The sequence below is a fragment of the Rhipicephalus microplus genome, chromosome 7 (genome assembly GCF_043290135.1).
Source record: "Rhipicephalus microplus isolate Deutch F79 chromosome 7, USDA_Rmic, whole genome shotgun sequence".
NCBI lineage: Eukaryota > Metazoa > Arthropoda > Arachnida > Ixodida > Ixodidae > Rhipicephalus > Rhipicephalus microplus.
Genome location: NC_134706.1, coordinates 140,666,435 through 140,917,772, shown reverse-complemented (window position 1 = coordinate 140,917,772; position 251,338 = coordinate 140,666,435). Strand labels below are relative to the sequence as shown.

Below are 251,338 nucleotides of genomic sequence, written 5' to 3'. Positions count from 1 at the left end.
TTTTTGTTGCCACGTTATAGCTGCAAACTTTTTACTAAGTTTCCGTCTTCGTGCGTTTTCCTTCTCTGGGAATCCAGTCAGTTACCCTTAATGACGCGTGCTTATCCCGCCTACGTGCTACGTGCCCAGCTCATTTTCATTTCTATTTCTTGTGTCTGGCGGGACAACAACCGTGATGGGAATGTCTCATTTTGTGTGTCCCCTGAAAGGTAGTCAAAATCCTCATACTATCTCATCCACCCATACTAATTTTGGTTTACTCTCAGGTAACTGGGTAATCACGCGAGCACCCCGACGTACTCAGCCGAATCTCCCCTTTTCAGGCATCTCATTTTTCTAGAGCAATCATTCGACAAAATAAGAGTCACCCTCATCCAGTCAGGCTTCTGCGATACTCGTGAACGGGAACAAAGAGTCGTACTTCAAACACAAGTTTAAAACACTAGCACACGGCATCAATAAAAGTATCGAGAACCTATATATCGTTCCACAGGGTGTGCAAAAGTTAGACGGGACATGAGGGTGATTGCTGGATGTGTTAGAGAACAGAACTTTGTGTTTACGTCGTATGCCCATAGGATTTCACACAGATTGAAGACGTCGCGGTCACAATCAGTGTCCAACCAGTCTGTTTTGAACCCAGCCAACTCGCGGGTCTTTGCAAGAGGGTTACGCCGCTTGGCACGTTAAGCAGTATGTGTGATATAAAACATGTGAAGAAACATGCGCGTGCAACAATGTGTGGTGAATGGCATCCCATTAGGGTGTGACAGATTGTACGTTGGGCAATCTGGTCGGTGCGTTAATGTCTGGCTGAGAAAGCATGAAATTTTTTTACCCTCTCGCACTGGTGGTAACTTGCTGTTGCACTGCAAGTCGTGTGGTAGTACGCCCCCCTTTCAAAAGGTGACAACTTTAGGTAAGGCCAAGACGCAGCGTGAACGGTAGATTACGGAAGCATTCCATATCTGCAAACTCGGTCCTGGCAATCATGTTAGGGCAGCTTCAGTTTATCTCACCAGTAAAAAATGTTTGTTGCGAGCACAAAGGGGATTTGCTTAGATTAGCTTGCTTAGTGTTTATGTTTCTCATCCGCTCATGCATTGTATGGACTTGGGAGCAAGCTTTACTGAAATAAAGGCAATTTTGAAATGAAATGAAATGAAATGAATTTTGCCTTAGAGCGTAAGCTGTTGAAATCTAGCATCAAGTGGAATTATTCGAGCTTCCAAATAAAGCACGCTATTCGCGACACACCTAGGTAACCCGAGACACAGCCACAGATATTGCCTTTCTAGCAATATAAGAAGTCTTAATTTGTACTTGGCACTTCCGTAAAACAGAACGCAACCAAACTACCGAATTGTTCGAGCGTAAAGATTGTATATCATAAGTAACGTATCCCTGCGCATCCCTGAATTCTTATTGCAAAACCGGCCTAGCAATCCTAGGGCACTTTCTGCTTTACGTGTGTTTGATTCTATTTGTTACTGCCAATTTAAATTGACCACGTAAACAATGCCAAGATATTTTAGTGCTGTTACTTGTGGATTCGGATCATTTCGATAATGCAGTGAAAGAAATATGGGAACGGATAGAAAAAATGCAAGCAGAGCATATTTTCTGATATTAAGTGAAAAAGACAGCATGCCAAGCCATACCTCAAGCTCACTCAAATAAGACTATAAGATTTGATAAAAACTATTGATACTTCGGGATGACAACGGGGTGACAAGAAAAAAACAATATCATGAGCGTCGACGTACAGAGGAGTATTTGTGTGAACAGAAGTGGATCATAATAAGATATTAAATAAAAGAGGTGACAAAACTGACCTTTGCGGAACACCTCTTGTTTGCTTATATGAGGCAAAAGTAATTCCCTCGTGGCGAAAAAAGAATTGTCTCTCAAAGAGAAACTCCTGAACCCAAGATATAATGTACTTGGGCACCTCGCAGTCCACTAATCTTGAAAATAATGTACTGTGTTCCACACTATCGTAGGCTTTTGCAATATCTAACATGACTAATGCAGAAAGCTGACCAGATACATTTGCAAGGCGAATTCCGCTTTCTAAATAAACATGAGCCGACCATATAGAGCACCCCTGTCTAAATCCTACTTGCCTTAGTGAAAGAATGTCCTGACGATCGATGAATTCACTGAGCCTTCTATGAAGAATTTTTTCAACTATTTTAGCTAAGCTTGAAATAAGCGAAATAGGCCGAATGTTATCCAGCACATATCGGAGGCTTTGATTTTTTCGCAGCAACGCAACTTTAGCGATTCTCCATGCGCTTGGAATCCATGTATGCTGTAAGGAGCAGTTAACAATATTCAAAAGCTCATTGGGGATTAAATATCAATTTAATCATAGAGTTTGTAATCTGATCTGGACCGGGAGCCGCTTGATTTACAGTTAGTATGACATCTGGCAGTTCCGTCACAGTAACTTCCCGAAAGTCCGAGGTTGAGCTTTTGAATGTCTTAGGTCTCAAACATGACGAAGCGAAACGCGCTTCAAGTCCTTTCGCGATGCCCTCTAACAAATCGGTTGTCTCTATAGGAGACAGCACTACTGAATGCGAATATGCTGGTACCTGCGTCGATTTTTTGTTCTGTAGAAACCTGTACAGAGCAGATCGTTTATCAGGTTTTAATAAACGCGAATGTAAGTCAGATTTGTGTTTACCTTTAGCTATAGCAACTGTACGCTTAATCAGTACTGCGTGGAATTTATAGTACACCCAATTTTTCGGAGTATGGCTGTGGCCAGACCAGCTCGTGCCCGCGCCTCTTCTTCCTTCTTCATTTCTAGCAGGGTTTTAGTGTCCCGAAACCACCGCCCTGCCGCGGTGGTCCAGTGGCTAAGGTACTCGGCTGCTGACCCACAGGTCGTGGGGTCGAATATTGGCTGCGGTGGCTGAATTTTCGATTGAGATGAAAACAATGTCGGCCCGTGTGCTTAGATTTAGGTGCACGTTAAAGAACCCCAGGTGGTCGAAATTTCCGGAACCCTCCTCTACGGCGCCTTTTATAATGACCTTATGGCGGTTTCGGGACGTTAAACGCCAGATATCAATCAATAATATCATTGTGCCGAAACCACCATACGATTTCAAGAGACGCAGAAGTGCGGCGCTCCGCATATTTACATAAAGGGTGTTATTAGGTTCCACTGACATCACACAGCACACGAGACTCTGCCATTTTGCCTTCATGTGACCGCCGTGGCCGGGATAGAACTCGCGACTTTCCGGTGAGAAGCCGAGCCTCCTAGACACTGTTCCACCGTGGCTGAAACTCGGCACAAAAGAGGCCACCTGTTCATCACTATAAAGGCAAAGAAGAGCAGGTAAGGCGCCGAGCCCACAAACATAGAACATGACATCCTCCACTAAAGAGAACCAGAAGTAGCATGTGAAGTGGCGCATTGGTCGAGGTACAGATCCATTTATTATGGGCACCATGCCCGATGTTAACGCGGCTTTGCAAGTGGACCACATAATGACTTCATTGTTGTTTTTGTTGCTTTTGCTCGTGCCTAACTCTTGTTGGAGCAACCCACGCACTTTGATCGCCACTCCACGCGGGCACGCGTTGGTTCAACGTGCGTCTGCAGAATCTCGTTCCCCAACGCCATCACACGATTGCTGAGGGGGTAAGGAGGACAGGCCACAGCGTTTTACCCAGCCCCTTACACACGCCAGAAAAAGCTAGCACGTGAGCGCAGTCTGGCAGTGTTTGGGCCCGCTATAGCGCACAAGCAGTTGGGCTGGCCCCGCCGCACACCAATTTAAACTCCACCATAGGCTGCTTCGCATCTAAAAATTGCGTAAAAGAAGGAGCGGGTGGTTCCATGGTACAATTTCATAATTTCGAACTTCAGTTTTGGTCTTCAGCAACTCTGCAGCTACAACAGCTAAAAATCACCGCAGCGGGGTTAGCAGGTTTTGTACCACGAAGCCATGTCAGTGCAGGAACTCCCTTTAAGCATCGTATGAAGGTCACGCAGGGCAAGTACTGTCATCTATTCACATGGAGTTTCTAATGAAATTACCTAGAGCGAAATCTGGTGCCACCGTCTAAGTTAATTGCTTAAGGGGCTGCGTTGGTGCGCTTGGAGTGGCGGTATATGTGTCTGCGAGGCTTGTGTTGGCTAATGTTGAGCAAGGCGTCGACTCAAAAGCGGATACGACTGCGCTAATAGAACTCCTTTAAAGCAAAGGTTTTATGAAGGGATCTCGTTCACGCGTATTATATACTGAAATAGACGTTCACTCTCTTCGCGGCATAACCCAATGGCGAAAGTTGTACCACAAAGCCATATGCTAGTTCTGGAAGCCACTTTAAGCATCAAACGAAGGTCACATGGTGCGAGGACTGTCATCAGTACACTACAGTGCACCAGCCTCATCGGCTGACATCACGCATTCAGCTACGCAAATTACCGAACGAGTGACTTATTTCAGGATCCACCAAATGCAAAGCTGGAAGATGTAATTATCAATATCAGAAACAGAATAGGTAAGCTTCGCAGCTGCTGCGCTGCACATGGTGTTTCACAGGCGCACAGTAGGTAACATGTCAACTCGAAAAACCAATTATGTCATGGTGGACACTACACAACTCTACTTGCAGTAGGCATTCGAGGCAGCTTGTTGAGGCCCCTCAGTATGGGCATAGATGTTCCTCCTCTTGCACTTGGTGTAGTGCTCGATCAAGAAGTGATGTCGGGGTAGTAGTCAACGAGTGGGCAATGCGAACACATCTCACTGCGCTATCCCTCTCTACACTTCAAGGTGAAGCTCAAGAGTGCTGGTATAGCCATTTCTATCGTTTAAATGCGTTGTCCTTCTTCCTAAGTGGGTTTTTTCTTCGCAGTATTATTATGTCTTCTATTTGTTTGCACAAAAAAAAGCGTCAAAAAGCATATTATTTCACGTCCAACTCTGGAAAACATTACCACAGTATGAAGAACTAGTCATGCGCTAGTGCGCTGATGTGTTTTCGTTTAGAAAGGAAGGAAGGAAGGAAGGAAGGAAGGAAGGTATGAAGGAAGGAAGGAAGGAAGGAAGGAAGGAAGGAAGGAGGGAAGGAAGCAAACATAATAACTTTGTTGTAGTCTTCCGAAACGCGAATGGGTCACGCACCCGGCTAAGGCCCACGTGGTCGGAAATTCTGCAATACTTAAAATACTCCGAACTACTTTCGCTAATGGTTCTCTGAGAAACGCCAAGGGCACCTTTGCAAAATATTCCAACATCACCAGAAAATCATTTTCGTTCCGATTCCTTGCATCTCTTGTAAAACACATTTATACCGTTTAAAAGTTTTAGCGCTTGTCGTGTATGTGAAGGCCAGTCATTTGAGACAGGCAAGTTGTGAGTGTGAAGTCGAAGCTTCTTAACACATGCCAACCAATGACATTTCGACGCGAAAGCGCTAAAGAACTTGGTTCGCAATAATACCGGTGTCGGCGCCGGCGTCAGCGTCGTCGGCTGTGAGCAAAAATTATCTTGTGCATGACCTAAACATCAAGATGCAAAACAATAAAAAACAAAAAAAGTAGGTTTCAGTGAGGACCGAACCCGGGTCATTTGCGTGGCAAGCGTGAGTTCTACCACAGCCACGCACCTGCTTGGAAATACATTGCAAATGAATTCATCTGTTCGGAAATAAACAAGGGTCCTGCGTACATGCTTCACAATTCAACATGTATTATCGCAGTAGTAATGCGTGGTACAATCGTTCATTGCCATGGAGACGCAGCCCATGCGATTATTATTATGACACTGAGACAAGCCACTTTGAACTCTGTATGCGCTAGGAATAGGTTAACACTATCGCGTTCAGCTATTAAAGGTGAAACTTAAAAATCATCCAATTGATTTTTTTTGTTCTAAACATATAATAATGTGTGTTCATTTAAAAAACAGAGAGGTATCTATATTCATTTACAGAACAGAAAGATGTGTATGTTGAAACAGGCCACAGCGGCACAAGCCGATTTGAACTCACTACGCACTAGAGACAGGTTGCTAGCGACAGGTTGCTATCCTACCTGTCGAGTCGCAGAGCAATCGACTGCAAACCGCATGTGTCGACACTGCCCACAGCTCTACGGGGCTCCTGTCCATGTCACAGATTCCTTAAAACTAGTATTTGTTCGAAAAGTAAGTACTTTTATCAATCATAAGAATATCTAGGCACAATGTGCTCGTAGTGTTTTTCGTTCCAGAATAAAATATAACGCTTTGATCTTCAGTGACATTTGTGTCTCTAAGATTTGGTAAACAGGTGTTCATGCTCTCCACATCGAAGCAGCGAAGGCATCCTATTTTGCTGACAATATAATGCGGTGTTAAACTGCTTTGCACTGTAAAATGCATTATCGTATCATTTCATTATTTTGCTCATTTACCCCGTAGGCCTAAAAATGTAGTTACCTTTCTTTCTGATTACTCTTTGTAAATCGCAATGGTGCCTTGTAATCCCCAGTATAATAGTATTCTCAGGAAGAGAAAATTACTGTAGCTCATTTTTTTTTCAAGATAATTTGGGTCATTAATTGAAGCGCAGCATTGACAGGCTCAGTGCATTTTTTTATCAGTTTTTGCTATCGCTGCATACATTACATTCGCGTATTTTGAGTGGTGGCAGTTATTCAGTTGTAGTTCTAATTGCCCATATTTGTTAGTGCTACAATGCATGTCAATATATTATAATAAAAAATTTATGTGACAGCTGTCGCTGCAGAGTAACAAATATTTTAGGCAAATTATAAGAATATATCACTCATCAACATTTCATGCTGCCACTAGATTAGATGCGTCGGTTATGCATCATCGTATAATAATTGTATGCACTTATTCGCAACATAATTTTACATGTCCTTCAACCTGGCAGTCCACAAATTTCTAATTTTTAGTTTATTGTCATTATTGCTCAGCGATTGACTATATGTTTGAGTGGGGATGCAATTAACATTACTAAGTTGTGCTTACTGGACTATTATTCGGTTTAAATGGTATCAATTTTATCAATACATATTAACCTTAGTTTGTGTAAACTGCATATACTTATTCATTTGCAAAACTATTATGCGCGATGCAGCTATGTCGCTTGATGGTATCAGGAAAATCAGTAAAGTGGGCATAATATTTTCACAATGCTGCACTATATTTCACACTTACCTGAATTTAGATTGCATGCGCCCGTGGCTATCTATATAGTGGTTAATCATTGTGCACTCCTTACTTAAACGCTAATCTGAGAGTGCAAATGAGCATAGATGTGAAGTATTGAGAAAGTGTATTCATTACTGATTAGCCACAGTTATACATAAAGATTATCATTAGAAAATAAAATATACATGTTGGATCAAAGTCTCACTCTCTGGACAATATCTATGTACACCAGACATAATCTCTTATACTGAGAACTACTTCTTTTCTTGCAGTCTGAAGGTGGGCGAATTTATCGTTCTGAAGTAATATTATAACATGGTAGTGCAAAAGTGCGCAAATGTTGCTGAAACAATTATAAACAGAAATAATAGACAATCATCATCCGGAGAATTGTAAGAGAAGTAAAGAAAGAAAAGGAGAACAAAAGCTGGCTGGTCCTTCCCAGACCTGGACCTGTCACCTTCAGTTAGTGCATGCGTTGTGGAGCCAAGTGAGCTACAGCGGTGTCCATGGCCTCATCCAGCTAATGGCTTATACATGGTGTTTCATGAAATGTATCCACTAATATTAAACATTACTGAAAGGAGGTTTCTGCGTGCTTCGAGCGTCGTTCTCTTACTGTGAAAGAAGTCATCTTCAGATGCGCACAAGCGTTATTTACGGCAGTATAAGTACAAACATTTGCCAGATTACCGTTTTAACTATAATGAAAATAAGCTGTTGAGTCAAATGGGCAAATTCATGTTCGTCCTGCATATGCTCACTTTCAAAGTTTTAAAATGGGGCCACTGGGGATTATTACCACGGGGTGAGAAAATCTGGATATTTCACCAGGTGAAACCGAAACCAACGCACCAACAGCGCATCAAACTTTGACTTCAAAAACACCCTTAATGATGACACTGTCTCCCTCGCATTGAGGGAGGAGGAAAAACGAGCACCGATAAGCAGTCATACGGCCGGAAAGCGCTGCCACGAAACGAAGTATGTAGATTGATGGTTGGTAACGGCGAGGGAAACAGTGTAATCAGTCAGCACGTTTTCGAAGCGAATGGTTCCTGCGCTTCTTAGTGCGTCGGTTTCGGTATCGCCGGCTAAAAGAGTCTCATTTCTTCACCCCGCGGTGATTTCCGGTGGCCACCTTGCCAAAATTACAAAAAGAATATGGATTATTCACAGGCAGGACTTTTAGGAGTTTATTTGAACAGTTCATCAGAGCACAAGCGATTGTTTGACTCACTCCAGGACACGGTCAGACACACCCATTTGGTCACGTTGTCAATGCGTGTGTCGCAATAGTTTAATGCTTGGCATTTTACCTTGCCTGGGCTCCCAAGACCGGTAGGAAGTCATCAATTGCTTGCAGTTTATATAGAAACGTTTCATAATAAATGCTTTCACAATCCACATTCTCAGGAAAAAATGACAGGCGCAGCATTTTAGCACTAAAGCAATAGAGGTAATACTAACTGCTTGCGCTGCAATGAAAATGCGTAGGTTAAAGTCTTTACCACTGGTTTATAGTTATCACAAGCGCAAAGTTAAAATATGCGATATGTAAACACGGACACATAAAATGTGCGTAGGCAAGTTCGAATGTCTGCTTTCTTTTCTGCTGCTGTTGATCTTTTCAGTTGTTAATGGGCATTTGCGCACCTTTATTTCGCTCTGATGTTTATGTTTGCATGCCCTGTCTCTTAACAAAAAAAACGAACTAGCTCAGATCTTCTATTTAAGTGCTCATGCCAAACTTGTCTTTCTTAAAGTATTGTCCAATTGATAACAGGTAACATAAATGCATGAAGTCTGGAAGAATTCTTAATGCGTACTGATTTTTCATCCTGCCATGGCAATTATAAAACACCTTATTATTCGTATAAGATACAATTGCCTTTTAAAAGCATGGCATGAGCACTGAATATTTCAACCCCCCCCTCTTCATATACACATGTCTCGTACGACACTGGTTAGTGCGAAGTAATGTCAAATGTATCGTAATTTATTAAACGAAGAGCTTACCTGACCTGTTAATTATCTTGGTTCAGTTTGTTCAAGAATTATCCACATTTTTGAAAAAAAAATTACTATAGCATCTGTGTAACTTATTACCTATTTCGCAAACAGGTGCTTATATTGTCATGACAGATGGTAAAAGCACACTGATGCAACTTCAATGAGCTTTTGGCCTGCATCAAGAAGCTGTTATACGTTAAGCAGCACATCTTTAATGAAGTGTTGAGCCTTTAGTGAACAATATTGTACTAGCAATCTACTTAGTGGTATAATAAGCTAGCATCATGAAAAACTGGAAGCAGTATGCAATTGAATAGGGCATCTAATACGGAGAAAAATAGCGGAATGTTTACTTGTCAAAGAGGCTATAGGTGATGTTGGTTTCGCGTTGAGAAATGTATGTCCTGTCACTGGTTTCTACTTAAAAAGTATGTCCTGTTGGGCAAGTCATAATTACATCTGAATAAACAATGTACTTTTCTGTTAGACAAGTTTAAATGATAAACATACGCTTTTCGGGGAGAGCATGAAATTTTGCATTGTTATAATATTGTCATTAGTGAACCTTGCACATTGCATTAAATTTGAAGAACCTGTGCTCAAATACCACGACATATGTCATCCTTTTGGCACTGCGAGTCACCGTGGTATGTGTACCATTCATCTGTGTGATTCCTGGAGGTTTGGGAGATTAGTTGTGAGAAAGGTGCATATTCAGATATTTCTTACAGCAAACATGTTCCCACCACCGTGTCTCACAATCGAAATTGCAGGACATTACAAAATATGGGTACATTCTCCATGCATATTTCGTGAATCCACGTCTACCAATCGTTCTCCAGACACTCATGTTTTCTTTCATTTTTTTTCCTGCCCGCGTTGCTAAGCTTGGTTAATGTCCTTCATTTCGCAATATGCCCTGTTTTGGTTTTGTAATGTGAATGTGAAGAAAAAGAATTGGGCTAAAAGATAACTCGCCGTGGGAAGAACCAAATTTGAAACTTTCGAATAACACATGCGATTACTACCAACTGAGCTACCATGGCGGCCATCTCCCCGTCCACTTAATGGAGTATATGTAAATTAAATGTGGGCGCATGGCCAGTAGCCATGATGGTGAGCGTGCAACCTTTTTTGTGTCTGTTTGGCGACACATAGTTTCTGAGCCTATCATGAGTTGGCAGCTGACCAATAATTCCTCGTATACTACCTGAATGCACCAAGTCTGTCAGAATGAGTCCCTCATTATGAATGAAGGAAGGAAGTACATTTAAGAGCTAGATTTCTTTGTTAGGCACAATAATAATGAGATCTAACAGACCATCATGACATTTAGCATGATTGTCCATTAGATTTCAATAATATTGTGACTAACAAAGAAAACAAGCCCTTAAACTAACTTTTTTGTTTGTCATAATTATCTGTTCGATCTCATCATTATTGTGTCTCCAACAAAGAAAACAAGCCCTTAAATGTGCTTTCCTTTTTATTGGTTTCGGTACTGTGGTCCTGATGGGCAATCTATTGATGGTACTACTTTGTTATGCATGCCTCATTCACTGTGACGGATGCATTGCACGCGGACATGTAAGGTGTTTTATAACATGCTCAAGTCATAGCACCGATTAACATTACATTAGTTCACATGAAAGGTTGAAAGATGAGTGCTTCCTGCCTTTTTCAAAACAACATACACTTACCAGAAGAAGCTTAGAAGTTTATAATGACGCTATCACTGAAACACATTTCTTTTTTCTTTCATTTCTACAGCATCAACCCTAATTGCAATGACATTGAGCCGAGTTGTGACAAATGAACAAATATTCACAAATAAGCTCAAGTCTTTTTTTACAGCGTAGTTGAATAAGCTTGCACTCATATGCGAGTGAAATCAAGTCCTAGGGTTCCTTGCGTCTGTCGAACACGATCTCATGACAATTATCACGCCAAAGGGAGCATGCACATGGTCCCGGATTTACGTTGTGCACCACTTCGCTCATCGCAACCCAATCCGTGTTTACATTGTCAATAGCCGCGAAAACATTTGGCAACAAGAAGCCCGAACATTTCGGCGTCCGTCATGCCTGCGGCGCACGGACGGCTCGATCTGTACAGAGCGGGGCTTCAGCGCGGCAGCGCAAACGAAAGTTTTTTGCGTCGTGTCAAACACATGATCGCACTCCAAAGGGACATGCACTACACACTCCCGGATGAATGTTAAAACACCACTGCGTCCATCGGTAAACGATCTGCACAGACGCGCGTAACACGTGTCAGTGATAACCCCAAATTTCTATGGCGTACGGCTTCAACCAGCTTCGCAATATTCACTCTAGGGGTGCCGCCATCTTGTATAAAAACAAAAATAACCACAACAAGCCGAAAGCTCGTTTAGATCACCTGACCTACTTCAGGCAATACCAACGTTCCCTTTTCTCCATACATCTCTTGCGATACGATGCGGACACACGCCGGCCGCGGGCCATATGACACTTTCTGTGAGGAGTTTTTGCGTAGCCCGGATTACCGGCTGGGACATCCTGTGTAGCACTGGGAATACCAGGCGACGGAAGTGCGGAGGCACAAAGGGTCGTGGCTTGCCTGTAGACGTGTCGCCGCAAAGGCCTTTTGTATCTGGCGAGGAGAACCACTCGCTGAAATAAAAAAATACTCTTAGGTGGATAGTTTCGCAGTTTCTGGGGCTCTGTGATCGGACCACGCCACTGCTGTTCTAGGCCATAGCGCGCGCCGCATGGCGCTTTCGCGAGAAGGGTCAGTGACTGCTCCCAACAAGTCAGCGATGACGGAGTTGATTGTGGAAGGGGTGCATTTTATTTGATTGATTGATATGTGGGGTTTGACGTTCCAAAACCACCATATGATTATGAGAGACGCGGTAGGGGAGGGCTCCGGAAATTTCGACCACCTTCTTTAACCTGCACCCAAATCTGAGCACACGGGCCTACAAAATTTCAGCCCCCATCGGGAATGCAGCCGCCGCAGCCGTGATTCGAACCCGGGACCTGCGGGTCAGCAGCCGAGTACGTTAGCCACTAGACCACTGCGGCGGGGCAGGGGTGCATTTTAATCCCCGAATAGTTTACTGAGGAATAATGCTGGAAAACAGCATCTTAGAAGCGGACATTGCAGGAGCGGGCATTGCATCAGGGGAGCTCCCAGCATGAAGATGGGTGGCCATATATTGACAAACCGAATAGTGAGGGAATCTCGAATGCCACAGATGCCGAAGAAACTCATAAAACTTGCGATCAGACCAAGAGGACGACTTAACAGAACCAAGACAGTGCCCACCTTCATTGGTAGGGCTATCGTCAAGGCGGTCGGGTTCTACCCGTTACAGATTAACGAAGACGTAATATGTCCTAACTAACAGGAAAACATCATGGTTTCTAGCACTTCTGAGATTCAAAACGCTCACAAATATTCTAAAATCAGGCTAATACAGATTGGAGGCAAGGACTTTGAATTCAGCGCTTACGAAATGGCTCCGCACAGCACGTGCAAGAATGTCCTACGCAACATTGATATCAGTGATGAATCAGCGGTCCTGGATAATAACATTGTCATTGTCAACGACAGGAATCTACTAGCCCTGGCAGTGAAACGAATCAGGAACACGGGTAACGTCTTATTCCCTTTTGATGTTTATAAGGTACTAAACTTCATAGGTACGGCTCGACACTAGTGAGATGTTTTCTATACCGCAAGCACATGGACGTTTACTACGCATGTGGAAAGCTGGGACACCAAGCCGTTGTGTGTCCGACCCCGGGCAAAACTTTGTGCAGAGGTTGTGGCACACCCTAGCCAGACAAGTCTCACGAATGCTGGCCGCGTTGTGGCCTAAGTGAAGGACCACATTTGAAGGCTGCTAAAGACTGCAAGACGTTTCCAGATACCATACATCGTCAGAAGGCAAAGAGGAGAAAGGACCAACGAGGAAGTAAGAATACTGCGACCAAGTGGTTGCAGTAGGCGTGCTTGTTCTAAGGGACGCTTCCGTGCAAAGAATTTCTCCCAAACCGGGATATGTTTGCGATCTAGGAGCCAATCCAGAAGACGGGGACGCACCTTCTTCAGCAGGACGCAAGTGGCATATCATTCACCTGGGGAACCTCACACACACACGAGGGAAGGAGATCGTCGACGGCAGTCAACCTGGGCCAATCGAGTTCGAGGAGGAGCACAGGGAACGCAGGTAACGCGTGAGCCAGTGCCAGAGCATCAGCACAACAGAATAGAGAGTTATAAGATAGCGCAACTAGAAAGAGGAAATAGTAAGCTAAGAGCTCTGGAAGAAAAATTTCGGGAGACCCGACGTACCTGGGCATCGACGTTAGGCGAAGCATGTGGATGAAAGGGCACCATGTTCCAATGTTTTATTGAGCAAGACGTCATAAAATGACGCCAAATATATGTACATATGTTGCACGCACACACATATGTTGAAGAGTTGGAGATGATGATATAACCAGTTGTTTGCATTTGCGCAACGAGGCTAACTGGAACTTGCGTATTAGCAACACCAGCGGCTGACATGAAGCGCTGATGCGAGGATGCTGGCCCTGGGCACTGCTACATAAATCAACTTTAGCACCTGGCAACTAACCACAATAGACGTTAACCCGACGGGACGGCTGTATCAAAGGAGTACATATGTGATGTTTATAAAATTGGGTAGGCAGCACTGCAACCACTATTTACGTTTCACGAAGATTAGCGTCTATTTGAAATGTACTTCAGAGGCCTGGCGTAGTTTTGTTTTAAAATGGTTCATTGCCATGCAGAATGCTTGTGTTCGATTCCAGCTGGGACCTTGACATTCATACTTTGCAATAATCGGGTCGACGCTACAGATGTCGGGTATTTTTTAATGCTGGCGCGTTGAAATTGCCCATGTGTGTTCTCAATGTTCCTGGGCAGATACAAAGTGTCAATCACTTGTGGCACATACCCGCATACCGGTGGCACATAACTGCTCGTGCGTAGGTACCACTGTCTGACGGGAAATGTTCGACGACGTACCCGACAGAATTCTGACCTTATTCATGTCGTTTCAAGTGCGTCATATTTGTCAAACCATCTTACCCTCCCATGATAACATTGCTTCACGCGAAGTTAAAAGGGTGACCATGAGAACACCCAATTGTAAGCTGGTGGTTAGATAGATACGCTCAAAGTCACTGATGTTCGCTAAACAATGTTTCGCATATAAAACTCATTTCGCAAACAGAAGAAATTAGAGGGAGCTCTCACACAGCCGCGAAAAATCACCGAACATCAGCTCGCAATCAATCAGAAGTTTCTCTACACATGGAAGGTGCCAATGAGGAAGGAGAGAAGCAGAAACCCGAGCCTAAAAAGCGAGCCATAATCACATGTGAACAGGTGCCTAGGAAAAAGAAAATCTGAAGTCAAAGAAATGCCCACACCACTTTGTGATGGCGTGAGACAAATAAATGAAAGGCTGACACAATTTTAGACAGGTATTGCAGCTATGAAATAGCGCACCAACCGGCGAATTCTCCAGATTGAAGCATACTTGAAATGGGCCGTGCAAAACTTTCGAGCATGGTCAGAAAACGCTGCCGATCGGTCGTAGAGGCTCCCGAGAACACGCGAGCCAAATGTTAGAGCGCTTCACGCAGCCTGGAATTCACAATATATTGTCAAAGTTAGATACAAATTGCTTTCTTTTCCCTCGTAAAATGACGACAGACGCTCAAAAATCGCAAGTAGATCACCCATCTATCAGCAATTGGCTGATTTGAACGCGGCGTGCTCAGTTGTTACAGAGATTACCGCGAGAGGTCATCTATTGTCCACGCGTTGGCGCGCGATCAATTGAAAAAGCCACGTAATTGAAAAAATTGCCCGCAGCTTCCCTCGGGGGAGCACTGAGGAGGATGCGGAGCATATAATTGGTTAACGGGGTGTTAAAGTGCGACTTACTTGGGTCGATGGCTAAATTGGTTAACGTGGTTGTGAAATGGGGTGTTAAATTGCGACTTACCTGGGTCGATGGCTAAATTGGTTAACGTGGTTGTAGGAGGGGGTGTTAAATGAGTGAACACGTACACACGTATGCGAAAGGGCGGCGCTGGTCGAAGGGACGTCGACCATTGTGTTTGTGGATTCGTTGGAATTCATTTCACCGCGACCTTGGACGTCGACGCGCCGTACAAACCAACCGACGAGCGGCAACTGAGCGAGCGAGCGCCGACCTTGAGTATATATACAGCGCGACGGCGCATGCACTGTCAGCTGTCGAATGTTCGAGAAGGGGGAGAAGCGCAACGGCGCATGCGCGCGCGTCAGCTGCCGATGTTCTCGAAGCGCGACGGCGCATGCGCGCGCGTCAGCTGCCGATGTTCTCGAAGCGTGACGGCGCATGCGCGCTACATTATACAGCTAGTGAATGTTCGTGAAGAGGAGAAGCGCACGCGGTGTGTAGAGGAGGAAGGGTGCACAGATGGCGAAGGAGTGAAGCGCGCGCGGTGTGTAGAGGAGGAGGGGATGCACAGATGGTGGAAGAAGGAGGAGGAAGCTTGCGGACGGCGCCGCACTACAAGCCTCGAGTATTAGATGCTCCGCATCTAAAAAAGAAAAACAAGGGCTCAAGGTCACGAGGCGCGCGTCACGTTTTTTGTTTGGCCCTCGCTTCCCTCATTGTTCAACGTCCAGCGCTTACGTCGGGACGAGAGAAGAGAGAATGTGATTGCAGCGTGTGACAAATCGTTGGAACTTCACTCGTACTGAACGTATTTTTAAAAATTTTGCGGCATTCAATATGTGAGGCAATACGCTTTTCTAGTGAATTAACTCCATGGCTATTCAAAAAAGTGTGTCAGGGCCCCTTGAACGATGCGGCGTTTTCAGCTCTGGCTCTAATGAGTCCCAGGAAAAGCAGGATGGCAGCACAAAGTAGTAAATTAAAAATGTGGCAATGAAACTGCAATGTCTACCCACATTAAAAGGCGCCCTTGCAGCAATTTACTCGACCTCACCCCGAGTAAGCGCACGTTACCTTACTCCAAGAAATACTCACCGCCAACGTTACTTTGCCCAGGTGTTGCTGTGAGGTCAAAAATGTCGATAGCGGGAGGCGTATCGCGATCCCGGCTTATAAAATATCCAGATAAATAAGCCACAATCTGGAGATCACAGGTAGCAAAATTGAATATATCATGCAGAACTCGATACGAACTCTTCGACTGGCAATCAGGAAAATGTACTTATTCTCAATGTCTACAGCAATCCGAAAAACTGAACTAATCATTAAGTCTCTACTTACCAATGCCATCAAACTAGCTCGAGACTCTTCGCTAATCATTGCTGGAGACTTCAACGCTCTGTAATACGCATGGGGTTACCGCTACAATACAAAAAAGTTGAGAGTCCATGGCGAGAAGCGACAGACCTAGAGTTAACACTAATCACAAACCCAGTAATCCCGGCTATATAAATGCGGCACATCAACATGTCTATACACAACTCCGGAGCTGACTTTTGTGCGCAAGGCTACGAAGCCCACATGGGCTAACTCTAACCAACACTTTGGTAGTGATGTATTATATTAACGATTGTCCTCGGCATTGGGCAAAAAGGACTAGGCATTTTTTGGGTCACAGAGAGGAATGAATCACGTAAAATCAGAAAGGAAAGGGGGATTGAAAAAGTGAACATGGAAGAATGGACTTCACAGCTCAGGGAGGACGTTGGCGTCACTTCTAAAGAGGCGCTCACAAATCACCCGATCGAAACAATGGCCAGCCGACTAGTGCTCCTCATAGAGGCTTAACAAAGTCTGCTTAAGCGAAGGAAGGGCCAGAGGCTAAATTGTAGGCTGCGAATGAAATCGCCGCACTCAATCAAGCGATAGACCACCAAACCACAAAACCCTTCCCGAGCAAGAGTGGGATAAGGTTTTCAGCTCCATAGATGGCCAGATGAGAAAAGTAGGAACCTGGAATATACTTAAACACTTATTGGGCGAAACCAACATGAAATAAAATCAGCGCGACACGTTAAGCAAAATCATGCATCTGGCACAGAATGATTCATCCAAGTCAGAAGTCATTGCCCAGCTAGTGAATAGATAACTATCCGTCAAGGACACACATCAGCCAGCCCCTTCTCGAATAGGCTACACAGGCCCAAGAAAGCAGTTTTAGATGCTGAATTCCTGTTGGCAGATGTGTGGGTGGCTTTATACAATCTCCTCAGAAGATCTACCCCAGGACCCGACAGAATAACAAACAAGATGCTGCGCGATTGGGAAGACGATTCGATAAAATAGTTAACTCATTTGAATAATGAGATGTAGAAGAAATGTGAAGTACTTTGCTTGCAAATGGAAGGCCGCTAACACAATCTAAATCCCAAAACCTGGCAAGGCTCCAGGCCTCGAGAATCTGCGACCGATTTCACTCACATCGTGCGTGGAAAAAGTTGCTGAAAATGTGATACCTAACATATTACCTAGGCACTTGGAAGAGCACAACGTTTACTCGCACACGATGATAGGCTTCAAACATGTTCTTTCCACGCAAGATGCCATGCTCCTACTCAAGAACAAAATGATCAGTCACAAGACAAGGAACTCGTGAGCAATACGGGCACTAGACATGGAGGAAGCCTTCCATAGTATTCGTGATACCTTCATATTTAGCACCATTTTGAACCTTAATATAGGTTGTAATTTTTATCAATACGTTTTTATCAGCATTTCTCAGCGGAAGGATGGCAACTTCATGGCTGGGGTTCTAAAATCGGATACAGTGAAGCTAGGTGACCGGGGCACAACTCAAGGAGCGGTCATCTCGCCTGGCCTTATCAATATCTCAATGATAGGAGGTAATTTCCTCCGCCTGAACTAGCTTCTTCACTAGCTAAGGAAGAAGATGTTTGACGTTCGGAATGGGTACCCTCGATGACTCGAGTGCACGGTGGCAGCGCGAAGGAAGAGCCGTAGTCCGGTGAAGAGACGCCTTATTGCAGCCTCTGGTATCTGCCCGATTCCAAGCCCAAACCACCATTCTCAATTTCAGATTCAAACATCCCCTTTTTAACCCTCGGTTGAACAACGGGCCTTCACACAAACCAATCACACGTTGGTACTCGCATCATCACAACCAATCGCGGAATCACTTTCACAACATGCACTACATTAATAAATATCACGTTATGAAGTACAACACGAGAGGGGATAGGTTCTCCATGTTTCACACTCTCTCCCATGCCAGGCCGTGTATCAGCCGATCTCAGTCGGTAGCCGTTCTCACGCTAGGGCTCCGTCAACTTTCTCCTTAGACGTCGCTTCCTAGAAGCCTGCTTAAGTACGGAGAGTACACCGTGAGGCCCTGTGCGCTGACCAGGTGTTCATGCGACAGCGAGGTGCCCCGCCATCCTGACAACAGTCGGCAGAGGCGTATAGTGGGGGGAAATAAGCTCGTCTGCGTGCCTATGCCGCCACTATGTCTCGTTCAGCCGAGTAGTCACGTCCCCGCGTCATTCTCAATGGCACGCGTGCATGCCAACAATGGCTTAATCTCAGACGGCGGCGCCTGGCCTGCTTCTAGCCAGACGCTCTTCCGAGTAAGCCGTCCCCTTCTAGTTCCAAACGGGGGAGACCTTGACGGATCCGCTCGTGAACCGTGTGAACGAAGGAGTCTCCTTTCTTTCCCGTGCTCGGGTCTTCCGCGTCCGCTTTCGCGGAACCGATCAGCTTCCTTAGTTGACGGGTCGGGAACTGGCTCTGCGCTCTGCATCAGCCGCATTAATTGCGCTACACACAACACGCCACTAATAGTTACCTCATACTAACTATAGGTCTCGCCAGCAAATCCGAAGACATCGAAGACGGAGAGTACACTATGTACGCAGATGACGTCACAACATGGTGTCATGGAGGCAGTGACGGAGAAATAGAACAAAAATTAGAAGAAGCTGCAAACGTGAAGGAAAAGTACCCTATACAGGGCTCCCATGCTCACCCAAAAAATCCGAACTCTTGCTATACAGTTCATAGAGAAGAGGCTGCTAAACCGGGGGATGAATTCCAAGAGATGAGAACGATATGACGCTCCATACCATAAGCGGAAGCGCCATTCTAAGGATTGATTTTATCCAGGTCCAAGATTTGGTAATAAAAGCCAATGGCTGCAATAACCAAGCTATTCAGCGTATCGCTAGAAAAGAGCACAACGAAAACAGGCTCAATAAAAGAGTTACTAACCGCCAACAATGGCTTGCAGAAGACAACGTTGTAAGACGTGCACCGACAACGCTGAAAAAATTGTTTCCCGTACGACACGTCTAGTGCCGTTATTTTTCCCGCGTTGTAGAGATAATCTATAGCAGCACTATAGCAGTGCGCTCGCGGTACGTCACACGGCTTCTTTTGAAGTTTCGTGGACTTTCTTTAAAACATAAAAAAATAACAGCGTGAGACTTATTGAACAGGAAACAACTTAATCAGTGGTTTCTGAAAGTACTTGACATCTCAGTGTTCATAATTTGAGTTTATAGCACATATTTAAAAATTAGGTAAATAAATATTATATTTATATAGTATGGAGAGAAACAAAAAATAGCCTGAGTACCTACAAGCTAGTGCGAGTAGAATGTGTTTGGTTCAAATCGCCTCCTGCTAAGTGCATTTGACTTTTATATATATATATATATATATATATATATATATATATATATATATATATATATATATATATATATATATATATATAGGTCCGTTAGGTGGCGTCCGGGAGTGCAGACGTGGCCGCGTCTGCTCCCGCTTCTTTAAATGTTTTCGGACATCTTTCTTGTGTTCTCCACCGATCCATTGGACTTTCCTAAACCAGTTTTGTGCAAGCTATCTCACGACATCGTTCTCGTTGGGGTGAGTGAACTTTTCGGCGAGTTTTTGAACTTCAAGTGTGCGAAGCGAGGGACGCGTCTCTAGGACTAACCACTCGGCTACGAGCACGGAGCTAGGGTTCACTTCGAGGCAGCGCCGGGCCTCGTCAGGCCCCTGCCGCACCTGACTAGGCAGCGAGGATGCCCGAGATGGTGACAGTTGAAGGCATGGATATCACTCCGGAAGATTTCGACGGAGCGGGGTGGACCACCGCCCTTGGCGCCCGGCGGAAACGAGATCCGGCAAGGAACGCAGCGTCTGCTACCGCTGCAAAGTCTACGGCAAACACAGCAAAGAAGCATGGTTTCAACGCTCGCTCCCTCTCAACAGTGCAGAAGGTTGTAGCCGCTTCGCGACTCCCTCGGCTGCCGAGAGACCAGATAAAGGTCATTGTACGGCCCCGCGGAGGGCTTGACGTTTCGAAGACGGACATGGTACTGCTGTCGAGAGCTCTGACTATGGCAGCTGGGCTCACTGACCAAGAAGCATCGGAAGATACAGTCTGCCCCAACAAGGTACAGAATATTCTTGTTATTTCGACTCCGGTCAGATCCAACGCAGTCGCATACGCTGGAATTCAGAAACTTCACACGAAAGTCGGCGCATTTGATGTTTCTGCCTACTTAGCCGCCCCGGAAAACACTTGTAAAGGCGTCATCAGGAATGTTGACCCCTCGATAGAAGAGCACACCCTCAGAGGCATGATTGTCAACCAACGAAACCCGACCGCCATTGAAGTCAAGAGAATCAAAAACACGCACGTTGTTGTGATACTCTTTGATGGGCTTCGAGTTCCCAAAAACGTCATGTGCGGAACGGCCTTAGTGCCGTGTTCCCTTTACAAACGCCAAGTCGATGTTTGTCACGCCTGCGGCCGAGTCGGGCACCGGGCCGACGTATGCCACCAGAGCAAGGCAGAGAAAAGTAAATGCCACAACTGCGGAGACGCACTCTCAAACGATGCTGCAGAAGCCCACCGTTGCACTCCGAAATGCAAGCTCTGTGAAGGTGATCACCCAACAGGTGACCGTTGCTGCAGCAAAAGATACCACATCCCATATGTCGTGCGACGACGCCGAAGACAAAGACGCCACCGCTCCGAGAAAGAAGCCAACGCTGACGAGGTTAACGACCTCGCGGACATGCAACCGGAGATGGCAGATGGTTCCACTCCCAAGCGGCGCTCCAGCTCCAGAGGGCGTTCCCGTTCCAGAGGACGCTCCCGTTCCAGAGGACGCTCCCGTTCCAGACGGCGCACCCGTTCCAGACGGCGCTCCCGTTCCACAGCGCACTCTCAATCCAGCGGGCGCTCTTGCTCCAGGGGCCGATCCTGGTCGAGATGTCCTGGCAAGAAAACGACCTGGGCCGACATGGTTCGCGACAGCGGCTCTGCACCGACAACACCGACAACTTCAAAGCAAGGTAAGGTACAGCCAGAGCATGTGGCAGATCCACGAATACACACATTAGAACGGGAAAACAAAGCACTCAAACAGGAAGTAGCTGAACTGAAGGCAACTCTCGCCAGGCTAGAAGGACGTATCCTAAAAGACACACCGCCACCCATCCCTCAATCATCAGGATCTGTGGTCGCATCATGTAGCCCAAATAAACGCAGAGCCGTAAACACCGAGACAGATGACGACACATCAGACGTAGACGACTTTATGTCCGACGTCAGCGAAGCTCCTTCTAACGCCTTAGCTAGTGACAACAAAGCCAAAAAGCACCGCAAGACGAAGAGTAAGTTCAGTAAATTCCAATCAGCAATTGCCGACATTAAAGAGGCACTCATACAAATTTGCGGTAGACTCGATCGTCTGGAAAGACCAATTGCTCAACCCAGAGCCACGAGAAGAATTCCCACGCCGGACCCGGGGTCCATGTCTTCCCAGGGACCCCAACCTGCGCTGCCGACATCCCCTCAGCCACCAGGTCCAATAGGTGAAGCGAACACACAGGGGGTCATGCCAAGTCAGCACCATGGATAGCACACCACAATTTTTCAAGATCTGGCAATGGAACTGTAATTCATTCAACAAAAAGAAAGCTAACCTAACGCAATTAGTACGATCATGTAAAGAAAAACCACATGTCATCATTTTACAGGAGTGCGGGGCGGAAAAGTACATTCAAAACATGTCCTTTTCGGGGTACAGGGTTTCCAGGCCAACCCTGGACCCCGACTTCAAACAAGCCAGGGGCATTGCCACCCTCATCCGTAAGGACATCAGCTTTATGGAAAGGGACACCCCGACATACAAGAAAGGCCTGGAATCCATGATAACAGAAATCATTCCGAGTCGAACTCTTAAAGCTCACCTTTACATACTGAACGTATACAGTTCTCCGACCGACCGACTCAGGAACTTTACCAAACTCCTGTCATCGGCGGTGTCGCAAGCCAAGGACCGGCCGTTGATCGTTGCCGGCGACTTCAATGCGCACAACAACGTTTGGGGCTACAGTACCAATGACAGGAAAGGTCTTAACCTTGCGGAGTGTGCAAACAACCTCAACTTGAAGTTAATCACGGACTCAAGGTTTCCGACACGCAGAGGCAATTCTGTTCAGCGAGACACCACCCCCGACCTGACGTTCCTCGGAAACGCGGAAGGGTCATGGGACAATCTGCAAGAGGACCTTGGCAGCGACCATTTCATCTTAGAAATCAACGTCCGTATCACACCCGCTCCACCTAAGACGTACAGATACGTCGACTGGGACCTTTTCCGAAGAATAAGGGGTAGCGAGGACAGCCAAGGGGAAACCTTTGAAGAGCTTCTGGAAAATCTGAAAAGTACGGTGGCAAAAGCCACTAAAGAAATAACCTTGGACCTGGAGGTTCCAGTCATGGACTCCAGACTCGCACACCTCCTGGAGGCGAAGAATGCGCTAAGACGACGATGGGAAAAGCAGAAGCTAAACAGGAGGCTGCGATCTAAACTAAGGGAAATAAACAAAAAAATCGAAGAACATTCCAGAGAGCTGAGTGCGCAACAATGGGATGAGGTTTGTAATGAGGCGGATGGTAAAATGAGACGGGGAAGCAAGTGGAGCCTCCTCAAAAACCTATTCGCCGACAGCAACAAACCGACCAAGAGCAATGCTCGAATAATGCTCGACAGACTCGTCCACCTGCACACGATTGAAGGCACTAGTCCTCAGGACTTTGCTAACACCCTGGCAGACATATACCTGCCGACAGAAAGCAAATCAGTCCCCTGGGACGACCCGGCATGCGAGTACAAGGGGACACCTCAACGCTCACTGGATCGTCCATTCGAGGTCTCAGAGATTGTGCACGCCCTTCATGGCCTTAACGGCCGCTCGGCCCCTGGTCCAGACGGATTAACTAACAAACTTCTCAGAAACTTAGATAACCAAGCCATACAAATCATTACAAAGAAAATAAACGAGGTATGGACGGCGGGCCGCGTACCGGATGAATGGCGAACTGCCAATATAATTCTCATCCCCAAACCCGGAAAACCGCTCCATGCCGAGAACTTGAGACCAATATCCCTTACTTCGTGCCTCGGAAAGGTCGCCGAACATGTCATTCACAATAGAATTGCAGAGCACATCGAAGCAAACAGCCTTTTTCGCCACAATCTCATAGGATTCCGAAAATCACTATCAACACAAGATGCCATGCTCCTTATCAGGAGTGCTGTGATAGACAATAAATCACGGGACGTAAAGGGCATCCTGGCGCTCGACATAACGAAGGCCTTCGATACGGTCAGGCACGAACATATCCTCAACGAAATCTCCAGTTTACATCTCGGAGAAAAATTTCACAACTATGTCAGATCGTTTTTGGCGGACCGTACGGCTACCATAAACATCGGACAAATCAGAAGCCGTAAGCACAAGCTGGGAAACGTCGGCACCCCCCAAGGGTCAGTGCTTTCGCCACTTCTTTTCAACATCGCAATGCACGATCTGGCGAACCGACTCTCGAAAGTTCATGGGGTAGGACACGTGATTTACGCAGATGACATTACCATCTGGTCCACAAGTGGCCCACTAGGCTCCCTGGAGCAGAACCTACAACATGCCCTAGACACCACACAAGCTTTCCTACAAAATACGGGGCTGAAGCTATCTACGAGCAAATCAGAGCTCCTTCTGTGTAAACACGGCCCCAGAAAGGGACAGCTCCTTAGCTCCCTCCCCGTTCACCTACACACCAAGGACGGAGGTAGTATCCCAATATGTAACACAATCAAGGTCCTGGGCATGGTAGTTGGTGCTTACAGCGGTGACAACGCGGAGGCCCTCAAACGTATAGAGAAAAGTGTCTTCAACTTCACCAGGGTATTATCAAGGGTCAACAGTAGAAGGGCTGGTCTGAAAGAGGACAACCTCATGAAAGCATTTCACGCCTTTCTCATCAGCCACGTGACTTACGCCGCCCCCTTCCTCAACTGGAAGAAGACAGAGCTCAACAAAATTGATACATTAATTCGAACAGGATTGAAAAGGGTCCTGAGCCTCCCTCGCAATACTAGTACGGAACGACTCTTACAATTGGGCCTGCATAATACAGCTACCGAACTCTTTGAGGCACAGCGGCATGCACAGATTAGTCGGCTCTCACTCTCAAAGGCGGGCAACGAGATATTGTTTGAAGCCGGTCTTCAGCCTTTCTTCATGCCGCCAGAAAAGTCCCAACTTTGCACACAAGCCATGAAAGCGATAACAGTTGACCCGATTCCCAGAAACATACACCCAACCCACAATGAAGGACGAAGAAAAGCGAGAGCCAAGGCAATACTCGCCAAGATCATGTGCAACGATACGCAGGTCCTCTTCGTTGATGCCGCAAAATATTGGAATCGAGGTGCCTATGCAGTCTCTGTGGTGGACGCCCACGGCTCGCTCGTCAACGCATCCACGGTAGTTACCAACTTCACCCATGAAGCAGAGGAAATGGCCATTGCGCTAGCCCTTCGAAGCTGCACTGAAGCCTCTGTCATTTACTCGGACTCTAGAACAGCTATAAGAACTTTTTCGGCGGCCCTAGTCTCTTCGAAGGCAGCTGCGGTCGTTAACAGGCTTTTCAACCACGAGACGAAGGAGGAAAACTTTCGGTCTACACACATCGCATGGTTCCCAGCCCACATGGGAAACATTTCCGGCTTTGCTGGCAACCCAAACGAGCGGGCACACACACTGGCGCGAGAGCTCACTTTCCGCGTCAGTGGTTCGCCCCCTCGCTTAAATGCAGCCTGCAGGAACCTCGATTACAAAGACCCACTTGTATCATATCACGAACTCACCTCACATCATAGACTAGAACGTCGAACTTTTCCTCCTCCTCACAGAGATCTGAACAGAGCACAAGCAATCACTTACAGACAATTGCAGACACGTACGTACATCACACCAACGACACTAAGCAGGATTAATCCGGACTTTTCCACTGCATGTCCACACTGTGGAAACGAGTATAACAATTTCGACCACATGCTCTGGTTGTGCCCTGCCAACGTGGGTACAGAATTTTCTGACCAGTCCTCCTGGGACTCCGCCCTTCGAAGCACAGAGCTCATCGCCCAGCTCAAGGCTGTCCAGAGGGCCCGGGCCGTCGCCGAGAGACTCTGTCTACCGGTCCCGACCTGGGTGGAGCCGCCGGATTGATGGCGGGGCTTTCGGCACCGCTTTCTTTCCTCTCAGGACCTTAATAAAGTTCATACTCACTCATATATATATATATATATATATATATATATATATATATATATATATATATATATATGGGATATGGCACAACGGGAGCGTTGTCAACAAGGATAAATATATTTATTTCCCAACAGTTTCAGGAAGGGTCCTCCCTTCATCATGGGATGAGTTATCATCAGGGGTTGAGTTATAAAGATCAATAAATCATCCCCTGATGAAGGGAGGACCTTTCCCGAAAGTGTTGGGAAATAAATATATTTATCCTTGTTCATAACGCTCCCGTTGTGCCATATCCCTTAGCTTCACGAAGACTAACTGGCCCATTGAATTATTACTCCCACTATACATATATATATATATATATATATATATATATATATATATATATATATATATATATATATGTGTGTGTGTGTGTGTGTTTGTGTGTGTGTGTGTGTGCGTGTGTGTGTGTGTGTGTGTGTGTGTGTGTGTGTGTGTGTGTGTGTATACAAGGTTCCCCAGATATTTTCAGCCAGAGTTCATAACTTTAGCGATACACGCAGGGACAACGCGACAAAATGCGTGTGTCTAACCGCGTTCTGGAGTGAGTCAGACTATTGCTTGTGCTCTGATGAACTGTTCAATTACATTTCTTTAATTCCTGTCTGCGAATAGTCCATATTCTTTTTGTAATTTTGGCAAGGCGACCACCGGAAATCACCGCGGGGTGAAGAAATCAGACTCTTTTAGCAGGCGATACCGAAATCGAAGCACTAAGTAGCGCAGCAACCATTCGCTTCGAAGACGTCCTCACTGACGACAGTGTTTCCCTCACCGTTACCAACCATCAATCTACATACTTCGTTTCGTGGCAGCGCTTTCCTGCCGTATGACTGCTTATCGGTGCTCGTTTTTTCTCCTCCCTCAATGCGAGGGAGACAGTGTCATCATTAAGGGTGTTTTTGAAGTGAAAGTTTGATGCGCTTTTGTTGCGTCGGTTTCGGTTTCACCTGTTCAGAGATCCAGAATTTCTCACCCCGTGATGATTCCGAGTGGCCACCTTTTAAAAATTTGAAAGTGAGCATATGCAGGACGAACATGAATTTGCCCATTTGACTCAATGGCTTATTTCCATGATAGTTAAAAAGATAATCTGGCAAACTTTTGTACTTCTACTGCCGTAAATTACGCTCGTATGCATCAGAAGATGACTTCTCTTACAGTAAGAGTATGACGCTTGTAGCACGCAGACACCTCTTTTAAGTAATTTTTAATAATAGTGGATACATTTCTTGAAACACCTTGAATACGCCATGAGCTGGATGAGGCCATGGGCACCAATGTAGCTCACTTAACTCAACATCACATGCACTAATTGTCGGTCAAAGGTCCAGTTCTGTGAAGGACCAGCCAGCTTTTCTTCTCCTTTTTGTTCTCTACATCTGCTACAAATTTCCGGATGATGATTGTCTATTATTTCTGTTTATAATTGTTTCAGCAACATTTGAGCACTTTTACACTACCATGTTATAATATTACTTGAGAATTCGCCCACCTATAGACTGCAAAAAAAGAAGTAGCTCTCAGTATAAGAGACTATGTCTGGTGTACATAAATATTGTCCAGAGAGTGAGACGCTGATCCAAAATGTATATTTTATGACCTAATGATAATCTTATGTATAACTGTGGCTAACCAGTAATAAATACACTTTCTCAATACCTTCACATCTATGCTCACTTGCACTCTCAGATTAGCGTTTAAGTAAGGAGTGCACAATGATTAACCATTAAACAGATGGCTATGGGCGCATGCACTCTAAATTCAGGTAAGTGTGACTATATAGTGCAGTATTGTGAATATAAAATGCCCACTTTACTGATTTTCCTGATACCATCAAGCGACATAGCTGCATCGCGCATGATAGTTTTGCAAATGAATAAGTATATGCTGTTTATACAAACCAGGGTTAATATTCATTGTTGAAATTGACACCATTTAAGCCGAATAATAGTCCAGTAAGCACAGCTTAGTATTGTTAATTGCATCCCCACTCTAACATATAGTCAATTGCTGAGCGATGACGACAATAAATTAAAATTGAGAAATTCGTGGGCTGCCAGGTTGAAGAACAAGTAAAAATATGTTGCGAATAAGTGCATACTATTATTATACGATTATGCATAATAGACGCATATAATCTTGTGGCAGCACGAAATGTTAATGAGTGATATATTGTTATAACTCGCCTAAAATATTTGCTTTAAGCCACGACAGCTGTCACATAAAATTTTTATCACGATTTATTAGCATGAATTTTAGCACTAATAAATATTGGCAATTAGAAACTAGAACTCAATAACTGCCATCAATCGAGATACGTGATCGTAATGTATACGGCGATAGCAAAAACTGATAAGAAAATGTACTGAGACTGTCAATGCTGCGCTTCAATTATTGACCCAAATTATCTTGAAAAAAAAATGAGCTACAGTGATTTTCTCTTCCTGAAAATACTATTATACTGGGGATTACAAGGCACTATTGAGATTTACAAAGAGTAATCAGAAAGAAAGAGAACTAAAATTTTAGTCCTACCGTGTAATATGCAAAGTAATGAAAATATACAATAGATATTACAGTGCAAAGCAGTTTGACACCCCAGTATATTGTCAGCAAAATAGGATGCCTTCGCGGCTTCGATGTCGAGAGCATAAACAACGGATCATCACATCTTAGAGACACAAATATCACTGGAGATTACAGCGTAATATTTCATTCTAGAATGAAAAACACTACGCGCACATTGTGCCTTCATATTCTTATTATCGATAAAAGTACTTACTGTTCGAGCAAAGACTAGTTTTAAGGAATCTGTAACACGGGCAGGAGCCCCGTAGTTCTGTGAGTAGTGTCCACACATGTGGTTTGTAGTCAATTGCTCTCCGACTCGGCAGGTCGGATAGCAACCTGTCTCTAGCAATCTGTCCCTAGTGCATATTGAGTTCAAATCGGCTTGTGCCACTGTGGCCTGTTTCAACATACATATCTCTCTGTTCTGTAAATAAATGGACATTATTATATGTTTAGAACAAAAAATCAATTGGAGGATCTTTAAGCTTCGCCTTTAAAAGCTGAACGCGATAGTGCTAACCTGTCCCTAGTGCGTACCGAGATCAAAGTGGCTTGTCTCAGTGTCATAATGAAAATCGCATGAGCTGCGTCCTCATGGCGATGTGCGATTGTACCACGCGTTACTACTGCGATAATACATATTGAATTGTGGAGCATGTACGCAGGACCCATGTTTATTTCCGAACAGAAGAATTTATTTGCAATGTATTTCCAAGCAGGTGCGTGGCTGTGGTAGAACTCACGCTTGTCACGCAAACGACCAGGGTTCGGTCCTCACTCAGACCCAGATTTTTGTTTTTTATTGTTTTGCATCTTGATGTTTAGGTCAAGCACGAGATAATTTTTGCTCACCGCCGACGACGCTGACGCCGGCGCCGACACTGATATTATTGCAAACCAAGCTCTTTAGTGTTTTCACGCCGAAATGTCATTGGTTGGCATGTGTTAAGAAGCTTCGGCTTCACACTCACAACTTGCGTGTCTCAAATGACTGGGCTTCACATACACGAAGAGCCCTAAAATTTATAAACGGTATAATAGTATTTTACAAGAGATGCAAGGAATCGGAAACGAAAATGGTTTTCTGGTGATTTTGTTGAAATATTTTGCAAAGGTGCCCTCAGCGTTTTTCAGAGAACCATTAGCGAAACTAGCTCAGAGGATGCTTTTGATTGGCCCAAATATTAGCTACGAGCTCTGCTTCAAAGGTAGGAATGAAATCTGAAAGCATCACTCAGAAAGACTAGCCCAAGTAATCAGAGGTAACTAGTGACTGCCTTTTCATTGTTCACAGAAGTATCTGTGGCTATTGCATTATTTGTTCTAGGCTGCTGCTTCACTCCCAAAATACGTGAACCGATTGATTTGTCCTGGGATGCAATAAAGTCTGATGGGCGGGAGAACGAGTACACAGAGAGAGCGACAAAGAGAAAGCGATAGCAAAAAATAGGAAAAAATAGAGGGAAATCGGGACATTGAGAGAAAACAGACAGATAAATAAATAAGCAGAGAAAATAAATGGAAGAAAACACGCTCAACTGGAGCAACATCAGGCGTAACTGAGTAAAAGGAAGCGAAGCTGAAGCGGAGGAAACAAAGAGAAACACCGCCAGCTTTACTACTTCCTTTGTTCTTACATCACTAGTGCGTATCTGCCTAAACATTTTTCGTTATTTGCGCCGTTATTGAAATAGCCGTTACTTCATCATAAGCAATTCAGGAGAGAAAATTCTCAATGTACAGCTTTGGAAATATTGGTTCATTCAAAACGCAGTTGCAGACCGTAAGCTATAAGATCTTGGCCATCTGCAAATTCATCATTACCACTTAGCAGTGAGGGCCCAGTTTGGTTGGTTTTTTAGACACCAGAGATTTACTCGCACATGTCGAATACAGAATGTCAAAGTGCATACTCGCATCGTTTCTACCGCCATATGACACAAGTTGAGTCACCAATCTGTCGACTTTTATGTACTACGTGCTCTGTGGCAGTGTGCGAACTTCAACGTGCCGCCTTGCACACACGTGTGCATAGCCTCACAGACGCAGGCACGTAAAATGTGCCTGTTTTGTCTTGCTCGCGGATCGTTCTTTCACGCCTCGAAAAGCTCCCGCAACTTCTGAAAATATCGAAACGAGGAACGGTGGACGTGACTTTCTTAGTCTCGCTGTGGCGATTGCGCTTCCTACTTTTTGAGTAAACACTCACAAATCAGCACTACTTTCCAGGTGTCACTAGCATATACCACCAGCGTCAATGTTTCTGGATCATAAAAACTTGCGTAATGTAGGAGCGTAGTGAACGTTATTGGCTTCAATGATCAAACAGTCACTAGGGGACCTCGTCGTATACAAGAAGGTTTGCCTAAACCGTACATGTGAAAGCACAGTTTTTGTGTGTTATTTTTCATCATTTAATTGAGATTTATGGAACGTTTACGGTATCATTCTTGACAAGTAAAATGTCAAAATATTAAAAAGTGAACAAATTTGTGTTTGAATTGTGAAATGGCCCCCTTTTAAAACTGTTGAAATCAGCATAGGTAATAATTATATTGTGTTTTACTTCAACAATAAATTCATTTGTCGCCTAATTACCAGGATGTGATTGCAATAAAAAAATAGCAGGTGTCAGCTTAAGATACAGAAATACTGCACTGGGAATCAGGTAACAAACAGGCATTAAGGATATTATAGTTGAAATCAAGAAGAAATTGACAGGGACCGGGCACGTAGTGCGTACGCAGGATAACGGCCAGTCGTTCAGGGTAGCTGATTGTAGTGTAGTAACAGCGTGACAACGGTAGGAAGCGACAAAATGGGCAGAAATCCAAGACGAGATGAACGCAGTGGGAGTGTGACTAAAAATTAGGGTGTCCAATAAGATTAAAACGTTTTCATGTACAGCGTGACAGAAGAATGGACACGACCATGTTGATTGGCTGAACATGGAAGAAACCGCTGCCCTCCACTGGGCGTAGGTAACGTGATGATGATGATGATGATGATGATGATGATGATGATCACTGTATGAATAGAATTCTTTTCGTAGGAGATGGTTGGGTAAAAACGATTCTCAATATTTTAGCTACTCTACAAATACTTGGCTTTGCATACTTGAGAGATCGAACTTTCAAACTAAAGAATGTTGTTCACTGAATGCACATCTGGTTCAATCACAAGCTAAAGCTAAAACAAGTGTGGCATGGTGCTCAATCAAGTAGCTCTCGACAGTTGTCTGTAGAATGGCATTTTCACTTTCAATGCTTACGTATACAATTACATAAAAGACAACAGACGCTACGCCTTAAAAAGAGGAAAGGGCCTGTAGTGGTCTCTACTTGTGTTTTCCAGCATCTATACCAGCCGCCGCAAGGCACATACGTAAGTAGTCACCTGAAAAAAAGTTTCGCCAGTGCACATAATTTTTGGCACTTTACATAACAGAGATGTTCTTTTCATTATATTAAAGTGCAAAAAAATTACACTTAGGTCATTCCACGCCGAATGACCTCGCCATGTATGTGACCATCTCAAATGTATTTGAAAAAAAAATGTGCGGAGTTACTGTATTGAAAACAGAGAAACGGTACAATATTAATGAGAGAAACAAATTTTGGGTCACGGAAATGTCGTTTGTTTGTTGTTGGCGAAAAAAATTATTTTAAAAGTACCCCTCTTACGTTCTATACTGAATTTGGTCTACATGTTAAGTAAAGATGCTTTTGTGAGGTGTTTGAACCTCAGTAATAGTAGTGCCATTTTACTGGCATATACGCCTCCAACAATTCAGTTAAAATTCATTATGTTTGCATTATATTGTATTGCAACACAGCCCTTTGTATGAATATCTGAGCAGTGAATACTTACTTCACAAAAAATTTATTTAAAAAAAATTTTGCCTATCAAGTTGCTAAAATTTACAAAAAATCACAAATATTGCCAAATAGTCATTTTTGTCTATATTGAGGCACAATTTGCACCTTGTGGTGGTCCAAGTGAAATTCATATTTATACATTATTCGAAAACAAATGAACAGTTTTGTTTCATATGACAAATTTTATCAATACAGTTTTTAAGGAAGAAAATAACTTTTGAACTTTCCCATTCACTGCAATGGAACATTTTAAGGCCACAGCGTTTGTATGACCAAATGGGAAGATAGGCGTCAATTAAAAGTTCAAAAGTTATTGTCTACATTAGAACAACAAAAATGAACGATTATATTTGCTATATGAAAACACCTATTCATTTTTTTCGAGCCACACTTTACATGACAAGCATACCATCATCATGTTTGGACGTGTCATTTACCTTCGTCCTCTATTCACGTCACGTTATACCAAATTTAATATATGTAGAGCTAGCGAAACGGCCGTCAGCGCATCATGAGCGTGGTCTGTTGTCATATTCTTACATGACACGCGTGTCATGATTATCGTGTTTGCACCTGTCATATACCTTCGTCATCCATTGAGGTTACGTAACACAAAATTTGGTATATGTGGAGCTAGTGAAACGGTCGCGGGCGCAGAATGAGCACGGCATGTAGTCATGTTGTCACATGACACGCATCTCATAACTTTCATGTTTGCACCACTCACATACCTTCGTCGTCCATTCACGTCCCGTAATACCAAATTTGCTAAATGTGAAGTTAGCGAAACAGCGGCAAGTGCATCATGTTCAAAAGACGTATATACTGCGATGTAACGTTGACGCGACCGCACGCTGGGCGCAGCGACGCTACACTAGCAGAACGTGAGCACTATTGGCGGCGAGATGCAGCAGAGTAGGCACCTGGTGGCAACTGGCCGAAACGGCAAAGTGTGGATTGCTCCCTGCCGTCGTATGCTAGGCACGTCATGTTTGCATGGGAGAGTAGTTCGTGCTGCACGTTTTCAACAGGTGATTTGTTCGGATTTGTTAGCGAACGGTTTGTACGTATAAGAGCATTTGGTCGGGCTCGGCTGGTAATGCACTGCAATAAGGTCAGCGATGTGCAATTTTTAATATTGCTGTGTATTGTCATCGTACCCTCCATTTACGAGAATCATTTCAGTGTGGGTGCTGCTTTCTGCCCCAAGCACATTGTAAAATGCGTTTGGCATCGTCTCAAACATGAACACTATTAAATGGTGAGGGATTGCAGCGTTTGAGTGACTTGGTGGCAAACAAAAACTAGGCTCTAGGCCAGGCACTCGCTGCATGTTGTTAGGCGTACTACTACGACACTGTATATAGCTCATCGATTATGCGATGAGTTTTAGTTATATTTATCTGGCCAAAATACTACTTAAGGGTAATTCTATTGTGTAAAGTATGACACTTTGGTACTTAAACTCTTCTTAAAACGGAGTTTCCGAGTGCCAGTTATTAACTTGAGGCAAAATTTACAAGGCGAAATTCACGCCGAAACACACGTGTCCTTAGGTTTAAAATTGCTTAAAAAACCCCAGACGTTCGAAATTATTTCAGACGACATGCCTTACATTAATGTTCTATAATTTCACGTGAAATGTCAACTTTTTGCACTGCCTCGAGCGTTTGTGTGGCTCTGTTATTAAATGACGGAAGGCAACGGTCACTTTTCGATTGAAAAAATCGAGAAGAAAAAAAAGCATGTCCTTCCCATGAAATAAGCTGAACTACCTTTTATCATGTTCTTATGCACGTGATCCTTCGGTGAAAGCTTTCTGCAAAACTTTTATGACCTTTAAATAGCTCAACTGGTGCACGAATATGTGTGTACGTGGTAAATGTCCATGGAACTTAAAGCGCTGTCAGCTAGAAAGCTTTCCTGGCTATAATTATCGACTGTCCCACATGGGAAACAGAATGAAGCAAAAAAAAAAACACATGCGAATGCGGTGCGAACAGTGGTACTGAATGCGTCTCACCAATATCACGGCTTTCTACGATTTTACCTTCTCTTTCTTTTATATCATTCAGATGAGCAAGATATTATAAAGTAGTTCAGTCGTGCAATAGGAGTGCGAAGTGGGCGGTACATAAGTTAGATGCTTACAAACAACACAGCACAAGCAAAATTTAGTGCGAAAACACGCAGTCGGCCAGTCAGGGTGAGCTTGACTCGCTAGTGATAGTAACGTTGCATGAGGTCCGTGCGTCGATTAGGCAGAGAGGAGCGTAAATATTACCAGTAAACTGCACTCAACGCATTTCATTCGCCGACAATCGGCTCAAACCACACGCTCCAAGCATTGCTGCTTGTAAATGTATACGCACCGCCAACCGCCTAACCCCACTTTTGCGAAGACAGTGCTGCCACCTATAGGCCGATCTCGTCTCCAATAGTCTGATGCCAGTTGCGACCGGCGCGACCAGCGTCTCTCGAAGCGGCCCGGTGGCAACCGGCGCACATGCGACATGCTGCATTTCGCGCGGACGACGTCACTCAGAGAGCCCTGCGTCTGCCTCTTTGTGACGGAGGGACGCCGGGTGCTCTCAAAAGCATATGCGTCAAAGCAACGTAGCTTGGCGTGCGCCTGCGAGTATATATATGTCAGTCAAATCGGCGCCTGGCGTAGCATCACCGGCATGACGTGCGAAATGAACGCAGGTGAGCTCGCGCTCCTGGTCACGTCGGAGTGTATTGGCTCCCTGTGTGTGGCATGTATTCATGTTCCTGCATGACGCGCATCTCGATATTATCATGTTTGCATCAATGACATACCTTCGCCATCCATTCACATCCCGTAACACAAAATTTGGTACATGTGAAGCTAGCGAAACAGCTGCCAGCACATCATGAGTGTGGCATGTAGTCATGTTGTTACTTGACACGCGTGCCATGATTTACATGTTAGGGTGTGTCGCTTGTGTTCGCCATGCAGTCATTTCGTACTATATGAGTTTTGCAACATGCCACGTGAACGAAACCACCGCAAGAGCAGCAAGACCATGAAATATAAATCATCACAATCATGACATAGGTGTCGTGATTTTCATGTTATGACTAGTTACTTATGCTCGTCATACAGTTATGTTATGCTATACCAATTTTGGTATGGATATCATTATTGAAAGGGCTAGTAGAGTTAAAAGTCGTAGGCGGCTAGGCAGATAGCACTCTGAAATTAGCCTAAATTCGCTAAGGAATGCTTCGCATTTTATAATCCAGGAAAAGACTCCGGCGCACGGAATCGATTATCGGACCTCCTGGTTGTGAATGTGAGGCATTAGCCATTGAGCCACAAAGGAAGAGCTCCTTCAACGTTTGAACGACAAGGTATTTATATCTACTGCTTACTGCTGGCCATGGGCATCTCGAGGGCACCATCACGTTTTCAGCATTACCAGCGAGATGGTGTCATCAGCGCGTGTCGTCAGATCGTCACGACGCGATGGCGTGTGCCCTTATCTCTGACGCGTACTTTGCCCGTGGAGAGGGAGGAGTGGACGATCACACGCGTGCTCGCTTATGTCGTGGTGGGGACAATCTCATGTTTTGGGCTTTTGCTGGAACAATTCTGTTGTAGTTACCGGACACACTAAGGTCACTGCACTCGTTGCATAACCTCTGTTTGCGAAAAGTGCGCGCTTTTTAGACACAGTGAAGTAACAACTGAGACGCTTATTCACGTTCATTTGCCGCCTTGAGTATGTTTCTTGCGTCATTTGTGCGTGAGAAATGCGGAGCACGTTTCGATCTGCTTGCCATTATTCGCATCACCTTCCAATTTGTTTTAATCGCGTTTACTCCTTTTGCCTTTGAGGCAAACCTGTGACATTTTTTTACTTGTACAAAAAGTGCTAATTTATTTTGTATATATATATATATATATATATATATATATATATATATGAAAAAAAATGCCGCCACATCCACGAAGTGAATGACGATGAGTGGGTGAAGCTCCGGAGGTAAACCTGGTAAACCATGAATCCTCCGTACATTTTGCCCACTCGATTTTATTGCAACGCTCCCCCTAGCGTACGTCGCCGCACTATATCGAACGATGACACGCGCCATATGTGGCATCATTCCTATTTTATAACACCTCGCATCTTTCATAATCAACTACACGTACCGCCGTCTAGTTTATAACATCTTGCATCTTTTGGATGGACGGACGGATGGACGGACGGACGGACGCACGGACGGACGGATGAATGGATGGATGGATGGACGGACGGACGGACGGACGGATGGATGGATGGACGGACGGATGCACGGATGGATGGATGGATGGATGGATGGATGGATGGATGGATGGATGGATGGACGGACGGACGGATGGACGGATGGATGGATGGATATGGCTGTACCCTTTAGATCGGGCGGTGGCTAGCGTAATACTTAATGCCGTCAGCTACAAGTACCGCCATCTAGTGAACACTGCAAGAACTGAACGAGAGGTGGCTACATACAGGGGACGCACAGCCCACGCCTTAAGGAGCTTCGCTCCTAAAAGTTTTTTAATAGGCCAAACGTACTTGGGAAGAAAAGATACACAACTTAGCGGTTATCTGGGCTTTATTTTCAGCTGTTTCAACCGGGGGACCACTATTCGTCAGGGTTTGCGAACAAGAAGTGCGACGATATGCGAACATGCATGGTGGTGCAAGAAGGATACGGGGAGAGCGACAAATCAGTAATGTTTTACAGAGGTGACATATGCTGTGCCAAACAGTTCTCGTCTCATTGGCTGGAGCTAAAAAAAGAGAAAAGGATGAGAGAATACCCGTTTGGAGTGAAGCACGTGTCCTACATTTGGGCAAAACATAAATACTAGAGACAGCAGAAGCCAAATAAACCACCTAAATAGATCAAAAGTGTACAAAAAAAGAAAAAAGATAGAAACAAAAGAAAAGAAGGAAAGAAGGAGAGACAAAGAAACAAAAGGGGGATAGGGTGGCTGACGCAACGCATCGTTGAAGGTCATGGAGGGACATTGTTGTTGAGCTTGGGCGGCAGGCAATTACTTGTAGCGGAACTAGGGCAGAGAGAGCCCCCGAAGCAGGCCCTTCTGTGATCATTTAGGGAAAAGGGGGAACAGGTGTTTTGTTTTCTCTGAGACCACACTGACACGTTACATATATGCGTGTGGGGGGGGGCGGTAGATTTCGTGGTAAAGATGGTGAAAACACACAAGGCCATTTGAAAAGTACGGGCTAAATTTTGGGCCACAAGTGTGGCAGCTTGGGCTAGATGGTATGACATGACGATCAATGGTGTCCTCCTTGTCTCTGTGTCATCGTTCTGTTCTCACGCTATAACTATCTTCATTTAGGCCAGAAGGCGCATGTTAATATGGCGGCGTGCATGTATCAAGCACTTTTGTACCACTCCCCCAAGGGCTTTTGATTGAAACCGGCTGGTAAGGGTTGCGTTCTCCCGCTTACAAATATTAGGACAAACATAAGTAAACGGAATGGCCAAAATTATAAAGAATGTGAACTGTTAAAATGGAACGAATAAAATGGAACGAATAATTAAAATGGAACGAATAATGAAAAGACATAATGAAAGCGGTGGTACTGTGCGAGAGATGTGCGCAACTCTGGAAACTCAGGGGAATGCAAACCAACAAAACAGTAATACAAAAAATAAAATGACATTAATAATAAAGAATAATGAAAATGGTGATATAGTAAAGGAAAAATAAAATACATTATAACTGTCATAAAACAAAAATGCATATGGAAGCAGAACATGGACAATTGTTCTGTTGGTTCATTCCCCCGAATAGCTATTGGTCACTTTTCTTGAGCATGTCGAGAAATAATATATTGACTGCCACACTCAATTCGTGTCTCAACTCACCTCTGTACGTCTTAAGGAACGATTGGTTGCCGATGCTTTCATTGATGCCATGTGTTGGCGTTTGAAATTTGTGTTTGAAGTATGACTGCCTTTGTTCCCGTTCGCGAGTCTCGCGGAAGCCTGACTGGAGGAGGGTGACTTTATTTTATCGAATGAGTGCTCTGGCAAGTTCAGGCGCTTGGAAAAAGGGAGATTTGGCAAAATGCGTGCGTGGGCTCTGTGGTAATTGAACCGCAGTCTGAACGCCGCCCCAGTCTGACCAATATACTGCTGGCCACAGCCATCGCAATGCAGCATTTATATCATGTTCTGGCTGTCACAATTCAGCGTGTCCTTTATTTTGAATGTGAAGTCTGAGGACGAACCCTTGGCAACAGAGGTTGTGCTCATGTGTTTTCAGACTTGGCAGTGTGGTTTCCCGCATGACTTACAACCCGATTCACTGCTTGCAGATTCGGTCATCTTAGCTCTAACTAGAATGTCTTTTATGTTCTTTCCGCGGTGGTAGACCACTCGCGGTAGCTCTGTGAAAATTGAGGATAGAGGTGCACTATTCGGTATATTGTTAAAATGTTTTGAAAGTATATTGTCGAGGTGCGGTAGTGTGGACGAGCATGTGACGACAAAGGTTAGTTTCGTTTTTTAAATGGCGTGGTTTCGAGCCCGACAAAATTTCGTTCCTATCTAATCGGCTGACAGCATCATTGATAATTTTCTCTGGGTACTCTTTTGCCACAAGGGCCATTTCATAATACTTGGCACTGCCTTCGCAATCTGACGCGTCCGAACAAATTCAGCGGTATCAGTGTGCTTGCGAGTACGGGATTGCTGTCTTGCAGTGATGCGGATGGCTACTCTTAAAATGGAGATACTGATGGCGATCCGTTAGTTTTTTTTTGTATAGGTTCGTGCAAACTTCTTCCTCGTTAATTTGAACATTAACATCGAGAAAGTTTATAGTTGACATGGAGCAGGTGTCTGTGAACGGGAAACTCTCGAGACGTCTGGACGTAAATTTAACGTGTTCCATCGTTACCTCCAGACGTAACGTTAGCCACTCGGACTATTTAAACGAAGCGCCTAACCGGGCAAGTGCATAACGTCACTTCCGTGCGGCGCAGCAGTTGTTTCTGTGTGAAGGTGACTCATGCGCTGCACGGCGCAGCACGCTCTGTGATCTTTTACTATGACCTCCGAGATCGCGAGCGCGAGGCGGGGTTCGCTCCGGCCGTTCCAATCACCGCGCTCCCAAGCAAAACCAGCGAGTATTGCCTCATGTGCTCGGGTACCACCAGGGCCGCGTTTAATGTGGGTTTCTCGAGCGGTGGAGACCACGGAAAAAAGCAAAGCGTGCGGGATTTCAGCGTGTGCGTTATTTTTTTTTCTCGCGTGTGAGCAAAATCACCGACAAATCTTCTCACTACATTGAAGGCAAGCATTTTTATATGTTACTCCTTTTATTTTGGCCCAATTGGCGAATAAAAGCATGGCAACTGCTGAATTTTTCTTTTATAGATCATTGTAAGGAGGTATTATTTTGTCTGTGACACAGGCATTCTAGCATTCCCCCTTACTGGAGACGCGTATGTGGGTTATGACTGGGCTAGTTATTATCGTTGAATCATATTGCTCTCCAATCGATAAAGATCGTTTTATTCTTTTATCGCGTACCGATATTATGTGGTCAACCAAATTCCTCTTACGCTTCAGAAAATTAAGTGCACTGAACGTGCCACTTATGAATGTGAAAAGGAACCTTGTCGGAATATTGTGAAAGATTACGATTATCTGACATGCATTTAATCCCTACGTCCTTCACATGAAAGTGCTTGAGTTATCATCGTCTCCTTTTTTTCGTCATATGTATTCCGATTATGATTTGGAAGCACATTGGCAATATGAGTATTGTGTTCATTTACAGTTGTCTCTATTGTATCCTAATCAAACGGTCGCACATGCGGCCGAACGGCGTCTGTCAGAATACCATATGTCGAGTTCACTACTGGAGAATAAAAAGGATTGGGCTGCCATTTTCTTTTCTTTTTCGCCAGTGCCTCCCCCCCTACTATACAGTCTACGAACTTCAAAGTAGACTTTCGAACACACGCGTATCTCGTGCAGAGGCATCACAAACTGTTGTAATATGGGCAGCGCACATTTACAGCAAAATAAAAAAAAACCCATTTGGAAATAAAACGCCCCAGCGTTCACTTTGTCTCTTGTGCACCTTAACGCACATTGGTTAACATAAAGCTCTATAAAAGCGCAAAATTAGTTTTTTTCTCGCCACTTAGAAGCTTCGCGAACTGCGCGGCAGCCTTTTCAACCGAAAGAAAAAGCGCCGCGGTGCGGAGAAAAGAACGGGCCACGCCCACCTCCAGCAACTCGCGCTCTCCATGGATTGAGACGGCCGGAGAGAAACCCGCCGCACGCCCGCAATCTCGGAGGCCATGCTTTTACGAACGACGGCATCGCCCAAGAGGGCACCGTACCTGGAAGAGGGCGCAAACACATTCCGCTTCCATGTAAACTGGGAAAGGACGGCTTCTGCGGCAATTATTCTCCTCTCGGTTTGGCGTTCTTTCCTTCTGTTTGCTGACCTCATCAGTTAGGTCATGAAAGAAATCTTCTATTCGTGATTTATTTCTGGTTGAATGCCTGGTAGCCGCCAGTGGTAAAAGCAGTGCTGCCGCGGCGTATCAGCATGCGAGAGCGCGTGCATGAGAGGTATAAGCAGTTTCCGCCCCCGGGTCACGTCACAATACCGTGTTTCTTCACTTGTTGCAGGCATTTTTGAATTCTCTGAGCTCGCCTGCTAACTGTTGGCGTTCTCTCGTCCTCCCCTTCAATCTCTTCTTCATTTCGCGACCAAACGCTTATGAAATAGCCTCTATGCTGAAAGCCGCATCTGCTCCTGAATAAACCTGGCTTGGCATGTGACCTTACGCTTCTCAAAGCAGGCGGCGATCTTAAACCCAGTGTCTTTTGCAGGATCGGCGACAGTCGCTGATGACACGGTCCGAGAAAGCGCCGGCGCTCAACAACCATGTAAGCTTGCCGCAGCTGTTGAATGAGCCCCACGCGTCTTCAAAGTACCATTGCCGTTTCCTTCATTCGCGAACGCAGATATCGCTCTTGTGCCCGGTGTGATGATTAAACGGACGTTCGTCACTATGTTTGTTGATAGCGGACGAGAAAGGATTAACATGAACTTTTTATTTCACGGCATGGGTGGAACGGCTGACGACGCACGGATACGCTACCGTGTGCAGCGCCGTTGAGTCGGACGTCGCGGCCAACCCAGCAGTCAGGGCCGCAAAGGATCAGGCCACGCCTCACGAGGACCACACCCGGTAGGCCTCGCTCACGAACCTGCTCCCGGCCACTGCACCCAGGCAGGAGCCGTTCGGCAGGTCTCGTCCTTGCACCTTGTAGAAGCCGGCGGACTCGACCCCGAACGGACACGCCGGAGCTCGACCTGGCCGACACGTACGGGTCTCACGTCCGGCTCAGGAACGCTCCCAGGAACTCGTACTCTCGAGCGGCGCACCGCTTCCTCTGCCTTCGTGGCCTCAACCCTCGAGCTCTCTTTTCCGCACGTTCCTTCTTGGCCAGGGCACCGCCAGGTACCCTCGGGTGCACGCTGCAGCTCATGAGCTCGCGGCCCACGTCCGAGTCTGGTGCGTCGCTCGGTACGGCTCGGCACCGCACGGCGATCCTCGATTCAGCCAGAACTCCCCTGGCACCTGGATCCTCGGCCACCCTGAACCTCGCCCGGCTCCGTGCTCCTCTGTGCGCACTCCCGCGTCTCGCCCGGCAGAACATCTCGCTCGTCCCTTGCCGAAGTGCGACGCTCTCGTGACACCGGTGCTTGATGGCATGGGTGCGGCCACGGAGCAGTCAACCCGCATCGGAGACGCGATGCTCCATGCGGGGCATGGCCAGCCCGTCCAGCGAAGAGCGTGCGCCGAGACGCGATGCTCGACGCAACCGTGACCATTAGCCAGGCCACGTTCATCGCTGTGTCGAACGGCTGACCGTGGAGACGCCTCGCCGAGATCCGCGATGCCCTCGGCAAGGAAGAGAACAGCAGGCCAGGCCGCGCCCCGAGATGCAGTACTCGTGCCGGCAACGCCGCCCCAGCTGGTAGTTGGATGGCAGTAGCGTGGACGGCCGCGTTCCCTGGCCGGAACCTGGATCGCCTGCGTCCGACGCTTCGGCCCGCTGTCTCCCGTCTGCCGCTGCTTCGGCTCGTCCCCAGCCACCAAGCCTGCTGCCACGTAATGGTCGCACGTGGCCCAATCGTGGCACGCCACCTCTATGGGCCACCACAGGTCATCAGCTGATTCGCTGACACTCACGCGCACATTACACGCGCCTTGCCCCGCACTTCCGTCGTTGTCGTTTTCTTCACTCATCACAATAACCCCCCGCACAAGAAAGTTGTTTCAGTCAAACAACTTTTCTCACAATACACAGTGATGAGGAAGAACAGTCCAGTAGACTCACGACTCTCGGCATTTCGCGCTCTGGTCCTTCATTTCTTTTTCCTCAGCGCTCACCCATGCCAGCAAAGCCTCTCCACTCAGCCCCATCTCCTTCCCTAGCTCAACGAGCTTTCTCTTGTCGTCCATTCTCGTCCGCCACACACAAACAACGTGAGGCTCTCAGATGTAACGCGAGAGCTTAATCCTGGCAGGCTCGCCATTTATTGTGATGATTAAACGGACGTTCGTCACTATGTTTGTTGATAGCGGACGAGAAAGGATTAACATGAACTTTTTATTTCACGGCATGGGTGGAACGGCTGACGACGCACGGATACGCTACCGTGTGCAGCGCCGTTGAGTCGGACGTCGCGGCCAACCCAGCAGTCAGGGCCGCAAAGGATCAGGCCACGCCTCACGAGGACCACACCCGGTAGGCCTCGCTCACGAACCTGCTCCCGGCCACTGCACCCAGGCAGGAGCCGTTCGGCAGGTCTCGTCCTTGCACCTTGTAGAAGCCGGCGGACTCGACCCCGAACGGACACGCCGGAGCTCGACCTGGCCGACACGTACGGGTCTCACGTCCGGCTCAGGAACGCTCCCAGGAACTCGTACTCTCGAGCGGCGCACCGCTTCCTCTGCCTTCGTGGCCTCAACCCTCGAGCTCTCTTTTCCGCACGTTCCTTCTTGGCCAGGGCACCGCCAGGTACCCTCGGGTGCACGCTGCAGCTCATGAGCTCGCGGCCCACGTCCGAGTCTGGTGCGTCGCTCGGTACGGCTCGGCACCGCACGGCGATCCTCGATTCAGCCAGAACTCCCCTGGCACCTGGATCCTCGGCCACCCTGAACCTCGCCCGGCTCCGTGCTCCTCTGTGCGCACTCCCGCGTCTCGCCCGGCAGAACATCTCGCTCGTCCCTTGCCGAAGTGCGACGCTCTCGTGACACCGGCGCTTGATGGCATGGGTGCGGCCACGGAGCAGTCAACCCGCATCGGAGACGCGATGCTCCATGCGGGGCATGGCCAGCCCGTCCAGCGAAGAGCGTGCGCCGAGACGCGATGCTCGACGCAACCGTGACCATTAGCCAGGCCACGTTCATCGCTGTGTCGAACGGCTGACCGTGGAGACGCCTCGCCGAGATCCGCGATGCCCTCGGCAAGGAAGAGAACAGCAGGCCAGGCCGCGCCCCGAGATGCAGTACTCGTGCCGGCAACGCCGCCCCAGCTGGTAGTTGGATGGCAGTAGCGTGGACGGCCGCGTTCCCTGGCCGGAACCTGGATCGCCTGCGTCCGACGCTTCGGCCCGCTGTCTCCCGTCTGCCGCTGCTTCGGCTCGTCCCCAGCCACCAAGCCTGCTGCCACGTAATGGTCGCACGTGGCCCAATCGTGGCACGCCACCTCTATGGGCCACCACAGGTCATCAGCTGATTCGCTGACACTCACGCGCACATTACACGCGCCTTGCCCCGCACTTCCGTCGTTGTCGTTTTCTTCACTCATCACACCCGGGATAGCCACTCCATTTCCTTTGTCAAGCAGCTGTGATTACGCTAATCACCCCTGTTGGGGCCTCATACGGCTAAATTAACAAGATTTGGAATGCCAATAAACATTTGCCGGGACACAACACATGTCCGACTTATACGGCTTTACCAATTAATGGAGATTAAAGTTATTATTACAACATTAAGTAGGTTACAGTCAAAGGCGTGTCCTAGTATTACGTTCTTATTGAAAAAAACGACTATATATATATATATATATATATATATATATATATATATATATATATATATATATATATATATATATATATATATATATATATATATATATATATATATGCACGAGGGGCAATTTGTCAGTTTGCAGAAAAGGTTACTATTAAATATATAATTAGATCATAAAAAGTGGTGTCTTTTCATAAACTTATCGATTACGCTGCGGCATATTTATTGAGAAATCCTACTCTTTGAAGCTTTCCTTTCTCCCAATTTTCTGTTCTGAGTGCAGTGGAGAAGCAAAAAGAAGATATGGCACTGCTTTTCGTCTTCTTGATTTTTACGTGCAAGTTAACCATTATCATTTATGGTAAGTGGCTTTCGATCATATGAACTTAGAATAAACAATGTTCAAAAGTATCTATGTATACTTTTGTATTTTTAGTAGTTACGCGTGTTTCAAAAAGCTGCCTCATCACAATTGTTAAAACGTATGCAATATTGTCATAGCGTTTCCAACAGTGCACTCAACTCGTGGGTATTGAATACACCAACCCATTTTATGACTAACAGTATCTGCGTACATTCTAATGAAAGTGGCTCTGTGTATATAAATCGCTCTTTTAGGAGCTTTCTCTTCTCTTCAAGCTCATGCTTTGTCCGACTGCCGCCGGCGTGTACACCAGTGTTGGCAGTGCTGGTCGCTGCTCTGGTAGCCTCTCCGGTGATTCCAACAATGCTCACTGGATGGCTAGCCGCAACTAAGACGTCTAGAGTAACTGTATAAGGTGACCATATGCAGTTACTCTAAAGGCGTCTAGGAAGCCTAGATAACCACTTTTTTTAGGGTGGGGCCACCTCAAAAAGTGCCTAGAACTCAGCCAAAATCAGCGGGCAATCGGGCACGCTGTTACCAGCTTTCTTTCGCCAAATTAAGCATAATTTTTGCGCGTTGCCATTTTAAAGCCAACCGTATTACCCCCCCCCCCCCCCTTTTCCCACTACTCGTGATATGCAAGATTATTAGTGACTTGCAGTGTATTTTAAAAGGTCCCCTTTCAGGGTGAAACCTTATTTAGGCAAATGCTTTCGATACACCAATAGGAAACTTGAAGTAGGCAAAAGGAAAATGTACGCACCTAGGGGACGAGGAAGGCAAAATAGCAACCAGTATAAATAAGATAGTTGAAACAGTCGAGGAGTTTTAGAACGATCTGCACAGCAGCCGGGACAACCACAGCATAATATAAGAACTAGCAGTTAACCAGCTGACATCCACCAGTACTGACGGAAGAGGTCAGAAAAGCCCTAGAAGGAATGCAGAGAGGCAAAGCTGCCGGTGAAGATTGGGTAACATCAGATCTGCTGAAAGACGGAGGACCTATAGGTTTATAAAAACTAGACACCCTCTGCATGAAGTGTCGGCTGACTGGGAGGGTACCAGAATTTTGGAAGAATGCTAACATCATCTTAATACATAAAAAACGAGATGACAAGAACTTGAAGAATTACAGGCCCATCAGCTTGCTCTCTGTCGTGTACAAGCTTTTTATGGAAGTAATTGCCAACATAATTAGGGCAACATTCAAAATCAATCAGCCAAAGGAACAAGCAGCATTTTTTATTCGAAAGATTGCCCTTTTACATAACAAGCATAAACAAACACAGGTTCATCGCACATAGATCAACAAGTTGCGTTCATGCATAAAGTTTAACAGAGATCGATAGAACGGTCCTCCTATCCACTCTTGTAAGTTCGGAGGGTGACCGGGACGATTACCGGTTATTCAAAGATGACGAAGGTGCGCTTGCTCTGGGCCCGGGCACAACCAGAGCAAGTGTGTCACGTCCACGGAAGTTATGAGAGCGTCACAAAAGGGGCAGGTAGTTCCATATGCTGCGCGGTATTGTTGTGGCCAGTGGACGGTAACTGCCGGCGCAAGAGCAACCCCCCCTCAAAGACTCCGAAGCACTGCCTTCTTTAAGCGGGTAAGCCCACCAGGGAAGTCAGAAACACATGGTGGTATGAGTGCTCGTCTGGTACGTAGGCGACATTCCTTTTAGCGCAGCAGTTTTCCGCAGTTGTCTTCGGGTAATAGTGGCAGTGGGTAAATTATGGCTGGGGAGTGAGTAGCAGAATCCGCCTCTAGCTGACCAGACATTGCCGCTAATGGAACGCGTTCGATGCCTATGGTTGTGCCTATGTTTCTTGCCAGCTGATGAATGGCATCTGAAAATGCTGTCGGTCGGGCCACATGGCCGATGTCATGAATTGCTTCCGTATAATCAGTGCGAAGCACAAGCTTAGAGCAGTGTTTCGTTTCGACGAAACGCTGCTATGCGCTGAGGCCGTCCCGTATAGCAGCGAGTTAATCGAGAATGCTGGTGGTTCAGGGTCAGCTGCATACGTGCATGTTTGTCCTTCTTGTGGTAGTTGGGAGCACAACAGGGCAGTTTGAACCATGTCATTGGTGATACTGGCATCGACATATCTTGCAAAAATACCTGGTGTGTTGTCGGTGCCATGAAGACAGGAGACCGACGCAGTCGCCTGGCGAGGAATCGGGTGATGAAGACGGCCAAGTGGCGTGTTGTCCGTGAGCTGTGTACGCTGCTATATAGCAGTAGTGGCCGTAATGGTCGGAATGGGTACTGCGCCGTCCATGTATTGAGCTAACCTTGCAACGTTTGGAAATGCTGTCAGTTTCGGTGCACGGGCCGAACGGTGATAATGCATCAATTCATCAATCGTGTTCAGTTGTGATTCTCCTTGTAGAGTCGGAATCATTATCATGTGCGGAAGCCGGGTGATCGCACGCATGGCTTCTTGATTATTACTTTTGAGACGTGCCTATTCTGCTTTTGTTAGATGGTGGAACTGAGCTTGGTACACAAGGCGTGGTTGAATAACAACCTTGACAAGTTGCGTGCCGTTGTGGTGCGTTCACCGCCATGTTTTTTGACAAGTCGACGGATAAGATGAATTGTTTCCGCCCCACGTTGCTTTGCGATCTTGACCCACGTAGATTCAGAACCATTCTGAGTGATTTCAGCCCCAACACGCAAAGACTTGAGACCTCCTGTACAAGTTCGAGATCGAAGGAAAGGCGGATAGGCTACCTTGACAGTGCACGGCGCCTGTACTTGTTTCCAACGGTCATGAATGCCGTTTTTTTATCGGTAATTCTAAGCCTATATGGAACACCAAGCACTGATAACATCTAAAGCCTTTTGAAGTCCTTGTTCTTGGCAGGCGAGATCTGGGGTGGGGGGGGGGGGGCGTCCACACAATAATATTGTCGGCATACATCAAGAAGTAAGTGTCAGGTACTGCTGCCAATTGCCACGCAAGTGGAAGAAGGGAAATGTTGAAAAGAACTGATGCAAGAACAGATCCTTGTGAGACACCGCGGTGGGACGTGGATGCACCTTCTGCATGCCCAGCCAGGCGGACAGGGAATGCTCGGTCACACAGGAATGCTTCGGCGAAGGTGCACATGCGTGTTGGAAGGTGAATTTAAGCTAAGATTGCAGTTATTGGTCCATGATTGACATGGTCATAAGCTTTTCGAATGTCTTTCGCCAATAACGTTCGAGTATGGCTAGAGCAACCTCAAACGCGCAATATAAAAGGCAGGTGTCCCAGCCCACCTTCAGTGCCCAGGTGAGAGCAGAATCCAAATTGCGCAGGGTGGTACTAGGAGTAGCGTTCGACCCACCATGCGAGACGGGTCGCAAGCATTCGTTCCATCAGTTTGGTCAGAGTTGATGTTAAGTATATAGGCCTCAGATCAGTGTTCTTATCTGGACTTTTTCCTGGCTTTGGAATGGCGATCACCTCCACGCGTCGCCATGCGTCTGGGAAGAGGCTACCTACCCACACCACATTATTAGCGCCCAGAAAATACACAAGAACGTTTCCTTCCGTGTTTTTATAGAGTTCATGAGGAATGCCGTCAGGCTCCGGTGCACAGTGCAACTTCGCTTGGTCTATGGCTGCCAGAAACTCTGCCATCGTAAAAGGCGCTTGAATGTCAACCACATCTTTTATTGAAGGTGTCATGCTAGCATTTGTAGGAAGAAATGCTTGTGCAATAATTGAAGGAGCTGGTGTGTCAAAGGCGGGAAAAAAGGCTCGGGCAGCTGAAGATGCGGAAGTGGACGCAGTCTGGCCAGCTGCCAGCATTGCGGATTACTTGCGTTCTCGATCTCAGTTCGTTACTTTCAACCAGGTGCAGTCATCCCCTGTTGAAATCACATCCGGTGTGCCGCAAGGCTCTGTGCTAGGGCCTCTCTTGTTTATTATATTTATTAATGATGTGGTTAATGTCATCTCTGGAACCCCTGTAAACATACGTCTGTATGCCGATGAATGTATACAGTATAACTGCATTACTACCTTTCAAGACCAGTCAGTCCTCAACAACGTATTCTCGTTATTCTGTGATTGGAGCTCAACGTGGCAAATGCCCCTAAATTACAAGAAAACTGTAGCTATGACTTTCTTAAATAAAAAACAGCCTCTCAGTTTCAGTTATAACTACAATGGGTCCACCCTAGCACATGTGAGTGAATTCAAATACCTAAGCATCACCTTTACACATGACCTTAAATGGGGCAAACATGTTGATCAGATAACTTGTCAAGCTCTAAAGAAACTTGGTTACTTAAAGCGAAGATTGAAAAACTCGACAAAAGATTGTAAGTCAACTGCCTACAAGACACTAGTGAGACCGATGAACGAGTACGCCTCTGTGGTTTGGTCGCTTCATATTGAGCAAAATAAAAACAGGTTAGAATTTGTGCAGAATAAGGCTATACGGTTCGTTTTTAATCGTTATGACCAGGAATTCTCCCCGTCTTCACATGCTCATTTGTTGTCACTTCATTCACTGGAACACCGCCGTACACGTGAGAGTATTATCTTGTTGCACAAGATTGTACATAAAATGACCCACGTTCATGCGCCCTTATCTTTCTCTGATGTACTACGTACAACACGTAGTACAAACGCTTTGAACCTTGTACCCTTCAGGTCTTGTTTGGATTGTTTCAAATTTTTTTTCCGCGTGTGGTGGAAATTTGGAACAAACTTGACGGTGCATTGCGTAGACTGAACACTGTAGAGTTCGGAAAAAATTTTATGTGTTAGTCACATAACTTTGTGCGCACGATTGTTTGTTTCTGTGCTTTCGCTGATTTTTCTGTACCCGCTCCTGCAATGTCCCAGGCATGGGACAGCAGTACTTGTAAATATAGCCGATGCCGCAGGATCAGGTGGACGAGAACGATGTTTCATCGCTCGGAATGTCCTCCATATCGATCCGTTTTACAATGAAGGGCCGATAGAAGCACACCAATCCAACCTACAACCTTGTTCCAAGTGGCGTTCATGATGACGAGCTACTGCTGTACGGCGCTGAAGCTTTATCCACGCCATAGTTGAACCTGGATCTCACTTCAGCCCAACTTCTGCTTGTTGGTGTGCAGCCTACAAACGAAGCAGCTGTAAACCGGGCGTTGGTCGAAATTCTTCAACCCAAGACGTGCGTGTAGCCGCGGTCAGTGCCGTGCGAAAATGAACCGATGGATCGGCACAGGTTGTATTGGTGAAGTCTCCAGAAAGCGAGCGGTAGCGATCCCAGTCTGCAACTCGACAGAGATGTCGGACACGACCAGTAGTGCTCAGATAAAAGCCAAGAAGAATGGGATGATGGTCACTGCCCCAACAATCCGGTTTACATGCCACAAACAACACCATGATTCCAAGCCACCAGGATAAATCTGACGACTGCGATGGCGTATGCTGTCGGTCGTGCTGCCGAGTAGGTACCGATACATTGGCGTCAACGAAGTTCTAAAATACACACGTACTCCGCGCACTTGCTGCATCATATCCCCATGTGGTGTGTGATTCATTAAAATCACCAGCCACTAATATTTGTTGTCCAGGATAACGATGGTGGAGATGAGATATCCAACAAAGGCTCACGCGAGCCACGCTGCCACTGTAAGGGCGACCGTGGCACGACACAACTATAATGTCCAATCGCGGTAGACGTACCAATACTGCTACCTTTTCCTACCACAGGGTGCACCACCGAGAGACGTCTATACGAGACCGAAGAAAAGTGGTGCGAACGTATGCAGAAACTTTATCCGCTGGTGCGCTGGGTGTCGAGCTTCTGCGGTTCATGGGGAGGAGTACGCTGTAAAATCCTGAAATTTGCGGAAGAGCGTTGGTTTCTTGAAGCAGCAATGCCCAAACATGTAGCTTCTCATGTCGAAGGCGTTGACGAAGCTCTCCAACCTTCCCGGAGATGCGACGGCAGTTCCACCGTAAACTACCTTTTCAGGACAATGTAGAATGACTGGCCATATTTATAACTTTAGTTTAGCTACCAACGCCAACATGAGCTGTTGGAGCTGTTGTGCTACAAAGCACAGGAGCTCGTGTGGCGACATCGGCGTTGCAGGTGTCTGACTTGGCGGGTGCGTCATTTCAGTCGTTGACGACTACGGCTGCGGTTGTGAGCTCTGGCGTCGTTGGCGAATCTGTGCACGGCGTTTTTCTAGGCAATGAATTTCCATCTGGAGTTTCGCCAGGCGGAGTTCACTATCTGTTTTCTCGCTAGATGTGTAAGTTGAGTTCTCTTCTAGCGCGGTGCCTAGTGGCATCGGCATCAAAGGCCGAGGTTTTGAGCGCGGTGCTTTAACTGCTGCACTGCATGAGAGTGTATCCTGTTTAGTAGGTGCGTTCGTTGCAAGCGCAGATTCTTCATCCATTGAAGCTGGAGGAGCATAGCGGTTGGAAGAGGCCAGTTGTTTTGATGCTTCCGGCACTGATGGCTTTGCTTATTGTCGACCACGATGGCGTCGAGCTTTCTTAGTCGCAGCACGCTTCGTAGGACACTGCGGTGAAGTAATGGCATGGTCGTTGGTTTTACAAGACCACACTGAAATGACGGTGATGGTGTAGTTTTTATTGTTTTATCCTTAGGTGGGCAGGGGCAAGATGATTTTATATACCCTTGTTTGTAGCATCAGTAACAGTATGTGACGGAAAGCTTGAACGGCCTTGGGCGCAACAGGCATCCGTAATGTAGCATACGGTGTGGTTTAGTAGCAGGACCTTGTAAAGTGACGAGGCATGTGTGGTCGCGACACAAATAACGGGCAGCAATAACTTTATGTTTGTTACAGGAGAATTCTCGCCGAATATTTTCCGGTTCTTCATTGCAGTCAACGCCGTAGACAAGGAAGCGTGTTAAATCAGTGCCAGATGCCAAGTACGCTTCCACTGGAAGAATGGCGTCTCCCGACGTGCATATCTCCTGAAGCGTCTTGAGCTTCTCAACTGACTCCAGAAAACTCAAGAGAATTTGTAGGTTTGGGCTGAACAAATTCCTGAAACCCTGATGTGTTAAGGCAAGCGTCCACAGCTGCTTGAATGGCACGATTGGATAATGTGTACATAATGAATCTGGAACGTGGCTTGATGATTACCTTTTAGGAAGGCTCTGTATGTGCCCCGGGAGAATACACTTCCATTGCCACGTCGAGCATTTGGCGGGGTAGTTTGGACGCAACATCAGACGCTACTCCAGACGCGACTTCGCGGGCTGTATATCGTCGGTAGCATTGTTCGGTCTCTTGGCACAATTCTGTTGAAGGGTTGTCGAACTGTGCTCCATGTTGTGAGCACGGAACCTGACTTCGTCACAGCTCTTGCACTGCAAATGTTTCAGCGTTATAGACGTGGTCCTTGAGACATGGCCGGATGAAACGGCATCGGGGCAGTGTCTTGAACGTAGCACGGACGCGCTGTGCTGCAGCGGCGCCGGCCCACCTCGGCTACGCACTAAGTTTAGCCCTGCTGCGTTTGACGATGGTCGAGGTGCTGAAAGAAGAGCACGTATAGGCTGACGTACTTTGTGTATGGGTGCCAGGTGTACTTATGTAGCTGCCACAACGGTCTAAGAGATGGAATAACACTTTAAACATAAACAGAAGCAAAAAACACGGAACGTTGCACATACACGTCCAATCGCTTCGAACACTCACAGCACCCTCCACAAGCAGCATTTCGAACAGGCTCCTCAACAATCGACCACATTCATACTATCAATCAGGTAATAGAGAAATGGTCAGAATACAGCCAACCACTATACATAGCCTTCATAGATAACGAGAGGGCGTTTGATTCAGTAGAAATATCAGCAGTTATACAGACGCTGTAGAATCAGGGCGTCAACAAGAACTGTTTTGAAATGAGAGCACACTACTTAGATGCGGGCAGAAATACAGGGACAAGCGCAACAAAGAATATATAAACATCCTGGAAGAAATCTACAGAGGATCAACTGCTATCATAGTGCTCCATATAAAAAGCGCTATAATACGAATCAAGAAGCGCGTAAGACAAGGGGATACAACCTTTTCGATGCTATTTACCGCGTGCCTAAAGGAGGTTTTCAGAGGCCTAGAATGGGAAGGGTTAGGGAATAGAGTTAATAGCGAGTACCTTAGTAATCTGCTCTTCGCGGATGACATGGCATCGCTGAGAACGTCAGGGAATCAGACAAGAAGAACAGAAATGTAGGTCTCAAAGTAGTCTGTAGAAAACGAAAGTCATGTACAGCTACCTTGGAAGACAACAGCTCTTCGAGATAGGTAATAGCGCACTTGAAGTTGCAAAAGAGTACATCTACTTAGGACAGGTAATAATCGCGGAGCCGAACCCCGGGATTGAAGTAACTAGGAGAATAATAATGAGGTGGAGCACATTCAGCGAGCACTCCTAAATCATGACTAGGAAATTGCCACTATCCCTCAAGAGAAGAATATGTAACAACTGCATCTTGCCGGTACTTACCTACGGAGCAGAAACCTGGAGGCTTAGAAAGAGGGTTCAGCTTAAATTGAGGACGACGAAGCAAGCAATGGAAAGGAAAATGGTAGGTGTAACCTTAAGAGACAAGAAGAGAGCAGAGTGGATTAGGGGACAAACTGGGGTTAAGGATATCATAGTTGAAATCAGGAAGAGAAAATGGACATGGGCTGGGCATGTAGCACGTAGACAGGATAACTGCTGCTCATTAACGGTAACTAACTGGATTCCTAGAGAAGGCAAATGGGTGAAGGGGAGACAGAAAGTTAGGAGGGTAGATGAGATGAGGAAGTTTGCGGTTACAAAATGGCAGCAGCAAGCACAGGATCAAGATGACCGGCCGAACATAGGAGAGGCCTTTGTCGTGCAGTGGACATAGTCAGGCTGATGATGATGATGACAGCAGGCGTGAAATGCCGGTGGCGTCCAGCGTCGGCATCAACATGAAGTGCTCATAGCATCAAGCGCGAAGTGTAACCATCGGTGGCGTCGTCCAGCGTCAGCGTTAACACGTTACCCACGCTTCCTGTAACATGCACGAAGCTTTAAACGTAACCGTCGCTGGTGTTCAGCGTCAGATTGAACACGTTACATGCATGAAGCTCGAAATGTGACCGTCAGTGGCGTCGTGCGGCGTCAGCGTCAACACAAATTCCTAAATGCACCAACCGCGAAATGTAACCATCAGTTGCGTCCAGCATCGGCGTTAACACGTTACATCCATCAAACTTACATGTGTCTGTCCATGCGTCCACGCATTCATTCATGCGTCCATCCGTCTGTCAGTCCGTGAGTCCATCTGTCATTCCGCTTCGCCTACCTCATCATTATTCACCTCGTAGATGTGCTATCATTTTTTGTGCTACCTAAGACTTCGATATTTCCAATATGCTTTATGTTGATGCTAACATTGGATGACACCAACGTTTACATTTCACGCTTGACGCATCTACTGCTTCGTGTTGACGCCGACGCTGGACGCCACCGAGAAACACATATCACGCTTGATGTACCAACTATTTGCCTGTTGACACCGACGCTGGACGTCACCCACGGACACATTTCACAATTGATGCGTCTACTGCTTCGTGTTGACGCCAATGCTGGGCCGTATTCTTGAGGATGGAGCCAGGATGAGGATCCGTCCTCATCTTGAGGATGAGGACGGAGCCAGGCGTACACGCAGTGTGGGCCACAATATGGCTCGATGGCACGGTATTCTTGTCTGTCAAAACTGTGTTTTGGCGAGGGGAGGAGCGTTGAGGGCATGTAGCGGGTCAAAAACTGGCACCTCCCTGAAACAGGTGGTCATGTAGGCTCCCTAAAGGCGTCGGTTTTCAATGGCCTGAGCTAGACTCTAGCCGCGCACTCACCTCCTCGCATATACGTACACTTCGTTGCTTCTGCTTGTTTCGTCTTTTAAGATACGCGTCGTCTGCACCGAGTTTCGTCAGGTTGTTTCCTCAATCACATGTAGTTACGTAAGGGCGCGGCGCTGCACGGGCACAGCTCCTATACATAGTGTAGCGACGGAGCATTCGTTCGCTCAGTGGGTTGGTGGTGACCTCTCCTGCACCCTGCCGGAGTCATCCCCTTGTCTGCGAATCCTCAAGGGGACATGTTATAAAAAAAATGAAGTTGATCAATCCGACTGCTTCAAATCTAAATCTGGTGAAGATGTAACGTAAGCCTTGTTCACGTAAACAAGCTTAGATTGGCGCATTGCTAACCTTCATATGGCTTGCCTTGAGCACTTTATTGGAAGTGTGACCACGGCACATGTGATAGATGGACAAGCACTCTTGAACTTTGCCTCCTTAACGCTGACTGTTATGATCGCCGATATAGTTATCGGTGATGCAGAAAGCGAAAACAGGATATCAACGAAATAAAATTCGAGGAAGAGATTTCTTCATCTCTGTAGTGTTTATTATATATATATATATATATATATATATATATATATATATATATATATATATATATATATATATATAATTAGTCATATTACATTCGGTCATGACTGCGCGCGCGCGGAGGTGACGACAGATTTTCTTGTGGGGGGATTTGGCTCCTTCGTTGTGGTAGGCCCTGAAAACACTGCATTGTAAATCGGATATCTCCGAAAAATGTCTCTGGTGGGCGACTTTGGCCAACGCCACCTAGAACAAGGAGAAGGCCCGCGCATGTCCCCCTCTCCACACAAACTACGTCACCACAGTGAGATCTGCAAGCCCGCCGACGCGAGTAGAGAGAGCGCACGGCACACATGGAAACTGGCGTGGCTCGACTTGGCTTTCAGCTGCGGCTTATACGGAATACATCTGCCAGCATGCTCGTTGTGGTTAGAAAACTGTTTATTAAATGTGGCAGCCACAAGGCGTTTTTTTGATGCAGAAAATAAGGAAAATTTATATGTGTTTTGTTTACATCATGGTCTATTCATGCGGCACAGTACTGATTATAAAAATTGCGATATACTGCAGGCTTGAATACATAGGAGCACCAATTCTAGCGGTATCAGCCTAAGAATCTGGCAACGCTGACTCTAATATCAGTGCTGCAACTTGTTGGCGTGCATTTTCTTTGTACTCTGTTGCTGAGGGGCGCTGCATGAACTTTTGCTAGTGTGCTGGCAAAAATACCTGGGTGCTGCTGTGCACCGAACTGTCAATCGAACTGCGCTAATGGACCGCGAGGACGCATGTACAGGTTTCCGTTGGACCCGGCTCAAAATGAAGCGTGGACGAAGGTTGTGCAGCGGGAAAACTTCACACCTACGAAGTACACTGTGGTAAGCACTTGTTACCGTTTGTTTTCCTGTAGTCGTGCTTCTCGTGGGAACAGTCGTGCTTCTCGTATGTTGGTCTAGTTAATTGCGTGACGCATGCAACCGTTACGACGCGCTATGCACCTTAAGGATTGACAACTGAACGAATAGTGTAATTCAGTGTAATATTGTTCCATGATTGTGTCATGGAACAATATTACATGTTATAGTGTCATGTTTACGCCTCAGGTTGCTCATGTGTGGTTCTGCCTAATCATAAATTGATTTAGCGCAATGTATTTACGAGTAAAACTGCCTGCGTCGAACATACGATGTAGACGGCGCAGTTACTTTACATGTGGGGCGTCCGCCACTACTTAAGCGCCAAACAAGCGATGGCTCGTGGTTTAACGTATCAAAGCAAGGTTCGCTAAGTGAGACGTCATCCTTGTTGACTGCGTGGTCGTGGTTGCCGTACAGAAGCAGATAAATAAAGCGAAAAAATTTGTCTTAATCTTCACAAACGGCGCACTGAGATCATATAATTCTTTAAATCTGTTATGTGTAAGTATGTCGCATTCATCTTAAACCTCGTTGTTTGTGCTTATTTTCCAGGTTTGTGAGCACCACTTTCTTGAAAGTGACTTCGTAGACTCCGCCAGACTGACAGCATGACTGGGAAAGTATTTGATGTACCCCCCAAGCTGAGGCGCTTGAAGCCTTCTGCAATCCCAAGCGTTTTCCCTAATTGCCCTGCTTACTTGTCCCGCTAAGAAACTTCTGCTCGCGAGAGCCCAGGAGAAAAGCGCGCTCGTCTGGACGCAGAAGCGTTGCAGGAAGCAATACGATTATCAGAGCAGTCTCACGAAGCGGAAGAAAAAAAAAATGTCATTGACACTTTCGAAGACCTATTGACAGCAATAGGTAACCCCTCTGTTACTGACTTCTGGACCAAGGTGGTCACACAGAAACAAGTACTTTTCCTCAAATTCAGCGACCAAGGTTCCCAGTTCTACATCGTGCAGTGACAGTGACATCCGACCTTTCTTTGGCAGTGTATGTTGGCGAAATGAGGTTACAAAACCTAGTTTCCTCTGAGCTTCCTACGACAATTTCTGACTTGAGAGTGCTTCACAAAGTTCTGTGCGATGTGGAAGACGTCACGAAGGATTCTACAAATAATGAACTCCAACTAGACATTCTTCTGAAGCGTGTCGTGGCACTCCTGGAGAAACTGTCATCTTCAGCTCTCCCACATGAGTGGCAAGTGCAAGTTGTCAAATTCCGTCGCCGCGGTGGTCTAGTGGCTTAGGTACTCGGCTGCTGACCCGCAGGTTGCGGGATCAAATCCCGGCTTTGGCGGCTGCATTCCCGATGGAGGCGGAAATGTTGTAGGCCCGTGTGCTCAGATTTGGGTGCACGTTAAAGAACCCCAGGTGGTCGAAATTTCCGGAGCCCTTCACTACGGCGTCTCTCATAATCATATGAAGATTTTTGGACGTGAAATCCCACATATCAATCAATCAATCAATCGAGTCGTCAAATTTGTGGCACAGCAATTTCAAGTTCTGCTCACTAAGATGTCGACCTACCCAGCTGACTTTCTGGTGTTCTGCAGCCTTGTGTACACAATATCGCCGCACGCATACAGATTCATCAGGAGTACAGCAAAATTAAGGCTCCTACATCCACAGATAATAAGACGCATTCGTGCCTCTTACCGTGCTTGTCCATCCTGAGAGCAACAATAGGATTCATTGCTTTCTTACGCAAGGAGATGGGCATCAACACTAAAAGACTATGAGCGCTTTGTGACGCTTATGGTAGACGAGATACACCTGCGGGCATCCTTTCAGTACAAGGTAGGTTATGTCACTGGCGCAGCGGCAAACAATAAAAATGCGGCAAAGACAGCATACGTCTTTATGATACAAAGCTTGTTATCATCAAACAGGGATGTTGTGCATATACTTCCAGTAGCACAAATCAATGCGAAACAGCTACATGAATTTCTTTATCTGCTGCTCAGGCACCTAGAGGACATTGGAATACGAGTAGTTGCAGTAGTGTCTGACAACAACTCGATCAATCGAAAGGCTTTGCCATTTTTTGCTGATCCTCCCAAAGTGAGCATTGTATACAGGCACCTGTCAGACTCATCAAGACCCTTGTTTTTTATTCTGGTATCAGTGCATATATTAAAGTGTATCCGAAATAACTGGCTGAATTAGTGTAATTGTGGAAGGTGCATCTTCTTTCTAAATTTCACTGCCCTCTAGAAAAACCCATCTGTCCTGACAGCCTCGTTTACACACTATGCAAGTTGCATGAAGGAGAAAAAAAAAGAGCTTTTGCGACTAGCTCCAACTTTGTCCTCCAAGTCGCTAAATCCATCTAATATAAAGCGACAAAATGTAAAGCTCGCGCTGAGGTCCTTTAACAGTTCCACTGCTGCAGCACTAAGAAGCAACAAAGTCGCACTTGAGCATAAAGCTGTTACATTGGAACTTATTACCATTGTTTTGACATGGTGGAATGTGGTGAATGTCAAGACCCTATTCAAAGGTCAGCGTCTCTGAGACCCATTTCAAGAACCGAAACAAGATTGTGGATTGGTTGGACCACTGGCAGAGCTTGAAGCATGATGCTGGCCAGTTAACTCGCGAAACGCACATGACACTGCGACATACCTCACATGCCCTCGTTGACGTGTCAACGTATTGCATTGAAGAACTTCGGTTCAAATACGTTTTGCTAGAGAAATGTCAAACCGACAGTTTGAAAGACAGCTTTGGAAGATACAGGCAGCTGTCTGGTGCCCAATACCGCGTTTCGATACGTCAGATTTATGAATCCGAGCAGAAGCTGAGACTTCAGAAGCTACTTCATCTTCCCAACTCGGATACCATTGCACCTTGCATTCCTACCACTGATTTGAAATTCCTTGTTAAGCAGTTTGATGTAGCAGTGATGGACGATTATGTGAAGGAGAAGGAGAAAATGCTTCCAGCTATTACATATGTAGCAGTATACTGTGCATATGCTGCAGTTAGGAAACTTGCTTGCTCTTCCTGCCAGAAAAACTTGACTGTTGAGAATCGGACCATTGAACTGGATGATGATGTGCTGATAGCTAATGCAACGCGTGATGGACTGAAATTTTCACAAGCGGTAGTTGTGAATGCCATACTCACAATGGAATTTGCGCTTGACAAGCTGAGAAGTCCGAAGTATGCATCACAATTTTTTGCTTGCGCAAAACAAAAAGAAGTTCTTGTAAGCCTCGGGACTTCCCTTGTTGAATGCAATGAAGGCTTGGATTTCTCCGATTGTGGCCCCTCACCTGAACTTGTCTTAAACTATGTTCTCAGTGCTGCTGCCAATACGCTGCTGAATAATTTGTGCAAAGTTCAAAATAACAAGCTGAATGAAAGCGAGGCTGCAAAGCGGAACAAAGTTGAAAATAAAGGAACTGAAAGCAAGGCTGCGAAGTGGAAGCTCAGTACTCTTCAAGTATAATCTTCTTTCTTATGAATTGTTCTGCCTGTTTAGATTATGTTGTATCATGAATAAATAAGTCTCACAACGAAAATTTAAGCCCTTTTTAAACTGCACGAAATGGCTGTGCATGCTGTTAAAAATTTCACGAGTGTCTGATGAATTATTTCAAGCCAGCGTTTAGTTAAAACATACAGAAAATATTCCTTATAGCAAATATTCTGTGCCCTCCAAAACCGCAAAAATAATGATAATAATGTGGGAAAAATGCCATTTCAGAAAGAAAAAGCGTAGCATTGGGTGAAGCTGACTTTTAGGCTGATCTCACTGCCGTGACGTCACGCAACCCTGCGCAGGCCTTCTCTACTTCTAGGTAGTGTTGCTGTGGCTGCATCGGAGTGGTCGGTTCTGAAGACCTGCCCGAAGTGCGTCCAGTGAGCTACGACGCACCACTGGGTCCTTCAGACGCTGGGGCTTTGCTGTTAGATTTGCGATAATTGGGTCCGGGGGGTGGGCATGACTGAATGCAGTGGTTGTCCTTGGCTAGACTGTGACGTCGTACGACCCGCAAGTCATGCTTCTGGCAGCCAGCTTTTGCTTTGTCGCATGAGCAACAGCGAATGCGGCTGGCTCGGGGGAGGATGCTCGAACAGCACCCGAGGAGGCACTATGTCAGTTGAACCTATGTGAATGCTAGTCCCAAAAAGATTGTCAGGACATTCATCAGAACATTCTGGGAAAACTGAAAACTTTTTTTATGAAGCCAAGTTCACTCCGAGAACGGTGCGCTCCCTCTGCTTGTTTTCGTCGAGGCCCCATGGTTGTGAAAGCTGTCTCACGGACCCTTTAGGCGCTGGTGTTAGAAAGGCTAGCGCAGGTTTCTTCATCTTCCCTATTTCGTCACCAGGCACAGGATACCGACAGGGCAACTTTATTGCACTTGTCCTTGTCCTGAAAAGCCTTTTCGTGGAATTGGGATGGTTGGACACATGAGACTACATCCTGTCCACCCATTCATCTGTAGAGCGTTGTTGGTCAGCCAAGTACTGTGGTTCTTCTAGGGGTGAAGTTCCTTAGGGTGCGCGTCTGTCCATACTCCGATGGTGTATGCAGCCACCGGTGGCACATGCCCGAAATAGAGGTCCTTAAAATGTCCGCTGGATGGCGGCACTTGTATATCATCAATATGTGATAAAAACATGTGAGAAGGCCGTACTTGAATTTTTCACTAGATAGACGGACGCACAGATATACATACAGATATACAGATGGACTGACGGTCTCACAGGCAGATGGGCGGACGCACGGACGGACAGACAGACAGAGGGACGGTTGCACGAACAGATGCATGGATGAACGGATGGACCGACGAAAGAACGGACGTACGAATGGCCACATTGAGGGACGCATGGACGGATGGTCACACGAACGGACGGCCACACGGATAGACGGCCACATGGATGGATGGCCGCACGGACGGACGCACAAAAGCACGAATGGACTGACGAACGCTTCGCCCACCAATCATCATTCACTCCGTGGATATACTGTGATTTTGTTTTCTTTTTTAAAATCTGCTTACACCATCACACGCAAGCGTGTCCCGGCATCTTTCAGATAATTGTCACGGGTAAATGTGATTTTAGCTTCAGCCGGCTTCTGGAGGTACGCCATGCTGAGTGCGAAGGGGGTTGGCGCTTCCAAGTCAGCAAGGCAAGATGTGTTTGGGGCACGTGGTAGCTACTCCTGTGGAGTAAATAAAGCCTCAGATTCTTGTCTACTTGTTCCTGCGTCGGACACCAGCATGGTGTCATAGCACTGCTTGAGTCCATTGTTTGCAGGATTGCATGGAGAAAAGGTTTTCGTCAATAAGCTGCACGGTGCAGTAACAGGCTCGTGGTCGTGCGTTAATGCCCAGTTCTCGGTCACGGAGGGGTTGGAATAGGCGGTGACAGTAAAATCATTATTAATCCATCCGAAGGCGACAATGAGCTTTGTTCTCCAGTCTACTCAGGTCTGCTCCCTCGGGCCTTCATACCTGCGCCACACGGCGGCACCATCTCGAAGTTGGTTGATGGCCACCCACAATTTCTGCTGGTCCAACCAGGCCTCGCGCTATTGAACAGCGTTGATGGTCGCCACCCAATCTTTGGCAGGTCGTAAAATCCACTGAACTTCGGTATTGCGCCGGCAGATTACGAAGATGGTATTCCAAAAGGACTTGTTTTGGGGCTAGTTGGTGCATACTTGGTGCAGAAGACTGAGGCGCAAAAAAAATAACGTGAAGCAGGAAGAGCAGGAGAGAAGACAGAACAGCTTCCCCGCTATGGTGGTCTAGTGGCTAAGGTACTCGGCTGCTCACCCGCAGGTCGCGGGTTCAAATACCGGCTGCGGCGGCTGCATTTCCGATGGAGGCGGAAATGTTGTAGGCCCGTGTGCTCAGATTTGGGTGCACGTTAAGGAACCCCAGGTGGTCGAAATTTCCGGAGCCCTCCACTACGGCGTCTCTCATAATCATACGGTGGTTTTGGGACGTTAAACCCCACATATCAATCAATCAAGACAGAACAGCGCCAACTACCAACTGTTTAATGACCGTCTAGGAAACGCACTGCAAGTAGACAAAACCGCGCATGCGTGCACAACCAACAAACATCGCACAGCGTCATGAACAAGGCACTAAGTTATCCAAAAAATGCATTTATGTTGCGTACAACACAATAGATGTATCACTGATACAATGGGGCCCTCCCCTAGGCTGTGGCAAGTTCTATATTGGTCAAACGGGGCGTTGCATTATTGACAGACTGCCCCCGGCCCACCGCGCGCCATGCACTTTTATTCACATCGTGGGCGAGGGTGTTGCGATATGGGCCGCGTGACAGTGTATCGCACAAGCGCGCGTGTCGAGATATGCGAAAGCGTGACTGCCCAGCGTTGCAGTCTGGCAGCTGCGATAGCAGCAAGGCTTTGACGACAGCAGCTTTTTACTTGCGCAAACGCACTTTGACAAGCGGCGTTCCACTGCCAAGGTTCGTCCTTACTCAAGAGCTTGTTCAAAGGAAAGAGTATGGACGGCAGATTCGAAACAAACTTTCCATAGTAATTTATGAGTCCTAACACTGACTGCATCTGCGGTTGGTCTGTTGGAGCTGGTGCATTTGCAATTGCGACCAACTTTTTATCCGTCGGGCGAACACCGTCTTTTGTGATGACGTGACCCAAGTACTGCAGTTCATTGCGAAAAAAATCGCATTTCGAAGGTTTGATGCGAAATCCACGTTCTGATAGCCTCTTCAGCACAGCTTCCAGGTTGAGCAAGTGTTCTGCTTCTGTGTGGCCCGTGATCAGTATGTCATCGAGATAACAAGTTACGCCGTTTAGTCCTTTCAGCGCGTTATCCATAATACGCTGAAATATTGCAGCAGCTGATGAAATGTCAAACGGTAGGCGGTTGACCAGAAACAGACCCCTGTGCGTGTTCAGCGTAAGGTACTGTTTGGATTCGTCGTCCATTTTGACCTGCTGATACGCTCTGCTTAGGTCAATCTTTGAAAAATGTTGCCCGTCTGCCAGCGCGGCAAATAGCTCGTCCGCTTTCGGTAGCGGATACCTTTCGATGTCCAGTATCGGGTTTAGCGTGACTTTGTAATCACCGCACAGTCTGACTGAACCATCGCGTTTAACAACAGGCATGACAGGCGTTGCGTACGGGCTTGTGGTTACGGGTGTAATTATCCCTAGCTCTTGGAGCTTCGACAATTCCTGCTCGACAGTAGCTCTTAGCGCGAAAGGCACGCTTCTGGCTTTGAAAATTCTTGGCTTCGCGTCACCCCTTAAGAAAAGGGTAGCCTTTTCTCCCTTTACTGTGCCGAGTTCGTCCTTGAACAGGTCCCGATAGCGGTTTAGCAAGGACTCTAGTGAAGGCGATCTGTCAAAGCCGTTTGTGTTTCCCACCTGCATGTGGTGAAGACCTTGTATTTGCGTCCAGTCCAGCTTTAGGTGTTGTAGCCAACTGCGCTCCAACAGCGGCTGGCCGGCCTGGTGGAGCACGTACAAAAGCAACTGTTGGCACTGCGCATTGTACTGGACTGCAACAAATGCTACTCCGCAGGGCTTCACGGGTTTATTTGTGTAGGTTCGCAAGGTGAGACTTGTCCTGCGCGAATGAGCTCTGGAAAAAAGAGAACGGAACTGTGAGACAGACATCACGGATACAGCAGCCCCTGTATCGAGTTCCATGTTCACTGGTACGCCATCAATAGCGACCTCGACCATGATTGGTTTTTGTCTTGCCTCTGCAGCAGGTTTTACACTCTTAAAAATGTTTCGTGGCAGTTTCAAGGTACTAACATGCCGTTTATTTTTACTTTTCGATTCTTTTAGCTGTTTGCTCCGGCAAGCATTGTTGATGTGGCCCTTTTTGTTGCAGTGAAAACATTTGGCATTCGCATACGGACCAGAGCTCCCGGTGTGTTTCACCGATCCGCAGCGATAACTTGAGGTAGAAGCTTCCCCAGTGCTTTTAACCTTGTGCACTTGAAATTCTTGCTGTGCTGTGTAGCGCGTAGCAGATGTGCTTTGAATGGCAGCTTCAGTGGCTATCGCACGATCAACTGCTGTCTGAAACTTTAACTGATTGTTTTCTGCAAATAATCTTCGTTGTATGTCAGCCCGGAGCAAGCCACAAACAAATCTGTCCCTTAACGCTTGATCAAGAAAAGTACCGAACTCACAAGTTTGCGCGAGTCTACGCAGCTCTGCGGCATACTGAGTAATAGTATCTTGCGGCAGTTGTGAGCGGTGATAAAATGTGGCCCTTTCGCCGATAATGGACATTTTAGGAACAAAGTGGTTTCGCAGTAAGCTTAGAACTTCTTCAAAAGACTTCTTTGTGGGAGTCTCAGGAGAAGTTAACGACTTCAACAATGCGTACGTCTTCGGTCCTACTAGGCTTATCAAGGTATCAGCCTTCTGATCCCCCGAGACTTTCTTAGCACGCAAAAATGCTTGGAGGCGTTCTTCATATCTAGCCCAATCTGCTGAAGAGTCATCGAATGGTTCTTCTTGCCCCAAGTGCGCCGACATCGTTTCGTTGACTTGTCTTCTTGTGGCAGTCCACCAGGGTCCCAAGATCCTCGTCGCCAAGAACTATGTCGTGTTCCAGGGCTTCCGGGTATGAAGACGCCGCCAGTACTCAAATATGCTTTATTCGCATGCCAGCAACATAGCGATAACCAACAGTGCCGAAGGAAAGTGCCCCCGGCCCACCGCGCACCAAGCGCTTTTATTCACATCGTGGGCGAGGGTGTTGCGATATGGGTCGCGTGACAGTGTATCGCACAAGCGCGCGTGTCCAGATATGCGACAGCGTGACTGCCCAGCGTTGCAGTCTGGCAGCTGCGATCAGGAAGGCTTTGACGACAGCAGTTTTTTTACTTGCGATGATGGTATTCTAGATTGCGATGATGGTATTCCAAAAGGACTTGTTTTTGGGCTAGTTGATGCATACTTGGTGCACAAGACTGAGGCGCAAAAAACATAACGTGAAGCAGGAAGAGCAGGAGAGAAGACAGAACAGCGCCAACTACCAACTGTTTAGCCCCGCCGCGGTGGTCTAGTGGCTAAGGTACTCGGCTGCTGACCTGCAGGTCGCGGGTTCGATTCCCGGCTGCGGCGGCTGCATTTCCGATGGAGGCGGAAATGTTGTAGGCCCGTGTGCTCAGATTTGGGTGCACGTTAAAGAACCCCAGGTGGTCGAAATTTCCGGAGCCCTCCACTACGGCGTCTCTCATAATCATATGGTGGTTTTGGGACGTTAGACCCTACAAATCAATCAATAAAAACCAACTGTTTAGTGACCATCTAGGAAACGCACTGCAAGTAGACAAAACCGCGCATGTGTGCACAACCAAGAAACGTCGCACAGCGTCATGAACAAGGCACTAAGTTATCCAAAACTGCATTTATGTTGCGTACAACACAATAGGTGTATCACTGATACAATCGGGCCCTCCCCTAGGCTGCGGCAAGTTCTATATCTGTCAAACGGGGCGTTGCATTAATGACAGACTGAGGGAGCAGACCAATAGTTCCGGCAAAAGTGAGCATGCGCATCTTCCAGCGCACTGTAAAGCCTGCGGATGTGTGCCATTGTTTGAAAGAACGATGATTCTTGGTAGGAGCAAAAAACCAACAGCTAGAGAGCTCTTGGAAGCCAATTACATCAAAAAGAAAGAGCCCGATTGTATCAGTGATACATCTATTGTGTTGTACTCAAGAGACATGCATTTTTTGGATAACTTAGTGCCTTGTTCATGACGCTGTGCCATGTTTGTTGATTGTGCACGCATGCGTGGTTTTGTCTACTTTCCAATGCGTTTCATAGACGGTCATTAAACAGTTGGTAGTTGGCGCTGTTCTATCTTCTCTCCTGCTCATCCTGCTTCAGGTCATGTTTTTTGCGCCTCAGTCTTCTGCACCATGCGATGATGGTACTGCAGGTAAAAAGGCACAAAGTACCGATGCGAAGCCACCAAGCTGGTCCTCGAGGTGCATGAGGACACCACGGAGCTCTCTGTGTTGCTCGGGTGTGCTCGCAACCAGTTCATGTGAGGTGGCTTTATCCAGCATAACGTCGGTGGTGCTCAGTGCCAGAAGAATGTCGGAAAAGACGGCAGCACTCGTCGCTGTCACGGCGTTGACCTTGACACGAAGTCGCGTGATCATACGCCACCGGACCACGGCGCTATTCAGTGATTTGCATGCGGAGCCCGTGGTGACCGCTGAGGAGTACGAGGTGGTCACTATGTTCAATGCAGCAGGATTCTCAGATAAAGCCTAAAGAACATTCCCCGGCATCTCCACTGCCGGTGAAGTCCTGAATGAGACGTTATCACCACGGCAAGGTTGGACGCCGTTCCCGAGCAACAGGAGGTCTTGCGGTGTATCCGTCCGTGAGGTACCGTGGAGGCCTCGACGCCGTCCACAGAGGTTGCTTGAAGCGCCGAGAGGCGAACAGGTGACAAGAAGGCTTGCAGGCCGGACAAGAAGGCAGGGTGAGGCCGTTGGCATTGTTGGCGCGAGGTAATTTGTTGCCGTATGGCCGCCTGGCGGAGTACATCAGCGAGGAAGTGGCACGACGTTCCTCAGGAAATATTGTTAAAGCTGGGTTCACCAAATGCTTTCGACGACTGCGCCATTGTAATGAAAAAACAGCCGGCCCCAGCGTGTGGGCGATGTCTCTTTGCACATATATATATATATATATATATATATATATATATATATATATATATATATATATATATATATATATATATATATGTGTGTGTGACGTATGAAGCAATGGTCCGTAGAGGCAGAGAAGGAAGAAGTGAGAGATAGAAAAAACATGGGGTATGAGCCAGGCCACGTCACCCAGTCATCATAAGCGTCACACAAGTCGACAGGATGGAGACCTGCCTGCCCCTTCATCAGTCGCTCAGCATCGACGCAGTTCTACGCAAGACACCCTGACCACACATGGACAATCGTGCTAGCGCCTAGCATTACGCATCGACCAGCATCATGTCAGAAGCATCTACTGACCTTCCCATCCCCAAGTACACCGGAGCAGCGGACGATGGACCCGTACAAGACTGGTTTGACCTGTTCGAACTCCACGCTACCGCTGCATCTTGGTCGGAACGGGAGATGGTTACGAACTTCAGCGACTACGTCACTGGTGAGGCATTTAAATTTTACCTAATTCACATATTCGAGAACGACGAGTCATGGCAAAAAATCAAAGAGCAGATGATCACCCGTTTCAAAGAATACGATGAAGACCTGTCCGTACTTCATCAGCGGAAGGCTTTTCAACTAGCCCGTCACAGTTACGCGAAGTTTTCCCGCAGTAAGCCTATTTTGCAAATGAGCCCTCAGAGAAAATATACCACCATTGTACTATCATATGACTCTTCCGAAAAAACGTCACGCATTCGAACACCGACTGGTAACTTGCACGTCGCAACAGACAAGGTAAAGCCTCCTTATTTCGAAAGGAATCTAGACCATTTCGCCAAAAGAATGAACTTAAAGCTGACTCTCCCAAGAGCAATGAAATCAGCATTCTCAACGTGTTCAATGCACCACAACCCTTCAGATGTTACTGAAGCACCCGTATCCCTGGATGCTTCGTGTCACACACAAGGCCCAGACGGTTTCGAACGTGTAACAGCATTTACGCGTGACGAGCTGGTGAATCCTCATAATACCAGACCACACCCTGATACCAGCCCATACCCTGACGTTCCAGACCAGGGTCGTTCGACAGACATTCTCAGACAGACATTCAGCCTATTCACGCTGCAAAAAGAAAAACATACGCCATCAGAACCATCTGAAGCCATGTCTGTTGTGCTCTCATCGTCAAGTGATAACACACATGTGAGTCAAAGCACTGCAGGAATTTCGAATCCACCAACGCCGGCGCATTGTCAACTGACAGAAGCATTTACGTTCAAGGATGACTCACAACCTTCTTGGGAGCTTTCTCATCAGCCTGTCACGCTGCTTTCATCGCAAGACAAGCCTAGCAGTACAGTGTCGACTACCGACAATCTACTGACCACATCACCATCTAAAGAAAAGCAGACTCAAGTTCCTGAAAGAGGCTCATCTGACGAACTTTCACAACAAGACGAGCGATTTCAACAAAGGCAACTCAACGAACTCCAAGAACTGCAACGGCTACTCGAACAAGAACAACGATCAAGTGAAACCTCCTCACGAGTACACTTGTGGCTGAAAGATCATCAGAGACAACATCAATTAAAGAAGGAAAGACAAAGTCGATGCCTAAGCCATCTTCGCAGAAAGCAACGTCGACAAAGTTTCCTGCACCAGTTCTCAACGCCGTGTCTACGATTCAACAAACTGAGAGAAGACCACAGAAAGCTACGAAAGAGACGTGCAGCTACCACGTGTACAATGAAGGAACAAAGGCATCATACCATCAGCTTCAGTTCTCGCACATGCAGGCTGCAAGCACTCGTTCTGTCTCAGCCACGACACAGAAAGCAGCTTCTACGACGGAGAACTTCGTGCCTACGACATCCGACTCTCAAATGCTACAAGTACTTCAACCCTTGTTCATTCATGATGAGAATCGCTGTGTCATCAGTAATTTCTACGTTCAAGGCGTGCTTCAGTTGGCCAGAACGAAACAGTCAACCTCGCCCACCAGAGTTGTCATAAAATTCATCGGACTGCTCAATCGGCCTTGAAATCGTGTGACGTATGAAGCGATGGTCCGTAGAGGCAGAGAAGGAAGAAGTGAGAGATAGAAAAAACATGGGGTATGAGCCAGGCCACGTCACCCAGTCATCGTAGCGTCACATATATATATATATATATATATATATATATATATATATATATATATATATATATATATATATATATATATATATATATATATATATATATATATATATATATATATATATATATATATATATATATATATATATATATATAATCTTACAAGAAAACGTATATTTACAGATATTTACAACGATTACACGCGATCACAATGCCTGGCGCACTGGCGGGCTGGAACCAGTCTCTATCCACTTCGTAGTCTTCCCTTTTAGCCAGGGACCCTCTACCGCTTTATGCCCCAATCCCACTACTGCCTTGTGGCACTACCCCGCGGCGTTAAAGCGCCGACCCGGCGCTTGTCACGAAAGGGGAGTGTTGGGTGACACATAAGGCTTCAGTCTTACGACGTGCACAACAGTGGATGGTGGTGGCATTGAGTGCGCTTCGTCGACGACTCGCTGTATCTCGTAGGTGAGGTTGCTGATCTTGCGAAGGACTTTGTATGGTCCGTCATAGCGAAATAAAAATTTTTCGGAGAGGCCGATGTGACGACATGGGGTCCACAAGAGTACGAGAGAACCTGGTGCATACGAAACTTCACGGTGGTGACGATCGTATTGATCTTTCTGAGAGGCTTGAGAAAGCATGAGTCGTTCTCGGGCAATCTGTCGTGCTGCGTCGGCTCGCTCTATGGCATCGCGGACGTATGTGACAGGGGAGCTTGAACCAGCGGGAAGGAGTGTATCAAGAGGCAGAGAGGGTTCCCGTCCATAAAGAAGGTAGAACGGGGAATAGCCTGCGGTGTCATGTCTGGAGGAGTTGTAAGCGAAGGTGACGTAGGGTAACGTTGCGTCCCAGTCACGGTGGTCTGGAGAAACATACATTGACAACATGTCCGTGATGGTGCGATTCAGGCGCTCTGTAAGTCCATTAGTTTGTGGATGGTATGCCGTTGTGAACTTGTGGTTCGTGGAACAGTAACGTACGATATCCTGGACGACGCGAGATAAAAAGTATCGGCCTTGGTCAGTAACGAGCTGTCGAGGAGCGCCGTGATGCAATATGATGTCATGTAGCAGAATGTCGGCGACATCGGTAGCGCAGCTGGTTGGAAGAGCGCGGGTGATCGCATAACGTGTCGCGTAGTCGGTCGCCACGGCAACCCATTTGTTCCCGGATGCAGAAGTGGGAAATGGCCCGAGAAGGTCGAGCCCTACGCGGTAGAATGGTTCAGCAGGGATCTCAATAGGGTTAAGAAGGCCAGCTGGAAGCGATGTTGGTCGTTTTCGACGTTGACAAAGGTCGCAGCTGGCAACATACTTTTGCACAGAGCGATATAGGCGTGGCCAGAAAAAACGGCGCCGGACGCGATCATAAGTGCGAGTGACTCCCAGGTGACCAGCGGCAGGTTCATCGTGAAGCTGTCGGAGAACATCTACACGCAAATGGGAAGGCACGACGAGAAGGCGGTCAGGGCCGTTAGGGCGCATGTTGTGGCGGTAGAGAACTCCTTCATGAAGGAAATACAAGTTCAGAGAAGTGGGTGGAGTAGCGGAACTCAGGCTTTCTTTGATGGGAAGTAAATCCGGGTCGCGGCGTTGCTCAGAAGCGATATCAAGAAAGTCTGATATTGATAAGACGCAAGCCTCCGTAGCTCTCTCTGTGGCGTCTGGTGGATCCACTGGATACCGTGACAGGCAGTCGGCGTCTTGATGGAGGTGACCAGATTTATACACGACCGAGAAGGTGTATTCTTGGAGGCGTAGAGACCAACGACCGAGACGTCCCGTGGGATCCTTTAGCGAGGAAAGCCAGCAGAGTGCATGGTGATCAGTTACAACAGTAAAACTGCGGCCGAAGAGGTACGGGCGAAATTTAGCGACAGCCCAAACAAGAGCAAGACACTCTCTTTCGGTGATTGAATAATTCCTCTCGGCAGGGGATAAAAGGCGGCTGGCGTAGGCGATGACACAGTCACGTCCATGCTGACGCTGAGCTAAAACAGCACCAATTCCGTGGCCACTCGCGTCCGTACGAACTTCTGTCGGGGCAGTCTGATCGAAGTGGGCTAATATTGGCGTAGTCGTGAGGGCTGCAATGAGCGCCGAAAATGCAGCACTCTGAGGCGAATTCCAAGTAAATGGGACGTCTTTTTTAAGAAGCTCGGTGAGAGGCCGCGCAATATCGGCGAAATTTCGGATGAAGCGGCGAAAATAGGAGCACAAACCAAGGAAGCTCCGGACATCCTTATGAGAAGAAGGCACGGGAAATTGAGTCAATGCGCGAATTTTGTCCGGATCGGGCTGTACCCCAGATGCGTTAACGAGGTGACCAAGGACAGTTATTTCGCGACGGCCGAAACGGCATTTGGAAGAGTTCAGCTGGAGACCAGCGTTGCGAAATACTTGGAGAATACTGGACAGTCGCTCTAGATGGCTTGCGAACGTCGGTGAAAAAACAATTATATCATCCAAGTAGCATAAGCAAGTGGACCATTTGAAGCCGCGCAGAAGGGAGTCCATCATGCGCTCAAAGGTGGCCGGCGCATTACAAAGCCCAAACGGCATTACTTTAAATTGATATAACCCATCGGGGGTTACAAATGCTGTTTTTTCTCGGTCCCGTGGGTCAACAGCGATCTGCCAATAACCAGATCGAAGGTCAATGGACGAGAAAAACTTTGCGCCATGAAGGCAGTCAAGGGCGTCATCTATTCTTGGTAAAGGGTAAACGTCCTTCTTAGTGACCTTGTTGAGATGTCTACAGTCGACGCAAAACCGCCATGTGTTGTCCTTCTTCTTGACAAGCACTACCGGGGATGCCCACGGACTAGATGAGTGTTCGACGACGCCTTTGGCGAGCATTTTCTCGACCTCTTTCTGGATGACAGAGCGTTCGGCGGCGGAGACACGGTAAGGGCGGCGATGAATTGGGTTGGCATCGCCGGTGTTGATGTGATGGGTCACAACTGATGTCTGGCCTAAAGGGCGGTTGTCAAGATCGAATATGTCCGCATAGGATGTCAACAGACGGTGGAGGTCTTGTGTTTCGGAGGGCGAAAGATCTGGCGCTATCATTTTGGCAATGTCAATGCTTGACAGGTTGGGCGCAGTGAGCAAGTTGACATACGGAGTAGGTTGCTGAGCCGACAGTTCAGAAATATCACACTCTTGTAGCGACGACATGACGCCTAGTTTAATACCAGCAGGCAGCACATGCGTGGAGAAACCAAAGTTCAAAAGAGACAGATGGGTCTGATTGTGGCATACTCTCACCACGGTGTGCGGGACAGCAATGGAGTGCTTTAGCACAACGTCGGTAATAGGTGAAACGACATATTCACTATCGCGCACAGGCGGATCACACACGAGCTGCACGTAAGTCGCGGCTTGCGGCGGAAGATGCAGGAACTCGGTGGCACAAAGGCGACTTTGAGCGTCATGGGCAACAGCGGCGTCAAAAGGCAGTTCCAACTGAAGTTCCAACTGAAGAAGACCTGTCGAGCAGTCGATAAGGGCGGAGTGCGCAGAGAGAAAGTCGAGGCAAAGAATCACGTCATGTGGGCACTGCTCAAGCACGGTGAACAATACGACGGTCTGGCGCCCAGCAATACATACGCGAGAGGTACACATGCCGAGAACGGCAGATGTGCTCCCATCGGCAAGCATTACTGCACACTTAATAGGAGGCGTGATCACTTTTCGCAGTTTAGTACAGAGAGCAGCGCTCATGACTGAAATTTGTGCACCAGTGTCTATCAGGGCTGTAACGGTAACGTCATCCACCAAAAGGTCCAAAATATTGCGGCGTGTAGGAATCGTCAACAGAGGATTTGCAGAATGGGTCGTTAATGCAGCGTCACCTCCGGGAGCTGCATGGTCAAGTTTCCCGAGGTTGAGGGCCCAGGTCGTGCAGGGGACCTGGATCGAGAAATCATCGGCGAGAGAGATCGGCGGCCTTGGGGTGATGGCGACCGGCTGAACCTTCGGCCCTGAACGTTAGTAGGAGCAGGCTGTGGATCGTACGGAGTAGAAAAGCGGCGAGAACTGCCTTCAAAGCGACGCCATGTCCCAGTGTTCCAAGATGAATTGGATGACCAACGATTGCGACAGTAGCGTGCAATGTGGCCGGCGCGAGAGCAGTGAAAGCAGATTGGTCTATCATCCGACGTTCTCCATTCAGCAGGGTTCCGGTAGCGGGAAGGGTAGCGTGAAGGGTACACCGGAATCTGGTTAACAGAAGCCGAGCTCTCGGTGGTGCGAACAGCGCAAACAGGTGTGATGCCGAGATTTGCTATTTCTTGGCGAACGACGGCTTGGATGAGGGAGACGGTGGATGCGTTGTCTTGAGGACCGTCAGAGGCGATGGCTGCAGGAGCCATTGCTTCCAGTTCGCGACGAACGATTCGGGTGACATTTTCGGACGATGTAGCTTGCGTGAACTTGGGGCTGTCTTCACAGGTCGAAGTGGCTGCAGTATTAGGCAGACGCGCAAACTGGCGGGTTATGCGACGGTTCTTGGCGTGCTCGAAGCGCTGACACTCCTTCACAACCGCGTCGACGGTGGCGCAATCTTTAACGATCAACAGATTGAACGCGTCATCGGCAATTCCCTTCAATATGTGAGCGATTTTGTCAGTTTCGCTCATGTTCTCGTCCACCTTTCGACAGAGGCCCAATACGTCCTGTATGTAAGATACATACGATTCTGTCAATGTCTGCACGCGACATTCCAGGTCTTTCCTCGCGGCCTGCTGTCGCCCAAATGGCCTGCTGAATAACTCGAGAAGCTTCAGTTTGCAAACGTCCCAGCTGGTCAACTCCGACTCATGCGTCTCATACCAGGTGAGCGCCGTATCCCGCAAGTAAAATACAACGTTGGCCAGCATCAACGTAGGGTCCCACCTATAATATTCGCTCACGCGCTCGTACAAAGCGACCCAATCTTCAACATTCACCTTGTCCTTGCCTGTGCCCGAGAAGGTTCCGGGGTCTCGTGGAGGCAGGAGAATCAGAGGAGGCAGCTGCTGCTGCTGGTGCTGGTGCTGCTGGTGCTGGTGCTGGTGCTGGTGCTGGTGCTGCTGGTGCTGCTGCTGCTGCAGCTGCGGCTGCTGTTGCTCTTGTGGGTGGGCCTGTTGAGCCATTGCAGAAAAATGAAGGTCGCGACCGCTCCGAAGTTCCGTGTTGGTTTGCCGGAAAAGCCAGGTAGGCGTACCCCGCACCTCCACCAATAATCTTTCAAGAAAACGTATATTTACAGATATTTACAACGATTACACGCGATCACAATGCCTGGCGCACTGGCGGGCTGGAACCAGTCTCTATCCACTTCGTAGTCTTCCCTTTTAGCCAGGGACCCTCTACCGCTTTATGCCCCAATCCCACTACTGCCTTGTGGCAATATATATATATATATATATATATATATATATATATATATATATATATATATATATTGTAGTGAAGAGGAATGCCCACTACTGCAGCGACATCGACACGGTGGCGTGAGGCACGAGCTAAGACTGCTTGGTTGCTGCTGCGACACTGCCCGTACATCCGGCCAGCTCTTGCGTCTTTTGTACCGATGCTGATACCGCTTTTGACCTTGCAATTACATTATATTTTGGTGGATAGTGCTGCAGTCTTCCCCAGTCCTGGAACTGCGTAGCCGAAAGCTGCCGTCCGTCATGCCTGACGACGCTGTCTTCACACCCCCACCGGCTTCGCCACGCAAGAGCTGTCCCGGTGCCCAGCTCTTGCGAGAACCCGACATCTTCAGCGGCACCGACGAGAAAGACGTTGAGGATTCGCTGGAATCTTATGAATGAGCCAGCGCTACTAACAAATGGGACGATCCCACAAAGCTTGGTACCGTGATGTTTTATTTAACGCATGTTGCCAAGCTGTGGTGCAGAAACCATGAGGCGGATATCCCCACTTGGACTGCCTTCAAAACTTCCATCGCAGATGTTTTTGGACGCCTTGGTGTGCGCAAACTTCGCGCAGAACAACGCCCACGAGGCCAGTCCCAACAAACTGGTGAGACATTCACCAGCTACATATAGGACATCCTCGACCTGTGTCGGCGTGTCGACCCGTCGATGGCAGAAACTGACAAGGTGCGACATATCGTGAAAGGCATTTCCGACGACGCCTTTCAAATGCTGCTCTTCAAGAAACCTGTCCCTGTCTCTCAGGTAATCGAGTCGTGTTAGAGTTTTGACGAGCTGCGACGACAGCGTATTCTCACGCGACACCCTGACGTCCCGGGTGACACCCTCTCAAGCCTGACCACCACATCTGACCTTCAGTCGCTACTATCGCAGATCAAGGAGCTTGTTCGTGCTAAGGTCGCTCGTCAGCTATCGCTGCTATCAACAGCCGGCCAACCACCGTCACCTCTGCCAGCAAACATTCGCCAGGTCATCCAGGAGCACGTTTGCGCGGCTCTGCCATCTGCCCGTGACACTTCACCATTGCTGAGCCCTGTTGCCTGTGCCGAGGTAAATGCACCTCTAAGCTATGCTGTAGTGGCGGCTCGATCACCTCTTCAGACTTTTACGTTACTTCCCCCAACCGTGCCGCTGCGACCCACTCCTCGGTTCGCTCAGCCAAGGTCCATTCAGAGTAGTGGACAATGGCGTACACTCGACAATCGACCAATATGCTTTGCCTGTGGGCTACCTGGCCACACATCGCGATAGTGCCGGCGGCGCGTCCCTGTCTACCGCCAGAGCTACGACCAGGCCTTCGAACCTGAACTTTATGTGCCACCGCGCCCTTCGTTCACAGGCTCTCAGCCCCCGACCAGACGTCATCGTACGCCGACCACCGCCCCCCTGTTAACCGCCGTTTGCCATCACCTCGACGCCGCTCGCCATTGCCGATGTGGCGTCGTCCTTCATCGCCAGAGCGGGAAAACTAATTGCCACAGTTCCAGAGGCAGGAACTGCGTCGCCAGCGAAAAGACCAAGGCCTCTCACTTCACCAACGAATGTTCTGGACGTACATGTGCACGGCGTCGTTGCACTCGCTTTGTCGACAATGGTGCCGTAGTTTCAGTGATAAGTGCTAGACTCTGCCGCTTGCTCAAAAAAAGTATGACGCTACTAGCAAATATATCACTTCGTACAGCCAGCGCAGATGACGTCACACCAGCCGCTGCCTCTACTGCTCGCATCGCTATTGATGGCCTCATTTATGTCGTTGAATTGCTAGTGTTGGATTCCTGCTCCCATGACCTTATTTCGGGCTGAGATTTTTTCTCCGCTAATAAGGCCGTCATCGACTGCTCTCGCGCTGAGGTGGCATTTGAAGTGTTTGACGACGCTCCATTATATGATGCTCAAGAAACGGGGACAAACTATTTGTTGCTGAAGACGTCATCATACCGCCACACTCTTTTGCCCTTACCATGGTGTCTTCCAACTCTCTCGCTGAGTCTAGTGCCCTTTTCACGCCCTCTGCTCTTTTCGTTCGTCGCAAGTGTTCGCCGCCACCTTACGCCCTTCTAGAACTTCATGACGGCGTCAGCAGACTGCTCATCTCGAACCTGTTGTCATGTCCTGTAACACTACTTCGGGGTGAGTGCGTCGGGCGTGTTTACAGTCTAGACGCTTCTGCAATTATCGACATGCCAGCTGGTCCTTTCGCCGAACACGAAGTCGCCGGAGTGACCCGTGCCTCTTCGCCGCGGACTACTAGGCCGGACGTACTGAGCAGCTCCATCGCCGACACGTTAACCGTTTCGCAACGTGTTCAGCTTCTACGACTGCTGAATAAGTTCCGTTCTTCCTTCGACTGCCAGCATACTCCCCTCGGCCACACGTCAGCCGTGTGTCACCGCATCAACACGACTACCAATGCGCCATTGCGTCAAAGACCCTATCGCGTGTCCGCAGCTGAGCGCCAGGTTATCGATGACCAAGTAGCTCACATGCTGAAGCGTGGTGTCTTCCAGCCTTCGAAGAGCCCCTGGGCATCTCCAGTCGTTCTCGTTAAGAAGGACGGGTCAATTCGCTTCTGTGTTGACTACCGTCGTCTTAACGAAATAACTCAAAAGGACGTTTACCTGTTACAGAGAATCGACGATGCCCTTGACTGCCTCCAAGGTGCGGAGTTCTCCTCTTCTACTGACTTACGTAGTGGCTACTGGCAAGTCCCTCTGGCACCTGAAGATCAGCCTAAGACAGCCTTTGTCACTCCTGATGGCCTTTACGAATTCTGTGTCATGCCTTTTGGTCTTTGCAACGCACCCGCAACATTCGAGCGGATAATGGACAATCTTTTGCGTGGCCTTAAATGACAAACATGCCTGTGCTACTTGGATGACGTGAATATATTTTCACTAGATTTTCCAATGCATCTCCGCAGGCGAGATGAAGTGCTACAGTGTCTAACTGATGCCGGCCTTCAGCTCAACCTGAAGAAATGCCGCTTCGGCGCAAGTCAGTTCACCATCCTCGGTCATATTGTATCTAAAGAGGGTATTCTTCCTGACACCGCCAAGCTTCGGGCAGTTGCAGAGTTCCCTAAACCTGCGTCTCTGAAGGATCTGCGCAGATTTCTTGGCCTCTGGTCGTATTTCCGCTGCTTTATTCGGAATTTTGCTATGATCACCGCCCCCTTGACTGAACTTCTACGCAGTGACTCGGAAAGTTACGCTTGGTCATCCGCCTGTGACGATGCTTTCGAAAAGTTGCGCCGCCTGTTGACCTCGCCGCCAATCCTGCGTCATTTCGACCCGACTGCTCCGACGGAGGTACACACCGATGCCAGCGGTGTTGGACTCGGCGCCGTGCTCGCGCAGCGCAAATCGGGATTCCAGGAGTACGTAGTCGCATACGCAAGCCGTACCCTCACCAAAGTGGAGAAGAACTATTCTGTGACAGAGAAGGAGTGTGTGGCACTTATATGGGTTCTAAGTAAATTTAGACCGTACCTATATGATCGCCCTTTTGACATAGTCACCGATCATTATGCGCTTTGTTGGTTATCCACGTTGAACGACCCCTCCGGCCGTTTAGCTCGCTGGGCTTTGCGGTTGCAAGAGTTCGACATGCGTGTTGTCTACAGGTCTGGCTGACGTCACACTGATGCCAACGCTCTATCACGCTCACCTATGTCCTCCGAAAGCTCTGCATGTTTATCTGCCGTGGACGAAATGGTTGCGTTCCCAGAAAACTGTGACATGGCGTCTGAGCAACGCAAGACTGACTGGATCAGCTCTCTTCTGCGATTCCTTTCAAACCCGTCGACTTCTCCCTCTTCTTGAACGTTGCTCCGAAAAGCGGCTCACTTTGAGGTGCGCGATGCCCTCCTTTATCGCAGTAATTTCAAATCTGACGGCCGAAAGTGCTTACTGGTCATACCTCGCTATCTTCGTGCTGCAATATGTTCAGCTTTCCACGCTGACCCTCAGTGCGCACATGCAGGTATCTTCAAAACATAGGCTCGGCTTTCCTCCCGGTTTCATTGGCGAGGCATGTACACCTTTTTGCGCAAGTACATTTGATCGTGCCCGCAGTGCCAACGGCGGAAAGCTCTTCCTCATCATACCTCTGGTCCGATCCAGCCAATCCCTTGCCCACCCAGGCCTTTTGACCACATTGGGATTGATCTGTCCGGGCCTCTTCCATTCACGGCTTCCGGAAACCGTTGAATTGTTGTCGCTGTCGACTATTTGACGCGATACGCAGAAACAGCCACTTTGTCTGCTGGCACAGCACGCGACGTATCTTCTTTTCTCCTGCGGAACTTCATTCTTCGTCACGGCGCACCACGTGAACTTCTCAGCGACAGAGGACATGGATTCCTCTCTGATGTCGTCAACGCACTCCTTGCATAATACCGTATTATTCACCGGACTACCACCGCCTACCATCCGCAGACGAATGGATTGACGGAAAGATTCAACCGTACCTTACGGGACATGATATCAAAAGGATGTTGCCTCAGACCACTCCGATTGGGACCTCATTCTGCCTTTTGTGACGTACGCACACTGCTCCACAGACAACTACGGGCTTTTCGCCATTTTTCCTGTTATATGGCCGAAAACCTTCCACCACACTAGATACCCATCTACCCTACCACCCAGATTCCTCCGAGTCTACGCCTATCTCTGAAGCTGCCCGCCATGCCGAGGGATGTCGTAAGCTCGCCCAGTCGTTCACAACCGTCGACCAATGGAGACAAAAATGTCGACGTGACGATAACCAGCCGTATCCTAACTTTGTTCCGGACACTCTAGTGTGGCTTGGGGTTCCCGTTGTGCCTACAGGCCTTTCCTCGAAGCTTTTTTCAAAATAGCAGGGAGCCTACCGCATTATCTCGCAGACTTCACCAGTTAACTACATCGTCGAACCCGTTATGCCTTCCACAGACCAGTGCTTTCGGGGACGTGAAACTGTTCACGTACAGCGGTTGAAACTTTATTACGATCTGCTCGTACTCTGTTCACCGTGAGTCACCAGGATGGCTCCTTTTCCGACGGGGGACAAAGTGTAGTAAAGAGGAATGCCCACTACTGCAGCGCCATCGACACGTTGGCGCGAGGCATGAGCTAAGACTGCCTGGTTGCTGCTGCGACGCTGCCCGTACATCCGGCTAGCTCTTGCTGCTTGATATTGCTTTTGACCTTGCATTTACTATATATATATATATATATATATATATATATATATATATATATATATATATATATATATATATATATATATATATATATATATGTGTGTGTGTATATATATATATATATATATATATATATATATAAATATATATATATATTGTAGCGATGCTCACGCCGACAGGTTAAAAAAACAAGCGTCTTTATTAGGGCAAACTTGTGCCCACGATTCTAAAAACTACGGTCGTCAAGTTCGAGTAGCCGAGTGGCACAGATCTGACTCACTTCCTCTTCCTCGTTGTTGAACGTCCGAACGCGTGGCGCATGCCAGCCGAGCCGGGTCTTGCTGGTGCTGGTGACGATGATTGTGGCGGGCTACTTGAATGTGGCGAACCTGTCGCAGCATTGCCCCTCTCCTCAGACGCATCGTCCCGATGCTTAAGACAGTGAAAAGATACACGCGCACTCTCACTCGTTTTTCGACGATCTGTCATGATAGGGCTTCATGTGGACTACGTGGACCACTTCCGTGGAATTGCGGCGTCTTGAACTCACGTGTCCAGCGGATCTAACTTCATAAGTGACGTTGCTGATACGGTTGAGTACTTCATAAGGGCCGAAGTATCGGCAAAGAAGCTTTTCAGAGAGTCCACGGTGGCGGACTGGTATCCATATCCACACTTTGTCACCGGGATGATAAAGTGTGTCACTGCGTCGCTTGTTGTAGCGACTAGAATCGACGTGCTGTTGGTGGCGTATTCGGTATCTTGCCATTTGCCGTGCTTCTTCGGCTCTTTGCAAGAAGTCATCTAAGTCTGGTGGATAGCTGCTTTCGTCCTGTAGTGGTAACATGGCATCCAGCGGGGTGGTCACTCTTCGGCCGAATACTAGTTCGAAAGGGGCAACGTGGGTTGTTTCTTGAACGGCTGTATTATATGCGAATGTTACGTAGGGTAATATTTCGTCCCACTGTTTATGTTCAACATCAACATACATTGATAGCATGTCGGTCAGAGTTCTGTTGAGGCGTTCGGTTAAGCCATTTGACTGAGGGTGATACGCCGTTGTTCTTCTGTGATCGGTATTTGTCATGCGCATCAGGCATTGCATTAGGTCTGCAGTAAATGCGGTGCCCCGATCCGTAATAACGACGATTGGCGCACCATGTCTGAGCACTATGTTGTTCACAAAGAACTTGGCGACTTCGGCAGCTGTCGCACTGTATAGAGAGTCAGTTTCAGCATAACGAGTGAGATAGTCTGTGGCTACGACTATCCATTTCTTGCCTGCACGCGATGTCGGCAAAGGTCCTAGGAAGTCCATGCCGACTTGTTGGAATGGGGCATCTGGAGGGTCTATTGGCTGGAGAAGGCCGGCTGGTTTTACGGGTGGAGTTTTGCGCCGTTGACATTGACGACAAGTTTTCACGTAGCGCTGCACTGATGCGAGCAACTTAGGTCAATAGTATTTCAGGCGAATCCTGGCGAATGTTCGGCTCACACCCATGTGTCCAGATGTTGGCTCATCGTGGCATGCGTGCAGAATTTCCTCTCGCATGGCTGTGGGCACGACTAGTAAAAATGTTTCACCATTAGGTTCGAAGTTCCTCCTGTAAAGGACACTTCCTCGAAGGCAGAACGCGGAGAGCCCTCTGGAGAATATGCGAGGGACTTGAACGTCGAGACCCTGCAGGTGTTGTATAAGTGCCAGCAAATCCGGGTCATCTCGTTGTAGTTGAGCGATTTTGGATGTGTCGACAACGCCTAGAAACGGGAAGTCTTCCTCTTCAGGTACACTTGGATCGACGGGAGAGCGTGACAGGCAGTCGGCATCGCTGTGTTTCCTTCCCGATTTGTACGCGACCGTAATATCATACTCCTGCAGCCTAAGGCTCCATCTTGCTAGTCGACCTGACGGGTCCTTGAGATTTGCCAGCCAGCATAGAGCATGGTGGTCACTGACAGCTCTGAACGGTCTACCATAAAGGTAGGGTCGAAACTTGTTTATGGCCCAGATGACTGCGAGGCACTCTTTTTCAGTTGCAGAGTAGTTTGCCTCAGCTTTTGATAGTTTGCGGCTGGCATAGGCTAACACTTTCTCTTGACCATTTTGCCACTGGACAAGGATGGCGCCGAGGCCGACATTGCTGGCATCGGTATGGACTTCTGTGTCGGCTGTCTCATCAAAATGGGCAAGTATTGGTGAACCCTGTAGTCGTTTCCTTAATTCGTCAAAAGCTTTCTGTTGTTCGCTTTCCCACGTGAAGGGCACGTCGTCTTTTGTCAGTTTTGTAAGAGGTTCCGCAATCTTTGAGAAGTTTTCCACAAATCGTCTATAATAGGCACATAAACCCAAAAATCGACGCACTGACTTTTTGTCTCTGGGTGTAGGGAACCTCTGAACAGCGGCTGTCTTTTCGGGATCGGGACGAACACCCTCGGAACTAATGACATGTCCAAGGAATCGCAGCTCTTCGAAGCCGAAGTGGCATTTTTCGGGTTTGATCGTCAATTTCGCTGACTGGATGGCTTCTAATACTGTGCGAAGTCGCTCTAGATGTTTGTCGAACGTTGCAGAGAATACCACCACGTCATCCAAATACACTAGGCATGACTGCCATTTCAATCCGGCGAGGACAGCGTCCATCATTCGCTGGAACGTCGCTGGTGCGGAACAGAGGCCGAATGGAAGCGCTTTGAATTCGTAGAGGCCATCTGGTGTTACGAATGCCGTTTTTTCACGGTCCCGCTCGTCAACCTCTATTTGCCAATATCCGCTTTTCAGATCTAAGGAGGAGAAAAACTTTGCGGATCGCAACCGATCTAGTGTATCGTCGATACGTGGCAAGGGGTAGACATCTCGTTTAGTTACACTGTTCAGTTTTCTGTAGTCGACGCAGAATCTAAGTGTGTTGTCTTTCTTCTTAACGAGCACTACGGGAGACGCCCATGGACTATTCGAAGGCTGGATGACATCATCAAAAAGCATCTCCTCCACTTGCTTCTTGATAATTTCCCGTTCTTTCTGTGACACCCGATATGGATGCTGGCATATAGGCCTCGTGTCGTCTTGCGTTATAATTCTGTGTTTCGTGATTGACGTGCGCTGGACCTTCGAGGTACTTGAAAAGCAATCACAGAATTCTTTTACCAAGGCGTAAATCTGTTTCTTCTGACTGTCCGGAAGGCTCTGATTGACGGTCACGGATGTGTCGATGTTGCAGGCCACTGGTCTAGTGGTTGATGTCGTTAAGCTGCATAGTTCGGTCGCCATACAGAAGTCGTGTAAATAGGCGATAGCCGTGCCTTGAGCGATGTGTTGAAGCTCATTGGAGAAATTTGTGAGTAGGACATCTGCACGGCCATTCGTCAAGTGAGCAAGACCCCTAGCTACGCAGACACCTTTGTTCAAAAACAGTCCTACATTTGTATCCGCTATGCCTTCGCGGTTGTACAATGCATCATTTTCTACGAGCACCATTATACTGCAGCGTGGCGGCACAGTTACGCCATCATGAACAACGCGTAGAGCAGTTAGGCGTCGTTCCTCAGATTCCTCCACAGGTATAGCTCGTTCAGTCGAAAACGACACGCTGGACCTACGCAGGTTAATTACGGCGCCATTAGCTCGCAAAAAATCCATTCCTATAATGAGTTCTCTTGAACATTCTGGCAGCACAATGAAATCGGCCACGTAAATAAAGCCCCGTATTTCAAGTCTTGCAGTGCATCTGCCAAGGGGCGTAATAATGTGACCGCCTGCCGTGCGTATCTGCGATCCACTCCACTGTGTCACAACTTTGTTTAGCTTTTTCACCATCTTGTGACTTATCACTGAATAATCAGCACCGGTGTCGACTAAGGCATTCAGCTCCCATCCTTCCATTCTCAACCGCAAATCTGAAGTAACGTTTTCGTTGCTGCATCCATCTACCGGAAATACACCGTCATCACCCTCAAACCAAATTGGAGGATCTTTGTAACTGACGTTATCAGCGGCCTCACCTCCACAGGTCGCTTGCTTCAGTTTTCCGGGTGTGGACTTGGAGAGCGATGACCAGGCAGCCTTGAAGGTGTACGTGGGCTGGATGACCGGTAGTGCATAGGCGATGGTGACCGTGACCGGTGTTGGCGTAGAGTTGGCGAGTTCTGGCGCGTCGACAAGTACTCCTCAATCTCCGCTGGTCGTTCGCCGTTTCGGGGGCACGGTGCATATGACGGGAAGCCTCTTAATCCAGCCTGTCGGTAAGGACAGAATCTGTACAGATGACCCGCTTCCCCACAATGAAAACACAGAGGCCTGCGCTCATGATCACGCCAGACGTCACTTTTCCTGGGCCTACGCTCCACATAGTGATGTGTGCTACGTGCTCCTGGGGGCAGATAGGTAGCTGTCGGTTCCCGTGGACGAGGTGCGCTGCGTGCCGCAGGTGGGAGAGGAGTCGTTGCCATCGCAACTGCTGCATTCCTGTGTACCGTGGGTTGTCTGACAACCTCAGAGTATGTTCGGATAGGTCGAACCGGCTGCAGCTCACGCTCTGGCTCTCGTATCACCTGCCTCAGTTCGTCACGAACAACGTCCGTAACAGATAGTGCAGTTGAAGTCTGGGGCATATGCAGTCGGCTCAGTTCTTCTCTGATAACTGATCTAATTAGCTCTCGCAGGGCTTCAACGTCGTTTCGCACGCCTCCGGGAAATACCTGTGCAGATGCGCAGTTAAGATTCCGGTTGTACTGCCGAGCCCGCTGTTCCAGTGTTTTTTCGATGGCCGTCGCTTCCGAGTAAAACTCAGCAACCGTGCTCGGAGGGTTGCGGACGAGAACGGCGAACAGCTCTTGCTTCACTCCGCGCATTAGATGGCGCACCTTCTTATCCTCAGCCATGTTGTAATCCGCACGCTTGAACAGGCGGACCATGTCCTCAATGTACATAGCAGCACTCTCGTTTGTTAGCTGGTTTCTCGATTGAAGAGCTGCCTCCGCCTTTTCTTTCCTGTCTATGTTCGCGAACGTAGCCACCGCTTGTCGTCGAAATACCTCCCAGGTAGACAACGAGGTTTCATGGTTCTCAAACCATGTCTTCGCGAAGTCTTCCAGGGCGAAGTATACGCGACGGAGCTTCTCTCTTTCGTCTCATCCATTCAAGCTCGCTACTCTCTCGAACAGGTCCAACCAATCTTCAACATCCTCGTACGAGTCGCCGTGGAAAACTGGCGGCTGGTGCGGTTGGCTAATGAACACTTGTGCCGGTGTTACCTGGCTAGTCATAGTGGTGGCATCCATCGTTTGAATTCCCCTTGGTATGAAGTGAAGAGGACCGAACTCAGGTGAGTCACCTCGAAGACGGCGACTTGCCCTCTGGTGTACAGCAGTCACTTCCACGGGGTTGATACGCTGGTCGTCAGGGCTACGCTGTCTTGAGCTCGTGGGGCTTCGATTCATAACCCAGCAACTCCACCAGAAATGTAGCGATGCTGACGCCGACAGGTTAAAAAAACAAGCGTCTTTATTAGGGCGAACTTGTGCCCACGATTCTAAAAACTACGGTCGTCAAGTTCGAGTAGCCGAGTGGCACAGATCTGACTCACTTCCTCTTCCTCGTTGTTGAACGTCCGAACGCGTGGCGCATGCCAGCCGAGCCGGGTCTTGCTGGTGCTGGTGACGATGATTGTGGCGGGCTACTTGAATGTGGCGAACCTGTCGCAGCAATATATATATATTGTAAATAAAGCTAGAGAGAACGAAGCGGGGAATGCCCTTGCTGTGGGCCAGATGTTCTTTTTTGACTTCTTGTCTTTCTCGCGCTCAACAAGCTAGCGCCAGTGCCCACGCGTCACGATTGCTTTCTCAAATTCGGCCATGCTGCAAGTATACAATTCTTCCCGCGATATCTTGTCGATATCTGTCGTGGATGCTTCGTAACTTGTAGAAATCGTCAATAATGGTCTGCACTGGCTGTTCTGCTTTGGTCAGCCTTTGCAAGATTAAATGCGATATCGGTGTTTTGCAAAGTGAACTTTAGAGGGTGGTTTTGGCTGTACCGTGGTGGTCAGGTTTGTATGAAGTGGGGTTGTGGTGAGAGTGGCTTGTCTGACCCGGCTGACGGACATTTTTTGGAGCCGACACTGGTGGTGCCGGGGTGGTCGCTGACGGGCTTGGTAGCGCTGCAACATCCTTAAACATTATTTGGTCATAAATTAGTGACGCCTAAATCTGCAGCCGTGTCGATCTCTCACACCTTTAGCGGAGACACATCATTCAATCATGTGGGAATGTCTCTGCGAGTGCAAGTGCTCACTGGTGCTTGTCTGGGATACAAGAGATCTGTCAAATCTGGAGTCATAGATGTGGTGACATTGTTGTGCGAGTCAACAGTCTGGCCATCTACGCGCATAGACAGGACTGCCGCGTACCCTGTACAAGAGTTCGGTTCTCGCTCAGCGCAAGGTGACCGCCTGCGCATTCAACTAATGCATACGCATTTCCGGCGTGTCTGCGAGCATATCAATGTTCATCGTTGGAACGAATTCCCCAAGCTTCTGAGCATGTAGCGTGTTCGCTATTAGAGGAGTCGGTGTCTCCACATGCCAAGGTGGTGATGGGCTTCTGGCTGGCGTCATAGACATTTCTGGCGGGGAGGCAGTCTTAGGACGACCCCTTGCAGATAGGGTCGAGGATCGCCACAGGACTTTCTAGAAGGCTGTTTGTGAAGCAGCTACAGGGCAGACATGCACAAGGGTGTCGCTGCCTCTCACAAGGTTAATTTCCACTGGAAGACTGGTGGATCGACACCGCGACACCGGAGTGCATAGGCGTATCAGCCGGGGAGGGGAGGGGGCGCAAGCCCCCCACAGAGAAAAGTATGGGTGCCGAGCCCCCCTTCCACTTTCGACAGTGATCACTCTTGGCTGCACGCTGGGGAAAACAACAATGTGTAGTTTTTCATCCCAACAGAGATCACTCAATTTTGTTTGTACGGAAATATATATATATATATATATATATATATATATATATATATATATATATATATATATATATATATGTGTGTGTGTGTGTGTGTGTGTGTGTGTGTGTGTGTGTGTGTGTGTGTGTGTGTGTGTGTGTATATACGTTGGAAATCGTGGGCGTGATAGCTCTCATGCATGGTAGTCACTTCGCTTGCGATTTCCGATTCTCTATCCCCCATGGAGGGTGCCGAGCGAGTCAGGTCAGATGCAGACAGAGGATTATTATCAGTGTTGTGTGATGTAACCATGTCACTGCCACGATCAGGCGAAATAGTACGCCAGAATTTTTTGAGGTTAGTGTGCAGAAGTGTAGACAGATCCGTGTTGAAATATTTCTTTTTCACTTCACCAACAAGACAGTAGGATTTTAATGAATCTTTATATTTAGACCAGGATTCAGCAGATGATAATTTATTCGGGCAAACATATAACTATTACTTTTTATTTTTCAGAGATCTAAGCGATCTATTATACCATGGTTTAAATTTGTCGTTAGCGATATTGATTTGTGGTACATATTTGTTTATGAGGAGCGCCGTGATATTTAAAAAATCCAGTTATCTCGGACAGACCTGTTGTGCATGAGGAAAGAAATCTATTTTGTAGGAAGACATCAAGTTCAGCATTCTTTTGATCGTAATTTGCATTGCTATAATCCCTGATTACCTTACGCTGAACACGCGGAAAAGTTAGTGGGATATTTATTCAAAACTGTAGAAGCTTGTGATCACTAAAGCCGTCTGATTGCGAAACGGGACCTATAGTATGTAGCTCTGTTGTGAGAATGAGATCTAAGATCTTATTATCACGAGTGGGCTCAGAAACAATCTGGGTGAAATTGAAGTCAAGACGTAGCTCAAATAATTCACGTGAAGCCCTCACGATGAAAACATACATGACCAGTTAATGTCAAAAAAATTAAGATTGCAAAATAAGTAGATATTTCTGGTGGGAAACTGGTAAAGAGCCCTAAAATACTTTTTTGAAGCTCGGATACGAAAAGACGGTCAGAGGAAGGTGGGTGATAGCAGACGCCCATCATTATTTTTTCCAGATTAGGTAGGATAAGTGACCCAAACCAAATCAAGAGAGGAGTCAGCGTCGACAAGAAAGGAAGGTGTAGTTCTATTGATGGCTAACAGCACGCCGTCACCCTTTTTGAGTGCTCGGTCATGGCAGTAAATGGAGTACTGATTTGCAGTATGATATAACTTAGAGTCACGAACGTCATCGAGTAGCCAGGTCTCGGTTAGTAATAGAACGCCACATTTACTATCATCAAGATACGAATCAAGCAAGCCATGTTTGGGTGACAAACTGCTAATGCTAGTAAGTGATACTGAAAGAGAAGGAGCACAAAAAGCAGAAGGCCACTCCTATAGTGCTGTGTGCATCGACAGCTAGCTTTCTAGTAGGTATGACGATTTCAGTACAATGGTCTTAGATATAGGTAATACTATGGATACGAAGTTTGTCTACATGCAGTTTGAAGTTCTCTGGCGAACTGAAGCAGATTCTTGCGCGCTAGCCATGTAGGCTGGGAAAAATTTTCTCTGATGGGGATGCCACTATTTCTCAGCCGATGTGCAACGGCAAGGATCGCCTGCTTGTCCTTAAAAATGTAAGCTTAGCAATTATCAGCCTGCATTTGTTTAAATCAACTTTACCCAGCTGATGCACCCGTTCATACCCAGAACTGGTAGTGGTAATCGCTAGCTTATAAGAGCATTCGGCGATAATTTTACTTTCAGAAGTTTCCCAGCTTTTCTTTTTCTTGTTGGGAATTCCAAAGAACAAGTTTCATTGTCGCATTATATTTTCAGCTTCGTCACACCTTGATACGACTGCTTAAATCTGATCAGAAATAGAGCTGAATGTGCCATCAGTAAAGTTGGATGAAGGAAAGCATTAGAAACAAGCTTAGCTTCCACTGTTGTCACCCTCTTAATCAAGCTTTTGATTTTATTATCAGCAATTTTCTGCTTATCTTTGAGCCCCTTAATGTTACCAAGTAACGTATTCTGACCAGCCTCAAATCTAAGCACCGTTTCAAGAATGATTTCAAGTGTCTTCTCGATGTTAGGCCGGGATTTATTTCAATGCCACCTGGAACTTCTGGTGGAGGCATGAGAGAAACATCAATGAACGGGACCAATTATCACGCAAGTCAGCAGGGTACGACACCACAACAAGGCAATAGTGGCTGCTTTTTAAACAGGGAGAGTCTTTGAAGTAACCAACCTGAAAAAACAATAGCGGTAAGCGTCCTATTCCTTCAACGGTGTCGTGCCCAATCGAACTGGTGCTCGGTCGTCTTTTATATTGCCACCCACACGTAGTGGGTCGACTGCAAGAGTGGCTTTCAATCTGGAGGAAAAAAGAAGATAGCGTGCTTTTTCTCTTCTCGAGAGCCAGCGACGACTGACGCATCGTCCTAGAGCTAGCTGCTCAGTGGTTTAATAAAGCCCCAGTACTTGTGGTTCATCGTGGCGAACTGGTGGAAGTGCTGGGTAGTCTCACGGATGCTGCAGACCCCCCCCCCCCCCACGGGAGCCGTAATACGAGTCCAGTGCCAGTCAATACTCCCGTGCATCGGACCAGCCGCCGAATCAGGGGATTGCCTCTGGAAGTCGGCTATACTGCTCCCACCACGTCGACAAACATGACCAGCACTTTGATGCAAATCTCGCCAACCGGAACGGGAAGCACGACGTCGAACCGCTATACGATGGAAAGCCCACAGGCACCGGCGACGTTTCATGGTACGAAGTGCGAGGACGTTGAGGACTGGTGGGGGCCATTGGGGGCATAGCCACCTTGAATATGTGGGACGACGCGGCAAAACTGGGTCCTGTCTATTGCTATCTCTAAGACAGGGCACGTACGTGGTATCAAAATCGAGAAGAGGAGCTGACGACGTGGCCTTAATTCTCTCATAGACTTCTGCAGACCTATGCTAGTGCTGACCACCAAGAAAGAGCTGGACGAGCTATTCTGGCCCGCGTGCAGTCGCCAAATGAAACTGTGACCACGTATATCGAAGACATGACGCGCCTCTTCCGACGGGCCGATTCATGAATCACGGAGGACAAGAAGTTGCGTCACTTGATGCATGGTGTCAAGGACCAGCTGTTTGCCGGCCTCGTGCGAAGCCCTTCGAAGACCGTCGCGGAGTTATAGTCCGAAGCCATGACAACGAAAAAAATGCTGCAGCAGCGATCCAAGCAATACGACAGGCAAGTCAGTGGCATGTCCATTGCTTAAATTTTCACCGCCGCTGCAACCAGCACTCTCTACATAAACTAATCCGCAATATAGTACGGGAAGAGTTGCAAAAGACTGGTGGATCACGTGCTACGGTTAGCTCTAGTGCAACTGTGATCAAGGATGAGGTGCACCAGGCACTCCGGGACACCTTGCTCCCTGATAGAGCTGCGCCAGCTCCTGCTAAATACCACCGTAGGACAACCAATGCGGAAGCCTTGAAACGCCCTGCTGCGTCGCCGACATTGTTCGTTCATCCCGTCCCTGCTGTTTCACTCGAGTCAGCGCAGCACATAACGTACTACGAAGGCACGTACACGCCACCGCCCTTGACCTGTGTCCGTGGTGCTTCTGTCACCCATCGTTCAGTGCAACCGGTCCAGTACATCGATGATCGGCACACGTCTTCTCGGAAGTCTGATGTTTGGCGCACACCCGATCGCCGGCCTCAATGCTTTCACTGCGGAGAAGCTGATCACTTGTACCACCAGTGCCCATACCGCCGTCTTGGGCATCGCGGCTCCTCTGCGTACTCTCCGCCACCCCGTTATGGCGAGACACCACCGACATCGAAAATTACCTCTGGATGAATGGATGGACGGATGGACGGATGGACGGACGGACGGACGGACGGATGAACGGATGAACGGATGGACGGATGGATGGACGGACGAACGGACGGACGTATAGACGGATGGATGGATGGATGGACGGACGGAAGGACGGACGGACGGATGGACGGACGGATGGACGGATGGATGGACGGACGGACGGACAGATGGACGGATGGATGGATGGACGGACGGACGGACGGACGGACGGACGGATGGATGGATGGATGGATGGATGGATGGATGGATGGATGGATGGATGGATGGATGGATGGATGGATGGATGGATGGATGGATGGATATCATCATCATCAGCCTGACTACGTCCACTGCAGGACAAATGCCTCTCCCATGTTCCGCCAGTTAACCCGGCCCTGTGCTTGCTGCTGCCAATTTATACCCACAAACTTCTTGATCTCATCTGCCCACCTAACCTTCTGTCTCCCCCTAACCCGCTTCCCTTCTCTGGGAATCCAGTTAGTTACCCTTAATGACCAGTGGTTATCCTGTCTACGCGCTACATGCCCGGCCCATGTCCATTTCATCTTCTTTATTTCAACTATGATATCCTTAAACCCCGTTTGTCCCCTAATCCACTCTGCTCTCTTCTTGTCTCTTAAGGTTACACCTACCAATTTTCTTTCCGTTGCTCGCTGCGTCGTTTAAGCTGAACCCTCTTTGTAAGTCTCCAGGTTCCTGCTCCGTAGCTAAGTACCGGCAAGATACAGCTGTTATATACCTTCCTCTTGAGGGATAGTGGCAATCTACCTGTCATAATTTGAGAGTGCTTGTCGAATGTGCTCCACCCCATTCTTATTCTTCTAGTTACTTCATTTCGTGGTTAGGCTCTGCGGTTATTACCTGACCTAAGTAGACATAGGCGTTTACAAGTTCAAGTGCACTATTACCTATCTCGAAGCGCTGCTCCTTTCCGAGGTTGTACATTACTTTTGTTTTCTGCATATTAATTTTAAGACCCACCTTTCTGCTCTCCTTGTCTAACTCCGTAATCATGAGTTGCAATTTGTGCCCTGAGTTACTCAGCAATGCAATGTCATCGGTGAAGTGCAGGTTACTAAGGTATTCTCCATTAACTCTTATCCCTAACTGTTCCCATTCTAGGCTTCTGAAAACCTCCTGTAAGCACGCGGTAAATAGCATTGGGGAGATTGTGTCCCCCTGCCTTACACCCTTCTTGATTGATATTCTGTTGCTTTCTTTATGAAGCAGTATGGTAGCACTTGATCCTCTGTAGATTTCTTCCAGGATGTTTATAAATACTTCATCGACGCCCTGATTCTGCAGTGCCTGCATGATGGCTGATATTTCTACTGAATCAAACGCCTTCTCGTAATCTATGAAGGCTATGTATAGTGGTTGGTTATACTCTGAGCATTTCTCTATTACCTGACTGATAGTATGAATGTGGTCAATTGTTGAGTAGCCTGTTTGAAATCCTGCTTGTTCCTTTGGTTGATTGAATTCTAATATTTTCTTTACTCTGTTAGCAATTACCTTTGTAAATAGCTTGTATACTAAAGAGAGCAAGCTGATCGGCCTTTAATTCTTCAAGTCCTTGTCATCTCCTTTCTTATGTATTAAGATGATGTTAGCGTTCTTCCAATCTTTGGTATCCTTCCCGTCAGGAGACACCTCGTAAACAGGGTGGCTAGTTTTTCTAACACAATGTGTCCTCCATCTTTGAGCAGATCTGATGTTACCTGATCCTCACCAGCAGCTTTGCCTCTTTGCAAGCTCTTCAAAGCTTTTCTGACTTCTTCTGTCATTACTGCTGGGGTGTCATCTGGATTACTGCTAGTTCTTATAGTATTGAGGTCGTGGTTATCTCGGCTGCTGTACAGATCTCTGTAAAACTCTTCCGCTATTTTCACTATCCTATTCATATTGGTAGTTATTTTGCCTTCTTTGTCCCTTAGTGCATACATCCGACTTTTGCCTATTCCAAGTTTTCTCTTCACTGCTTTGACGCTTCCTCCGTTTTTCAGAGCGTGTTCAATTTTCTCCATGTTATACCTTCTTACATCGCATACTTTACGTTTATTAATCAACTTCGAAAGCTGTGCCAGTTCTATTTTGTCTGTTGAATTTGACACTTTCATAATTTGACGCTTTCTAATTAGGTTCTTCGTTTCCTGGGAAAGCTTGCCAGTGTCCTGTCTAACTACCCTGCCTCCAACTTCCACTGCACACTCCGTAATGATACTCGTCAGATTATCATTCATTGTATCTACGCTAAGGTTGGTTTCCTCACTAAGAGCCGAGTACCTGTTCTGCAGTGACACTCTGAATTCCTGTACTTTCCCTCTCAGTGCTAGCTCATTGATTGGCTTCTTGCGTATCAGTTTCTGTCGTTCCTTCTTCAAGTCTAGGCGAATTCGAGACCGTACCATTCTATGGTCACTGCGTCGTACCTTGCCAACCACTTCCACATCCTGCACGATTCCTGGGTGTGCAGTCATTATAAAGTCTATTTCGTTCTTATTTTCGCCATTAGGGCTCCTCCATGTCCACTTGCGGTTTTCTCGTTTTCGGTAGAAGGTATTCAAATTCCGCAAATTATTGCGTTCTGCGAATTCTACTAGTAGCTCTCCTCTGGCATTTCTAGTGCCGATGCCATAATCTCCTACTGCCTGGTCTCCAGCCTGCTTCTTCCCTACCTTTGCATTAAAGTCGCCCATCACTATAGTATACTGTGTTTTTACCTTACCCATTGCCGATTCCACGTCTTCATAGAAGCTTTCAACTGAAGCGTCATCATGGCTGGATGTAGGCGCGTAAGCCTATCCTACCTTCATCTTGTATCTTTTATTCAGTTTACTTACAATACCTACCCCCCTTTCATTAATGCTATAGTATTCCTCTATGTTGCCAGCTATGTTTATGTCAACTAGGAACCCCGCTACCAGTTCTCTTCTGTCTGCCAAGCCCCGATAGCAAAGGACGTGCCCATTCTGTAGCGCATTATAGGCCTCATCTGTCCTCCTAACATCACTGAGCCCTATTATATCCCATTTAACACCCTCTAGCTCCTCGAATAGTACAGCTAGACTTCCCTCACTAGATAAGGTTCTAGCGTTAAACGTTGCCAAGTTCAGGTTCTAATGGCGGCCTGTAGTCCAGAGATTCTTAGCACCTTCTGCTGCGTTGCTGATCTGACCGCCGCCATGGTCAGTTGCTTCGCAGCTGCTTGGGACTGAGGGCCGTGAGTTATTTGACGTATGCATGTGGGAGGTAGCGGCCAGATACTGCACCAGGGTGGCCAATCCTTCTCTGGTGAGGGAGTGCGTTCCCGGTGGTGGTTACCAGTGAGGCCGCACCCCAGGCCTCTTAGTGCAGTTCCATCAACACGCATTGTGACAATATCCTACGTCATGGTTAACGTGGGTGCCTGAGAACGGACCATGTTGCCAGCTGCCAGTAGAGGAGAGAACCATGCTTAGCTATCCTTGCACTTTTGGAAACAAAGCTGCTTGATGAAGTTGTAGCCAAGGTTAAAGAAACCTCGAAGGCAGGGCTCCGAGGAACAAAACGAAGGTGGTGCCCTGCTTGATGCTGTATTCCACGTCTTATTCGGCGATGGTGTCCGTAATAGAACCATGTCGCAGGTCGCTGAAAAATCAAGGAAACAGCCGTGACCATCCTTGCGCGATCAGGAGTTGGAGCGGTACCACATGGTCAAGACTATACGACCCCGACTCAATGACCCGCGACGACAAGGTGCTGAGGAACGTAACCTCAAAATACAGCAGCGGTAAGCGGCCCACCCCTTCAACGGTGTCACATTAACTAGGCTGTAAAGATATTATGCTGGAAGATTGTAGATAAAGGCTTATCACAGTGAAACTTCTCTTTCTGAAGGATATTTTTCAGCCCACGAACTCGGGTATATATAAGTCACTCGGCTGTAACAAATAGGATGGCGGATCTTCCCTAACACAAAGCATCGCTCTGCTTTTTTCTAGCTCTGCGCGAAGACTTATATATCACGTAGTTGGGCAGTCGGAAATCATCTCGGACACCTGCTTCTTGCAAGCATCATACAGGGGAGCTATGTTCAGCAAGGAGTTTACAAAAATCAGCTGACTTATTACGAAGGCTGTTAGCATTCCAGTGATATATGAAGACATTGTTACAGTGACTATTCATAGTAAGCCTGCTGCGAAGCTGTCTGAGTTTCCGGGAGCACTAGTGGCTCCATTGAGAGCAATTCTTTTACCTTCGTTTGGTTGTCTGCCTCTGAAAGAGCACTGAGAATTGCACGAAGAGCTGTGAATACCATCGGTAGGATCATATCAGCCAAAGGTACAGACGCGTAATTACTAACCAGCGCTCAAGGACCATGGGTGGTCGGAGCTGAACGTCGATGAGAAGTATCAGATGACCACTCAGATGGTTTCTGTGGCAGCTTGGATGCTGATGTAGTCGCTGAGATGATTATTGATGAGTTGTATGCCGTGGTGTCAGCGAGAGACAAGCTCGCTTCTCTAAGAGCGGATCTTGTCTTTCGCTGACGGGAGGTTGTCGGCTCGGTTTCTTTAAAGCTGCAGATAACTCAATTTATCCGCCTGGTCCAGCTCTTTGTGGGAAATTGGAGCCACATGTCTTACAGTGTCAGGGTTAGGTGGGAGCGCATTGCGTGGAGGCGAACTTCCATGTATCCACTCGTGCCGGCGTTGTCTTGAGGCAACTTTGTTCGGAGGGTATCCAGAGTAGGAAGCCGTATGATTTCTTTCATCGGTTGTACACTCTGGCTGCAGCCCAGGCTTGCACTTCGAGTCATGATGGTTCTCTGAGCATATCTTGCAGCGACGTGGACTGTGACAGTTTTTCGCAAAATAATCAAATCTCTGGCAGTTGTAGCACCAATGTGCAGGACCCAAGTATTCTTCCGCAGGGTTACTTGTGAAGCCCAAATGTACCCTTTCTGGCATTGACCTGTCTTATCTGAAGGCCAGAATAACATCTCTCACAGGGTGAGATTTTTTTGCACCATTTTCTTGTCGTTTAAAGCATGTCTGACGGCGGGCAGGCGTCGTATCAACATCTTTCAGGAAGTCAACCAGTTTCTGCTGGGTTTATTGAATTGGAATATGGTGCATCTTGTCAACATATTTCATACAAGATGCTGGAATATAAGGCTTGACTCAATGAAGTGGAATGCTGGGCCAGTTGGTACAACATAGTGTGGAAACATATGAGCACACAAGCAGAAGAAAAAGCACTTGACAGGAAATACTCTCACTTACAAGTGAACTTTTATTAGAAAACATTGGGGAAGGGGGTGGAATATGGCACCTAAGAGTGATAGTTGGTTGCACCTGCACGTTTGTGCTTTCGTTAATGAATGTTTCCTAATAAGGGTTCAAACGTGAGCGTCTTTCCTGTCAAGCGCTTTTTCTTCTACCTTGTGCGATCATATATTTCCAGATTAAGGCTTGACTCCCAATCTAGCCACTTCACTCATCAATAGGCGATGTTTCGCCGACAAAACATAAAAAACGCTGACGGAAAAGCTCCCGTCTGTGTTCACTCGGAACGACTGAACTTGTTTTTTGACCGCTGAGACAATTTCTGACGCAGCGCGGTTTGATTAACGCGCGAGAAGTTGACGCCTTTCTCTGATGGTTGAAAGTTCACTGGAATTCCCTCCGGTTATTTCTTCTTCTACGTCAGGAAGATGAACAGTTTGTTGTCACAGTCAATTTTCTCATCGCTTAAGTCATAGGTCGATGTCCTTTCGTCGTCGAAGTCAGCTTTCTTCGCCTCGCTTTCGCCTGCGTCAGTTATGGTCTTTTAAAGTACGCTGGTTTGGGCTGCATTGTTTAGTACTAGCGTCGCCAGTTTGATAACGTGGTTCGCATGTTAGGAGACATCCCCAAATCCCGTGCTGGTTTTGTGGCACCCATGCGCTTTAGAACGCGCTGTTGGTCATAGGGCTCATGTCGTCGCTCTTTGCTGCCTACTGCCGTAGTTGCTAGATGCTGCCTACTGCCGTAAAGGATAGAGATGCCCCAGAGAGCACAAAGCAACCCCACAATAATGTGCCGAGAGCGAGAGAATAAACTTTATTGAAGAATTAAAATTACGTGACTAATCCCGGGTGGAGCCCTCTTGTAGAGCCCCACTGGCCACAGCGGCTCGCCGGGCCTGGTCTAGGGTCACCAGTTGGCTCCCCAGTGCCAGCTCGGAAAGCCGTGCCTCCCAAGACCACGTTGTGAGTGTTTGTAGTGAGCGCATCAACCTAGATACTGCATTGGCTGGCCGCTCGGTACATTGGTAGGTTATGTGTGTAAGTGTGGCTGTGTGGTTACTACACCATGGGCATACCCCTGTTGTGTATATCTGTGGAAAAATTGCGTGTAGTTTTGATATGTGGGGGTATGTGTTCGTTTGAAGGCGGCGCCAATCCCGGGCTTGTTGGCTGCTTAAGTTCGGATGTGGAGGGGCGTACGTGCGTCTTGTAAGGCGTTGGTTTTCCAATATCTGCCTGCTTGTTACACTTTGCTCTTCATGATGCCCTGTGAGGTGTCCTGAGGAGAGTCCTGCGTCTCGGCCAGTAAGTCCGCGAGCTACGCAGTTTGCCTCCTCGTTCCGCCCCAGGCCGTCATGCCCTGGGCACCAAGTGACGCCATGTGCCTCCATCAACATGGACCCCAAAATATCAGTGACGCACCTTGGAAGTGTGCCTCTAAGGTATAAGCGACATGCAGCTTGTGAGTCTGTCAAAATACACGCTGAGCGCCCCCTTCTTTCGGCTTCTCTGATTGCCAATGTGCCGAATTCAATGCATACGTGTTCATAAGAGTGTCTGTTCCCTCTAGCCAGCAGAGAAAACTCTCAAACAAGCACTAGTCCCTCAAAAACAGAAAAAGAAGGCTTCATCAAAGAGGCAGGGGCCGCTCTCAGTGGGACTTATTCGTGCACCAAGTTTGCTGCTCCTGGGACCTCTACGCCCTGTAGACAAACGCCTAGGCTTTTTTCTACCAGGCTGGACCAACAAGATAGTCTTTTTAATCTCCTCACCCCTACTCAATACTTCCTCTCTTTCTTTCTATCATCTTCACTTTCCCCTTCGCCATCCTTATATATATATATATATATATATATATATATATATATATATATATATATATATATATATATATATATATATATATATATATATATATATATATATATATATATATATATAGTTAGGTCTACACCGCAGGCCGAGTTTTTGAAAATTCAAGAAAATGATGCTTTTTACTCAAAGTTCGATACTTGATCTAACCCCAAAAACACCGAGTACATCTGCGCTGGAATAAATGCAGCTTCTTTTTTGTGAGCATTCACAATTGTGGTGTTTAGGACATCTACGCAATATTTTTGAAGAGAATTCATCACGTATGATGATATATGCCCTACTCTAACCAGTGAACAATACGAGATGTTGTGCTGCTATCTGCTACTCAGTCTCAGTGCGACAACTGCGGATTACTTTCTCTTTCCTGCGATGCAAGATACCATCGCTATATGAGCCACGTGCCAAGTCTCTCGAATGGCAACGTGCCATCATCGGCGAGCACTCGTGGATTGGCGTAGAGGCGCGTTTTCTGTCGGAGGCACGCAGCTACCCTTCGGGTTGTGATCCCCATGCAGCTTTGGTACAGTGATAGAGAGCTCCCGTGTTTTCTGTGCGCTTGGTGGCTTTTCATCGGTTCACTCGCACAGACAATATGCCATGCGCAAGCCGTTCGATATATTAGCATGTGATAGGTAACTTCAAATACGCGCCGATGCCACCATAGTGAAAACCCACAGAAATGGACTGAGATTGCCGATTTAAAAGCAGCAAAACGTTATTTTGGAACATGTGATCTAGCGCGAGATAGCAAATTAATGTCCTTGAATATGTATCTGTGCCGAGAGGCATTTACAAATGCAACTGTGAAAACCAAAATGTTCTTGTTATAGTTCTTGAACGATGGTTTTTCGGTGTTTACCTGCGTTTTCCTAAAGAGGCCGGAAAAACAATGCACTATTGCGATTAATTATTTAAAATATGTTTTTCTAAACCTAGTCTTGTTTTGTGTTCTGATAGCATGTGCGGACTTTGCCAATCAAGAACCTAGATGGTGCTGGGGTGGCGAGACTTTAAATCAATTATATTGCCCAAACTTCAGTGACATGTCTCAATGGACATGCTTTGGGGGAAGTTCTCTTGGCTGTGCATGTAGAACACTTTATAGAGCAATGGACGGAGAGTGCGTGGAGTACAATAAATGTGGTAAGCAAACGATTGTTTTTTCTAAAACTTGAAATTTCTAGCATTAGAAGACAGCCTAAATCTTTTCATTGGTGTATTCAAGTTTATGTACCTAAATTATAAACATCGGTGAAGATGGCGTTCTTATTCAGGCTATATGAGAAACATATTTTAAATATGTTCAGCTTTGTGTTTATGCACTACGGCAACACTAATATGTCACCTTTAAAAGCACGAGCATGCCTTCACTTTTGTTACCAGAAAACAACGTATGACCGGCTTGTTTAAAGGGACTCTGCAACACATTTCCAAGTAGTTATAGAATGCACTAACTAACCGATCGTATTGCATCATCAACTGACCACCACAAAATAATTTTGGCTCCACTCACTATGATAGGAGTAAGAAAAATTTCCCCACGCTGCAGCCAAGTGCTAAGTCTCATGAGTGTGCGACTCTATGTCAATACACTTAAATCAATCAGGCAAATAATCAAATATTCTTAAGCCAAGTCACCTATCCAACTTTTCGGCAAACTAACAACATGTTGTATGAAGCAGGGGGAGGAACTACGTGCCAGCTCAGACCCCGCAGTGCAGCTAGTGCTCCTGAATCAAATCCGGTGGGTGGCCAATGCCACTGGAGCCCTGAACGTGGTGACCCCACCATAGAAACTTCAACGCCACCCTTTTACTTATTTCTTAAATAAGCTTTCACTCTCTTTTCTTACCTAACCCCGATGGAAGCGCAAAAACCAAGACAAGGGGGGATATCACGAACGAAAAAGGTACGCCAAGAGAAGCAGGTGACCTTCAGCATTTTTTAAAGACGATAGTCTTTTTGGGGTACTTCAATGCAAATAATTTGGTCTATCTGTTCTTACATTTGTCTGTTTGTCCGCCGTGACGATACTTGCAACGGCACCAAGCGATACCCCAAACTGCCAACCCTATCCGCAGCGCCCACCAATATTGCTCAAGTTTCAACGTTCATACTTCTGCGATTGTCAATTAAAAAGCAATTATTACGCATATCTGAGGCACCCTAACAACAGGTCAATATTTTGTATGTGTGGAAGGAGGAAGAAAAATTGATCGCAGAGAACAGCTCCAGCGTTCAGCTCTCGAAGTTTTCTTGATTTTCTCTGCGACTTCTGCAATCTGAAACAAGAACACTGGGGGACGTGGTCCCGTAAAATGGGGGATCAAAACCCCGCCCAGCTTCCGGGCCCTGGATTGCCTCATCAGGGTGCGTTCGATGTGAGTGGCCGCTTCGGCCCCAACGCAGGCCACAGTTACTATTCTGATGGCTCTTCCACCTAAGACATGGCCTCGAACAGTAATTTCACACCTGTTCCAAGCCGCCGTCTGAAGAGAACGATCAGAAGGACGTCACCGACCGGTCGACAGGCACCGAAAGAGACGAGTAGCATGCGGTCGTTCTCTATTTCGTACATGCCGACACCGACAACAGACGTCTTGAACACTCTAAATAGGCAAAGCTTGTCAGAGTATTTCGAACGTATAGCACCTAGCCATGTTGAGGAAATACGTATATGTACCCGCTAGAACATCCTGCGGTCGAGGTTACTTCAAAGGCTATACTGGACACGCTGAAGGCCATCGTCCAGTTGGGAAACATTCCAGTGCGCGCGTTTTCCGCGTACGACAAGGAAACTACGATAGGCGTCATTTATGATGTGGACGAAGAGATTACAGACTCAAGCCTCGAGAAATCGCTTTCTTCGACGGCTCCTGTAATTGGTTTTCACTTCTTTAGATGGTGGCGTTGTGTGAAAGTAGTGTTCGAGTCCGAGTCGTTGCCTACTCACGTCAAGGTTTGATATGTTCGTCATCCGGTACGCCCTTATGTACCGAGGCCCCTACAGTGCTATTAATGTTTAAAATTCGGGTATGTCAGCGCAGTTTGTAAGAATGTGATAACTTGTGAACGATGTGGTGGACCTCATGACGATGGCAACTGCAACGCTGCCACAAATTGTCCTAACTGCACGGGCGCCCACGACGCAACCTCAAAGGGCTGTCCTAAAATGAGGAACCAAATAACTATCATGAAGAAGGTGGTTAGGGACAACTTTACGCACAGAGAAGCTGCAAGGGCTGTCCGGCGCAGTACACGTCGTCCACGACACAGACGCAAACGAGGGAGCAGTGCTAACCGAGTTGAAGAACTAACGTCAAATGACCATGCTTCACCTTCTCGTCGCTTGCTTTTACCCGCCAGAAATGAAGATGTCTATGCTTCCGTATCTTTACAGCCGACGAATGAACGAGCCAACCAGCCACCAGCCCGTAATCCTTCGGAGTGGCCTTCTTTACCATCAAGACCCACGTGTACGTCTTCCACGCATAATGCTGCTGAACGCAGCGAGCAGGACGACAAAATGGATAATAATGACATCAAGAGTATGCTTAGTAATTCGATGGGTTTAATGCGCAAGATCCTTAGTGGTCTAAACATTCCGGCGGCTAAAGCTGCTGTCCAGTTACTTGAGGTGCTGGAGCCACTTCTTGTTGTTCTTCAGTAAGCGAACATGGCCTCGATGTTCGAAGATCGCATGCGGCAGACGCTTGTTATGCAGTGGAATGCTCGTGGTTTACGTGGCCTTCTCTCTGATTTCAGACAGCGGGTATTGAAATACGAGTACCCAGTTATTCTCGTCTGCGAACCAAACATGGATTTCACATTCCGTCTATCTGGATACGTCCAGCTTTGGTCTCGCAGTAATCACCGCGCAAGCAAGGTGCTAGTTTGTGTACGCCACGACATGACGTACGTACGACATGACATTCTGTCGCATACAACGAATGATTACGTTTGCTTGACTATAAAGTATAAGAGGCGCATGTTGTCAGTTAGAGGAGAATACATCCATCCAAGTGCGAAGATGGACGGCTCTCACCTTAGGTCAGTGCTTCAAGCTGCTCAGAGCCCCCGCATTGTCATTGGAGATTTCAATGGTAATCATCCTCTCTGGGGTAGCACTGTAATGAACGGCAGTGGCAGAGATTTGTGCGACTTCGTGTGTAATTTTGGACTAAGGATGCTGAACGACGGACCGCCCAGTTTCATTCGGGGTACTTCTTACAGCAGCTGCCTCAACACTGCATTTGTATCCAGAAGTATCCTGTCTTCTGCAGCTTGGTCCACGGATATAGACACTCACGGTAGTGATCACTTGCCAACATATGTTCATTTTAGGTGGTACCGCCGTTCAGTCACACGCTGCGTTTATCAGACAGACTGGTGTCTCTTCAAATCATCTGTGAAAACCAGCTGTCAGCGCACTACTACACCATCTGAAGTAGAAGACATCATTTCTTCGTTCCTGCGTGACACAACAAGACAAGTTACCATTCCTCTGCAACGATCAGCTATCGACTTACAATACGAGGCCCTTCGTGCTATCCGTCGCCGCGCAGAACCGCGATACAGAAGAACAAGATCACCGTCAGGCCTCTGATTGAATTGTGGGGTTTAACGTCCCAAAACCACCATTTGATTATAAAAGACGCCGTGGTGGAGGGCTCCGAAAATTTTGACCACCTGCGGTTCTTTAACGTGCGCCCAAATCTGAGCACACAGGCCTAAAACATTTCCGCCTCCATCGGAAATGCAGCCGCCGCAGCCGGGAATCGAACCCGCGACCTGCGGGTCAGCAGCCGAGTACATTAGCCACTAGGCCACCGCGGCGGGGCACCGTCAGACCTCTCAGCCTGTCGTCAAGCTAATCGACACGTTCTTCGGCATCTCGACAAGCTGGACAGGCAACGATGGAGGTCGCTCTGCGGTTCTTTGGACCCAAGACAGCCTCTCTCTCAAATTTGGCAGATAGTACGAAGTCTACAATCTTCTCCACAACAAATTGGGCCATTCCGTGCGGTGGCTCTACATCAGGGTCGGAGTGAATTATAGGTAGCCAAGGACTACTGTAGCCATGTCGTTTCAACCGCTCACACTGTGACCCAAACTCTTACCACCACTGTGCCCCCGTGCTTCGACGAACGCCTCGAATTGCCTTTTACACCGCAGGAACTAGACGCTGCAATTTCACTTTTCCGGCGCTGATCGGCACCGGGGCCGGACGGAATTACGTCCGCTGCACTTCGCCATCTTGATACAGAAGCACGACAGATCCTGTTATCTTACTACAACACCTCCTGGGAGTCAGGAAATGTTCCAGATAAGTAGAAGTAAAGCCGCACAATTGCACTACTTAAACCGGGGAAGTGCCCTAATGAGCTTTCATCTTACCGGCCGATCGTCTTAAGCAGCTGCGTTGGCAAAGTCATGGAAAGGATGGTATTGTAGAGAATATACTGGCTTTTAGAGAGCAATAATCGCTTTCCTGCGTTCATGAATGGCTTTAGGAGAGGCCTATCAGCCATTGACGAGGTCATCAACTTGGTCTCCGATGTTGAACAGGAAAGATGTCGAGGCAGATTAGTGGCTGCTGTTTTTCTTGACATTAAAGGCACCTACGACAATGTCTTACATTATGCCATTCTTGATGCGCTTGAGGATATAGAAATCGGCGGACGACTGTATGCATAAATCGTGAGCTACCTTAGCGACCGTACCGTGTATATGTCAACAAGCGATGGAGATACAGACCATTATAACATTCACCGTGGTGTTACCCAAGGGAGTATTCTCAGTCCGACACTTTTTAACATCACCTTCATTGGACTTGCTACTGAACTTCCTGACACGGTGAAGGTGAGAACATATGCGGACGACATCTGCATCTGGGCTTCTGGAGCTACGCGCCCCCAACTGCGTGCTCGACTGCAACGTGCAGTGACCATCACAGCAAGGTACCTATGTCTTCAGGGTCTTGCACTGTGAACTGGAAAATTCGCAGTGCTCGCATTTACACGAAAACAAATGACAAGATACCCACTAACTGCGAATGGAACAGAAATTCGTGCTGTTGTGCAACATAAATTCCTGGGCGTTATCCTCGACCGGAACCTATCGTGGTCAAAACACGTCACAGCCTTGAAGTCAAAGCTCAAGAGTTTTGTCCACGTTCTTTGGGTCATGGCCGGAGCAAGATGGGGCCCTTTGGAGGCAGCTCTCATGCAACTGTACCAATCTTTATTCGTAGAGTACTTACGATACAGCATGCCCGTGCTTTCAAGCAAGAAGCCCAGTTGTGCTAGCACGCTGCAAAGCATCCAAGCTCAAGGGTTGCGCACATGTTTAGGCTTACCTCAATGCACATCAACCAAGGGAACTCTCGCCGAAGCTCGAGCTTGTCCAGTCAAAGTATATGTGCTCTGCGAGCCTCTTTGAGTCCACCTTCGCCTGTTGACTCGACACAGGCAACATCCCCTATCAGCGCTTCCTGCCAGCCACCGAGAGAGCAGTTATTCAAGAGCTATATCGCGGCTCGAGAACATTATACCGCCAAGATTCTCTCCCCCACGTGTTCCTGAGACACCTCCGTGGCTCCTGCCTTGACCACTTGTCATACTTCAGATTCCTGGGATTATGAAGAAGTCCCTTGTTTCATCAATTGGCCTAAAACAACTTACACTGCTGCGCATTTATACTATGTACGACGGTGTGGCGCACGTATAGACTGATGGATATACCACGTCGCGTACCCCGCCGCAGCCTTTGCCATTCTGCAGATGAAGATAGCTCGACGTTACAAGATAGATCACAAGACCACATGCACAGCCGCGGAACTTGTTGCTATTCGGGAGGCAATACGTTTCATGTCGACAAAACCCGCTCGTAAATGGACGATACTGCGCGATGCCAAAGCTGCTCTTCAAACCATCGATGGCTTCATGAGACCAGGTTCATATCATACTTTATCGACTGAAATATCAGAGCTTCTTGGCATTGCTACAAAAAATGGACATCATGTAACATTTCAATGGATACCTGCGCATTGTGGCATAATGGGCAATGAAGAGGCGGACACTGAAGCTAAGAGAGCTTTAAGTAGTACCCCGAAAGTGTGTATCGCATTTTCTCGACATGATACTAACATCCTACTTCGACGCCTAACGCGCAACTCCATCTTAGAGCACTGGCAGAAACCAGAACACCAGCCCAAGCGGCTGCACAAATGGGACCCGGAAATGAATTTCCGTATGCCTCGCAAGTTAAAGCGAACCATCTCATGCATCATCCACCACATTCGCCTCGGTGTGGCTTACACAAAACGTTACACCCACTTGATTGGCTGTAATAACACAGGTCCCAATTGTGGTCACTTTCGGTTGCCAGAAACGCTCGAACATATATTTTGCGACTCTCTAGCATATGCAAGCGAACGTCAGCAACTGATATCTTCGATTGGCCGATATATTAGTCGACCATTAACCGTTGAGGTTGTGTTAGGTCCTTGGCCTGACACCAGCAGCACACATGTGGTTATACGAGCCGTCATCGCTTTCTTAGAAGCCACTGGACTGGATGCACGTCTTTAGAGTTACCCAGCCTAATAAGAACATATCATCTCTCTACCTTACCATCGTGATTCATCACTCTTTCACTCTCCAGTCACCCTTACCCAGTGTAGAGTAGCAGGCCAGAGCAAACTATAGCTCAGGCCGACCTCTCTACCTTTCTATAAGCAAATTCTCCCTCTTGTATGTGTGGTGTTCTTCTAGAGAAAGCACACATAAGTAATTCTAAGGATCGTAGCGTTAATCACGCTGTGCTGACAGGGCAACGCGATGCTCAAAAACGCAAGTATTTCGAACGATTTGCTAAGGCGACATAGTGGTGCCACCTGCCCATCACTTTGCATTCTACGCCTTATCGCTTCCGAAGCAGGCGCGCATCATTCTCCATGGGCGCGCGCGCTTTCTTTCGTCTTCGAAGAAAACTGCCAGATTGCACTCGTGTCCAACGCGCCTCGATGCACTCATTCGCCTTCGCTGCACGGATCTAGACTCTCTAACAATACAATTCACCCATTTTTTTTGCACATAACATCAAATAAATGTTTTGTTCACTCTCTTCACATGTAAGACTATCGTCTTTCGACAAAATATGCACTGAAACTTGCAGATACGGGCCCATCTTTTTTTCAAATGCGTGGAGTTTCACTGCGAGCACGCGCGCGCACGCACGGATATGTTGCGACATTTCACGTCATGCTCATATACGCCAATAGCATGATAGTTTGGCATGAAGCCATGGTTCTTGATCATTTATCGGAAAAATAATCAATTTTCAGTGACATTGATAATTCATTGCAAATTCTAGGTGACGTGCTGTGCTATTATATCTGACGCGCGCGTTCTTGGGAGATCGTTAACCGATCGCAGCGTCATTTTGTCATGCTCCAAAGTTGTTGCAGCGTCTCTTTAATCCTTTAATCGTCCCCATTCTAAGTGATTTGTTTAATGCCGGCATTGAAAGGCATATGTCACAAAAATTTAAAGATGCCGGAGTGTTAAAAATCTTTCGTACTGTATCAACTAAATGGTGATAGCTTTGAATGAATGGTTTTCTGCATCCTATAGATTTTTTAACGGTTTACAGCCATTCTCATAACTGAAGAGTTGCCACAGAATAATGAAATCAAGTTTTCAGGTTTCAAGATAAGGTTCGCAGATGAGCTTTGCTGGATGTACGAACCAAGGGGCTCGAAGCCTCTCACCGTATCAATCCAAGCACACAAAATTATTCAAAAGGGCCTTCGTCGAATCATGTCTAGCAATCGTGTTGAGTAACTCTGTCCCACATTCTATCGAACAAAGTTTCCGCATGCAAATCAAGAGGCATGATGCTGCTGGATACCCCCAAGAACTAATAAGAGTGGTGGCAGAAGTCAAGATCATGAAATTCAGAGGTGTTGGTAGGCCAGAACCAAGACAACCTACAAGGGAACTATGTCAAGTCAAAACAACATGTTTGCCATGTTTCCTCACATTCACCGAGTCTCCCATAATTTAGAGGTGGAGCAAAACGCAAATGTTAAGAACTTCATGTCTGCACCCAATAAATTATCAGGCTTTGCAAAATGACTTGCCCAACGGCTAAGGAAAAGCGAACGTGTTCTACGAAGCATCGTGTGCGTTTTGCACAATGTGACTCAGTTGTTTATTCGTTTCCTTCAAGATGCGGCAGCAGATATAAGGAAAGGACCGGGCGCTGCTTAAACGACCATCTCAGCAAGCACGCGTTCGATGCCCGCGAAGGTTTGCATAGTCACGTGGCGACACCTTTTCGAAGCTTTGTTTTACACCATAACTAAATATTATTTGGCACCTTTCGCTCATGCCGACCAGAAAACGTGAGAAATTGTAGAAGCAGCAGAGATGGCCGAAGATGGTGGCCATTGTATCATCGTGCCTTCCATTGCACTTTAAAAAAATGACAGATTCCACGTACCGTTAGAATTGATGATATGCGAAGCACGAATGAGGAAGATTGATTTGTCAATTCAAAATCAGCCCAACGTTAACAGGTGGAAGTAAAATATGTCGTACATGACTTCCATGTCATGATTATCATATTTGCACCTTGTCTTTATGTTCGTTGTTCACTTACGTCGCGTAATAACAAATTTGGTATATATGAAGGTAGCAAAACGGCCACGAGCACGCTGCGAACATAACATATAGTGATGTTTTCTATGACATCTATATGATAATTATCATGTTTGGACGTGCTATTTACCTTCACCAGTTATTCACGTCATGTAGCACCAAATTTGGTATTTGAATGAATGAATGAATGTTTTTTATTTCACACATATAATAAACAAAATATGCATGAACTGTATGATTCTATAGCCAAAGACTAGTACGGGTCCCATTCAAAGCGTACATAACAGAAACTGTAATACTTCTAATTATTATGGGATAATAACAATTGAAATTTGCTATAATAGTACAAGAAATAACGGTTATCTGCAAAGAACGGTCACCTGAATTCGAAAGAGAAGACAGAAAAAAGGAAATACATAACTTATAATTTACAGAAAATTTGGACATTGGGAGCGTACAGAGCTGCAGAATGAAGCTAGTAGCTTCGAGTAACAATAATAGTCACCGTATATAACCTAATTAAAAGAACAAGAGTATTGCTAAACCTAGCAAAGGAAACACATAAAGGGCAACATGTACATCACCAGCATGATCATCAGCCTGGCTACGCCCACTGCAGCGCAAGGGCCTTCGCCAAGATATGCTAATGAACCCGGTCTTGCGCTTCCCGTTGCCACGTTATGCCCGCAAACTTTTTAATCTAATTTTACCCCTTTTTCTCTACCCATCGTGCATTTCTCTTCTCTAGGAATTCATTCAGTTACGCCTAATGACCAGCAGCTATCCTGCCTACGTGCTAGGTGTCCGGCCCAAGTCCATTTCTCTTTCTTGATTCCTACTATGATACTTTGGTCCCCGTTTGTTCTCTTCTTGTCTATTAAGGTTACACCTATCATTTTCCTTTCCATCGCTCGTGGCGTCGTGCTCAATTTAAGCTGAACACTCTCTGTAAGCCTCCAGGTTTCTGCTCGGTGGGTAAGTACCGGCAAGATGCAGCTGTTTTATACTTTCCTCTAGAGGGTTAGTGGCAAATTACCATTCAAGATTTCAGAATGCTTGCCGAGTGTGATCCACCTCATCCTTGTTTTTCTAGTTATTCCACTCCTGTGGTTCGGCTCTGCGGTAACTGTCTGTAAAATGTAGACATATTCCTTCACAACTTCCAGCGTCTCTCTACCTATCGCAAAGTGCTGTTTTCTGCTGAGACTGTTGCTCCTTACTTTTGTTTTGTGCACATTAGTTTTCAGACCTACCTTTCTTCTTTTCGTGTTTAGTTAAGTAATCATAAGCTCTAATTCGTCCCCTCATTTACTCATCAAGGCAATGCCATCAGCGAATCGCAAATCACTGAAAAAATGTCCATTAAACATTATCCCCAACTTTTCCTTATCTAGGGTCCAGAATACCTCCTGGAAACACGCGGTGGATAGCATTGGAAAGATCGTGTCTCCCTATTTTACATCTTTATTATTGGGATTCTATCACTTTTTTTATGGAGAACTATGATGGCTGTGGATCTTTTGTATATTTCTACCAGTATGTTTGTTATGGTTCTTCGGTGACCTGATTCAGTGGTGCCTGCATTACTGCTGGTATCTCGGCTGAGTCAAACACCCTCTCGTAATCTGTGAAATCTATGTATAGGGGGTTGGATGTATTCAGTACGTTTCTTTATTACCTGAATGATATTATGTATATGGTGTATTGTGGAGTAGCCAGTACAAAATTTTTCTTGGTTTTTTTGGTTGGTTGAACTGTAATTTTACGTTATTTTTATTAGCTAATATTTTAATAAATAATGTGTTGCGAACGAACAGTAAGCTGATCGGCCTGTAACTTTCCAAGTCCTTGACGTCTCCTTTCTTATTAATTAGGGTGATATTGGTCTTCTTATAAGATTCTGGTACCCTTCCTGTCCAGAGACACTTCGTTTATAAGGAGGCTAATTTTTCTAACACAATTTCTCCACCATCTTTTAGAGGCTCCATGGTTACCTTATCCTCACCAGCGGCTTTCCTGTTTGCATTCCTTTGATAGCTCTTATTACTTCCTCTGTCATTGCTGATAGGATGTCCCATTCCTCTGGACTATTATTGCTTCCCACGATATCATCCTGCATTTTTTGGCTTCTGTACAGCTCTCCGTAAACTTTCTCCGGCATTTAGACTGTCTTATCCACATTGGTGATGAGATTGCTTTACTTGATTGTCCATGCATACATCTGCTTTTTGCCTATGCATGAGTGTGCTTTCACAGCTTTTAGGCTTCTGTCGCTTTTTATAGCCTGCGCAATTCTTTCCATGTTATACTTCCTGATTTCGGCTACCTTACGCCTCTTGATTAACTTCGAAAGCTCCACTAGCTCTATTTTGTCGGTTGCATTTGAGGCTTTCGTCATTTGTCGCATCTTAATAGGATTTTTCGTCTCCTGAGATAGCTTGCAAGTTTCCTGTCTTGTGACTGTCCCTCCACCTTCAATTGCCCACTCTTTGACAAGTAATATTATCGTTATTGTGTCAACGCTAACGTCAGTTATCTTGTTTAGAGCCTCGAATCGATTCTGAAGAGAAACTTTTAAGTGCTATATTCTCCCTCTCACCACCAGCTCAATAAATACCTTCTTGCCTATCACTTTTTGTCTTTACTTTCTTATATCTAGGTGAATACGAGCTCTTACCGTTCTATTTTCACTGCATTTGATTTCGCCAACTACTTCTACACACTGTAAAATGCCTGGTAGTGCACACAGAAAGAAGTCTCTATCATTTTTAGTTCCGCCATTAGGACTTCGCCAGGTTCACTCACGGTTAGCTGGTTTTCTGAAGAAGGTATCCAAGATTCGTAAATTATTACATTTTACAAACTCTATTATTAATGATTCTTTGGTATTTCTTGAGCCGATGCCTTATTCCCACACTGCATGTTTTCCGGCCTGTTTCTTGCTTACTTTGGCACAAAAGTCACGCATCAAGATGATATACTGTGTAGTTAATTATTGGCAGACTCTACGTATTTATAAAATTCTCAAACCAAATTATTATCATGGCTCGATGTAGGCACCTAGGCCGATACCACCTTCATCTTACACCTTTTATTTAACCTGATTATGATACTTGTCACCCTCTCACTAATGCTATAGTATCCCTGTATGTTGTCAGCGATAATCTTGTGCATGAGAAACCACACCTAGTTATTTACTTTGCTGAGCCCGGTTACATCCCGCGTACCACCCTGCAGTTCCTCGAATAGCACCGCTAGACGAGCCTCACTATATAGCGTTCTAATGTTGAAGGTAGCCAAGTTGACACACACACACACTATATATATATATATATATATATATATATATATATACATATATATATATATATATATATATATATATATATATATATATATATATATATATATATATATATTATAGGTATGGGATATGGCACAACGGGAGCGTTGTCAACAAGGATAAATATATTTATTTCCACACAGTTTTGAGAGGGGTCCTCCCTTCATAAGGGGATGAGTTATACTAACATGAACTTCCAAACTTCGTTGCTGCCACATCCCTCTCGCCTTGAAAAATGCTTGCGAGAGTGAGAGAGAACTGAAAAAAGAAAGAAAAAAAACAGAAAAAGGGAAGAAAAGGACGAAAACAAAAAAGCAAAAAAAGAGAAAAAGAGAAAAGTAAAAAAGAGGAAGAACCACTGTCAACACTGAGAACGAAACCAAATGTCCGTGTACGTCGACATCCCGTTCTTATCCCGTGCTGGTCAGTTCTCGACGTGTGTCGGGCCACCCAAGATTGTCGCCGCGGTAGCGGGAGGGGTCCGTGACGGCGTGCGTAAGGAAAGGGCTTCCCCTTAACGGGTCGGTCAGCTCTTTACCTTTCATCTTCGTCCGTTTCCCTTCAATGGTCATCAAGTGGTAGGCGAACAGAAACACTTTGTATGTGCATGTGAAAAAAAGGAAAAAAAGGGAAAAAACAAAAAAAACAAGAAAGGACAGTGTACACGAGTCAGTCAGAAAAAACAAGCACGGTCTCCAGCTATCAATCTTTGTCACCAATTTCCTCCTGGCTTACTCCTCGGAGGCAGGAGAGTCTTCCGCGGTCCTCGTTGATGCCGGCTACTAATGTTAGAAATTTGAAAATAAAATATGCCTCACGCTATTCGCGCTCGCGTCTGCTTGAGAAACCGGAATGCAGAAGAGTTACGCTAATATTCTCGAAACTGTGGTCTTGCAGGCGCAGATGCGGAGATAAAGGTAGCTTCGGCAGTTTAGTGGCGTGGTGCCGGTGATTATTTAACCGCAGCCGAAATGGCGTGTCTGTTTGGCCGATATATTCTTGTCCGCAGATGTTGCAATGTAGCATGTATATTACGTTACTGAAGTCACAATTAAGGCTTTCAGTTATACAGAATTTGAAATCCGAGAAATTCGCTGTGGATTCACGTGTTGTGACCATCTGTGGGCATACCTTGCATCGAGCTTTTCCGCAAGGATGGTACCCTGATTGAATTTTGGGGGTGTTTGTTTTTGCTCTGACAAGAATGTCCTTCAGATTTTTATTCCTGCGGTACACCACGTGAGGTAGCTTCGCGAAAATAGAAGTTAGTTGTTTGCTTTGCCTGATTTTGTTGAAATGGCGGGAAAGTATGTTGTTGATTCGTGGCGCTGATGAGGAGTAAGTTAGTACAAGGTTCGTTTGGGAAGTCGTTTTAGGTACTCTGTTTGGTTCCTTAATTATATCATTCCTGTTCACGTTGCGAGCACGTAGTATGGCATCGTCAATATTGTCTTCCGGATAATTTTGTTTCAATAAGGAATGCTTTAGGTGTTCTCCGTGTCTGTTGATTTCCCGCATATCGGTGCATTATCTTCAATACCGGTAGGCCTGAGTATATGGAATACCCGTTTTGCAATGCTTTGGGTGACTGATTAGGTACATTTGACGGTCTGTGGGCTTTTTGTAAAGGTTTGTTGACAAGCGGTCATTTTTGACCGTGACAGTGACTGACGTCCAAGAAGTTAATGCTAGTTTTGGAAATTTTGTGCGTGAATTTAATTGACGGGTGGCACTTGTTAAAATCCTATATGAAGCGGAAAAGACTTCCCTCATCGTGGTTCCATATTATAAAAATATCGTCCAAGTATCTTCTGTAGTAGAAAAGTTTCAAGGTGCGTCGCTCAATGAATTGAATTTCAAGTGAAGCCATAAAGATGCTCGCGAAGTTTGGAGCCATTTTCGTGCCCATTGCAGTGCCACTGACCTGAAGGAAATGCTTGCCATTGAAATCAAAATGGTTATAATTTAGTACAAGTTCAAGAAGTGTAAACAGTACCTCGCCACTTACACTCATTGATGAGTCGTATTTTACTTATTCAGAAATCATAGCCGCTATTCCGTCATGGTGGGGTATGTTGGTGTACAGTGAGCAGACGTCCATGGTCACCAGAAGACTACCGCCTGGGATGTCAAAACTTGAAGTTTCGGAGATGAAGCGATTTGTGTTTTTTAGGTAATAGGGAAAATTTTGGGGGATGTTTTTATCAAGGAATTGATGAATTCTGGTATATTTTCGGTTGATGTGCTGTTACTGGATACTATCGGACGTCCCTGATCGCCTGCCTTGTGTATTTTAGGGAGCAAATAGAATCGACCGGGAGAAGAATGGCCGGTAACATTGCTTTCAACATTTTGCCGGTAATTTTCTCGTCCCAGTGGAGATTATTTAGGGTTACTTTTATCTCCCTTTCAAATTCGGGAGTCGGCTCTGTTGGAAGTTCTTTGTAGAATTTTGTGTCTGATAGTTGTCGTTCCCCTTCCTTTAAGTAGTCCGACGTGTTTAGAATTACTATGCAGCCCCCTTTATCAGCCGGTTTGATGGTAATTGCAGTGTTTTTTCGTAGTTCATCGAGTGCCCTTCGTTGTGACTTTGATATGTTGTTTCGAGATGGCCGATTTTTTTTCATACGCTCTGATTATGTCTTTTTGAACTGCTGATATCTACATATTGAAGTGTTTGTCCCTCTGCTCACCTGGACACCATGATTTGTCCCCACCAATCAATCTGTTCTCGTCCGTACAGTCATTGCGATCATGAAAGTATTCACGGAGGTGGAGATTACGCGCAAAGTTATCGAGGTCTTGGTACAGTTCAAATTCATTGCATCTACCGGAAGATGGACAAAAGGTTAGGCCTCTCGACAAAAATTGAAGCTGAGCGGGTGTGAGCGTTGTGTTGGACAGATTGAGGACATTTTTCTCATAAGTTTTTGGCTGCTCTTGGCTATCACGTGGCACGGGAGTGTCAGCGTCATATTTTGGAGTAAGGGTGTTTTAATTAGGATTGCACTGTAGTTTCGAGTTCCTATTTTTCTCCTCAAAGTTAGGTTGTGGTACGGGTAGTCCCTGGCGTTCTTGTACGGCCTCATTCCTATTTTCCTGTTCAAGAGTAGTGGAGCTCTGCAGTCCCGATTGAATTTTCTATCTTTTACTACTGAAATTTCGCCTCTCTTTTTTAGTTCATATCTTTCCAGTTCTCTTGCCTCATGCTCTCCGAGGTTAGATACCAATTTCTGCGTGGCCTCCGTGACACTGTATTCGGCGGCCTTACGCTCACTATGGTCCGCAATGACCCGAGTCAGTTGCAAGGACGCTTCTAGTAATACTTTTTCCCACTTCCCATTTTCTGCTTCACTTAGTGTAGACATTGAGGGGTTGCAGGCTAGGCGGAGGCCCTTAGGTGCAATTTCGTGAGATAGATATTTGGGTAGTTGTTCCGCGTATTTTTCGTATTGCACCCGTTTTTCAATGATTTTCCCAATCGATAGAAATGAATGGGACCATGCGTGTTTAAGACTGCCCGTACCGTTTGTTTCCCCGTGTCATTTGGAAGCCACCACCTTGGTCTTCGCCGCATTGGTCCGCCTGGTGTTGTAATGCCTCGCTGGTGGGAGTGGCGACGTCGTCACTGCTGGAACCCTGAATGGATCTTTGTGTCCCTGGGCTCCCTGTTGTTGAGTGGGTTTGGCACTGCAGTTTGCCGTGCAAGCAGTTGCCGCCGATCTCTGACTCACTGGTGGGACTCGCTGGCTCGCTGGCCTCGTTGGTGGTATAGTGGCGAAATCGTCACTGCTGGGGCCCTGGATGGCTCTGTGTCTTGCTCGACTCCTTGTTGTTGGGGGGGGGGGGGGGGGGGCTTGGCACTGGAGTTGTCCGTGCAAGCGATTGCCGCCGATCTCCATGCCGCCGACGTCCATCGCAGCTGACCCCTCGTGTGCTGTTCCAGCAGCGCGACTCCCTCGAAGCTTGCATGTAAGCCGTCAGCAGCCAGGAAGCGGCGCAGCGGGAGTGTTGAGAAACCATGTTCGACGTAATAGACGCCTGCTCCGAACAACCCGTAGTGGCAGAGACGGCGGGCCTCTCTGCTGAATCGTTGTACCTCCATATTAAACGGATTCATTGATCGCCAGTCCGAGTCCCGCAGTCGGCGATTGGGTGCGCGAGGTAGTGGCAGACTAAGATGCAGTGTCTTGATGTTCGGGCACGTCTGTCTCATTCGTTTCAATGCCTCCCACAACAAATCCAGTGATCTTGAAGAGGTAGTCTTCAGGATGTCCGTGGTACCCACATGCAGAAACAACGTGTCCATCCGGTAAGGTAGATACTGAAGTAGCGCCGGAATATCCGAAAACATAGCACCGCCATAAGAGATGAAGCACGGCGTCGTTGAGTCGTTCAGGCTGAAGTGCGTGTGGACGTACCGCATGATTGAGTCCCCTATGACGGCACACTTCGTAGGGTAACTTGGATATCTCCGTGACAAACGCTCCGTTGATGATGTACTGGCAGCCATGGTTCAGGTCAGTGGGAGTAATAATTCAATGGGCCAGTTAGTCTTCGTGAAGGTATGGGATATGGCACAACGGGAGCGTTGTCAACAAGGATAAATATGTTTATTTCCCAACAGTTTCGGGAGGGGTCGTCCCTTCATAAGGGGATGAGTTATACTAACATGAACTTCCAAACTTCGTTGCTGCCGCGTCCTTCTCGCCTTGAAAAATGCTTGCGAGAGTAAAAGAGAACTAAAAAAAGAAAGAAAGAAAGGAAAGAAGAAAGGAAGAAAAATACGAAAAGAAAAAAAGAAAAAAAAAGAAAAAAGAAAAAGTAAAAAAGAGGAAGAACCACTGTCAACACTGAGAACGAAACCAAATGTCCGTGTACGTACACATCCGGTTTTTATCCCGTGCTGGTCAGTTCTCGACGTGTGTCGGGCCACCCAAGATTGTCGCCGCGGTGGCGGGAGGGGTCCGTGAAAATGGCTCCAAACTTCGCGAGCACCTTTATGGCTTCACTTGAAATCCCATTCATTGAGCGACACACCTTGAAACCTTTCTACTACAGAAGATACTTAGACGATATTTTTATGATATGAAACCACGATGAGGGAAGTCTTTTACGCTTCATAGAGGATTTTAACAAGTGCCACCCGTCAATTAAATTCACGCACACAATTTCCAAAACTAGCATTAACTTCTTGGACGTCAGTCACTGTCACGGTCAAAAATGACCACTTGTCAACAAACCTTTACAAAAAGCCCACAGACCGTCAAATGTACCTAATCAGCCACCCAAAGCATTGCAAAACGGGTATTCCATATACTCAGGCCTACCGGTATTGAAGAATATGCACCGATATGCGGGAAATCAACAGACACGGAGAACACCTAAAGCATTCCTTATTGAAACAAAATTATCCGGAAGACAATATTGACGATGCCATACTACGTGCTCGCAACGTGAACAGGAATGATATAATTAAGGGACCAAACAGAGTACCTAAAACGACTTCCCAAACGAACCTTGCACTAACTTACTCCTCATCAGCGCCACGAATCAACAACATACTTTCCCGCCATTTCAACATAATCAGGCAAAGCAAACGACCAACTTCTATATTCGCGAAGCCACCTCACGTGGTGTACCGCAGGGATAAAAATCTGAAGGACATTCTTGTCAGAGCAAAAACAAACACCCCCAAAATACAATGAGGGTGCCACATCAAACACCCCCAAAATACAATGAGGGTGCCACCACTGCTGAAAAGCTCGATGCCAGGTATGCCCACAGATGGTCACAACACGTGAATCCAAAGCGAACTTCTCGGATTTCGAATTCTGCATAACCTAAAGCCTTAATTGTGACTCCAGTAACGTAATATACATGCTGCATTGCAACATCTGCGGACAAAAATATATCGGCCGAACAGACACGCCATTTCGGCTGCGGTTCAATAATCACCGGTACCACGCCACTTCATTGCCGAAGCTACCTTTGTCTCGGCATCTGCGCCTGCCAAAACACAGTTTTGAAAATATCAGCGTAACTCTTTTGCAGTCCAGTTTCTCAAACAGACGCGAGCGCGAACAGCGTGAGGCATATCTTATTTTCAAATTTAGAACATTAGTACTGGCATCAACGAGGACCGCGGAAGACTCTCCTGCCTCCGAGAAGTAAGCCAGGAGGAAATTGGTGACAAAGATTGATAGCTGGAGACAATGCTTGTTTTTTCTGACTGACTCGTGTACACTGTCCTTTCTTATTTTTTTTCCTTTTCTTGTTTTTTTTTCCTTTTCTTGTTTTTTTTCTTTTTTTTTCACATGCAAATACAAAGTGTTTCTGTTCGCCTACCACTTGATGACCATTGAAGGGAAACGGACGAAGATGAGAGGTAAAGAGCAGACCGACCCATTAAGGGGAAACCCTTTCCTTACGCACGCCGTCACGGACCCCTCCTGCGACCGCGGCGACAATCTTGGGTGGCCCGACACATGTCGAGAACTGACCAGCATGGGATAAGACCCGGATGGCGGCGTACACGCCATTTGGTTTCGTTCTCAGTGTTGACAGTGGTTCTTACTCTTTTTACAGTTTTTCTTTTTTTCCTTTTTTCTTTTCGTCTTTTTTCTTCCCTTTTTTCTTTTCTTTTTTTCTTTTTTTCTTTTTTCAGTTCTCTTTCACTCTCGCAAGCATCTTTCAAGGCGAGAGGGACGCGGCAGCAACGAAGTTTGGAAGTTCATGTTAGTATAACTCATCCCCTGATGAAGGGAGGACCCCTCCCGAAACTGTTGGGAAATAAATATATTTATCCTTGTTGACAATGCTCCCGTTGTGCCATATCCCATACCTTCACGAAGACTAACTTGCCCATTGAATTATTACTCCCACTATATATATATATATATATATATATATATATATATATATATATATATATATATATATATATATATATATATATATATATTTATATTATTTATATATATATTCATATAGTTACTGGACGGCACACAATGAAACGAGGTGACACCTGTGATATATTTGCACGACGCTAAGCCTAAGCCGGCATGGCAAGCGAGAGCGTGCCCCACATCCCAGAATCACGTCGTTGTTTTCGCTGTCTGTCTCGCTTCTTCAGCGTGAAAAAGCAAGACAGACAGTGAAATGTAGTCTTGTAACTTGACCCTCGGGTGCAGAAGCCTCGTCTCGGTCTTTTCTATGTTGTAACGGAGTGGTGTAGCTTAAGTCAGGAGACATGAACAAGGTCTGTAGACAATGGAGCGGAGGGAGATGACGACTTCATAGGGGCTATATATAGCGATCGTCAGTCACCTGGCGCAAGACGCGATAGGGTCCTGAGTACCGGGAAAGCAGCTTCTCAGAGAGACCAACATGTCGAGTCGGGATCCACAACAACACAAGGGAAGCCGGGGCAAAGGAGACGTCGCGATGATGTGGGTCGCAACGTTGCTTCTGTTGCTCTTGCATTGCTAAGAGGCGCTTCCGAGTGACTTCTCGTGCTTTGCGAGCTCTGGTGATAGTGTCACGGGCGTATTCAGTCGGCGAATCGACAGCTGTCAGAAAGATGGTGTGGAAAGGTAGAGTTGGGTCTCGGCTGAATAAGAGATAGAATGGTGAAAACCCAGCGGTATTGTGGCGTGAGTAATTATATGCAAAAAGTAACAAAGGGCAATGCAACGTCCTAGTCTAGGTGGTCAGAGGAGACGTACATGGAGAGCATATCAGTTAAAGTCCGGTTGAATCGTTCGGTAAGCCCATTAGTTTGTGGTTGGTAGCCCGTCGTAAATTTATGTTTGGTTTCGCAAGACCGAAGCAGGTCGTCAATAACTCGGAAGAGAAAATAGCGTCCACGATCTGTGAGGAGTTGGCATGGAGCACCATGATGGAGGATGACATCGTATTGAAGGAAATCGGCAACATCTGTGGCATAGCTGGTTGGCAAAGCCCGCGTTATGGAGTACGGGTTGTATGATTCGTAGCGACAGCTATCCATTTGTTTCTCGAGGTATAATGAGAGAAGGGGCCTAGGAGGTCAATAACAACACGAAAGAAGGGGTATAGTAAGATTAAGTGGCTGGAGGAGTCCGGCAGGACTCATAGGGGTTGTTTTTTGACGTTGGCACTGGTCGCATGCGACGACGTAGCGGCAGACAGGGCGATAAAGTCTGGGCCGGTAAAATCGACGATAAACGCGGTAGTAAGTTCCAGAGAGGCCAAGGTGATCAGTGGTGGGGGCATCATGGAGCTGGGCGATAACACTCGAACGTAGGTGGGAAGGCACCACAAGAAGCAGTTCGTGCCCATTTGTGTTGACATTGTAGCAGTGCTTTGTGCCTTGTTTAGGCACAAACAGCCGAGTAGATGGATGGGGCGTCGAAGAGTTCAGCTTCTCAATAATGTCACGCAAGACGGGATCTCGGCGCTGTTCATCACAGATGTTGCTTAAAGCAGAGAAAGAGAGCACACATGGTGGCGCCTCATCTAATGTCTCAGGGGGGCTACTGGATGACGGGACAAGCAGTCAGCGTCATTGTGTAAATGGCCAGATTTGTAAGAGACTGAGTAGTTATATTCTTGGAGCCGTAGTGCCCAGCCACCAAGACGCCTAGTTGGATCTTTTAACGACGAGAGCCAGCAGAGGGCGTGGTGATCAATTGTGATGATGCTCCATGCAAAATGCAGGAAGCGAACCAGGAAATTGACTGGTAAATACTAAGAAAACAGCAGGTGGCCAAACTAAAAAGAACTATCGATTAAGAAGAAAGTGAAGGAAACGGAGACTGACATGTGGAGAATTGGCATAATTAAGAAGTCCGCACTAGAGATCTATAGAACTTTTAAGCAGGAAATTGCCAAGGAAAGAATCTATGGTAATACTCGGGGTAGTTCTCTACTGTTTGAGGCCAGGAAGAGAGTATTGCGAACCAAGACGTATCGGGCCAAATACGAAGGGGTAGACACAGTATGCAGTGCGTGTGGAGAGGAAGAAGAAACTACCGAACGGTTGATAATGTTCTGTAAAGGGCTTCACCCAATTGTTCAGGATGATGGCGCAGAGTTTTTCAAAGCACTGAGGTTTAGGGACAGGGAGGGCAAAATATACATTAAGTTGGTACAATTAACTAGAAGGAGGTTATCTGATTGGTGGCTAAAGTCAAGGCACGAGTTAAAATTAAACCCTTCACTGCAATGTACGAATCCTCAACCTCACCATTCAAGAGAAAAAAATCTAGTTTTTGGTTCATTAAGTATTACGGCTTAATGGCGCGAGCCACCACCCAATCTTAAGGGTACAGCCATATCCATCCGTCCATCCATCCAGCCATGGTTAAATGGCGACCATGTAAGTAGGGTCGAAATTTACCAACCGCCCAAACTAGAGATGGGCATTCCCGCTCAATGATTGAGTAGTTCCGCTCGGCCGCAGAGAGCAGACAGCTGACATATGCGATAACGTGGGCGCAGCCACTTTGATGCTTGATCAAAACAGCACCGATTCCGTGGCCGCTGGCATAAGTGCGGACTTCTGTTGGGGAAGACATGTTAAAATAGGCCAGAATAGGTGGTGTTGGAGCAACGCGATGAGATTAGAGAACGGCGAAGCCTGCGCCGCACCCTAAGAGAATGGAACATCCTTCTTCGGCAGGTCCGTAAGAGGTCGGGCCACGTCCGCAAAATTGTTTAAAAAACGTCAGAAGTGAGACCATAGACCTAAAAATCTGCGGAATTCCTTTGTGCGGGTCGGGACAGGTAAGTTTTGCACAGCTCTAACTTTATCAAGATCCGGGCGTATGCCAGAGGAGTCCACAAGATGGCCCAACATGGTCATTTGCTGGCGTCCGAAGCGGCACTTTGATGAGTTCAGTTGCAGTCCTGCATTACTAAAAACAGAAAGGATGGAGGAAAGGCGATTGAGGTGCGTTTCAAATGTCCAGGAAAACACAATGACGTCATCAAGGTAACATAGGCAAATTGACCACTTGAACCCGTGCAAGAGAGTGTCCATCATTCGTTCGAAGGTGGCTGGAGCATTGCATAATCTGAACGGCATGACCTTGAACTGGTAAAGACCATCAGGTGTCGCAAAAGCAGTCTTCTCGCGGTCCATGTCGTCGACAGCAATCTGGCTGTACCCTCAGCGAACGTTGAGTGAGAAAAACTACTTAGAGCCATGAAGGCAATCCAGGGCATCGTCAATGCGTGGTACTGGGTAGACGTCTTTTTTAGTGATCCGGTTCAGATGTCGGTAGCCGACACAGAATCGCCAACTGTTGTCCTTTTTTCTTTACAAAAACAACAGGGGAAGCCAATGGACTAGAAAATGGCTCAACTATGCCTTTGGTGGGCATCTTGTCGACTTCCTTTTGAATCATCTGAGGCTCCGTAGTAGAAACACGCTACGGGCGTCGATGTACCGGAGATGCATCGCCGGTGTTAATCCGGTGCTTCACACTGCTGGCTTGACCTAGTGGACGGTAACAGAAGTTGAATATGTCCTAGTACGATTCCAGGACCTGACGGAGCGCGTCAGTTTGATGCGGCAAAAGGTTCGTCGCAATCATTTTTTCCCCTATATAAGATGCACTCTCTGTCGAAGAGCAGACTTGCGTGCAGTTTGGGCGACGCACATCATTGGCGTACAAAGCTGAGATGACGATACCCTCAGAGAGTGTCAACGTGGTGAGGGCTATTCCACACGGAAGCACTTGTGGACACAGAGCTAAGTTCAGCAAAGGGATGCAAGCCCGGTTTTCCCGCAATGTGATAGTAGTGTGCGGAAAAGTAACACTGTGAGTCAGAAGGACGGATGTAATAAGCGTGAGCACGTAGTCTTCATCAGGTACAGGTGGCGACGCTGTTACGGCAGTGCAGGTAACTGTTGGCAGGTAGACATGTTAGAACCGGCAAGTTGGCGTCCGCTGCGAAGCTCCGTCGTGCTTTGAAACCCAGCACCTCCAACAAAATGTTACGGGAGGGCACACAGAGAAACGAGGCGACAGCTGTGATATATTTGCACGACGCCAAACCTAAGCCAAGAAAGATGGCAAGCGAGAGCGTATATATATATATATATATATATATATATATATATATATATATATATATATATATATATATATATATATATATTGTCGCGCGTGAACAAGAGGGACTTCAGGTAAAGAATACCGCGTAGTCACAGAGGCGCAGGTCAGGGACACCACAACCAAAAAACAAAAGCCTCGGCGAGAGCGCGCTAGCCCAACAACTTCTTCCTCGTTTTTCTCCTCGATGCGGGCTCGTGCTCGCCGCAGTTCATGGCCAGGTGGCATTATTCCCCCACTGAAAAAAAAAAAAGCATCGCCCCGATGCTCGCGCGAATGGTAGTGGATAAGCGGAAGTAAAGCAGACATGCACACTGTGGGCACACTTAAGAAAAAAAACAACAACAAAAGAACAAGGCTGAGACACGGTCCCACTAACGTACGAAGTACGGCTTGAGCCGTACAACGTGAACAATCTCTGGGTAGTGCTTTCGACGCTGGGGTGACATGGTTCCATATGGAACCACCTCATAATTCACGTCACTGATGCGACGCACTACTTTGTAGGGTCCAAAGTAGCGACTCAGGAGCTTTTCGGACAACCCTTGGCGGCGAACCGGAGTCCATACCCAAACTAGATCTCCTGGGTGGTATTCGACCTGTCGATGGCGAAGATTGTAGCGGCGTGCATCTGCAGTTTGTTGTTGCGTGATATGCAGGCGTGCCAACTGTCGAGCTTCTTCGGCAAACTGAGCAAGCTGCTCAGCGTCAGGTGTGAGCGACCCGTCGTAATCGTGTGGTAACATAGCGTCCAACATGGTCTGGACCTCACGCCCATAGACGAGACGGAACGGTGTGAATCGTGTCGTTTCTTGGATGGCAGTGTTGTGGGCGAATGTTACGTATGGAAGGACCTGATCCCACGTCTTGTGTTGAACGTCTACATACATGGACAACATATCGGCGATGGTCTTGTTAAGTCGTTCCGTCAGGCCGTTAGTCTGCGGATGATACGCCGTCGTCTTGCGATGGCTCGTGAAGCTTAGCTTGAATACATCGTCAATGAGCTGAGCCGTGAAAGCTGTTCCGCGATCAGTGATGACGCAAGACGGGGCGCCATGGCGAAGAACGATCTGTTCGACGAAAAACTGGGCAACGTCGGAAGCTGTAGCTCGTTGCAGGGCTCTTGTCTCGGCGTATCTCGTTAGATAATCTGTCGCTACAACTATCCATTTGTTACCGGCAGATGACAGAGGAAACGGCCCCAGTAAATCCATGCCTATTTGATCGAACGGCGACCTTGGTGGTGTGATTGGTTGCAGCAGGCCTGCAGGCTTCAGTGGCGGAGATTTGCGGCGTTGACATTCACGGCAGCTTTTCACATATCTCTTGACGTACATAGCAAGTCTCGGCCAGTAGTACGCCTGTTGAACTCTGGCGAGAGTTCGTGAAGAACCTAGATGCCCGGATGTGGGTTCGTCGTGGCAGGCCAGAAGAATGTCGTCTCGCATGTCAGATGGGACCACTAGCAAGTAGGCTTTCCCATTGCCGTTCGAGTTTGATTTATACAAGACACCGTTCCGCAGGCAGAACGAAGAGAGATTGCGAGAGATGTGCCGAGGTACGGGTGTGTTGCGTCCTTCTAGTTGGTCAATGATTGCGCGAATCTCGACGTCATCGTGTTGTCGTGCGATCAAGTCTGTTGCAGTGAGGACTCCGAGGAAGCCGCAGTCATCGTCATTGTCGGGATCACAAACTCCAGTAGGTGCACGTGACAAGGAATCAGCATCTTCGTGCTTGCGGCCTGATTTATAGACAATGGTAAGGTCAAACTCTTGCAAACGAAGGCTCCATCGTGCCAGACGCCCAGACGGGTCTCGTAAATTGGCTAACCAGCACAATGAGTGATGATCAGTAACTACTTTAAAGTGACGACCGTAGAGGTAAGGCCTGAATTTCATAGTGGCCCACACTACTGCTAGGCACTCTTTCTCCGAGGTGGAATAGTTCATCTCGGCGCGAGACAGGGCACGGCTGGCGTAAGCTATCACGCGCTCGGTGCCTTCTTGATGTTGGACAAGCACGGCGCCGAGACCTACATTGCTCGCGTCGGTATGAACTTCCGTGGCAGCATCCTCGTCGAAGTGAGCAAGAACTGGTGGTGCCTGCATACGCTCACGTAGATCGATAAAAGCCGCGTTCTGTTCTTCATTCCAAACGAATGGTACGTCGTCACGTGTGAGACGAGTCAGAGGCTCGGCAATTCTAGAAAAATTGGCGATGAAGCGACGATAGTAGGCGCACAGACCGAGGAAGCGGCGTACTGCTTTCTTGTCACGGGGAACGGGAAAGGAGGCTACGGCGGTTGTCTTGTCGGGGTCAGGTCGAACACCGTCTGCGCTCACAACATGCCCCAGAAATTTAAGTTCTTTATAGCCAAAGTGGCATTTTTCTGGCTTCAGCGTGAGGTTCGCAGAGTGGAGTGCTTCCAGAACAGCCTGCAGACGTTTCAAGTGTTCCTCGAAAGTGACCGAAAATACGACGACATCATCGAGATAAACTAAGCAGGTGTTCCACTTCAGACCGGTAAGAACAGTGTCCATCATTCTTTGGAATGTCGCTGGTGCAGAACACAGGCCGAAGGGAAGCACCTTGAATTCATACAGGCCGTCCGGTGTAACAAAAGCAGTTTTTTCTCGGTCTCTTTCATCAACCTCAATCTGCCAGTATCCGCTTTTCAAGTCTATGGATGAAAAATACCTTGCTCGCCGTAGTCTGTCTAGTGAATCATCGATGCGTGGCAGAGGATACACGTCTTTTTTTGTCACGTCGTTCAGCTTTCTGTAGTCCACGCAGAAACGCAACGTTCCGTCCTTTTTCTTTACAAGAACGACTGGCGATGACCATGGACTATTGGACGGCTGTATAACATCATCCTGAAGCATCTCTTCGACTTGAGCATTGATCGCGTCACGTTCTTTGGCAGAAACTCGGTAGGGTTGTTGCTTTATGGGCGAGACATCGGTGTGTATAATAATCCGGTGTTTCATAAGGGGCGTTTGACGCACCTTTGAGGATGAAGCGAAACACTCTTGAAATTCAAGCAACAGCTCCTGCAGCGCTGTGCGTTCTTTCTGCGTGAGGCTCGAATTGATGTCCACCTTTTCAAGAGCCTTAGAAACGCCGGTCGATGTCGATTGTAGCCCACTATTTATTGATGCGGCAGAAAAACATTCAGCAACGTCTTCGATGGGGTAGGCGAAAGCGATAGCGGTGCGTCGAAACAGGTGCCGCTGCTCATTACTAAAATTTGTCACAAGCAGCGTGGCACGTCTGTCGTGAAGCGTAATGAGGCTGCGGGCTGCGCAGACACCTATGCTAAACAAAAGTGTCAAGTTGCCTTCGGCGACTGCCTCACCGTCACGTATCTCGTCACACACGACTTCAACCAGGATGCTTGAACGTGGAGGCAACGTGATTATGTCGGCCGAAACACGAAGCGAACTGAGATGGCTGTCATCAGGCTTTTCTGCTTTGTCTGTAGAGAACGTCACTGTGCGCTGTCGGAGGTCAATGATAGCGCCGTATTCACGTAAAAAGTCGATGCCTAGGATGAGGTCTCGGGAGCATTCAGGAAGTATAAGGCAGCTGCAGAGAAATGTGCGTTTGCGAATGCCGACTCTAATCGTGCAGATACCGAGAGGGGTGACGACGTGCCCGCCGGCTGTACGGATTCGTGTCCCGTACCACGGCGTACCCACTTTCTTGAGATGCGTCGCCAGTTTTCTGCTCATGATGGAGTAGTCGGCCCCTGTGTCTAATAAAGCTGTAATATCGTGGCGGCCGTCGAGCACTACAGGTATATCTAGGGAAAGTCGGCTTTCTGATTCGGGAGCTGTCGTCGTTGAACCACTGCTGGTACGTACTCGCATGGATTGGGGCCCTTGTTCGTGTCGTTTATCAGCGGCCCCGCCCCCGAAGGTCGCTGTCGTTAGTTTTCCCGCCTAGGGCTGAGCGGCCGTGCTGGCGCCGCCCCTGGGTAGTTCGGGACACTTGACGAAGACCTTCTTGGAGATGGTGATCGTGACTGGCGCCGCGGGAGCAGTGGCATGCGCTGCTCGGACAGGTACTCCTCAATCGCTCTGGGTCTTTCGCCAAATCTTGGCCTGGGTGAGTCGACGGCGAAACCCTGAAGTCCGAGGCGACGGTACTGGCATTCGCGGTACACGTGTCCGGCTTCGCCACAGTGGTAGCACAGCGGCCGCCTGTCCGGTGTGCGCCATACGTCCGATTTCCGCGGGAGGAGCTGCCGATTCTCGAAATGCTGGACTGGTTGAACTGCTGGGAGTGGATCGCGATGTGCAGGGTGTACGAAACGGCGTGGAGGAGCGTAACGACTCGCAGCTTCGGCGTACGATGCAGGAGCGACGTAACAGCTCACAGCCTCGGCATAAGATGCACGGTGAGGCTCGATCGGTACAGGCGGGGAAGCATCGTTGGACAGCGGGACTTGCAAAGCCTGCTGTACTTCACTCCTGATGAGGCTGGAGATGGATCCCGCAGCAGGTGGAGGCGGCCCGTGAATCTTCTGCAGCTCGTCGCGTACCACCGATCTGATGAGGTCGCAGAGAGCTTCGAGATTGACGTTACTCCCCGCAACTCCAATCTGGTCCACCGGCGAGGCAACATTCACGTGGCGGTCGTACACAGCTGATCGCTGCTGCAGCATGTTTTCCATTGTCGTTGCTTCAGTTAAAAACTCTGCCACAGTATTCGGGGGACTTCGCACGAGACCAGCGAAGAGTTGCTCCTTAACTCCTCGCATTAGGTGGCGCAACTTCTTGTCTTCTCCCATACCTGGGTCAGCGCGACGGAAAAGGCTCGTCATGTCCTCCACGTACGCCATCACGCTCTCGTTCGGCATTTGGATGCGTGATTGGATGGCCCGTTCCGCTCGTTCACGGCGATGAGGGTCAGCGTAACTTGCCAGCAGCTGACGGCAAAACATCGTCCACGACGAGAAGGGTTCGCGGTTCTCGTACCAAGTACGAGCTCCGTCCTCAAGGCTGAAATATACATTCCGCAGCTTGTTGGCGTCGGTCCACTCGTTGAAAGCCGCAACGCGTTCAAAGTGAGCCAACCAGTCCACAACATCCTCCAACATGGAGCCACGGAACACCTTCGGCACTCGTGGCTTCTGCAGCGTGTAATTAGCCATCGGAATATTTTCCGTACCGCTCTGGGGTGGTGCAGTTGATGCCATCTCCGGTAGAGGTTCACGCTCGGGGGACAATCCTCGGATTCTCCGGCTGGCCCGGTGGACAGGTGTTGCGACTGCGGGTATAGGGCTCCCAGGAGGCGTTTGGATCATTGACTGGGAATACCCAGCACCTCCACCAGTTGTCGCGCGTGAACAAGAGGGACTTCAGGTAAAGAATACCGCGTAGTCACAGAGGCGCAGGTCAGGGACACCACAACCAAAAAACAAAAGCCTCGGCGAGAGCGCGCTAGCCCAACAACTTCTTCCTCGTTTTTCTCCTCGATGCGGGCTCGTGCTCGCCGCAGTTCATGGCCAGGTGGCAATATATATATATATATATATATATATATATGATCACGAGCCCTTAGGAGTACACTTCGTTCCCTTATTCATAAACTAGGGTCTCTTGCTGGTGGCAGACTTGATGCCGTCAGCTTGTAAACGAGAGACTATTTGTCAGCTGCCAGCGCGTAATAAGTTCACGTGCTACGTGACGCCATGCAGGCTCATAAAAAGAGTATGCCACACTCGCCGCCATGGTTGCAGGTGGCGTCGACTGACACTCCCACGTTTAAATTCACATGTAAACTCAATAAAGTGGCTGGAGGATAGCCGCCGTGATAGCTCAGTGGGAGAGCATCGAACGCGTTATTCGAAGGTCGTAGGTTCGATTCCTCCTCACGACAGGTTATTTTTTACCCACTTTTCTTTCTTCTTACTTATATTACATTGGTTCTTATAACTTCCCCTATACATTCCTTGACATTATTGTCTGTTAGTTGACATTAATATTGTGTCAAAACACGGAAAAACGAGTTGTTAGGTATGCACTTCTTTCCCATATATATATATATATATATATATATATATATATATATATATATATATATATATATATGTGTGTGTGTGTGTGTGTGTGTGTGTGTGTGTGTGTGTACATACATGAGATCCAACAGACTATAACGCCAATGAAAGTATAGGGGTAGTAATTAGACCAACTTGTAACGTAAATGTCAAGAAAGAAAAGTGGGTGAAAAGATAACTTGCCGTGGGCAGGAACTCAACCTGCGATTTTCGAATAACACCTTCAATGCTCTACCACTGCGCTATGATGGCGGCTATCTTCCCAGCCACTTCATTCAGTATATATGTGATCTTAAACGTGAAAGTGTCAGCCAGCGCCAGAAGTAGCCATGGCGGCGAGTGTGGCACACGCTTTATGAGCCTGTTTAGCGTCACGTAACACGTGAAATTATTACGAGCTAGCAGCTGACCAATATTCCCTCGTATACAACCTAAATGCCCCAAGTCTGCCAGTAGGAGACCTTCGTTAATGAATAGGAGAAAGAAGCGTACACTTAAGGAACCATGTTTTCGTGTTTTTGACAGAATAATAATGATATACAGCAGAGGAAAGTATAGGAGAAGTTATGAGACCGAATCGTAATGTAAATTTGAAAAAAAGAAAAGGGCACGAAAAGATAAACTTCCGTGGGCAGGAACAAAACCTGCGACCTTCGAATAACGCGACTGATGCTGTACCACTGACGTATCATGGTGGCCCTCCTTCCAGCCACTTTATTGGGTATATATGTGAATTTATTGTAGTACCACTTAGAGAAGCAAATATTCCTTATAAAAAAGTAAAAAGTTGTTGTGACCCCCCTCGCTGGTGATGTGTAAATTCCATCATAATTTCAATTGGTACGAGACTTCAGTTATTGCCCGGTGAAGGTTTTTTGATGAAGTGGAAGTATCTTAAATTTTTGATTTTTCCGACAAAAACCACAAAAAGCCATGCCTAATCTTAACGACGAACGTTCGGCATATAAATACAAGAAGCCTGAAGGCTTAATTCAAGCAGATTGAAAGGGCCCCTCAGCCACGCCGAGTTCAAATGCAAGAGAGCAGTTTTTTGTTGTCTTTTATACTTTTATAATTCTTTATCGCCACTTTTCTGTTCATAAAACGTGTCAAATGTCAGTACTAAGAGTTCAACCAGTCAGAATTTGGCGCTTTTCGACTGCACGCTGCTGTCTTCGCTTCCGCAGTTGCAAACGCAAAAAAAAACGAAGTGAAAGCAGTTTATCACGCCGGATACTCGTACAAAACAAGGCAGAATGGGTATGCGACTGCGTGTAAAAGCAGTGTAGGAGACAATTCACAACTGGTATTTTCCGTATGTCGACCCATCCAAAACCTATTACATCCTGACGTGAGTTGAACAAACTGCTATGGCCAGAAATGTTTAGCAAAGACGGAAAATGTTGGGAGAAAAAAAAACGCGCTCGTTTTTCGCAAGTAGAAAAGTTATTTACAGGGTCTTTAGGCTGAAAGGTTAGGTATCTAAGTTTTCTTAAAAAAAGATTCTATCTTGAAGCGAGAACCCTATTGCATTTTTGTCCATTCTTTTTTGTCGGCGCTCAGCTTTTTTTGTTTCTATCAAATAGCAATGTTTTAGGTAAATTGTAAAGACATTAACCCAGGAAAACACGTTGGATAGTTAATTAATTACGCATAGTTAACACATTTTAGCTACAATGAACGAGAATATGCTCACTCTCCAGGCACCAACCTCGTTCAGTACTGATCCGCCCCTCAAATTTTACCCCGCCTAAACGTTTAAAGATGTCATAAAGTTTTATCCCTCCGGCCATCAAATGTATTCGAAATCACGTAAGGGTCTCGCGAAGGCGTATGAACGAATCTTTCTTGTTGCTGTGCCTGGCAACCGCCTAACACTTCAACCTCGCTGGCGCAAGGAAGTGTCCACAATTGTGAGGAAAATTCCTTTGGCATTTTCTACGTGGTGTGAGCGCGCCGAAAACTATAAACCTAACCCCTTTACCCAAACATTCTATAGAGAACAAGGAGGCGACCCTGCCCGGCTGTCTCAACTGATTGCCCAAAGAGCACTTGTGCAGCCGGCCTGGACCGCGGCCGGTGCCAGTAGGCTTCCTTAAGAGGGCACCCCCTTACTGTTCGTACTGGGCATGGCCCCTGACGCACCGCTCCCTGCGTTTTCTGTCAATCTATAAATAAATATTTTCAGCGGTGCATTAGTAGTATTGGTATGTCAAGAATTGTTGGATTCAGCACCTATCCTGTCACTTACTCATGTCATGTAGCGCTATTTATTATGTAGGAAAGCCATAAGGATTTGTTTTATTGTTCGTGGAGGATGTTAGTATACATACACGTGTATATTGAAGTACATGAATTAAGCCTGCACTGTACACAAATGTGTGTTATTTCACTGATGTCCTTCATGGGTCTCATAGCGGAACATTCACTCGGAGAGGTAGACATTAGAAATGGAATACGTAAGAGGAGAGCCACAAATGAAGCCAGTGAAACAGCCAAGAGGATGGCCGATATGCCACCGAACACTCTTGCCGTGCCTGTGGATAGCGATTACGAAGTCACTAAACAGGTAATCTAACTTCCCTCTTACATTTTTCAGATCTTTAAACTACGAAATGCTACCATGACTTACGTTGATGTTGTACGCGCTTTTTTACACAACCCATTGTGCACAATATAAATTTCAACACCCCAAATCTGTTGCCAGCCAAGCCAAGCAGTGAGATGCTAGTTTGGTTTCAACGTTAAAGCAGGGCACATATGTGATAGTCGATCCTTTCCTCCTATTTTATGCACAAGTTGTTTACATTCATCATGTGAATAAAAAGCGGAAAATGCTAAAATATTCTGGCTAAGGAAATGTATAGTACGAATTGGGCCCGTGTTTAAGGTATCGTCCTAAAAATAGCTTGACGCTCTGGACTCTTTGAAAACTGAAATGGGTGAAGAAAGAGGCCAGAGTCTTCACTGTTGCCAAAGACAAAAAACCAGTCGTTGAAATGCTAAAAACGCTACTGCTGCTGCAGACAAGACAGTTGCTGCAGCTGGTACTCCCAATCTGAATGCGGAAAGCGAGTAAAAGGCAGCATATACCACGTACATAAACTGCTCAAAAGCGTGAATGTCGTGACGGATCATTCAGGTGTGTTGCTGTGTTGAGATTTTATGCCTAATCAAGTGATGACCCGATGGTATCGGAATAGAATTCTAGCCATGCCCGTCGAATTTCGTTGAGGTGAAATGCTAGAAGCCCGAGTAATTAGGTTTTGGAGTGAGTTCAGTTATCAGAGGGCACCTAGATTACCGTATATCTGCAGTAGTGTTGCTCTGGCAGCTGTGTAGTGGTTTTCGGAGCTACAGCTCAACAAGAATAATTGTACATGCCTCATACAGCCAAACGAAGCCCCGGAAACTCTTAAGTTCAAGTGATTACATGTAGGGGGTGAAAAAATTAACCGTGGCGCGTTTCTGCTTCAAACACCATGATTGTATCTACTAAGCTGTCTCGCCACTCGCGCTATTGCACTTTTTTGTAGGGACGCCCTCGTCGGGGCCAAATTTCAATTCTAAAATAATCAAATACTACATATTTGCGTACCACTACACATAAAAGCAACTCGTTCTTCTAGAAGGTAGTTTTTCTTAAACATGTGCTGGATCATGAAATTTTTATAATAGTTTTTGCTCCAGCTGACTCGAGGTCAGCAGCAGCCTATCGACATCATCATTCTCATTTCAAAGTTTGCGGTGGCCAACGGTTGCGATGGCAAGTAACGGCTCGCGGTACGTTGGGATGTGTCTCGGACTGTTTCGTTTCGCGGTAAATATTTCGAGCCTCTGCCGACCGACGCACTGTTTTTCGTTCTGTTGATTTTGACTCGTTCAAATACTTTTGCAAAGGGAATTCAAGTGACTTCCGGGGAATGAAGCGACCACTGAATCTTTCATCGGATGAACACCCGTTGCGAGCCCGGGCCGGTGAGTAGATGCAACTTCAGTTTTTTTAAGAACGGTTGCTTTCTGGGCTAGTTGGCTCATTTCAACATATGCAGTTTTTTTTCCAATGACTGCGTAGCTGTCACACGAGGGCAGCGCATTGCAATAATAAATTTTAATTTTTTTTGTCTCAATCTGTCACCGGAAAAGCGTGTGGTACTTGCTGCGTGGCTTCACGTGAGAACGAGTCACTGACTTAATCGTTAATTCTGAAAGTCTATTTCCAGGTAACACCAACCAAGCCGTTGGAATGAAATAAGGCAAAAAAATCCCTGTCACCTCACATGTGTGTTCGTAGCTAGCCCATAAATTAGTGCAAAGAACCTACGAGTTAATAGTTCACCGCAGTCGTATTTGAGAAACATCACATAATTATTTGTGTAGTTTTGCTATAGTGTGACAAAGAAAGCGCCACATAAATCAGAAATACTTCTTTTTCTGCCACAGCCTCCTGGCCCACCTGATATGGAAGCAGCTGTACACACTGGGCAAAGAACCTGTAACATGACCTTCCTTGTGAAGAAGCAGCCCTGAGGGATACACGTGGTATGAAGTACAACTACATATATATGTATATAATAAAACTGTTTACTAGTTAACTCAGTTTATTTGTTACCTTTGGAAAATTTCATCCATTAATTATGCATTGATTTCACGCATTGATATCTGGAGATGTTACTTGTTTTTCCAGACTGCCATGTAACGACAGGATGACTACCCTCAATTGTCCACTCTGCAAGCAAGTTGAAACATCTGAACGTCGACTACAACAGGTCATCGCGAACCTCACACAGGCAATGCTGTATTTGGGAATGTTTTTCCGCGCATATCATGGAGGGGTGCTTTAGATTGGCCACAAGCATGGAATATGCACTTCAATAAAGTTGAAACTGTAACACTATTAGTTAGATTGCGTGGCACTGCTGAGCTCAACAACACAGGTTTGATCCCAGCCACATTGGCCATATTTTGATGGGTGTGAAATGCTAAGACGCTTGTGTTCTTAAGGGTTTGTTCGATTTACCTTCACCACATGATCCATTTTACAAAGTGCTGCACCTCACCAGTTCGTTTCAGTGGTGCAGCAATGGCATCCTCTAAACCATGCCATTATTTCAAAAAGCACAAGAAAGGCACAACACTTAAATAAGTTCACGATTTTCCTGTGCCTCCTACTCTGACGGCCCTGGTTTGGTGCAGCCGCACCTACAGCTTAAAAAACAGCATAGCATTAAACATAGGTGCCGTACTCGCCTCTACAAACGCGGCGTGTTCTGCCCAGATGTTTGCACCCTATAAATAAAGGGAACAAAAATAATAATTCCACCTTGTCGGCACCTTGTCATTCACTTGTGATGCCGAACTGCTGAACTCGTGCTGCAAAAGCTCTGAACTTCTCGTGCGCAGCTCTGAACCACTTACCATTGGTGCGGGTGAACTAAACTGACCCTTAAAAGATGGAAACTCGAAAATATGAAAAATTTGTGAACACGAGGTGTGTGAGCAAATGTTTCGACAAGCAGTCTTGTCTCCTGCGAGCCTACAATGTGATTCGTTTTAACCCCTGGAAGCCAGAATTAATCCAAATTTACCCGCTGCTGTGCGAGTCATGATCACTTTATAGTTGGCGTGGGAATCGCCAAAAATTAATAATTGCATTACAAAATGAACACCCCGGCAGTGAGAGGCATAAGGCTCATAACGCTGAACTCAATTGCTTTAGCTTTGCGTGTATGTTCAATGGGCTCGTAGAATAATAAATCACATAGGTGATGAGCACTTGCTGCACAGCTTCATACAAGACGTGAATGTTGCCGTGAAGACTAAGATTAGGTTCATTGGATGTGGTACTCTTTTTTTTTTCATATAGCAGGGAAACCTCCCAGATTTGCTTGAGCACATCTGCTTCTGTGTAAATTAAGTTATCATAGCTATAGTGCCGTATTGAAATACTGTGCACTACCATCATGAAAAAAAAAATTAGGGATATCTCACAGGTAGTTGAAACATACATGATCATGACTTATCCACAGCCACACTGCAAGATAGTACGTATTTCTTGCACGTATTTCGAGTCCCAAACTCTAAAAGTAGCAGCGAGAAAACAACTTAAGCATTCAAGCACAAGTATACTGAAAAAGTAAACACAATAACAAATGTGTAATTAATGTGACCTTTAATTGATCCAGTATTTGCACAGATTCAAATCATGTACAGGAATGCTTGCTTGCAAGAGAGTGCTCAAGTTCTGTCGATATGTCTATGCAAAAAAAGAGGTTGTGCTCAGCGCTGAGCAGATTGTGTACTGTAAGAGCACCAACAAAGATGTACTAACAAGAAAATTGTACAATGCATGCCTAAAGCTTATTTTCTTAGAGCTGGGCCTTTTTGTTCTGTAAGGACACACCTCATAACTGTTCCTTAAGCATACATGTTTGCTGTATACTCTGCAGACCAGTCATTACCTGCGACGAGAGATTCTAGCTGTAGTAACTCTGTAACTTAAGTCTAACATTAAATGTAGCAAGCCTGAAATATTTTCTAGCCCCATCACCTGAACACATATTACCTATGATATGGGCTCACGGCTGAGAATTAAAACTTGTGCCTACCCTGTCGACACGACGCGACATTGCACAATTGTGAAGTAATCAATGTAGCATTGCAGGGCGAGAATGATTCAGAACTGCACGCATCCGGAATCGCTTATTTGACAAATTCAGCAAAACTACATTGCTCTCACTTTTCGAGCTATCTATCATCAATGTGCAAGTTTCCTTCCCAATTCCACATCATGCATTCTCTTCACTTCAAGATCGACACTACAGGGTAAGCGCCGCATCTGACGGCAGAATCGCACCCTTGTCTTGAAGCCACCCTATTAAACTCGAACGCCGCAACACAATGAGAGCGGCGTTCATTCAGCAGTCTCGATATTCAGTTATATGCTTATGCTTGTTAGCTTTCAAGAGTCTTTACACATGGGTTGAAAGCTTTCAATATGTATAAGTGACTAGTTTTGTTGTACTGGCTTGGACACTTGCAATAAATGGTGCAAACCTTACTTTGTTGACGTTGTTTTTGCCAGTCGGGGCCAGTTAGGTCACCTGGCGATAATTACAGACGCGAAGCACGATGTAGTAACCAAAAAAAAAATACCAGTGGAAGCGATCGGCACAAACCAGCCGCGAGCCCCCCCCCCCCCCCCCCTCTCTTGCTGCAAAAAAAAAAATGCGTCAGTTTATTGATGATGATAGTACTGCCAGCGCCATCTCACCTCGCGGTATTGCAGTTCAGTACGCCGCCGCTACGTATTTGCATGTTATTTTGATACAACAGCCCTAAGGTACAGTTTCCGTTCTCTAAACAGGTACGTGTTCAGCTATCCCAGCTGCGTCATAAAAATAGCGCCGCTTGTATTAACTCGTCCAAGGCTGGGTCCAGCAGAGCTGGTAAGCTGGTTACAGCTGCTAGTTCCAGCCATGTATCTCTAACGAATAATTGGTTGGTGTCATCACCCCCCAGTCACACGCTACTTCATGATGATTTTAATTTTTTTTATTTACGACACATGCCCAGTCTCCACCATAACAGATCTACTGTAGAGCTCCGATGGCGCATTGGTGCAACGGAAATCTGAGAAATTCAACCTTATGAAAGGTGCTTGGGCAGTGATTCAGCCTGGGGCATTCCTAAAAAATTAGTGCATTTGGAAGTGTCATCTTTTGCGATGCCGCATTTTAATGAAATTCGTGGCATATAGAGACAGTTTGGCTACATTACAAAGAGGTCACCCCATGAAAAGATTTTTGCGCAAACTACAAACGACTCCTGTATCGATTGTCACTCATCATTCTAATATTTAACGAAGAAAGCGTTTCCCAATAATAACGGTATTTAGCTTTCCGCTTTCAGAATCACCGATGAAGTGAAAGCATTTTCACTAATCTGCGTGCGCGATGACATACAGAGGTGATAAAAACTGCTCCACCAATGTGAAATCTAGAAATTTGCGAAGCGTCGGTGCTTCGCCTAAGAACAACACATCAGTGGCAATAAGAGGAAAGAACCCTAGCATTGCACAGCGTCGCGGAGAGTGGCCATCATATGTACAGAGTTCTTCATGGAGCAACGAACCGTCTTATTGGTCGCCAGGAGAAGCGCGTGTGACGTTGTCTCTCGCGGACGAGCATGCATTCTCGCGAGCTTTTTTTTGGACGAACGTGTCGTCTTATATTGCACTTCTTCATTTACCGTTAGCGAGCGCCACGCAAACAGAGGCTGTCAGCCTGAGGGCTTTAGGTGCCTTGCCTATAAGGAAGAGTGGAGAAAAGTTGCCACATTGGGAGACATACTTCTTGCGGAGCTTAATAAAACCAGGTATTGTTCAACATACCGAACAGTTAATGCTACGGCTATTCCTCCAACCAAGGATGCACTAACTGGTTCTGATGAATTACAAATCCTAAACTCAAACGAGGCATAATACCAGAGTTTACCAAAACACCAATTTTTTTTATCGCAGTTTGTGTCAGCCCAAATGGCGAAGGTAAAGCAAGGACGATAGTTATAGTGCGAGAAGAGAACGACGACAAAGAGACAAGAAGGACACGAGCGCGACAAGTCGTTCTCTTTGTCATCGTTCTGTTTTCGCGCTGTAACTATTGTCATGTCATACCAACTAGCCCAAACTGCCACACTCAGAATTCTAAGTAAAGGAAAGATAAGGCTCTATGTGTTTTAAGACTTTTGCACTTGCAAGATCAGCAGGCATGCGAACGCCAACATTGGCTTATCCGATCTTGCAGCTTGAGGAAAAGCGCTCAATTTTTTTATATTTTTGCTCATGTCTTCGGCTCACAGTTCATTCTTTTCTCTTCTTTTGGCTTAATAAGTTCTGTCATGCTGACAAGTGTATTTCAAATCATGAAAAAAATTCAATTAATTTGATCAGGGCAATAAAAATAATATAACATTAACTGTTTCTTCTTTTGCAGCTCATACAAAATGAAGATGTCCTCGAATTGCTGATGATGTCGCTAGACTCATACGTCAATAACGATTGCCTCTGCATCAAGTCGGAACGCTTCGGTGTAACAACTCACGGAGCAAAGCGAAGCATTGATTGCTACGCTTACAGAAAACATATGTGCGTATTTCTGTAACAGAAAGTATTATTTACCTACATGTTAGGTCATAAACGTAGCAGAAAAAGATGCGCACAATGTGGATCACCAGATGCAAGAGAACACAAGAAACAGTACTTACATACAAAACAGAGGTTTCTCATTCAACGCAGTGCAATATGTGTTTATAGTGTCTAATGAGAAAGGAGAGAAGGAACATAGGCATGATAAACAAAGATCGAAAAAAAAAACTATCGGCGCCTTTACTGCAAATCACAAACATTTCGCTTCAAACCATCTGAGAGACAATCAATTTCTTTGCCTGTTTTCTTCCGTTAGTTTGTACCAATACACCCTTACATCCACTTCACATACATTTAAGAGTGTAAGAATTTTGCACATTACTGCTACCACTTTTTTACGAATTTACCAGTATATGACCACAATGATGTTGCGATGATGCATCAGTGCAGTTATGTGTCGACGTTTCTAGTTGAGTGAAAATGAACTACGACATTCTATAGTTATTTTCTTGTTCTCTTACTATTAGTATGCGTATTTAGAAATGTGAAAAAACTATCTCCAAAATATAATGTCCATAACTTCAACTAAACTATCGTCTTTAGCTCTGGAAAACTTTATGGCCATACTGTTAGTTATACAATGCCATTTTGTACTTACAGATCAGGTCAGCTGCTAGATAAAAGCTAGTAACAGCGACTACTTCGGCAGAATTGTTCTTGTTGTAAAGAGAGTCAGAAGATTATCCACACATAACGCATGATAAATTTGGAGAATTCATGCTACAACGAACATTTTCAGTGGCATACTTTCTGAGCCGCACATGATCGCTAAGTCCTTATGTTGACTACAAAGCACCTTGCGATCGCAACTAGAAAAGGAATGTTCGAATAAATCGCTCAACAAGACGTCACCAAAACAGCACCAAATCTGATAAGAGGGTCGTGTGAAATGTGAAACTAAAGTGCTCTGACAGTGATAAGCTGATTTTGACACTCAACATGACTGGGCGATGCAGCAGTTTTATGCATCAAATGTTCTTGTAGGATAGCTTGAGGAGGGACGCAATACAGTCCATCTCTGGAGACTGCGTATGGTTTGCTTGTGTGCCTCTTTTTCACGCAGTGGCCGTCAAAATGGCAGAGCCTTTTTAAAAAAGTGAATGAAGAGAACACAAATAAAGCCAATACTTATGGGTCAAGAAGGAGTCTGTATCTACAGAGTAATCAGAACAACCTCCTCAGGGCACCTTTTAGCCAAGGCGCACTTTGCCATGAACATTCTGTTTTCTTCATGCACTCCTCTGGGGTCCGTATCCTGTAACAGCTGAAAGCCCATTAAATTAACATGTTTGATCTCTAGTATGCGCTACTATGAAGGCAATAATGGGTAATGATGATGTTACGGGGAATAAAGTATACACTGGTGAACAAATGTGTACTGGCGAATATACTGGCGAGCTAATGCGTACGACGCTGCTGCAGTCCGAGCACGTTCCCGTTCAGCACTTTGTCGTCGGCATCATCAGGCATCTACTTAGCCCGTGACATTACCCGCCGGCGGCAGAAGCACCGTCCCGGTGCGATCAATTCTCGAGGCGTGAGAAGTATGGCTTAAGCCGTGAGACGTGCACTATATCGGTCGGGACTGAAGCTGGTACTGACGTGGTATGGAGTGGAGCTATCTCATAGGTCACGCTGGTGACCTTGCGTATGACGCGGTAGGGGCCAACGTAACGGGACATTAGTTTTTCGCTGAGACCAACACGACGTGATGGTAACCACAGCAAGACGAGTGACCCCGGAGAGTACTGTACGTCGCGGTGCCGGCGATCGTAAGCACTCTTTTGGTTAAGCTGCGAGGCACATAAACGATCCCGGGCGACTTGGCGGGCGATGTCAGCTCGGGCCAGGGCATCACGAGCATAAGCAGTCGATGAGGCGGCGTCAGATTGGAGCATAGTGTCCATGGGCAAAGGCGGGTCATAACCGAACAGTGGGTAAAAAGGGGAAAATCCAGCTGTATCATGACGTGAACTGTTGTATGCGAAGGTAACGAAAGGTAAGTGGATGTCTCAATCTTTGTGATCCTTGGAGACGTACATCGCTAACAGTCATCGTGGTAGCTGCAATGCGCCGTCCGCTGCGAAGATCCAGCTCGTTGGGTTGTATAGCGAGTGGTAGCCCGCACCTTCCACCAATGATGTTACGGGGAATAAAGTATACACTGGTGAACAAATGTGTACTGGCGAATATACTGGCGAGCTAATGCGTACGACGCTGCTGCAGTCCAAGCACGTTCCCGTTCAGCACTTCGTCGTCGTCATCATCAGGCATCTACTTAGCCCGTGACATTATCACCTATGCATAACTTAGAAAATTCCATATTAACCCGGGAATATGGTGATTAGAACCCGAATAGGATACGAAATTGGGGCATTTCAGTCAATGACTTCTTCATAAAGCAATTTTGCTCTATAGGCCCGTTTGGAAATCTGCGTCGATTTCGTATATATATGTATGACGGACCACAAAGAAAAAATAACTTCAAAGAAATATTTGCCGATAAGGTTGACCACTCATTAGAAGTTGCCACGCCTCGCATCCCGGCACGAAGTGCCTAAACACTCGTCTTCGAGGCATACATCCTCCAACATACTAACGGCGAGCGATTGATTACACGCCATGCAGCTTTGGGTGTATGCAATTATAGTATCACTCTTTCAGTGGGGCAGAGGCGGGTTACCTATCGTGCGCGAATTCTTGAATATGACCCAAAACCGCTCTTTAAAAGGCATCGCCCCACACATATTTCCCTGGAGTAGAGCTGCTAACCTTGGTCTCCGCACTTTCACCTAAAAATGTGATCGTGTGTGTCCACGTACTTATCACTTGCATCGCGAAATTTACGCCGAATCCATAGGTCACATATTGATCATTTCGCTGGCTGTTTTGACCATTAGCCAGAGGAATGAGCGGCGAGTATTTCATTGTATGACATTCTGATTTCTCTATATCGCATTGATGGTGTCGCCCTTGCAGCGAAATCCACTTTTTTGTATGCGTCATTCTGTGCTACGATAGTTCCCTCGAACGAAGTTTCTGCAAATGTGGTTAGACATGCCGTGATTGTTTTCCCCATGTCAGAATTTTGTGCGTGTCCGCGATAAGCTGAAGTAATTTTCTGGGGTAAGCACATTCAGCAGGTGGCATGCCGTAGGCGTAAAATATATTGCCGTGATATCATTACTGCCAATGCTACATGTTTTCATGTGTGAATGAAAGAATGGAAATTAAGGGCACGTTTTAAGAGTGTTACACACTCATCTTTATAGCTAAAAGCCACGTTCATTCACACGTCAATGCTTAAATGAACCATTATTTCGACAATGAGTTTAGGAGGACAATTGTTACCGCAGCTTGATTGCTAGAGCATCACTTGCGTTATTCGTAATTTGGAGGGTCACGGCTTATTCACCGTCAGTTCTGTTTTTGTCCATGTTCTTTCCTTAAGGCCTACCATATATTTACAGGCAATAATGTCTCGTATACCTTCGCTGGCTTGACTGTGTGCACGCTCTCAACAATGATGTTCCCGAATGTGTTGCATCTGCTATTATTGAGTATTCTTTCGATGAAATGATAAATTGCTGTTTGTGTATGAAATGATGCGAGCTAAGCATAATATTTTTCTTTGCAGTATTGTTCCTCATACTATAGCAAGCTTGTGAGTACACTTTACCGCATCTCCTCAAACTGATATCGTTATATCTATCCTAATTGACGCTACCCAGGCTGTTGATTGTTCAGAGTGGTGGTAGGAAACGTTTTCTAAATTTGAGTTTTAACGAAGTCATCCAGTGCTTTACGCATAGGGCAAGAACTGAAGTGAACACACCGTTCATAAATCAATTTTATAAAACGTGCGCTCTTTGGAGATTGTGGAAAAATAAAAAGTGAGTTGTCAACTTCGCTTTTCGGGATAATGGCTGAATTGCATGAAATGGTACGTGCCACACCACTAAAAGACGTGGGCATGGAAGGTATAGGTACACTGACGCACTGATGCGAAAGCACATGGAGAGGGAGGCACCAGCACTAACTTTTGACTGAATGTTTAATGCCAGCAGCAGGAGAAGCAGCAGTATAACTTTCTCAGCACAGTGAAGAACGACCGATAAACGCACACCAAAACCTGCCACGTCCAGAACGAGAAGCTCATTTGCACTCAGCGCCACCGAGGGGCCACTGGCGTACCTATTACCGGCCCTTGCTCTCATGGTGGCTTAAACGATCTCTCATCCGCTTTTATTGACAATCACATGCAAAGCAGTGCACTCCTGTAAAAAAAACTACATCTCTTTTGCTATTTTCTTTGCTTTCTGCAGGCTGTAAAATGACTCTGATATAGTGACAATCATTTGCAAGCCTACTACAAACGTCTTATTCAAACGTGCTCTGCTGACTTTCGTTAGATAGGAGAATTATAGAGTGAGGAATATTCGACATTTTGTCTAAGTTTTTCGTGTTCTAGTGACTGCCGTGGCAAGCGTAGATGTGGAACAAGGACAAATTCTTCATTAACTCAGATGCTTTTTCGTCTCGAAAATTCAAACGCATTGCCTTCTTCCTTCGTACTACAGATGAGGATCTGTAAGTTATTCCTTTTATTTCGTCGAAGAGTTATAGCCCTATGTAAAATGAATCACTTGATACACTGCTCAGCTACTGACCCAACAGGTCTGCTGGTCGCGAGTTCGATTCCGTCCGTCGCAGTAGCATTTCGGTGGAGGCGAAATGATCGAGGCCCATGTGCTGTGTGACGTCAACACACGTTAAAGCACACCAGGCGGTCAAAATTTCAAGAGACCTATATCAGAGCGCATGTCAATCATCGTTGTTTCGGGACGTAGAACACCGGATGTTATTATTATTATTATTATTATTATTATTATTATTATTATTATTATTATTATTATTATTATTATTATTATTATTATTATTATTATTATTATTATTATTATTATTATTATTATTATTATTATTATTAACATCACGTCCTGTGTACAGCGAAAAATTCACATGACTGGGTCCAAAACAGCGTGAAGACATAACGCTCTTTGCGTGTTGCTCAGTAGATATGGCAGTTTCCTACATGTCAAGCCGGCCCAGCAGCTACCGGCTAACTTCAGCATTGTGAGCATGCTACCGTCATACGACTTATTCTTGCTAATTTACTAAGAAGTACTCATGCCTGTCATTGTACTTATCTTCGGGAAGTGGTTGTCGCTAAATGGTTTCGTTGTTTTTTTTTTCAGTCGTAAGAAAAACGTGGTAAAAACCGCACGCTTGTAATGGAAGCGTTGTTATATTGACATCTGCATTATTACTTAATTTATTGATGTGCTTAATTTGCACTGGTCAGGCAGACAGTAGGTACTATGGACTGGTAACAGAATTCATTGTTTAGAAGCGCAAGAGAACGCTTCGAAAATTTACAATTCGTAAAGAAAGATCACTCCGCTCAAATGGAAGGGTGCTTATACCAGCTCCGGACTCGAACAACAGTTATAGGCAGTCCAACGAGCTCTCGGCACTACAATGAGACTTGCTTTTTTCTTTAACAATGTGGGAGTGACCCGCAATGTGCTAAATCGCGTTCCTAAGGACCTAATAAAGTTCATCCATCTATCGATTATTCCATTCTGGATGCTGCGTACATACAAAATAAGTAATTTAGGCTTTATGAAGATATGAACTACAAAATCTTCGTGCTTGCAGGAAGTATTTACATTGAGGGAATGAATGGCCCGTTTGCCATGGAGCTCTCCTTGTAATAAACATGGACTTCGTAAGTGAACAAGAAATGATGAAAGCGATAATAATAGAAGACAGAATGTACTTCCGCATGTTCATCATCATTCTCATCCTGTTTTTGTCCACTGCTGAATGGAAGCCTCTCCTAAACATCTCCAGTTCACCCTATGCCACGCTAGCAGATTCTACTTCATTCATTGAAAATTCTTGTTCCTTTATATCTCTGCCTTCCCCGACTGTGTTTTCCCTCCCATGGAGCAACCATTCCGTTGCTCTTACCATCCACCGGTTCTTTGTCCAACGCATCGCGTGACCAGACCAGGTCAATCTTTTTCTCACTTTACGTCAGCTAGGATGTCTGCCACTCCTATCTGTTCTCTTGCGCATTATGCCACCCTGCTATCTTTTAATGTTATTACTTACGTTTTACTTGCCTTTGCGCGCTGCGTCCTCCTCAGCTTTTCCTCCAGTTGTTTTGTTATCCTTCATGTTTTAGCACCGTATGTCAGAAGTGGTAGTATGCAGTGGTGGTTTCCTTTTCGTTTTAGCGATACCGACAGACTTCCTCACATTGCGCAGTGCGCTACAGCTCATTTGTATTCCGCGTTGTACTTCTGTTTCATGATTAAATTCTCAGGTGAGTAGTTCCCCTAGATATAGATATATTTGTATACACTCCAATGTCTGTTCTAATTAAATTTTGTATTTCTCTCTGTGTTTCATCCGGCCATTCAATCTTGTCTTGTGCAGCACCTTATCAATTCGGAGGCTTACCTTAATACGTTTCCAGTTCAATTCCTCCATTTTTTTCTTCCATCGGTGTCCAACATTACTGACAAATGGTCTACAGATATTAAGTTTACCAATTCTTCATTGACCTTGGTTCCTGTTTATTCCCTATATAGCTATTAAAACACTTCTTCCAAGCACGTGGTCAACAATATTGGTGATATAAAATATATTTGTTGTATTACTTTGTTCATCACCCTTTCATCGTTTCCCTTGTGAACAATTAGGATTGCTGTGGAGTCTTTGTAGATTTTTTCTAAGGTATTTATATAATGTTTAGCTACTCCTTGGTATTGGAATGTTTTAACTGCCGATATCTCTGTGTGTTGAATTATTTCTGTAGTACATGAAAACTAAATAAATAACTAGTTATATTTAGCAGCTTTTGTCATTAACCTGACTTATCACATGACTGCGGTCAAGCTCAGAATTAAGGAAATTAATCCAGCTTTTTCTCTGGGCTTGTTGAATTCACGTGTTTCTTTGGTCTTATATGAATTTATATTCATAAACACTTAATGTTACCAATTGTAAGCTGAACTAATTACAGTTTTGTTCTTTAGTGTGTTCTTTGTTCATATTAGTATAGCGTTTGCTTTTTTTCGAGTTCGCTGGAAGTATTGCCATCGTGAGGTACTAAGTATAAAGCGTATCTTGTTTCTTCGAAATTAATTCACCCCCGTGCTTAATTAGATGTACTCTTACTCCGTCGTTGCCAGTGGCGTTTCACGTGGCATATCCTGCATGGCCTTTAGAACCCCGTCGTTAATTAAATATTGAACTTATTTATCTCTCATCGCTACTTCCGCTTTATGTATAATGGCTTATTTTCGAACTATAAAGTTTTGTGTATAATTACTCTGCCACTCGAACTATGTCAATGATATTTCCTTGCTTGTCGTCCAAGGCATGCAATTTGTTTCTTCTTATACAAAGTCTCTTTTTGGTAGTTTGGACGCTGGTACCTTGCTTTACTGCTGTTTCTATTGCTCTGACATTGTGTATCCTTATGTCATGATAAGGAACTATTATCAGAAGCTTTTTCAGCTTAGTGAAGTGTATTCCAGATAATGAGTTGGTCTTCATCGTGTGTTGCCACTTCCCTATTGAGTCCCTAGTAGATGGTGAGAGATTGCTTACTTCTCGTCTCGGTGCTGTACCTTCAACTTCGAAAGCTGCTTCAAAGTTCAGTCTAATTACAGTTCTATTCACCCCAACAGTGTCAGCATTGTCCTCCTCTCTTAAAGTGGCGTGTTTGTTTTTTATCAGAATCTTAAACTCTACTTTTTTATTATGCCTAGGTTAAGTTGCATTTTCGTAGCTAACCTTGTTCGATACCATCACAGTAAGCTCTATTACCATCTTTACTAACTTGCAGTCACTGAACTTCATTAGGTATATAATGTAAGCGTGAATAATATAGACGCAACATAACGCTCATTTATTCACCCCAACACCTACACTCACACCTTATGCACAAAAAGCGCTGAGAAAAGTAACACAAGCGTTAGCTTCTGAGACCAGATGATATGACCTACTCAAATGTAATGGCAAGGTGCCAACAAGCACATAGAAAAATAGCACAAGAACATAAAACCGCGTATAGTGTGTGCCAGTTTGTTCTTGTCGTTTCTCTCAGATGTGCAGCAGTGTGGTGAGTCACATACTTTGCAAACACCGATAACAAACACAAAACTTGGACAACTACTGATAAATGTAATAGACCATTACCCTGCCAGTGAAGTAGAGTAGTGTGCTTGCGATGAAAGTAGCGTATTTCTTTCAACACTTTTGTAAAGTCATAATGCATTTATTGCAGAGAAGGCACCGATAAATTGATGAAAATGTAAGTACCAATATATTTGGTTTCATTCTTTTCCTGTTGAGTTACTCATAGTAGGAGTAGAAACAATATTCTCACTTCTAGAGAGATTTTGTGTGCAGAATAAGAGGCACTGGTTAGCAAGACAAAATAAATGCGTCTTACTTAAAGTCGTGCCAGGCAGGGTCACAGCAGAGCTTGTCGACTAGAAAGAGTATAGGAAGAACGGGAGGCAAATGAAGTAGATATTAAAGAAAACGCGTGCCGGTCATTGAAATCGATAGTTTTCAGCCACCACATGGCATACCACAAATGCTTTAGTACATTATACATGGCAAGGCTTTTAAAATTCTTTCTTTCCTCTTTTCATTCATGATTCTTTATATTATTTTTGTCACTTTCTTTATTTCTCGTTCTGTTGGTTTCTTTCTCTCATTTCTCTTTTTTTTTTCTACTCGTCTGTCTTTTGACACATTCGTTTGTCTTTCTCCATTTGTACGATGCCGGTGTTTCCTTTTGCCATCGTTTGATATCCTTCCTACATTTTTTCTTTGTCAACATGTATTGATTGTCTGTAACTAACCTTTAATGAGTTCCTACTTATATGTTGCTCGAAATCTACGGAGCCCTCCACTACGGCGTCTCTCATAATCATATGGTGGTTTAGGGACGTTAAACCCCACATATCATTCATTACTTGTTCGTTGCTTGCATTATATTTCACTCTATATTTTTTATCACTATTGTGACCTTCCCCTTTGTTTATCTTGTTTTTTTTCTGTCTAGTCATCGTTTATTTTATTATCAATTATCGCTATTTCTCGGTCACTCAGCGTAGTTTCTGTCTCGCCTCTCTTTGTTTCTTCATATTCTCTGCTCCAATTTATTTTTGACCATTCCCTTCTCTCTCGCATTATTTCCTTCTAGGTACTTTCTGGCATCCTTATTTCCTCCGAAACCTCGAAAATACCCTCCCCATCTTCACAATGCTCTTTTGCACCCCCTTGTAGTACTATGCAAAACAAGGCTGTGCTCCAGCCGCTCTGTCAGTGTAGCTGGATAACAAAGTGCTCAGGGCATTCGCAATTAGTTCGGAGGTACGCGAGCTTCAATTAATAAAAAAATTGGCAAGAAACAATTTATTTAAACGCGAAGAATTTTTCAGCGAACGTCGGCGACTTTTAGCATATCTATCTATCTATCTATCTATCTATCTATCTATCTATCTTATCTAGCCGCCTACGACTTTTAGTTCTCTTGGCCGCTTTATTGATGAGATGTGTACCAAAATTTGGATGGCATAAGATGACTGTATAACGAGTATAAGTGATTAGTCAAAACATGAAAATCATGACATATATGTCGTCAATGTCATTTACATGTCATGGTTTTGCTGCTTTTGTGGTGGATTCATTCACACGACATCTTGGAACTATCGTACACGGCATGACATTACTGCTTGGCGATTATAATTTACAGGCCCTAATGTGGAAATCATGACTTGCATGACATATAAGTCTTGACTACACGCCATACGCTCATCGTGCGCTTGCGGTCGATTCGCTAGTTCCACACATATAAAGCTTGGTACTACGAGACGTGAACGGATGATGAAAGTAGATGACCAATGCAAACATGATAATCATGACATGCATGTCATGTAACAACATGACTACATGCCACGCTCATGATGCGCTCGCGGCCGTTTCGCTAGCGTCACATATACCAAATTTGGTATTACGTGACGCGAACGGACGACGAAGGTAACTGATACGTCCACACATGATAATCGAGTATGCATGTCATGTAAAACATGACTACATGCTACGCTAACAGTGAACTGGCGGCTGTTTCGCTAGCTCGACATAGAGCAAATTTGGTATCACGTGAAGTGAATACACGACGAAGGTAAATGACATGTCCAAACATGATTATCATGACATGAAAGTTACGTACGGCATAATTTACGTCCGCCTCATAGGTGCTGATGCTAAAGTGGCATATAATCCTTTCTCATTCGTGTTTCGCATATTATTGATTCCCACGGTGCGTGAGATCTGTATCTTTTTTTGTATTTTGGAAGGATAGCTCGGGCCCTTTAACAACTTAACTATCGCCCTAGTTGAATCATGACAATGGGCTTTAATCATCACGATTGAGATTTGCCACTTGGCGTCAGAAAGGGCTCATCCACGTCAAACGGTGCAATAGTTGCCCGACCGCAATATAAATTGTATAAGCTCTTTTATACCAAAGCACAATAAGACTTAATTTTCTATATACACACGTTTCACTTCCGCGTAATACCGATTGCTATGACAAAAATCAACCATGTTTTTTTCTCAACTGTGTGTGTCCTGTTTCGCTTTGAGATAAGCTTCGTTGTGATTTTATTGTATCCACTTACTTGTGTAGTGCCCATGATGTGAATGATAACCACTCAGGGTGTAAATTCCGTGCCCCTTGAACAGGGACGCTTGGCGCAAGTGAGAGCATACTCTTACAGAACATAGAGATAACGCAGGAAGGCCAGCTTATCATAAACTTCCGAATTTAGTGGCCGGCATCCAGACGCTCATGTTTGTTTTTATTGCGATAGCAATTATATGGACACTCTCGGCTGGATTTCACCACCTCCGTCGGCGTCGACGTCATGCAGCGTATATGTATACGTATCTATATATATGAAAACGCAAGAAAGTAAAGGACCCAGAAAGAAGTCTCCGGCGCACGGAATTGAAAGTGGGACCTTCACGTGGTGAATGTGAAGCGTTAACCACTGAGCCACCGAGAGGTACCTCCTTCAACGTTCAAACAGACAGCTTTTTATATCTACCACTTACCGCGGTTAGGGGGCATTTCAGGAGAGGGGAGAACTATCGTGTTTTCAGCTTTATCAGCAAGATGGCGCAGTGAGCGCGCGGTGGCTCTCACCTCTCACGTCTAATATGGCCCGCGGAGACGAAAGCAGTGGACGACCTCCCGTCGTGCGCCCTTATTTCCCGGTGGGGAGGATCATACGTCTTGGCTGGCGTTGAGCTTGCACTGGAACGATTCTGTTGCAGTTACTCGGTGCACAAAGGTCACTGCAAACATCGCACAGCCTCCATTTGCAAAAAGGCCTCACTTTTCAGACACAGCGAAATAACAACTGAGACGCTTATTGGCATTCATTTGTTGCTGTGAGTACAATTCGTGCGTCATTTGTGCGTGAGAAAGGCGGGCGCCTTTCGACCTGCTTTCCATTCGGCGTGTGAGCTTTAATTTTTTGCCATTGCGTTCAATGATAGGCCCTTGCGGCAAAGCTGTGACTTTTAGATGCGGAGCATCTAATACTCGAGGCTTGTAGTGCGGTGCCGTCCGCAAGCTTCCTCCTCTCTTCCACCATCTGTGCATCCCTTCCTCCTCTACACACCGCGCGCGCTTCACTCCTCCACCATCTGTGCACCCTTCCTCCTCTACACACCGCGTGCGCTTCTCCTCTTCACGAACATTCGCTAGCTGTATAATGTAGCGCGCATGCGCCGTCACGCTTCGAGAACATCGGCAGCTGACGCGCGCGCATGCGCCGTCGCGCTTCGAGAACATCGGCAGCTGACGCGCGCGCATGCGCCGTTGCGCTTCTCCCCCTTCTCGAACATTCGACAGCTGACAGTGCATGCGCCGTCGCGCTGTATATATACTCAAGGTCGGCGCTCGCTCGCTCAGTTGCCGCTCGTCGGTTGGTTTGTACGGCGCGTCGACGTCCAAGGTCGCGGTGAAATGAATTCCAACGAATCCACAAACACAATGATCGACGTCCCTTCGACCAGCGCCGCCCTTTCGCATACGTGTGTACGTGTTAACTCATTTAACACCCCCTCCTACAACCACGTTAACCAATTTAGCCATCGACCCAAGTAAGTCGCAATTTAACACCCCATTTCACAACCACGGAAGGAAGGAAGCAACAAAAAGGGAGAAGGCAGGGAGGTTAACCAGAAAGACATCCGGTTGGCTACCCTACACTGGGGGATAAAGGAAGGGGACAAGAAAGACGAGAAAGAGGGAAGAGAGGGAAAAAAGGGGGTGGGGGAGAGACTGACAGTAATTTCACTGCAGCGTGTAGAAATCTACCACATGTCAGAGGCGTTCACACAAGCCTGTCTTTCTCAGGAAACGCAGCAGGGCTTTCACTGCCTTGTGGGCTGTCGAGGCATGTGTACGTTGCTGTAATAGCACCTGCACAGAAAGAGGCCGATCATCCAGTCGCCGCATTGCGTTGGCAAGTACTTGTCTCTCTGAGGCAAATCGAGGACAATGACACAGCAGGTGTTCGATATTTTCGTCGGTGCCGCAAACATCGCACGCCGCACTGTCAGTAATTCTGATTAACGTGGTATAAGCTTTCGTGAAAGCAACTCCCAGCCAAAGGCGATAGAGAAGCGAAGCTTCACGTCGATGTAGGCCGGGTGGAGGCCGGAGTTGTAGTGATGGGTCGAGCTCGTGCAGTCGTGTACGTCGTATGCTTGGTGTGTTCCACTCGGTCAGTGTGAGACTGCGGGCCAGTTGACGAATCTGCCTCGCCGCATCCGCTCTTGAAAGCGGTATCGGAACACTGTTCCCTTCTTTATGTGACGTGCGAGCAGCATGATCTGCAGAATCATTGCCGCCTATACCACTATGCCCAGGTAACCACTGAAAGACGATGTCATGGCCTTTTTGTGTTAACAGGTGGTGTAGTTTCACGGTTTGGTAGGTCAACTGGTCGTGGCATCCGCGTCGGAGAACTGATATCAGGCACTGTAACGCTGGTTTTGAGTCAGAAAACACAGCCCATTTACCTGGTCTTTCTTCTGAATTGATGTGTTCCAGTGCATTGCGCAGAGCCTCGAGTTCTGCCGTCGTCGAACTCGTCACATGTGAAGTCCTAAAACACCGAGTTATCCCTTGTGATGGTATAACCACTGCTCCACCTGAACTAGACGGCGTAGTAGAGCCATCCGTGTAAATGTGCACGTGGTTACTGTAGTTTTCTTCCAGTAGGGATAGACTCAGTTGTTTCAGGGCATGTGTCGGTAAGTCCGATTTTCTCCTCATTCCTGGAATCATTAAGTGAACTCGCGGCCGGCTCAAGCTCCAAGGAGGAAGCAGTGGCTTTGATGCAGGTGCGTATGTCTCAGCAAACGATGAACGATGCTTGGAGACAATAGTGCCGTATGTCGTGCGGGGCCTTTCAGCAGCTAGACTGGCCAGGTGGTGAGAAGGGGTCCTGGCATAATTCCTGAGGTGCATGCGCATTGTCTCGGTAATAATATGCGTATTTATCGAGTGATCTTGAGCGATGGCAATGATTTCAGCCGTTGAAGCACTGCGGGGTATTCCAAGGCATATCTTAAGTGCTTGGGCTTGAATGCTCTGAATTGCGCGCAGGTTGGTCTTGCCGGTGTTAGACATTGCAGGTAAGCTGTACCGTAAGAATCCGATAAACAGCACCCTGTACAGTTGTAGCATGGATGATATGGGCACTCCCCAATTTTTTCCTGCAAGGAATTTGAGCATGTGGCATGTTGCGATCAGCCGCTTCTTCACATAGTTCACGTGTGGAGTCCACGACAGGTTTCTATCTATTATGACTCCCAAGAACCTGTGGCTTCTGCTGAACGATATGTATTCTTCATTAATCGATATACTGTAAGCAGACATTGGTTTCCGCGTGAACGCTACCACTGCACACTTTCCGCAGGACACCTCGAGGCCTTGTTTACGAAGATAGCATGACGCCGTTGTAGCAGCCTTCTGAAGGCGGGCGCGAAGCTGAGGCCTTGTCACACCTGATGTCCAAATGCAGATGTCATCAGCATAGACAGAAAGTTCTACAGTGCTAGGTAGCTGCTCGACTAGACCAATGAGAGTTAGGTTGAAAAGGGTAGGGCTTAGCACTCCTCCCTGAGGAACTCCTCGGCTGCTGTAATAATCAGGTGTTGGGCCATTCGCTGTCATCACGTAAAATGATCTCAGCTGTAAGTAGCTGTACACCCACATATATATCTTGCCACCAAGACCTACTGTTTCCAAAGCACTAAGGATGGCTTCATGGGTGACATTGTCGTAAGCCCCCTTAACGTCTAGAAACAGGGCGGCGCACAGTCTCTTACAGGCTTTCTGGTGTTGAACATATGTCACCAGATCAACAACGTTGTCGATTGACGAATGGCCGCGCCTGAATCCGGTCATGGATACTGGATAGATTTCGTAGTGCTCTAAATACCACTCCATTCGTGTTAGAATCATTCGTTCCAACGTTTTTCCCACACAACTGGCAAGTGCGATAGGACGGTATGAGGCAATATCCAAAGGAGATTTACCAGCCTTTAGAAGTGGAATGAGGCGACTTGACTTCCATGCCTGGGGAACAGTACCAGTCTGCCAGGAGTCGTTGTATAGGCGTAAGAGTGCCTTCCGAGCTTCGTCTCCAAGATTACAAAGGGCACGATAGGTAATGCCGTCAGGACCGGGTGCTGAAGAACGTCTGCACAGAGCCAGTGCCGCCTCTAGCTCATCCATAGAAAACTGGCATTCCATACGGGGATCACGTGAGGGCGGTGGGTTGTCAAAAGTTCCCGTTCTTGATACTGTGAAATTGGAATCACCGGCAATTCTTCTACAGAAAGATTCTGCGACGTCAATCTCTCTGCATCGAAGGTGAAGTGCCAGAGATGTAAACGGGTGTCGCTGACCCAAGGTTGTGCTAAGACCCCGGACAGTTCGCCATATCAGTGATAGGGGCTTTCGTGGATCCAACGACTCGCAAAAGGATGTCCAACGTCGCCTAGCCAGTTTATCCATGTGCCGCTGCATTTTCTTTTGAATGCGTCTAGCCAGCCTCAAATCATCCATGCACTTTGTCCGTCGGTACCTTCGTTCTGCACGACGGCGTATTGCGCGAAGTTTCTCAAGCTCGATGTCGAAATCGGTGCGCTTGTGACTAGTCAAATGTGTATGCGTGGTATTCTGCAGGACATCCTTTATCGAGTCCTCTAGGTTATATGATGAGCCGTCGGTACAGCAGTCTTCCATTAACATTTTGAATTTCAGCCAATCGGTGTACTTGAGGCCTCTTGAGGACTTGGAGCTGGTGAAACCTTCTATACACAGGTAAGTTGGTATATGGTCGCTGCCCCGCGTTTCCAGATCCGAAAACCAGTGCACTTTCCTGATAAGTGAGCGAGAAACCAATGTAAGGTCCAGGCAGCTGCTATAGGCTGATCCGCGTAAATATGTAGGGCTTCCATCGTTACAAACGCAGAGTTCGTACTCCGAGGCTAAGGACACCAATTTTCTTCCTCTAGAGTTGTCCCTGGAGCTTCCCCATAGGAAATGGTGGGCATTGAAGTCGCCAGTGATCACCCATGGCCTTGGAGTCGATGTCAGAATACCGCGTAAGCGCTCGCAGTCAAGGCGGCTTGATGGAGATAAGTAAGCTCCGATAATCGTGAAAGCAACCTTATCCTTCTTCACAGTAAGGCACACATACTGATTCCCTTCATCAGGCGAGACTCTGTGGTGAACGTAAGTGAGGTCATGGCGCATGAATACAATAACTTTGCTGCAGTCTCTGTGAGTGGAGGACATAAAGCACTCATATCCTGACAGCTTGATTGAAGCACATAGGTTGGGTTCACAAATCACAATAATGGGGAAGCGGTTCACAAATACAAATTGTCTAAAGTCAGACATGCGCGACTTCAGTCCTCTGGCGTTCCACTGAAAGACAGATGCATTCTTGACTTCCGCTCGAAACGACGGTGCCTCGCTGGCCATGGTTCTACCTTAGAGCTGCAAGCACCGGACTCAGGGTGTCCAGCACATGCAGTGCGGTCTGCGCAGCAGAAGTCTTCATATTACTCAGTAGGACACGCATGGTACTCATCAGCGATTGCAGCAAACTTATCACTTGATCTTCATTCATCGCATCACTGGTTTGAGGGGTCGTCGAGGGCGGCGGGATTTGATGCAGCTCCGAAGTAGGTTGACGTCGTGGAAGAGAGGGCCACTGTTCCGAAGGCGCGACTGCTGTCCCTTTCTTCTGTTTGGCAGTATCCGTCTTCAGTGAGCTCGGTGTTCGTGAGTCAGCCTCTTTGATAGAGGATGACATCTCTCTATCGATAGAGGCGTTTTTCCGTGATGGTCTTCGCCCACGACGCCGTCGTCGGCGTAGTGTAGCGGCAGCTTCCTTGTGTGTTGAATTGTCACGCACCATACGCCTGAGTACCGCGTGCTCGTTTCGCACCTGTGGGCAATCTTTGGATGAGGCCTCATGAGCGCCGTGGCAGTTTGGACATCGTAGTATGGTGGCACTGCAGGCGTCTTTCGAGGGAGACTCAGCGCACCGCGGACACACAAGTTTGTTCTCACAGACACCTTTTACGTGTCCCATCTTGAAGCACTTGTAGCATTGCAGTGGCTTCGGTATGTAAGGACGCATTGAGTGGCGAACATGGCCAACTTTGACATACGAGGGAAGGCTGTCTCCCTCGAACACAAGCCTCAAGCAGCGTGAGTTGCCGAGTCTGGTAATGTGCGTAATGCGGGTGCCTTCAGTCGCTGGCTTTATTAGTATTGGCAGATCATTAGCTGAGATGGAAAGATCCACATCATAAATGACGCCAACAGTGCCATTACAACCTGTAGCGACCATTGGCCGAACTTTCACGTTGCCGATTTCTGTTATGTGCCGAAGGCTTTGCAGTGCGCTACGGTGCATAACGTCTACAGCGAGGACATTCTTTCGTGCATTGATCCTCACGTCTTTGATCTCATTCGGCGCGGTTTCCTCGAGAAGCACAGAAAGAACTTGCCTGTTGAGGAGTCGCAAGTTAGATGCAGGGTCTTCAGGCATAAACAGCATGGTGTGCGGCCACCGCTGTGGTGCAGTCTTAACGGTGGAAACACTTGCCGACGATGCCGTTCGCAGCAGTCTTCGTTTTGTAGATCGATTCATGACGACCGTGAAGTCATCATCCGATGACTCAAAGCCATCCGAATACAAATCGGTTGCCTCACTGTCGGTGTCGCTGGACGCGTTGCTACGCTTCCTGGATGACGAAGTCCGGCGCGACGGTTGCACGCCTGGAACATTCTCAGGTGTGTCCTGAAGCATCACCGCGAAGGAGGGAGCGGCAGCTCCCAGGATTTCCAGGAAAACAAATTGAAAACACTGAGACACGGGCACAAGCGTTCTGTGAGAGAATCACTTCGTCCTTTCACAACCACGTTAACCAATTTAGCCATCGACCCAAGTAAGTCGCACTTTAACACCCCGTTAACCAATTATATGCTCCGCATCCTCCTCAGTGTTCCCCCGAGGGAAGCTGCGGGCAATTTTTTCTGTAGCAAACGAAGCCATTCGTCATAATAAACCGTTTTCATGACAGCCATCTTCTAAATACAATATATAGTTTTCACGTTGTGCTGTAAGATAGCAGCTACATGACATGAAGAACCATAGTACTATAGGTAAATACATTTGTGTCCCACTTGAAGACATTTTTTACGATTAAACGATACGTAACGAATATGCAAATTTAGCGAGGCGTTGAAGAATGATACATTTGCTTGTTGAGGTGGTAACAGCGCCGGGTCAGTTTATATGATGCCTGCGCTGGTATGTTTCTTAGGGTACCCTTGTTTAAACTTTAGTTTCCTAAAATGTCAGCGCTAAAGAATTTAAACTAGTGCGAACTATTCATTCACACAGAAAGATGCATTGAATTTTTTTAAATATTTTTGTCTCTTATTTTCTTCACCTATATTCAGCACAAGGGATGTCAAAATTACAGTGAGAAACACAGGAGATCAAACTAAGGTTTACCTCAAGCCGGCTACGCGACGTACGTATTCACGTTTCACATAGTTTTTTGTGGGGTGAATGCGGAAAATTCCTGATTCTAAAGCCAATTCTCACCCTGAAATTTCTGTTTGCCCATGCAAGAACAAAGCGAAAAATGTCTCTTGATTAGATTTTCTGAATACTTTAACTGTTTCCAGGTGTATGTTTGCAGGTTTATGCAGAAAAATGACAGCAAATATCAGTCCTTGAACTATCATTACACTTCACTTCGACGAATTTTATCGATTTGGACTCCGCATGTTGACTCGACAGCTGGGGGAAGGCACGGGCACGATTGCGTTCTGAGTAGAGCGGTGTATATCCATCGAAAAAGAAAAAGAAAGACAGCGTCTGCAGTGCCTCGCAGAGAGTTTTAGTGCTCTGGTTGGCTCTGGAAGCGCTGCACATTGTCCCAGTGTACTGCAGTACACTATAGCCAGTACCACACAGTGCCCTGAGAAACACTGAGAAAACGGCACAGTGCAGTCATGTTTATTACAGTGCACTGGGCAGACAATGGGCTCACAGTGTCAGACTCATCATTGGGAAGACTGGTGGCACAATGGAAATAATTGCACGTACTGGGTGGACTTTCGATAGGATTGGGAATCAAATCGCCGGATGTTGAGCGTGAATTTCATCGACTGTTTGAAAATAGTATTGTGTGTTCTAAACCTTTCTAGCTTTTGTTTTAGGTCGGTGACGTACGTGCGTATATGCTAAAGCCATCATCTGTCAAGCACGCACGCGCGCGCTTTCTCTGAAGCGTGCTCAAATGTAGTCAATGTAGTTCGTATAACCCCTTAGAAAAAAGTAATTATTCGGAACACAGTAAGACAGCAGTGTTAGTCGGATAAACGATATCGACCTACTCTAGCAATCAATGCTTCCATACGGGCTCGTGCCATAGAAAGCTGCACGTTACCGGCAGCAGTTCGTCGCTGCAACACCCCATCTCGGTGTTTTAAGCTTCTCATTTGTGCAGTATACAAGATGCAAACATGACCTCGATTGAGTAAGTTATGATCGGAACTACATTTCGAAGGTTACTTGTTCCTTCGTTGTTCAGTATCCATTATCTTCACAGAGATTGTGGCGTGCAAAGTACGGCCCTAAGAACAGAGTGAACTACGGTGGTTGTAGTACGCGGCGCGTAAACAAAGGTTTCAGAAATTATGTCCAAATAGGTTTAATGAGCAGTTACGATGGACGATGTTTTTTGCATAGGTGTGACTGACCGCTTTGCGAGTCTCTGCGATCACCTGCAACACATCTGCGGTTACGCTGTTAAGTTTTCCAGTAAACCTTCCATTAAACAATTGATACCAGGCATCCCATATCATCAAAACAAACAAACCACCTCCTGTTAGGCTGGTGCCAACACGGAAATACAACAATGAGTTTTTCCAAATGAGAAAATAAAAATATAGGCCTAGAGAATGAATTATAACATCACGAAAAAGTATTTCATTCGCGTCTTCGAAGTGTGGTATAGCGGTATTGTGTCAGGCTTAGATGTAAAGTACCTTGAAGTTGACAGGTTTTTTATTGTTTTTGTTTGATGCAGTGCTCGTGTTTTATTCCTAATTACAATTTGGGCATGTTCAATATGTTTTAAAACAGTTCAAAAAGTTGATATCGACCCACGACGGATGTCCCAATGTGCAGCATGCCAGCATCTCAGCACCCAGCACCCCGTTGATCAAATAATCATGTATGCCGCTGAGACAACACTTGGCTTTCAAACAGGGGTAGCTTCCGACAGCAATCTTTGCAGCATATCTAAATCAAAAACGCAGCTGAACAACAGAAAAACTATGAGAACCAAAAATCTCACTGAACCTATTCAAACAGTGTCCATTATTAACACTTGTATTGGCGCCCCTAGTATTTACGATAAAAGTCATAATAACCTGTTCGCCTAGTCATGCACTGGTCGTGCCTTGTGACGCGGGCTCTTATCTTTTTGCACTGGTGAAACTCTCACCGATTAAGTCACTAGGAGTAAGCCTGATATACGCTTTAGCAGAGTGTGACGTTGTGCGAGTTAGTGCATTGCTTAACAAAATATTTGTGGCGCAACTGAAAATATTTGTGGCGCAACAGCAAGGAAAAAACAAAGAGACAGGATGGGGTGCCCGATCTGGTGCCCTATCCTCTCTCCTTTTTTTTCTTGCTATTATCAGTTGCACCACAAATATTTTATCACGATCTGATATACGCATCGTTCAATAGCTTTATGTGTGTCGGTTTTATTTGTTGTCCGACAAACATTTTAATAAAATGGTTCATTGAAACATTGACTTCTGGGCGTTCAATCACTTTTACTAGCCACTGTACATGTCCGTTTCAAAAACTTCTGCATAAGGGTAACATCAATATTATTACCTCGCAATGTCTATAGTTGCTAAAATTATCATGTGATTAGGTGACACGCGGATTTGAAGGCCTGTGGAAATTTCCATCATGCAGTGTTTAACGCCCACTGTCGTCACGTATTAAATCGACTTGTAGTAGTTCTCTTTTATCGTATTGTATCTCCTACTCTATTTATTATGACTATGGCCCCCCTTGCCTCCCAACTGTCCCAAATACCTGACCTCCACCATATTTTTTGTGCAGACGACATCACTCTCTGGTGTACGTCTGGATGTCCCGGCCATGTGCAGGATACTTTGCAACGTGGTCTGGACCGTATCGCTTCCTTTCTCGCTACTGCTGGCCTGTCCCCTGCACCGGAGAAATGTGAACTACTTTTGCTAAACCGGTCTGCGTACCAGCGCTCCCACAATACCCTCATCTTCCTACATCTTTCTAGCTCTCTCATCCCCACTGTTCAGCAATGCAAAGTTCTTGGCTTCCCTTTGCACGCGAAGAACGCGCAGGCCCTACATCACGCCGTGAGGACTTGCCACTCAGGTACCCACCTCCTGCGACGTGTTGTCACTCGGCAGTCGGGGCTTCTCGAAGCTCATGCGTGCCGGGTTGCACATGCGCTTGCCCTTAACAAATTCTTGTACTTTGTGTCATACGTTCATTTCTCCGAAACGCAACTCAACACACTCAAAAGAGCTCTATTAGGCCTCTACAAGGTAGCTCTAAACCTCCCTCTCACTACCTCTACCACTAAGCTCTTTGCCACAGGCCTCTTCCATCCATTACGTTCTCTTATTTCTCTGCACCATGACTCTCAGATTGCCCGTCTTTCTCTCACTCGTCAAGGCCAATGGCTATTAGCCCAAGCCGGTATCCCTCACATTCCCGTTTCCGTTCCCACCTTGCTTTCTGCCGCTAGCACCGCTGCTTCTAACCTTCGCATCCTTCCCCTCACATCCAATATGTCTCCCGTTCTTCACGCCGGCCGGCGTCATGTTGCAGCACAGCATCATTCTCCTCCTCTCTCTACACAGGGAGTTGCCTACACGGATGCCTCATACATGGCTCCTCGGGGCTCGTGTGGCTACGTTATCTACCATCCACACCTTTCGGCACCTGACACGCACACCAGCGGGCCATACTTACGTTCGCCAAATGTACTTTCGCTCGAGGTCCTTTCCATGGTCCACGCCATGCAGTGATTTTCCTCCCTCCCTCCTCTCCCCGAGTACACGATTTACTCTGACTCTCACGCCGCCATCCGTCACATACAGAACAACACGTTGCCCCCTGCTCTTCAACAGGAGGTCGAGCGAGCGGCCTCTGCTCTTCAACCCTCCACTGTCTTCCTCCGCTGGGTTCCTGGGCATTCGGGTATTAACGGCAATGAGCTAGCTCATCAGCTTGCCCACGATATATTGCACCGGGCACCGTTCATTCCCTGGCCCACACCTTCGGAAGACAGTGAGAGCTCCGCGAATAACGATGGGCAGATCTCCTTGCGTCACACTAACAAGGAGGTATATCTCCAGCTCCGACTCGACAAGCGTCTTTACCCTCCCCCTCAGCCATCACTCACTGCGCTCGAGGCTCGAACTCTACGGCACATCCAAATGAACTGCCTGGAAACCCCCTTTCGCCTTTTCCTTTATAAATATAGGTCTTACCCCTGCTGTCCTCAATGTCCCTCCCCATACGCTGACCTGTCACACTGCCTGTTTTACTGCCCAACTGCTCAGCAATCCAGCTATTACCCTCCTCCATCCCTTTTCATCACCTCCTGGCTCGACTGGATCGGCGCCATGACCGAGACAGAACACACAACCTTTGTGTGAGCAGACTAGCACCATATCCCTTACATAACCTTGATGAGTTTGTGCAAGCACACGGGTACCACCACCTTCCTACTAGGCCCAATCGCAGTTTGGCTTTGCACCACCATTACAGACTAAATGTTACATTTTAATGGTAGATCATAGGCGTTGGGCCGGATGGCAAATGTAGCGCGCACATCCGAGTGGGATTACTCTCGACAAACCTGTGATTGGAACGCGCGGGTCTCGGCGGCAGCTCTTGGTGAGCGGAAATCTAGCGAGGTAGCGCGCGAGTGTGCGAGAGAGTGAAAAGCGTTTTCCGGACATCCATCGGTGATTTGATGAAAGGCGGGCGCGCGGAATACGTCATTTGAACTTCTGGTCAAATCTGCCGATTTCGTCAGAGTGAGAATGCTCGGAGCAATCTGTAATCAGCGATTGCTCTCAATCTACCATTGGAATACACAATTCTCGCTCCCAAACCGTCATTGGAATTTGATTGCTCCACTCAGAGCAGAAAACTTTCTCTGGATCTGCCTAAATTCTAAAATTCTTTATATTTAAAAATTCTTTAATTCTATCTAACATTCTTTAACGTGCACTTAAATCGCCCAGTAGACGGTCGTCTACCACTTCATCTCCGTCGAAATTCGACCGCAAAGGACAGGATCAAGCCCCCGATATCCAAAGGAATTGAATCTTTTACTAGCTGGCGTTTTCTCTCTATCCACTGCCTTTCCGTTAAATTTTAGTGGTAACAGACAAAGAAGTGAATAAAAAACATTGGATGTTATTTTTTGTAATTAGGCTTGAATGTGAAGAATGTGAAATGTGCGAAGATATTACTTGCCGCTGGTTGGGGCTGAACATGAGACTTTCACAGAACGTGTCCGACAACATAATAATTACTTGAAACATCATGCCCTTTACTATTCAAGGCTTTCTTGTCAGTACTTCAGAATTTTGTGGCTAACAAAGAAAAACGAGCCTTGTAAATGATCTTCCTTGCTTTCTCTTTATTGTTATCCATGTTTCCATAATCTACTGATTCTGATCAGTACAATAGTAAGAAAAACTTCATAAGCCTAACCGCTCAGGGCGGTGCACCTGTGCGTCTTCTGGTCGACTGTATTTACCACATATGTGAAGTCACCTGAAGTTTTGTGATCGCAGAAGTGTAATTAAAGCAACAATAGATTCTTCTTATTCAAGTGAGATGTGCTGGCTACGAGTGCCACGAACTTTTTTGTCGTTCTTTCAGGGGATGGCAGTTCTCCCTTCGACATTTCTCTTTTCGGATTAGTGAGTGAATATAACGTTCTTGTGGCCAAAAAAACGTGCGTGACGCTAACGTTTGCGTCACTTGTTAATGGTAAGTGCTAGCACAGTATCATCCCTTTAGGAGAGGGGATTTTTTCCAACGCCTATTTTGTTGTTATTTGCATACATATCGCGCTAAATTGACATTGATCATAAATTAGAGGTTAATATGAGCTTTTATTGTATTGTCTTGGGGCCTATATATGCCAATATTTGCAGTTCGTGCTTGAATGTCTATAAATGTCTGTAAATTCATATATTCACTATGTGCGCATACAACAAATTTCTCTGTAGAGCAAGGTTGAGATTGCTCATTACGTTATTAGGCAAAAATGGGGGGTGGGTGGGGAGGGGACAACCTAGTCTTGTAGTTCCACGAAGTACCAGCAGACCTGTGGACCCCAGCCACACTCATGCGGGTAGCTGGCGTCCACATCAGCCGCTGTTGCGTTTGTGGTCGAGGATGTGACGAGGCATCGTCGAATGCAATTATATAACGCCATGCTACCTTAGAAAGTCCAAGCCAATGAACAGGTAATGAGAGCGCTGACGGGGAACGCTAAAACAGGCGACAAACATCCAACCATGTACTTCAAAACCTTACCACTCTTCCGTGGCCGACAGCTCTACAAATGCTTGCGACGCAGTATAGCTGCACGCACTATAGGCTGCTCGGGGCGAAACAACATGATACCAAGTCGTTGTTTCGTGGCTGCACGTAAACAGGCCCGTGGTTGCTGCTATTTATTTGTGTCGTGACAAAAAGCTTGACAAACTTTACATGCTTTTGTGCAGCAATTTATCTCTATACCAGTGCATTTCGGGCGCTACATCTTAGCGGTATCCAATGTCTTACTTGCGCAGCCTACGTTCCCCAGCGTCCAAGGGTGCCGATCGAGAGCGTCGTGCGCTTGCGCCACAATATAAATGGTTCGCAACGTCCACTGAATTCGGGCTGCATGCATGCGAAAGCGCTCGAGCTTTGCAGCGCCACGCTGCCAGTGAACTACTGACCGACTATTTGCGACCGGATAGAGTTATTAACTCTAATAAAAATATAGTTATTAATTGGAGTCAGCACTATTGAAGAACTACTTAGCACACTAGCGAGTCTCACTCATCTGCATTTCACTGGCTTCGCTTACCAGGGGGTTAGTGTTTTTTGTGACAAGTAAACGGTTAGCATTTTGTTAGCGAATGTGTCGGCCTTTTTTTTTAAGAGTGCATGTAATATTGTCTAAGCTTTAATGCACTATTATTAAAATGACGACTTGTAGAGATTCGGAAAGGTGCCGCCTTGGTTATGCGCGATGCCTTGCTTTGGCTGGCTACCCGGACCAATGGTTTCGAAAGTCTATTATATCTCTCTATGTATGGTTCATCTTGTAGCACAGCACAAAGTTTCTTGTGTACGAATGTGTGCTGCGTGGACCTACAGGCCTTTGAGATGGAGTTTCTGGGAAGAACGCCCATGCCTGTAAGCAGGGAAAACAGTATTCCAAAAAAAGGGAGGGGGGAGGGGGTAGTATTGGATGAGATGGCACGCAAGCCGGTATACGAATGCTTGCAGTTAGCAGAAGCATCGCACTAGCGTCAATACACATACATAACATAGAGAAACGCTTTTTCGAATATGCATCCAAGTCACCGACGGAATCAGGAGTAATAACAGAGTGAAGGACGGGGACACAGCAGGTGGCTGATGCGCCACTGAGGGGAGAAGAACCACATGGTGTAACGTTGGTATCCCGCCACAGTTGTACCGCACGACAGATATCATGGCATTAAGCCGTGGTTACGTAAAGAATGGAGGAAAACTTCGGAAAAACACAGTCCGTATAAGGGCTGAGATATAGTAGGTGCGTTGCTTATAAATGTACCATGCTTGTAATCAGCCAAGAATTTTCGAATTACTGCTTTATTGTTAAACTCGATAGTTTGCCTTACTTATGCTTGAAATTTGAAAATCAGCACGGTGACAAAAATATGCTTTATTTTCTTAAAAAAAGTTATTTCATTCACATTCCATTCCGTGCAATACACGCTTCATTGCATTCCCATTTCATTGCTTCAATCTTTGTCGCCATTCCATTCCGGAGTCGCGAAAATGTGAAATGATTCCGGAGTCATTATGATTCTGGAGTGGCAACTCCGCAACACTGCCGTGCACATACCAAGTGCCAGGGAGATATGTTCACCAGCTCTAAGAGCAGGAGTTCAGTTCTAAGGCGTCTTAATATAAATACGAATGCATTACTTAGTCGGGCTATTTCAGGCGTCCATCCGGATCTATCCACCACCCTCTCTCATAGCAACAGCGGCGGCGCGCGTGCTTATCCTCCCCCTAGCAACCGGAGCCCCCCTCCTCTCCTAGACTTGAACGTGATTTCCCACCGCTTCAATGCAGTGCGTTTGAAACGCGTTTCTAGCGTTTGCACTGTCTTAGCACAGCCTAAAAACAACACGTTCACAACGCGTTATTCTTCTAACGCTCGGTTCTCAAATGCAAAACGCCGTTAGTGACGCTACCAATGCGGTCGCATTTCCTCACGATTCCCTTCGGGGAAGTGGAGGCATTTTTTTCTTGAGAAGGGTAGTGATATTTTCGCTGATTGTGGAATAGTCCGCACTATTGTCTACTAAAGCACTGACTTCGGCGCGACCATTTAGCAGTATATGAATGTCTTCCCCAACGAAACACACACACACACACACACACGCACACGCACACTTATATATATATATATATATATATATATATATATATATATATATATATATATATATATATATATATATATATATATATTGTGAGAATTCATTGTACGTCATCTTCCTCATCTATCAATTATCATCATCAGTCTTCGGCACGTTCCTCTTCATGATCGGCGCCATTTTGCTGTTGCTTCAATAAAGCGTCAGCTGCACCGTTGTATTTCAAGTGGTGGAAGGTGCTTCCCGATCTCTTCGACCTCTCTCCATCCAAAGCCAGCTCCTGGAGCTCCGTTCGGGACGTCGCTTGCGCCAGCAGAGCAACATGGCCCAAGAGCAAGCCCAACCAAACCACTCGCCGGCGCAACCACCAGCCGCCAACCCTAGCCCGGTCAACAACCCCCCTCGGGAGCCTCCAATCTTCTCCGGTCTGCCTGGCGAAGATGTCGAAGACTGGCTCGACAACTATGACCGCGTAGGTGTCTACAACAACTGGAACGAGGCATCGAAATTAGCACGCGTCCAGTTCTACGTCTCTCAGGTTGCCAAGACGTGGTTCCTGAACCATGAGAGCGACTTCCGCGATTGGTCTTCCTTCAAAGACCAGCTCCGACGCATTTTCGGTACACCAACCGTCCGTTCAGAAGTTGCTCGCAAAAAACTGGCAGAACGCGTTCAACATTGCGGTGAGTCCTACACTTCCTATATTGAGGATGTGCTTGCACTTTGCCGCCGTATCGACGACACCATGCCAGAAGGTGATCGTGTCCGGCACCTTCTGAAGGGTATCGGACCTACCGCTTTCAACGCCCTCGTCGCACACAACCCTTCGACGGTTTCCGACGTCGTCTCGGTATGCCAGCGGCTTGATACCCTGCAGTCAATCCGCCTACGACCCGACTTCTCTGAGAACCCCCTCGCAAACAGTATGGAGCTCCGAACCATCATTCGAGACATTATTCGTGAGGAATTGCAAGCCTACACTTTACCTCCTTCTAACAACGTTCCCGCTCAACCCGCCTCTAGCGATCTGCGTGGAATTATTAGGGAAGAAATGTCAGCGTTCCAAAGCATTCACCGTGCTCCACCATGCGCCCAACCCCCCTCGTATGCACAGATCGCTGCAATGCAACCCTCGCCGTCTCAAGCACCACCACCTGTACCTGATCACGAACATCTCGCACCTCTAGTCGCCCGTCCACCGAACCCTACCTACCATTCTTCCTGGCGGGCCCCACGTCCTATTTGCTACTACTGTGGAATTCGAGGACACATTTCCCGGGTCTGTCGACGTCGGCAGCAAGATGAACGTCGTGGTTATGCCGCTTTTGAACGAGACGACACATATGCTCGAGGTTACTACCGTTATGCCGACAGTCCTTCCAACCACCGATCACCGTCTCCTGTGCGCATTTCCAACACGACCAACAATACACGTGCATCCCGACCACGCTCCCCTTCGCCACTCCGACGCTCTGTTTCACCACTTCGGCCTGTCTCTCAACTGGCTGCCCAGCGATCGGAAAACTAAACAGTGCAGTTTTTGGAGGGAAAACTGCATCGCGGCGAAATGACCCAAGTCCTCCTGAACGACCGTCAAACATGTTATTGGTAACTGTGGAAGGTGTGCGGGTGTTGGCTTTGGTGGACACGGGAGCAACTATTTCAGTTATGCGTGCCGACCTGTGTTCTCGATTGCGGAAAGTGAAGACACCCTACCTTGGATCATCTTTGATTGGGGCCAATGGAGCAATAATTAGACCATCGGCCCAATGTACAGCGCGTGTCTTCATTGATGGTATTCTTCATCACATCACCTTCGCTGTCTTAATTTCATGTGCTCATGAACTAATTTTAGGCTGGGATTTTCTCTCATCAGCATCTGCATTAATTTCTTGCCGTCAACGTGTAGTCGAAATGACCGAGACCGATCACTGCAGCGAACGCGTCGACGAAAGACCATTGCGTTTCTTCACAGCTTCCGAATCCATACTACTCCCGGGTCAAGAGCAACTCATCACCATCACTTCTCCGAATATTGCCAATGGTGACGTCCTCATCACCCCTTCCAGCAGCTGTCTAGCACGCGGCGTTGTAGTCCCCTCCAGCCTGGTGCGGTTCAAAGACAGTGCAGCGATAATCATTGGCCTGAACCCTACCCCAGAGCCCGTCCTCCTACCCCAAGGTTCTGCAGTGTCATGTTATGTGGATACCCAACCGGTTTCTTTGGTCTCTCTTGACGCCTTGACAGCTCAGCCACAACACGCCCAGTCTGTTACGTCCTCCTCCTTTGCTCCCGGGATAAATCCTGACCTTTCTGCTTCTCAGCGTGAGGCGTTGCTGAATTTGCTCAGGAAACACCAGGCCTCCTTCGACGCCAATGCTTCGGCACTAGGACAGACCACAGTTGCGCATCATCGCATCGACACTGAAGGTCAGACTGTTGTACGCCGTCGTCCCTACCGAGTCTCCTTGGCCGAGCGCAAAATCATCGAGGAGAACGTGACCGATATGCTAAACAGAAACATCATACGACCCTCTACCAGTTCTTGGTCATCACCCGTTGTGTTGGTACAAAAGAAAGATGGATCGGTACGATTTTGTGTTGATTACCGCGCGCTCAACAAGATTACCCGAAAGGATGTATATCCGATGCCCCGTATAGATGATGCACTTGACTCATTGCAAGGCGCCCAATACTTCTCCACCCTTGACCTTCGGTCCGGGTATTGGCAAATACCAATGGACGAAGCAGACAAAGAAAAGACCGCCTTTTCTACGCCGGACGGTCTTTACGAGTTTAACGTAATGCCATTCGGTCTATGTAATGCTCCAGCCACATTTGAAAGGATGATCGACACTGTTCTTCGTGGCCTCAAGTGGAAAACTTGTCTATGCTACCTCGATGATATCGTCGTGTTTTCTTCCACTTTTGATGATCATCTGCAACGCCTAGATCAAGTGCTTACATGTCTCTCCAACGCTGGACTTCAACTAAACACAAGGAAGTGCCATTTTGGCAACACAGCTATAAAAGTACTAGGACATCTCGTTACTAAATATGGCATCCAGCCCGATCCGGACAAAATTTCCGCAGTCCTCAACTTTCCGCGACCCTTTCGCTCCAAAGAACTACGCAGTTTTCTTGGACTCGCATCGTACTTTCGCCGCTTCATTCGCAACTTTGCAACTATTGCCGCTCCTCTCCACAAGCTCCTTGCTAGTACCGGTTCCTTCGATTGGAATGATCAATGCGAAGCCTCATTCCAAGAACTCAAGCAGGCACTGACATCCCCACCGGTGCTTTGTTATTTCGATGACAAGGCACCTACGATATTACACACTGACGCGAGTGGACAAGGAATCGGCGCCGTACTGCTCCAGCGCGACCATGCCTTTCGCGAGAAAGTTGTCGCGTATGCAAGCCGCACTCTGACCACTGCAGAGAAGAGGTACTCGATAACCGAACAAGAGTGCTTGGCTGTTGTCTGGTCCATCCAAAAATTTCGTCCGTACCTACATGGTCGACATTTTACTGTTGTGACAGACCACCATGCTCTTTGCTGGTTGTCCACAATCAAAAACTTGTCGGGACGACTTGGCCGCTGGATTCTCCGATTACAATCTTATGACTTTGACGTCATCTACAAGACTGGAAGACAACATCAAGATGCCGACGCTTTGTCACGATGCCCTTTGCCGCAGTTTTCGGTGCACGTCACATCCCCTTGTCAAATTGGCTATACGGAGGACGCCTCGTCGATATCATCCATTTCTTCCCTACCTTCATCCACCCGTCCGTCAGCACTTGCTACTCACCAGCGAGCCGATTCTTATTGCACTGACATCATTGGTCGGCTTACCGGTGCTTCGTCTTCCCCTAATGCCAGGCTCCGGAAACAACTCCGACTATTCAAGTTGGAGGACGATGTGCTATATCGATACATTTTGCACTCGGAAGGCCACCGATGGGTTCCCGTCGTACCACGCGCACTACGCACTGAAGTTCTGCGCGCTTCCCACGACGACCCGACGTCAGGACACTTGGGTTACTACAAAACATACGAGCGCATCCGCAGTCGATTTTTCTGGCCAGGTCTTTCCACGACAGTAGCTAAATATATTGCCTCGTGCGCACTTTGCCAACACCGCAAGCGGCCCACTACTCCTCCAGTCGGGACCTTACAACCACTTCCTTGTCCATCGGAGCCGTTCTCTGTCGTCGGAATTGACCTCTTCGGGCCCCTCCCAACTACATCAGACGGCAAGAGGTGGATAGTCACCGCGGTTGATCACTTGACCCGGTACGCTGAGACGGCCTCAATCACTTCAGGAAGTGCTTCGGAAGTAGCAACTTTCTTCTTGAATGCTATTTATCTACGTCATGGAGCCCCTCGTGTCCTTTTGAGCGACCGGGGAAAGGTATTTCTTTCAAGCACGCTCAGTGAAGTTCTTCAAGCATCAAAAACAGTTCATAAAACAACATCTAGCTATCACCCGCAAACCAATGGCTTAACGGAAAGATTTCATCGCACGCTGTGTGACATGCTGTCCATGTATATCCGACCGGACCATCGCAATTGGGATGCCATACTACCCTTTGTCACGTATGCATATAATACGTCAGTTCAACGAACCACAGGCTATTCTCCATTTTTCCTAGTATACGGACGCCAACCGACATCACCACTCGACGTTTCATTCTTTTCTGGCCCCGTCAACTCTTCACCATTCGTTTGCGACCAGTTTCTGTCCCGCGTTGCTCGATGCCGTCGTCTTGCCCGCGTAAACACCGAAGCTAGCCAAGAAGATCGCAAACATCGTTACGATGCCACTCACCGCGTCGTTCTCTACCGCCCTGGCGACAATGTACTTCTGTGGACTCCTGCGCGAACGCCTGGCTTATGCGAAAAGTTTGAGTCACGCTATCTTGGCCCTTACAAAGTTATCGAACAGACCTCACCGGTGAACTACCGTGTCACACCCGTTCATGTTCCCACTGACCAACGCTGCCGCGGGACAGAGATTGTGCATGTTTCGCGTCTCAAGCCCTATTGTATGCGTTCCACAGCGTAATTCGCGGCCAGGCTGGCCGCTTCCGTCGACGGGGGAAATTAGTGTGAGAATTCATTGTACGTCATCTTCCTCATCTATCAATTATCATCATCAGTCTTCGGCACGTTCCTCTTCATGATCGGCGCCATTTTGCTGTTGCTTCAATAAAGCGTCAGCTGCACCGTTGTATTTCAATATATATATATATATATATATATATATATATATATATATATATATATATATATATATATATATATATATATATATATATATATATATATATATAATATATAGATATATATATATATATACAGATCTAACAGAAAATAATGCAAAGAAATGTATAGGGGAAGTTAGTGGAACCAACGTAATGTTAATAAGAAGAAAGAAAAGTAGGTGAAAAGACAACTTTTCAGAAAAGTAGGTGAAAATTAGGTGAAAGAAAAGTAGGTGAAAAGAAAAGTAGGTGAAAAGTAGGTGAGGCAAGTTATCCTGCTCACGGAAAGTTATCGTTTCACCTACTTTTCTTTCTTCCTATTTACATCACATTGGTTCTAATAACTTCCCCTATACATTCCTTGGCATAATTGTCTGTTAGATTTCATTACTATTGTGTCAAAACACGGAAAAACGAGCCCTAGGGTATACACTTGTTACCCTTATATATATATATATATATATATATATATATATATATATATATATATATATTCTCAGGCAGAAAGAAGGCGACGTTCGTGGTTGTTTTATCGCGACACTCGCTGCTGCTCGGCTGTTTCTCCCTGACCTGCTGCGATGAACCATATACCGTTTATCAAAAAAAGTACTGCGCTGATACTCCTTACTTTAACTGGTGGAGGTGCTGGGTACTATACCGTCATCCTGGAAGTTCGTAATCTTACGTTGCGTTCGGTTGTTTTCGTGTTGTCGGCTGATGACGAGCAGCCCGACACCCAAACTTCAACTTCTCCCGCTGCTGTTTGCTCCAGCCCTCGTCGGCAGCGTGACCCTCCTCTCTCAAGTGGTACAAAGACGTGAAAGACTGGCTTGACGAGTAGGACTTGGCAAGCAAAGCCAACAAATTGAGGATGCGCTCAAGCCTACCAACGTCATATTCTATTTAACTGACATTGCGAAACTGTGGTTCTGTGACCACTGAAATAACCTTCCTACCTCGTCAGCATTGAAAACAACCTTCGTTCAACTTTTCGGCCATCCGTAGCTTCGGGAAATGTATGTTGAGCAGCTTCTGCGAGGTAGAGCTCAACAAGCCAGAGAAACCTTCATTAATATTATCGAATATCTGGTCGCCCTTTGCAGGTACATCCACCCCTCAATGACGAAGACGGAGATGAAGCATTTTTAGAAAGGCGTTTCTCACGATGCCTTTCGGATGCTTATCGTTAAGAACCCGCAGGACGTCCCACAATGCGAAAGCTGTCACAAACACGGGAAGCAATCAGAATCTACTCGTTGCACTAATGTGTCAGATGCGAGCATTGCCGCTTTATTATTACGAAAAGGTGGGCTAGTTGGTTAAGGTTCATACTGAATCTTTTGCGCACGCAACATGAGGACACAGACTAAAGGTTCACAAGGACCAGCACCGAATATCAACTCACCTTTATTCAGTAGGGCAACACAATATATACTTGTTGAAGTCCCTCAGCACCCCTGCGCATGAGAGAGCGGGATTGTATATTCCTTTGCATAAAATATTATTACCTTTAGCAGAGACCTTGCACTATCACATCTTTTTTAGCAAATAAATTTCATTCTCCTTCAGCGATCCAAATGGGTAACGGACACACATGTCTTGAAGTTTAGAGATAAGCCACGCATCAACAATTTCTCTTGACGGATTACGTTCAACAAACAGAACAAAAGTTTGCTTAGAAAAAGGACTACACGAACTCAAAGAGCAATGCTCACATTGTATTTCTAGACGTGTTTCTTGAATTCCATTCAAATCGGTCAAGTTTTATTTTAATCGTATGCATTCAAGCAAATAGTCTGATCAACATAACAGCGGTCACATTTGAATGCAATCTCATAAACGTCATTTCTTTTGTACTCTACCAATCGGTGATTAGGACGCTTGGAACATTTATTACTAACGTCTTTAGGCCTGTCTTCATACAGATTATCTCCAGCCGGACACACGCCCCCTTTTGTTTTTTGTAGAGAAAACTACTTCGACACCATACTGAGCTGCCACCGTCTTAGGTTATGAGACAAACCATGCTAATAGGGGATTACTGAAATTTTCTTTTCATCTTGGCTTCTATCGTTTTTCGCCCCAAATTTCATTTTTTTACAACCTCTCGCTTGCAATTAGAAGGATCGGAGCAGGGTACTCAGCCTTTTCCAACCTTCAGGTATGAGCCCAAGGGACAGAATTTGTTTAAAAAGAAATAATTACTAGAAATTATTAGTAATATTTTCAAAGTGTACGTTTCTCACAAGCTTCGACTGGGCCTTGTGCAGCTTCCCGTGTTTGTGACTGTCAGTTTCGACACACCAGAAAAGAAACCTCTGGGCTTGTTTTCACCATACTACTAACGACCATAGATCATCGCAGACGTTTCATCTATGCGCCCGCCACTGTGACATAAGTGAGAGTTGCAAGAAGCCTAAAACCAAGAGATTGGGATTACTTGAATCACTACTACCTGTGGAATAACCCTTTGATCTTTTAGCAATGGACACTATAGGTGGAATTTCTGGGTGCGGCTGCACGAAGAAGTATTTTCACTTGATGATCAACCACGCTACTCGGTATGTCTGGGCATTCCCCCACAAAAATGAAACTTGTGACGCACACATTTCTTGCCTCACCTACATCTTCGCTGCATGGAAGCCGAAAAAGTTTCTATCTGATTGTGGGCCAGCTCTCACTGCTGGCAAGCTCAAGCAGTTCCTAAAACGCAATAGTTTCCACCAGTTGCTCGTGCCTTCCCAACACCCTCAATGTAATGGCGTGAACAAACGCACAAATCAAACTATTGTAACCCGGTTAAAGTGCAGAACGAATGAGGAGCCTTGGGTGAAACATCTTTTGGATGTCGCCAAGGAATACAACAGACCCCACAATAAGTAACACAATATCCACCATCATATCGTGTACATATCTTCATACGACAAAACTTGAGACGCACCGATGCAGAGTGTGTAAAAAGCAAGGAAAAGTGCACTCAAGAACACGCTTGCTTAGCATGAGGAGAACAAGAACATTTACGACAAAAAATTCCTACCATGAGATCTCCAACCTGGCAAACTGGTGCTCTAGAAAACACCTTGGCACCCGAACAAAGGAAAGCTCAGTTCAGTCGTGGAAGGACCTTACACAATATTTCGTAGAGTGTCTCCTGTGAACTATGAGATCGACCGATGCGTAGCACCGTTAAGGAAAGCTATTGGCATTGTGCACGTCAGAAAACTGCGCTGCTGCTATGTCCCAATAGGTTGACGCTTTCTCGGGGGAAGGGAAAACGTGCGATGGCTCATGGGTGAAGGAAGAAAATGGTGGTTGAGAAGACCAGAAGTTAGTGTAAAGGTGTTCTAATCTACTCCCTGCTGCATCCGTTATATATGTAATAGTGCCTGAGCCCTTGCACAAGTGTGAAACGTAGAAACGTAATTGAATAATCATACTTGTTATGCTTCTTACATCAGCGCGAATTCTATTGCACACGTTTTTAAAGCAATACTGTACATGCATTCAACGCTGCTAATTTACAATTCTTTTCACAGAGACACAAGAGTGCGTGATATGGGGAACACGTGTCGATGACAAAATTGAAGACAATGACTGCTACAACAGCTCCTTGTCGTCCTGCGGAGTGTTGTCTTTTGCTCTGGAAACCCGTAATACAGATCCTTGCCATTCATACGACGAAGACGATAGAAGAAAGACACAAAAAGCACAACAGGAACGAGAAATTGTGATATAGTCATGAAATACTGGCTGAAACGCCACATTCATGCAATGGACAGTTTAAGCTTGGCATCCACAACAGCTCGGCGTGCGCAGGAGCTTCCCAGACATAGCTCTCTGCCTGTTTGTGCATAAGTGCTGCAGATGCCAGACTGAAACTGTGCATTGCACGATTTTTGCGTGGCAATCCATCCTTTGGAGGAGCAACTGAGCATGCCAATGCATTAATGAATAAATTCTTGTTTGGAAAGAATCGTAGGACATTATTTATGTTACTCCCGCGCCAGTACTTTTAAGGGGCCCTGCAACACCTTTTCAACAAGCCATGGAATGGTTTTCATAAAAGAGCTTATTGCCTCACGAACTCATCTACACAAAAATTTTTGAATCTGTCCAGTTTATAGACGTATCTTCTGAGGGAAAATGCAAGGAGAGGGGGCGCTGCCCTCCCCCTTACTCAGGAAAGTAAGGGGAGCTGAGCCTTCCCACTACCGGCAATGGTGATTGTTGGCTGACGACTGAGAAACGAAGTGAAGCCAAATTTTTATTGAGTCAAGAATCACGTAATTATATGTAATAAAATTTTTTAACACACTTTTCCTGCCCTTCTACTGAAAAGGTTGTTAAACGTGCCTCGCGACTATGCACTGCCAACTATCTGCGTTGCAGGCCGCTTGTCCTTGTCTTTTTGCAGTCCGAGTTTTATACCGCGTAGTACACTCACCCCCGTATTCACAAAGGCTCCCTGACTCGTCCCTTCACTCGAAACGCTCTTTGAGTGGCCTTTTCCCATTCACAAACCGCACTTCACTTGAAACGCTTCTTTCAGCTGAGAAAATCTCGAACTTTTCCTCGAGATTATCAAGTAAACTACGAGCTACTTTGAATCGTTCCTCGAGTGAAGTTTTTGCGCCAACATCGCGTCCATGGTGCAGGGCGTCTCACTTTTACGGCGTTTCTCGATCAATTAGGCTGCCACCGCTGCGTTCTTTCGACAATGACGGTATGCGTTGAGTACCGAGCTGTCTTAGAGCGGTTCGCGAATGGCTAATGTGGCGCCGGGACAAGCGGGCGCGGTGTCAAGAGGAGCACGCACCAGTTCCGTGATGTGTTGTGTTCCGTGCATGATCCAGTAGATTCCCTGTTTTCGGGTGTGCGTATACTCGTCGTGCGAGTGCTCCATGACTTACTGCGGACGCGAGTGTTTTCAAGTGTTTCGATGAAGCTCGCACACCACATCAGTTAAATATTCGCGCGAAAACTTCATAAACAAGTGGAGAGGAAACGTAATAGCAAACTTTCGATGCGCTGCATTCACCGTACTTCTGAGCGGCTTCCTCTCCGGTGAATCTTTGCTACCCTAGCCGAAATATACGGCAAAGCACACTTTCGTTAGATTATCGTCTGTATCTACGAGAAGGTAAATTCTCCTTTTGAATGCGAAGCATTTCTTAGCGAACTTCGGCGACCTTGAGCGCATCTATCTATCTATCTATCTATCTATCTATCTATCTATCTATCTATCTATCTGTCTGTCTGTCTGTCTGTCTGTCTGTCTGTCTGTCTGTCTGTCTGTCTGTCTGTCTGTCTGTCTGTCTGTCTGTCTGTCTGTCTGTCTGTCTGTCTGTCTGTCTGTCTGTCTGTCTGTCTGTCTGTCTGTCTGTCTGTCTATCTATCTATCTATCTATCTATCTATCTATCTATCTATCTATCTATCTATCTATCTAGCTGCCTACGGCTTTTAGCTCTTCTTACCGTTTCGGTAATGGTATCGATGCCAAACTTGGTATGACATAACATGACTGTGCGAAGAACATATTTGACTTGTCATAACATGAAAATCATGACACGTATGTCATGAATGTCATGATTTACATTTCATGGTCCTGCAGCTCTTGCGGTGGTTTCGTTCACGTGGCATGTTGCAAAACTGGTATGCTATGGCATTATTGCATGGCGAACACAAGCGACAGACCCTAACATGAAAATCATGACATGCGTTTCATGTAACAACATAACTACATGCCACCTTTATGATGCGCTCACAGCCGTTTCGCTAGCGTCACATATACCAAATTTTCTATTACAGTACGTGAATGGATGACAAAGGTATGTGACTGGTGCAAATATGATAATTATGAGATGCGTTTCATGCAACAACATGACTACATGCCACGCTCATGATGCCCTGGCGACCATTTTCCTAACTTCACTTATACCAAATTTGGTATTATGGGACATGAATAGATAACAAAGGAATGATACAGGAAAGCAGTTCTACAAGAAAGCAGTGTATTCTACAGGAAAGCAGTTCTACAAAAATCAAGCTTGTTTTATGTACAAAGCACCACTCCCCTTCCACAAAAATGAGATGGCGTAGTTCCAGCGTGTAGACATGCTAATTTTGCAGCAATCGTTGATATTTTATATACAGGGGTTGACCAGATATATCCGCGATGCCTGCAATAGCCTTGAGCATTTTTTACCACTTTGTTGCACTGGTCTTCATTGAATCAGTAGATTAAAATACTCCGCTTCTTGACGACACTTTCTCCAAGGCTCAGAAAACCCCCACTGTTGTTTTTAACACACAACAGCGCCAAAAGTCACAAGCGGCTTCAATTTAAGGATTTGCAAAAAAATAAAACATCTTCTATAAATTATGTACTGCCGAGGCTTTCGAATGAAGCACAGAAACCACGATAATTTTCAATAGGTATTCATGGCAATCATATTCTACAAATAAAAGCCGGAACACAAGTGCTAAGGTCCTTTGTGCATTAACGAATGTGCATCTGAGGTTGCAGATAAAGGAGACAGGACAAAAATTTTAAGACGTGGCTGCCATGTGAACTTGGAGACGGAAGTTGCAGAAATTTAAAGGTTACGTCTATTCGCATCTGTCATATTAGAGCATCCACAAATGCAGGGCGAAAGGAAGATGGAAAGAAATAACTGCTGACTCAGGCATCCTTAGAAGATTGAAATGTTAAAATTGAAACACACAAACACGCACTGTTAACCGACTATATATGCTGCTCACTGAAGAAAACAACAACATTAAAATGATGTTTTCGCCATTAGTTGAAGAAAGGTACATGATCGCTTTCCTTAACTTGCGTAGCAGTTGAATTCAAACGCTCAGACACGAGTGTACCATGCCTACTTTTTAACGCTACCCTCGTATAACCTTGAATAGCAGTTGCGAGCATTGTCTTCCAAATGTTTTATTACACGCAGAGGAACAACTACGAAAGTGTCACGTTGAAATTCGGAGTAAATGAGAAAATGCTCATAGCAGAGTCTCCTGAAATCAGGAACTGTTCACGTACACCCGCAGCGAGAACGAATTTACGTACAAGTAATCTTTCTACACAAGACGGCGGTGAATTCTAAAAGCACACCAATGTAATGTAATATGAAGTAAAAATAATTTACTCCACCGCGTTAAGCGTTCTGTGGCTACATTAGTGATCAGAAGGCTCTCAGCAAAGCGAAAGTAAACAAAGCAACAAAGCATGTGTTCTGCTTCGTGTCATCACTCACGTAGTTAGTTAGTCACCCCAGCGAAAGCAGGGTCTCAAACAACACACACGCAGATACTACCGTAAATATAAACTGCAATTAAAAGACTCATACGAGACCAAATAAACTAAACACGTTGAAAGGTTCAGCAGCAGACGAAACGCCATCAGCTGTTCATTCAGCTGCCTGGGTGCGACTGTTCCCGTACTTTAAGTGGGTGTTTCGCTAACTCTACCGGTTTAAGGCTTAGGGAAACCACGCTACCACTCACGGAGGAAGGAAAGGTAACGAGAGGGCATGCCCAGCTGGCGCAGGGCGTAAAAAATCTGGCGGAAATTACGTCACGCATGGACATATTCACTGGGCACAATGGCCGCGTTTTGTTATTATTGATGTAGTGCGGTGCGGAAACGTTCAGGCGGTCCAGCGGCTGTGTGCGCGTTTTCATGGGCCTCGCACCTAACCGTGGTGTACTGCAGGTGTTCGACAGCATTCATTCTTTGTGTCGCATCGTTAGCGACGTGATTTTCCTCCAGTGGTGGTTGTAACCAGGTGTCTTAACTGAGCGCGCGTATACGTACTCTGAATTTGCAGCGTCCGTCAAAATTATGCTGAAAAGCCATCATAGAAGATAACGACTGTGCTCAAGAATCCATTCAATGAATGCCTTGCAGGTTAGTGACAGTTATGCGGTGTTGCTTCTCATGACAACGGACTATGCATTTGCGGTCCACAGGCCCTTATTAAGACTCTAATCTAATCTTGCTTTTCATGTTCCTGTACAGTTACCACATGCTTCTGCGCATTAAAGTTCCTGTTCTCCTTCGCTTAATATGCTCCCTCTTCGCAATATTGTGTCGCTCTCCGCAATATTGTCTGTATTGTAGAAAAACTCGTTAAAATGTCTACACGCACCTGCTCAAGGTAACTAGGTGCATCTCACTAGATGCGCGGGCTTGTGCATTCAGAAGCTGACAAAGCCGTTCGAACGATGTTGACCAAGTGACGTTGACCTTTTCTCACGCATTTCTTCGGCTAACTTTCCCACTTTTCGCCCTAATGGGATCCTGGTCTCCGTTCTCCGTAGCTACTAGTGCATGTGAATCACGCTGGAGGCGTTTTCTCACGCACTTTCGGGTGGTCCTCACTGCTTTCGTTATAATGAAATCATGGCTTTTGGGATATACGTAGGAACCAGTGCGCGTCGGACAAAAGAGGGGCGAGAACAAAGAGGCCGGCACAAACTCAACGGGCTGCCACGCACACAAGCTCCACCGTGACGCCGACTTTACTGGCATAATTACGGACCTCCGGGTTTATTGCAGGGAAGGCATTTTTTTTCTTTTTTTATCGTTATGTCTAGCCCACAGCCTGTCCGAAAATTTCATAAAGCCTAAAGAGAAGCGCAAAAGGGGGCAAAAGTGATCTGAAAGAAGCTGTACAAATTTCGGTGCCTGGTTCGTCACATGGCAATGTCCGAAATATCATCTTTATTTTCACAAAGAACACATCAAATAAAAAAAAGCTTAACGTGCAACTTGCCATGTTTATCGTAAACACCGGCAGTGCAAGAGTACAACAGCCATACGCAGAGATTTAGTCAACCGTATCGTGACAAGACAGCGTGTTGAAATCCGTTCGGTTGGTTTCGGATAGTACCGGCGCGCGTGGCGCGCAGGCCACGTGCTTTTTGAGACAGAGAGGGAGTCGCGCCTTCTGCTTCGCATTCATACGTAAACAAGACAGGAGACTTTGCCCAGTCAATATGGCCGACTTCCGGCTTCATCGCGGCTTCACAACGAGTGACGTCAGGGCCTCTCTTTACCTTTTCTTCCTCCGTGCTACCACTCGTGTCCTTCGTGTCCTTCTTGTTTCTCTGTCGTCGTTTTGTTCTCGCGCTATAACTATCGTCGGATGGCGAGTTGGGAATCACTTACGATCACCTTGGTTATTGGGTCGGTCATTGCCAAAGCGATGACAACCTGTTCGGCCACTGTTATATCCGTGAAGGGAATTACACTACATGCCGTGCTCCACTCACAGTGTGGGGCCAGGGCGACAGCCACCATCGTTGATCGATGTGGGTGTCGCGATGCGTCTGTGTACGTGACCGGAACGATTCGAGAGACGTTTCTGTAGTTGACACACTCGGTCAGCCCTATGAACCGCATGATGTTCAGGGTGCATGTGCTTGGGGATTAGAGAAATACGAAGACTGAGTCGTTGATCTGTCGGTACATCGTGGTGAGTGGTGGCTGCCCACGTGGGGATGAGTCCAATTGGGTGCAATACAGCACGTCCCGCATGCGTGAGTGAGAGCCGCTGGTACTGGGACGTAAGGGTAGCTTCTATATGGTCACTGACCGTGTTCGACACTCCAAGGGCCATAAGTTTGGAGATAGAAGTGGACACCGGGAGTCCTAAGGTGGTCTTGTATGCCATGCGAAGCGAAGTATCGAGGCAATCGAGATCAGTGCGCGTAAGGCGAAGGTAAAGAGCCCCGTAGGTGATGCGTGTGCAGAAGAATGCCTGAACCAGTCGAAGAAGGTTGAACTCGCGCATGCCTACATTTTTGTTGGCAACGCGCTTGAGAAAGCGACCAATTTCGTTGGCAGATTGGTCGATTCGCTGAAGAGTGGTAGCGTTGCCACCATTGGCCTGTAGGTGCAATCCTAAGATGCGGATGTGATCTCTTAGGGAGTTTGGTTCCCCTGCACTTGGAGATTGAAAGAGATCTGTTTGGGTGTGCGTCCCTGTGATCTGATAACAATGTATTCAGATTCGGTCGCCGAGCAGGACAGGCCTACCGGGGAGAGATAGTTGCCCACGTGGTCGATTGCTGTTTGTAGGGTTTCTTCGATCGTCCATTACTACCTCTTGTAACCCACAGGGTGAGGTCATCTGCATAGAGTGTGTGATGCAGATTTGAGATGTGAGTCAGAAGTGTGGGAAGTCCTAACAATGCAAAATTGAAGAGGAGTGGGGATAGCATGGAGCCTTGGGGTGTTCCACGGCTGCCGGGGGTGATGGTGAAAGGCTATCTTTCACCGATGTTGATTTGATATGTGGGGTTTAACTTTTCACCGAAGTCAAGTTGCACTTGGCGATTGGTTAGGAAATCCTTCACGTATGCATGCATCCTGTTCCCCACTCCCAAACCCTGTAAATTCTGCAGGATGGCGGTGTGCTCTACATTATCAAATGCTTTGGAAACATCAAGATCAACAATGACTTGGGTGTCTAGAGTGTGGTTGTAGAGCACCTGATGTTTCAGTAGGAGCATGATATTCGGTGCCACCAGGTGTGGGCGGAAGCCGAACATGGTGTCGGGAAGTAGATGATGATCCTTCAAGTAGCGAATAAGGCGGGTCTGGAGAACATGCTCCATCAATTTGCCTACACAGGATGTGAGGGAGATTGGACGCAAGTTTGCTAGCGTGGGGCTTTTTTCCGGTTTGAGAATCAGGATGAGGTTGGCAAGTTTCCAGCTCTGGGCTATGGTGCCTTGCTCCCAACATCGCTGCATATAGCCCGTAAGGGCTCGGACGGGCTCGGTACCTTCTTCATTTGGCTTGGTGCCTTCCTCAAACGTACAGGCCAATCATCACCTTAGAAAGGCCTACTAAAGCACTCATCATGTAACTTAAGCCGATAAATAAAAAGATGGTGGTCATAAAGCTAAAGCAGCGTATCGAGAAATGCAGTGTGGGGCGTTGTAGTGAGCACAAGTTTTATTTTTCAGCAATGTGGCAAACAGAGCATGAATAAGGGACATAAAGCTGAAAAATTATGCGGCAAATTAAAAATTTACATATTGATTCGCTTCATCTGTTCGTCCCTTCACATCAGTTTGTTACTTTACTTCGGCTGTTGTAGCTTTTTCGCCAGTTGTCGAGTGTGTACTGGAACAGTGTCGTTTTTCGTGAAATAATCATCAAGCGTTACACTGCGGCGTTTCGGCGCGGCCATCGAATCTCATAGAAGGGCGCTGATTGACACAGAACACAAACTACCAAGCAATACTTGTAGGTAACGTATTTCAAGAGATTGACGTTGCATTTCTAGGCAGCAACGCGCTCAGCAAAGTTCGGGCAGTCGCGAGAAACGAGAACTGTAGTGACGACACATGTCGGCTGGTAAACTTTCGCCTTAAACACTAGCGCTCGTTTCTCCCCTGGCGGAAAGATCGGCGGGTATACGTTTCCTCCGTTTCCCTTAAGGTGACGGTAAGGTCGCGTTCGCTCAGTATCTAGTCTGCGCGCGAAACGTCTCGCGTTTGTGATTGCGCCCCTACTGAAGGCTGGTAGTTTCTGTATTGTTGCGATCCCATAATACAAACATGAATGAACGTGAAGGGGTTCATGCCAGCAGTTAAATTCAGGCAACTCGTATTAGAATGCCCGAAACAGACAACCGCCAGGCATGGATGGTGTACTGTACAGCGTAAGTAAACTCGTGTTGCATGCACTGGTAGTTCTCGTCAAACATCACACATTCTGATAAATTTATCATCGTGTACTATGCTCTGAACAAGACCGTAGTTTATTCTTTCGTCACTAGTCAACTGACCACTCGGGATATTATGTGGTACAGAGGTGCTCCTGTTCGCGCTGGCGTAAGTGCGGCAAACAAGAGTGGACGTACTAGTTAGAACAGTGTATACATGGCATATGTATGCTCATGATGCGCGGTGAAAGTTTCTGTACAGTTCTGAATCTGTTGACGTAAAGTGAAATGACGGTTGCACGCTTGAAAACAATGAAAGACACCTTGCAACGCTATTGTTTCAGAAAAGAGAGTGACTTAGGCTACGAAAAATAGAAACGGCAAAATTACGCGTTTTAACACGTATTTCTCTTTTCTGACGCATATACGCACCGAACAAGCTTTTTCTGTGTGAGTGGGTACAGTATGGCCCTAGCTGCATTTTTGATTGATACCGAGTGAACGTTTCACTACAATGACTACCTTTCTCGTAGATTAAACAATAAAACCTCAGCGATTGGAGTATTTCCCTGCAATCAATAGTAACAGTCTAACAGTAATGTGAAACAAGGTGCCAAGAAAGTCTGCCCGAAAAATAACACGTGCGAAGTGGTGTTGTTAGCAACATGGAGCATAATTTACAAAAAAAGTTATATGCGCGTAGTAGAGTAAAAAGGCATGGCACCCTAAAAGTTCGCCCTTAGAAGTTGAAAGCGATCGCGATATTTTGGTTTTAGTTTTCTCCGATCAGGTGGATCATCGCAATGATGCATTTTCGAAGACCAGTCCATTCAATGGTGCGACGAGGGGCTGTTGCTCCAAACTGACACTGTACCTGTCGTTAACTCTATTTTACTGCGATTACTTTACTTTTACTTACTCTCTTCTCAAGCATATGCAAGGGGGGGGGGGGGAGGAGAGTCTCGTGACTTCGATATACATGTACGCAGTCTGCTAAAACTACCGCCGATAGTCGCATCGCAGAGAAAAGCTGATGCCACCACCCCACCCCACCTCAATCATGTCGATGTGACCCATACCCCATCGAAAAATATTTCTGGCTACGCCCCTGATTTTCGCCTTATTCGACCCTATTAATTTCTCGACAAAACAGCACTCTCTGCCTCACCAGTCCTCTCTCGGGTCCCATGCAACTGTTGAAAGGAGAACCTTGACCATGTAGCAACAAATTTTTACCATGCATCAAAATTTATTTCGCAGTTACCCCGATGTCATGGGTACCCTCAACCTTTCTATGTATCGCCTTCCCAGCAATCGAATTCGTCGATGACAGAAGGGCTGTCGCCATCTGAACGCTCTGATCTTCTTAAGCTGCTGTGCCGATTCCACGAATTTTTTTATGTTGCTTCAACTGCCTTGGCCGAACTTCTACAACCATTCTTCACTACATCGACACCGGCTACAACTTCCCTTTGCGACAACAACTATACCATGTCTCCGCCGCGGAACGTCAAGCTATTACCATAATTGTTAAGATATGCTCAAACGCAACGTGCTTCGACCTTCACAAAGTTCGTGGGCGTCACCGGGGTTTCTAGTAAAAAAGAAGGGTGGTTCGATTCGCCTCTGCGTGGATTACCGGCGCTTAAGTAAGGTCACTCGGAAAGGCGTGTACCCCTTGCCCAGGATTGATGACGCCCTTGATTGTTTACAAGGTGCCGTTTTTTTTTCAAGCTTAGATTGACGCTCAAGGTATTAGCGCGTGCCCTTAGCAGATTTCGATTATCCAAAGACAGCTTCCGTAACAACAAACGGGCTATATGAATTCAGTTGAATCGCAAGCAATAGCACTTCGCTGTCCGGAAACCTACAATTCTCGGTCACGTGGTATCTAAGGATACTTCCAGACCCGGCAAAACTACGAGCTGTTGCTTACTTTCTCATGTACACGACAGTGAAGCTTTTACGGAGCTTCGTAGGCCTGTGCTCCTACTTTCGTCGGTTTGTGCGCAATTTCACCTCCATCATTGCGCCTTTGACCCAAATTTATGCATGGCATCGGGACGTTAAACCCCAACTATCAATCAATCCAGCATTTAAGCAGCGCCACCGATACCTCATCATGGCCTTCCGAGGGTGATCAAGTGTTCTCGACTCTTCCTTGTATCCGAACATCAGTGATACCAACCCAAGGATGGTTGTTATCTTTAGATTGACCCTCGATAAATTGACAGATTGCAAGAAAAACCATTAGATTATATTTAATGTCATTATTCAGTCTAATTACCTTTTAACAAAATAATATTGTGTGCTCTGTGGCGAGGTTCTTCTGAATCTTGTTAAAAGTAAAAATCACCATTAACCATCTTTTATTAAGATCTTTTTTTTACATGTTCCGGGGAATGGCATATGAAGTGCTTGCAAACGGCACTTGTTGCCACCGAGAATGATTTGAATGACAAATTTACTTTGCCCTGGCCTTACTTCAATACTTTCACTGAATACATAAATATTATCATACGTGTCAACAGCTATTCTGTAGCGCCTTTCTTTTACTTGCAGCTTGACATCTGGTGCTCTGTACATTTGAAATATTCTCAGTATATTTAAGTGAGCTGATAGCTGCGCCTCTCCTCTGAACTTTCGATCAGCTCCCGGTTCGGCCAAATCTATTCGTCACTTTTGTCTCTCTTAAGCAAAGGACAAGACGGAAAAGCTGGAACACCCGAACAACGTTCTCTTTTTTTTTATTACACCGTTTCCGAAATATTGAACCCGTACGGTGCGTACCACCTTACAAAACCTCGAGTCCTACTTTTGCTCAGTTCTTCTGTAATGTTTCTGGTTATTTCACATGGAGATATTGTTCGGTGAAGGCACGCAGTGTGTGTAACCTTTTAAAAGCGAGGGCGACCACTGGAGATGCCAGCGTTGCTGTCGCTGTGACGTAGTAAACGACATCACGTGACTCGCCTATGTCGTTGTCAGTGCAGTCCTTTCAACCCTCAGTCAGTTTGTTTTCTAACTTACAGGTTTGTTCATACGCCTGTTGCCTTAGTAACAGGCACATTCTATAGAACTTTAATGTGAACGGGCACTTCCAAAACATCGTGACACCAATACACTTCACTGATAAAACTTGAATTGGAGAAACAACTCAGCATTCATCTTCTCGCTCAGCGGCCACATTTATTTGTTTATTTATTTTTAGCGTCCGCTCATCCGCGAAGATATCAAGTCTGGAATTGTCGATAAAATGTTCGGTATGTATGACGGTGTACTTCGCAGATCTGTAGGCATAGCAATTTATTGCCTTTATTTGCACCAGGCTGGAAAGAATGATTCGCGAAACGTGTAATCACAGCAGCCATTCTATTCTGTCCCTGTATGGTTAAAAGAACTTATGATGCGGTATATACTTCTCACCCTGGTGTGAGTTTCATTGCATACTTTCAAATAAAAAGCCGCTGAATGCATGTTCGATAAAGCCGACAATGGGAAAACAACTCAGCATTGATCATCACGTATGCGGTGAGAACGTTTGCGAAAATATTTTGTTTACTACGTTGGGGTGTGTATCTGGTGAGTACAATGTGGGACTTTCCGGCAATCCACACATAGGAATTCGCGATGCTTATTCATGCCAGGCCGACAGACCTTGTCCAGCTGTCTGCAACGTGTTTTCTGTTGGGAGCCGTGAAGTTGTGAGCTGCTGGTAAACAACTTGGTTGATGCCAGAGAGCAGCCGTCACTTGAAACAAGATACGATATTCGTAATTATTATTCCACGTCAAAGAACCCCAGGTGGTCTAAATTTCCGGAGCCCTCCACTACAGCGTCTCTCATAATCAAATGGTGGTTTTGGGACGTTAAACCCCACATATCAATCAAGTCAATCGTAATTAATATTCGAGCGAACAATGTGAGCAGGTATTATTGCAACGTTTGCGCGTCACACCACATCAGTCAACACGCCCCACGCAGAGACTGCTTGTGTAGTGAAAGCGAGGATTAGAGAGACAAAATACATGCGGGTGAAGTTCCACTACTTTCATTATAAAAATTTCGTCCAGTAACAATTCTGGCGAAAGTAAAGCAGGCCACATAAATCATGGTTGTTGTGAAAAGTAATGTTTTGCGGCAAAATAGCTCTTAGATACACTTATTAAAGGTAAAGTGAACTTAACAAATTCCAAAGCATCATCCCCTTCGGCCACTTGATACCGATCTGAAAACTAGGGCAAGGTGCTGCCGACAATCCTGCGTGGCAGTCCATACTGATAAAACGTTACCACTCGGCCGTGCACTTTCCGCGCAAAAGCAAGAGAGAGGTGCATGAAGCAGTAAACATAAATGTTCGCGCAATATGAGAAGATGTCGATTTACAGGCTACTAGACGATTGTCATCACAACTCACTTTTTACCAGAGCGCCTTTTTACTTTATGCGTCCATGGCACCATGCGCACGCGCTCCGTGGCGATGACAGTTCGCTGGCTCGCTAAAAACCTTCGCTGACAAATACTAAAGAATGTTTTGCAGCTAATATAAACACAACCAACGCTTGTGAAGCGAGAACATTCTGAGTCACAGGAGTTTTCGAGCACTTCGGTACAACGTGATGTTGTTTTAAACGTAACAGTAAAGATTCCGGCAGATGGCACCACGGTACATCCTCCTTCGCTATACTGCGTCCCTGTACGGTCCATCGTCTGCAACTGATCTCCACGCGGACGCAAGCGTTGTTGGCCTCAGCGCGGTTCTCGCAGAACGCAAGCCTGGGTCCCCCGAGTATGTCGTCGCATACGCCAGCAGATTGCTCACCAAGATGGGTCTAACTACACTTAACCGAAAAAGAATGTTTGGCCATCATTTGGGCGCTTGCAGAGTTCCGCCCATACCTATACGGTTGCACATTTGATGTAGGTATGAACCACAATGCGTTATGCTGGTTGTCTACCCTGAAGAATTCATCAGGTCGCCTTGGTCGTTGGGCTCCTCGACTTTAGGAGTATGACATCCGCGTTGTGTACTATTCTGGTGGCAAGCACGCCTATGCTAATGCATTATCGTGGTCACTTTTGTCAACTGAGACAGCACCCATATCTTCCGTTGATCACACTGTGTCAGCTCTTGATGTCGATGCCGTCTCCTCTGCACAGCGCGACGATCCATGGACAGCTTTTCTTCTTAACGTTTTGTTGAAGGCACCTGCACTTCCGACTGCTCGAGCACTGGCAGTCGCAGTTCAGCTTTCGCGATGGCCTCTTGTATCGGCGGAACTGTTCATCGGATGGCAGGAAGTTGCATCTCGTTATTCCCCTAACGCGGCGCTTTACAATCTGCGCCTCCTTTCAAGCCGACCCGCAATATCCATACGCCAGTCCCTTCAAGAATTAAGAACGCTTGCGGAAGTGATATAGAGGGCTTTAAAATAGCTCTAGCAGACGTCGCAGGCATAGCGAGTGTCGTAGGAGCGTCATAACAGCGTTCGCCCCTACCGCAAACCAAAACGCACAATCGCAGCACATTCGCAGCGAAACCATATCCTCAAAACTTGCGCTTTGCGGGTCTTGCGGGCCGCACGCTATTTCGGATTTCCTGTGAGGGGACTGCAAGCGCGAACGGTGGCTCGCGTTACGACGCATGCGCAGTGGCAGCGACCGAACTGCATTGGCTAGCAGTGACCTATTCTGAAGCTTTCTATTACTGGCGTGGCATATTTACTTTCGTTCGTCATTACAATCGAGGCTGCCACGAATGTTGTTGTTGTTTCTTCTAACCCCTCAATACCTGAACTTCAGAACTGTAATTATCTCTCCATGGACCCCATTGTTACTGACCCAGGTGGTGTAAAATAATCCAGTCACTGAAACCCTCATCGATCCCCGGTGTTGACCTTATTAATACGAAGTTCTTAAAAAGTACTGTTGTGTATTCCTCTATTATTTTGTGCAAAATATTCCAGCAGACCCTCGACACGAGCATCCTGCCGGCAGATTGGGAAGTCGGGAAGGTGGTGCCACTCCATAAGTCCGGTAACAAACACACGCCTAACAATTTCCGACCCATATCACTAACAAGCATTCCATGCAAAATTCTCGAACATGTAATTTTTTCCCATCTGGTCAAATTTCTTGAATTTAACTCTTTCTTCTCACCCACGCAACATGGTTTTCGAAAGACGTTCTCGTGCGGGACCCAATTGCTTTCATTAACCCACAAGCTACACTTAATTTTAGATTGCCGTTCATCCGCTGATTGTATCTTCCTCGACTTCTCCAAGGCTTTTGACAAAGTGTCTCACAAACTACTCCTTTACAAACTAAGCAAGTTAAATCTAGATCCTAAGTTGTTTGCATGGATTGAGTATTTCCTTTCTAATCGTTCCCAGTTCGTCACAGCCAATAACTATGACTCTTCACCCAGTTCTGTTCATTCCGGCGTTCCCCAGGGCTCTGTCTTGGGACCACTTTTGTTTTTGATATACGTTAATGACCTACCTAGCTGTGTTCTCTCTAATATTCACTTGTTTGCAGATGACTGTGCTATATTTCGAGAAATTAACAACGATAACTACGTTACGGCACTGCAATCGGACATTAATGCAATTTCTAACTGGTGTGAGCAATGGTTAATGGAACTTAATACAACTAAATGCAAAGTCTTACGCATTTCAAGAACAGACCTTTCGACGGGTTCCTATTACCTTAACAACACACTTCTTGAACCTGTGACGTCGTACCGATACCTGGGAATTCACATAACAACTGATCTTACCTGGTCGCTTCATATTAATACCATTATTATTAATGCTAATCGCCTGCTTGGCTACCTTCGCCGCAACTTCTTTTCTGCACCTACCTCTTTAAAAACACTTTTGTATAAATCATTGGTTCGTTCTAAACTCGAATATGCATCATCCATTTGGGACCCGAGCCATGACTATCTGGTGACATCACTTGAGCTCGTGCAGAACAACGCAGCACGTTTCATTCTCGGTAATTTCACTCGTGCGGCAAGTGTCACGTCCATGAAAAACTTGCTTCAATTACCCACTCTAACTTCGCGCCGCAAACACTCTCGCCTCTGTCTCTTTCACAAAATTTACTACCATAATTCGCCCCTATTCAGTGAGTTAATTACTCCTCCTTCATATATTTCTTCTCGTATGGATCACCGACACAAAGTAGGAACAATACCATGCAACACCAATGCCTTCTTTCAGTCATTTTTCCTCGGACGTCACAAGATTGGAACCGCCTTCCCGGACTGACCGCCGCAATCGAAGACAACCATCAGTTTCGTGCAGCACTAGCTAACATTGTATGATTAGGGCCCATGTATGTTTTTACTTATCTGCTTACTACTTTTGTTGCTGCTTTTTAGTTTTTTTGTATAACTTTGTAACCCACTCCCCTCTGAAATGCCTGTAGGCTTTGAGGGTACAAATAAATAAATAAATAAATAAATAAAATGTCAGTGACGGGAAAAACCACCGCATCCTGGAGCTGCTATTATGACCACACTATAGTGGCTAGAAAGGTTTTCCTACAGTGTCGTGAATGAGGCGGAAAAGCCATGGCCGGGCTGGACTACACCTGAGCGCTTCCTTCTAACAAGCGCGTGCAGGTGCAGTAAACGTTTTTAGAAACGTTGGGTGCCGTCTAGCCCGGCCGCGGAAAAGCTGAAGGAGTTTACGATACAGCCTCCAGAGGGCCAGCGCGTGGCATTTACACGTATGAGTCCGTGCTCTGGGGTGTTTTTGTTGAAAACAAGCTTTGTGGCAACGGTACAAAGTCACAGTGCTCGTCACACAGGGCGCCGATAAACAGTAAATGAAGGGGAAGAAACTGATTTTCAGAGCGTGCTGCCAGGTTATCTTCATCTGAACAGCACATACAAGCGGGATATATAGCGCGCACGGAAGGAAGATGTAGGAGATTCGGGGCTTCAGACCCAATTCATTAACGTTCTTCGTCACACAGTTGCGCTTGAGTATAAAGACATCAGGATTCATATATACTTATAGCAGTTACATAAAAACCAAATTTAGCAAACAGATAAAAGACGCAAGGACAAGTGTTCTGATGCAGATCGTGAGTGAACAGTAAAAAAAGGACAGGTATAGCTGAATGAGGTAAACACAAAATAATGAATAATTAATTAAAATGAGCATCGACAGACAATAAATTGAACATCATGCACATATGAGGAATAAGTATTGAACATATGAAGATGCTGCCACAAGCAAAATAGATGCATTGAAATTAGCATAAAAAAAAGAACGATAAATAACGCCAAGCAATAGCTGGATGCCAACTTCGATTTCTCAGTACCCCTATTTTCAACGAGATTTTGCAAAAACAAAATCAGAATTCCAACAGGACCCTCCCTTTGACAGTGGCTGTCCTACTTCTCTTCCACGTACGACCTAAGCGTCACATACTGGTCTTCAAAGAACTTTGTCGCTGCTCTTTTCTGCGTACACCCCACAGGGGCACCTGCGCAAGTAGGCGTTTGGTGTGTAGCGACACCACGGACCCGAGCTAACGGGAGAGTTTCTACTCCCTCCCACGCCTAGCCGTGCATGGATTTGCCTTGTCCGGGGAAAAGGAGATCCTGGGGGTTGAGCCGACGCCGGATGATTGGACCTTTAAGGCCCCCCGGCAGAGGCAACACACCCCTTTGGCCCCGGCTTCACGTAGACGGCATCCCTGGGCTGACCCACCCAGGGGAAACCGGCAGTCGCCTTTTCCTATTTCTCTCCTCTCTCATCTTTGTCTTTATCTCTTATTTTTTATCTATCCTGTCATCTCCTATCTTCCGTTTACTTCCAAATTTTCTGGCGGCAAGGGTTAACCTTGTGTAGTTACCCAACCTCGGGTAGTTATATCTGGTTATAGCGGCGATGTATGACTGGCGCCTTCAAGTGTTCTACCTTGTAGCGTCCCCCTGTTGGGCTCGGTGGTGGGTAGTCACCATCACCGCCGAACATGAAATGCACCACATGGCAAAATCTATCCCCCTTCTCAATGATCGGTCCCTGAAAAAGAACCGAACCGATGAAAGCTCCAAATGAACCGGAAGCGATTGTGACCACTTCCCACGCTTTCTAGTTATACACTCTCTAGCAGATAATGTCTCTGTTGCAGGACTCTCGGTTTTTCTGATAGATAAAACCCTTGCTAACCTAATAGGCAAAAAGTACGACGCAAAGAAACTGTCATCCGGTGATCTTCTTGTTGAAGTAAGCCAGAAACAGCATGCAAATACTCTCCTTAAACAGAAGCAGTTCGCCCACCTGGACGTGTCTATCACCCCCATCGCAGTCCTAACACTGTGCAAGGCGTCATTTCACAACGTGATCTGATGCGAGAAACTGAAGCTGACCACCTTGAAGGCTTTCGAGAGCAAGGCGTAGTTGCCATTCGTCGGATAACCATCAGGCAAAACAATGAAGAAGTGATATAGTACTAACATTTAACTACTCAATCCTGCCAGAATTTGTGAAAGCTGCGTTCCTTCATTGCTAAGTCCGCCCCTGCATACCCAACCCTAGAAAGTGCTACAAATGCCAGAAATACGGACGTGGGTCGAACACCTGTCGCGAAAAGCAAACATGTGCGAAATGTGGTGACCATGAGCACCCAACCGAGAGCTGTACTTCCACGCAAACAGAATGCCCTAACTGTCACGGGCCGCACGCAGTGTACTCGCGGACATGTGAAATTTTCAAAAAGGAAAATAAAATCATCCAGATAAAAGTAATGGAAAACATCACATTCTCTGAAGCCCGGAAGAAGGCGTCGCTCTTCTTCGGAAGAACGTACGCTGACGCAGTGCGCCGGGGGGCCGGGCGGCGTCTATCAACGGTGGGCACGCAGTACAGCTTTGCTGATGCGTGCACATCTCGGCCCCCCCACCAAGCAGCCGCAGGCTGCACCAACGATCGAAGTCTCGCAGGTCCACCTCCATCAGAGCTCGGAGACAAAACAGACAATCCAAACTCTGCAGGTCAGCCTCCGGGAGACCTCGGGGACGACGCAGACAACTGAGAGGGCGCCTGTCCCTCTTGAGAAACCTGCGTCAGCCTCCGAGTGTTCACAGGGGGCAATGGATGTGACACCGACGTCCTCAGCGTCTCCGATGCTCACGGAATCTATCCTAGTGAAGCGGAGCCCAACAGAACGCCTCAGAGGGAAAAAACACTCTCCAGTCCAGGCGCCTGACAAACGGTGCGAAGTCTGAATAACCTTCCTACCTTTCTTCCTTCTTAAAAATGGCTACTGAGAGTATCATCTACTAGAACTGCCGAGGTCTACTGAAGAACCTGTATGACATTTATGAAATACTTGCGCAACACCAACCTAACATAGTTTGCCTGCAGGAGACACACTTAAACTCGACACACACTAACTTTCTAAGAAGGTATGCGGTATACCGAAAGGACAGGTATGGCACTGCCCAATCATCGGGCGGTGTCGCTATCGTGGTGCAGAAAGCACTCCCGTCCCGAAACCTCACTCTGGTTACCGACTTAGAGGCAGTGGCAATACGAACCCTTATCTTTGGAAGAATGACAACTGTGTGCTCATTATATATCCCTCCAGACTACCACCTGTCTACTAAAGAGTTTGAAACTCTAGTCGACCAGCTCCCGCATCCATTCCTCTTGGTTGGAGATTTTAATGCACACAACCCCCTATGGGGATGCAGAAGAACAGATTCTCGAGGCTCCTTAATTGAAAACGTCCTCTTGTACTCCGGCTCCTGTATATTTAACAAAAAAGAACCAACGTATTTTAACGCAGCGTGCAACTCATACACAGCCATAGATCTTGCTATCGGCTCCTCTTCACTCATGGCAACCACAGATTGGTCTGTTATTCATAACCTCTATGGAAGTGATCATTTTCCTGTCTGCCTAAAACACACAGGAAGTACAAGTAAGATGACTACAAATGTATTCAGGTTTAGAGAACAGGATGCTGACTGGACAAAATTCCGAGAACTTACAGAACTGTCGCGTTCTTCTATTGAAAACCTAGACATTGATGACTGTGAAGCATTGGTCGTACTTCATATCATACAGGCCACAGAGCGATCGATCCCATGGACATCTGACAAGACGCGAAACAAATGACGACCCTGGTAGAATGCGGAGTGCAAAAAAGCTCGCGAGAACCAAAACAAAGCTTGGTCAAATTTCGCAGGTGCCCGACAGCTGACAACCTGATGAATTTCAAGCGTGCAAAATCAAATGGTAGGCGTATCCGACGAAAATCAAAGAGGCAGAGCTGGCAGTCCTTTCTCTTGTCAGTTACCTCATACACTGATACGAATAGGGTGTACAACAGAGTAAGAGCACTTCAAGGGCACAACACTCATCTGGTCCCTCTCGTCAGTACTGCTGGGTGATACGCTAGAACACCAGGCAGATACCATAGGCCGACACTTTGAGTATATCTTCAGCTCAGCACATTATACAGACTCCTTTAAACGACACGAGCTTGCTGAGGAACGTAAGCCTATTCGCGATAGAAGGCCATCTGCTGGAGGCTACAATACTCTGTTTACCATCGACGAATTGAAGGCAGTGCTGGCAACATGTGGCAACTGAGCTGCAGGCCAAGACAAGATTGCATATGGCATGCTGAAACACTTACACGAACGCACGCTTGATGTCATCCTCTTACTGTTCAACAGCGTATGGTCCTCCAGGCGTCTACCCAATGTCTGGAAAGAGGCAGTTATAATACCCATCCTCAAACAAGGAAAGAAGCCACACTTGTCGCTAGTTATGGGCCTATCGCCCTGACTAGCTGCTTGTGCAAGGTATTTGAAAAAATGGTAAACCGCCGCCTTATGTATTACCTTGAATATAATGGCCTCCTTGACCGTCGTCAAGCTGGATTCAGATCAGGCCGGTCGACAGCTGACCAACTCGTAGCATTCGAATCCTACGTCAGGGATGCCTTCATTCACAAACAACACTGCCTTCCTGTATTTTTCGACTTGGAGAAGGCTTACGACATGACATGGTGTTATGGCATTCTCCGTGACTTGCAATCTCTTGGAGTGTCAGGGAACATGCTGAATACAATTAAATGCCACCTCTCTGAACGTACGTTCGTGGTTCGTGTTGGAAATTTCCTTTCAAGGTGGTTTACGCAGAAAAATGATGTCCCCCAAGGTGGCGTACTTAGTTGCACACTATTCATCGTAAAAATGAACTCCATAAGTACTATACTGCCTAAAACAATTTCCTACTCTGTACAAGTGGATGACATTCAGATCAGCTTCAAATCGGGCAACCTAGCCATCTGCGAAGGTCAGATTCAGTTGGCAGTAAATAAGCTCTCAAGGTGGGCAGACAAAAATGGTTTTAAGTTTAACTGTGACAAGACTATCTGCCTACTCTTTTCAAAAGTACGTGGCATAAGGCCGTCCCCCAACATTTCAATGAACGGACACACCATTGCTACTAAGAAGGATCATAAATTTCTAGGTGTTGTGATGGATGAAAAGCTCAGCTTTTCCCCACTCATCAAACATCTGCGACGTAAATACTTGAAAGCCTTGAACTTGCTCAAGATTCTCTCGCATCAGTCATGGGGTACAGATCGTGACTGTCTATTAAACCTTCTCAGTAGTGTAGTGCTCTCACGTGTTGATTATGGCTCGGTTGTGTACGAATCAGCATCGAGATCCGCACTTAAGACGCTCGACCCAGTGCATCGCCATGGGCTTCATCTGGCTAGTGGCGCTTTCCGAACCAGCCCAATAGCCAGCCTGTATGTTGAGACAGACCGGTGGTCATTAGAACGACAACGGCAGTTCACAAGCATCAAGTATGCAACCAAGGTGCTCTCTCATGTCGACTACCCATCTCGCGAGCTATTGCAGTATACATAAAACGCCCCCCTGTTCTTGAGGCGACCATCAGCTACGCCAACGTATCCCATCAGAGTGGCCTCACACTTTGAAAATCTTAATATACTCAACTCCAATCTTCAACTAAGTACCCACAAGGACACTGTGGCACCATGGAAAATGCGAGCTATCAATTGCGACTTGTCATTCCTAGAGGAAGGAAAGCATGGCCTCCCAGTCGCAATCGATCAGCATTTTATGTACTTGCAGGTAAAATGCAGGTGTGCTGAGTACTACACTGATGCTTCCAAGTCCTCTTCCGTCGCATGTGCTGCATACGGCCCAGCGTACTCTGAATCTGCAACAATGAATGAACATACCAGCATATTTACTGCTGAGTGCTATGTGGTACTGCTAGCTGTAACGCACATCTTAAAGGAGAAAGAACCAGCCTCCATCATATACACAGATTCCCTCAGTGCCGTGACTGAGTTGTCTTCCGCAAACACACATAAAAATTCAGTGACTAATACCCTTCTAAACTGCCTCATGTCAGCCTACAGATCCAAGCCTAAAATTATGCTATGCTGGATTCCGGGACACTGCAACATAGCTGGCAATGAGGCAGCGGACTGACTTGCGAAGTCCGCTGCACTCCACCCAACAGTAGACGTAGTCGTGATCCCATATGAGGACTTGAGGCCGCTAACGAGAAACCGAATGCGTATGCAATGGCAAGAGGAATGGAACGCAGCAAATGAAAACAAATTGCACACAGTAAAGTCAAGAATAGGTAGATATGCTCCTGAAAAATGTAACAGGCATCAAGAGGTTGCACTGTGCAGACTCAGGATCGGTCATACACATGCAACACACTCGCACCTTTTAAGCAACTCTCCTGCACCGTGTTGTGACAAATGTGGTGATGTGATATCTGTCGTTCACGTTTTAATTATGTGCCCGTACCTTGAACCACAAAGACTGCATCATTTCCCAAAGCTATACAAATGCCCCATACCGCCTCACCCTTTATTTTTCTTGGGGACGATCCCATATTTTCCATAAAAGTAGTTTTAAAGTTCTTAGCTGATGGTAGATTCCTGCACTTAATTACATATTGTCGCTAATCTCAGCCCTCTCTCAATCCTGAGAGAGCCGCTGAGACTTCTTTACCAAATGTCATGAAGCACGCACTCCTTGTCCTGACAAGGACCCATGCCGCCACTGCCTGACTTTTTAAAACCCATAGGTTTAGACCGTTTTAAACTCATCATACATAGTCATTGTACTTAATTTTAATCCCTGTGCCCCACTCTCTTATTCTTGCTACCCTGAGATTTTTTCTATAATTAAACTAACGAAAAACCATGTGTTTGGCGCCCTTTGGCCTGAGTTGCTCTTGCGCCACTAAAATCTACCATCATCATCTTCATTTTCTGCGTACACACAAGAGCACAATAAAGCTGGTGCATTTCCCAAATTAACAACCGGCACAGACAACTCATTTGAAAAAAAGTGTGCGGTCTGGTAATTGCCTCTGTACTTGTTTTCCTTGTTGCTTATCTGTCGGTGGTTACTATCATCATTCCAGCCTTTGCCAGCTGAAACATCCAATTAGGAGAAGGGCGGAAGTTCATCGCAGCAGCTTCCCTCCCTATTAATCTAATGTATGGAGCAGACTTAGCACCCCTCCCCTCTTAGTGAGGGTGGCTGTCCACCCGCCCCTTCCACTTGCACATACCTAAGCAAAAGACGCGGGGATGTTTAAAAAACATTGTCGCAGCTGCTTTCTACGTGCGTAGAGAGCACAATAAAGCGGGTATGTTAACAAAATTAACCACAATTAGTACAGGCAGCTCTGAAAAAACAATGTGCGCACTCTGTAGCATATTTTTTTTCATTGGTGGTTTATTGGTCTGGCAGTTACTAGTTTGCCATTCCAGCCTTTGTCAGCGGAAACACCCACCTTGATTGGGGAGGGGGAGGGGCAGGAAAGTACTGGTCATAGTGCATTTTGAGAAAAATGTCTTGCTAAGACAGTTATACTTAAAAGTTCTTGTTTGTGCATCTGTAGAAGGCTATATGGTTAGTAAAAATAATTGGCAGATCCCATGTACAGTGGGAATCAATGATAGGCGAAGCATGAATGAGAAATGCTGATATATCACCTTAAAATCAGCACAACGTTGCGAGGTGGAGGTAAGTGATGTCGTACAGGACTTCCGTGTCGTGATTATCATGTTTGGATGTGTCGTTTACCTTCGTCATCTATTCCCATCACATGATACCAAATTTACTATAAGTGGAGCTAGCGAAACGGTCGCGAGCACGCTATGGGCATGGTATGTTGTCATGTTCTTACATGACACGCGTATCATGGTTATGATGTTTGCACCAGTCATATATTTCATCATCCACTGACATCACGTAACACCAAATTTGGTATATGCGGAGCTTACAAAACGGCCACGAGCGCATCATGAAGGGTCCAATATACTCCAATGTAGCGTTGAAGCGCGCATGCTGGGCACAGCGACGCTACGTTAGCAAAACGCGAGCACTCTATAGTCTGACGCCAGGCGCGACCAGCGTCTGTCGACGCGGCCCGATGGCAACCGGCGCGAAATACGACATGCTGCATTTCGCGCCGATGCGTTACCCACACAACACAGCCTCTTGCTCTTTTCGTGATGGCGCGACGTCAGACGCACTGAAACGGCCATGCGTCCAGAGAGAGAAACGTCTTTATTCACAAAAGCATGGAGAAGGAGGGCGTGGGAGGAACCCCTAGTCCGGGGTCCCTAGGACGACTCCAACGACGAGTCGGACCCACTCGGACGACCTCGGGAGGTCCATCGCGGAGAACATCATCCCACAGCTTCTTGTTACGTAAAGGGTGAGGGAAAGCAGGTAAGGAAGGAAAGATGTTCGCAGTGCACTTGATCGAGACATGGAAAGTCGTGAGCGAGTTGCCAAAGCCGGGGCAACGGTCTGCACAGCACTGCGGGTAATTTATGAAGTGATACTAGATTGGGAAATGTTGTAGCCTCTAGCTGGCGTAACGCTACCGTCTCCTCTCGCGAGAAAGATGGCGGTGGAGCGCTCTGAGTGCGACGGACGTTCCTGTAGTGACGAAGAATGCCGTTGTGAGTGAGAAGAAGATCACCCCACTCCAAAATGGTCGCCTCGTCGAAGCAATGCAGCACGGCGCGTGCCTGCGAGTACATGGCAGGACCGGCGCCTGGCGTGGCAACGCCGGCGTGACGCGACGAAATGAACGTCGGTGAACAGGCACACCGCGACACGTCTAAATGTATTGGCGCCTTGACTATGCCTTGTAGTGATGTTCTCACATGGCACACATCTCATGATTATTACGTTCGCACTAGTCACATACCTTGGTAATTCGTTGGCGTCACATAATACCAAATTCGCCCTATGTCAAGCAAGTGAAATGGTCGTGAGCGCATCATGAGTGTGGCATGTAGTCATGTTGTTACATGACACGCATCTCATGTTTATCTTGTTTGCACCGGTATCACACCTTCGTCATCTATTCACGTCCCGTAATACCAAATTTGGTCTAAGTGAATCTAGCGAAACGGCCGCCAGTGCATCATCAACGTGGAATGTAGTCATGTTGTTACATGGCACGCATCTCATGATTGTCATGTTCGTACCAGTCATATATCTTCGTAATCCATTCACGTCCCGTAATACCAAATTTGGCATAAGTGACGCTAGCGAAACGGCAGCGAGTCCATCATGAGAGTGGCATGTCATGTTGTTACATGACATGCATGTCATGATGTTCATGTTAAGGTCCGTCGCAATTCATTGTCTTGCTGCTCTTGCGATGGCTTGATTCACCTAACACGTTGCAAAAATGGTATGGTATGACACGACTGCATGGCAAACACAAGCGACAGACCCTAACATGAAAAAATCACGACGTGCGTGTCATGTAACATTGTGATAATATGGGCAGAAGAGTGAAGACGACAAAGAAGAGCGCATGGAAACGGGAAGCGCGTGACAGCGTTGGAGGAAGTTCTTCTATTGAAGCGTTGGTCTGCTCAATGTCGAGCGGCAGGATCCTTTTAGCTAAGATATGGTTTCCTTTTGATTCCTCGTGTTCCTTGTTAGTTTTTCTCAACTAAAACGTTGTTGCAGCCCTTTAGAGGTCAGGCAAGTCAGAATATTCTGATGTCTTCCTCATCACCTAGTCAAGGGCACTCTCCTTGGCTGGCTTTGCTACCGGTCAAGGATTGGCCGCTTGATTCCTTGCTACGCAGTGGAGATAACTACGACCCTGTGGTTCTGGTTCCTACAAATGGGGGTTCCATTCCAATGAATAATCCGAAGGTGATACAAGGGGAGCTTCAGAAAGCCTCGTTGCTTTTCCAGAAGATTACTGAGGTCCGCCAATTCAGCCGAGGGGGTATCCTGTGCTGCTCTGCAGACCAGCATTGCGTGCGAGAGCTTCTGAATTGCTCTGAGTTTGCTGCATAACCAGTGAGCCTGTTTATTCCAGCTCATCTTGCATGTACGAAGGGCATAGTCCGTGGGGTGGATAAGAATCTGGCACCTCGAGAAATTCTTGACTTATTTGCTGTAGCTGGGGCAGTTTCACTCTATCGATGCACCCGAACGACTGATAAAACAAAATCGCCTACTGAATCAGTTATAGTACCTTTTGCAGGAAGAGTTAGGCCAACAGAAATTAAGGCATGGCCACTTATCTACAAAGTAAAACCACTTTCCCCGAAACCTTTGCAGTGCTCTAAATGTTGGCGATTTGGCCACAGCATGAAAGGATGCAGATCACAGGCTAGATGTCGTCTGTGCGGACAGAGTCATGACAGCCACGATTGCAAATCTGATGACCAGAAGTGCTACTCGCGCAATGGAGCATACCCTGCAGACTCTGCTGATGGCGCAAAAGAAAGAGAAATTGGTGTTCTAGAAATCAAAGAATGCTGGCGTTGCTCTAGGAGGGAGGCGGTAGCAGAAATGCATGAAAGATCGAAAGGATACGCTGGCATAACACCCCGGCACACAGAGGCATTGGATGCATCGCTCGCAAAGTTGATAACTGAGGCTATTGAAAAGTGTACTGAAAAGGCAATGCAGCGTCTGGCAGCTACTCGTTTTTAATCCTTGGCTAATATGTTGACACAACAGCTGCCACAAATCATTGGTACAGTTTCTGTGCAAAATCAGGATTCGCAGGCTCTGTTGATTACAGGGGTACAGAGGAGGAAAATCTAACAGTTATTCATAGAACTATCTCTCCGAAAGCAGGACCTTCTAAAAATATAGTTCAGGCTGAGTCAGAACCTGTGACAGATGATTCAGGAGACTTTACAGATATGGACACAGAATCTCAAAAGTCTTTGAAACGTAACAGATCTCCCTCTTCTAAAAAGTCTCCTCAGAATTCAAAATCCAAGAAATACCTGTCAAAGAAAGACTTCTTTGAGAACCTTTCAAAAAATGATTTCTTGAAAAAAGATATTCTGGATCAGGTAGTTTCTTCTGCTGGTCTAGCATCAAAATAGGTTCACTGAAAATTCTGCTGTGAAATTGCTGGTGTGTTTGGTCGGCAACTAAAGATTTATAATATATTTCTTCGCAAATTTCTCCTGACATGATTTCCATTCAGGAAACCTGGCTTGCTATTCGTAAAAGTTTTACATGAAAAATTATTGATTAATCTGGATGGATCAGTCGAGTAGAGGTGGCGGTCTGGCTTTCTTAATATCAACGAAATTTAGTCACACAGCCAAGATATCGTATCAGTGCATGCATAAGAATCACGAAATTCTCGTGTTAGACAAAACACTACCAGACTGCTGACCTTTTTCTTTTGCAAATGTATACTTTCCTGCAGGAGTTCAAGACACGAGATGCCTCGATATTATGGTAGCTTTATGCAGAAAAGAAACAGTACTGTGTGGTGATTTCAATTCACACCATGTGTCTTGGGGCTTCAAATCTGATGTATGTGGAAGACGTTTGCGAGCATGGACGCTTCATAATAACTTTTCCTGCTTGAACTCACACGTTCCTGCATTTGTAAGAGGTAACTCGAAATTGACTATTGATTTAACATTTTTCAGCTCTACTTTAGGCATATCCTCGTGTAATATATTAGATTGTGCTACAAACAGCGATCACCTTCCCATTAGTTTTGATATTAAGTTCCCGAGGTTTAGTTTGGCAGAGAAAGTTAGCTCATTCGTAATTTATGCTAAATTACAAAAAGATTTAAAATCTACGTTAATTTTTCACGAGGAAATCCAGGAATACCTTAAGTCTATCAGTCTATGTGCGATATTGAAACGATCATTAAAAAATTCAACGTTTACTGTAAACTCGAACACAGCGGGATCTTTTAGCCCGTGGTGGAATCTAAAATGCGTCAGGGGGTATAGAAAGCGAAAAGCGGCTTGGAAAAAGCTGTTAATTAACCAATGCCGTAAAATTGGAGTGATTATAAATTTATGGTCGCTGATTTTCAGCGTACAGTGTATAGTGCGCAAAGCAAAAGAAGACTATGATATGAATAAATTTAATTATCTGTCTAAGTCTAAAAATAAGAAAGCGCTTTTCAGGTTTTTGCATGCGAGAAAAATAATTCCACAGGCAGAAAGCACTCATTCCGCCATTATGTTTCCTCGCGAACTCTCTGATTTCTCGGAAAATATCGCTAAAGGCTTGCAAACCAGGTTTACGACAATTATGCCTAAGTCCATGGTGAAAGTAAGGGTGGATTAATATTTCCACGAGGTATCTTTAGCTGAACTGGCGGATGTGACAAATAGCTTACCACCCGCTGCTCCTGGACCTGATGGGGTGATCTCTACAATGATAAAAGTGCTATACGAAATATCCCCACATGAAATCTGTAACGTAGTTAATTATTCCATGAAAAATTCTTGGGTTCCGGCAGATTGGAAGCTTTCCAAAATAATTCCGATACTTATGAAACAGGGAATGGAGTTTACTCTGGACAACATAAGTCCTCCTTCATTGGCGTCCAACCTCGTCAAGCTTGTAGAGAGAGTTTTGAATGCCCGTATAATGAACTGTATCAATAAATATACAATATTAAACCCCAGACAAATTGGCTTGAGATCGGGATACTCCATTTGGTGTGAACATGTGAATTTAGAAAGTCGCATACAGCTGACTCGGCATCGGTGCGAATACTGTGCACTAGTCACTCTAGGCTTAGCTAAAGCATTCGACAAAGTGGAGTATGCTATCTTAATCCAGCAGATGCAAGACTATCGCTTTCCAAAATATTGTTGCGCACATGCACGAAGACAAAGAAGCGTATACGGTGAATGCACTTGTCGTCCAGAGCGAGAAAGGAAGAAGAGGATCAGGAGGATCTTTAACCAGCCGGCCGCTTCTGAGCTGCCCCTCACGACCTAATAAACGTCCCCTTTCAACGTCTACCAGTCTCTTTCAAACGTCTACCAGTCTACCGTTTCTACCAGTCTCTTTCAAACAGAGTGGGGGAGGTGCTGGGTAAGCGCTTCAACTACGGAACAATCACTGCCACAGCTTCGACGAAGCCGTCGACTTGCCGGTCTCCCACCATCTGCCGTGAGCGACTTCGACATGCCCGATGAAGCAGGTGTTTTTTCAGGACGGCAACGTCTGGCCCGCTTCCGTACTACCGAGTTCCATCGCCCTTCGGAGGAAGAGCCGAAGAAGATGTCGACGCCTGGCTCACCACAAACGTGTGGGCAAGTCCAATGGTTGGGATGCAGCCGCTATGCTAGCCAACGTAGTGTTCTCCCTGACCGACACCACACTGGTATGGTACGAGAACCACGAGGACGCACTCACGACGTGGGATCTTTTTGTTGAAGAGCTCAGGGCGTGTTTCGGTGACTTGGTTGCTAGAAAGAAGCGGGATGAGCAAACACTGTCACAACAAGCACAGCTACCAGGTGAGACATGCACCACTTACATAGAAGTGTTACGGTTGTGCAAGGTGGTCTGTGCTACCATGTCAGAAGAGGACAAAGTTGGGCATCTGCTCAAAGGGATTGCTGAGGACGTGTATAATTTTCTAATTGGAAAAGAAAGCCTCAGTTCTGTGCCCGACGTCATTCAGCATTGCCGAACGTTTGAAACGCTGAAGATGCGTCGAATTGGCCCAAGTTTGGTCGGCTGGCTAACGTTACAACTGTTGCCAGTGTGGACACGAATCCTGGCCTCGCCCTTTTTTCTACCATTCGACAGATTGTTCGTGAGGAACTGTCTCACCGAGAAATGTCGTGTTCGACAGCTGAACATCGCGAGTTGTGTCTGCCACGTGAGGCTATGGATGTGCCTCCTTTGACCCCATGGCAACCAACGATGAGCGCGGCAACTGTGGAGTACAACCCAGTCCCACAGTCAAGAATGACAACCAGATTTCCCACGTCGCGGTATGACCGACGCTCTCAGCGCATGCCTCCTCGACACCCGACGTCTCGGTACGACGTACCCCACCATTACATCTGTTATACAAGAACAAATGATGACGCTCGATTCAACAACGAGCAACCAACGTTTCGACCGGCCGGTGTGCGATTCTTGCGGTGTGCCAGGCCACATATCGCGATTTTGCAACCGTCGGGTGACTCCTCAGTATCACCAACCATCCGACTTTCACGACCCTTCGAACAGCCTCATGGTGTCCGGCGGCCGGCCCACATACTACCTGATGACAACTATTGGCCCAGCAACTTCCGAAACCACTCCCCGGCATCTGTCAGGAGTTTAACGCGCCCACCGCGACCTCGTGCTCATCGTTCTCCTTCACCGCTGCGTCGCAAAGCGCCCACTTCGCCACCGAAAAACTAGCCAGCGCTGCCAACGCGGTGAGGTCACTGGAAACGTGCTACTGACAGAAATACCTCCTGTGTGTATGTTTAAAAACAAAGTGCGTGTTTTGGTGGATTATGTGCCTGTGATGGCCTTGGTGGACATAGGTGCAACGATTTCCATGATGAGTGCTTCTTTTAAAGATGTGTTAGGGCGGAAAGTTGTTTTTACCTGGAATGAAACTTCGACGTTCTGTGGAGTGAGTGGAGAGCCGTTGCGCCCTATTGGTGTGTGTAGTGCTGAAGTATTTTTGGGAGGCCTTATGATGACGACAGAGTTTGCGATTATTCCTCAGTCGACACATGATGTCATTTTCGGCATGGACTTCTTGCGAGAATGTGGTGCCACTGTAGACTGTCGCACGGGGAAAGTCTTTGTGAGTGGCCAGATGCCGTCAGAACTTCTGGAAACTCCAGCGAATGATCAAACTACGCTGTGTGTCTGTGGCGATACGTTCATACCCACGTTCTCTACCGTACATGTTCCTGTTGTTTGTCGCGGCGCAGATTCTGACAGCTTCGATGCGAGCGTAGAACCAATGCACATAAACAGCGTGGAGAAGAATGTGTTGATTCCCCATTGTGTGGTATCCATAGATGGCGGACGAACTGGCCTATGGACTGTAAACTCTTCCTCTGGGCCCATGACACTACCCAATGGTTTGAAATTAGCTTCGGTCAGCAAAGAACACGCGACTTTATCAGCGGTTGAGCTCACAGACGTGCCGGAAGAACGTGACAGAACTGGTTGTCACAATTTGGACGGGGCGCTTATGGCAACGATAAATAAGTCGTTTAGCTCAAGCGAGCGCCGAACTTTAATGAATGTGCTGTTGAAGCACGTTTCGGTATTTGACTTCGCGCAGAAGGGCAAAGTAACCCCTATCCCTCTGTCTCGAACGCGCCATACCATCAACACTGGCGCGGCAAGTCCGATTCGTCAAAAACCATATTGTGATTCCCCGTCAGAAAGACAAATTATCATCGACTAAGTGCAGGAAATGATGCAAAAGGGAGTGGTACAAGAGTCAGCCAGTCCGTGGGCAGCACCGGTAATCCTTGTTAAGAAGAAAGATGGATCTTGGAGATTTTGCGTCGACTATCGCCGACTGAATGCCGTGACTAAAAAGGACGTATACCCGCTGCCCCGTATAGAGGACGCAATAGACTGCTTACTTTCGGCCTCTTATTTCTCCTCCGTAGACTTACGATCCGGTTATTGGCAAATTTCGATGCACCCAGAGTACAAGGAAAAGACTGCCTTTGTAACCCTTGATGGGCTCTTTGAATTCAAGGTGATGCCATTTGGACTGTGCAATGCACCAGCAACGTTCGAGAGGTTTATGGACACCATTCTGCGTGGCTTAAAATGGAACATCTGCATGTGCTACCTCGACGACGTCGTCATCTTTGACCGCACGTTCAGTGAACACAACTCTCGTCTGAATACTGTTTTGAACTGCATCAGAAATGCTGGCCTAATTTTAAACTCGAAGAAATGCCACTTCAGAGACCACCAGACGCTTGTACTCGGGCATCTCGTTGACAAGGATGGCATCCGCCCTGACCCCCAGAAGACAGCAGCAGTTGAGGCATTCAATGCGCTGCGTTCCGTCAAGGAGCTTCGTAGTTTCCTGGGGCTTTGTTCGTACTTCCACCGCTTTATTCCAAAGTTTGCCGACGTTGTGTATCCTCTCACATGCCTCTTACGAAAGGACAATTCATTTGAGTGGACTCCGCAGTGAGATTCTTCATTCCGTCAATTGAAGTTTTTGCTGACGTCACGACCCGTCCCTCAGCACTTCAGTCCTTCTGCTCCGACAGAGCTTCTTACGGGTGCTAGCGGCATAGGTATTGGAGCCATCCTAGTACAACGTTACGGTGACCGCGAACACGTCAACACATACGCAAGTCGCTCCCTAAGCAGGCCGGAACAAAACTACACTGTTACGGAACAAGAATGCCTGGCGGTATTATTTGCAATTCAGCGGTTTAGGTCTTACCTGTACGGACGCCCATTCACAGTCGTAACCGACCCCCACTCGTTGTGTTGGCTTGTCAACCTTCGTGACCCTTGTGGCCGCCTTGCGCGCTGGGCACTCCGGCTACAAGAATACAGTTTTACCGTCGCTTACAAGAGTGGTCATCGACATGCTCACGCGGACTGTCTTTCACGTATGCCACTTAGCAAACAGACTGTGAATCCGATTACCTTGATTAGCTTGTAGCGTCTGTGTCGCCTACGTTCCCGGACTATCCCAGTTTCAGAGCAGAACAGCGGAAGGACGCTAAACTAGCACCCCTATTCGCCACTGCATCCCCTTCCACTAGTGCACGCCGTTTCTGTATGCGTGATGGACTGTTGTTCAAAAGGAATCCCTCCAGCAGTGGCGCGCGTTTCCTTCTAGTGGTCCCGGAGAGCCTGCGAACCGTTATTATGAGTGTCATGCATGACGACCCTACATCTGGACATTTAGGTTTGGACATTTAGGTTTAGGAATTTAACACTCGGGTCAGTTTCAAGACCACCCTTGCAGCTGTGTTCGATCACCTCGCAGTGCGCACGCTGCATGTGGAACGACACCTACGCGGACGTGCACAAAGACAGGGCGAAAACTTCAGCTATATTGAAGATGTTATCGATCTATGCCGGCGCTTTAGCCCTGAGATGACCGAACATGACAAGATCAGGCATGTCATGAAAGGCATATACGATGATGCCTTTCAAATCTTGCTGGCAAAGGGCGCAAGTACCGTATCCGAACTTGTGACCTTGTGCCAGAACTTGGAAGAGATACTCAAACAACGTGCATCAGTACGGAGGTTCAACTACAGCAGACGACTCTCTCGCTGCCTGGGCGTCGGTGTTGACAGCACCCTGCTGGAACAGATAAAAGAATATGTACGAAAGAGGTCGCATGACAGCTCTCGTGTATCTCGTATCTGCTGACCACCGAAGCACCAACTAACCGCCTAACCCCGACAATCAAACAGGCTATTCAGGAGCAGGTCTCCGAGGCGTTGCCATTACCAACGCCTGCCTCTCCACCAACACCTGTTACCGCGCCACTGACTTATGGGGCCGTAACGGCAATGCCTCCACCTCGTCTGCCAATGTATACGCCACAACCTGTGCGACCGTCCACCGCGTCGTTTCCAGCTACACAGCAGCACGCCGGAAATCCTTGGCGCACTGCTGACAATCAGCCCATATGTTACTTTTGTGGAATTCCAGGTCATGTGTCACGTATATGTCGTCGGCGCTTCGCAGTTAGCACTTCAAGATTTCCTGACTATTCGTTTCGGCCTCCATACCACGCGCCTCACGTGCGACGTGAAGTTCACGAACGCGATGCGCAAGCTCCTTCCAGCATCCGAACCACCACTTCTCGACGTTCTGCTTCCCGCTTGCCTTCCACTTCAACAAGTCGTCGATGTGTATCGCCTATGCGCGACGACCCACCTGCATTGAGACGGAAAACTAACTGCCGCAGCTCCAGAGGCACGAGCTGCGTCATCGGCTAATCGTTTAAGTCCTCACCTGTCTCCCGCCAATCTTATCGATGTAATCGTCGAAGGTGTACGAACACTTGCACTCATCACTACCTGTGCCGCGATATCTGTGATTTCTCAAAGACTCTTCCGCTCTCTTCGTTATGTGACGATGCTTTCTCCCGTATAGTTTCTCTTAGCACTGCGAGTGCCCAACAAAGTGAGCCCGTCGTGGCATGTACAGCAAAAGTGGTTATTCGAGGCGTGTTGTAAACCATTGAGTTTCACGTGTTGGCTTCGTGTTCCCACGATGTCATCCCAGGATGGGATTTTTTATCCCGTCATCACGCCGTCGTGGAGTGCGCTCGAGCCGAAGTGGAGCTGTTACTGTTTCGTGATGCACATTCTGTTGATGCGGCCGTATCTAGTGTGGCTAACCTTGTCGTCGTGGCGGACATAGACCTTCCTCCTTTCAGCGCCCAGTTTGTCCTTGCCTGCTGTGCTTCACTTTTTGACGCTTCCGTCCTATTCACGCCATCTGACATCTTCGGTAGCCACCACCGCACATCGCTGGCATTCGCCGTTCTTGCGCTTTGTCAAGACACTACCGGAATATTTATTTCCAATCCCAACTCGTGCCCCCTCAGTTTGCGCCGCAACGAGACGCGCGGCCACATTCATCTTATCGATGAAGGTACTATCGTGCCTGCCGATTTCTTCGACACTGAAAGATCCTTCTGGCCACCTCGGACGTTGGGCACTACGCCTCCAGGAATTCGACATACACGTCGTCTACCGACCGGGGTGAGTCACTCTGAAATCTTCCGTGAAATCCGATGATACGGAAATATCAGCCCTTGACTTTCCCCTCTCTGCAGTCAGCGTCACAGACATGCCATTCGAGCAGTGAAAGGGCCCTTGGATTGTCTCGCTCTTGAATATGCTTACAGACGCATCAACTTCCGGTTACCCGCGTGCTCTTCACCGCCATGCAATGCATTTCGCCTTACGGAATGGCCTGTTATACCGTCGCAACTATCAAGTGGCGGGTCGTAAATGGCTGCTAGTCATACCCAGCCATATGCGGTTTGATATCTGCGAATATTTTCAAGCTGAACCGCAACGCGCACACGCCAGTGCGCTAAAGACGTATGAGCGGATCCGCCAATGTTACTACTGCCGGGGTATTGCACGTTTGTACGCAAACGCATTCGCTCATGTTTCCTGTGTCAGCAGCGCAAGACATTTCCTCATTCACCCGGTCAACTGCAGCCTTTACCATGTCCTGCATGCCCATTTGACCGTGTTGGGATTTACCTACACGGCCCGCTACCGTGCTCTGTTGGTTGTAATCGATGGGTGATTGTGGCTGCCGACCATCTGACAATGTACGCCGAAACGGCAGCGCTACCTTCGGCTGGTGCTTGTGACGTTACAACTTTAATCTTGCATCGGTTCGTTCTTCGTCATGGTGCACCATGGGAGCTCCTGAGTGACAGAGGTCGCGTATTTTTGTCCGAAGTTCTGCAGCAGCTCCTACATTCATGCCGTACGGCACACCGCACATCAACAGCCTACCACCCCCAGACGAACAGCCTAACGGAATGTTTCAATAGAACCCTGGGAGACATGCTCGCTATGTACAATGATTCCGACCGCTCCAATTGGAACGTTGTTCTTCCTTTCGTGACGTACGCCTACAATACGGCGATTCAATCAACAACAGGCTTTTCTCTAATTTTTCTTTTATATGGCCGTGACCCATGCAGCCCATTCGACACAATTCTGCCATACAATCCTGATGCCTTTGAGTTCAGCCCAGTTTCTGAAATGGCCGAACATGCCGAAGAGTGTCGTCAGCTTGCACAGTCCTTCACAGCTGATAATCAAGCCTTCCAAACAGATCGCCACGACCGTGATATCGTTCAGGACACTTTCCTCGTTGGTTCTCTCGCGTGGCTCCGACTGCCTTTACACTCTCCTGGACTGACTCTCAAGTTTGCACCGAAGTATACGGGCCCTTACTGCGTCATACAGCACTCTTCTTCTGTCACCTATGTGATTAAACCGCTCAAGCCGTCCACGGACAAACTCCGCCTCGGTCGTGAGACGGTCCACGTCAGTTGCCTCAAGACCTGTTAAGACCCTCCTGTTCTCTCGTAACCTTGAGTCGCCAGGATGCCTCGTCTTCGTCCCCGGGGTATTGTAGTGGGGAATTCGCAAGGAAATGACTTGTGGGACTATCTCTGAGCGCGAAGCGCGAGCGTGTGCGCGAGCTGTAGATGCTGGACTGCTCGAGCATTTGTGTCCGTACCGGCTGTCTGCCTACTACTTGGCGTCGCTATTAAACTCTCTTGCTTTATGTATGTATGTATGTATGTATGTATGTGTGTATGTATGTATGTATGTGTGTATGTGTGTGTGTATGTGTGTGTGTATGTGTGTGTGTATGTGTGTGTGTATGTGTGTCTGTATGTGTGTCTGTATGTGTGTCTGTATGTGTGTCTGTGTGTGTGTGTCTGTGTGTGTGTGTGTGTGTGTGTGTGTGTGTGTGTGTGTGTGTGTGTGTGTGTGTGTGTGTGTGTGTGTGTGTGTGTGTGTGTGTGTGTGTGTGTGTGTGTGTGTGTGTGTGTGTGTGTGTGTGTGTGTGTGTGTGTGTGTGTGTGTGTGTGTGTGTGTGTGTGTGTGTGTGTGTGTGTGTGTGTGTGTGTGTGTGTGTGTGTGTGTGTGTGTGTGTGTGTGTGTGTGTGTGTGTGTGTGTGTGTGTGTGTGTGTGTGTGTGTGTGTGTGTGTGTGTGTGTGTGTGACGTAAGAAGGCAGGGATGGTTAGGAGAATTGGATGAGGAAGAAGTGAGATTGGAATAAACATGGGGTATGCGCCAGGCCACGTCGCCCAGTCATCGTAGCGTCTCACGAGTCGACATGATGGAGACCTGCCAGCCGCTTCATCAGTAGCGCATCATCGACAAGGTTCTCCGCAAGGCACCCTGACCATAAATGAACTACCGAACGAGCACCGGCAGTGCACATCGACGAGCATCATGACGGCATCATCGACTGACCTTCCCATCCCCAAGTACACTGGAGCAGCACACGATGGACCTGTACAGGACTGGTTTGAGCTGTTCGAGCTCCACGCTACCGCTGCATCATGGTCGGAACGGGAGATAGTCGCCAACTTTAACGACTACGTCTCTGGTGAGGCCTTCAAATTCTACCTCACCCACATATTTCAAAACGACGAGTCATGGGAAAAGATCAAAAAAAAGAAATTATCTTTCGGTTAAAAGAATAAAACGACGACTACGACGAAGATTCGCTTATAACCCACCATCCACAAACAATCGCACTCAGTCACCATAGTCAAAAGCACTGCTCACGCATCGGGACGCCAAAAATGAATCTGCCTTTGAAACATGAGTAGTTAAAGCACCCTCTCAATGAAAGGCAGCCAGATCTGTTTGCAGGAAGAGTGTACCCTCCACCGCACCGCATTTTGCAACTGCCCGATTGAAAATCAACCTTTACGTCATCACAGCACCGTAGCACTCACATTAGGGAGCCATCCTGTGCACAGTACTTTATGTCTCGCGCACTTCGACCACCTCCTACTTTTCCGTCGTTTGGCCCTTCAGTTGCTCACAGCGCTCACATCACATCTCACATGCTTACTACGGTTGATATAGAGGTGAGTAACCCTAAAGATACTCAGTCAGGCTCTGGCCCTTCTGTGCAGATGCATCCATCAGAACAGCTAAACTCGTAGTTACACAGAAAGACAAACATTTCCGACTGAAATCTGACCAAACTACGCCTGCTGCGGTGTCACCATCCAGTGCACGGACACCTGGGAGTCTTAACAACACAGGAGGCTTGGAAGCATGAAATCGCACACGTTGCCGAGAGCCAGAAGCGTCCATTAGGAACAGCGTCACAAGAGCTTCCGAAGAGTCTCCAGTAAATTCGAGCGCACAACCTTCGTTACCCGAAATGCAGCATAACAGTCCACTGACTACCATCTCCGTACTGGACACCACATCAAGTTGCCCAGAAAGTCAGTGCCGTGGTCAAAAAAATTGCCCGCAGCTTCCCTCGGGGGAACACTGAGGAGGATGCGGACCATATAATTGGTTAACGGGGTGTTAAAGTGCGACTTACTTGGGTCGATGGCTAAATTGGTTAACGTGGTTGTGAAATGGGGTGTTAAATTGCGACTTACTTGGGTCGATGGCTAAATTGGTTAACGTGGTTGTAGGAGGGGGTGTTAAATGAGTGAACACGTACACACGTATGCGAAAGGGCGGCGCTGGTCGAAGGGACGTCGATCATTGTGTTTGTGGATTCGTTAAAATTCATTTCACCGCGACCTTGGACGTCGACGCGCCGTACAAACCAACCGACGAGCGGCAACTGAGCGAGCGAGCGCCGACCTTGAGTATATATACAGCACGACGGCGCATGCACTGTCAGCTGTTGAATGTTCTCGAAGCGCGACGCCACATGCGCGTCCACTGGAGAATCAGGAGAATTGTAGATGTCGAACGCGGTGTGTAGAGGAGGAAGGGTGCACAGATGGTGGAGGAGTGAAGCGCGCGCGGTGTGTAGAGGAGGAAGGGATGCACAGATGGTGGAAGAGTGGGCGACGGCGCGACGGCGCATGCGCGTGCGTCAGCTGTCGAATGTTCGAGAAGCGGTGCGGACGGCGCACTACAAGGCGCGAGTATAAGATGCTCCGCATCTAAAACGGCTGCGACCTCAGCTCCTTCCACATGAACACCATCAATGCCAGCAGAAGCAAGCCCAAAAACAACAGTCTCCATAGGCTACACCAGCGAGGACGACTACGAACGGAAAAATATTTTGAAGAACTCTCGAGGATTAAACAAGTGGGTCAAGTGAAGCGACGACAAATTAAATATGTCTTGCTTAAGACAAACAAGTCTTCTAATTCAATTCTTCTTCGCAAAAAGGAACGTCGCACAAGTTTTCTCCAGAAGAGATCAAAATTCAGTCTACAATCAAAGCTGTTCAGACAACAGGACACAAAGCGACGAAGAAGGCGCAAAACCACACCCTGTATTACGGAAGGACGCAGAAATCACCGCATCAGTCTTGGTCAACAAACACACAGACGGGTGGCACTGTATGTGTACCAATCAAGGCAAAGAGCACGACGCCTACACAAATCCTGCTGCTGGTTCTCCAAAGCCTTCGCACCACGTTCATTCTTTGCAAGTATACAACCAGTTTCATCATCTGCACTTTCAACGTTCAAGGTGTACTTGTGTTTTCCAGTACGCAACAATCAGCCTCGCCCACCAGAACTTCAGCACTTACCGGACTGCTGCCCGCTCCTGTGAAGCTAAAGTGTGTTTACGGAAACTTCCTGGGACGTGGAACGATCTTCCCATTTTTAACTGTGTTCACTTTATAGTCGTGCCTGTTTAGTTTATAATTTCTGTTCGTCTAACGCAACTTCTTTCGGGGGGAGGGGGAATCCTGTGACGTAAAAAGGCAGGTATGGCTAGGAGAAGTAGATGCGGAAGAAGTGAGAGTGGAATAAACATGGGGTATGCGCCAGGCCACGTCGCCCAGTCATCGTAGCGTCATATATATATATATATATATATATATATATATATATATATATATATGTATATATATATATATATATATATATATATAGCTTAGTAGATCCTCCGTGAGCGGTCACAACGTGGTTTATTTTGACGTTTCGGCCTAGAGTGTGGCCTTCATCAGAATATATATATATATATATATATATATATATATATATATATATATATATATATATATATATTGTGAGTGCGACAAGCGGATGACTCTTTATTCTTGTACATCTTCTTCATCTAAGAATATCATCACCGACGTGATTGCGCTCGAGCCTGGCCGAATAAACCGGTTCCTCACAAGTGGTGGACTGTGCTTTTCGTTCCCTCAAGTCCTCTCGCCCGTTCTCGCTGGAGCTCCGCTCGGGTCGTCGCGTACTACCCCCTGCCATGGCGGCCCAAGAAAACCCTGGCCCATCCAACGTCGCCGTCCTACTGCAGCCACCGCCCCCCGCTCCGCCCAACAACACTCGCCTGCGTGATCCACCTGTGTTTTCCGGTCTCCGAGGCGATGATGTCGAAGACTGGATCAAGAACTACGACCTCGTCAGCGATTTGAACAGGTGGGACAATCCACACAAGTTGCGCAGCGTCCCATTTTACTTGTCCGATGTTGCGAAAACTTGGTTCTGGAACCACCACCCGGATCTTCCCGACTGGGACACTTTCGAGCAGCAAATTCGTCAGGTATTTGGTGCCCCTGCAGTTCGCACTGAGGCAGCAAAGAAGAAACTCGCTCAACGCACGCAGCTGCCGGGTGAATCTTACACCTCTTATATTGAGGATGTCCTTGCACTGGGCAAGCGCGTTAACACCGGCATGTCTCAAAACGACCAAATACGCCACATTAATAAAGGCATTAACACCGTCGCCTTTAACGCCCTCGCCACGCAAAATCCTGCCACCAGCCAGGACGTGATAACCATCTGTCAGCGACTTGACGAGCTTCAGTCTCTTCGCCTTTGCTACGATGCCACCGACGTTCCTTTGCCTGCACCCCTCGACTTGCGTGCGCTTATTCGCGACATCGTTCGTGAAGAGCTGCACGGGCGCTGCTCTTCCTGTGCTGTCGAAGTTACTTCACCTCCTGAAAAAGATAGCTTGCGAGACCTGATAAAACAAGAGATCGCCTCCGCATCGCGTGCGACGTGTTCCAACAGTCCCTGCGTGCGCCAGACGTGCACGTACGCCGAAGTTGCCGCGCTCTCTGCCGCACCCACCGTTTCTGTGCCTACAACAGCAGACCATACGCCTTTGGCTTCGTTATCACTGCCAGTGCGTGCACCACCTTACTACGCACCTCAGCGCCCACCTCGGCCAACCTGTTACTACTGCGGCTGTCGAGGACATATCGCTCGGTTTTGTCGAAGGCGCCAACAAGACGAGCAACGCGGCTACGCTCCCGAAGAACATCGAAGCTTCCGTCCGACCATGAACTACTTACGGGCACCCCCCCGATCGTCCTATTACCGTTCACCGTCACCTACTTACCATACGGACATGCCTGGGAATTCCCGTACGTCTCGCCGCAGGTCGCCTTCTCCAGGTCGCCGTCCAGTGTCGCCTCTACGGCCCGCCTCCCATTCCACGAACGCCCACGCGGAAAACTCCCCGATGCAGTTTTAGGAAGGGAAACTGCATCCCTTGGACAGCTAACAATTCCTCCAGAGCGGCCATCGAATTTGATAGTAGTGCCTGTAGAAGGTGTACGTGTTGAGGCTCTTGTAGACACTCGCGCTGCCGTTTGGATTATTCGTGCTGATTTTTGTTCCCGCCTTCGAAAAGTCACCACACCTTATGGCGGCCCACCTCTACGTGCGGCGACCAACGCTCTCATTCGTCCACTTGCACAGTGTACCGTTCGTGTCTGCATAGAAGGCATTCGTCATCACATTGTTTTCGCGGTATTTCGTCAGTGCACCCACGCTCTCATTCTTGGGTGGGATTTCTTGTCTTCTGCGTCCGCTTTCATATCATGTGATCAGCGCCTCCTGCATCTAAACGCCACTGACTCTTCTCCGCTTAAACAAGATGGACGCATCCGCCTTGTCACCAAGTCAGGTTATGTACTTCGGCCATACATCGAAGAAATTATAAGTGTTAATTGCACCGACATTGTGGATGGCGACGTACTAATTCTCCCTTACGGTCATACCCTACGTAGGGGCATTGTGATCACACCGGGGCTTATTCGCTTCTTCGATGGGTGTACGTACCTAACCGCCATAAATCAAACGTCCGAGTGTGTACTGCTCCCCTGTGGCTCAACAGTATCTTGCGCGGTCGACAGTGAGCCTGTAGCGATTGTTACTCTTCCGAACAACAACCACAACGATGTTCCAAAGTAGCAATCATTGCCATTCAATGCCTCTGCCACACCTGTGTCGGCGACAATAAGCAATGCCTTAACACCTGATCAAACTGAAGATTTGCTCGCCCTGTGAAATAGACACCGTTCTCTATTTGACGTGAACTCGCCCGCCCTCAGCATGACTACCACCGCTACTCACAGCATCCAGACTGACGGCTCTCGTATTGTACATCGGCGTCCATATCGCGTGTCTCAGGCAGAACGCAAGATCATCGAAGAAAACGTCTCAGACATGCTACGACGCAACATCATACGTCCTTCCTCGAGTCCCTGGTCATCCCCAGTTGTTCTCGTTCAAAAGAAAGATGGGACAGTGCGTTTCTGCGTCGATTACCGTGCGCTAAACAAAATAACGCGCAAGGATGTTTATCCCCTCCCTCGGATCGACGATGCACTGGATTCATTACAGGGCGCAGAGTATTTTTCCAGCCTCGACCTTAGGTCAGGCTACTGGCAGATACCAATGTCGGAGTCTGATAAAGAGAAGACCGCCTTTTCAACGCCAGATGGGTTGTACGAGTTCAATGTGATGCCTTTTGGACTCTGTAATGCGCCCGCCACCTTCGAACGCATGATAGACGGCGTATTGCGTGGTTTGAAATGGAAAACATGTCTGTGCTATCTCGATGACATAGTAGTGTTTTCATCCACATTCTCGCAGCATCTACAACGTCTTGACGAAGTCCTCACATGCCTTGCAAAAGCCGGTCTACAGCTTAACACCAAGAAATGTACCTTTGCTAGCAAGACAATCAAGGTTCTCGGCCACCTTGTCAGCAAAGAAGGAATTCGGCCCGACCCCGAGAAGCTTGCCGCTGTCCTCGATTTTCCTCGTCCACTACGTCAGAAGGACCTGCGCAGCTTTCTTGGGTTATCTTCTTACTTCCGGCGCTTCATACGTGGTTTCGCGGAACTTGCGTCTCCGCTCCATCAACTCCTCGCAAAGAACGTCCCCTTCATTTGGTCCGAAGACTGCGAAAGCGCTTTCACGGCATTGAAGCAAGCCCTCACGTCGGATGCGGTACTGTGCCACTTCGATTCCACCGCACCCACCATCCTTCACACCGACGCAAGTAGTCATGGTCTCGGTGCGGTACTCTTGCAGCGTGACAAAAACTCACGCGAACGCGTCGTTGCCTACGCAAGTCGTGCTCTTACCGCTCCAGAAAAGAACTACACTATCACAGAGCAGGAGTGCCTTGCTGTTGTTTGGGCAGTGCAAAGATTCCGACCATATCTTCACGGCCGTCATTTTACCGTCGTGACCGACCATAACGCCCTATGCTGGCTTTCATCGCTGAAAAACTTATCGGGTCGCCTTGGTCGCTGGGCGCTTCGCTTACAGGAGTATGATTTCGATGTCACCTACAGATCTGGGAAGAAGCATCAAGATGCTGATGCTCTATCGCGCTGTCATTTGCCCAGCGGAAGCAATTCACCATCGATACTCCAAAACAACAGCACCTCTCCAATCGCAGCGCTAAGTTCATCACCTGCCACCCTATCCGTCCTTGTTTCACAACAACGTGTCGACCCATACTGCCGCACCATTGTTGACCGCTTGACCAGCTCTACTACTCCTCCAAACGCCAGACTCCGTCGACAACTTAAACAATTTAAGCTTGTCGGTGATGCTTTATGTCGCTACGTTTACCACATCGATGGCAACAAGTGGGTACCCGTCATCCCACGTTCTCTGCAACGTGAAGTTCTCGAAGCCTTTCATGATGATCCAACCGCTGCTCATCTAGGCTACCACAAGACTTACGACAAAATACGAAGTCCTTGTTTTTGGCCTGTCCTCTCTTCAGCTGTCCCCAAGTACGTCGCCTCCTGAGTCCATTGCCAACGGCGAAAACGACCGACAACTGCTCCGGCTGGCTTAATGCAACCTCTTCCTTGTCCCGCCTCACCTTTTGAAGTCGTTGGAATCGACTTGTATGGCCCTCTTCCTATATCATCCAATGGGACTCGCTGGATTGTCACGGCAGTCGACCACCTTACCCGCTACGCAGAAACAGCTTCTATACCATCTGGGACTGCCACTGAGATCGCCGATTTCTTTCTTCGCCACATCTTTTTGCGTCATGGAGCTCCACGCATTCTCCTCAGTGATCGTGGCAAAGTCTTCCTATCTTCCATTGTCGAGCAAGTTTTGCATGCCTCGAACACTGTTCACAAGACCACTTCTAGCTACCACCCGCAGACCAACGGATTGACTGAACGGTTTCATCGGACCCTATCGGACATGATCGCCATGTACATTCACCCCAACCACACGAACTGGGATGCAATTCTACCCTTCGTGACATTCGCCTATATTACGGCTGCACAACGCACTACCGGCTTTTCTCCATTTTTTCTCGTCCATGGTCGCTCGCCGAGTTTCGCTCTGGATGTCTCTTTCCTTTCGGCCCCTGCACCCTCGACGGCTCCTTTCTCTGAAGAATTCCTATCTCGTCTCGCACACTGCCGTCACCAGGCCCGTGTTAACACCGGCCTCTCTCAAGACACTCGAAAATTTCGCTACGACTCGTCTCGCCGTGTTGTGAGTTTTTCCCCTGGTGACGAAGTTCTTCTATGGACTCCACTACGCGTCCCCGGCCTATGCGACAAATTCATCAGTCGCTTCATTGGGCCATACACGGTGGTCGAACAGACATCTCCTGTCAATTACCGCGTTTCTCCTCTTAGCGCTAGGCCTGATCATCGTTGCCGAGGAACAGAGATAGTGCACGTATCTCGTTTAAAGCCTTATGCGCGACGCATTCCATAATACTGTCAAGCGACCAGGCGGCCGCTTTCACCGCGCGGGGGAATTAGTGTGAGCGCGACAAGCGAATGACTCTTTATTCTCTTTGTAATCATCATCACCTGTACATCCTCTTCATCTAAGAATATCATCACCGGCGTGATTGCGGTCGAGCCTGGCCGAATAAACCGGTTCCTCACAATATATATATTATAGGGATGCTGAGGCAGACAGGTTAAAAAAACAAGCATCTTTATTAGGGCGAACTTGTGCCCACGATTCTAAAGACTTTGGTCGTCAAGTCCGAGTAGCCGAGTGGCACAGATCCAACTAGCGTCCTCTTCCTCGTTGCCGGAGCGCACGAACGCGTGCCGCATGCTAGCCGGGTCTTGCTGGTGCTGGTGCCACGATGATTGTGGCGGGCTACTTGAACTTGGCAAACCTGTCGCAGCATTACCCCTCTCCTCAGACGCATCGTCCCGATGCTTAAGACAGTGAAACGATATATGCGCACTCTCACTCGTTTTTTGATGATCTGTCATGATAGGGATTCATGCGGACTACGTGTACCACTTCCGTGGGATTGCGGCGTCTTGAACTCACGTGTCCAGCGAATCTGACTTCATAAGTGACGTTGCTGATACGGTTGAGTACTTCATAAGAGCCGAAGTATCGGCAAAGAAGCTTTTCAGAGAGTCCGCGGCGGCGCACTGGTATCCATATCCACACTTTGTCACCGGGATGATAAAGTGCATCACTGCGTCACTTGTTGTACCGACTAGAATCGACGTGCTGTTGGTGGCGTATTCGGTATCTTGCCATTTGCCGTGCTTCTTCGGCTCTTTGCAAAAAGCCATCTAAGCCAGATGGATAGCTTCTTTCATCCTGTAGTGGTAACATGGCATTCTAACTCTTCGGCTGAATACTAGTTCGAAAGGGGCAACGTGGGTTGTTTCTTGAACGGCTGTATTATGTGCGAATGTTACGTGGGGTAATATTTCATCCCACTGTTTATGTTAAACATCGACATACATTGATAGCATGTCGGTCAGAGTTCTGTTGAGGCGTTTGGTTAAGCCATTTGACTGAGGGTGGTACGCCGTTGTTCTTCTGTGATCGGTATTTGTCATGCGCATCAGGCATTGCATTAGGTCTGCAGTAAATGCGGTGCCCCGATCCGTAATAACGACGATGGGCGCACCATGTCTGAGCCCTATGTTGTTCACAAAAAACTTGGCGACTTCGGCAGCTGTCGCACTGTACAGAGAGTCAGACTCAGCATAACGGGTCAGATAGTCTGTGGCTACGACTGTCCATTTCTTGCCTGCACACGATGATGGGAAAGGTCCTAGGAAGTCCATGCCGACTTGTTGGAATGGGGCATCTGGAGGGTCTATTGGCTGGAGAAGGCCCGCTGGTTTTACGGCTGGAGTTTTGCGCCATTGACATTGACGACAAATTTTCACGTAGTGCTGCACTGATGCGAGCAACTTAGGCCAATAGTACTTCAGGCGAATCCTGGCGAATGTTCCGCTCACACCGATGTGTCCAGATGTTGGCTCGTCGTGGCATGCGTGCAGAATTTCCTCTCGCATGACTGTGGGCACGACTAGTAAAAACGTTTCACCATTAGGTTCGAAGTTCCTTCTGTAAAGGACACTCCCTCGAAGGCAGAACGCGGAGAGCCCTCTGGAGAATATGCGAGGGACTTGAACGTCGAGATCCTGCAGGTGTTGTATAAGCACCAGCAAATCCGGGTCATCTCGTTGTAGTTGAGCTATTTCGGATGCGTCGACTAGGCCTAGAAACAGGAAGTATTTCTCTTCAGGTACACTTCGATCGACGGGAGAACGTGACAGGCATTCGGCATCGCTGCGTTTCCTTCCAGATTTGTACACGACCGTAATGTCATACTCCTGCAGCCTAAGGCTCCATCTTGCTAGTCGACCTGACGGGTCCTTGAGATTTGCCAGCCAGCATAGAGCATGGTGGTCACTGACAGCTCTGAACGGTCTACCATAAAAGTAGGGTCGAAACTTGTTTATTGCCCAGATGAATGCAAGGCACTCTTTTTCAGTTGCAGAGTAGTTTGCCTCAGCTTTTGATAGTTTGCGGCTGGCATAGGCTAACACTTTCTCTTGACCATTTTGCCACTGGACAAGGATGGCGCCGAGGCCGACATTGCTGGCATCGGTATGGACTTTATTGTCGGCTGTCTCATCAAAATGGGCAAGTATTGGTGAACCCTGTAGTCGTCTTCTTAATTCGTCAAAAGCTTTCTGTTGTTTGCTTTCCATGTGAAAGGCACGTCGTCTTTTGTCAGTTTCGTAAGAGGTTCCGCTATATTTGAGAAGTCTTTCACAAATTGCCTATACTAGGCACATAAACCCAAAAATCGACACACTGACTTTTTGTCTCTGGGTGTAGACAACCTCTGAACAGCGGCTGTCTTTTCGGGATCAGGACGAACACCATCGGAACTAATGACATGTCCAAGGAATCGAAGCTCTTCGAAGCCGAAGTGGCATTTTTCGGGTTTGATTATCAATTTTGCTGACCGGATGGCTTCCAATACAGTGCGTAGTCGCTCTAGATAATTGTCAAACGTTTCAGAGAATACCACCACGTCATCCAAATACACTAGGCATGACTGCCATTTCCATCCGACGAGGACAGTGTCCACCATTCGCTGGAACGTCGCTGGTGCGGAACAGAGGCCGAATGGAAGCGCTTTGAATTCGTAGAGGCCATCTGGTGTTACGAATGCCGTTTTTTCATGGTCCCGCTTATCGACCTCTATTCGCCAATATCGGCTTTTCAGATCTAAGGAGGAGAAAAACTTTGCGGATCGCAACCGACCTAGTGTATCGTCGATACGTGGCAAGGGGTAGACATCTCGTTTAGTTATACTGCTCAGTTTGCTGTAGTTGACACAGAATATAAGTGTGTTGTCTTTCTTCTTAACGAGCACTACGGGGGACGCCCATGGACTATTCGAAGGCTGGATGACATCATCCGAAGGCATCTCCTCCACTTGCTTCTTGATAATTTCCCATTCTTTCTGTGACACTCGATATGGATGCTGGCATATAGGCCTCGCGTCGTCTTGCGTTATAATTCTGTGTTTCGTGATTGACGTGCGCTGGACCTTCGAGGCACTTGAAAAACGATCAGAGAACTATTTTACCAAGGCGTAAATCTGTTTCTTTTGATTGTCCAGAAGGCTCTGGTTGACGGTCACGGATGTGTCGATGTTGCAAGCCACTGGTCGAGTGGTTGATGTCGTTAGGCTGCATAGTTCAGTCACGATACAGAAGTCGTGTAGATAGGCAATAGCCGTGCCTTGAGCGATGTGTTGAAGTTCATTGGAGAAATTAGTGAGTAGGACATCTGCACGGCCACTCGTCAAGTGAACAAGACCCCTAGCTACGCAGACACCTTTGTTCAAAAACAGCCCTACATTTGTATCCGCTATGGCTTTGCGGTTGTACAATGCGTCATTTTCTACGAGCACCATTATACTGCAGCGTGGCGGCACAGTTACGTCATCATGAACAACGCGTAGAGCAGTTAGGCGTCGTTCCTCAGATTCCTCCGCAAGTATAGCTCGTTCAGTCGAAAACGACACGCTGGACCTACGCAGGTTAATTACGGCGCCATTAGCTCGCAAAAAATCCATTTCTATAATGAGTTCCCTTGAACATTCTGGCAGCACAATGAAATCGGCCACGTAAATAAAGCCCCGTATTTCAAGTCTTGAAGTGACCTGCCAAGGGTCGTAATAATGTCACTGCCTGCCGTGCGTATCTGCGATCCACTTCACTGTGTCACAAATTTGTTTAGCTTTTTTACCATCTTTAGACTTATCACTGAATAATCAGCACCGGTGTCGACTAAGGCATTCAGCTCCCATCCTTCAATTCTCAACCGCAAATCTGAAGTAACGTTTTTGTTGCTGCACCCATCTACCGGAAATACACCGTCATCACCCTCAAACCATATTGGAGGATTTTCGTAACTGACGTTATCAGCGGCCTCCCCTCCACAGGTCTCTTGCTTCAGTTTTCCGGGAGTGGACTTGGAGAGCGATGACCAGGCTGCCTTGAAGGTGCACGTGGGCTGGATGACCGGTAGCGCATAGGCGATGGTGACCGTGACCGGTGTTGGCGTAGAGGTGGTGAGTTCTGGCGCGTGGACAAGTACTCCTCAATCTCCGCTGGTTGTTCGCCGCTTCGGGGGCACGGTGCATACGACGGAAAGCCTCTTAATCCAGCCTGTCGGTAAGGACAGAATCTGTATGGATGACCTGCTTCCCCACAATGAAAACAGAGGCCTGCGTTCATGATCACGCCAGACGTCACTTTTCCTGGGCCTACGCTCCACATAGTGATGTGTGCTGCGTGCTCCTGGGGGCAGATAGGTAGCTGTTGGTTCCCGTGGACGAGGTGCGCTGCGTGCCGCAGGTGGGAGGGGAGTCACCGCCTTCGCAACAGCTGCATTGTTGTGTACCGTGGGTTGTCTGACAACCTCAGAGTATCTTCGGATAGGTCGAACCGGCTGCAGCTCACGCTCGGGCTCTCGTATCACCTGTCTCAGTTCGTCACGAACAACGTCCGTAACAGATAGTGCAGTTGGAGTCTGGGGCATTTGCAGTCTGCTCAGTTCTTCTCTAATAACTGATATAATGAGCTCTCACAGGGCTTCAACGTCGCTTCGTACGCCTCCGGAGAATACCTGTGCAAATGCGCAGTTAAGATTCCGGTTTTATTGCCGAGCCCGCTGTTCCAGTGTTTTTTCAATGGCCGTCGCTTCCAAGTAAAACTCAGCAACTTTGCTTGGAGGGTTGCGGACGAAAACGGCGAACATCTCTTGCTTCACTCGGCGCATTAGATGGCGCACCTTCTTATCCTCAGCCATCTTGTAATCCGCATGCTTGAACAGACGGACCATGTCCTCAATGTAGATAGCAGCACTCTCGTTCGTGAGCTGGTTCCTCGATTGAAGAGCAGCCTCCGCCTATTCTTTGCGGTCTATGTTCTCGAACGTAGCCACCACTTGTCGTCGAAATACTTCCCAGGTAGACAATGAGGTTTCATGGTTCCCAAACCATGTCTTTGCGAAGTCTTCCAGAGCGAAGTATACGCTACTGAGCTCTTTTTCGTCCCATCCATTCTAGCTCGCCACTCTCTCGAACAGGTCCAACCAACCTTCAACATCCTCGTACGAGGCGCCGTGGAATACTGGTGGCTCGTGCGGCTGGCTAATGAAAACTTGTGCCGGTGTTCCCTGGCTAGTCATAGTGGTGGCATTTATCGTTTAAATTCCCCTTGGTGTGAAGTGAAGAGGACCGAACTCAGGTGAGTCACCTCGAAGACGGCGACTTGTCCTCTGGTGTACAGCAGTCACTTCCACGGGGTTGATACGCTGGTCGTCGGTGCTACGCTGTCTTGAGCTCGCGGGGCTTCGATTCCTTAACCAGCGCATCCACCAGAATTGTAGCGATGCTGAGGCAGACAGGTTAAAAAAAAACAAGCGTCTGTATTAGGGTGAACTTGTGCCCACGATTCTAAAGACTATGGTCATCAAGTCCGAGTAGCCGAGTGGCACAGATCCAGCTATCGTACTCTTCCTCGTTGCCAGAGCGCAGCGCACGAACGCATGGCGCATGCCAGCCGGGTCTCGCTGGTGCTGGTGCCACGATGATTGTGGCGGGCCACTCGAACGTGGCGAACCTGTCGCAGCAATATAATGATAATATATGGTGTTTTTTGGCGCAAAGGCCATTTGATGGCCAAAGAACGCCAGTTCATGGGACAAGGAATGTGGAGAATGATTGTGATTAGCGGCTGTATAAGGGCCATAAAATTCCTCGCAGTAAGGCGGGTAAAAACATACAAGTAATAAAATCATGGCCATGCCGTGAAAGGTGTGTGTGGTGTGAATAGGTGACAAAAGTTGGTGATAATGAAAAACGATGGTGGACATGTATGCCATTAGCACAAGTACCTCACTCGTTCATACCCTTGCGTCCAAGGGCCATGAGGCAAGTGCTTTCCTGTGTAGCCAGCGCAACAAAAACCTCTCTGGAAAGGTCGTGCTACGGAGTGCCCGTGTATATGATATGAAAATTATGAATTTCTTTTAAAAACGCTAACAATAATTTATGACTAAAAAGCGGTTTCCTACCAACGAACATTGCAGGGTATAAAGGTATATGTTGTCGGTAGAGTAATGGAAAATGCTGTTTTCTTAGAGTTTCTAAATGTTTGCACTGAACTAACATGTAAAGGACTGTTAATGCTTCACCACATCTGTCACACAATGGTGGATCGCCACCGGACAGAAGATATGTGTGTGTCGTGTATGTGTGTCTTATCCTAAGTCTCGTTAGTAGTACCTCTGTATGACGTTATTTTGATACTGTCAGCCAATGACCAAGGTGTGGCTTAATAATGTGTAGTTTGTTTTTTGTGTGTGTATCCCACTTGCTCTGCCAGTAGTCCCTGAGGTTTCGTTTGAGAGACTGCTAAAGACCAAGGGCCTGGATTAATATGGGTGTAGGGGCAGTGCTTTTGTGGACGGATGCAGCGAGCTGATCCGCCCTCACGTTGCCTTGGATCTCATGGTGCCCTGGCACCCAGCACACTACAACATGTTGTTTGAGTGTGTAGAGTGTGCACAAAATGGAGTAAAGTGAGACAAGGACCGGGCTTTTTTTTCTTTTTTAAGACTGTGCAGAGCCGTTACCACACTGAGGGAGTCCGTATAAATTACTGCTTTTTGTATTTGTAGTTGTTTGATGTGTTTAGCGACCACAAGTATCGCCTAAGCTACCACTGTGAAGATACTTGTGTCTGGACATAGAGGGCCAGCATCCGAGATGGATGGGTTGACAGCAGCGTAGGACACAGAGAAGTTATAGGCATCTGTAGAGAACTCAGGACGTGTGTATTTGTGTTAAAGTTCCCCGAAGTATGTTCAAATATGGGAAATGGGCGCGTGTTTCGATACTTCTAGGAAAGACACATCGCATTCTACAGTCTGCTACTGCCATGGTGGCGGGTATGCTACAGGAGCCAATAAACTGTGTTCAAGTGACACACCAGTTTCCTGAGCTAGACCCTTCAGGCGAACTGAGTAGGGCTGCCTCATCGAAGGCCTGTTTCAAAACAGAATGGAGCTCGACAAATCATTAATAGTGGAGTATGAGGGGGGCTTCTTGTTTGCTTTCACCTTAAGAAAATATACAAAGGACATGTAAGTTCTCTGTAGATGAAGCGACCATTCATTTGACTCAACGTGAAGGCTTTCTACAGGGCTGGTGCGAAAAGCACCCGTAGAAAGGCGGATGCCCTAATGGTGCACGGAGTCCAGCATCTTCAAAGCAATTTGAGTCGCAGACTGATAGACAACGGCCCCATAATCTAAGCGGGTGCGAATGAGGCTTCGATGCAGGTTCATGAGGCATTGCCTATCACTTCCCCAAGTAGTACGCGACAACACTTTTATAACATTCATGGCTTTTAAACATTTCGTTTTTAAATACTTGATGTGCGGTAGGAAGCTCAACTTGTTGTCCAAGATTAAGCCTAAGAATATATACTCGGCTTTGACAGAAAGACATTTCCCGTTCAGTTGAATGTCTAGGTTCCGAGGGCATGCCTCTCTTTCGAGAGAACAGGACACACGTGCTTTTTGTGAGTTAAGTCGAAATCAGTTTTCATCTGCCCATTTGGAGACCTTGTTTAAACCCAGCTGAACCTGCCGCTCACACATTGCCAAGTTTCATGACTTGAAGCCAAGCTGAACGTCGTCGACATATGTACAATAGAACATATTGCGGGGGATGGACAAGTGCAAGGAATTTATTTTGATAATAAAAAGTGTGCAACTAAGTACACCACCTTGTGGCACGCCTGTTTCCTGGACAGATGTTTGGGAGAGAACACTGCCCACACGGACACGGAATGCCCGGTTTGACAGGTAACTTTCGATTATGTGAAACATCCTTCCACACACACCAAGGTGGGACAGGTCTCTTAGAATTCCAAAACGCCATGTTGTATCATAAGCCTTTTCGATATCGAGGAACACAGATAGAAAATATTGTTTATGGACGAAGGCGTCTCTGATCTGTGCCTCGATACGAACGAGGTGGTTTGTGGTGGATCTATTTTCTCGAAACCCACACTGAAATGGGTCGAGCTAATTGTTTGTTTCAAGGATATGTACAAGTCGGCAGTTTATCAATTTTTCGAAGACTTTGCACAAGCAGCTTGTAAGTGCAATAGGCCTATAACTTGAAGCTAAAGAAGGGTCCTTGCCCTCTTTCAAAATGGGAATAATAATAGCCTCTTTCCAGGAGGTAGGAATAGTGCCAGAAAACCAGATAGCATTGTACAAACAAAATAAGGTTTCTTGTGTTTCGGCTAGTAGTTTTTTTTTAACATTTCATACACCACCCGGTCAGAACCTGGGGCAGAAGTACTGCAGAAGTTTAGAGATGTTCGGAGCTCAGCTTGACTGAAATCTTGGTTATATGCCTCGTATCTAGTGGATTTGTGTTCTAGTTTCTGCTTTTCTATTCTTGTTCTGTATTTTTTGGAAAGTGTCAGTATAGTGGGACGAGCTGGATACCCGTTCAAGGTGTACACCGAGGAAGTTTGCCTGATCTTCCAAGGTATCACCCTGAGTGTTTACAAGTGGAAGTGTGTGTACTTGTTTTCCTGCTATCCTACCGACCGTGTTCCAGACTTTAGCCTCCTGTGTGTATGAATTAATCCCTGACAAAATCTTCTGCCAGCTTTCTCTTCTGGCCTGCCGAAGCGTTCTCCTGCCTTGAGACTTTATTTTCTTGAAGGTGTCAAGATTTTCGGCTGTTGGTGAGTTCCGAAGCAACCTCCATGCCCTGTTCTGTTCCTTTCGCGCATTACGACACTCTGTGTTCCGCCATAGGACGTGTCGTTTGCCGGGCATTCCAGATGCTTGCGGTATGCACATGACTGCTGCGTCAGTTAGAAAAGCTGAGAAGTACTGCACAGCTTCATCTATGTTTAACCTACATATGTCTGTCCAACTCAAACGTATAGTGTTGTGGAACTGTTCCCAGTCTGCTTTGTTCTCAGTCTGCCATTTGGGAACAAGTAGGGAACATTCATATGTTGTTTGTGAACTCAACACTACAGGAAAATGGTCTTTTCCATATAGATTATTTATGACTTTCCATTTCAGTAGGGGTAGGAGTGAAGGTGACACGATGTTGATATCTATAGACGAGTAAGTTTTGTTGGCAACGTTATACTATGTTGGCTCTTTCCTATTCAACAAAGAGGCACCGTAAGAGAAGAGAACTTGTTCAATGAGACGACCTCGTGCATCACAGCGAGAATCTCCCCACAGTCCACTATGAGCATTTAGGTCTCCAAGAAGCAAATGAGCTGCAGGCAGTTCGTCTATTAAAGACTAGAATTCACGTCTTTCAAGACGGTGGTGGGGAAGTACATACAAAGAGCAGATGGTGACGAGTTTGTTTAAACGTACCGCTCGAACAGCCACCGCCTCAAGGGATGTCTGGAGTGGTGAATGCGTACACGCTACTCCTTGATTAATGATAATGGCTACGCCACCGGATGACGCCACAGCATCATCTCGGTCCTTTCGGTATATGACCTAAGCACGTAAAAAATTTGTATTGGAGGATTTTAGGTGTGTTTCCTGTACACACAGCACTTGAGGTGAGTGTTTGTATAAAAGCTCTTGGACGTCGTCGAGGTTTTTAAGCAGTCCTCTTACGTTCCAATTCATAATATGTGTTTCCATATTGGAAGCAAAGTAGTGCTGTGTGTACGTTAACAGAGTGACTTGTTTAAGCGGAAAGGTCGAGCTCAAGTAACTGGGCTATTATCAGGCCCTGTTATGAGCTTTTTAGTTCTCTTGGCGCGCTCCAGAGAGCCGCGCCGCTTTTTTGGCACCAGGGGTGCCGCCATATCCATTGGCTCCTCGGAGGCACTGGATGCCCGCTCATGCGAGCTGGTTTTTCGAAGCTTGGGCCTCGCATGGCGAGATTAGGCCTTCAGACCCGAGGACCCTGAAGTCTCTGGTCTCTGATCAATAGTAGGCGGAGTAGACTCAACTACTGCCGCCTTGGGGGCAGGCGCCACAACCAATGGCTCGCTCTGCGCAGGCCGAAGGAGTGGCGAGGGCTGGTGCGACGCTTCCCCCTGGCGCGCCGCATCAGCATATGTGGGGCCATAAAATGGCGAGACTCTTTTTCTTGCTTCTTTAAATGTAATATTTTCTTTTATCTTTAAAGTGATGATCTCTTTTTCTTTTTTTCAGAAAGAACAGGAACGTGAGTACGCGGCATGATTACCGCCACAGTTCACACAGTGTGCAGGTGCTTCGCAGTTGTCGGACGCATGGCCTATGACTCCACACAGAGCACAAGTTTTCCGGCCACGACAGCTTTGCGAACCGTGGCCATATCTCTGACATTGGAAGCAACGGCGGGGGTTGGGAATATATGGCCTCACGGATGTCTTTGTATACGCAGTCTGAATGGTTTCCGGCAAATCGCTCGAAGCAAAGGTCAGTACTAAGTGTTTGGTTGGTATTTCCTTTTGATCTCCTCTTATTTTAATACGCTGTACGTTTGTCACGTTCTGGCTTTTCCATCCTTCCAGACGTTCAGCTTCGGTCAGGTCAAGCAAATCTGCGTCCGATACGACCCCGCGAGATGAGTTCATGGACCTGTGTGGCGTAATACTGATGGGTGTGTCTCCAAACGTCGTCAGGGTGTTCAGTTTATCGAATTGGTCTTTGTCACGTATCTCAAGAAGTAGATTTCCGCTGGCCATTTTGGTAACCTTGTACCCGTCACCGAGAGTTTCGGTTAAGCACTTAGCCACTACGAAGGGGGATACAGTTCTGGCTTGCTTGTTAGTTTTTTCGCAGTGTATAACGTCGAAATGAGGAAAGATTTGTCTTGGCCAGATGAAAAAAATTTATATCTTCGGTGCGTACCCGCTTTGAGGAGGCACGATCACTAAGTAAAGGGAATGCTTTGTGCATGCTAATTGTATGTTGTTCAACAGCGTTGGCGTCCACCCACCACGGAGCCCAACGAGGGGACGCTGCAAGTTTGCGGATGCTGAAAGCTTGCAGACGTCAGCCGTACAACTCTGCAATAACCCAATGCGCCTAAGCCAAGGTAGGCTATTTGCACAGGGTTAACCCTTGCCGCCGAGAAAATTGGAAGTAAGCAGAAGAGAGAAGTATACAGGAAAGGTAAAAAAGAAAGAAAGACGAAGATGTAAGGAGAGAGAGATAGGAAAAAGCGACTGCCGATATCCCCTGGGTGGGTCAGCCCAGGGGTGCCGTCTACGTGAAGCCGGGGCCAAACGGGTGTGTTGCCTCTGCCAGGGGGGGGGGGGGGGGGGGGGCTTAATGGTCCAATCACTCAGCGTCGGCTCAACCCCCAGGATCCCCTTTTCCCCGGACACGGCAAAGCCATGCACGGCTAGGCGTGGGAGGGAGTAGAAACTCCCCCGTTAGCTCGGGTCCGTGGTGTCGCTACACACCAAACGCCTACTTACGCAGGCACCCCTGCGGGGGCAGCAATATATATATATATATATATATATATATATATATATATATATATATATATATATATATATATATATATATATATATATATATATATATATATATATATATATATATATATATATATATATATATGCAGGGGCCCGGGTCAAGTGACAGGCACGTTTTTAAGATGTTTACCACATCGCAAAAGCAAAAGCACGGCTGCTGTAGGGCAGTCGAGTACACGTGGCGTGTCTTCGTTTGAGCGACTATAAATGCCTCTTTGTCGACGATACATAGTACAACAAATAAAGAGTAATGGATGACAGAAGCGCATGACGGAGATTGCAAGACGACAGCGGCTTTGGAGTGATATCACGATTCGCCAGTGCCTGTGGAGAGGCTAACATGAAAAGACCAAACCAATGGTTTTATTGTCGATAGACACAGAAGCGAAAAGTTGGGCGCACAAGCTGGGGCTATGGACGAGTCGTTTTATTATGCAAAAGTGTAAAGAAGTAAAAAAATTTAAAAATGCCAGAATGATCTCTAAAATGAGGATAAAATATTTTCACACATCTTGTTTATATTATGTGTTCGCTGTTGAACTATAGTTGCATTATCATCAGAACGTCGAACGGAAAGAGACGAAAACATTCGAAAGCGCAGGAACGCAAGCAGTTGTGTTCGCAACCTACAGCATTTCATCGCTCTTTTTGTCTCGTTTTCATATTTACTTCATAACTGCTCGCCCAATTGCCAGCATTGAAGTTACAGTCACTAAAATTTCAAAGAGGCTCGAGTCCACAGTTATCAGATCGCACACATGCTAAGTATATTTCGTGGCTGTTGCATCCGATACTGCATTCTATGAATACTATAGACGTGTTTGGAGGAAGTGAGATGTCTATTTTATTTTTTGTTAAAGGAACAGTGGCAATTGCAGTTGCTGAGGTTTTATCATCATCATCATCATCATCCTCCTCCTCATCAGCCTGACTACGTCCACTGCAGGACAAAGGCCTCTCCCATGTTCCGCCAGTTAACCCGGTCCTGTGCTTGCTGCTGCTAGTTTATACTCGCAAACTTCTTGATCTCATCTGCCCACTTAACCTTCTGTCTCCCCCTAACCCACTTGCCTTCTCTTGGAATCCAGTTAGTTACCCTTAACGACCAGCGGTTATCCTGTCTACGCGCTACATGCCCGGCCCATGTCCATTTCTTCTTCTTGATTTCAGCTATGATATCCTTAACCCCCGTTTGTTCCCTAATTCACTCTGCTCTCTTCTTGTTTCTTAAGGTTACACCTACCATTTTTCTTTCCATTGCTCGCTGCGTCGTCCTCAATTTAAGCTGAACCCTCTTTGTAAGTCTTCAGGTTTCGGCTCCGTAGCTAAGTACCGGCAAGATACAGCTGTTATATACCTTCCTCTTGAGGGATACTGGCAATCTACCTGTCATAATTTGAGAGTGCTTGCCAAATGTGCTCCACCCCATTCTTATTCTTCTAGTTACTTCAATCTCGTGGTTCGGCTCCGCGGTTATTACGTGCCCTAAGTAGACATAATCTTTTACAACTTGAAGTGCACTATTACCTATCTCGAAGCGCTGCTCTTTTCTGAGGTTGTTGTACATTACTTTCGTTTTCTGCAGATTCATTTTAAGACCCACATTTCTGCTCTACTTGTATAACTTCGTAATCATGTGTTTCAATTCGTCCCCTGAGTTACTCGGCAATGCAATGTCATCGGCGAAGCGAAGGTCACTGAGGTACTCTCCATTAACTCTTATCCCTAACTGTTCCCATTGTAGGCTTCTGAAAACCTCCTGTAAGCACGCGGTAAATAGCATTGGGGAAATTGTGTTCCCCTGCCTTACACCCTTCTTGATTGGTCTTTGTTGCTTTCTTTATGAAGCACTATGGTAGCAGTTGATCCCCTGTAGATTTCTTCCAGGATGTTTATATATACTTCATCGACGTCCTGATTCCGCAGTGTCTGCATGACGGCTGATATTTCTACTGAATCAAACGCCTTCTAGTAATCTATGAAAGCTATGTATAGTGGTTGGTTATATTCTGAGCATTTCTCTATTACCTGATTGATAGTATGAATGTGGTCGATTGTTGAGAAGCCTGTTCGAAATCCTGCTTGTTCATTTGGTTGATTGAATTCTAAGGTTTTCTTTACTCTGTTAGCAATTACCATTGTAAATAGCTTGTATACTACAGAGAGCAAGCTGATCGGCCTGTAATTCTTCAAGTCCTTGTCATCTCCTTTCTTATGTATTGAGATGATGTTAGCGTTCTTCCAAGACTCTGGTACCCTTCCCGTCAAGAGACACCTCGTAAACAGGGTGGCTAGTTTTTTTAACACAATTTGTCCTCCATCTTTCAGCAGATCTAATGTTACCTCATCCTCACCAGCAGCTTTGCCTCTTCGCATGCTCTCCAAAGCTTTTCTGAGTTCTTCTATCATTACTGGTGGGGTGTCATCTGGGTTACTGCTAGTTCTTATAGTAATAAAGTCGTGGTTGTCCCGGGTACTGCACAGATCTCTGTAAAACTCCTCCGCTATTTTAACTATCCTATCTATATTGGTAGTTATTTTGCCTTCTTTGTCCCTTAGTGCATACATCCGATTTTGCCTATTCCAAGTTTCCTCTTCACTGCTTTGACGCTTCCTCCGTTTTTCAGAGAGTGTTCAATACCTTCTTACATCGGATACCTTACGCCTATTATTCAACTTCGAAAGCTCTGCCAATTCTATTTTGTCTGTTGTACTTGAGACTTTCATGATTTGATGCTTCTTAATGAGATTCTTCGTTTCTTGGGAAAGCTTGCCAGTGCCCTATCTAACTACCCTGCCTTCAAATTCCACCGCAACGTTATTTTGCAGTCATATTTTGAGTGCCAACTTTCCACACTCCAACTTTAGGTGAGTTGGGCTTCAGCGTATTTTCAACTCTCTTAAGTTGAGAACCTGGAATGTGCAGCCGCAGATGCGCCTTCGGATTGAGCAAAAACGGACATTTCTTGTAGACGCGTCTATAGGTATACTCATCGATCCACGAAATTGACGGATGCCACCCCTAGTTCAGCTTAGAAAGAGTTCGTGATGATCAGACGTGCGACGAGCGCAGCTGTCGGCTTGCGCTCGGAGAAAACATCTATTTTGAAAATCTCGGCGAGGACATTGATATACGAGCGAGTTCCGTGCAAGATCTGGAACACGCGATCAGAGATCAGCCGGCCCGGCAAAAGACACGTCGTGTTGTTATTCATGCTGCGAAAAAAAAATATCATCAGCACTGTGCTGAACTTTTTCAGTCTGTAAAGTTGTGTAGCTGCCGTGTAAAACTCATGTTTAGCCATCCACCACGTGGCTTGTGTAAGCACTTCCAGAATTTCACGAATAGGTGTTTGTTGCAAGAAAACTATAGTATATCGATGCACAGTGCCAAAGAATTCACACGCGATGTCAAATATTGCACTATGAGTACTTGTTTGCGCAGTCACTCGAGGCCGCCCACGCGATATTGACGAGAAACATGTCGTCAAAGGTAATATTGGATCTAATGTAAATCACAGCCGACATTACTTCAAACCAACGCCCATACGTGGTAGTAGTCTTATCATTCGAGCTAACCAGGATGCTAGCCAGTGGCATCGCGAGAGAGAGTCAATCGACAACTCGAAGCACACATGCCCTGGATTTAACAAATAGGTTCTATAAAAACGTCAATCATCAGTGCGAAGGAATCCCTTACATTCCCAAGAGGCGCACACATTTTCGTTATCACTTCCATAAAAAAAGGTGAGCGTACAATGCTCAAAACCTCACGCTAGGTTGTTACGTAAAATGAACTAGTCGTTGAAGGCGGCTTTTCCTCGGCTCGGAGGCGGCGCGCCCCCGAGGAAGTTCTGAAGGGGAACCCTACATCCTCTCTTCTCCTTTCTTTCCTGCATTCCTATTTATTTCACTCGCACTGCGTCACCCCCCACGCATCGTTGTTGAGGTGGCCTGCATGAGAGAGAAAGTTACAACAACGCGCTAATCTCTTCATTTTCTTTTCCATAGAACCTCTGGCGGTTTACCTCCAGTGCGCAGATAGTGACACGTAGGGATGAGAGAGGCAGGGTGAATGGAGGTGCTGTCGTCGCGACCGCTAGCAATTATTGGTTACAAATGCGCACATTGCTAAACAGTGATTGTATCGCCGTGGTATACAGGAGGTTATAGGCCGTGAGTATTGGGTTTCGTCTAAACGCCCTGATCAGCCTCTATGCAATACAAAGACGGTGCGTCTTGGCTTGGGTTGTACTTAGAGATTAATGACAGCGCCACACCTAAGACATCCGGGCAGTTTGAGCCCCCCGCTAAAAAAATTGAAAAAAAAGGGGTAACTCTCACCTGTGTGTTCCTCGTGATCCCATTTGATGTCCCTTTTTGTTAAGCATTTGAATATAAAAAAAAAACGGAGAGGCGCAGTCGCGTATATATCGCCGACAGAAAATTCGCAGCAGTAACTCCCCAGGAAGCTACGCAAATAATGTAATTTAAATTGTTCGCGTTTTTAAACGGCCAGAACCATAAAAATTAAAATGTAAGGAGATACGACGGCTCGAGCACGTTAAGAGCGAATCTGCTGAAGCCGGCTGTGATAACGTTGGTGTGTACAAGTGTGTACAATAACTATCATCGTAATGATGAACTGTTATGTGCTAAATGAATTAAGTAAATCCCATTATTCCAAATTGGTTTGCTAAAAATGAAGAATGTGACAGTTAGCCCAACAAAGGGCTGCTAATCAGGCGACGTTGGCAAGCCGAGGGACCCGAGAACGTACAAGAGAATGCAAGGGAAGGAGAAGGACAAAGATGGCGGTGAGAAGACATAAAAAGATGGAAGGCTTACGCTAACTACATCGTTCCCAAATCTACAAGAAGCTCGAAAGCTCAATTTTTAAGCGAGTTTCTGTCTCCAGAGTGCGGACATCCCTGTTTCATCTGTGACTATCGGTGGTTTCACTAGAAGCAGTCTGCGCTCAGAACAGACCTATGTATAAATAACCGCGAGCGTCACCTAGATAAAGCCTACCAACAACCTAGAAGCAACGAGAGAAAAATTCAGAATGGTCTAGCTTCACTGCTTCAAGCCTTGCGTGACGCAGTACAAGCTTCGTTTTTTTTTTTTGTAACAAGGGAGACACTAGAATGTAAACCATACGTCAGGAGTGTGCGAATGTCCTATAAAAAGTGCCAACACATTCGGCACTTCAAGCAACCGCACGCTAAACAGCTTCAGCCAGAGCCTGCTGTGATAATGCTGTTTTGTTCTGGTTTGATTTTTGGAAAATATTTAGAGGTCTATATCTCTTCGGCTGCTCCATTTCATAAGTTTTGCAGCAAAAAAAACCCAACAACGTCAAGGACGACGACGACGACGACGAAGACGACGAAGACGACGACGAAGACATGCTTGTTCTAAAATAAACATCGACGTTAAAGGAAAGACTGAAGCTGAAATGTGTGTCATTAACAGCACTTTGAACTTTGTTTTGTGGTACGAACGTACGAAATATAAGCACTGCTACGCAACCCTAAATAGAGCTATGTTGTTTTGCTTCCCGGCCCCCCCCCCCCTAAACTTGCGTGTATAGTGCATTTACATGATAAATTTTTGTGCATAATGCGATTTTCAGGCCATGAATTATTACACGGAATGCTCTATGTACAGTACATTTATAAGAGAAGCGTTTTAAATCAGCATATTCAAGAGATGTTTTGGCTGCTACATTTTACAGTTTTACAACTCCACACACTGGTAAGTAGACGCGACTTATTTCGTCTTGGCAGGCTTTCAGAAGGATAAGATAGGAAAAAAATGAGCACACACATGCGCGAAGCTTACGGCTTAGAACGCGACAGTCAGGAGGAACTTAGCTATGTCATGGTAAGTCCATGCGAAAAAAGAAAGTGAAATGTGACATCAAGTGTACATAGTTTTGAAGTTGTAAATATTTGGAGGATGATTTCTCGGGTAGCGGATGCTCTGTAAAAATGCAAGTACATGGCATACCGGACTCAAAATCTATACAGATATCCATAGTAACAACAACAACAACCCGAAAAATTACTTCCGAGGTGCCTAAAGTAACTAAAGGGAACTGCTCATATTTGAAGCACCTAACGCTTTACAGTAAGTAATTCTACCCTGAACACGCCACGGGACTGCCTGTGTAAATAACGCACATTTTTATGCGTTATGAATATTTTGAGCTACGCTCGTTTTACCAATGCCCTAACCTAACGCGCCGTGACAATTTCCACGCTCACAACGACATCTTTGAACGACCGTGCGGCACGTACAACCTAGTGCGATGGCTAAAATGTTTTCTCCACGAAGAAAACCTCGAAGACAGCGTTGTACTTTGCCCTCAGTAATAACGCAGGATTTATGCGTCCCAAAAGAGCAGACATTGTCGACATAAGCCATGCAGCCCCGCAAGCACGGATATTTGCATGCAGGCACGCCGAACTGCGCGCGTGACAAAGTTGGTGTCAGTGCATCTATGGTCCAGGCTCGAAACATGATTTCTTTAACGTTGTCGTGGTTGTTGTGTTCTATGTAAGTGAGAGAGTGTATTGTGTGACCCAAACTATTGTATGACAAACGAGCAAGTTGATGGACGCCTCTTCCTTGTTCCCGGCATAGCCAACACTGTTGGCATGTAGTTGTAATGTGCAAGCTTCTTAACGAGAGTTGGTAAACTGATCACGCTCTTATTACATTTTGTCTACCCATTTCTTGGTGTGTAATGCTTGGCTCAGTTTGGCTTACGATCGCCCCTCGAGTAGGTTGAATTATCAAACACGTTCCAACTACCTAGCGTTATAAAAACACAGAAATGTTCAGATTTACCGGCTATTCTCACACTCTGTGCTCTTCAGCAGCAATATATCCTTGAAGTCACGATAGCAACTGTTATTAAAGAACATGAACTACACTTTTCCACGGGCTAACTGCGACGGTTTCTCGATATCGCCCCAGCGCTCTATCGCTCCTTCTTGCGAAACGAACTTTCGCTGACGAAAGCAAGCCGGTGTGCCGAGTTGTGTGAAACCGGTCGAGTGAAAGCCAGAAGTATTTGCGTATAGTGTCTTTTCCTGAAGTGACAACGTCCGCACGGCCTCCTGTCTTAAAGTGACGCGTCAAGGAAAGTCTGCACAGGCGTGTGCTTCTAATGAAAATGTATCTAAGCTCCCCGACAGAATGCACCCTTCAGTTCAAGTGTAACACTGCACAATCTTTGTTGACTGAGTTCTCTTCTTAGAGACGTTTGTCCTACTTCAACCTCAACTATTCCCACTAGACCCTCCGCTAAATGAAGAGCGTTGTGCAAGCAGCTTGATGAAGACACGCCGGCACTCAAGTTCAGTGGCAGGCGGACGCCAAGCTTTGTAGAGTTCGCCATGAATGTTCTGCACTGATTTCGCCATTTCACGAAGAGGCACCCGTGGCGCTGGCTCTCCTAATACCAGGCAGCCTCGACAAACTACGGCAGTGGTGGATGCTCTCGGCATCAAAGAACGAGTAGAGGGTGGACACTATAAATTGTGAGTTACCATGGTGTTTGTCAACCTGAAGGATTAGTTGCACGCAGGGCATTGCATGGTACGCTAACTGAAACGCAATATGCACTGTGACTTGTGAGTTTCTTTGAAGAAAGAACTTTACTTCCCTTCTCTTTGCGTTGACGGTAAATGAGTTTCTTGGAAAAAACGTCCGTTTGCTATGTGCTGTTTAAGAAGCGCTTGGCTCTGTCGTTTGATTGGTTGCGGCAAAAAAAATTTTGAAAACCTCCTTGGTTGCTACGAAAAATTTAAAAAAAGAAAGAGAGCAAGAGGAAAAGAGAAAAATAGTGAACTAACTAATAAATAAATAGGTAAATAACAAAGAAAGGAAGAAAGAAATATGGGTAATATTTCTATGGTAGAGATACTGTGGGCGGTTAGTGCTTGAGTCGATATACCTGCTTTGGAATTCACGTACGTGAGGCATTGCCCATGAAAACAACAGAATCATGGACGGCGATTCTGTTGTTTTCATGGGCAGTGGCTCACGTTCACCATTTTTTGCTTTCAGTTTGTGCTTATGAATTTGATGATGCGATCGCCTGACGACACTATAGTTTTCTCTCGATTTACCTTTGGGAGGAGAAAAATTTCTAACGTGTTGCGACTACTGAACGATTGACCGCTTTCCGTGCAGGCACTGCTGGAATGCCGTCCCCACTGCTCGTGGCGCGACGAAGGAAAGTTTATGGCACCAGTATGCACGAACACTAGAGGCAATTATACACCAAGAACTTCGAAATTGCACCTGTATAACTTATACAAACACTTGACGCAAGTTTCCCCAGAGTTCAGTTTTAAAAGCACTGTGCACATGTGCTACTGAGAAACTACAGAACGAAAAACACGTACGATACCACATAGAGGGGCCCTGCAACACATTTAAGGGCGAAGCTCCTCAAGGCGCGGGTGTGTTCATCCCTTGTATGTATGTAGTAGTACGTAGCCACCGGTGGCATAGATGAACGCATGGATGGTCGCGCGGACGGTCGGAAGCAAGAACGAACGGGATGGACATATTAACGAACGGGCTGACGGACGCTTCGCCCTACTCATCATCATTCACTCCGTGGATATGCTGTGATTTTTTGAACATGGTTAGAAAACGGTGCCGGTCGATAGTAGAGGCTCCCGAGAACAGGTGAGCCAAATATTATAGCGCAGCACACGGTTTGGAATTTGCAATGAATTATCAAAGTCAGCTAAAAGTTGCCTTTTCTTCTCTCGACAAATCACGGAAGAAGCTAAAAAGATCACTCGTAAAAAGCCCATATATCAGGCATTGGCTGATTTGAAGATCGGTCGTTACGAAAATCGCCGCGGGAGGTCGCTACTTGTACACACACACATGCGCGTGCAATCACACTGAAAAAGCCGTGCATTCGGGGAAACAAAAATAAAAAAGTGCTCAAGGTCGCGAGGCGCAGGTGACATATTTCCTTTGCGCCTGTCATTCCTCTCTGCTTAGCTTCTAGTGCTTTTGTCGGGACGATAGGAGAGAAAATGCAATGAGAGCATGCGACAAATCTTAATATCTACACTCGCCCTGGACAAATTCCTAAAATTTTTGCGGCGTTGAATTCGGGAGGCAATAAGCTCTTCCAATGAATTCATTCCATGGTTACTTGAAAAAGTGTTTCAGGGCCCCTTAAAAGGAGGGTAGGAAAGAGAGACCAAAGATTGGAGGGGGGATTCAAGAAGCATAGTGAGTAGGAGGACTTGCTTCTCTTTAATAACTCAGTATGGCGCTACTAGAAATTCTGCTTTTCCCCCACGTAATACGAAAACCGAGTGGGCCAGTGCCTTTAAACGACATCAATACCGCTCACATCCTGCTCGTCGACTAGGTATCCAAAAAATCACAGTATATTCACGCATTGAATAATGATGAGTGGGGCGTAGCGTCCGTCTGTCCATCCGTCCATGCGTCCGTGCTTCTGTCCGTCCGTCCGTACATCTGTTTGTCCGTCCGTTCGTACGTCCTTCCGTACGTTAGTCCGTTTCTTCTTGCTTCCGTCTGTCTGTCTGTCTGTCTGTCTGTCTGTCTGTCTGTCTGTCTGTCTGTCTGTCTGTCTGTCTGTCTGTCTGTCTGTCTGTCTGTCTGTCTGTCCATCCGTCCGTCCGCCCGTCCGTCTGTCTGTCTGTCTCCACACCACCTAGTGATCCCTTCACGTACTGCAAGAGCACAGCGCCATCTAGTGATCAATGTGAGAGGGTGGAACTTCATTCAAAAAAAAGACAAAGGGATTTTAGAACTTCTATGGTTGGGACGCTATGTCCAGGGCTCCACTGGCCTTAGCCGCCCGCCGGACTTTATCCAGGAGTGTAAGCTGCACTCCTGGGTCGGAGCTGGTGGGATGTGCCTCCCAATTCTCCACAGTAGGTTTGAGAGGTTTGCCGAAGAAATTGGTAAAGTAGTTTGGCTTACGATCGCCCCCCCCCACCTCATGAAATGTGGTAGAGAGTTGGCCTACCGCCACACCACGGACGCACGGCTGGGTAAAGAATTGGATGTATCGTGTGTGACTTCTAGTAGATGTGGAAGTACGCCTGTCTGAATTTTTCGAAGGTCGGCGGCCTCTTCCCCATTGAGCGATTTGTGAAGTAACGGGTGGCTACGACAAGGAAGAAGGGACTGAGCCACAGCGTAAGGGGTAGTGAAGGTAATTTGTGCGTCGGAGACAAGCACGCCCCGATTTACCGCTGTCAATACGTCGTTCTGGATCACTTAGCGTCTCTTTGTTTTCACTTCTTAGTGAGCGCCACCGTTTACAACGATGAAGGCCAAACGCGACACGCACGCAGTCGCACATGTTGCGGACCGAAATGCTTGCACAGCTTCGACGGCATAGAACCTGATGTATGAAACAGAGTATAGGTTCCAGGTCCATAGTGTGTACGTGTTTAGAAAAAAAAGTGTTTAAGATTTCGAGAACCCAGTACCCAATTTTGGGAGAGCAGAAAGCCGGCCCTAAAAGCATTCATCCGTGGGTTTAGAAAAAGTTTATTCTATCGTCTGACGCAACAAACCTATGACACAAGCGTCTATACAACAAGCACAATAACAAACAATTGACAAAGCACGACATATATGACACATTTAAGCAAAAGTGTCCAAGTTCGTAGGGCGTTCCTAACACATGTTACTAATGGCTACATACAATACATATTGTCACGGGGTCATGACGTGGCCGAAGACAGAAGGCTTTATGTTTGGATTTAACTGTTCATTTGGGCGAACCTGTGCCCGGTAAGCGGAAAGTTCGATTACAGCAGCTGTCTTGCACAGATAGCAGTGAACGGAGCGCCGGCCGTCGATCAACTACTGACAAGCGGCGAAGTGCGCCGGCATTTATACTCTTGCCATCGAATGTTCTAGCGTTATCGCATGCGGTGACGAGTGTTCCATAATAAACTGTACAGTTCGCGGAGTGGGCATGATCTTATCAAAATGATCTACTACAGTCCCTAAGCTTCTCGAAAACTGCAGGCGCGGTTTGCCCTGAGAATCGTGTAGTGTATTGGGGCGATAACAAAGCTTGAAGAATGGCACGTGGCATTGCCCCCCTCTGAAAAAGGCATCGTCCCGATGCTTCAACTAAAGATGAAGGTACAACAATTATGCAAGAAAGTGGAATGAATAAATTACGATACAGCAATAATACAAAAAACACTGTTTCAGTTTGTTAACGCTCATGAAATGGCTTGAGGCGCGCGACATGGACGACTTCAGGTCGTGATCGGCGTTGTTGAGGGTTCGTGATGCCGTCGGGGACAACCTCGTAATCAAGTGGGCCGAGACGTCGAACGACCCTGTACGGTACAAAGTACCGTCGCAGAAGCTTTTCACCGAGTCCACGACGGCGTATTGTCATCCAGACCCAAACACGTTCACCGGGCTGGTATTCCACGAAGCGTCGTCGAAGATTGTAACGGCGGCTGTTGTTCGTCTGTTGATTCTTGGTGCGAAGACACGCGAGTTGTCGGGCTTCTTCGGCGCGTTGAAGGTACTCACTCCCATTCGACGGAATCTAGCACCCGCGGTCGACCTGAGAAAGACGGTGGGACCACAGACACTTCTGTGCCAGGGTATATCTTAAACTTGGCCAGCTGCCTGTTAACAAGTATTTCCGTAGACCTTGCTCGGCCTGAATCCACGTCGTGAAGTTCTATAAATTCGAGCAGGCCGTTTGTGTTATTCTTCCTACAAACTTTGGCAAAGTACCCTACCTTTCTGCAATAGTGGCACAGCGGTGTTTGAGTCAAGCAGTCTTTGCGAGGGTGTCGACATGACAACGCAGCCGAGTGTTCAGACTGTTAGCGAGAACAGGACGAAGTGGTGGGCGTATCATTTCAATGAGCCGAGTCGATGTTCAGTGTTTGAGCAAGTGCGTTATCCACAGTCAATCTTTAGCGGGTAACCGCTCTTTCTCTGCGTCCTCATAAATGCGGGCTTGGCACAGCGCTTATTTGGCGGTAAGTTTTGTGAAGCGGCTTAATGGATCAGACAGCCTCTTGTCACTTATGCCCACGACAAATCTGTCAAGAACAAGACGGTCCTCGACATGTGGACTGTTGTAGCTGCAGCGCTTTACCAGGTTACGTAACACCGTGAAAAAAGTCCCCAACAGATTCGCCTGCAACGGTGAGAACGATGACTTTCATATATCTCATTCAGGGGGCACGAAGTGCGAATCCAATTTTAGGGACGAAGCTCCTTAGGGCGTGGGCTGTGCGTCCCCTGTAGCCTGTATGTAGCCACCTCTAGTTTAGTTCTTGCAGTGTTCACTAGATGGCGGTACCGTCCCCTGTATGTGCCACCTCGTTTAGTTCTTGCAGTGTTCACTAGATGGCGGTACCGTCTCCTGTATGTAGCCACCTCTCGTTTAGTTCTTGTAGTGTTTACTAGATGGTGGTACTTGTAGCTGATGATGAAAAGATGCAAGATGTTATAAACTAGAAAGCGGTACTTGTAGTTGATGAAAGACGCGAGATCTTATAAAATAGGAATGATGTCACATATGGCGCGTGTCATTGGTTGAAGGCAATCGTTCAATTTAGTGCGGCGACGTACGCTAGGGGGAGCGATGTAATAAAATGGAGTGGGCAAAATGTACAGAGGATTCATGGTTTACCAGGTTTACCTCCGGAGCTTCGCCCACTCATCATCATTCACTTCGTGGATATGGCGGAATTTTTTATTTGACAGATCCCATACAGTAAAGAAGTGTGCGTATTTAGGCCTCGTCGCTGGCATTGTGCATGCCGGCCACGAAGGCGTAGTCTTGGAACATTGTGAATCACGTGGGTCATTTTCCAGTGTTAGAAAACGTGAAGTTTGCTGGAGGACGCAGGCCAGATACGCCCGCTAAAGTGTTGTTCGCTTTGGCTTCAGCGGGGGTATACCGCGTCAATAGGCATGTCGGATTAATGGCGTGATTCCACTTTTGACACTATGTTCAGCGCGGGAGCCGGGAAACTAGGTGGACTGCTGGCAAGCGGAAACAGAAAGAACTTAATTCCCTCTCCCCAAATTTCATATATACGCTCGGTGGATTGTAGTGCCTCCTTGTGGCCACATGCAACAAGGAAGACTGGCAATGCCCTCTACAGTAGTAACCACGGAGCTGAACCATGAGAGTGAAATAACCAGAAGATTAAGGATGAGGTGAATCCCATTCGGCAGGCATTCTCAAATCGTGAATGGTAATCTGCCGTTAACCCTCAAGGGGAAGGTATATAACAGCTGCATCTTGCCGGTACTTACCTTACGGTGCATAAACTTGGAGGCTTACAAAGAGGGTTCAGCTTAAACTGAGGACGACGCAGCGAGCGATGTAAAGAAAAATGATAGGTGTAACCTTAGGAGACAAGACGAGAGCAGAGTGCGTCAGGGAACAAACCGGAGTTAAGGATATCATAGTTAAAATGAAGAAGAATAAATGGACATGGGCTGGGCACGTAGCACGTAGCACGTATACAGGCAGGATAACCGCTGGATTCCCAGAGAAGTTTAACGCACGAAGGGGAGACAGAAAGTTAGGTGGGCTGATGAGATTAAAAATTTCACAGGTATAACGGGGCATTAGATAACACAAGACCGGGTTGATTGGCGTGTATGCCTGGGAGGGGCCTTTGTTCAGCAGTGGGTGCAGTCAGGCTGATGATGATAATGCTGCTGCTGCTGATGATGATGATAAGCCTTGTAGTTTACTTTAATTGGAATAGTGTGCAGCCCATGGATTTGTTCAGAATTTCTTCTTTTATTCCGTGTGAATAACTGACTTTTAGCATCTTTAATTATTTGAAAATTCAAGCAGTCTCATTTCCCCACATTCACCATTTAAGGCTTGTTTCACATCAGCTCACGCAGTTCATAATACGACTTTCTTTTATCGGAATAGCCGAAACAGAACAAACAATGTTACGAGTTAGTTCACAGTCATTGACATATATATCTTTGTATCTTATGGTTCCCTTTTTCAATTTTCTCTCTTTGGGCAGCCGATTCCACACGGTTTCGAGAGCAGCCTGAAAACAACGCTGGATATGGTCCAGCCCAGTTTGCACATTTAGGTTGACAATTCGAGGTGCATTCTTTGTAATCATGTGCACCCACACATACCTTGCATCTCTTAGTTCCCTTACAAGTCTTAGCCATATGCCTATATCTCTCGCAGTTGTAGCCCCTTACAGCCGGCTCAATGTATTTCTTGACAGTGTGAACCATAAAACCGGGAGCAACTTTTTTTTGGCAATGACATGTCATGCCTGAACGGGAGAGTTACGTTACGTATGAGCTGCATTGTGGCACTACCATCTACATTTCTTGCCCATCTTTTTTGTCGAGCGACTGAGATTACCCCGATATCTCTAAGATACTCCAGTAAGTCATAATCACCGTATTCAAGTTGAACATCTCTTATCTTTGCTAGGGTCTTTATGTAAGACTGAGGTATCATCACATGTACAGGCAATCCAGCCAGACTCCTGATCAGCAGCAACTTGTTGGCCGAGTACGAAGACCGTGCTCCAACACAAAACCATTCCGTCTCTGTTGATTCTTTATGATGTCACTTTATCATCGATAGCATAGGTTATCTTAGATGCCATGCGATTTGGCTTCACCTTCCAGAAAGAGTCCTTAGCGGCGATTGGTCTGAACACTATTGGTATCCCCGTAACTCGGTTCTTGGGATGAGTGACCACCGTCCCTCGTTTTCCTTGGGTGCTTTTGTATCCATCTGTGTCATGTCATCACGGGAGTATGTCGATGTGGCGTCATCGTTGTCAAACTCTTCTCCCTCCTCTGTACGCCTCTTCTTACACGGCGAGGCCTCGCTGTTCTCTGTATGGGGCGTCGCTATTGTTGCTGAGCCTGCAGCAACTTGAAGTCGAGCGGGATGAATAAGTGGTGCTCCGCTTGGCGCTAGCGGCATCTCGTTGTCCCCAATACCCGGGCTTTGCCAGTATGTGACACGGGCCCGCTAAGGGGCAATTCTGATTGCGATGCGTAGGGAAACTCCGACTCACCGATGTTTAGATGGCACTCTGGAACAGTCCACCCACCGCACACACCGTAAAAAATCTCAGACTCAATATAATGTATAATATATATGTACGAGATGTCATATGGGCGAATGAATGATTTTAGTAGCAACGAAATGAAATTCTGTACAACTGAGGCTAGTGCTCACTGCCATCCTTCTACCCAGAGGAAGAAGTAGCACTAAGTAACTTAAGAACCAAACTTTTTGCAAATATTGTCACTCTTAAGGGGAGAAGCGATTCAAAAACAAAAATATGGACTAATTTGTAGCCTCAGGTATTAAAATTTTGGCTGTGTATATAAGCTGGTATGCTGATTTCAAATATGTAATTCGTTTTATAGCACATTCGAAGGCCCGGGCTCCACTATGGGGGCTCAGTGGGCCGGAATTCACAGGACACGTGCCAGATTTTGATCATTTATTCTGAATTCCAGGCCGCATGCTGTGCTGTATTATTTGGCTAGCGTGTTGTCGGGAGCTTGTATACTACCAATCGGTGGCGTTTTCTGACCATGCTCAAAAAGTGTTGCAGAGCCCCTTTAATGGCTCATATTGCTCACCATTATCAGTAAAATGCAAATGACCATCAAGAAATTTGGTATAAACATTTTAAGGGCAAAAAATATTGTAATGTGAGGAGGAGGAAAGTTTAAGCGGAAAAAAAAGGTTAGCCAGTTCTTAGATTGTAATGTAGTAATATGTAATGTGGAATGTGGGCTGAGAATTCTAAGAATTCTTGTAATGTGAGAATTCTTAGAATGCTCAGCCCATACTAATTGCTCACTTTAGGTTTGCAATATTTATACCAGTTATATCAAGCTTGAAAGAAAATACTTGCACCCTTCACATTTTAAGGAATATGGAGCAAATTTTTCACATAATTTGGCTATTAGAAGAACTAAAGACATTATGTCCAAAGTAAGAAAGTTGCCCAAGAATGAATCTTGGGGGAAAACGCATTTAAAGGTATAAGTGAAAGTTCATCTAAGTGTTAAATATGTGTTTAGGCTCATTTTTTCCATTATGAAAGCTTGGCATAATGTTCATTTTCAGAATGTAGTTTTAGTGAATTCCTCATGCGAAATGCAATGGCAAGCAGCCAGACGATAATTTCCAGCGGACTGTAGACAATGAGCTCTTTCTTTAGCTTTTAATACCTGCCTTATGCTATTACAATATTGAGTTTTTTTTTTTGTCGTGAAAGTAGAAAAACCAAACTTGTTATATCAAATAAAAACAAGGCTATGTAATTTTCGAGAAAAACGCGTTTTTTTACTTTCGTCTCTCCGTAAGAAATTCTTGACACACTTTTAAGCAGACCAAAGCCCAGGCTGTGGCAGGTCACCTTCAGTCTTCCATGTCATGATTGAGCGCACCGCAAACCTTTTTCCTCCCTTGTCAGCTCTGCTCTAGACCCTAATGCAGTATGAGCTGTGGGACGATGGCCTCCATGACAGACCTCCCGAGGTCCTCCTAGCCACAATGCAACGGAATCCCCGGAATCATCCTAGGGACACCCGACTAAGGTCTCCTACCTAGCGCCTCGCTCAGTTACAACATAATACAGATGTTTCACTCCTTTAGCACTGAGCCCGGTGCCACTGAGCAAAACGCTGGCGTGGGCAAACGCGGCCACTGCAGCGAGAAAACGACTTTCGTGCTGTGAATGACTTCAACACAAACATCGCGGTGCGAACACAGCACTTGCAACAATACAAGCTGTCTGCTGATCACTGCTGAACAGGGCGTGCGCAGCCAACGTGCCATCGATGAAATTACTCAGCTTCTGTCGTAGCCTCACCGGCGCTACGATGCGCCTTTCGCGCGACGGAGATGACACGCGCGTTTCCTCTCCGGTTGAGCCGCGATCGTCTGCAGCCCTCACGCGCATTAGTTCAATCCAACATATAAAATACGAACTGTGGAACAGCGTTATCAATTGCATCCTTATACGGAACCTCACAGTGACGATAATAAATGTGCCTAACGGTCCCACATATTTGCTTTCACCGGAAAGGCTCTAATCATAGGTGGTAGTCCCGCGGGCTGAGATTTGGATGCACGTTAAAAAAACCCAGATGGTTGACACTCACGGAGTCCTCCGCTATGACGTCTCTCATAATAATATGGTGGTTTTAGGACGTTAAACCCCACATATCAATCAAAGGTTCTGTTTATAAATGCAATGAAGGACATCAAAAGCAAGGAACAAATGCAATGTTTACGCACGCGGAACACGGTATAATGTCAGATTATAAAAGAATGATAATACTTTTAACGCTCGATATAACTGGGGGATGTATCATATAGTCGAAATTAGGGCTTGTGGGCTTTTCCGACTATGCAGGCTTTCCTACTTTCTTAACACCTCAAAGAATACTCAGAATTAACGTTATCATTGTGTTCACTCCCTTCAGTTTTTAGAATGTACTAAAACGCCTACAAACATACTTTATTAACCATTTCTGTACGGTGCATGCAGCGTGAATGCTTTAAGACTCGTTTCATCCACCATCTACTAGTATTATCGCTCGCTAATCTTTCTCATTCCAGGATCTCATGGGACCAACAAATAAAAGCGGGTACGTTGCAAGATCAGTGCAATAATTATTAGACAGTCATAGTTTAGCAGGATAGCTAGCATGGCGTATAGTGGGATCGAAATGCGCATGCGCAGTACAGTATGACCCGTAATGCTCACCGTATGCACGCTATTTTTCAGATTTGACGATAGCGTGTTGGTGTGACGTACGTAGTGTACGTAAAACATGGCGGTGGTTTTGCAAGCCCGCTTCGAAGTTATTTTGTCGTAGCTGTTGAAAGATTCATTTCGCCGCAGCAAGCGACTGTTTAAAATGAATTTACTTGCCTTCAGTTAACTGCGATGACCAAGTATTACGGATAAGTTCTTGAGATAGCTTCCCATTTCGAACGTCCCTAGGCTTAATTAGGAGATCAATCTAAAGAAATCGGCCATGTAAATATTTTTCGGTTTGTGCGTGGTTCATATTTATTTACTTTTATTATTACTGAAAAAACTCGTAACATTGCTTCGCGCGGTGACACAGGCAAACATTCTCATTTTCTTTTCATTTGCACTGTTCTTTGACTTATTCACCCTCTGCTAGGTGGCACCACAGTCCCATCTAGGGCACGTAAACCATTTAAACACTATTCCACTAAACTATAGGTCGCTGTCCGCAACGAACGTTTGCGGCACGGTAACGCTATTCAATGAAGCTTCGCTATCACGCTAATGGTAAACTATAACTGTCTCATGACGCCGATGAACCGCGGAAGTGTTTTTAAATTGCTATTTTTTTTACAATCGCGTCTGCGTATACACTCATGTGCATGCAAATAACGCGGCGTTATTTTGACATTTGTGCTCGTCACTAGAATTTCTTGGTAGTTAAAACAGTTGTGGTAGGTAATTGTACTGGTGTTTTCAGTAAATGCTACCACTATTCTTACTGCTGCGCAACCAAGCAACGCAGCTGTTGACGCCTTTCAGCAAGTAGACGATATTTCAACTATCAGCACTAAGGCAATTATTCTGTGCGTCGAAATTTTTGAATGTTCGCGACACCTAAAGCGTAATCATAAGATTATCGGAGTTCACGTTATGGCAGGCACATTTACGTGACAGTTACTGGGGTTAAGTAACACCGTCGCAGGCCGAATTGGCAGTTCTCAGAATTTCTGAACACCGAGTAACAGAAAGAGCGTGCAAATTCCAAGCTCAGCAGTACTTCTACAATATAACAAAGTGTATTCCTTACTGTTTTTTTTTACTTTTTGTTGTCCAAGGCCACCGGCCCAACTGGTCGTGTATTTCAAGTCGCTGACCTACGATCACATGCGGCCGGTGCCGAAGTACGATGTGAGTACCACAGACAATTCAACATTGTAATGCCACATACAGTCTTTGGCAAGGTGTAAACAGGATACGGGCACCAACCGTGCTCTGCCGCCTCAAAGCTAAACCTAAGAACTCGAGTCATGCTAAGGCTAAATAGCATTGATTCTGTATAGTTGGGCTAACGCACGGAAAAAACCAAATGCTGGAGAGCACGTACTGTTTTTCTCGGTAAAAAAAAAAAACATTTCATGACTGACTTGCCGTTTTGGGGCATGGGCTCCCACGTAGAAACGTCCGGAACTTGTCTGTAGAAGACCTCATGGGCCCAGATTTAGTCAGCTATAGCTCTTATCTGTGCTGGTCATTGGCCCATCTCGCCGTGAGCTAATTGGAATTATTGGTTGTAGTACGAGCACCTTTCTAAGACATGTGTTTTGGTGTAGCAGATTTCATACCGGAGACTTTGGTGAATCTGCCAAGATAGATCTTAGGGTACAATTCATGATATTGCCACGTTCATTTTCTCAACTTTTGTTATCGCCCCGTTACACTATGTTCAGCGCAAACCGCGCCAACGATCTTCGAGAAGCTTCGAGGCTGTGGTAGATCGTTTTTTGTATTTTTTCTGGATTACGCTCACTTCGCGAGATTATTTTCAAATCTACGTGGCTGCTGGCGATAACGCTAAAATATTCGACGGCACGTGTCTAAATAGCGCCGCTTGTAACGGCCGACGCTCTGCTCGCCGCTATCAGTGCCAGTGTCTTGCTGTAATCTGACTTTCCTTTTACGTGACCACAAGTTCGGCTCTTTGCGTCCACGTCACGACCCCGTGACAATATGCGAGTGGATTTAGATAAGTATCGGTCATTAGCCGCCACCAAGTGACAGCTTGGGTTCTCATAAATTGTTATTTGGCACAGTGAAACTCCATCGGGCCAGACAGAAAGCCTCATTTGTCTCATCGTAGACCATTAGCCTGTCCTATACTGCGTAAACTGCGAGGGTTGTGTGGCACCATGACTTATTTTAAGTCGCGTCTGTGCCGCGTTCTTCCTACGGCTTTACCTAATTTTTTTCGATTAATCACCTGGTGTGATTTTCTCGAGGGCGTCAAACTTTATAGTGTCCATCTTAACACCAGCTTTGGAGCTTCACGAGTGTTTTTCCAACTGCGTGCAGGAAACCACCTTGCTAGGAAACCTGGGTGGCATCAACGGCATGTACCTCGGCCTGTCGTTCCTGGTCCTTTTCTAGGTCCTAGGCGTCTGGGTCGTCGGCACGCTGCGGCTCTGGAAGATGCTACGCATAAGTGCGCTTGAGTGCCGCGAGGTGGTGCTCTTGCCCGAACGGGTCCAATCCAGGGCCGCTGTATACAACCACTGCATGTCAACTTCATTGATGTCCTCACGTTCATGCTATGCTCATAACTTAAACATTGAGAAGCTTCGAGAAAGCAGGACGATATTAGGTGCAGCTCATGTTCCGTTACGCATTCAATCTTTCACGCCTCGGTGGCATTTCCTTCACGTCAAGCCATCACGAAGTGGTATAAGTATACATCAGACCCTGAGAAAAAAACAGCCGAGCCAGCAAAATAAATAATTAAATAATTATTAAAGCCACCGGTCATTTGGTTGTTGTTATTTTATTTGTCCGGTTCAGCTGTATTTTCCTTTTTCAGTGCGAGAAGTCATGAGTTTCCGTTCTGGGTGGTTTCAGGTGTCCCTGAGTCAAACGCTAGTGCCGTTATCACGGCAATTAAAACGAGGCATCTGGGCAATCAGCTCATAAGTTCTCAAAAGTACGGTCTATGGAAGTCTACGCTTCGCCTTCCAGAGTATACAATGCGACAGCGTAATCGGGGCCTGTTTGCATAGCCTTTTTAGTAGACACCTCAACCTTACTTCAAGCAAAAAAAAACATCTGTGAGCATGCAAAGTGGCTGTTTAATACGAACCCGAAATTCCTACGGCAAGTACAATAGCGAAGTGCTCACTGTGACATAATTCTACCTTTTGCCAATATACGAAGTACCCATTACGCAAAGCAACATCTGCACCTGCTCCGCTACACAGCTTATTGATGTTGTTGCAGATAATTATCATTAATTATGCCTGTGCACACTGTGAGTGGTGGACATTTAAACCAACCACTCTTGGCGCCACTCGCATGTTTTAACGTCTGTCTGTTATAATCGCACCATCTGTCCTCTTCGCTTGATATCGTTTGATGGCGTTAGTCATCAAGCGATAATATTTCCAAAGACGTATACACAACGCCATCTAATGAGCAATTCAGGAAACTGACTAGACTGCTACAACATACTGCGAGAGAACAACCCACACCCTAAGGAGCTTCGTTTTTAAAACATACCACCCACCCATGGTGGTACATGGATTGTGGGGGATCCAACCTTTTCCCTCCCTCAAGGATAGAACCCCGAAGGGTGTGATCCACTATCAGTGGATCACACACATCCTGTTCCGAGCATGCACAAAGAATGTACTAACACATCTACCGCTTTGGTAGGTGCGTGAAGATCATCTGTAGGCCAGGGCAATCCCATGCCAGGACTCGTTTAACGTAAGGAAACATTCGACAGCGTTCGCTTTGTTCTCTTAGGTCCGGTGAAACCAGTAAGAAGTATATCAAATATTTATTTTAATTTATTTATTTAAGGATACCATCAATCCCGTCAGGGATTTCCACAGGAGTAAATTTACAAAGAATAAAAACATTGTGATACATACTCACAAAATTTTACATAACATCTATAGGGTTATAAAGATAATAATTCAAGATATTCAAAAGGTTGTACCCGAAAAGTCAACGCTTTTGTTTTTTTAAATTTATCATAGGCTGTTTGAAGCGAACTCGAATGTGCTCGAGACGTTTCCACACGAATCGAAAAAGGACGGCGAGAAATCACATGCAGCCGCTTGGCGTAGGCTGTCTCGGATATCATGAGACATTTCACTCTCATTTCTATAGCATTTCGATTCCACGCGTTCACAGATGGGCAACAAACACAAGCTGCAGAATCTTAAAAGAGCACGCCTTCTTTACGTGAGCACGCGTACATGTGTTTGAAAAGAACTGAAGATGAAAAAAAAGCGATAACAGCTTGCGGCAATAATGACGTCTCTAATTCTGCCTTTAATTCATCCACCCCCACCCCCCTACTGCTATTGTCTCGTTTATAGAACTTCGCATCTCAAGTGAAGAATACAGGCCAAACGAAAAAACACCAAATCACTATCATTATTCTTCTACATAATTCGAAGGCACTGACAAAATCGGCCATTCAGCTCTGTTATCACGACGTAAAATCAACTCATGCGCGATTGGTGTAATAAACAATATGTAAATTATAACTTATTCCTTATAAAGAGACGCCAATAGGATCGCGTCAGAGGCGTAACACATTTGTCAAGCTTCACCACTCGAAGGAAGACACAACGCATTTAGCGTCAAAGCTTGAGACCAAGATACGTAAAATGAAGTTTCGGAAGCATAAGCAAGACATCCGTGCATATTCAGTGGTTTACTGAACGCAAAAGTGATTGGTCTCATTTGCCGTGAATATACGTATCTCCAAATTAAACAAATTGCTTGAGCCACGAAACTGAAACCTACGCACTGAAAGTTTGCCGAAGCTCATTTTGAGAATGAGCGCTTCGGCTAAAGCTTCTGAACCGAAGCTGCGAAAGGCGTACTCTTAACAGCGACTGAGAGTTCGCCTGTCCTCCTTCTGCGTGAGTTGGCAGTCTCAAACCATGACCAACGGTAATAGTGTACTTTGATAACGATTGCGGAATGTGGTTACGTGGAGACTGCACACAATTTGAAAATTGAACCAATTACAACGATCTCCTATTCAAATGACGCAGTAGTGGTTGATGCACCAATCGGCCAATTCGTTGTTGCCTCCGCGCTGGTACAGCAGGCTGAGGTTGAAAGCTATCTCCCGTCGCAGGTCAAATACCTCTGGCATCTCCTGCACAGCCGGTGGTGCGGCGAGTGCCCGTTGATACATGTTGACAGCCATGTGCGGGTAGCCCAGCTCGTGAAGAGCGCGGCCTACGTTAAAAAGGGCCTCCTGACAATCACTGCCTCGAGCACGCAAATAACGGCACAAAAAGGCCATCCCTTGAGTGGCCAGCCAGTAAAACTTCCTTGGAGACTTTTGAACCCCTGCAGACTTTTGGCTCCCTGGACAATTTTGGTTTAGTGCCAACTGTTGTCCCGCCATACGCAT

At 46.6% G+C, this 251,338-nt stretch overlaps 2 protein-coding genes across 4 annotated transcripts in view; one reads left to right on the top strand and one right to left on the bottom strand.

Moving 5' to 3' along the window:
* The first annotated feature begins 35,594 nt into the window (after positions 1 to 35,594).
* On the top strand, positions 35,595 to 172,715 carry LOC142767657 (uncharacterized). Of its 3 annotated transcripts, XM_075869801.1 has the most exons (10): positions 35,595 to 35,702; positions 44,739 to 44,816; positions 98,588 to 98,773; positions 130,222 to 130,373; positions 136,798 to 136,949; positions 140,647 to 140,673; positions 145,372 to 145,398; positions 155,173 to 155,246; positions 160,697 to 160,807; positions 172,279 to 172,715. In XM_075869801.1, exons 2-10 carry the CDS (start codon positions 44,759 to 44,761, stop codon positions 172,476 to 172,478), a joined length of 987 nt encoding a protein of 328 aa, XP_075725916.1. In that variant the 5' UTR covers positions 35,595 to 35,702; positions 44,739 to 44,758; the 3' UTR covers positions 172,479 to 172,715. The 3 variants fall into 3 exon arrangements, with proteins under 3 accessions (XP_075725916.1, XP_075725918.1, XP_075725917.1); XM_075869803.1 differs by lacking the exon at positions 98,588 to 98,773; XM_075869802.1 differs by lacking the exon at positions 160,697 to 160,807.
* A 78,242-nt stretch (positions 172,716 to 250,957) lies between these two features.
* LOC119179038 (general transcription factor 3C polypeptide 3) overlaps positions 250,958 to 251,338 on the bottom strand; it is a 2,604-nt gene continuing 2,223 nt past the window's right edge. Inside the window, exon 1 of the mRNA XM_037430119.2 lies at positions 250,958 to 251,338. This exon is cut by the window's right edge and continues 2,223 nt beyond it. Within this exon, the coding sequence (XP_037286016.2) occupies positions 250,958 to 251,338 (381 nt within the window).

Excerpts from the sequence above, each read along its gene's own strand:
- LOC142767657 (XM_075869801.1), top strand. The coding sequence starts at position 44,759 with ATGGCACTGCTTTTCGTCTTCTTGATTTTTACGTGCAAGTTAACCATT. Across the intron at positions 44,817-98,587 it reads GTTAACCATTATCATTTATG|CATGTGCGGACTTTGCCAAT; the intron begins GTAAGTGGCTTT and ends GTGTTCTGATAG. Across the intron at positions 145,399-155,172 it reads ACCGATAAATTGATGAAAAT|CACAAGGGATGTCAAAATTA; the intron begins GTAAGTACCAAT and ends ACCTATATTCAG.